The sequence below is a fragment of the Embiotoca jacksoni genome, unplaced genomic scaffold, assembly GCF_022577435.1.
Source record: "Embiotoca jacksoni isolate LCO1_2020_lvr unplaced genomic scaffold, fEmbJac1.0.p SCAF_15, whole genome shotgun sequence".
Classification (NCBI taxonomy): Eukaryota; Metazoa; Chordata; class Actinopteri; family Embiotocidae; genus Embiotoca; species Embiotoca jacksoni.
The window spans coordinates 3811815-4066095 of record NW_027185285.1 but is presented as its reverse complement, the minus strand read 5'-3'; the positions used below and the strand labels follow the sequence as shown (position 1 = coordinate 4066095).

Here is a 254281-nt window from a genome sequence, read left to right as displayed (position 1 = left end):
AAGTACAACCAACTGTCTCCCTCTTATATATTTTACGGTTCCATACCACGCAAGATGTTTAAGGGAAACAATAAATAGTAATAATGAGGATGAGAATCTAATGAATGAACATCCTGTTCTTTCCAGGCTATTCTAGTAATATTGAGGAAATTCTGTCCTCTTGCAATCTCCAACTGACACCATCCGTCAAATACACCTACACAAACACTCCCACCCAGCCCCTTATTGTTTTCTAAGCACTCATTTTCTCATAATCAAATGATTTCCTTTTTATTGCAAGTAAGGTTCATAGCGCTTTAGTCTTTCCTGCTATATTAAAACTCAATAACAGTTCCTTAGAAAATGAGAATTGCAATCGTTAATCATTAACAACAGTGAGTGGCAATGATACCCACTGATATGCCATAACTTTCATGACACTAGATTATGTTAATAGTGCATTTGTGATCCTTGAGTATATTTAACAGCAAGACTCCCTGCAGCTGTTTTGAAGAGTAATTAGCATCTCTGTCAAGCTTTAACACAGTTGAACACTAATTCGGTTCCACTGCATTTACTCTTCTCTGAATATCCCTCATCTGTTTTGCTCACAACATCTCTGCTCCTTGTTCTGCTTGGTCATGTGATTGAAGCTTTTATGTATATGAGCATTTCCATTATTTGCAATATAGCAACTTGATGACAATTTGTAAAGTTAATGTTTCGAGGAGAATTTGTTTGCAGCACTCATCCTCACTGTGTTGACGAAGTCTAATGCTGGTCAATTTACTTGAAAAAAGCCAGACTATAATATAATATATAATAATCTATTTATATTTATCGACCAGGAAGAGACAGAGTTACAAAAGTAAAGGCTTCTAGCCGATCTTTGAGTTCCTCTCTTCCGGTCCAGTTAATATGGTCCTCTAGAACCGAGAATGTTCTGCATTCTTGGATAAGGATAGGAGCATGTCTAATCCTAACTTGTTCAGCTTTGGAACATTACTCTGTCTATAGCTATTCATATCCGGACCTAATCTAGACCTTATCCAGACATTATTTGGACCTAATTTATACATTATCCAGACTTTGTCTGTACAAAGGAAAAGTCTCAAGACTTCAAGAAATTGTTTGTATTTAATACGTTTATTAGCCACAAAAGCTTGTGGATAGAGACAAATGTAGGTCTTATAATTGTTTATTATTATTATTATTAATTTTCTCTGAACAATAACAAGCTGGCAGTCATTCTGGTTGATCCTTGAATGCACCATCATCTCCGATGACAACTCTTGGAACCCCATTTATATATGGTAAAAATGGAAATTCACACTTTTATTGCTCCAACATAACATAATTTTGCTGCTTAAAGCTTACTTGTTCATATTGTCAAAATGGTAAACGTTTACTTTTAGAGTAATGATAGATTATGCTTTTGGGATGAGGACTAAATGATGTTTTACTATATTGTCCCATATCCAGTAAAGAACAAGACAGTACTGCTGATGTTATCCTATAATAATAATAATAATAATAATAATAATAATAATAATAATAATAATAATAAACTTTATTTGTATAGCACTTTTCATACAAAACTCTTTCATACATCCTAAACTCTTATACTATCTCTATAGCAATGCCTCCAGGCTCCTTACGTTGTCTTAAACTTTATAATTGTAATCATACACTAATCTTTGTGTTCATTTACTATTTCGTCTTAAGGATATTAAAGTGCAAGTTGTGAGCTGAGCGTATGGCCAAAGGGTTTGTTCTTAGTTTCTTTTTAAATCACATTTCTAAGGAACTGGATATCTGTAATATAAGATTTCTTCTCTTATGTTTAAATGTAATCTGCAAAGGCAAGTAGCATTAATTCCCCTGAGGCAACCTAGGTAATATTCAAAGTAATGTACAGGCAGTATGCATGCAGAGCTTATGTGTGTGTGTGTGTGTGTGTGTGTGTGTGTGTGTGTGTGTGTGTGTGTGTGTGTGTGTGTGTGTGTGTGTGTGTGTGTGTGTGTGTGTGTGTGTGTGTGTGTGTGTGAGAGAGAGAGAGAAGAAGAGAGGTCGCTTACCGTCTCCTTATTTTAACTAAGATATACTTCTCTAGATGCTCCATCACCTTGGAACAGTGCATATTGGAAACACTTCACCTGGGGGCAGAACATTAATGCAATGCATCCAAACAGAGCTGGAGGTATCCAGACATAACAAAGTGAAGGAAGGCATAAACAGTGGCCCAATTTTGTCTGCAACCAAGTGGTCTAAATGCATCATATCGGAGCACTTCCATTACAGTGGTCCTGATTCCCATGGCCATTTAGACAGCACAGTGATGGAAGTCTCTATCACAGCAGAGACCTCTTTAGAGCCAACAGAAACTCCAGTCAATGAACATTTAATCAAATTCTACTTTTCTAGTAAGCAATTTATGCAGCCTGCTAAGATTTATTTATATATTTTTTTTTGATGGGATTAGACTTGCACATTAGTTGGGTAATTTGTTAGGTAGGTAGGACCATCTTAATGGAGGAAAAACAGAATTAGTGCACTGAATGTAAAAGAGAGGACCACTTTGTCTTGTCAAGCAGTCGGAGCAGCTCTTATCTTTTTAGTCCAATACCTGAACATGATTAAATGTGACTAACTGAGAAAATTAATAAGATAGATAGATAGTTACTTTATTAATCCCCAAGGGGAATTTTTTTAATTATTAAAATGTAGCTTGATATGTTCACACCTGTTTTTTTTTAGAAGTATGGTAGGGCATTGTTGAAAATATTTTTTTTTTTAAATACTGCAACTTAAGAAGATGTACATAAAACCAATATTAAAGCTGCTGTCATTACTATTTCTTTTTCATTAGGAGTGAATCAAATGAAAGAATGATTCATATCCACAAAGGATCAGACAACTCTGCAGTCTCCTCACCCTCACAGAGCTTTTTACTTTTTTATTTTTTACTAGTATCCAATAATTGTTTTGGTTTAATTGCCTGAAACTTACTGTTTTGAATAATTCTCAGAGCTCTCCTCAGTGTGGTTTTTGCAGATCCAGCAGGCAGCTGCTTTCAGTGTGGGAACTCTTGAATATAGGTTTGGGTTTGTGTGTCCATTGTACTGCAACCCAGTGTAAGAGTCCACAGTGGAATGTGTCATTTGAATCTGTGGTTTGCAACCTTAACATGGACCGTGTTGCCCTTTTGTGTGGGTCGTGGATATGTGTGTGGAAAAAAAAGATTGAAGGGAAAAAAAGTAAAGCTTTTATTAAAAAATGTACAGAACATTTGCTGCTGTGTTTTTACTTTGGAGGACATACTGTATGTTTCCCCTGATTCAGCGTGTGTGCAGTGACCATTTTCTGCCCGCTGATGCTAAACCTTTGCAGCTGACATTGCCATGGCAGTAATGATCAAAAGTAACATCATCACTTGCAGTAATTGGGTTTTATACAAGTATTTGCGAACAAGGTTTGGACTAGAGACAAGATTTTCAGATTTCTTATTGTTAAGTTTAGATACTTGAAACTTGATGAGCATCACCAGTTTAAACTGGTTTAAAAAGAATTTGTCTGTGCCTGAAATTCAAGACACTGCAAGTCTGTCTTTTTTTTTCATTGGGTATTTAGCCCAAGTTCAACATTTCCTGAATTTTTGTTTTTTGTTTATTTCATGTTGTTAAATATCTTGAACATTTTTTATCCTGAGGGGAGTTCAGTCCCCTCCGTCTGCATAGTAACTAATACAGTAAGTGCATTCACTTTGTATTTAGTTCACTGGTCAGTCCAGCAAAAAAATATGATACATTGTTGAAATGTGGAGATGTGATGTCTGTTTAGAAATGTTCTTCTTGACAAAAACTGAGGCTTTCTGTTGTGCTTCTTGTTCCAGTAAATACCGTGTCTGCTGATGTATGTTGGTGTAATGGTCTAGTGTAAAGTAACAAATGAGAAACTGCCAGAGGGGATGCAGTGAGCTTTGCTTCTTCATTGCCATGGTGCCTGACCGTTCCCTGTTGACGATGGATGAACTGCTAAAAGCCATCACAACAACTCCTCTTAAAGTCCATTGGCACTGTGAGAGCTGAGCCAAGTAAATAAATGGATGTTTGGTTGGTTAGAATGGATGTTGTAATCAACAAGGTCCTTATGTAAGCAAAGACTTGATGTCCCTTCTACTCAGGGCAAAAACCACTGCATCCCTTCAACAGACAAAGCTCAGCCTTTTTCCCCATCACACACTTTTGCGTTCTATCAGTCTGGCTGTAGGCACACTTGCTTTCCTCCACTCCCGTATCCGGTTTGCTTTGCTTTCTTTCTCCTTGAACACATACACAGACTAAGACAAGTGAGGCAGACATTGCTTCAGCATGCATGCAGATCATAAAAAAAGATATCGTCTTTAGAATATTCAGTAAGAGATATGTTAAAGGAAGTTCACAGCTGTTTTAGCTTCACCCGTTATGACAGCTTTCTCCCTTACAAGTGTGGTTACATCCTCTCAATCACTGCTCCTACTATTAAAAGCTCCCCTGGCAAAACTAAGCAACTCTTAGCTTTCTGTAAGTAACCTTGAAACATTGTTCTCAGGGATCCATTATCCTACTGATAGACATGAATGAATCACTTAGTTTATTAACTATAATAGATGCTTTGAAATTAGTCATATATTATATTGTTGGCCATGGTAGTGGTGTGTCTCTGGTCATTTGGACTGCCCGTCACTTTGGTCCAGCCTGAAATAGCTCAATAACTACTGGATGGATGGCCTTAAAATTTGGTATTGAATTCCTAATGACGGGTGATTTCCAGACATTGTACCTACTGCCACCAGCAGGTCAGATTTTTAATGTATGCATGGCAAATTGATACAGTTTTGAATCCTGAGGTTAACATTGATAGTTGTGAGTATAATGCTACTGGTTGGATTGCCATGAAATTTTATATCTACAAAGACCGTCATGTACACCTCAGAATGAATTGTAATAACGATCCTCTGACTTTTCATCTAGCACCATGGTCAGGTCAAATGCTGTCCAATACTTTGGTTTCAGTCTTGGTTGGGATTATAGTCTGGAAACCCTGGTTCATTAAGGTTTGCTCTGCCACTCTGAAAGGCAGACCAATCAGTGACCTGTCAGGGTGGCTAAATGCAATGACTTTGAAGTATTAGAAAATAGTAAGCTGTATGAATACTGACTCACTTGTTTATTTTTTCCAACTGTGCAGAAAGCAAGCATGTTATTATGACAGTAATGACATGCATCACTGCTGAGGGGAAGCTCTTGGTACATGAGGGCTCATACTGTGGGATAACAACAGGCAGGGCCAGTGGGGTCGATAGAGAATGAAGTGTTCCTGCATCCAGCAGCAACTGTGGGTGGGATCTGGGATAGCACAGGAGATGTCTCAGGTGAGCAGACTAATCTTTCTCGCTCGTCATATTAGAGGCTTGGAGGCGGATAGCAGATGCCAACCACAGAGAGGCTGTAAACTGAGAGAGGAGTCTGTGGTCAGGGGATGGGGATTTGTGGTGAAGGGGCTAAAGCTTGTTTTGTAATCAGGAGTTTTATACTAGATTGGCTACACAGAGAGTGGAATGAATAGCGAGGAGATCAATTGTTTTTCCATTTTTATTGAAGAAAACCTTTTGACTCTCCTCACAGTATAAGACATTTGAACCTGTGTCTGTTTCAAGAAGGATGAAATTTTGAAGTAAAGAAAAACACCATTTAAAGGCTCACTAAACAGACTTACACTCCAAAGTGTGAGATGTCAAAGCTGATTCAGTCACCTTAATAAGGAGTTAAGACAGGTTTGACCTTTGGTGTGCTTTGCTCTTCTTTTGGACTGCAAGCTTGACATTGCTTACTGTTTGTTGTGATTTAAGAGTCTTGAAGCAAGTGAACTTAAAGTAATCAGTTACCACATTTAATTCTGCAGTGTTTCTACATTAGTCCTTCCCATACTCTTTCAACATCATCTCATCTGTGTCTGCCACTCTGAACATAAATGCTGTTTGACGAGACACCAATGAAACATCTGAAATACAACATGTGCAAATGACCTCTCAGTAGAGCATCGCAGCCAGGCTATCACTCTCTGCAACACGCCTCTGCACTAGTTGAGCCACTGGCAGCAGGGATTTTATACACTCATGGTTCCTGGTTTATGTGGTGAGGATTAATGAGCAGAGATCATTTGAAAAGAGGCGAGTTTTGTGTCTTTCACTCAAAACTCCCTTCTTTGTGGATGAGCAAACAGTCTAAGTCCAACAGGAAATCATTAAACTGTCAGTTTGTTTGTTTACATCTCCTACCAGTGCATCAGTGTTCACTCACCGTGCTGTTGTATAAATACATGTGCAGAGAGCTGCGAAGACTGCTTTAATCTCCCGGTAGCTTTTGCTCACTGGACCCGTTTCTTCAATGTGCAGCTGCGGCAGGTAGTAAAGCAGAGTGATGCTAATGTCGAGTCTCAGCAGCCGCACTAAGTACAACGAGGCCAGACAAACATGGCATGTTCTTACTAACTCTTTTGTAAGGCCATCAAGGTGGTCATCATGAAACGTGGAGCAGGAGGTTACATTTGATCCTTCAGGCAAAGGGTGCAATAAAAAGGTCGTAGTCTGGACACAGAGTCCCATTAAGAAGGTCGCACAGATGTCAAGCTGTCTGGTCACAAGGCTTATCGATTTCCGAATTCAGGAAAATCCATTCAAGCCGGGGCGTTGGTGCTCAGTGGTGGGTTTTTTTTTTTTAATCTCGTACTGATATGTACTTCCACATCCAATACAGAGCTTTTAATAATGTAATCCCAATAATGAAGAGTTAATTCATTCTGGTAAATTTTAATACAAATTCACTACCGGCAATGATGATGCCATTTTACTAATGTCTCAAACAGGGAGCAAGCTAACGGTTTAAAGGCTGATTTTAATAGAGTCCAACTTGATAACATGTCAAAGCGTGTAATAAACTCATCAATCCACTATAGTGTATCATGTCAGTGTCACGTTTTGCAAAAGTCCTGTGGTTAGGGCTCGGAAAAGATCATGGTTTTAGTTCAAATAAGGATTCTTGCATAAGTAAAGTTATGTATGAGGAACAATCAAGAAATTCCAAGACTGCTCCTGTTGCGCAAGAACGGCAAATGGCACCGTGACGTGCAAAACAAACACAGTTGTCTTGTGCTCGGCCTATACGTGACATTTGTAACAAGATTTATAGGTTACAATCTCTACTACTGAATTATGTCTCTGGTTTGCACGTGTGAATTTTTAGGTGCAGGTGCGAGTGAAATACTCATTCTGCAGATCGCTGTTATCTGAAGGTGGGAATATTTTCAACACACCTTTTTTTGTGTTGACTGCTAGGTCATGATATAAGTAACCTTAGGGAGTATGACAACTGTCAGAAGCTGACATGAAGAGCTTGACCTGAACACATTCTTTGAAACATTCTTTGAAACAGCCTCTGACATGCAGTCGTTCCACTGGCATCGCCTGAGGTCAGGCAATCCGAGTCTGTTTGGTTGCCCAGTTGATTACGGTTACTCTTATTCCCCAGTGAGACCATGGAAAACAGCAGCATTAGTTTGGCTTCCCAAACTCTTGGGGAGGTTTGCCACACGTCATAACTACAAATTTCCTTGCAGCAAGGTTTTCTAATCTAAACTAAAGCACATAGTACTAACTGGCCAGAAATCTGTCTTATTGAAATGTGATGAATGACTGGGCCGTATTTGTTTTTTTCTTTATTAATGTTTTATTTGGGTTATTCCCAAATCCCAAATACACAAAATAGCCACACCAATCTCTGGATTAAAAAAACATGACAAATTGAATCTTCATTGATTGATGATTAATGGTTGTTTTAGCAGGTAGGAAAATCTCATGTAACGGTAAAATAATGATCCTTAATTGCGCCATTAGATTTGACAAGCGCAATGCCCCTCAGTACAGACGTGTGTGCTTTAAATTGGACTTTGCTAAAACCAAAACATCTTTTGACTGTAAAGTAAAGAACAAATCGAGAACAAAGGAAAACATTCTCCTTTTCAAATCCTAATGGAAAGTAACTTCCTGACCTCACCTTGCGTGTTCCTCTGGGACTCGAACGGACAAATCTCTGTCCTTGTTGCTGTTCGAGTTGCTGCTTTGACTTTGTGATGAACCACAGTTGATGCGAAGTGCTTACGGACAAACAAAGTCATTTGGGGTAGAGCCATGTGGAGTCAAAGTTTACCACAGTCAGTGGTGCCCTTGCAGAATCGGGAAGCTTTGAATTGTCCTTTTGAGTCTCTTTTCAGCAGCAACTTAAATCAACATATTCTGTTCTTGGGCAATTCAGGACTTTCCTAACTGTCTGCACACATCTTCCACACTGTCTCAGTAAGACAAGAATGTATTAAATGACAGTGTTTCCACTTGGCTATACAAATCTCAAATAAACTCTGCTATGTCACAGCTTGTTTCCCCTTACTTAAGCACATACACTTATGGAGCTCTTAGGCATGTTACACATGCTACGATCTACGATGTGCAAACACAGCATTACATGACTAAACTGTGTCACTATTCACATTAACATCTCGGTGTGTAGGTTTTTTCTTCACAGTAAATACATTATCGGCTTACTTCATCAGAGTGACTCAATTAGTGAATGGCTAAAAAAAACAAACACTACTTACTTATGTGTCATCAGCTGTTAAATGCAATTCAGTGTTTGTGATAGCCACAAGCTCTTATGCAAAGTTAATTTATCAGTCATGGACTAGCATATTGGTCAAACTGTACATGGATGTTCAACACATAATAGAAGTGATGTAGTGTCTTTTAAATAATAGCAGGATGAAAGCAATTGAAGGAGGCATTTATAGCCTCTCTGTCAATGTCAGGGCTTTTCGACACAATTACGACAGCAGTTGCATCCCACTTTTAGTAAATTACTCTGAGGATTCTGTTTTTATTCTAATCTCCTCTGGAAATGATAAAAACAAAAAGCCGAGTGCTAGAACAAAGTGTCTCTCCCTATTGAATTGACATGGCATTTCAAATTCAGAATGGACAATTTGAGATCAGAACTATTGTGCAGCTTTGCAGAAATCATTTAATGTTACGGAAAATATGCATATCCACTTTTTGCCAAGGTTGGTTGAGAATAATGGCTGAGCATTAAAACTGGAAACAGGTAGCCTGGCTCTAACCAAAAGTAAGAAAACACCCCTATGAGCACCTCTTAAACTCACTAATGAATATGTTTTTTTGTTTGTTTAATCTGTGACATTATTGGTCTTGTATTATATGAAGTCTAGTATAAAGTAAATAAATGTCGAATCTTGTGCACTTGTTAATGTCATGGTTGTATTGTTTGGGCTCACTGTATAAATTTAACCTTTTGCTTTAATGATTCGCACTGGAGATATGCTATGACTTCCCTTTATTGTTATTACCGTTATGTATCTCTAAGGCTGCAGTAGGCCTAGATTTGATAGAGCAATTCAAAGCCATGATTTGTTGATCCCATCCCTAAAGATCAAATGACTCTCTTTCCCACATTAATCCTGCTGCCGGGTCTGTTTTTGAATTGTTGTTTATTTTGGCTGGGACCAGTTACTTCCTGGAGGTTCAACCGTTTGCCATGAAATAATCCAGCAGATAACCACACTCCATTGAAAAACCTCAACATCTTTTTGACTTTGTGTCCTGTTTTATGGAGGTACAGACATTTATCTTTTGGTAAAAAGTGGATCCAGAGAGCTTGTGTTTTGCGTTGAAGAGGAAGTCACTGTAGTTTCACACCACGGCGCTACATTCACAGCATTGCATTGATAGGGTTCAATCTGCAATGGAAAATGAAATCCAGCAAATTACCAGGAACCAAAGGCGAGTAGAGTCCAGTAGAGTCGGTACTGGCAGTGTAAAAGGGGCTTAACTCTCCTCCACTAAGTGCATAAGTGCATTTAATTAAATGTCAAACAAGACGATTGAAAGTGATTTTGCTACTGTAAGATATTAACCATGTTTTCCTTTTTCCTTTTTATTCACACTGAGCGCATAATGGAAACATGCACTGAAAGCTTTTCTTTTAATCTGAGAGAAGCTTTTGGTTATCAGACTTCCATCTAGGCCAGTGCATTTACCCAGAGCCATGTCAGTCAATCACTCTGCCTCAGTGCTTCCGCAGTAAACCACCACACTGTCTGAGATATTAGATTTATTCAGCTTATTCTGTGTTTGATGTCCATAACCTCATTGCACATTTAGTTGATTTAATTTGGCATGGTTGTGACCAGACTGTGGAGGGGTGTTGACAGACTATTACACCATGGTGAGGGAGATCTCTCAGATGAGGCAGTGTGTGTTGCGTGGGTGTGATTGTGTACGTAAGCAGAGTGGGTCTTCCTATTACATGGGGTTGTATTAGCTTGGTTAAATTGGGTTGCTTCGACCCAGTGTGTTCCCATGGGATAACACAAACTCTCAAATACAGTTAATGAGCGCTAACAACCGGTCTGATGACGCTCGCGCATTACTAAACCAATGAATCTCAATCCTTTCCCCTACCTCCTGTGTATCTGAGCAAATTATGCTAATTTAGCTGAGCAGCACGCCACGCTTGAAACATGGGGGAAGTATTTATGCATTGACTGACAACGCTATTATCATTTGCCTCACTTGCATCGGCCGATAGATCAATAATGTTACAAATACTTGCAGTTCTAAGTTGCTGTTTATCAGGGGAGAATAGTTGTTTGCTGGGTTAAAATCAGTTATGTTCCTTCTGTTTTCATCGAAACTTCATATGAGTCAAAAAGAAAGGAAAACACTTTTCTGGAAACACATTAATTTGGTCAACACAGGTGCATGTATACATGTGTGTGTTTGTTTGTGTGGATGTATGAATAGTATTGTAAGGACAGCAACTTATTTTCTTTTTATTGAACTTCATGAATAATTTGAAGCGTTTTAGGGCTTGATCAGTGTTTTGCAGGTTATTTTACTTTACAGAATTACTGTCCTCTTTAACAATAGCCTAGTTCCACCACCTATAACAAGCCACAGACCAAAGTCAAAGGAAGCACACTCCAAGTTGGAAAGTTGCTGTGCTTTGAACTTGTATTATCACTGAGCAACATATGCACTGGTGCACAGTCCAGCTTTTCTTGTTACTACTTATTTCTGTTTGCAAGAGCTGCTGTGAGAGCATTGGTACCCATGCTCACTCATTCACTGTGATTGCAGTGGCATGATAAATTGGAGCTGCCTGATAAAATGATTTATATGGCAATAAAAGACTCCAATAATTGATGACTCTGTAGAGTTTCTAGTGATCAATAGCCAAACCAAGTTAGAAAAGAGAAGTTCAGATAAGCCTCAAATGTGATTACTAGTTTTCTGTAATTCTCTCCAAACTGCAAAAGTAAAGAAATGCTGTGACTTTTAATTGTCAGTCGTCACTGCTGTCTCTCTTGGACAAACGGACACATGAATGGAGTGTGATAGTTTGGCCCATTAAAGTTATTACATAGTCGCCCCTGATTATTAGTGATTATTTTTAGCTTGTATCAATCAGCATTATCGTTAGTCATTTCCATTCATCTGTATAAAAAAAAAAGCTAGCAAAGCTGTCAGAAATGTCATATTCCATCTCTATGTCCACGTTGTTTTCCACTGTTTGAGGTGTGTCTGGTGTGTTTTTAATTACAGTGGGTACGGAAAGTATTCAGACCCCTTTAAATTTTTCACTCTTTGTTTCATTGCAGCCATTTTCTAAAATCAAAAAAGTTAATTTTATTTCTCATTAATGTACACTCAGCACCCCATCTTGACAGAAAAAAAAACAGAAATGTAGAAATTTGTGCAAATTTATTAAAAAAGAAAAACTGAAATATCACATGGTCATAAGTATTCAGACCCTTTGCTCAGTATTGAGTAGAAGCACCCTTTTGAGCGAGTACAGCCATGAGTCTTCTTGGGAATGATGCAACAAGCTTTTCACACCTGGATTTGGGGATCCTCTGCCATTCTTCCTTGCAGATCCTCTCCAGTTCCGTCAGGTTGGATGGTGAACGTTGGTGGACAGCCATTTTCAGGTCTCTCCAGAGATGCTCAATTGGGTTTAGGTCAGGGCTCTGGCTGGGCCAGTCAAGAATGGTCACAGAGTTGTTCCGAAGCCACTCCTTTGTTATTTTAGCTGTGTGCTTAGGGTCATTGTCTTGTTGGAAGGTGAACCTTCGGCCCAGTCTGAGGTCCAGAGCACTCTGGAAGAGGTTTTCTTCCAGGATATCTCTGTACTTGGCCGCATTCATCTTTCCTTCAATTGCAACCAGTCGTCCTGTCCCTGCAGCTAAAAAACACCCCCATAGCATGATGCTGCCCCCACCATGTTTCACTGTTGGGATTGTATTGGGCAGGTGATGAGCAGTGCCTGGTTTTCTCCACACATACCGCTTAGAATTAACGCCAAAAAGTTCAATCTTGGTCTCATCAGACCAGAGAATCTTATTTCTCGTAGTCTGGGAGTCCTTCATGTGTTTTTTGGCAAACTCTATGCGGGCTTTCATATGTCTTGCACTGAGGAGAGGCTTCTGTCGGGCCACTCTGCCATAAAGCCCCGACTGGTGGAGGGCTGCAGTGATAGTTGACTTTGTGGAACTTTCTCCCATCTCCCTACTGCATCTCTGGAGCTCAGCCACAGTGATCTTTGGGTTCTTCTTTACCTCTCTCACCAAGGCTCTTCTCCCACGATTGCTCAGTTTGGCTGGACGGCCAGGTCTAGGAAGAGTTCTGGTCGTCCCAAACTTCTTCCATTTAAGGATTATGGGGGCCACTGTGCTCTTAGGAACCTTGAGTGCTGCAGAAATTATTTTGTAACCTTGGCCAGATCTGTGCCTTGCCACAATTCTGTCTCTGAGCTCCTTGGACAGTTCCTTCGACCTCATGATTCTCATTTGCTCTGACATGCACTGTGAGCTGTAAGGTCTTATATAGACAGGTGTGTGCCTTTCCTAATCAAGTCCAATCAGTTTAATTAAACACAGCTGGACTCCAATGAAGAAGTAGAACCATCTCAAGGAGGATCAGAAGAAATGGACAGCATGTGAGTTAAATATGAGTGTCACAGCAAAGGGTCTGAATACTTATGACCATGTGATATTTCAGTTTTTCTTTTTGAATAAATTTGCACAAATTTCTACATTTCTGTTTTTTTCTGTCAACATGGGGTGCTGAGTGTACATTAATGAGAAATAAAATGAACTTTTTTGATTTTAGCAAATGGCTGCAATGAAACAAAGAGTGAAAAATTTAAAGGGGTCTGAATACTTTCCGTACCCACTGTATGTCATGCTGTTGCATCCTCTTCCTCTGCTGTGGTTTAATGGCAAACGAGTGGAGAATTGGCTCCACCAACTGTTGGTGAGGCGCTTAACCTCTAATATTTGACCAAACACATTTCGATGAGCATCCATTGATATTAATATCACTAATTAATATCAGTTGCACCGCTGCGGGCACATTTAAATTTTAAGCCAAATTGAAAAGGAGAGCCCAAGAACTTGGAAAAGGCGATTTGTCAAATTTGAAGCCAAAAAGTTGTCAATCAAAGTAAAATGATCAGAAAAAGACTTAAATCTTAAAAGAATTAAATCGTTAATTACAATTATTTGTATAAGGACAATTAATTGTCATCTAAAATTTCACAGGACTGACTTTGTGTGAGCAGTCTGGTTTCCTGGATAATGTGATATCTGACATTTGCTCTTATTCTGCCCTATAGGCTGTTGAACTAAATATTGTTTTGAAAAGATTGCTTGTTGGAATTCAGCCTTTCCAGTTACTGTGTTTTCCTGAATGTGACACAATCTCTTCTTCAGATATGAAGATTAAATATAGAACTATTACTTACTTTTTACACACTTAAACAAGAAGAAATGACAGCCCTGAGAATACCATCCAAGAATTTACTGTAGCTTTATAGATTATACATTATTTATGTGGCCCAAAGCACGTTACAGTTTACTTACATATTTGCATGCCCTACTTTCTTACATAGAGAGTTTAAGTTGCACAGTGACTTGGTGAGATCCGTGGATGCTAAATATTTATTCACAAATGCACACCTGGCGGTGCACACTCTGTCTCTCCAGCTGTGCCCCACAGACAATCCTGGGAAGTGATGATAGCACAAGAGCCAGAAATGCCTGTCAGAAAACTGAGGATGGAAAATAATTCACTGGCTTTATGGCCCAATCACACATAATCTGTTTGTCCACATCAGGACACGAGCCTCAGTTCCAAGGCCTCAGGCGGAAAACGTATACACAACATCCATTGACCTTTACCTCAAATATATTTTCTCCTAATGCATTATGTAGTGCAGAAATGATGCTGGATCCACCATTTCCTATTTTTTTTTTTTTTATACCCAAAGGATGTTAAATTGCTTAAAGGAGGCCTCGTGGTCTCATCTCACAGGGAGGCAATCCTACTTAACATCAAGCTGTACTTAATAGCTGTTGAGGCAAACAAAGATTTTGTACACCAACTCTAGATTTTGATCATCCAATTTCCAGCAGGAGATATCAGTTTTAAAAACCTAAACTGTGATTGGATGTCTTGTTATCCTGCACACTTCACATTTTGCAATGGGAGTGCATAAAAAATTTAAACCACATTTCCCCAGAGTTCTGGCATCTGCTTTTCTCTACACTGACCAAAAACTGTTATCTCCACACACTCAAAGGCAGTGTGAAAAAAAATGCAAAGAACAGCACATTTTCAGACAGGTCTCTCCTGGAAGGCATTCATGGTGCTGCACCTGGTTGTGCACATGAAAAGTGACAGGCATAGTTGTGTAATGAGAGAAAAAAAAAGTAAGGGACAGAGAGAAGTTCAAACCAGGAAACTCTCTCACCTCCATGCTGTTGACCACAGAAGGAGCGTTCTGTTGCTGATTGGCTGATGCTTATAAAAAGTATTGGGAAAGGTGGTTCACTGACCTATTGGACTGTCTGTCAAGAAGTATACTCAAAAGAAGAGATACTGTTATGCTGAAACAGAAAAGTTATGGTCGGGAAGTAAAAGTTGGCCCATCCAGTGCCTTCGCCTCAATAATGAACAATGTTCATCTAATGGCAGCTGACCCTGGTGAAATCAATACTCACCTCGCTTATAAGCCGACCTGGCATTCAGCCAAACAAGCCAGCAATGAAAGTCAATCTGCACATGCTTCCTCTTTTGTATTTCAACACTACTGATAAAAAAAAAGCCACTGCGAGTTAATATCATCTTTCACATACATTTTAATTTAATTTATTCTTTCACCATTTGCACAAAGCAGACACAATATATGATGAACTGTATACACCTGAACACAGTCAGTTCTTACTGATTGGTTCTTTACACCACATTTACTGTACATAACCACCCTTTAAGAGAAAGTAAAAAGGAATTTGGGCTTTTCGAAGAATACATTCAGGCAGAACCACTTTGGTCCAGGACGGGGAGTGACCCAAGCTGCTGGCTGGCTTGAAATACATACATAGTTATGCTCACAGCTTAAAATACAGGTATAAGTTTGAAACAAAATTAGCACTATTGCTCTAACCTACTTAATCCTACTTTACTCGATGTGTACAACATTCTTTTATCACTGTGAGATTCCAGACATTTCTGCTACTACTCTGCAAAACAAGAAAAAAACACTGACTGCAAAGTGACTTCTGAGCAGCAGCAGCACCAGTTCGCCAAACTCTCAGCTCAGTTATCAGAGATCTACCCGCTCTGTTACAATCCTCAGCAGATGTTGATTAAAAAAGATCTGAATGAAAAACATGTTGTGCTCTAATTTGCCTTAAGCCACAAAATGACTGAGGAATCATATCTTCTATAATGAAGCACAAAGTTGTGTCTTTTCTTTTTCTATGTTGGTATGATGTCTGGGAATGTCCTGTGGTGCTATATGCAGGGTGGGGACTGACCCACAATGACCTCTGACCTCTGCGCTCTGTTTGAAGCCAGTTGCTCTGGTTTATATCAACCCACTGCTCTTCTGTTTGCAGCCAATAATTTATCCTGCTGTAACATACCCACAAACCTGGAATACTGAAAATACACATATTCAGACCCTGAAAATACACTAGTACGTACACATACATCCCACTCACAGAAATGCATGAAATATATATTGAATGCAATCAAATAAAATCATCTGTATAAACACACACACACACACACACACATATATATATATATATATATATATGTATATACATACACATATATATATATATGTATATACATACACAGTATTTACCAATTATAAATTAACATTGTGCAAATAGTCATACATACAAAGTCAAGTTCAGTTAGATTTTGCAACTCAAAGATTAATAAACTCTCTGCAGGAGTCTTCCCTTCTTTGAAAATACATGTATTAGAAGTAAATGTACCATCGCCTGTTCAGCTTAGAGAGGTTTTGTTCTACTGTTAGGTGCAGAGTTTTGTTCAAAGTGTCCACAGCCACTGCAGGCTGCATATCAAACACTGTAAGTAACTAGGCGCATGCAGTCTGACCTTTTTTTTTTCTCAAGGTTTCCTCATTAGAGATACTGATGTGATGTCACTGTACGGCATGCATCCTCCACAAATGATTCACACAACTTAAATCTGAAAGAACACTGTGTGTGAACATGCATGACAGTCTGTATGTAACATCGCTAAAAACACCCTTGTATCAGAGGTGACATGGTGACGCTGGATTCGTACTTTATGCATGTGTAGCTTTATAGGTCACGTCTATATGTTGTGTATTTTTTTATCCTCAAGTGCATTAGGATGAGTGCACGGTTTCCACCATCGGGCCACGGTATGGAAGTTCATCTAGTATGCCGAGGCGTGTGAGTCCAACCACATCTTGATGGCAACGTGAAAAGAAATCAGAAATTCAACTATTACCCTCAAAAACCCCTGGAACATTTAATCTGCAGTTTCAACTGAAGCACTCGGCACTAATCAGGATTTGACCTGTATAAAAAAAATAAAAATAAAATCTATGTAAAACAAACTTAAAAAGTCAAGCGATGATCATTTTAGTATATTTATAATTCATCCCTTACCATCATCTCTTGACCTTTTTTAAAGTCTATATGTAGGTCAGGAAGGACCTAAGGTGAGCAGCTGCCAATTTCCCATGGGCCCTGGATGAGGCCACTGTCGTCACCCTTCTGTATGAGGTTCAGTCGACAGAATCTTTCTTCTTTTGCGTTGGTAGAGACGAGAAAACTGTTTACAGATATCAGAGCAAAGCATATTATAAAAAAAGAAAGAAAGAAAAAAAAAAAAGCCTCCCCTCTGTCCCCACCGTCATGTTTTGTGTCATTTATTTGGTCTTGGTTTTTGTGTACGCAGTTCAACGTCCAATTTGTATTTAATCTTTAGTACCACAAAACACATTTGACAGACAGCACAAACTAGGCTCGAGCAAAGACCCTGTGTCTTTTGTTGTTGTTTGTTTCTGTTATTTGAGGTTTTGGCGTGTTTTTAAAAATTATTATTTTACATATCTTATCAGTCTTCGGATGCTGCTTCTAAGTTTTTCTTCATGCAGCAGCTTCTTGTACTGTCTGACTAGCGAAATCCATTCACGAGACCCACAGAGCATTAGACACCTCGGTGTGGATGTGTGCCGAATTGTTTCCCTTTGTCAGGCTGTGGAGAGGGCTGGGTGCTGCTCCGTCTCCCAGTGAGACTGATCTCTGAGGACTGCTCTGACAAGTGACTCTATCAGCCCAGCTCTTCACAGCCAACCGGGACATTCTGTCAGAGCCAGATGAGACCTTGAAACCGTATAGCTTTTCTTCATCAGCTTCTCGTTCGCAGAGCCTCTCAAAGGTGACTCTCCATGTTCTCTCTCTGCTCCTCGTAACGCTGCACCTTGTCCGTAATGCCGATATCCTCCACCAGGGTGCAGCTGCTGATGGTTCCCTCATGCAGCGGGGAGGCGCACTTGCTTGCCCCCTTACTGTGGACCATACCGTTATGGCAGCCGGCCACGAGCATGTGCCTCTCTTCAGGGCTGCACGCAGGGGCAGAGGTTTTGGCGATGTCCGGCAGCCGGGACACGTGGATCACCAGGCTGCCCGTTTTTGTGTTGGGGGTATTGCTGTAGGTGTGGCGGTACTCCTCCTCGATGTTCCTCCCGAGCTTCCAGCGCTTCCACTTCTTCATGATCTCGGACTGGACCTAAGAGATGAAAGTAGATATTATTGATGTGAAATTGAGAGATAACAGTGGTTGACAGAAGTGTCTTGTTGTGCAAATTAGGAGACTTACTTCTTTGTTGACAAAGCAGTACAAGATGGCCACCAAGAGACCCTGTGGAGACAATCGATACTAAGTCAGCTCCTACATAACACCTATAACACTCACTCCTCTTGAAATGGCAGTGTTTAAAGCTTCAAAGACAATGACTGCTTGTATTCGTGTGCACACATCAGTGTATGCACTCCACTACAGTGGGCAGTTGCAAGTTTGTTGCTTTAAAAATAAACCAGATGTGCATCTGTGTAACATCTATCTTAAGATGAAAGTGCCACAGCTGCACTTGTCACTTTTTGACTTTAGTATTCTCTTTGCATCCTCCCCTCTCTTGCGCTCTCTGTTGCTCATCTGTCATCTGTGTCCCCAAAGCGGAAAGGTCACCGTCATTATATCACAGTGTGAGACAGTCATTTAGCAGTGGGGATGGCATATTATCTTAATGTAATCCCTTCCGATACATAAGTAAATATAACACTTCTCAACTGTCTGAGGGAAGGGAAAGTCAAATAGCAGAGAGCGGCACTCAGACAAGATGAAAGAACAACTTTTGCAGTTTGCGGTTGATTTGGTACTGCATGAATTTGAATTTGATTATGAACTTATTGAAATTCAGAGCTACAGTCCTTCTGACATTTAAACATATTTAGCTTACATAAATCTGAGAGAAAAAACCAAACCTTAAACTTCCTGTTTAACACCTCCAGTATGTTTCGAAGTTCTCATATCACACCCTCCAAACCCTTGGCATGATTTTATTTTCACTTTTTGTCTTATACAGAAAACCAAGGAGGAATCATTAAACCATGCAAATCCCAATCTTTGTCTCAACTCTAAAACTTCCCTGATTTTTACGTCTAACGTTGCGCTTTTGTTCTGTCCTCGGCACGGCTTCACACCTCACCAGGAGTGTTTCAGTATCGAAGTGTTTTGTCAGTCCGGTTATCATTTTTCTTAGATTTTTGTGTTTCCAGGGTGGGTAGAAGTTGTTAAATATATATATATATTTTTTTGTTGGTTTCGTGTTCATTGTTATGTCCTACTTTGTTGTGCTGTAACTTAGAAAGTTGATACCGTTTTTTTTTGTTTTTTTTAAGTGGAGCATCGAGCTGCTTCTGGTTGCGTCTGGTGGAATTACATGCAGTATCTAGAATTGCCGATATCAGCTCTTGTGGCTGGAACTGAAATGCATCATTGTTGACCTAAGTGCAATCCAGCCTTTAGTGGAACCACAGCCTTGCGAACCACGACTCGGCACACTCTCCCTAAACTGATTGATGCTAAGTAATTAAAAATAGATATTGAAATAGAAAATTTGGTCAAATAATGAAAGCCCATAGTCCAACCTGAAATGAGGAGAAGAAGAGGTCAATGAAGAGCTTGGTCAGACGCAAACCGATGGTGGCCTTGGTGGACTCATCTGTCACAAAGATAAAGACCACCTGATGGATACCCAGCAGGGGGATCAGGGTTAGAGTTGACTTGGCCAACCTGAGATAGAGGGGAAGACAGACAGAGAGCACAGACTAAGTAGAGATAAACCAAAAATACAGAACAAATTTATAGTAATATGACCTGACCTTACCTGAACTTGTAGTCTGTGTATCTCATTTGATGCGCTCGAAGTTTAGACACAAGAATTTTGATGATATGAATAAAAATTAGGAAATTGATCTGTGAAAGACATGAACATATTTACTTGTAGAGATTGTTAGTCATGCTGAATGTTTTGGATTTATGCACAGGTCTACTTCTGCTGACTCCCCAATACAGTGGAGGAAGATGAAATCGTGTTTGTGCTGCTCAGAGCGTTGAGAAATGACATTTGGAAAACTTCCAGAAACAGAAACAATAGTGTATCTACTGAAAGCTTTGGAACGGAAAAATAGCAGAAACATTGATGAACATTGATATCAACTATCGGCATGCATCAATACCACAACAACAACAACAAAAAAACTTTTAACATTATTAGACGATTATTAGGCAAGCCTTTCTCAGCAGCTGGCATTTCAAGAAACAACATGTTCTCCTGATGAAAATCACTTTCGATGTGACCTTTTAATTTCTTATAACGAAGTTGTTATGGTGTTAGGATCATTTGCAGGTTTTTGGAGGACCAAAAATGAGCTGGACCTAATTTGTACTCAACACAAGCCCAGTATGTACCAGTTTAAAATTTCACAATGAAATAAAACTGTATAACTTTGCCCATTTAAAATACACCTTGTATTCATAAGTGAAAAAAACATGGCCATGATAAATAATGTGTCATTCGGAATACATTGAAATGACAATGTATGCATTGTAGGCTGATTGAAGCCCAGATACTGGGAAACCACTGTGAATTCCATTACCCCATATGCGATATATACATTCACTGCAGTGTGTTTATTATCTATATGTGTTATATAGATTTGAATGAAGTTGCAGTGATTGCATGTTCTTGCAGGGACACACACGCACGTGCATATGCACATAAAAACGTTTGCTACTGATTGTAGTTTTCTACTCTGATGTGCAGCTTTAAAACGGTGGAAGGGACAGAGATGGAAACAGTGTAATGGGGAACAGCCCTGCCGTTCCTACTTCAACTCAAACACAGGAATTCCTGCGGAATACAGGCCACTTAGCGGGACGATCAATGCATGGAAAGTGCCAGGATGTCTGTCTGGTGTTATGTAAGACCTGTGTTAAATCAGACCAAGATAAACGCTCACAAGCGACCTTTGCAGAGCGCACCTTAAATAAAAGGCCTGGTCACAGGGTGGATGGATGGTAGCTAAACTGAAGGAATTGGTCACGGTGCAAGATCATTTTATTTCTTTGATTCCAAAACTTTTGACTTTTAACATGCTTCTCGGATGTTAGGTCTGACGCACAGCCAGCTTTTTGCACACCATGAATAAATGAGGTGTGTTTAATATTGCATAGTGTATGATTTGGGGGAAAATGCTACAGTACAATGGAACTGCACAATTATTAGTCACAGACGAGTGAGTTTAGGGTGAGTACAGATTTTGGTCTCAGAATTGTCAATGCAAAAATAAGAACAAAATGTAATGAAAGAGTATAACGAGATATGAAGAAAGGGGCATAAAGGTCAGAAATAGCAGGAGACTGAAAAACATTATTAGAGAGAGGAAGAGGAAATTACCACAACAGCCAGCAGCATCGGCGAACGGATTATCCACCAGTAATTCATGTTTATATTTCGCTCCCAGCACCTGAAAAAGAAAAGCATGAAATGAGAAACAACCACAAATATTTCTTGAACTTTACACCTCACATGCTTCTGGACACGGCTCGCTCTTTACGCGTATTTTGGTTGCGCCATTTTGCATATTCTGCCAAAGTAGAAAGCTTTCTTCACCTTGTCACCTGATCGGGGTGCATGAAGCGCACCACCACAGAGGGTTTTTAAAGCTTTACATAACAACACAATATCTCAGCATTTTCAGAGTGTGGTCTCGTAATCCCTTTCACTCCATTCACTGCTGAGGAGTGCACATTAGACCGAGATTACAAACCAAAAATATCTAAACGTTAACATGAAATATTGAAAACACACTCCTGCTGACCCTATTTGGCATCATGCAGAAGATAAAACATGTCTGGGTGAAAAGTTAAATTGCAGCAAAACTGTCATGGAGTAATTATGTGTTGAATTAACCACAAGCTAGTGAGTATCAATATTGACATGTTTCGGAGAAACACCATCTGTCAACTTTTTTGAGTGTCGAATCACCACGAATATATTATCTTCTTCTTCTCTTAAACAAGAGACACAAAAAGGGGAAGCAGTGTGTGGAAACTTACTCTTGATTTTCATACAGGTATTTAGCTACCACCCAGGGCACAAGGAATATTAATGGGGTACCTGTGGAAAAGATAAGACTTGTCTAAATGCAAAACAGACTTTTTGCACACCAGTGTAATAACCTCTCACATTTATCTGCTCTTAACTTAAGTCAGTTTTTCATGCAAAAAGGCATCATATACTGTTGCATCTCATTAGTTTGCATCCCCTTACTTATTACTTGTGGACACACAAAAACACACACAGATACACAACAGGCCAGCTCACCCCAACCAATGCACAGGTAGATTTTGAAGTAGTTCCTCTCTGTGAACACGGTGATGACCAGCAGGTTGTGGAGGTAGATGCCCTCTACCAGCAGCCAGTAGCTGTTGGCCATGATGCTGTACTGCATCATCACCGCGGCGACGCGACAGCCGACTGTCATCTGCAAGACAGCGGTGAGGCTTACTTCACAGACTCTCAAGCAGAGTGTGATGTTAAACATTGTGCAGCTGATGGTGAGATCAGGGCTGCAGCAGATGGGAGCTCCTTCTGCTGCCAGGACTCAGCCTTTGAGCCTGCAGCGATCATTGTACAACGGCGACAACCTTAACTGTAGCCTCAGCCAGCTGTGACACTCAACACACTCTACACATTAATGTGTGTGCGGTACACAAACACCATGGCTGCGTCAGCTAATTAGCATTATAACGAGTACTTTGATGCAGACGTTGGTGCAGTTGAAGACCTGAAAAGTTCAGACATGTTTCTGTTAAAAAAAAGACGACACAAATATATAGGATTGTGCAGCCTTGCAGTCCTTTCTGTTTGGTGATTATTTTAATTTGGGCACACAGTGCATTTTTAGATAAATATTGTAATGATAACAGTCCAAAATTATAGAAAATGCATAATGTTTTGTCAAATATTTTCCCACCACAGCACCTAAACCCTCCAGAAACCAAGTGAAAACCCTGGACTCTAGGAAAATTTCAGGAAGGGCAGTTGAATTTGTTGTTTACATTTTTTATAATTGCAAGACCCAAGCAAATTTCAATTTGAAACTAGCCTTGTCTTGTCTTGCAGCATCCTCCCCGTAATATCTCAACATATAAAGTAGCACTGAGTTGGAGCAGTTCCATTCATCATTAAAAACTTTCAACATTTATAACATTAGGAATTTAAGATGGTGCAGTCTAATTAAATTCCTTTTAAGAGAAACAATGCTGTACTCTGCATTTAGTAAACGGCACCTTTACAACCCACTGTAAACACCAGAACCCTCATTTGGGACTGTTAGTTTCCTGAATTTCAACCACACAAACAAATACAGGAACATTACCTCTTATCTACTCTAATTTAAGCTCAGACTTCCTCGAATATAATAATTCCAGATCACTGCCAAACACTGCCCTTTATAGTTTGTTGTTTAACTGCAGATCAGCACTGACCTCATTGTTGACCAGCAGCTCCACTGGAGGCATTGATGCTCGGGGGAATCCCTGCTCCTGGTCTCTGCTGAGGTCGTGTGATGTGTGGTTGGCCACCAACAGAGCGTCTTTGATAAGGATAGACAGTGCTCGCAGGATGAAGGAGGCAAACAGATTCATGTGGATGTTGTTCCTCATGCAGTGTAGTTTCCTAAAGTGATAAATGAGAGGCAACAGTGGTCTGCAAGGTGATCCTTTACCTCAATCTATATAAACTGCAAAAGAGCTTTCCATTTGAATATCATTATTTCTATTTTCTGCACCAGTCAGCTGGATTTGTTTTGCTTCAATTCTTATAATTTGTTTCAGCTGAAAAAGTCATTACCTGAAGAATATGAGGATGCCAAGGGCCAATATCAAAGCCACCAGAGATAAGGAATAGCCGACTGTGTACATGATCCAAATATGACCATAGTACTCCTGCAAATGAAAGCACATATGAACACATACATTTTAGATCATTTTTTCTTTTATTTGAGATGGGTGATAAAATCTGACAGTGGTCCAAATTCTGCTTTGCTACAGAAACACTAGTAGTCTAGTATGTGATGTCTAAATGAGTTCATCCAGACAAAATATTTGTGTGCCCTTGTTTGTTTCTCTTGACTATAGCTATAGCCACATGTAAAAGACATTTCTTACCTGACTTGGATCAGTAGAATCACACTCGCTGGTATTCTTAATAGTGACCCACTGGCCATTTGCGTCACATTCCTGATACACCATGCCGTGCTGAACTACACACACACACACACACACACACACACACACACACACACACACACACACACACACACACACACACACACACACACACACAGCTTCTGTGATTTACTGGAGGATTGCAGATTTTCAGTTACCCTGCATCAACATGATTGCAGTACATTGTGTATCAAACTGATACTTCTAACAGTTAAACGATTATATTGACGGGGTCCAGAAGCTGTCAGGAATTGTAAGAATTTGGGAGTGGGCCCTCTCTCACACAAACTGTTTCATGTCTGCAAATATCCATTACAATTCTGTTTTCAGATTGTGATAGCTATATATATCACCTCCCTGCCTTGTACATGGCACTTCTTAGCTTTCAGAGTCACAGCCTACTTTATGTATCTTTGCTTGTCTTTATTGAAAATGATCCCAAAGTGCATGTTATAAATAGGCTATTATTTATAACCATTACTTGGGTCTATATAATTTGGTTGCTTAATTCTCAAAAGTTACAAAGAAAGAAGACCTGCTGGGAAATGCTGATTTGTTTTTCCAATGACCTTACTCCCTGTAATTTGTGATAGTTTGCGTTGAAATTGTGATGACAATTTTTTCTCAACTTTTTAGCAAATTAATGAGAAGTTGGAAGCTCGGCAAAATGTTTGCGTGTGCACGATCATGCGCTTGTGTTAGGGGCGCTTTCGACAAGGGGAGGGGCTCAAGACAAATATTTGCACTGGGCGCAATCACAATTATGTCACGCTGCAGCACACGTCTTTTACCTTTATGGTGCCATGGTAAATACCATGGGCACGACACACTGACAGTGGTGTTGGGAAGTCCATCAGGCCAACAGGCATAGTTGTCAAAAGTCCTGTTGCACACGAGGCCTGGCATAACAAAAAAAAAACAACAACAACCATGAAATATGGGCATTCTGTACAATAACAGCGCTTCCACGGTCTCTGCTGATCTACGTCACTGAATACACTAACAGGTCTTTGAACATACGGCTGCTGGCAGCCATTATGGAAGTGGTCATCATCGTGGTCTTTCATCTTGACTTCAGAGGTCTTCATCAATGACCTTCCACTCATACCAAACCTTTCATCATGTTTCTCAGCGGAGGGTGTAGACAATGCTGACTGTTAGTGTACGAACTGCTGGATGTTCAGATGTATGCTGTATCCCATGTCCTCTACACCTTCTAATTTGCTCGCACACCAATAGGGTGACAGGAAGGGTATGAGAGCGCTGCGGCGTAGAAGAGAGGAGTGGTGTGATTTTGTGCGCAGTGTGGGAACTTTCAAATCAAAACTGTTAAAAGAGAGTAATTACCTGCCTTAAGGCAATAAATCAGTGACACTGATGTTATCAAGCTCTTTCTAAAAGTTCTCAACTGCAACTCTACCAAATTGAATGCAACATGAATGAAGCACAGCAAATGTTACATCAGTTTTAGTTGTAGTCGTACAAGGTGGCCTCTTCATTTATTGTGGCACTCTTGGTAACCTTTTTAAAATTGGCGCCATTTGTTATCTTTTTGATACAGCCTGGTCCAAGTACAATAAAAAAAAAAAACTGTTCAATTATGCTTAGCTCACTGGTGCTTGGTGGATCTCGGCTGTTGTTGCGGTCGCACTCTTCCATGTACAATTTCCAACTCTCCTTGAGCTTGTCCAGGGTAGCAGCAGTAGACACCTAGGGAGATGGTGAAGCACATTGAAACAAAAACATCCAGTTACATCCGGAAGGTCTGTTGTCTGTGGACTGTTGGTGTAGTCTAAGCAGGTGGACAAGAAAAATGTTGAGAATGTGAACCTCATACAAACCATTTGGCAAATTGGCATTGATTTGTTTCACTTCATATATATACAGTAGCTGTAAACAACCCATCCTCATGATGGGGTTGTAATCCATCAAGCTGACGCTGTGTCCCACTATAATGTGTGTCAGTATGGGAGGGCTCGTGCTACTGTACAGGCAGTGTATTTAGGCTTCCACGCAACAACTCACTGGCTTGTTTCAGAGGGCAACAGAAACAACCTTCTTACTTACTTAAATTCACAGACAACTTACTTGGAATTTTGTTTTCAGCTCTGGGAAAAGTATGTACATAATGTACGTATATGTGCATGCTTGTGTGTGTTCTTGGGACCCACCTGGATGCTGCAGGACACAATGACTATTGCCAAAAAGAAGAGCAGCCGGGACATCCCTTATTCCTGCTGTTGGTGCTGGGAGAGGATACTGCAGGACGGGGAATGATTTTCACCTCATACGGGGGCTTATCTACGCTCGCCACACAGCCTGAATGACACAGAGACACACAATCCATCAAAGCTCATTGCAAACACACTACTTATTAACTTGGCTCAGCTTGGCAGTACTAAACAAGAAGACCAAAACAGGAAAAGGCTGCATCATATCTATCACACTACAATTACCCTGCATTTAGAAACCATGCAGAAGAAGTATAAGGAAAAATAAGGAGGAACTCAAACGTCCGTTCAACTTCTCGCTACTTTATACAGGCAAATAATATGGAGTAGAATCAGCTGTGAGCCTGACAAGTCCCTTTTCTATCCTAAGAACCATAGCCACAGTTAACAAGGTGTACCCCTCCAAGTGTACCCCCGATGACGCATTGGTTTGTTAACTGCTGTTTTGAAACCTTGAGTGTGGCATTTTGGCTGTAGCCATCTTTGTTTTTTGGAGCCAAAAGTAAGCATTTTTGGAAGAGAGGGCAGAGCTGAGGAGTAGCAAGGGGTGGCTAAGAACCCGGGGACACTGCATGTCCACCTATACCGGCACCCAGAATAGACCTCAGGTATGTCAATTTAACCAGACAGGCCCCCAAACATACCTCCTTTTGAAGCCTAATGTCTAATTAATTACGGAATTATTTTCAGAAGGCCCACCAGAACACTGATCAGAAGTAAACTTAAAAGCACTGCCGTTTATTCTGGAGTCTACAGCCATTTTTAGATGCATGATGGATGATCTAAACCAGACTGTCCAAAACTTTAAGCACAAAGCCAAAAACTGTTCCATCAGTTAAAGCCAGCCAGTGTTTGGTTGAGCATGTGTCAGTGTGTGCCAGTGGTCACTCACCTGCGAATCGACTGCCGCAAACTCCTGACAGATTTGTCTGAAGCCGGAGAACGGAACGAAATCTGAAACGTTTCTGCAAAAAACACCTTGACCATGGAAACATTTTTGGCTAAAACGTTTCAAATTCCATTCTGTTCTAGTCTTGTGGTGGGTAGGAGGACTGGTTCATGATGATGTATTTCGAATTTCTTTTGTTTACTGGGGGCAGGTATTTGTTCACCAGATACGGGCACAATGTGTCATGACAGATGGACAGTATGTAATGCATGTCGTAGAGAAAGCTTACATTGAAATCAAAGAGATTTTCGGATGGCTTTTGAAATGGCAGTATGGAGGCTCCAGACACAATCTAAATGCATCCCCTACATATTACAAAGCTCTACTGGAAGTCAGACTTGATAATATCTAAAAAAAAACACAAAAAAAACAGCCATACTTTCTAAAGGGCCTTTTCAGTGTAATGACCAGTGGATGCATTTAGCTGTCGTACAGACTGACTGATTGCCGCAGGCACCCCAGGGATCAGAGCTACTCTTGTCTGGCCTGATGTCGGGTCAGGGCTGGTCCAGATGAGATCACAGCGCTGACTCTTGTGCCCTCAACACCATCATGTCGTAGTCATAATCCTGTTTTCCCACTACTGTCATATTCAATTGTTCTGATTTTACAGCAACATAAGAACCTTAAAACAAACATGTTGGCTTTCATAAAAAAATGCAAGCATCCATTACAGGTCAGTACGAGGTTGAATTTATGCCAATAGCATCTAAAGACATGCACAAAACAACAGCCACATTACGTCAATCACACTGGACTGTGCATTAAGCTCTGCCATACCAAACATTTGTATTTTAAGTGTGTCAGATTAGTTCTTACAAGAGAAACAGATCAGGCATCTTTCTGTGAGTGCGTGATGTTTTGTAGCACGTTTCCCGGTGCAGTAGAGAGGCCGACATAGAAGTGGGGGAGAACATGCTCTTCCTTATGGCATAAATGTTACACCATGTGTGACGGTTTTCTCATGGATTTTTCTCTTTCACCTACTTTCTCACTTTCTCCTCCTACAAACACACACACACACACACACACACACACACTAATTTACCTGCACCACTTTCTGCAACTTAGCACCTCGCAGGAACAATGATTAACCAAACTGAGTTGAGTCCTGCAGGAGTGATGACGAAAGAGGGAGAAACAGAGAATGGGTGTGCCAAAAGTTAGATGGCTAGACAGAGAAAAAAAGGGTTTCCTAACTTGGTCCCTGACCCCATTTCTATGTCCCAATGCCACACACACACACACCAGCCATTAAATAAAGTAGTTGCGAAGTTCCCCCCCTCAACTGAATTTTAAATTTAGGAGTATGGATGGAGATCAAAATACATACAAATGATGACTTCTTCATCACTTAACATCAACAAAAATCAAATAAGTTGCTTTTTAGATGGAAACAAAAACTAAAGACCTATCGATGACCTTTACCCTTAACTGTTTCACTCTCTTATCCTCTATTTTTTAACCATTTTCAGCAGTCTGGCTCCACAGATGTGAAAGTTTTCTGCTTCGATTAACATTGTATCTGCATATTCTTAGATTGAACAACACTAAATGCCCCAAAGCTAAAGACAAAATAAGGGTTTCCCTGGAATAAACATTCGCGAGTAATTTTCAAAAAGATTGAAGAGCCAAAACGTGAGAGAACACGACACAGCCTGAAGACATAAGTTCAGAAATCTGTCGTACTGTATTTATGCAGATTTGCCACGTACAATATGTCTGCTTGGATGCCTTTTATGCAGGACGATGGGAATCACATCGTCCATTTTCTGGCCTGGAACTAATGGGCTTTGAGGTGTGAGGCCAATTAAGCTTGTATATTCTGCAGTTATAATAGCGTGCCAGAGCTCCAGCTCTGGGCTCCCACTTAGCTTGCTCAGTGCATTGTGGCTTCAGACCAACAAAGGTCCATTGGAAAATGTGTTTTTTAGCTCCATTAGCTTGTTGTTCCAGGGAATAGCCTGGAACTTTTATCGCTATGGTTGCACATCTGATTTAAGAGGTGTAATGACAGCTGAGAGTTGCACAGGCAGAGCCAGGGGGAACTCTTGAGTTGTTTCGGTCTGTTTCCTTCAGTTCTTTCATCCAGAAACAAGTTGCCAGGTCAAAATCTTTCACCTCTGCCTGGGGACGTGTTCAGTGTATGAAAATGATGTGAGATTCATTCAATGCTTAGCCTTTGTCTTGGACTGATTTTGTGATCTTGGCTGAATACTAAACTAAATAGATGAAATTTTAACACGTATTGTTGTTTCTCCATTAAAACCACAGGATGGACAACTACTTGTTGATTAATGTTTGGTCGTTTTTCTATATTTGTGTAAAGAATACACTGACAAACAAAGTGAATGACGCAAATTCCCTGAAAGTCCCAAACAACATAAAAAACGCTCTCGGTTCAAGTACAATGGCCCCTAACAATTGCTGTTGTTTGGTGGAGAGTACTTACCTTTCATTGGATTACACTATCTAACAAATACAATTACAAAAGGAGAGTATGCGTGCATGTATGTGGGGCAGAGGGGAGCAGTGGGGATTAAAAACAAACCTCTTTGAAAACACAATGACTGTCCAGCTCAGAAAAAGCCCCGAGCTCTCTTATTCAGCTTTCCAAATGCAGACGCACTAGTGAGAGTAAAGGCAAAGCTCTCCTGCTCTCATCCATCTTACACAACTTTGTTTGCCAACGATGAGGCCTGTGGATATTTACAAAATACCCGAGTAACATCCACTGATATACTGTTGCGAGACATCGATCAAAATGATGATTGTCAAAGCAAAAATGCAGGACTGCCTTTGTCAAACTTTGGTGCCATATACTCTTTGTGCTTCCCATGCTTTGAGTAAATTAGCCAGAGAAAAGCACGGTGTACTCATACCGCAGGGCTGCAGATGTTACAGTGAGCGTGACAGTGACAGAAGAGAAGCCCACTAACTGATAATAGGGTGATGCAGAGTTCAAAGGAGATAGAGAATCATGCTGCTTCATACTCTGCAACTTGGTAGCAGCAATGAAAACGAGACATCATCAAAAATCTAGGCATTGCACTCTGATTCACTGACCTGATGTTTGGTGAGATAGCACAAATCCATCCATCAAATTCAGTTATTTCACAGTTTTTTTTCCCCTCTATGTTTGGCAACCATTAATATACCATAGATCACACCATAATGGATTAGCTCTCTCCTGGAGACTCATTCAATATATTTCTGTTATTATTTTGAGCTCCTACTATCTGTCAACTGTCACCTAAGTAAGGAAAATTCCCAGCAAAGCAAGCATGGAGCCAGCAAAAGTGGCAACAGCTATTTTCAAAAACTATTCATCAGCAGAGCCTCAATCAAGGCAGAGTTACAATCCACATCACTGACTCAACAGGAGATTCATCTTGATAGATGGCTTCTTGTTAAAAAAGACATTTTAACAAATATTAAATAAAAGCTAATATCACACCAAAATGTTACAAAATTATTTTTTTTTAAAAACACCGGGTTCACACGGAGAGGTCTCTGTGCAACTCTAACTTATTTATATTTATAACAATAATTATGACAAAGTAATTGCTGACCACCAGCATACATTTATAAACTTCTGTGAAGTAACCAGGAGTGGGTTGTGGTTTTCAGCTTTTACACCAGAGACCAGAGTTTGCATCCACACTGTTGTCTGAAGTCGGTTTTGGTTAATAAATGTTTCAAGTCACAGTGGCATTTTTCTGGTTTAAACCAGAAAACAAAATTTCCTGAACCCTTAAACAAGACATGCTGTGAATGCCTGAACTGCCTAAAGTGGATATTGTCCTTCCAGATTGAATGATTCTGTGGGGGAAAAAAAACAAGTCAGTAAATATATTACTGCAATGTTCGGTATCAAAGTACTTGCGACTTGTCAAATATGTTAGTTAACAATGTTTCTTCAATTCACATCAAATTTTTTCTTCAAAATATATTTGGTGTGGCCCCATAGTTTTATATAAAAGGAATTTTGAGGGTACAGGGTTGCTGTGCATTTGAAGGTCTTTTAGCCATAAAGATTTTAAAACAAAAGAGGAAGCTTTCTCCCAGATGCTCTTTGGACTGAGACCAACAAGAGAAGCACATTTTTTCTGGAGTCGATGTGACAATGACAAACACAGAGAACAGCCTACGCCTGCATGGTTAAAACACAACATACTGAGTTTACTATTGATGTTATGAATTGATTGAGTCATATTGCTGTACTGCAGTTGTACTTGTAGCGTTAAGAAATGTACGAAAACACAACAAACTGAACCAAGTATTTGTGGTAGATTTTATTGAAAAAAAGACATTGAAGAAAACTGAACAATGGTACCTCACTGTCAATGTTTGCTTTCTTCTCTGCGTTGCGTAAAAGCCATTGCATGAAGAACAGAATCCAGTCATTTATAAATGACTTCACACATTATTAATGAGGAATAGTATCCCATGTTAACCCTATTGGACTCTTTACTTGATAAAAACCATCCTGAGTATTGTCCGAGCCTAATTTGGTCAGCCTGTCAGCCTGTTATCGGGCCTGTGAGGATACGACCTGCAGAACTTGTCTGCTGACTGCTGGTGTTCCTCTGCTGAATGGTGTTTGGAAAATGTGTCAACTTTACACTCACCCTCCATCTCTTACTTTACACACACTCTACATTTTACCTTTTCCGTACCTCAGTGAGTGTGATGATTTTCATGAAAAAGGGTCCGTAAAGCCTCACCTATTATCTCTCTCATAAAATATTCCATAACTGGGCTTACGCTGCTCTTACGTGCATGCATTTTGGAGTTGTGTTCAAAAAGCCAACAGGACGTTGTAGCTCACTGAATATACAAGTCAAAGGTTTCGGCAGCAAAACTGCACACACTTGTAACTTTATTATGCAGATTTTCAGTAGCAAAGAAATCTCAGAGACATCTTTTTCATGAGTTTCACTATCCAGAATATGATAGTTCAATATTTATGTTCTCCTATATCCATAAAAAAAAAAAAAAAAAAAAAAACATTTATTTATACAATATAAATACAGTGAATGACCAAAAGTTAACAGGAGCACAGCAGAGATGGTTGATTATTCATCATGTCTCCTCTCCCAGTTTCCAGAGATGACACAGTAGAAAGGGCTTCCAGTTAAGGTGATGTTTCCAACATCCTTTCATAGTATTTTCATTATTCAACAGTGACTGAAAAAGGAGTCGATTGTGTCTGTTTAACATGACAACATGACAGGAACTGTTAGATATGGAAAACCACATGAAAAGCAGTACCTCAGGTTTCAGCAGCTGTGTAAAGTTGTTAACCTCTGCACTGCTCAAAGTGTTTGTCACTGACCCTGTTACAATGTGCGAGAGTGTGAATAGAAGCACCGCAGCTACGAATGCCCCCAGCCTCTTTTGTGTGTGCCGTTTATTTACGTATCCTGATAAACATTTCCCATTCAAAGGTCACATCTGATGAATGTAGGTGGGCAACAATGACAATCGGTTGTATAACATGGGAGATGCACCTCTATGTTGTGAGTGCATGAAGGCTTTTCTGCGCTCTACGTGAGCATGTGTGTGGGAAGCGTTTGGCACTGGCTGGATGCTGTTTCATCCACTCTTTTATGAGGTGCATTGCACCTGTGAACTGTGCTTGCTGTGAGGCAACAACCTCCCTACATGGAGCCTTTGATAGTCTGCTACAATACCATGATCCCTATCTTCCATTGTTTCTGCTGTATTTGTGGCTCAGCTGACTGTCTGGTTTAACATGTGGCAATCACTGGATGTAAAAGGCAAAGAAACAATAGGTCACACTGAATAATGTGAATATTGTTATTTGTATGAATAGATAATCAAAACACAAACAGTGAAGTCATGTACTGGCAAATTAGCATTATGTTGGCTGTCTCTTTTCCATTGCCTACTATGTATCTTGGCATAGTTCATAATCGTTTAAGAGCTTTTGAAATATAACTTTTACATGCACAAAACAAGCCGCCTGTATACACCAATGTTAACTGCAAAATCAGCAATGACTCTGAATGTGTCAGTACAATCAGCAAGGAGACTGAACATTTAGTTGATTTATTTCAACACAGTATATTGTATTGTAGCCTGATAGCATCTGTGTCTCAGCGTGTCTGTGACAGAGAGAAAAAGAGGACATAAACACCATTCAGAAATCCTATAACGCAAAACTATTGCATGCAGGTGGCGGCTTTGGTTAAGTGCTGCTAACGTTACTTCTTATATGAGAGTCGCTCCGTTCCCACAACAAGAAGCGGCGGGACCTTCGTCACCACTGGGTTACCCACAACGCCACCTTCCTAAAGGGGAAGGCTCGGCTTGTAAAGCAAATGTTTCTGTAAGTTATTTATGATGTCCTTGACAAGGTGTAGTTTGTGGGTTTTTTCCTTCCTACAACTAAACTAATGAATTAATTAAGACTCGTGAGAACCAGAAAACAAAGACTTTTCTCGTCGACTATTTGGAGGAAGCCTTAAATAACACGCCTGATCGAGCTTTCCCGTGTGTTACATCGTAAGGCCAAACTCAGCAGTCCCTGTTCACTGCTGTTAAATAACCTGGATGGTGTCATATGCTAAGAAAAAGTTCTGCAACTCAAAGTTAGAGGAAACACATTCTTTCCTCCTAGTTTAATTATCTGCCCTCAGCTTGGGTGGCTGTGGCATCGATGGTAGCCCGTGTTGACAGACTTAGGCAACACACCAAACCTCAAGATACTCCTGATGACAGGCAACAAACCATTGGTCTGTGAATGTGTGTGTGGGTGGGTGAATGGAAGGTCCACTGTAAAGTGTTTTGAGACCACTATGGTGATGAAGCGCTATATAAGTGGAGAAGATTTACAATTTAATTGCTTATTTCACTTGATACATGGTCACACGAGGACATCATTCAGCTCCTGCACAGCCACAGCAGTTTCCCTCCGGGTGGGACCTATTCTGTGCTGCAACCAGGACAGTACTCGTCATCACAAAAGTTTTCCATTGCACAAAGAACACTGTGTAATGGAAATCTTTTAAAAAGAGGATAATATTGATTATGAGCCAAGACGAGTCAATCACACCTCCTGATATCTTGGAAGTATCCAACTGTGGCAAAGCTTCTTACCACAAAATAAACAAAGATTAGCTTCTGAGATTACAAACCTGGTTTTGAGACAACAGTATAACTGCAACCCAAAAGTGTTGACAGTTTCAGCAAAGCTGGAACTATCTGTGGTCTCAGCCTGGCAGGAATAATACTGTGTATGTTTCAAACACGGATGGAATTTAGCTTATTTATTTCTGCCTGTGTGCTTGCTGATATTCACTGACCTGGCTGGCACAGAGATGCAGGGACAAGGTTTTGAGAAAATAGCGATGATTTGAGCTTGTGCTTCGGCACTGCTCTCGCTGTTTCTGTGTTAACTCACCGGCTCTAATTACAGATTCACCGTTCAATTGAAACACGTTTGTAATCTTCACGTCAAGAATCAGACTCAGACACAATAAACTCTGATTGTCCTGATTGTACTCTTGACTCCATTCCATGCATTTAAATAAAGGTAGACAAAAACTGCACTGATCAGATCGTGAAAGTGTTTCTAACTAACTTGTAACTCAACATGGTGGGAGTCAAGGTCATCATGGCAATTATGAGTGTTTGGCAACTTGCTTTACATCAAACCAGAGGGGACTGAGCTGCATCTGTGTATGTAAGCACAGACCTCCCTGCCAACAGACCTACTCAACTTCTCTATTTATATGTTCATATTCACAAGTTAACTTGTTCATAAATGTCTCTATGATATGCATCTTTATACTGTGCCACAATTAGACATTTAGAAATCTGGAGATTTTATGTCATTGTGTTTGTTTGACAGTTATCGATATTTGTGTCTTTGATAATGAAAGGGTCCGTGTGCCACACAGGTGTTTTCAATTGCTCTGGCTGGATAAACCTCATTTTAGGTAGAGGGTGGATGGGGCTATGTAAGATAAATGATGTCACCAAACTTACAAGAATAATAACTGGGTATTTATGTCGTTTTTGTTTGTATTGCTATTAATACATGCCATATATGACCACAGCGAAATCATGCAGAACCTGTCTGAACATCAAAATAGGGACAATTATAGAACCCGAACCAAGTCAGCTCTTAACTACTTTTAGTTCCAGTAAAAAGCTGCATAAGGGCAGAATAAAAAAACAGTGAGTTGTGACTGCATATTTTTAAGACATAAAAGCAGCATATAAAGCACAAAACCAGTAAAGCATTTCAAAGTTGTTTCCCGAGAATAAAAAATGACTTACCTCAGTCATAAATCTCGCTTTGACATTTGCACCAATTGCCTGAGATTTGGTATGAACAAGCGAGTGAGGAGCGACGCAAGCGCAGCAGTCTCACCTGTCAACGGTTGCAAGTTAGCATGACAAGTCAAACATGCTGCTTCTGCTGCCTGTGCATGGAAAACTATCTTTACTGTGACATTTACTCAAAGCATTATCGGTGCCAAAACTGAGGATGGTCTGCGGTGTCAACAGCCTTTTATGTGAAAGGATGTGTCTCGATAAACTGCAAAGAATAGTGACTCTGTGTTCCAGCAGCTGAGTGATTCAGTGACACCGCTTTTATTCCATTACAGTAAATGTCAGGATCAGGACCAAAACAAGAACATCGCTTTGCGTGCGTGCGTGTGTGTGTGTGTGTGTGTGTGTGTGTGTGTGTGTGTGTGTGTGTGTGTGTGTGTGTGTGTGTGTGTGTGTGTCGGGGGCCTTTCAAATGAGGCTCTGACACTGACTACTTCAGGGTTAATAAAGGCTCGAGTTCAATGACAGGAACCAATGTTTGACAAACAAACACTGTTATCTGAACCAAGACCAAATGATAAACGTGACTAATTAAGTCCAAAGGGGACTAGATATGTTCAGGGAAATGACGCAAATATAAAACTTAAAGCAAGGCAAAGAACACACACACACACACACACACTCCTGAAGCAAAACCCAAAAATTACTGTACAAGCATAATTACACCAGGAAGAGTAAGAAAATTGTCACAAAGCAAATCTGAAAGATCACCATCAGGAGACATGAAACAATTTTGAGACCGCTCACTACTCAGAAGTTGTATGGTCGACTGCAGAGGGTAACCTAGAATGACGTCACATTGTTTTTTTGAAGTGCCGCCATGAAGTCTCAAGTTCGGATATTGGCCGTCACCCTCTTGCTATTTTGGAGACAAAAGTGACCATATTTGGACAAGCTGGGGAGGAGCGAGCTGTGGATCTGACTCGATCTGATTGAAAACCTGAAGACACTACACCCCCCCCCCTTCCACACACACACACACACACACACACACACACACACACACACACACACACACACACACACGCCACCGATAGTCAATAAAAACAGACACACCCCAGAAATGCCACTTTTTGAGGCCTAATTAATGATGGGATTATTTTTTTAGATGGATTTAATAAGAAGGAGCAACTTCCTCGTCAGCCTCATTTTTCAGTCCTGAAAGCTACATCCACTTTTATATATAATCTATGGTCTGTAAGAAATAGCGCAAACAGAAATGAGGACATGAAGATCCAGAACAAACAATAATGAGTCAACAAACAGGTAAAGAGAGGAAAAACACTTAAAAAAGCTTCCTTCCACATTTAGAAATGTCCCTCTATTTACACACATCAAGCTGTGTGAGTGGTGTTCAACAGCATTACATGATGTTTATTACACATTAGCAACTAACACAAGCCCCTTCTACACTGCCATTTCAAATGTTTAATGTTTATGAGGTAACTACAAATACAGAATTATGAAAGCGTCAGGAGATCCCTACACCGTGTCTCTTCTGCATTGTATCCACAAGGCTCAAAGCTCTTACAGATGCTGGCCGGCAGTGTTTATGTACAGTAATCCCCCCCCCCTAAGCTCTGCTACGCTTCTCTTTTCACTCCGCCATTAGCCTGGAAGTCATCAAACACTCCAGGGCTAAGAGGTTTGTCATATACGGTGGTAAAACTGCACAGCCTATTGGACCCCATACACAGATACACAGATACACAGATACACTGAATCTCTTGAACCTTATTTAGCCAGGCAATTCAATTTAAAAGAGGCAAAAAAAACAAAACATTATTCATTCATGGGAGAGAGGCTGCAGGGTAATGAGCCGTTACTCTGCTTGTTTTTGACACAAATGGTTTACTGCTTAGTATTCATCACTGATAAAGAACCATAAAATGACATAAACAAGGTCAAGACGACAGTAGAGACGATCAGTGCACATGATGTCATCACGTGCTTCCTCTGCATTTTCATTTTTGTTTCAAACTATTGCTGTTTTTGCTTTCATAAACATATCACATGTCAAAAAAGAGGGCCATTATACTTCAGTGACATTACAGAATCATCAAAGAAGTTTGCAACAGTACATCTAATGAACTAGATGATGACTGAATCACGACTGTAATGGAGAGTATAAGGCTGTAATTATTATCACAAATGCCCTGAAGAGACTGAAACCAACTCTTAATTTGTTCCACTAAAAAGTGTTGCCTGTTGGCCAGATAAATGCATACAAGATGCGCTCTGAGCTGAACATGCACACCAGGGATTTACGCAGGCCGAGCGAGCTAACTTTAGGTTTAGCCCTATGCCAACATGAATTGAGATAAATAAGATTAAGTAATTAAATTGTCAACTTTTCAAATGTTATTGGAATGAATGGATCAAATTCTGACACAGGCTCGTGTCAGCAGGGTTTTTGTAATTACTCTCACAGGCAGTACAATGCGGCAAAAGTTTCACACGCAAGGTTTAAGCAACTTAAATCAATTTCTGATTCTGGTTTCATTGTGTTATTTGTTGATAATAACAATAATACAAATATGACAGCATTCCTTATCCGTTCAGGAAACAGCTGTGAAGTATTACTTTGCTCACCAAGAATTCCCCAGAAAGTTACTTTCTAACCTTCAGGCTACAGTGATTCAGTTAGAGATATTCATGTACTGCGTTTTAGTGTTTGTGTGTGTGCACAGCAGGTCCTAAAGTAACTGGTGACGTTGAGCTTCGTTAAAGCTGACAGTAATGTTATTCCTGGTTGGAAAAATTCTCTACCACAATATTGAGCAACATTCTGGCTCTCTGACGATGAATCATCTCCTGAAGAAACATAGATAGAACAGAGGTCCACAGATGTGAGCCATAATGCAGTGTGTTTGTGTAACGTGGAGACTTTCCTGCTGTGAAACGGAGTAAATTGAGCCAGTTTGTCTTGATACTTGGCTCCCGCAGCTGCAGCCCCTCCTTCTCTTCAGTGCTCGTTTTCCTCGTTTGCGTTATCTCGCTCCATTTCCCTCTCTTAGCTGGCTGTATCATCTTATATCTAAATTAACTAAATTCCTTACTACCACTTGGCAGGGAAAACAGTTTATCTGCAGCACCATCTTCTCAGTTATACACACATTATGCTCTGCGACTCTCTCGCTCACCTCCCAAGCTCATGCATGTACTATAACACACCCACATAAACACACAGTGACACTGAGTGCTGAGTGACACACTCTGACGCTTAAAGCCATCATTATGTAAACTTTGCTTTAAGCGCTGTGCAATGCTCCAAGAATAATTTCAGTTTGCCAGCGGCGTGTCATTTGTTTTAAATTCATGTATCGTTGTTGATTTGTTGTTAACGCCAGCTGTTTGTTAAATACAAAAGGTGTTGCATTGTGTGTTTCATTTCAAAGGGCCATCTGGCACGTAAACACTACGTGTTAGGCTTGTCAGGAAGCTGTGCCAACGATTTCGTTCTCGTCTGCTGCAGAGATCCCTAAATAGGCCTCAAGTGTCATTTATTCTCCCATGAAGAGTTATGGGTTCACTTGTTGCAACTGACCCCACTTATGAATGAATTAACCGCACAAACAGTCTGGGTCGCACAAACAGACATCATCTACCGCGCTTAGCCTGATAGACAGTAGTAAAAAGCAAACAGGAGCGCTGAACCATGAATCTGGGCTGTATGTCATCAAACGGCGGCCTGGTTTTTCTTCAGTCATTTAATTAGGTAGGCTGGACCTACAGCGTTATCGTTTCCCACGTCTCTACATTACAGACCGTAAAATACCAGACCCTGCCTCTCATCACCGAGGACTGACATGCACTGTGCAGCATCAACATCCTCGGTCATTCATGAGAAAATGTGGTGCAAGGCAAACAAGGTATCAGCACAACAGGGAGCAGCAGTCGGTGAGGGAAGTCACTTGGTAGCCGTTGATGTAATGTTGGTCATGAAAAGTCAGAATACATCCCGAGCCTCTTACTGTCTGTACATTATATATGGTGCTGTCATATACAGCCATGTCACTTTAATATGTGACTATTGAAAGTGTTATCGCAAATAACTACCAATTACTTTCATTAGCAAATGAAATCCCAATTGTTGTCTTGTTAAATCAATGTTTACCGGCTTTAAAGACCCCCTCCAGTGAAAATATCATGTTTATCCTTGTTAATGTGGTCTTTTTTTTTATATGCTACAAGACATATCATGAGCGTAATACGAAGTTAACATTAACGCTGAGCATTTCCAATTTGGAGTTGCAGTGACAGTCTAACAATCAAAAAAACATAAATTGAGACATACTGTCTACTTGCAGGGTGGGGCTTTCCATTTCATCAAGATGCAGTCGAGTGACGGAGTAGTGGGTGGAGATAGTGGCGGGACTATTTTCATATTGATGGATCTGCATGTTTCTAAATGAGGACAAAGGTGTCGAGTTACATCTAAGGCACATTAAGATGTTTGATTCGTTTCTTGATGAAAAACAATTGTAAATATGTAAATAATGTAATGAGTTTTTAGGGGTTTAATCAGTGACAGGAAAGAAACTTTATATGTCTTTAAAGTCTTGTTTTATGCGACCCGACCACAACTTCAAAACCTAAATACACTCGGTTTACTGTCAGAGAAGACTATTAACTAGAAGACTAATATTAACGGTACTGCAACCCAACCCCAGATAAGCAGAAGAAAATGGATGGCTGGATATTAATCAAATTAATCATTTTGGCTCTAATGAGGACTTTTATTCCATTTCTATTTGACAAAATTGACAAAGATTTATCAATATTTGCTTTGTCATATGAAACAAATGAGAGAGAAACTAAGCAAAAACACCTGAGTGACATTTTGCACTGCAAATCAAACATGTACCAAATGTATTGCTTTGATTCCAGTCTGTTCTTTTTAATAACATGCAACAACCAGTTTTCTGTTGACAAAAGAGTATCTGTTATAATTAACCTGTGTTCAGACCCTTGTTTCTATCAAATTTATCAAAGAGGGGACCTTAAATCCGCATAACGGTCTGTTTAAACTGATCTCTTGGGTATTTTTAGATTAAAAAAAACTAAATAATGGCATGATAAGCCTAAAATGCAGTATAACAGCTGTAATAGTGTTGCATCATAGCTGCAGTTATGTCAGCCTTTAAAAACACGCCTGTTGGAGACGTTTAGGTGGCTATGTAACACAGGTAATGTAATCAGCAAACAGAGACTAATTAGGCAGTAACAGATGAGCTCTCACACACACACACACACACACACACACACACACACACACATACCTACGCACAGATTTTTCTATCCTTATGGGGACCATTTACTCACTATACTGCCTCTCAATCCACTGACCGTTAACCATCATTGACTTTGTGTAGTTTTTACATTTATTTAGTTCTTATTTTAAATCTGAAATCAGGTCCTTCCCCAAACATGTCTTTTCAAAAACTGAGGACCAGAAATATCCTCACTTAGCCAAAAATATTCAAACCTGACAGTCTAAAAGTCTGAAATGTGCAATGACAAAGACAGAAGGAATCAAACTGGAAAACCAGCGTCACTGCTGAGGAAGAATTTATCTGCCTCACAGCTTTTCTGGAGAAATCTTACACCCTGTTGCAATGTTAATAGCAGACTGATAAAGGGGACACTGAGAGACGTGGGATTGTAAGTGAGGGGGATTGAATTTAAAGTGTCTCTCCTCCACTTGCTTGTTTGCATGATATTTGTTGTGTTGATAGCCAAAACTCAAGGTAGATGATGCCGTCTGTAGCTTTGAAAGGACTTTCAGCAATTCAACACAGGCCTGTGGAGAGCATAAATAGGACTCCACAGCATCAGCATGTTAGTGTTCAATGAATATTTGATGTGTTCAGTCTATGACAAGGGAGCATAGTTAATAGCAACTTTTTAAGAAGATGAGGCTTGACAGGAGAGCTGCGCAGCCAAGGTATGAATCATCAGGCAGAGAGGAGGAGCCGGCAAGTCAGTCAGCTATAGTCATGGAAGAAAAATAAATGCCCTGTCATTGCTCATCTCTGCAAGCTTCTAGACAACACATAAAATAAATGAGAGGGTCGACGGTTCAACAGAATGCAACTGCAAATGTATTTTGTTTTTTTAAATCGAATATTCACACCCGCTTCGTGCAGTAAGTAGTCAGGTGCGTGGACGTCAGAAAGGAGCAATGAGAACGGAGGTCTCTCTAGCTCTCTTTTTTTCATCTTATTATCTATTTCTGTCACTTTTGGCACAAACAATGGAGTGCAAGACAGTGAATTCCTCCTAGGAAATGTACAGTTATCTCCATATTTAAACATGTGTCTCCGTCCTGTTACCTTCTAATGTGTCTGATAGGAAAAACTACAAACAATTCACCACAACAACTTTACAACACTTTTTACAAACTACTTCTTTACGATCACAACACAATAGTTAGTCATTTTACTACAGAAACCAAAATATTTTGTGTTGGGTCAGGACTGAAAACACTTAAAGATAACTCAATGATATAATGATGAACAAGTAAAACAGTCTATTTGATGAGCTGGAGAGTTCTGTCACATGGTACCTTATTCTTTGCATAAATTTTGTCCAGTTAAAATTATTCTTCAGCATATTATTTTTTGGGGAAAAACTCCAAAGATATTTCACTGTTTGTCAACGGATGGTTTATTAAGTCACTAAAAACAAACCCTACAACCTGATGGTGTGTTCTTGTAAGAGTCCACAGCAAGTTGTGTGTGTGTTACATGTGGATAGAGGTCAATGTCTCCCGCTGTGTACACAGCATGTGGAGGTCCATGTCCAGCCCCCTGGGTCAAAAAAACACTGACATCAGCAGTCTCTCCGGTGACGCAGGAGGGCATGTTGTTTTTCAACTGCCATTAAAAATCCCTGCCGCCGAAAACTGAAGAGAAGGACTTCATTCAGAGAGAAGCAACACAGACAAACCCATGGCTGGAAGACATTAGTCTGACACCATCTGCAATTCAGATCCCTCAATTTAGCCCTCATCCCAAACCATTCACCTGTTAAGGCGCTAACAACGAGCAGCACTGCAGCAGTGCTGACTGAAGCAGACCGATTTGGTTGTGTGATGGTTTTAACAGCACATTCTCCACTGCTGGTCCTGGCTCGACTCACAAATTTTGGGATTTGACTTCGGGCAAAAGTTGTTAATAGTACCTGGTACTATTTCCACCTCCATCAAGGTTTCAAGCGAGCCGAGTCGCCAAACTCGCCATTGTAAACCAGCCAACCTATTTTAGCAGTTGCAATATTTTTAGTCACAGGGCAACTCGATTAACTGCTGTAACAAACAGAGCTGTAGATTGAGAATCTACAACAACATCCCGTCCATATCCTTCACTTATTTTGTGTGTGTGTGTGTGTGTGTGTGTGTGTGTGTGTGTGTGTGTGTGTGTGTGTGTGTGTGTGTGTGTGTGTGTGTGTGCGTGTGTGTGTGTGTGTGTGTGTGTGTGTGTATGTGTGTGTGTGTCGCATTGAAGATGACAAGTATTGTGAACATGAGTCCCAGAAAAGACATTGTACTGTCGGTCTCAGTGGTGGGAATAGTCTTCCCCCCTGTGGGTAGTGAACGCTGCTGTAGCTCTTCACACATAAAACTACTAAACATATCCAAATTCATCTATGTTACTCTGGACTTCTCACAGCTCATGTGTACTTGTGAACTCATTCTTACCCCAAAGTTGAAGGGAAAGTATAAAAGCCAAAACTTCCTCTGTGGTTTCACAATTTTTAAGGGAAGTTGGGTAAATTCTCTCGTAGAGAACAATTGAATTAGCTACGCAAAGATCAACAGCTCTGTTGGATGTAAAAGCTATGACAAATACTCTAAAGTCATGATCCAGTTCATGAGCACTGGTTTTGTGGATGGTTTGTTTAGCTTCACGGATTCTTTTACGTGAATAACTAAATAAGAAAAGACTCTGTGTGTGTATTCATTGTCTTGGTTTCACTCAAAAGTTGATTTTAAAAAGTAATGTTAACATCAGACACAAATACAGCAGTAATATCTTGTAAACACCTTAAAAAAATTTAAAAATTTAGTTTTTGACTGTTTTTATTTTTCACTAACAAAGCCAGTCAATTTTGAATATTATAGTATTGAAATTAATGATTCATTCATATTAATATCAATTTAGAAAACCTGATGAATAAGCCGCAGCCATCTTGAAACTCACTGCAACCCTCTTCAGATTTTAGCTATAGTTTACATGCCTACTTTGGGGTTTCATAATAGGTGCATTCGTGGCAGCTCATTTATCGTCACTTTCTATAACTTGAAGCTTTTCTGAGCTGTACATGTTGCATGAGGACCTCATGCTTTGAGTAAACTACATGGATTTTACATACCACATGACGTAATGTCTTTAAACCAATCGGTTAAATATCATTATAATCTGAAAACAATATGCTTAATCTACTATCTTTTGTTTTTTTATTTTTATAACTATTTATTGTATTTAGGCCTTAAATCAATGCTTTTTATTAACTACTATTTACATACGTGATCAAAAGAATTGCAAAAGCAACTAACATTTCATCAAACTTCCCCAGCTTTTTGTCTTTATTCGTTGATTTAATAGTTTCACTTTAAGCAAAAATGCACATTCAAGTAGGGACTAGTAGTCATCATAAAACAACAAAACCTTTCACTCTAAAAGGATCAGCGGACCATATTTCACAGATCATTTGTTTGTGGATGGAGAAAGTTTGCAGTGGACAGTGCTACCTAAAGCCCATGGTAATGCCATGGTTGCAACAGTTTCCAGTGGAGCAGTGATTGAGATAAAGCGACTGTTGTTTGTGCTCTGTTCTGTGATAATAGGCTGTGTTGGGGAGCAAAAGGAGCTACACTTGACCCTCGACCCACACACATTGCGAGGGAGGCGGGCAGTATTTTTAGCATCTCACCAAAGTGGATCCGAACAAACAGAAAATGCCTCAATACTTTTACCTCCCCTGTGTTTACAAAGCAGTTCAAAGAAAAGTAAAACCTTGTCGGGCTCTTTGATCTGTTCAAATCCTTTGCTGCACCTCTGCTGGTATTGATTCCTCGACGATAAATCTTTTTTTCTCCGCTCTCCACGCTGTATGGGAATGTCTCTGTGTGCATTGAGGAGGAATTTACTGGCATGTTATCTGCTAACTCTCCCTATGAGTAAGATGTAAGCCTAACACAACTGACACCTTGCTTTTAAGTCTGGTCCACAACTTGGCCAGTAGTGACCCCTGAAGAGCCACGCGCAAATGGCCCCTTTTCACTCAACACTGGAGTGTGTAGGCAATCATATAAGCCTCGCTGAGCCTGATTGTGATTCATCTTAGAGCAAGACAGCACAAGTGATGTGTTTCCATCATCACAACCCACTGACTTCTCCCAGGCCAACATGACTTATCTGAGTCCTCAGAGATAATTCCAGTCATGACCTTCGGAGTATCATCCTCCATATCTGTCTACAACACATAAACTCTGATTGAATTTAATGGGCAGGCTGATTTTCTGTGGAGTGGTATTAACCAGAGACACGAAGAAGTTAGGTTAAGTATTAACATCTGGAAGGGAGCACTGAAATATCGCTGGTCCACATCTGTCGAGTTTAAGTAATCCAAGACAGTTGGCGCTCCTCTCACTCTTAAACGTACACTCCCCATCTTTTTATGTAATCAAGGTTGTTGACAGTTTGATAGACGTGACTTCAAGATTCTTATTTAGACAACGTCGATTGCTTAAAGAAATCTACAGAGACAAAAAAAAATCACAAGTTGATGTTTTTTATATGCAGTCCCAAATGAGGTTAAGCACAATAAAGCCAATGTGTGATTTCATCTTGACAACCATTTCATATCATTTCAACGAAATCAGTACAGCATGTTAAAACCTGCAGCGCATAACTTCTCTTCCTTCTGCCAGTGAGAGTGATTACAAAAACACCTTTCACATGTGCTTACGGCACGAGCTCCGCTGTAGCTGTGAAACAACGGATAGATATACCGTAGGGCTAAACTAGGAGTTAGCCTGCTCGGCCAGCGCAGTGTAATGATTTCAATATTCTGAGTTGTTGACATAATGACGATATGATAAAGTAAAATGTTAGTTTTTACTGAATATTTGAATGCAAACTGAATGCAGACTTATACAACTATGACACTTAACTTGTTGCAGTCGTATTCCCTTGAAATTAATATTTCTGCAATTATGTCATATTGTCAAGAATGTCTTTATCGCAGAAATAACCTGCCACATGCCACTTTGATGCAAATATAAAGGAACATGCACATACACACTCACTATCAGGAGGCCCGTGTGGGCGGGTAGACAGAGTGAAGATACACAACAACCCTTTTTCTTTCATTTTACTGTGTTTACAGGTTTACACCTACAATTCCCAGGTGTATTACCCTCGGGTGCAGTGGAGCTGGATACCGTGCAATATGTGTAGTGGATACACTGAATACAAATGTGTTCTTTTACATGTTGCTCACACACTGAGCCTTGGCCAGTGTGTCTCCGGCTGAGAAAATAATTAATTCTATCATTTTTATTTTAGTAAACACTGAAAATGCGCCCCACAAACCCACACACAACATAAGGTTAACCAGCTAGGAGGCAAAATTTTGCATTTTTGCTGTTGGTCCCTTTTGGTATTTGAGCTATGTGTATGTTGCACTATGCCATGATATGAATTACAGCGTGCTGGTATTACAGGACAACCTGTTGCTTTGAGTTTTCCCAGTCTGATTATTTACTGTCACAACAACTAGATCCATAAAAGAGTGACATACAGTAGATAACACTGAACGGGAGCGGCCAAAAGGGCTTGACACCCGAGTTTATTACTTGTATGGTACCAAACAAATTGCTACGGTACTCTCGAGTATAAAAATGCCGTCATTCAGTATCAAGTTTCAAAACCTGGGCTACATCCACACTGGCACATTTTTGTTTTAAAACCCATAACCTTTGCTCCATTTACGCAAGAGTAAATCTCATCAGTGTCAGTGGGTCACATCATTTACCGTAAAGTTCATATGCCTCCTCTCTGGAGGCCATGTAGATCAAATCTGTCAGTTTCAACTGAGGTACATCTGACATTAGAAAACTTTGTTTCACTCTTTCCAAACACATTTTTGGCCACACACCTGAGTCTCAGTGTGCGGCAGTAACTGGAGGCTTCTCTGTGTGTAGCTGACAAGCTCGTGTCTGCTGATAACCTGAGCCGTTATTGCTCGAAACTGTGGTGATGAGCAATAACTTGCATGTGAACCATTTCAGGAACATCTGTTAACTGTAGTTACAGAAATCAACCGGAGTTACACTCTCCCCCTCTAAACTGCATGAAAACTAAATGTTTGTACCATGACGTGATTCTATTTTATTTTTCCTAAAATGAATTTAATAAAATTTATATTAAAAAAAATATATTGTTTAGGAACTGGTGTCAAAGTCAAGATATCAGTACCAGTACAGAATCTTTTTTGAATGGTACCAGGTCCTAGCTGGAACAACAAAAACTTACATCCAGTGGGAATCTGTGCAAACTAGAAAGCTATGTTAACAAGCTCCCACTTTCTAGCTCGTAAGGCCAGACATTTGCTGTCTTTCACTTTCCAGGTGAAATGCAAACTTAACTGCACAATGCATCCTCCAAAATGTTTAGAATGTTGTGAAGAGACAAATCTCTGGTGTGCTCAAGTCAGTAGCACACCACAGACACTGCCATTAAACACCCACACAGAAGCCTGAATGAAACGTGACTAACAGCTTTGTTGTAACTTATTTAATCTAAAATAATTCCTGTGCTAACCAGAAAAGTCAAGCGATTTTAAAGCAGTCCTTCTCAAGGACAATAACAGAGAGCAATTATTGATGAAAAAGAATGGATAAATGAATCTCTAGACTTCCCTTGACAGCATCAGCTACAACTATCAGACAAACCTCACACGCACTTGCACTCCCTAATCCTCAAACTATTCCTTGTAGTACTTTCTTGAACTGACTGAGGGAAGACAGGAAGGATGTGATTTGAGTGTTTCAGTGTTTTTGGTTGATAGCCAAACGAAATGTGGTGAATCTTTGTGCTGTAAAGCTGAATTAGAAAAGCTCTTAGAGAACCAAGAATGAAATAAAGCATGGGGTTTCTCAGCATTGCATCTCTGTTTCTGCTTTATTTAGTATTTTTTAATAGGTTTCTTATGTTTGGTGCATGTGAAAGCTTGTGACTACAGCAAGGTACACACTTACTAAAACCAAAATATATATTAAAAAAATAAACACTTCTTTGTCTTGGCAACAGCTAAAGCAGTGATCACGTTTGGCCGCTGCTGCAGAAACAATTGCCTGTCTGCCATGAGCGGAGTCTTTTTGCATGTCAGATTGATTAATCTTGCTATTTTCCTTTTCTGCACAACGGACAACATCAAAACATTGTCCTGATTTGTTCACAGGGGCAGGAAGGTAAAGAGTTGGCAGGCACCCAGACCACAGTAAGTGATGGAATGTGCAGCACTTCGTATCTGATTCGGAGCAGTAAGAAAAGAAAGCAGATGCTACCCGAGACCCAAGAGCCGCATCGGGAGACGGCTCGGATGGGCAGAGAGGGAAACGACACAATCCCCTCTTTACTTTGGCCTCTATGGAGAAAACTAACGATGCAACAATAGGGAGCCATAGCTGACACAATTCTGTTATGATTTCACAATCAATAAGTGTGAAACTGTGGGAAAGAGTAACCACACCGTGAGCCCTGCACTTTCACGAACATTTCTCTGTTGCTATAGCATCTGTTTTATTGCTGTATAAAAGCAAACAAGTAATTCAATTGAAGGTAAAACGCTTGTTTCAAAGAGAACTGAGAGTAACTCTGCTATGGGCACACTGCTAGGGGTACTTGGGAAGATTTAATAAACTCCTTACTTATCAGTTTATCCCAGCACGTGCATGAAAGTTGAGCAACAAAATGACCCATCAAATTGTGGCTCGCAGCAACATGTAAGTCAATGTGTATTCAATAAGCAGTAGATGTTTCCTGCCGCTAACAGGAAGGGATTGGTTCAAATTTTTCCCCATTCAATTGTGTATATAAACATTGTCGTGTGTGTGTGTGTATATATATATATGAGAGAGAGAGAAAGAAAGAGTGCACGTAATAAATATTCACACACAATTTAAAAAAATGTCTAAGTAATTTAGTGACCAAATGGATCATGACATTTGTTTTTTTGTACGTGTAAAATAAGGATGACTGATTTAAACGGTGTTCCTCAAATGACTGTACTGTATGTATTGTAAAAATGGTAGAGATGTAATCAGCCTTGGTTTTAGTCAATTTCACTTAATTCAAGAAAAGCAAACGACATAAAAGACAAGTGAAAATGTCTCCGTGATTGCACATTTAAAAATCATAGAATGAACTACAGATAAGCAGTGTTGTGTAATATCTTTTTTTTTAAATCACAATGACTATCCTGAGAATAGGCAATAGAATTGCCAGATCTATCACCACCGTGCCGTGCCAATGCTGGAGAATGCTTCTGGCTGCAGCCTACTATCATTCTGGCATAGGGGGGAAAAGCTCTGGCTTGCTTGTACTTCTTTCATTTCAATTCTGTTTTAATTATATAGCACCAAATCCCAACACAATTTATCTCAGGGCACTTTATATATTGAAGTCCTTACAACAAAACCTTAGAAGTATTATAGAGCGAAACCCGACAATTCAACAATTCCCACGTGAGCGATAGCTGGAAGGAAAAACTCCCTTTTTAAAACCTCCAACATAACCAGTCACAGGTGGGCAGTCATCTGCCTTGAACAATCACAAGCCAATCACAATCATGTTGGACGGCGCTGAGCCTAGAATGCAACGAAACTTTGCTGTCATCAGTATGTAGGTTCATCGCTTTAAGGTTGTTGTTTTTGTTTCCCATTGCGATGGGAATTTTGAAAATGGCAACGCATAGATAGCAGAAAAAGAGGAAAATGTTACCTGAAATAATCAGCCAATGGCAGGTTTCTACCAACAGTTTCCATCCCGTGAATCAGACTATGTGAAGAAAAACTAGACATTCTTAACTCCCTGTATGAAGCACGGATCGATAGCGGCGATGCCTCCCAATCCTGCATTTTTTTTTTGTTTTCTAAATTGCGCAGATTGACCGAAGAATGGACACGGTACAATTATTACATACAGTTGGATCATCTGTTCAGTTTTGTATTTGTTCATGTATGTATGAGTGTGTACACGTGTGTGTGTGTGTGTGTGTGTGTGTGTGTGTGTGTGTGTGTGTGTGTGTGTGTGTGTGTGTGTTTCTTGACAAGATGTCATGAGCTGGGGACACACAGGGCTAAGTGGAGCCCAGCAGCAGCATCTACACAAACCCTTATCCCTTCTGTTCCAATCCAGAGTGACAGCTCTTTGTAGTGGAAGCTATTCTCAGCCTCCCTGGGTCCATTGGGGGGGGTCCGATTAAATTGGAGCTTGTTGACACCTACACTCACAGTCTCACCTGTCCATCACACCTCTATAGGAGATCATCCAGCTGAGAATCTCCTGATCAACTCTCTAGATCTTTCTCTTTTGTTTGCACGCTCCGTTTGTCTCTTTGTCCCTCTGTGATATAGATGGTTTCTATCGTTATATCATTTCTCTCTTTCTTTCTCTCTCAGATCTTATCTCTGCACTACAGTCAAAGAAAAAGTAGAAGAAATAAGCAAAGCTGTTGTGTTTCTCTCCTCTCTTCTATTCAGCACTCCCCAAATCGCTTCTCGTCTTGGTAGATAGCTTCTACTCAGGCAACCACAAAAGGCAGAGACAGATGAGACTGTCTTCTCTTTTCCTTTCTCAAGCATGAAGTCTTTCTTCCTTTGCGCTCTTTTTAATCTCAATCCTCCAGCATGTTGATTATCTGCCATAATGAGCTGGCCAAATGCATTTTAAAGCCTTAGATAAATAATTTCTTCCCTCTGTTCAGGGTTTAATACTTAAAAGTCCATTAAAAGCCCAATAAAGCACAATTACAATACTCTTTGTCTAACATTGGTCATCGACTGTGAGGATGTGCTGCACGCTTGGGCTGCCAGAATCAGTTGATCTCTGCTATGTGCAGTCCCCGTCTTTGATTTATCCTTAAATGACGAGTCACCCAACCCATCCAACCGTATAGTTTGTTTGTTCCTTCCCTCAAATAACACCTACAGCAGTGTTTCCTGAAATAGCGCCCTTTGGTTTAGGTACAAAAAACACTTGGTTAGGATTGGGGAAAGATCATTGTTTGGGTTTAAATGATTAATTCAACCATGTAGTCTGTTAAAGTTACTACTTTCTTAAAGGTATGCAACCTTCATTGTCATGGCAAAAGTAAACTGCATTACTGATATAGGTTGCTCCTCTAAAAACATAACGGTGGGTCTTCAGAAGTTATTTGTACAAAAGACCTACGAGGTCGTTTTACTAGTCCAATATAAATAACCTTCTGTTTCAATTAATTTTCACGATTCTTTTACAGTGTGATGTGCCAATTATACTGTTCACAAAGATTGCGACATCGGCCGTTTCCAGAAAAAGTCTTGAAATAAAACTCTCTTTAAGGCTGAGAACTGACTTGCCCTGTCATGAAGTACGACTCATATACTGTATATACTGTAAGCCAGCAGTAACCACTTGTTATTACTCATCCCGAGACTTCTTAGATAACTACACAGACAACAAAGCAATAATTCTCAGAAGTAGTTTACAATTTGATATAACAGGAAAGATGAACATTAAAAAAGCTTTTGATGTATTTTTAGGGACAAAAGACATTCCCAAGAAACTCCATTTTTTTTTCTGCCACGAGGCCAAATCACAGCTGAGATCACACTACATGATACAGAAGCTGTCAGTCAACAAAATTACACTTAACGACAGAGAGAGGAAGACCAGTGGAGTCAGTGCCTCCTATTGCAAATGAACTATGATCAAAAGCAAAGGAATCCTGTTTTCACCAAATCCTTTTTTCACAGACCTCAGGATGCTGGATGTGGATGGTCTCATGTGGGGGTTGGGGACTGAAAACATGAGGAAGCACTGACTGCTTTCAGTTTTTGCACCTTGAGGCCAGATCACAGTCTGAGTCATTTAGCTAGCTGGTAAGTTTTTCGATTGCAGACTGTGCAGTATGCATTTGAGGGTGCGATATACAGTACATGTAACCTATAAATAAATGCAAACCCTAACCCTGCATTATCTTTCAGCATTCGTATCCACATACGTAATGGAACTCACGACCGGGAAAAGCTCACCCTGTTGATTGCAGCAGCACTTACAGGGCAGAAGATTACTTTATGCATCGTGAAACTTCGCTGATGTGTTTTTTTGTATGCATTGAAGCGCCTGCACAACCTGCTGATGTTTGCAAATTACCACAAAAGACAACATACAGCGAGACACATCTCATTCGTGGAGTCCGCCTGCATATAGGCCAGATCCTCCACCAAGGAGCGCGCATCATGTTGCACCGCTGCGGAAGATGTGGTCGTCATGAATATGTTTGTTTGTGTGACCGGTGTTTACCTAACAATAGACACATTTATTAAGCCACGCTCCGAGATGCCCAGGAGACTGAGGGTCCCACATGTTGTCTTCTCACATGCGTGATGCTGCTCAAGAGGGTCTCATTAGGATCCTAATCACTCCTGGACAATTAACTCTCCTAACAATTCAATTATTTTATAGTCAGTGTTAAAGAGAAGAACAAGTGTGTGTGTGTGTCTGTGTGTGTTTTTTCTGCCCGTTATGTGATTAAATACATGCTACACTGTACACAACAGGATGTGGTTAATTTGCTGATCTCTTAAAATTTCAAAATGACTGTGAACAACATAAATGACTGAAAATGAAATAACATAATTATTCATTTTAAGTCTTCACATCTTGATCATCTTCATCATCTCTTTTTTGTGGCTTGAATACATTTCACAATTCTCTGTTGGACATGTGGTTATTTGCACAGAGGCTGGTAAAATAACCTGGAGTTGTTTAAAGTAGTGTTGTTTGTTTTAATTTAATTTAATTTAATTATTCTATTTTATTTTATTCTATTTATTGTATATACTGTGCATTTTTATATTTAATATTTTTACTGTTATTTTATTGCTTTCCTGTATCTATAAATGCTGCGGCAGCAGAAAAAAAAAATCCCCCCATGGGGATTAATAAAGTAACTATCTATCTATCTATCTATCTATCTATCTATCTATCTATCTATCTATCTATCTATCTATCTATCTATCTATCTATCTATCTATCTATCTATCTAAACTGGTTGATCCATTGCTTTGGCCTAAAGTGGTACTAGACTTCTATAGAGAAGTACACTATAGGCAGGGTGGACAAAATAACAGAAACACCCTACTGCAGAATGCAATGCAGCTTTGCCACAATTCACAACATCAAAATTACTCTCAAGGTAAATCTCCTCCTTTCTGACTCAAATGTTGCATTATATTTTTCACAACCTATTGCTGTATTATATTACTGTGCAAGTTGTGTTACTGTGTTCAGTACTTGCTTCATTTTTGCTCCTTATTACTGCATTAATGAGTAGCAGGTCCCACAGGTACTACAATTCCCGGACTAATTTAAAAAAAAATAAAATAAAATAAAAAGTCTCTTATCATATATTGATTTGAAGAAATTGTGCTGTTGTATTTCATAGGAGAATGAGCCTGATACAATCAGCCCAAACTCTGATACGATCAACAGATATTTTATTAAATATAACACTCCATTAGTGTATTTCTGCACATCCTCTGGATATTTAAAACACACTTTGTAGGTTTGACAGACTGGGCAGCAGACCAGGAGTGACGATAAAGGATTGCTTACAGATAACATGGCATTTGAACAGGAGCGATAAATTTGGCTCGTCTGAAGTTGCTGGAATTCAGAAAACGTTTCCAGAAATGTATCCCAACACGCTCCACGCAACAAAACTTCAAGCCCTATAGTAGCCGGCATGTCTCTGAGTAATAAGTTTGTAAATCACGTAAATTGCACTTCGACGAAACGTAATCTCCTGACAGTTTTACTGATATTTACGCAGATATATTTGAAGCTTCGTATAAGTGATGACATTCACCTCACTCGAAGCACGTGTGGAAATACCATAAACTAAACAAAATAAATACAGAGCAGATTACCTTTGACAGCACGGGATTCCGCTGATTTCACCAGTCTGTCTTTCACCGCTGCTCATCCTCTGACTCCCTCTCAGCTCAAGAGGCTCCGCTGTAATCCAACTTTCACAATAAAGAGGCAGCCCGCGTCCGCAAGAAGTTCTCTGTCCTGTCAGCGACCGCAAAGAGGGTCTGTTTGTGGGTTTTAAGAAACTCCTATAAAAGATATCACACAGAAATAGTAGTAGCAGTAAAGTAAACGGCTCAGCTGTGAGTGTGCCATTTGCACCGGTGGCTGAGTGAGCGCGACGCGCACCGCTGTTTATTGCGCTCCTTGTACCCGTGTGACGTGACAGGACGGGAGGAGGAGGAGGACAAGGACAAGGGGGGGGGGGGGGTGTTTCTCGATCCACTAGCGTGTGTTTTATTCCTATGATTGAAAGGTGTCTGACCAACATGGTTTGTTGAAAGAACAAACAGATTTATAATTTGTTGTTTGTGTGTCTGATGCACATTCAAGTCAATTTTGGGAAAAAACACTTCCACCTATTTTCTTAAGAGTTTATACACTCAAACGTTAATATTTCCTTGTTTATTTGAGTTGACCAAACATTTTGACGTTGCTTTTGATTTAAATTCTTCTTTGTTTGATGCATCGCCTCTAATATTTTTTTTTGCAACTCCTAGTTATAGATGTTCAAAGGATTTAGTCAAATCATTTGGTGAAGTCAGGAAGAATTGGACAGCTGTTGCTGCTCACCGAGACAGAGGAAGTGATAAAAGCGCAGTAGGGAGATGTCCAAATGCCCCAAAAAAATAATGAATGTATTTTGGTGGCAGCTGCTGCAGTATCAGTAGCAGGGACAGAGATGGGAGGAGGATCCCCAGAGTAGTGGAGGCCATGTGGTATGAAATTAGCATCGAATGTTCAAGTAAACGAAAACTGACAAAATGCATCATTGAAAAAAATGCGTCAGGTTGTATTTTCAACTGAAAAAAAAATGATGCATTGAAAAGAGGCAGTTGCGTTTGTTTCAAAATACTTCATTTATATATATTTGTGAATTCAGGACGAGAAGGATTAACCTTTAATTGAAGATTATCTCTGACCAACGTTGTTGAAAGAAATTTATCCCATATGAAACACATATTGCATATATAGTATTGGGACTGACTCAATTTGATGATGCCCCGCCCATCGATAGTGACAACCTGACAGCACCAGAGGGCTGTCAATCAAACAGACCCCCTCCACCACCACCCCAACACACACACACACAGACACACACACACACACACACACACACACACAAAACAGGTTTTTGAACCCTACGTCCACTTTTTTATACAGTCTGTGGAGACAACTTTGTTTGTGTTTGTGGATTCTGTTCGTGTGTTTACATGTCAGTTGTGTTGGGTGTTCTTCTGTGTCACTATGCTATTTTGGAACCTTTGTTTTATGTGTGCTGTTTGGAAATAGAAAGTCTTCAAACTTCAACCCAATTCCATAACCAGTTTATTTGCTAAGTGAACTTTGTCCTGCTCCCTCTGCACTCTGGTCTCCATACTTGGCGAGGCCATTTCACTTGCTACACTGAGCCGAACTAATACATCCGCTGAGGGGATCTGGGGCAGGAATGGTTCTTTACACCAGATGAGAGTTACAGTTTGTGTGATCAAAAAGCCCAAGTCCAATTAATCATTGCCTTCTTCTATGATATTCATCCCTGACTGAATGTGTATTCATGTTTTAAGCAGAGAATCAGTCACGCACACAATGTAGACTGTTTTGTAGGTGAATGTGTTCACAAAGGATTAGACTGAGCGGGCTCTTGAAAATGAATTATACTGTTGGCCTTTTTGGAATTTATGGGGAAATTAGTTTTCCCACTATGGAGCCTTACAGACTATTAACAGTTTGAGGCCCCTTAACCAACTACTCAATCACCTCGCCTTGCACTGAATTTGACGGCTTATCACACGGTAAATAAATTTCCTCCTAACAACGCGTATACTGTTGCAATGAATCCCTGAACAAAACATTGTGCTTCTTCTTGCAAAACACACTCATAGTATTGAACATGAACTTTGCCCATTAAAGGGGTTCAAAGACCTTCTGTATGTGTCAGTTATCTCTGTGAAGCTGAAGCAACGATCTATAAAACACAATACAAAGACAAAACAGTGTGTTCTGGGATTTAAGTTTGTTTTTCCCATAGGAGATCCCCGGTGCATTCACACTGTGTCATTTCATCGTGCTTATTGCAAGTGTTTCTTGCGATCCTTTAACCCTTCACCTTTATTTTAGTTTGTTGAATAGTGTTTGTCACTGTAACTGAGACATGTTGAAGCCAGTTATAAGTTCATAAATGTTCCTTGTGTGTGCTGGCATGTTTAATGAGCAGGATTGATTAACATGGAATTGAAATCTGTTGAGTTTATATGGTTGAGCTCAAGGTACTGTAATTCTTTATGTGACGGCGTAAAGTAACGGGCCACACCCAGAGTTGGCGTGGGCACATGACCGTGGCGTTGTGGGTCGTTTTGCTGACACAGAGGCAGAGAGGAGTGAACGAGCCCAAGCTATTCTGCACATGGTCCAAGAGGTGCACACGGTAAATTGTTTTATTTGTTCGTGTATTTATGTCCATTGTTGTTGACTTGCATTTATATTGACACGTATTGCATTTTTTTTGGAGAGATTGTATTTTTGTGACATTGTTAATGTGCTAACGTGTGAGCTTTTTTGTTTTTTTTGGGCAATGGACATTTTGCATGAGAGACTCCAGAAAGAGCTCGCAATGTATGTCACGATGTTTATGTCTGTTTATAGTTTTCACGGTGTCCGAGGTGTCGGGGAAAAGAGAGAGAGAGAGAGAGAGAGAGAGAGACAGAGAACGCGTCAATAAAAGTTCATCAAAGACATCAGTACAAAGTGTTTCTCTGTTATTTGCTGTCTGGATAAGAAAAAGAAAAAAAAAAGCCTCAAATTGCCAGCAGCAGAGGATGGTGTCGGCAGATCAAATTTCTAAACGCACGCATTTTTTTTTTTTTTTTTTTTTTTTTTTTTTTTTTATCTGTTGTGTGCTGCAACAGCTGTTGTTTAAGATGTTCGAGCTCTGAGCGTTGTAAGAAAAGGAGAGCAGCAGCTTCAGCGACTTTTCATACTCCTAATGTGAAACATAAGATATGCAAGCATTGACGTCAAACCTGCCCTGAGCTCTCTGACGCTGGAGCGTCAACACAAAATGCGACGATATTTCACATTAAAACGCTTTTAAATTAGACGTGCCCCATCTTCCCCCCCACCCCGAGACATTAGCATCTGCGTTAGCCTGGCACATTTATAGACTGTAGGTCTGAGGCTAAATAACACAAAGCATCTTGCTTTTTTATCCTGACAACATCTGTACCTTTATTTCTGGAGTCCCTCCATGAGCTACAAAAAAAAAAAAAAAAACAAGTCTGATGGCTTCATACCAAAATAACTAAGACATATTCCTTTTTCTTTAAAAAAAAAAAAAAAAAATGACCTCCAGGCCACAAAATGAAAAACACATTAGGTATATTCACATATGCAAGAGTACTCTGGCTGAAAATAGAAGAAGCCATATAGTATTAACCCAAAAGTGAATGGGTGTGTTGGGGATAGGAGGCAGTCCCCAAAACATCCAACAGAGGGAGCCGGTGGGGCAATGCCAACACAGTAACATACACAGCTTCATTAATAATGAGACACATGCCAATATGAAATATTAAAAGATGGCACACATGATGGTGTTGTTCTGGTTTTTCGGTTGGCCTCCTACGAACAATCTCCCCTTCTCTTTCTCTCAGCTGTCTCTGCAGGCTGCTGTCTATGTATTTTCTATGGTCACCATCCAGTTGTATTACAGGATAAACATTTGTAAGCAACGGTGTACAAAGTAAAGAGTAAAGTAGAGAGAGATTAGCATAGCTGCAAAAGGCGATGCAAATATAGCATGTGCAGTTTAATAAATTAAACCACAGGGAAGACACTCAACTACAAATACATTTTACAGTGTTTGTTTACAGCAAAATTAAAGGCTTATGTAAATTTTTCCTTTGAGGATATACTGCTGCCAAGATCAATTTGAGCTCAGACGAAGCACCTGTTGACCACCATGAAAACAGCGTCCGGGAATGCGCCGATGTGAAAAAGGTCTGAAAAACCAACCTGGCAGAGAATAGACAGGTGAGAGTGCAGCGCATGTTTTGTGTTTGGGTCAGCCGGGGCTTGGCGTCTGGTCCTCCGGGCCCTCGGAGACAAGCTTTTTTTCAGTGTCTGGTCACGCTCTTTGAGTCGGCAGAAAATCAGCGCGCTGCTGCGGCAGCATACAAAAAATAGATATTTCAAGCTTCACGTCCTCACTGTTTTCCACATTCAAGTAGGCCTTTAGTGGAGGGAGCATCAATCAGGGCTTCGTCCAAGTGTGCCAACTTTTACCACATCGGGTCAAAGGTCATGTGGTGACATTTGAACTTCAGAAGAAATATGCAGCACACTCATCAGCTCTCAGTGTCGTAGCAATGGACCGAATGAAATAGAACAATAACACACTGAATTCGATCCAAATACTGTGCCATTTTTAGCATGTTTTTTTTAATAAAAGATCAAATATAACCCACAAACTTATTGTGGGAACGAGAAAGATGCTGAATAAAGTTTGACTGTCAATAACTTTGTTTTTGATCCAATAACATTTCAGCTCAGGTCCTCCATTTATCAGCGTAAAGCATAAAGCATCAGCGTTTCAGCAGCATGTTACTGTTGTAGCTGCTGCAGGTTGAACTAGTTTATACCCTGTATTATACACAGGGACAGCAGATATATGTGAGGGGTTGTCAAATTATTACTGCGAGAGGAAAGACAAAAAAAAGTTCTGAGGTTTTCAGGTTTTGGACTTTTTCTTAATTTTTATTTTTGGTGAAAACTTGGATCATTTGAACATTTATTGAACTGAAACCGTGTGAGACGTGTGACCCTAAATTTTTGGAAGATGTCACAAAAACAAAGGTTGGAAACCACTGGTTTTATCTTGAATGTGTTTTAGTTTAAAAACTTGTTATACTATCTGTTGAGTCAAATCTTTATCTTAAAAGTAATTTAATCCGTCAGATTAACTGCAGGGGAGTAAAAAGTATAATATTTTCCTCTGAAAGGTAGTTTGAGTGGAAGTATAAAGTAGCATTAACGGAAATATTTAAAAGTTCTTTGTTACTTTCTACCGTTGAAATAGAGTCCAGAGAAAACACTTGAGCTGCTGTGATGGTTTGAGGTAACTGCCGGGGGGGCTGAGCGGCAAATGATAACACACAGACATTCTCAAACCTGGCAAATGGAGACAACACGCAAAGAGCCAATCTGTTTCCATTCAAGTATCTCTGTGCTCTCATGTGATGACCCGAGTGTTCTCCTGCCAAAACTCAATCAGCAGTAACGTCAGGGTGTTCGGATAGGACGATGATAGATGTACAATCTTGCTGAAAGGCTATCAGCTATGTTCTCACCCTGCTTACCACTGACAGCCAGCTGGACGGAGGACGATTCTCCCTGCGAGGCCTGTTCGAAGTGAGCAGTGCCTCTTATCAGACGTCAACCCGTCCCTGTGCAGGGTCAAGTATAATACAGAACGGTCTCTGGAAGAGCTATTGAAAATAATAGGGACGCTAAATACAATACAATACCGTACCCGTCAATACCCGTCATGTAATTAAACACAGTTATAATGTTTTATCAGTTAACACTTATCTTTAACCATCATCACCCCTTAAACTCATTTACCTTTTACTGACAGTATTAATATACTATTTATAGCATATTACTATGTAGTATTAAGCACATATTAGAACATTTTAAGTGTTTATTACTTCTCCTGTGAAGATGTATTTTTTATCTAATTACAGCTGTTATATTTTATTTCCATCTATTATATGTTAATATACCAGTTTATGTGGTGTATGGATCCGTCACAGGAGGCAAGGTTGTTGGAAACAATATCAAAAACACTTAAAAAAAGATCTTATATCTACTTGCAACAACATTAAAATCTATAAGCACTCATTAAATGTCTATATACGGCTTATAAAAAGTGAATACTGGTCTTTCTTTCGGTTTCTAATTTAACAATATTGCCTACATTTATCAAATAAATGAAGTTTTCTTTCTTTCCTTGATGGAGAGCTCTGAACTTTGAAAGGGGCGGCTCCAACAGTGTGTATAATTATTCTGAGAACAGTAGCAGGTGTTTATTCATGTGGACTACAGAGGCACAATAGAGCCCAGCAGCTCGTGTCACAGACTTGGACCATGTCCCTGAGTGTAAAAATAGCCGCACGACCAATGATGTTATCTCTGTATTTACACAACTACTGATCAACAAAGACGCTCTCTTTTTCTCCCACTTTTTCCTCCTTTGGGTTACAAACTTAAAGTCAGGACATTTCTCTTGGACATCCAGCGGGACTCACGTTACAGATATCTGTGAATCTAAAAATAAATGCTGAGGCACACACTTTTTTTTAATGATTCAGAAGTAAAAAAAGATTGTATTAATTATTTCTGTGGAGCTTTAAAGATATTTAAATTGAGCATAGCGTTAGTTCAGGCCGGCCACAAAGTCAAGCTCAGCTCTCTTGATAGCTCAACAACTGTTCCTGAGGCCGGCTCACATCAGCTCACACTCAGCGGCTTCCCCGCGATGCATTCATTGGCAAAGTTCGAACAGGGTGCCTTATTTAAAGCTGCTTCAGCCCGCCACTCTTCCTGCTTCCTCTGCCAGATGCTTTGCCACCCACCGCCACCCCAGCTCCTCCTTAATACTGTGTCTGATTTAATCAATGTCATTTCGTTGTCATTGATGCCTGCTCTGTTCTGTTGGGTTCTTGCTGCTGCTCTCACTGCCTGAATCTTCCATGAAGGCACATGGAAGAACGGGGATGTGTTCTCTCCCCATCTCAGGCTTTCCACATAAGCACGTGGAAGGGCAGGGAGCTCCCCGAACAGAGCCATAACGCCAAATGAAAATGACTGCTCATGCAGTAAAAGTCTTCTTTGACAAAAGTGGCCCTGACTGAACTGTCAAAGAAAGAGGACAACATTCATCCGTCCAATCTTCCCAACATGTCAATCGAAGAGAAGATACTGGAAAAAATACGGTACCTATGCTATCAAATTTCTTGCAGGTATAGGCTGCGTACTTGAGGGAAACATGAAACATTACCTGCCTGATACAGTAAAAAAAAAAAAAAAAAAAAGCACATTGTCCTATAAATATTTCCCAAACCATGTAAGGTGTATCTGATATTTATGTAACCATGTTATTTATTGATGCTTCACTATTCAGAAAATCGTTTGGGTCCAAGCTCACACAATCAGTGTGAGTTCAAAAAGCAACAGTATATGTGATGTTCCTGCTTCAAAGGCTTCAAACACATGTTGCAGTGGGTTCATGGCAACCCATTAACACACTATGAGAAAACTTTATACACTGACAAATATAGTCAAATAGATAGAACCCAGTTGTTCTCGATTTCAACTCATTCATTCAGCAGCAATGAAATGATTTTGTCTCACAGCTCCAAATAAATGCAGTTTAAAGATACATCTGGATGCATTTTGGTATCCAGTGATGCCAGTATATTTACAGTATTTCAATATAGAGTGAGGTTGAATAAAGACAAATGGCATTTCATGTCAAATATATCTTACATCAGCATTTTCAAATATTTCTGCCTGTGTACTGAAAGCTGATCAGTGATTCTACTGAATAATTATAGTCTGAGGTGGTCGAGCACTTTTGTTTAGTGAAAGGTAACCACTCCTACCATGTTTTGCTACATAATCAAGGAACAAAAAACCTGCAAACACAGTTCAAAAGCAGCTATTGTATGTTCTGTCTTCACAGCAAAATGAGAAAACAAAGAAACGCTCAGTTAGCTTTGTTCTTCATCCGAGAGATTTGCATGAAATTTCACTTCAAAGTGCAATATCCAAAAGTTAAAACAACAAAGCAACATTCTGAGTCATACTCCTTTATTGACTCATGAATATTTATTTTGTTATTCTATTGATCTTAAATTCCTATACACACCTGAACAGAGATTGGCTTCACTGGGCTTTTTTTTTTTTTTAAATTGACTGGCCTCCGTGTAAATGGAATTACTGAGATTGTAATTATGCGTGAAAAGAGACGATTAAGGCCCAAACAAATTTGAATTTAGGATGCTGATGATTCATTCCATAAAAATCTGATCAGCATTATCCTTCAGAATAGTTAATGCTGACAAAGAAAATGGAAACCAATGTAACTTGAGTGTGGGTCACACAGCTCTAACTTCATAATGCTTTAACCACGTGACGTGTTGAGGTTTCTGATTCATTCTGCCCCACAACTTAGATTCAATTTTAATGCGGAACACTTTTATGGTCTCCGATTTCTCCAAAGTGACTGGCAGCACAAATCTGTAAATCATCTTGAGGTATAGGTGTCTGTGCTGTTTTTCTAAATAAAACTACCTGTCCATGCACATCTCACCCAGCTCATTCAGCCAGTTTTTCAGGATTTAGGCTTCAATAACAATGAAACACTTATTTTTAATTACACTAGAAGTCAAATTTTGAATCTTCCCCTGTCCTGTACCCTTGTATGGATTATGTTGTTTTAGTCCATAATTAACTGCTAAACGAAAGTCTGGGCTGTTTGTTTGTCAGTTAGCTGCCCCAAGACTAAGAGGCCGTAATTATGGTGATTACTGCAGCTTTAGAATGACATAATTGTAATAATTAGTGGAAAGCTGGTGGGATGCCCATTTTTCCTATTTTTGCTGCGAGGCATTCACTTAGTTCCATTTTACAGCCATATCAAAATCTCATTAAAGATCAGTTTAGTGGCTGCTCACCCACCACAAATGCCCATTCATCCTCTGGAGAACATACTGTTAATGATTTTAAAATGAAATGGAACAAATCGCTGCACTGATATTGAGAGGATTTGTTGCAAATATATAAGATGGCATTCCCCTGCAGCTTTACTGTTTCATCGTATATTATCAACAAAACATAAACTAAAACTTTACAGCTGTCCAGTGACTGCTGTACATTAACAGAGGTCATTTAAAAAGTTTTTGTTTTTTTTCCTTGTCCTTTTCTCTTCTTGCCTGTTCACAACTGGCATTAACATTCTTTCTGGGTGATCGGACCACAAGTGGACAGTTGAAAATACAGGTGTGAACACACCCAGACCAAATTGAGGACACATTGAGGTCTGATTTGCTTTGACTATATTCAGAGGTGGTCTGGGACACATTTGGACACATTCTTTTAGCAATGTGAACACTAATGCTTCCTTGGCCACATTGAAGTACCACCTACTCAACTGACAGAGGATGTCAGCAATAGAGATAATAGAGAAAAATACATCTTGTGTGAATCAGCCGAGCACAGCTGAACTGTACAAAAAGTACAGGAGAGATTTACCTACAAATATATGGTGGCTATAAAGGAGTCTAAGGGGTGTAAGGGGCTTGGTCAAGTGCTTATTTGCTTGTTTATTTACATGACGTACCTGTCCATCTGCATATAGAGCGGGGAAGTGAGATCCGATCACAAGTGGAGATGCATGTGGTGACGCATGAAAATGACGGATGTGAACATATAGCATATAATCCCAATAAACAACATAAAAAAGATTCATGGAATAAAAATAGCGATGATCAGTTTAGTCTTTGCAGGTTACATTAACTGTTTCAGAAGAAAAACATAAAGCAATGTTCCCACAAATAAAAGCCATTGCAATTACTTCACTTTTACTCCGATGCCAAGTGTTTGTGCAACAAGCACTGTTACACTGTACCGTCTTACCTGTGTGTTTATCTATGTGTGTGTGCAAGTACACGAGTGGGTGGGTGGGTGTACTGTGATGAAATCACCTGCATCTCTATCGCCCTGACGAGTCTGGAGGCAGATCTCTGATGCACTGAGGATGTCTGAAGTGCTTGTACTGTTGAAAATCCGGCTACCACCACACACTCGTTTTGTCCCGATTCAACATGTACAATTAGTCATTGAAATGCTGATATATTATTGGCCCACGCAGCTTCTGAAGCACAAAGATGTTTACAATTCTTCTTACCTTTAATTTCATTATAATACATGATATTATCATCACATTTTGTTGTTTTCTGTTTGAACTGAAGATTTCGTGGTTTGATTGTCTACTGGTGGCAGGTGGTTTCTGCACAGTGTCAGTAAGAACTTGTATTATAATTTTGGTTTTGGCATCTTGACCGCCCACAGTGAGATGCATGCTAATACTGGATCCTGACCAACACCACATTCTATATTCTGCCTCCTGCAACAGAGCCTCTTTCTTAACATCACTACATCCGAGGCAGGATATAAGAGAAAGAGGGAAATATTTCCTAACAGCATGATTTTACAATGAGTTTATGTAAGCCGTGACTCAACTCTGTTACAATTACATGAACCACTGGAGCAGCCCAAAATATGTTCCAAAGCCTTTTTAAATAAATTGATATTTGTTTTATTTTATCTAGAAGTATGAAATTGAAGTGGATTGGTCCAACATTAGATTTCATAGCTTTTGCGCACTTTGTCAAATTTCTTCTTTTCAGCATAAACACATTCTCCGCTGGATATGTAATTGTTTTACTTGAAGCTGTGGAAATTGCTGTATTTTCCTTCTTGCCCTGGCAGCACTGACACTGCTGGTGATGCCAGAAGACCATTGAGGTGATGGCTTAATTGGACAGAGGCAAAGATGGATACAAACACACGAAGCCGGGGGAATGCAGGAAAGACGTGATTCAAAGATGTACTTAACGAGAAGCAGAACCCAGAGAAGAAGAAAATAAAACAAGTGTAATACACAACAAACTGCAGCTGGTTCATTGAGAGACGTATATTCTGAAGCTCAGTACCTGTTTGGATCAGTATGTGTTTAATCCAAAATGTTTCATATGTGAAACAAAGTGTGATGTTTCACCTTTCTAAGTTTCAGAAAGTGTGGCTGTAACAAGAGAGGGAGGGCAGGCGAGATCTCAGACTGTCCTGGGGAGTTTAATATAATGTGAATATCATGGCATGTTCTTGCTGAGACCCTGCTGTCAGTCAAACAGTCAGTATGAAGTGCAGTCCTCTACTGCCCCCGTCGACAAAAAAGAGGTAATGCAAATAAGTCACACTCCTGTTCTTCGTGTCTGTCTTTCTCTCTCGTAATTCTCTCAGTGCGACAGTGGATCATTGTGGCTTCTGTCTTGTGCGTCTTCACATGGGAACAGAACATTGGGTTACCAGCCGAGACTCAAATGCAATTAAGCACTCTGCGAAATAATCGATCCCAACACACCCTGACACATATCTCACACACAGGCTTCACACACACTCACCGTGTCTTTTTTCACCTTCAGTTGTCAATTGATGAACACTCCATGGGGGAGTCTTTACTAGCTGTACCCTGGCAATGTGTGGTTTACTTGGATGAGACATAGTGATGCACTAGAACCAAACTAAACGAGCTCAGACCCCATTGACATTTGCTCTTGGCTGTTGGTAGTATTGTTTCTTGTGCGCCTGTGCTCAAAGTCGCCAGTTAACAGAAGGAAAGGATAAAGGGCTAAGTGAGGATGACATTTATCGCTCCAGAGGATCATCAGCCTGGTCCCTCGATGCTCCCTGAATCCATATGTCAAACCCAGACTGACAACCCAATAGACAAGGGAATGGCAGAGTTCAACAGTGGTGATAGAGGAACGCGGATCTTTTACTATTGAACAGAAATATCAGTGCAACGATATTTAATATCTATTGCATAACATTTCCAAGCAAACATTCCCCCACCTGTACACTTGGAGGCCTCTTAATAAAGAAGCATCAAATGGAAGAGTCACTATTCCCTCATGATATCAAACCGATCCTCCCCTCCAGCGTCAAATCCACGACACTTAGAGAACTTGTAAATTAATTCTTGAAACGCACACAGCATCACATTGACCACGCAGCGCTGAAGAATATTGCAAACTGGTAAGTAAAAAAAAAATTTACGTTTTAAAATGCTGCACAGGTAAATTTGACTTTTTATGTTGGTTTTGTTTTGCAAAGTTTGTGTCTATTCAAAGCATTTCAATCAACACATCCTTAATTGGAATGCTGAATTGTTTAATTCCAGTCAGTCATCTCCATTTAAATTGTATCAGTTTTATTTACTAAAATAATGTAATATATTCATTTTCTTAAGATTAATGGCAGCCAAGAAACATGGGTAACTTTTGCAAAAGTAAAAAAAAAAGGGAGATGAACTGAGTTTCTTGATTTTCATTCATTTGACACTGAGCACATCTTAGAAATCAGCATGTGATTGGAAATGTTTCAGACTTTTATTTACGTTCTTTATGTGTGGAATGGCCATTCAATAGCCAATAACAATGTATGTGCTGTTTGCTGTAAAAGTATTTTCCATTTAAAAACCTGGGTAAGAACATCTGCATTGTGATTTATACATTATACTACACTATACTACACGAAAGCTGCAAAGACAACAATACTGAATTGATTTATTAAATGCAAATAAAACAGGAACTAATAGAAAATAAAAAGTGTAATATAAAGATAAATACATTTTACAGTAAATTAAATACAATCAAATGTATTTTCTAGAACATTTTGGCAACAAGTAATATAGCTACTTTTTACTGTTGTTTACAATTCTAAACGATAATGTTACAAATTAACAACATATTTCTATATTTTTAGCCAAACAAGCACAAATTTACTTATATGCAGCTGATAAGTCACTTTTCCACAGTTTTAAGAATACAAGTTAATATTGATACTGCAGGGTATTCAGCACCCAATTAAATCCTACAAAAATACTGTTTAAAATGCTGCTTGTTTACTTCATTTTCAGTAGATATGCCTGGAGAAAAATAAATTGATTAAGTCTGCCATCCCCAGTGACGAGCATCTTTGGTAAAGAGCTTCACCTCCTCCGTTAGGTGATTAGTCCCACAGGAGTGTGCGTGTGCTGAGGTGGAGTCGGCAGCAGAGGGAGGTGAGAAACGCCATCCGCTGAGGGACCGAGGGGAAGACAGGTCCACATTCAACCAGAACAGTCCCAGTGATGGCAGGGAACAATCACAGCCTCTGGCTTCAGTAGTCCATTATTGGAGGCAGCTCAGGCATACTACAGCATTTAAAGATGCTCGCAAATTCAGATTGTACAAATCAGCCTGACTCAGAGCTGCTGGAAATAGTCCTGAAGCCCAGAACAAAACCGAAATTACCAAAACCTGCAGACAAAGTTTCCATATGTCTTCTCTTGTAGGGGCCATAGACAGAGACACTCGAGGCTCATGATGACTGCAGTATAACTGTTTGCTTTATGTCTGACTTCAGTTTTTTCTCCATCAGTCCAGCCTTTATTCAAGTTTTTTCCCCCAAGTTATCATCCTTGTTCTCAGAAATAGGCTTTAGAAATAGCTAAATGTGAGAAACTGACTTTTAAAAGCTGAAGGGACGTTAACAAATATCCACTGACATTAAATACAACAGTCTCAAGCCATGTGCAGAATACGACCTTTGCCGTATTCATTTAGGATTGGCCACCCTTTTATTCTGCTATGAAAAGGTGGGGCTTTCAGAATGAGTCCCTTAAGTGAGTTAGAGCTCTCTGCACACAGGGAGTTACGTTTCCCAGAGGAGAGTCCACACAGACACAATAACAGGATAACAGCCCGAGGAGAAGCCCTGGCAGTGTTTGTAACATGTTTTTACTCTGTGAACCGCTTCTGCAGCTACTTAATCTCTACTGAGAATAAACTGCTCAGCAGGTCAGAAACAAAGACTCTAATGAACAGTTGTATGTTTGATGGGACACATGCTGAGGCTTTTGTGCTGAGATACAAAATATCAAGACTAAGAAAACAATTCTTTAAAAAAAAGGGCTAATGTTCTCGAAGAAAATTTACAGTATCTTTTTTGTTAAGTTTCCAGACATTTCCTTCAACCCCAAAATGGGTAAATTCCATAGATTTACAGTAAATATATAGCACATGGGAGGATAAATAGGACGTGTCCAACATTAGTTTGCCCAACAAGCCAGATATTATTGTGACTTCAACAGCTTAGTTAACATTTTCCATCAATTGCCACGGTACCAAACTTTCTTTTTTTCTTTTAACTGGTGTTAGTCGGCTAGTTGGCTACCGAGCCCAACTTTTGCAACGCAAAACAGGCAGTTTATCTTAAAATTGTTACATATCGGTCACTAGGTGGACAGTCGCAGGCTTAAACAGGGACTAGCATAACTCTGCCGGACAACCGCTAAGGTTTCTCCAACTCTGAAAGCCGAATGAAACTTTGACTGACTGAACAATTTGTGTGATGGCTGCCATGCGTCCTGCACTTTTTCGTGCTTGGCAAGGGTTCTTGTTCCCACAATGCAATGTGCATTTATACGATACAAGTAAAAAAAAATGTCTTCATATTAACACAACACATTGAGCTGTAGTTTTACAGACTGCCTTTAAAGTGCAGATAAATCAAGTTCCCTTGATAAACACTTTAATGGAAACTGTATCATTTACAGTTTGTAGTGAGTGACTGTCTGTCCAGAAAATGCTGAATATGTTAAATCCTGATCATCACTGCTGTTGTTCTTCTTCCCTCAGAGTCCTGGTTTTTGCAGTCATAGAAACATGGACAGAAATGTCTCATCACTCAACGCGACCTCAGTCCCAACTCATCTCCCTCTCAACAGCACAGCGTCCATCAATACCACAGTAAAACCTTTCAGTGTGTTTGACGGGTGTGACCATCAGGCAGAGGCCATTCTCTTCGACCTGATCGTGCAGTCCACCAACGTATTGGTGGGGATTCCTGCCAATTTACTTGTCATTGCAATTCTAATCCGCAATCGCAAAGAACCGTCCACCTCAGACATATTCTTGGGCTGCTTGGCCTTTATGGATGCCTACTTTGGGGCCATGACACCCATCACCTTCCTCAACCTTTACGTCTGGCAGAACAAAGAGGTGTGGCTGTCCATTAAGTTCTCCTACGGTGTGAAGGATACCAGCGGCCCGTTGTTTCTCTCCTGTATCTGCCTAGATCGCTTCGTGGCTGTGCTCTTTCCAATCGCTTTCAGCCAGCTGAAACACTTTAAGTACAGGTTAAGCCTCTCAGTGCTGGTACTCTGCCTCACCTTCACCTACTCATCCGCCAAGATGGTGGGAGGCCTACCCAACTTTGAGAAGGTGTTTACTGGTGAGATCCTTGCTGCATTCACTTGGATGGTGCTGTGTAACGCAAGCATCCTGTGGGCCCTGAAGAAGTCCCACGGGGCCGGTAAAGATGAAATGCACCCCATGAAGAGGAAGGCCTTCAAGACGGTGCTCTCGATCCTTTACATCATTGTGATCAACTACCTGCCACCTGTCGCTCTGTTCCCATTTGAAGACTACTATCACCCTGATGTGTTTCGCTGCTACGTGCAGCCTGTGGGCTTTGCCTTCGTGAACATCAGCAGCACCACCCAGCCACTCATCTACTTGACTCGCCTGGAGAAGGTGCCTTTCCTCTCTGATGCCTGCATTAAGAAGTGTACTAGCTGTGTCACTGCAGAGAACACCGAAACCCCTCCTGCACAAAACCCATCCACCTAGATTTACAAGAGAATATAATGTACATATTTATTTTAATAGAACATGTATCTCTAAAGAAGAGAGTAGGAACACGTGTTTTCTGTGACTGATTTCATTTCTCCTTTTCCGAATATATATTGAATTTATTGTCACTATAAACAAAGAGGGGGAAAGAGATTCTGAAAAAAGTTTTTAATCTTTAATTGGAAATTGGAAAACATGACATTGTTATTTATTCTTTATGTTCCGGAAAACGGATTTCTACAAACAGCATCAAACTATTCAAATTATTTCTTTGAGTTTGGCGCCACCATGTGTACAAAATAGATCAATAAACTTGATTCTTTCTGCAAATGAGGTGTGTGTGTGTGTGTGTGTGTGTGTGTGTGTGTGTGTGTGTGTGTGTGTGTGTGTGTGTGTGTGTGTGTGTGTGTGTGTGTGTGTGTGATGTGTATGTTTTAAGGTGCATACAGTGTATAACAGGTTACAAACATCTTCCCATCCCAGTCCAACATAATATGGTTGTAGAGGAATCACTGAATATGTCAAACAGTACATCAGAAAATAAAAAAAAAAGTGTTTGCCACACAAAAATTCAGCACTGGACTAATTTCAACATATCATTTTCAAAAGCAAACGTGCTTTTACCTTTTTCACAACAGAGGACTAATGCCACAATCACTCAGCATCTTGTTTCAAAAGAAAGAGCCGTTCTAATAGTTGATAACTTTCATGACAGTTTTTATGTTTACTTAGTTTTTACTTAAACTGCACATTATTTTATTCAGGGTTTGACTGATTGGAAAATTGTAGCTCAATGAATAGGTCTACATTTTGGGAAATACATGTATTAGCTTTGCTGTGCAGGAATGAGAAGATTGATGTCACGCTCATGTTTGTGTGGTTTGGGCCTGCAGTCAGTTAGCACAGCTTAAAAACTGCGGCAAACAGCTAGCATGGCTCTGCCTGAGTGCAACAAAATCTGCCTACCAGCACCTCTAAAGGTCGTTATATCTTCTTTGTTTAACCCATAAAATAACTTAAGTGTAACCCTGTTTCATCATTTTTAAGGGGTATATGTGCTAGGAGACTTGCCAGGCAGATTCCAGGAGGTTATTATTCCCAACTAACTACCCTTTTAAAATGCTCACTTATTATCATTTCACACCTCTGGTCTTGTGTTGACCAAATAAACCAGATGTAGCATGTTAATCGCTGAACTTTAGAGGTGTCGCATTGTGGAATTTGTTGTGTTTTTTCTAAGACAAAAAGAAGCGATGAAGCGTTCCTAAAATGTCAAACTACTTCTCTAAGAGGAGTTTCTGAGGCATCAAAATGACTTGGATGAAGAATACTTTACCTTTTTTTTTTTTTTTAGGATAGATTAACATTACAGCAGGTTAATCTACCAAACTTAACTTTTAATTTCTTATTTATTTCATCCATCATGGGAGTTCTGCGATGGCATTTATGATCTACTTGGTAATAAATCACTCATCCACTTATTCCCGCAACATTGTGACAAGTACCTTCTGTGGCATTATTCTCAACGGGTGACTGCTCTGTGTATAAAAATATGGAAGTAACGGTTCTGTGAATGTGTGTGTAAATGCATATATGAGTGTGTTGTCAACAGGGTCAAAGAAAGACACCGTCCCCTTGTTGTAGTCCAGTTGCACTTTGACCTGTTTGGGCGTTCTTGACACTGTCAGCAGGGTCGGCGGCGAGGTCATGGCCCTGAACTTTGCATCCCGGAAACACAAAGTCCAGAAGCCGTTTTCAGGGCGGGCGGGGATCTCGGCTGTCCTCGGCACAGACGAAGAGGCCACACCCAGGAGCCAGTCGTGATTACTTCCTGTTTCCACAACCCAGTGGTGACTTCCTGAGCCCAGGGTCGTCATGCCTACCACTTCAGCGCTCTTGTGGAAGCGCTCTGGGTTGTCAGGGCAACAGCTCGGCTGCTTTGAGTAGTGGAGGGAAGTGAGGTCGTCTGACAGGATGAGGCAGGGGTGTGCTGTATTTGGGTCTAAAGTCACAGGAGCTAAAAGACAAAATTAGGAACACCGATATGTTAAACAAGGCCGCACAGTTCCTGTCTTTGAGCCGCTGAATCTGAAGAGTAGAATAACAGGGTTTACTCACTGTAGTCTACATGGTCCAGTATTTTCTCCCAGACTGTGTACTTGAAGTTGCAGAGGTGTTTGGTTACATCGATCAGTAACCCGTACATGTTGTCTGAACCGAGCTCCATGCTTTGACCTCTGTGATAACAACAGATGTCTTACTCTGTAGATATGTCACAGTGATTTGCATGAAATAAGTGTCAGCTCATACTTTCATTGCAACCTACCTGTCCTGAGTGGCTTTAAAATTCTGGGGAAGAAAATACAGTGTCAAAGGGAGTTTTTTCAGAGTGAGAAAACAGTTGAAAACTGGACGGCACATACCTTTAACAGAACTATATCGTCCTCCTTTAGCTGTTCCTGAATGATTGAGATGGTCTCTGTGAGGGACTGCACCTCTGCCGAAAGCTCCTTCATCTTATCCTTCATCCCGGCAATCTTCTCATCTTCTTCCTTTTTCACCGCTGCTAATCTGGTCGACTCTTCGTGGTAGAGGACTTGGTGGAGCTGTTCAAACTGGCTCTTGATCCTTTTCTGTGTTTCCAGTGTCTGACTCTGGATGGAGATGTTCAGAAACGTTTTTCAGAAATGTATTTCATATTTTATTCCTAACAACTAAGATTTGTCCTCTGTTACCTTCATGTACTTGAACATGTCAGCAGAGGTCTTATGGATTCTTTTGAGGCTGTCCACTTTATCCTGCAAGCTCTTGAGCGACAAAGCGAGTTCATCCTAAAAGTCAAGCAGCCCTCAGTCAGCAAAGATCAGATGTAATGTTTTGAGTTTTTTGGATATTTTAAGCCTTGACTCATCTCTCAAAGTGTGGACCACAATCTGGACAGACTTGTGGAACTACATTCTGCTTTTAGGTGTTACCCTTAAACAGTCACTTCAGCTAACAATGTTTTGTTTGTTTCCCTTACCTTGCAGTCCAGCAGGGCCTCCTCTATAGGCGAACTATCGTGGGTCTTGTGAAGTTTGGAAGAATGACACACCACACAGATAGGCTGTTTGTCAACCAGACAGAAGAGTTTTAACTTCTCCCCATGCAGATGACAGTTCATCTTATCCTCCTCCAGCACTGAACTCTGCCTCCTGACCTGCACAAGAGCCTCACAGACATTTTTCAGAGCCAAATTGGATGGAGGATTGGACTTGGAGACCCTTTTCCTGCACACAGGACACTCTCGTAGCCCCGTGTCGCAGCATTTCTTCAGGCAGCTCCTGCAGAAGCTGTGGCTACAGGACAGCAGAACGGGGTCTGTGAAGATGTCACAGCACACTGGGCATGTAAGGTCCTCCTCTGGGAGTGACATTGTCGTAAAATAAAGTTAATCCACAATGCCAAACAGCATAAGTCGTCACGTTCAAGTCCTTAACAACTCCCCTGTCAACAATAACAACATGATTTAGCACGCCTGGTTAAACTCGTCTCCTGAAAGCCTCAGAGTGCACTAACCGCTTCTCTATTGTTCTTGACACGAAGTAGCTAACGCTCTTGGTTTTCCTGTGCATGACTTCTGTGGGAGTAACTTGAAATGAGTAATGTGAAAGAGCAATGTACGTTGCACAGCTGGGAAGCAGGAAATAAAGCCCTATTGGCCAATCGGTGTACGACTGAAAACTGGTCGGTAATTTGTTGAAAGTCTGGAATGTAATCAGTCAGGATGTGAGTGTGAATGTTTCAGTTTAACATCTATGTTGACAACTTACTTTTGAAATCCTGTGCAGCACTTATTCACTTGGACACTGACTAGTTTACTCCCAGGTAAAAAAAAAAAAAAAAAAAAACTGCAACTAAATCCATAAATCTGTGAATTTAGTGACAGTAACATTGTTGTACAACTTCCTTGATTCTTAGTGTGAATATTTAATAACATGCAGTGAAGTATCTGCCTTTTACACATAAGGATAGAGAATATTTTGTAATGAAATACAATACTGGCTTTTCTGGCAAGTTAATAGCTACTCCTGATAATCATAGTCTTGGAGTGCACCATCAGCTTTAAGAAATTACATTCGTGGCTGACCTGTCTCTGCTCACAGGTGTCATTATTTTGTTTTGTTTTGTTTTCTCTTTTGTAACCCATAAGTATGTCGGTGTGTTTATTGTGAAACGAATTATCCCACTCTAATTTAAAGTAATAAAGCCCATCATTTACCAGAGAGAAATGGGCCAACCAGTAAAACCATGTAGAATCAAAACCGGTTCACTCTTCATTGCTGCACATCTTGATCGTTTTCTTTCCTGTTTTGTATCCTGTTGCAACATGCAGACCTTTTGGCACCAAGAAACCCTTGATACTTTGCTGTAACATCAGCCTATACTGTTCAAGTATCAAATAGTCATCAAACTCCAGTTGACACATCTGTTACTTGTCCTTTCAAGCCATGGATGTATGTTTAATGTGACTAATGAACTTGTGATAGTTTTCTGGCTATAATGTTAAAACTCGTCTGACCTTGATGCGTAGGTGTCAAACGTTTATCGTGTGTGTGTGTGTGTGTGTGTGTGTGTGTGTGTGTGTGTGTGTGTGTGTGTGTGTGTGTGCGCGTGTGTGTGTGTGTGTCGGGGGTGTGGGCGGTGTGGGGGTTGTGGGCTCACTCGGTCCGTGAGAATAATGAGTCTGATGCAGCCCCACGCATCCTATCCGCCATTTCCACGGGTTTTTGGTTCCTCCCTCTCTCCTCCGGTCTTTGGTTGCCATGGCGATGACGTCAAGTTGCACCACCGATTCAGCCCAGTAGACGGTTTTGGAGGCGGCGTAACAAATCCCCTACAATCTACTGCAGGAGCCATCATCCTGTGAAACTCCGCGGCTCGGATTCCCATCTCCTACTCGACCATCCTCTCGACTATCTGTCCGAAATGCGCGAAATTGTGCACTTGCAGGCCGGCCAGTGCGGAAACCAAATCGGAGCCAAGGTAGGCCTATTTTTTCTGATTTATTTTCTTCGCTCTGTTTTGCATTCTGCAGAGGCTTGTGCATTCTTTTCATGCAGGCACGCCTCGGCCGCGCCGAGAGGAGCCCTCTCGTCCATCCTTAAGGAATTCTCTATTAGAAACTCAGTGCTTCTTCTTTTCTTCATTAAAGCTGCGTGCTTTGCATTATAATTTTAAATCATAGGCGATGTGCTCGCTGATGTTCTCTGCAGGGTTAACATTCAAATCAATATTTATTCAAGCACCGATTTATGCAATAGACAAATATATGTATGCAACATCCAAAAACCATTTAGCTTTAACAATTGCATGCAAAAAAAGTCCTTTTGCTGGGTTTTTTTTTTTTTTTTTTTTTTTCGAATGTTGCAGGCGATTATGTAGGCGATCGACTGTATTAGTAATATAACCTTATGGTCACCGCAGGAGCAGCTTCCCCTCCCCCTCCTCATTTATGAGCTATTTTTACCCATGACTCTTTTCAAGCCAATTGCTGTTGAAACCCTATCTTATAACTCACTAATTTAAACTATTATTTTGTTATTTTAACATTGGTATGATTTTATCTATAATTTTTATGTTTGTTGACGTTTAATATGCATAGCACGAAAGACAGTTACTTACCAGGTTATTGCCATCTGCCTGATTACCCCCTGAGGCACTATTTCAGAATAATTGGCTGCTCTTTTGACTTCTATTCAAGAGAATTAAAGACCAGCAGCTTTCTACGAATGCAAAGCATTCCATCTACCTATCCTTTTATCTGGCTATTTAAACATATAAATATAAATATTCTTATATATTTATAAATGATATGAACTGCTTTTTAGTCTGTTTTTTTTTTTATTTTATTTTTTTATTAACTTTAGTCTCCCCCCTCCTCTCCTACCACACTGTTTTTTCTCAGTTCTGGGAGGTGATCAGTGATGAGCACGGCATTGATCCCACTGGTAGCTACCATGGCGACAGTGATCTGCAGCTAGACAGGATCAGTGTCTACTACAATGAGGCCACAGGTAGGCGTCACATTCAGCTGTAATACACAACCATTCAATCTGTTTTCTCTTACTGAGCTCTACTGTATAAAATGAATTTCATCTCTGGTTATGAACTGCTTTATGCAATGTGTAACCATTGTGCCTGGTTTTAGGTGGGAAGTACGTGCCCCGAGCCATCCTGGTGGATCTGGAGCCCGGTACGATGGATTCAGTCAGGTCTGGTCCCTTCGGGCAGATCTTCAGACCCGACAATTTTGTCTTTGGTAAGCTGTGTCAATTTTTTTCAAAAAAATTCACTCATCTGTATTCAAATTCGAATCAAGTGAACTGATTTTTGTCTTACCTGTGGATGTTACATCAGTAAACTGTGATGTTCTTGACTACAGGCCAGAGTGGAGCTGGAAACAACTGGGCCAAGGGCCACTACACTGAGGGAGCTGAGCTAGTGGACTCCGTCTTGGATGTCGTGAGGAAAGAGGCTGAGAGCTGCGATTGCCTCCAGGGCTTCCAGCTCACTCACTCCCTGGGTGGTGGTACGGGCTCTGGTATGGGCACCCTGCTCATCAGCAAGATTCGCGAGGAGTACCCCGATCGCATCATGAACACCTTCAGCGTGGTGCCTTCTCCAAAAGTGTCTGACACAGTGGTGGAGCCCTACAACGCCACCCTCTCTGTCCACCAGCTGGTAGAGAACACAGATGAGACCTACTGCATTGACAATGAAGCTCTCTACGATATCTGCTTCCGCACACTCAAACTCACCACCCCCACCTACGGAGACCTCAACCATTTGGTGTCCGCCACCATGAGCGGGGTGACCACCTGTCTGCGTTTCCCCGGCCAGCTCAACGCTGATCTACGTAAACTAGCTGTGAACATGGTGCCCTTCCCCCGTCTGCACTTCTTCATGCCAGGGTTCGCCCCCCTCACCAGCAGAGGCAGCCAGCAGTACCGTGCCCTGTCCGTGCCTGAGCTCACTCAGCAGATGTTCGACGCCAAGAACATGATGGCTGCCTGCGACCCGCGTCACGGCCGCTACCTCACCGTGGCCGCAGTCTTCAGGGGTCGCATGTCCATGAAGGAGGTGGACGAGCAGATGTTGAATGTGCAGAACAAAAACAGCAGCTACTTCGTTGAATGGATCCCGAACAATGTGAAGACCGCCGTCTGTGACATCCCACCACGTGGCCTCAAGATGGCTGCCACTTTCATCGGCAACAGCACAGCCATCCAGGAGCTGTTCAAGCGCATCTCCGAGCAGTTCACTGCCATGTTCCGCCGCAAGGCCTTCCTCCACTGGTACACGGGCGAGGGTATGGATGAGATGGAGTTCACCGAGGCTGAGAGCAACATGAATGACCTGGTGTCCGAGTACCAGCAGTACCAGGACGCCACCGCTGAAGAGGGCGAGTTTGAGGAAGAGGGAGAGGAGGATGTCGCATAAAATCCTCAGCTCACCTCGCTGCCAAACTTAATTTCACCTCACCCACCCCCTGACTCCATCCTCTCATCCCTCTCCATCTTAAATCGAATAGTCCGCCACGCTCTGAACAACTTGTCACCATCTAGATCACTGTTGCTCTAGTGTTAGACATCGATGTGTAATGGTACTAGTGACGTTTTTTGTTAAGATGTTTTTGTATGTTGTGGATGCACTGAATTATTGACATCCTTACATCTGTCCCATCATTGCCTTGCTGGATTCAAAAGCAAGTGATTTTAACCGTGAAGCCTTGAAGCTGGAGAATGATTAAAGTCTCATTCCAAGGCCACATTTACGCCTCTGAGTTTTTATTGCTATATTTTATATGTGAACTGACATTTCTGCTGACCTTACAACACCGAAATTACAGAAAGTAACAATGTGTCCTGCAACATGCTGACAGGGATGTTTCTTCGCCACAAATTCTTCTTCTATTTAAATACTGAGTGGTGACTAGCTTTACACTTCCTTATGACAATTAAGTGTTTGAATATCTGGGCTTTGATTGCTAAATAAATAAAGATGAGTTTAAGGCAAATGTTTGTAGTCAGTGACAAACCAAGGGTGCTCATCTTGTACTGAATATAGAAGTGGTCTCTGAAGTCCACATTCATACAGTTTGGCTTTTTATTCATGCAATAAGAATGTAGATTAGAAACAATTCAGCAAAATACCAACAAAGACTGCATGATTTAAATTTTTGGCAGCTGGAAGACACACAGTCAGAAAACAGGATGTGCTGTAATGTAAATAACCTGATAAAGAGCAATTTCTTTTTAAGAATTTGTACAAAATTTCAATGCAAACGCTGTCATAAAATCTCTACTTGTTTGGTGCTCCTAATCAACTAAATTGTAGACAGGCTCTTCTCATCAGTTGGCAATCAGTGACAGTCCGTTCCATATAATGTGGTCTGTGAACAAGGATTTTAAAATAAACAAAATCTTGCTTTGCCCCCTTGTTTTATAATGTAACACATCATTTCACCTCAGAGATTCAAATACTCTGATGAGACAGTGGGAACCTTCCTATATTTTACCTTGATGTATGTCATATTTAGAAAGCTCATTGCAATCCAAACCCTGTCACATTCATCACCCTGCTAATGCTGACATCACACGACTGTATGAATGACAAATGTCTTATCTCCATTCAGAATCCACGGAGAACCAGAACGTGCACAGTATGTCTGTACAGAATAACTTAATGATACATGGTGTCTTTGCTCTAGTTTCCAAATAGGTTTCTTGTTAACAGACATAAAGGCCTGTAAATAAAAGATTAGACTCTATGATTTTTCACAACATTATAACCTTCTTCAGTACACTGAGGGGCTGAATTTTTCACTCTCTGACTAGCAGGAGTGTTTATCTGCAGAGCTGTTTTATCATATTATGACTCAGTGCACAAACATGGCTTATTTACATTTTTTGCAGTGCTGTGTAAACTTTTTAGGCTCTCCTATGTTCCCCTATTTCATACCCATATCTTATTTTGACTGGGATTGCATACAGTAAATAATCAGTAAAATCATGTATTTTAAATAAAACTCACAGGTGGCCCAGACATCCCTCACGACAGCAACTTCTTCCTGCTCCTCCCGGGCTCTCCTCAGATTTTGAAATTCTTTATAAAGTTCAAAAAAATATTATACAAATATTCTGTTATTTATTTGACAAAAGCATAAATAAACATGCCGTGACAATGTAAAACATCTCCGCTTGATTACAATCAGTTATGTGCTGCAGGTCGATCTGATGAAATGTTTAGGTAATGTGGCTTTAACTTAGAACGATTTCTCAACGAATACTTCAAAGTGTAAACAACAGTTTGCTTTTGCTTGATTTCCAAGTGTAACTTCATTTTTACCACAAATTAGGTTCCTGAAAATCCAAAGTATTTTCATTATGTTAACATGTTTGATTACATCCATTATTATGATTTAAAAAAAGACATTTGTGCATCTGTGTCCTTTTCAAATAAAATGCACTGAAAAGTAAAAGAAAATAGAGTTTGAGGTAAAAGATCATTGTAGAGTTCTCAGTGAAATTATGAATTCCTAATCAGAAACAAAACAAATACAGGTACATGAATTGTATATTAAGGCCACAAACATCTCTAAACTAAAATCATTAGTGGTGCTGAAATACTGCAGCTCCTGTTTCGCTTGAGCAGAATTATTCAGACCTCTTTGAACTGTTCAATTGTTCCTAAAATCCACTAGAAGATGTATTCAGGCACGTCTCCTCAGAGCACCATGCAGGAACAATTCAGTGCTTGTTGAAATGCAGCAGTAAGATCAGTCTCTGTCCTCTTCTTAAGTTTTTCATTCAGGGCACAGTTCACAGGAACGCTGCCATGCGAGTGTTTGCACTCCATTCCTTACATCCTTTCAGGATTTTGCACAAAAGCTCAGATGAGTCTTTCCTCCTTTGGTAGCTTTAATGCGTCTGGTGCGGCCACGCCGCGTGAGCCAGAGTGCTCTTCGGCACTGGGTCCGTACGTCCCCTCAGTCTGCCTCTTCTTTTTCACCACACAGAAGAAGGCAAGAACAGCCAGGACTATGAGCAGAACACCCAGCGTGACTGTTGGGACCACAATAGCTGCAACGTTGGATCCCTGCAAATGGAAAAACATAAGACAGTTAACAACGTTTGATGACATTGGATACTTTCTAATGTTATTTATAGTGATCATGATTCAAGTTTTTTACTCACTGTAGCATTATTAGAACGGGTACCTCTTGGAAGAGTGTAATTCCCTGTGAAAACATCAGGAAATCTGTCAATCAAAAACTCCTCTCAGGCTAATTCACTGCTCTGTGCATACTTCACACAATTAAGTATGGCCTTCTTGTCTGCCGGTCAACTATTGAGTTATTTATTTACTTAATTTCCTAGTTAACTAATAATCTGCTATTTGTTTAACTAGTAGTTTAACTTGGCTCGTGCTGGTAATTTTTTTTGTTGAACCAGTTCACCACTGAAGAAACCAGGTTTTTTTGCCTGTAATCTGGTTGATTTTAAATGAGAAGTTTGAAATTTTCCCCAAATGTAATGGGTTTGTTGGACCAGTTTCCAGGCATCAAAGGTTCTGGCAAGGAAATAGTCCAGCACATAACCTCCTGTAACACGGTGAATTGTTGTTTTTACATTTCTGTTTCAGTTCAGATTAAAACATAGATTATATATAAAAGTGGACATAGCTTCTGGGTCTGAAAAATGAGGCCAATACGGAAGTGCCTTCACCTGCAATACGACCGAATGCAGCTAGGGGGCGGTTCCAAAAAGCCTCCGGCTCCATAGACTCCCATTCAACTTTCATAATGAAATACAAAGTTAATTTAGATTCATTAGAAAGTAATTTAAATTGTTTCCAGTTTCACTGTCAAGCTATAAGCTTCTCGTCAAACTGTCAGTGAGAAAGCAAACAACAATATTTCCCTATGTCCAACTATTGCTTGCATGTACACTTTTAACAAAATGCAGGCTTACAGAGGGATCTTTAAAATATGGTATAAAATGTGTTTGTGAGTCCAATAACGACTAATGGCAAAAAAATGTATGCCCATAAGGCAAAAATGCACACAAAAAAAAAAACAACTGACTGAAATATTCAGTAGGTTTCTGTATACAACATGGTCCACATTTAAATGTGTGTATTTTTTTTTAACATGAAACCTCACATTTTATTTTCAATACACAGGCCAAATAGGCAGAAAAGAGAAGTCACTGCCCACTTTCTAGGCTACAGATAAGTCTTCCAGATGACCCAGCAGTCCACTGTTGTTACCAGCCATGACCAGCCGTGTGATTACTAAGTTACATCATGAAACTACATTGTAACTACTTGGCCAGGAGAGCAAATAAGGAGGGGGCTCGGGAGAGCAGAGTGTACTGCGGCTAAAACAAACTGCTGAGTCAAACAACACACTGCTTGAAAATATAGAACAGGAAAAAAAAAAATCTAGTCTATTGTTGTTTTGTTATTGTTCAGCTTTAAAAGAGTCACGTTTAGTTTTGAAAACCCCTCCCCTACCATTTTTCTGAGTCAATCATTAACTCGGGTAAATAGTAAACTGTGCAAGGACAAAAGTACAACTTGATAAGAAATTGCAATGGGTGACAGAAGAGGGCAGCCATGGCTACAAAAGAAAGCAGAATACATTGTGAAATTGAATTCTTTTGTACAGTGCGCACGATTACTGATGATAAGATAAGACGAACAGTAAATATCTCTTACTCACCGTGCAGTGTCTTTATTCTCAGTCTAATGTTTGTACAAAATGCCAACAAGCCCACACACGTCTGAGATTTTCCTAAGAATGTATCCTAAGTTTTCTTATTTGTCATTATAGGATTTAATGCTGTGTGTATATGTGTGCGCGTGAGTGTTGGTGTGGTCAGAAGGATGCCTCATTTGTATGGGAGTGCTGGCTACCAACTCACCCCACGCAGGATTACTGCTCAGCACCAGCAGTAAAACACTCCAAAGCACAACTCCAGGTATGGCGGGCAGCACATCCGCACAGGCTGCCATCTCTCCCCGTCACTTGCAGGCCCAAGTGAGGAGGGCACACACTGGGAGCTCGGGGCATCAGCTTGGGTCCATTTCATTGGGACAAAGTCAGGATTTATGTCCCTCCTTGAACAGCTGAAGATACATTATTATCAGTCATTTGAAGGCAAACATCCTTTTGAGCTGACACTCCTGTATACTAATCTTGAAGTTGTGTCAGGCAGATATAACAGCAACAACTGAGTCACATTCAGCCTGACGTTGAATCACTATTAAACCTGCTCACACCACAGGAAAATAACAGGCTATTAAAAGCACTTGTGTAATGCAGCTTTAAAGTTTAACCCCCTATCAGTTGCAGCACTATTATTATTATTGTTATCATAACAATAGTATAATTGCAGGCTGACGTTATTTTTCCACAAATTGAATTAACACATACCTTTGATCCGACTGTTTTCAGATGGTCGAAGCAAAACGGGAAAACATCAAACAGGTTGATTCCTCACGAATGAATTACTTCCGCTTCACCTTGTCATAAATGAAAGTGCAACAAATATCACTCCGCTGAAAAACTACGGGTAACATCTTAAATCCAGAGTAGCCTCGTCTGCTGCCACTAAAACACCTGAATGGGTCCTTCAGTATCGGACTACATCCTCAGTTGGTCTTTTATGTAAAGCAGTTTTTTTTTCGCCCCCCCCCCCCCCCGTCTACTCTTCAGATCGCCATTGGTCACATGGTTTAGTTTCGTGTTACACTACCTGAGCGCAGTTATCTACCTGCAGCAGGGCGGACAGATCCTCCTTTGTACAAAAGTCGAAGAAAAGCGCAGGTTACTGAAGCAGAGCTGGGCCGATCTCTCCTGTTGCCATATCTTTTTTTTCTTTCTTTTTTTTTAAATCCTTCAAATAGACAAGAACTTTTCATCTCATTTATGTCTAATCATCTTCTGACACTTGATATATAAAGTGTTGTGAGGAGGCTCTAATGCTAGGTTTCTCTCACTTGCTCCAACCTGTAGAAGCACAATGTGTGGGACTGTACTCCCTGCCCACCTAAGCAACCTGGCTGCTGCTGCTGCTGCTGATGGTGGTGGTGGTGGTGGCACGAAATAGCGCCTCCATCAGGTTTCACGTTTTCCATCATATGAGAAAGGATATCAGCATTCCTGAGATATTTGAAGGATGAATTTGGAGACCAGCTGGTTCAGTGGACTCTAATCCTCACCCTAATCTCCCCTTCTCAGACTCAGAGGGGCAAAGAAAATGTAGGCTGCTCTACGCGGGCCTTAATCTGTGCTGGTCAGACTTTCATGTGGACTGTGTGAGAAAACTGAGGCGTTCTTAAAAAGCACTGTGGAAAATCACTCTTTACGACAGCGTTGAGACACAATGACGAGATGCCCAGTGCCAGTTTGTGCTGTCTGTTAGTATTTCAGCAATACAATATTCAGGAATCATAATTTGATGTTTGATTCACAGTAATTTATGCATTAGTCTGACACTTTATAGAGTCACAAAGTCTAAATTAACCGAAAAGTGATGGTATCAGTTCGTTATGTACAACTGTGGAAAGGAAAAGAGGCAGTAATATCACTGCATATTTGGGATGTTGAGTCATTGCATGTTAATTACTTAAAAACATTTTAAAAATAGAAATAGAAACACAATTTTACTGCAAGATGATGGCACTGAAGAAAATCCATCAACAAGTGGCGGTCCGTCTTGTTGTATTTTCCATTTGTTCTTGCATTTAAGTCAGTCACTGCAGCATCATATACATAGTGAAATATTCTTGTTGAAAGGACAACAAGTTTGATATCAAGTCTGTCCAGGTTTGATCCGCTGGCCAGCGGAGCACCTGTACATTAAGTTTGACAACAATACATTTTACTGCTCGCAAAATATTTGACATCCTGTATTAATCAGCTGCCAGGAGAGACTACAAACACAAATTAGGGTGTCACATGTACAATGACAGCACATTAATAGTCTTAAAATAAATATTTGTGAAGCTAAAGCGTATAATATTAATTTCTGTTCTGCAGAGTACCGTTTCAAGGTTCATTTTCAAGGTTACGTTATATTGCACTGGATTGAACTGGGCCAAATATCTCTGGGGTGGGACACCATGAAGTTTACCTGTAGGCTATTTATGTAAACTGTAGTATATAAAAACAGCTGTAAAATACCTGCAGCATGCAATATAAATTGAACTCAAGGTTACGGTATATTGCACTGGATTGAACTGGGCCAAATATCTCTGGGGTGGGACACCATGAAGTTTACTTGTAGGCTATTTATGGAAACTGTAGCACATAAAAACAGCTGTAAAATACCTGCAGCATGCAATATAAATTGAACTCGGTTGGCGTCTTGGTTTACTTTGGCCAGTCAGGAGAGGAATTATTTGTTTATAGTTACCGTTACTAACGTAAGCATGCAGCAGGGTTTTCTAGGCCCCTGGCTTCTGTTATCGTGCAGGTAGAGGGCGGTATAGAGGCACTTTGCCTTTTGTTTTAATGGAGGCGGCCCCTCTGTCACGCACGTACAGCTTGCCGTAGACGCGGGGAAACCTGGGTAGGACAGTCAAAGCGGCGGGAGAGCGGCAACCTATTCTCAAATTTAATGATACCTCGTCATATCGAGCATTGATTAAGTGAGTAGCGTGGGTTTAGTCGTATAAGGAAGACCGATACAACCATAAGCTGTGTTGGCTTATTATTCTGCTGGCGTTTGTTGACGGTGTGTTGCATTTAAAGCATTCCCCGGGAAACCGGTTTGAACGATTGTTTTTGATTTGACCCCTTTTTTTTTTTTTTTCTTTTTTTTTTTTTTTCTTTTTGTAGAGCAACAATGGCGAAGGTACAGGTGTTGAATGTGGCTGTCCTGGATAACCCGAGTCCTTTCGGAAACCCCTTTCAGTTTGAGATAACGTTTGAGTGCATGGAGGACCTCCCTGAAGGTGGGTACCGCTGCTCGTCGCAGGCTAAAAGCGACAGTCCGGTGCGGTTTCGGTCTGTAAAATAGCTAACGGCTAACACAACACGAGCTTTGTGAGAGGTTTGGATTTTAAATGATGAGAGGCAAAGTTACTTAAAAGGCAACGTGATGCAGCTTGTGGGGTTTCGGGGGGGTCATATCTCCAAAGTTATCCAAATAAAGTCATCTTGGAGAATCGCACAAACGGGCATTTAATGCCGACGACTGTTTTTGTTTTCGTGATAATGCACCTTTAAGTGCACCCAACTTGCACCTACCACGGTCCTCCTACAGGCCTCTGCCATCTAGTCACGCCTGGAACAAAGATCATGTGTGGATTGTAAACATGAACGTGTGTGCATCACAGTTTAGCTCTTTGCATTGACTCAAACGTGTCTTGTATGTCTCTACATTTCTGTGTGCGACTATATCTGGATGCATTTCTTGATTAGTAGATAAGAAACCGAAAGAAACTTCTTGTATGTGAGAAGCCTTACCTCTGGCCATTTTTTTTTTTTTTTTTTTTTTTTTTTTTTTAGTTATTATTCAATCAATCAATACGTTTTTATTTAGAGTGCAGTCGCCCCATACACTTTGCAGTAAAAACATAAAGCAAGCAGTTAAAAAAAAAAAAAAAAGTGAATATTTAAAGCTTTCGTAATCAGCACTTATTCAAATGCATCATCTAATAGGTTTCGGGGGTGGTGGGGTGTTCAGCTTTTTTTTGTTTGTTGTGAAACATCACTTCACTAGCCTCCTTTTTTGTTTCCAGACCTGGAATGGAAGATCATTTACGTTGGCTCAGCAGAGAGTGAAGAGTATGACCAAGTCCTCGACTCCGTCTTGGTTGGCCCGGTACCTGCTGGCAGACATATGTTTGTTTTTCAGGTGCGTTTGGTTGACACATGACACTAAAGGCGTTATCTCAAGTTTGTATCTTGAAAAGATGCTGTTTAGCTGAGCTTCAGCATCATAAACATGTCTTATACTTGAACTGTCTGTCACTTTTTTTTCATTCAACTGGAAATTGCAGCCTGCTATTATACCTTGCAAATCAGCAAAGGCATGTTGCCTGTAAAGGTTTGGTCAGTTTTCTTTCTCACCTGTATAGCGTTTTAAGTAACAGATCAAATATTACAATCTGCCACTTTTACACATTTGAAGATCATCCTGCAGTTTCTGTTCTCACTACCGATTCATCTGGCTACATGACAATAATGCAGCTCCGCAGTTATTGCCAAACTGGAGGTAATATGCTTATCAAATTTTACATGTCCTGTGTTGTTTTTTGTTTAATAGGCCGACGCTCCAAACACCGGATTGATCCCTGAAAGCGATGCTGTCGGTGTAACTGTAGTGCTGATTACCTGCACATATCGTGGCCAGGAGTTCATTCGCATCGGTTACTATGTGAACAACGAGTACACGGACCCAGAGCTTCGTGAAAATCCTCCAATCAAGCCAGACTACACACAGGTCAGACAAATCATTCATTTAACTTTATATCATTGGGGTAAAATAATACTGTGGATGGTAACACAGTTGTGTGCAAGACTTGGGGAGACTTGTTGATTCTTTTTGAAGTAAATATACCGTTTGCAGTACGCACAAATCAAAAATGAATCATTCTTCAAATATCACTATTCATTTCATGAACTTTGAAAAATAATAACAAAATGTATACAGTAATTGCAAAAACATTTAAAAAAAAAAAAAAAAAAAAAAAGTTGAAACACCCTGCTAAGTTAGTTCTCAATAAACACCCCCATATCTTGAAGAAGTGTCAAGGTGGAGTTTAAGGTATGCTTTAGATAATTTTCCTCTTGTAGAGACCAGCCTGTTTTCAGTTTTACTTTTTAACTTACGCTGCATTTTCACCTGGAATTAGCTGATATTTAGTATAAATATTTAGTGGCACTGCTTCCTGTGCTACTGGGAGCAGCATAACCCGAAAGCAGAATACTTTTACCCCTGTGCCAAACAGCAGAAAGGTCTTCGTACATCAGATACTCCTCCATTTTTGGCTTGACTGCAACAGCCGGGCCAGCCCGATAAACGCAAATACCAGTCACTGAACGAGTGACCAAGTGATAAAGATTACTGTGTGAATTTCAAATGAAAAGTTAATCTCACCTTAACCACTTAGTCTCATTAAGGTGGTGGCGGCGGCAGCGGCAAAACAGAAAAATAGTGCCGTCCTTTTTCCCCTAATCTTACTCCAGCTCGTTTGGGGGATCCCAAGTCACTCTGCAATCTCATTCTTTATGTCCCATGTACTGAAAGTTCATGACCATTGGTGATGGATAGGCCACATTACGTCTCAGCCCGCTCTTCACCACTTCAGTTTGGTGCAGTGACCGAATGACTGCTGCCGCTCCTCCGAGCCTAACGGCCTGAAAGGCTCTTGTTTCAAAACAAAGCCAATTAGCGTTTCATATAAGGTTCAGCCAAAAATTTAAGTTTTGACCTTGTCTTGTTTCTCCAAACACAGCAACCTTTGGTCATTGTACGAATTTCTCCACAACACTTGTTTCCAAAACAATCCAAGTGTTGTTTTGATTATGTCAGACATTGAATTTTGTGACAAAGTTGTAGATTAGGCTTCCTCCTGATGACTCGTCCATGTGCACCCTGTTTGTGCGTCACAGTGCATAATAGAATGGTAAATCTCCAGCTCCTATGCAGTCATTTGAAGGTTTTGCTTTTCCTTTCCTCCCAGATGTGCAGTTTTAACTGAATGTTTTCTTGGTTTTTGATATCTTGTCACGACTTCTGCTGCTCCTTTTTTTTTTACCATATTTTAATAACAACTAACAGTGAATTAACATTTGAAGGAACACTCATTCTTATGTGTTCGCTGCAGGGGCTGTTTTTATTTTTTTTTTTTTTTACTGCTGTTCCCTTCAAAATTAACAATGTTTCATTTGTAGCAATTGCAATGAAATGTTTTTTTCATGAGCTTCAATATACAGTTTAGTGTTCTCTAGTGGTCTCTTCAAAGAACAAAAGTCAAACTAAAACGTTTCTTCAAAAATACATAATCTAGACATACAAAAATTAAAAAAAAGATAATTGAAAGACAGAGTACACTAGATAACTCTTATCACTCTGTGATGTTGAGTTATAATAACTATTGAAATAGAAAGGCAGACATTGAGCAGCATGGTGCACTAATGCATCCTGGATTCGAGGCCGAGCTTGCCCTTTGGAATGGAAAATGCCCTGATTGTTTGATTATCACATTCCCTTGGTTATGTAACTTGTTAAGTAGATATTTTACTATTCTGTGAGCAGTCTTGTTCATTCAGATGGAAACTTCAGTCATAAGCCGCTGTGAGTTTTGCTGTAATAACAAAGGATTTTGATTGTAGGTGTCACATATTTAAGGTGGCTGACATTTGGAACGAAAACTTTCACTCACAGGTGCAAAAGAAAATAGTGTTATGAGGGATTACACTGGTTACAGCTTGTTGTATTTGTAGTTTCATGTAGGTTAATATACAGCTATTTGTGATTACTTGTTGAATAAACAGATTTTGGTAGCATTGGGTTCATCCTTTGTTACCCTGTTTTATGGAGAATAAGTGAAGTGGGATGTAATTGTGCCGGATAGTAGTGTGTGTATTTTTGCATGTAGAAATTGCAAATATAAGCTACAGCTAAAGGGAAAATAATCAGTCAATTTGTGAAATGTTAAAGGTTTTCAAGTGATCCCAGTGTTTCCATTTAGGTTGTTAAATGTTTAGGAAGACATTGTGTTTCTCTTAATCCCAGTTATTACACACAGATCCCTGTGACAGGCAAGTGTACCGTGCATTTTAATATAATATTACGACAATGGTTAGATCGCTTGTATCAGTTGCACTCAGATACCACATTAACATTCAGAAATATTGGCAATATTATCTGTTTTTGATAAAACTGTACAAGTAAATGCAATCATATAAGAACACCTCGCACCATGATATCAAGAGGTGAATGTGACTGGGTATTTCTTTTTGTGTGTTTCCTTTTCAGCTCCAGAGAAATATTCTGGCATCAAACCCACGTGTTACCAGATTCCACATAAACTGGGAGGGCTGTGCAGAGCGAATGGAAGACTCTGAAAATGTGGATCCTTCTTCAAACTCCATGCTCCCTCCATCCTGCCTCCCAGGAAAGGCCCCACCTTTGGGGATACTGCCAGATAACTCTATGGACTGCTTATAGAGATGCCCCCCTCCCTCCCCCCCCCCGCCCAAAAGGTGACAACTGACAGCACGAGACCTTTTCTTTGAAGAATGCCTATGGACATTCTAGTGTGGATAAATTGATGTACAGACATCCCTGCCTTACAGCTGCTCTTACTTCACTGAAACTTCTCAAAAATGGACTCTCAACTTGGGTTTCAAATCCATGGAAGATAATAAACATCTTACTGGATGATTCTTATTAATAGATGGGTAGCTCCTTGAAAAGGAAACGGCGACTGTGAAAAGATGCAGCTGAACTGAACTGTAACAGAAAGCTGTTGTTTGATTCACCTTCCTTCCTTTTGTTGGTGCAGAATGGATTTACACCCAGTTAAGAGGATTTCGGCCCTGAAGCAATAGGCAAATAAATTTCAATATGTTGCTGTGCAAGAATTTCATAATCTGATATTATGTTTTGTGTTCAAATTGCATTTCAACTTTTCCCCAATTAGATTGTGGAGTTTTTGATGGGCTATATAACTTCCTCATTGTTCCCCCCCCCACCCTTTGTTTTTCTCCTGTTTGCAATATTTGTGTTTCAAATAAAACAGCAATGTATTTGTTTTGTATCTGTGTATGAATAACTACAGCGTGTCCCTCCTAGTTACTTGGATTATTTTGTTTGCACATGTTATCCAAGCGTGATTACAAAATGAGTCTAACCGGAAAACACATGCCATTGTTAAGTATGTATTTGTACATGTATTATCGTTTTATCACTATACAGTAAAACACAATTGAGTGCCAGCTGTGTAACACAAATATCAGTGAGTATCCCCTCATACTTTCACATTTTACTAAAAATAGCCTGTGTTCACGTCACACCCAATCACAGACTGGTCGGCTAAAGGGGGTGGCTAAGCTAGTCATTTTGGAAAATATTTGACTGCAAGTAGGATGACGACTGGAAAATATGTGCGATTGGTTTATCTTCTCCGATAAATTCAGTCCTATAAATTCAAACAGCTGATCATTTAAAGCTCGAAGATAAACACGGTTGCAGCAATGGGGCGTATTGGGTGCTAGCGAGTCCTGGAGGCGGGACAAAGCTTTTTTTTTTTTTTTTTTTTGACAGGCGAATCGCATCAATGCAACGATTGGACGCGATAGCGCTCATCCAATCGGCGCTCGACTTGTGACTTCTGTCACCGCCCAGCGTCCGTGCGCGGAGCCAATCGGGGACGAGCAAAGGCGGGACCTGGTCGATGGACGACTGGAGTTTCCCCTTGCGGTCTGAAGATTAATGGAAGGGTTCTTGTTGATCTGAGGAATCGGCTATCAGGTGGTCGGTTCCAGGAAGCCATTGCTCTTGACGGCTCGGTCAGATACGAATGGAGAGACATCCGTTTTAACAAGCAGCGGCTGGACAAAAAAAAACAACAACAAAAAAGAGCAACCTGGACACCAGATTCGCCTCCCTGGTCTCGACTGTAAAGGCCTCGAGATTAGCACCTCGGTTAACATCAGGCCGGGATACGGGACGCTGGAAGCTAACGCTTAGCCCTGCTCGTTTAGACAAGACGGGAGGAGGAGGGGAGAAGAAGAAGAAGAAAAAACAACAACAACAACCCCAGCTTTCGACGATCTGAGTCCGGGCTGGATGAACCAGACCGTCTCCGGAAATAAAAGGACAACCGACTGACATCTTCCTTTCCTCCCCCCGTTTGCTCCCTTGGAAGTTCACGAGCTATCGCTAAAACCGAGCTAACATCCGCTGGCCTAGCTAACCCAGCGCGTTAGGTGCAGACTTTGGATATATATATATATATAAATATAAATATATATATATATATCTACTCGCTTGGCTGGAGTTTTTCCGAAACTCGGCAGTGGACTAGGTATTTTTTTTTGGGGGGGGTGGGGGGGGGGGGAGGGAGGGAGGGAGGAACACACACACACCATTTACATTTTGTAAGTTCAATAATGATAGCCGTTAGCTCGTGGCTAGCTGTCAGCTTCATTTGAGTCCAGCGAGACCTGCAGCATCACTTCAGCGACTTGTACAGGAACAAATAACAACAACAAAACAACAACAACAAAAAACAACAACTCATTCCGAGTCCAGGGGGACCGTCGAGCCTGCCATCATGGGCAACACGCCCACCGCAAAGAAGGGCAATGAGATGGAGAGCGGTGAGTACCCTTTACCCCCACCACCACCTCCACCACCTCTCTCTCGGTTGTGCCCGCCTGCCTGTTAGATCATTTCACCGTAGTCATTTCCTGTATTTCCTGCAGCGGCATGGAAAAAAAACCAAAAAAAAACCAAGTACAACTTCACACCTGAGCTGTGCAACCGAGGCCCTCTGCAAATGGCACCATGTTACATTGTTTTTTGTTTTTTTTAATATGATAAAGTGATTTGAGTATTAATTTCAACACCACATGACGAGATACCTTGTTTCTTCTCCCCCCCCCCCCCCCGTGCACGCTTTAAACTTGAGGCCCCATTTGTTTTCCTGGGAGTCCACAGGTCCAGTACTGGAGACCGAACAGCTGAGCGTGTTTGTTCATTCTCTCTCTCTGCTCGTCCTCTGGAAAAGCTCGTGATTTAGTGCCCCGGGTTGTGTTCAGAGGTACCAGCGAAGATGACAACAAGTAGCCTTATACAACAGTCATAGGTTTCCTTGTGGTTTATGTGTTCCAGATGGGGTTTTTTTGTTTTTTTTCTCTCTCTCTCTCTCTCTTCTCATAAGGTTATGAAAGACTGCAACAACATTGGAAAGCTAAACCTGTGTGTGGAGTTGTTGTGTTTTTTTTTTTTTGTGTGTGTCTTTAAAATAATCACCTCTGGATATACCTTTTGTGTTCAGAAAAGGGTGTGTGTGTGTGTTTTTTTGTTGTTGTTGTTTAAAAAAAAAAAAAGAACTACAAGGATTGAAAGCAAAAAGGGGGAGACGCACACATCTTTTCAGGGTTGTTTTTCATTAGGTGACGAGTTGACTCTTCGTGCAATCTGAACCTTGAGCATGGAGTCCCGCAGACTGTGTTTGACAGTAAGTGAGCCGAGACGACTTTGGTTGTTATCAGTGGAAGGAGAAAGCCACCAGGACGGGGGTCATATGATGCGGGTGATCCTCTCCAGGCAGAAACTTGGGAGTTGAGGAGTCTCTTGAACAACATGTGATGAGGAGCATTTAGAACAAGGGGACTTGTATGTGTCACTGAGTGTACGTGCATGCCCGATGTGGAAAAAGATGCTCTGCTCTCTTGGACAATTGTTTTTTTTATGCCCTCCCCTCCCCCCTAGAACGTTCTTATTTTTTATAGTTTTTATTAGAGTCAAATTTTTAAGAAAGAAATAAGGGAACATTAGCATAAGCTACCGACATACACGGTAATTATAAACAGTGTAAACCTCGGGTTTAACTTGGAATTGGTGGGATAAATTGTCTCTCTCTTTATGCAAGTGCTTGTTGACTCAGTCCAAACATTTAGGTTTCCTTTTCCCACTTCGGATCACTGGTCCTGGAGAAGACTTGGAAGGACGCTGTTTAATGTTTTTTATCCATAACACCATAAGTAACGCTCAAGTGTGCAAAGTCTGAACGGGTATCTGCGAAATGAGCGTCAGCTCCTTGTTGCTGGTAGCGAGTAGGTGCGAAGAAAGGCCTCCAGTCTCTCTGTAGCGTTAACCCGTCACTGGTAACCCATGTAACACGGCCATGGCTTTCAGGTGTCACGGGACAAAGGTTTTGTTTTTAATGTTTTAAGAAGTAGTGTAAGTGGGAGGATTAGTAGGTTGAAAACGGGGTCAGAGGAGGCCCTGCTGCTGGGAGGGTTGTTCGTGCGTTATGCTTCACATCCTTATCAGCCTGATCGCCGTGGGTCCACCCTGATCCCCAGAGACGGGCGCAGTCCAGGGGTCCAGAGCCCACACCCAGGAGCGTAATTTTCCACAGAGCAGTGCGATATTAAGGACAACATGGCAACCCATTTTGGTTTCTCCGGAAAACAGAATCGGAGCATTGAGAGGTGGTTCGGGTGTGCGGCACCTCTCGCCCGTGATCTGTGCGGGCTGGAAGAAGACGAGCGGAGAGCCACTGCACCGGTATACAGAGCTGAATTCTGGCCCACAGGAAGAAGCGGGGCGGACAGACACTGAACTGCAGCAGGAAGTGAAGGAGCAAGGAAGGTCCAGCCCAGGCTCTGCACAGTTGGTCATCGCCTCTTCTGCTCTGTAAACCAAACACACTCAGCCGTCCAGGATAGCTTCAAGTTTGGGCCCGTTGTTGTTACATTTTGTGGATTGCCCGCTTGGCCAAACGTCCGCGAGTACCGCAGTGTGGACACTCTACACAGGCCATCAGCTGGCTCCCTCCAGCCTTGCATGATGTCTGTTATTTACAAGCTGGCAGGAAGGCTGTTTCATCGAGCCGGGCCCTGTCTGGGAGACGTAGGCACCGGAGAAGGCAGACATGTCCAACCACAGGAGGAGCTAGAGGCTTGCCGCTGGAGTGAGTTGTCATTCTGGTGCTGGTTGAGGGGGGTGGAGCTGTGGTTCATGCTATGTCCCGCTGCTTCAGCCAGTCGCAGGCTGAGCAGAGGCTCCGGCGTTTAACAGATAACCAAGCTGTGTTTTCGTGATAATGCTTGTTATGAAATTCATCTCGTGACCTGGCGAGCTGCGTGCCCGACGGGTTCGGAAGAGCGATCTTTCATACTGCTAGACATTGCTTGTGCTGGTTTATTATTTATGGCCACGCAGCCGAGACGTGCGTGCATATGTCCATGTATACAAATACACACAGTCAGAGCAGCATGTTGTTCGTCTCTACTCTGTCTCCTATTGTTTTCCAGTTACAGAGCTAAGGAAGGCATTTCCCTGTTCCCTATTTTGCACAGTTATAATATAATAATGAACCCGTTTGAAAACACATTCTTTACTTTTGTTCCACACACTTTTGTGTCCCTCTCCTTCTGGCTGGCGTGGCTCTGTCCGTCTGCAAGTCTGTCTTTGTTCGTGTCACCGTTTGACGGCTTTAAATATGTTTAGACATCTGAGGAAGACCACACCGACAGCCATGTGTGACAAAAGGATGGTTGTATTTAATCGTGCGTGTTTTGAGTGTGACCATATATAACGAGGTGGCGCTCTGTCCAAGTGCAGCTCCTTCCGTCTATAAATATCCGCGTGGTTCCCGTCCTGCCGCTGCGCTGCAACGCAGCTGGTTTTGTGTAACAGGGGCAGGCTTGTGTTTTGGATCGCTCATCACTTCCCGTCTCCAGTTAAAGGGGCTTTGTTATAAGCCTGCGCCGGTCACCGGTGGACTTTTAATTGTCGAGATGCCGATCAACCGCCTGTGACGGGGCTTGCGGCGCTGAACCGGTGACTCGGCAAAACTGGCACACTCGTCGGGAAGGATCCTGAGACCCAGCAGCTCGCCGAGCAAAACGGAGGATGGCGTCTTGGTGATTCGAACGAGGAACCGTAGCTTCGGTGGTCGTGTGTTGGGAGGAGCCGTAGTGTGAATCCTTGTGTCCGTCGGTCTTCTGAAGCTGCAGCTTGTGCCACTGGAATTATTTACTCATTATAACGTCTGAAGTCCTGTCATATTTTAGTACTGTGCTACGGAAACGAGGGCACCCAGAGTAACAGCAGAAACACTATAAAATATATATATATGCGTGTTCATTGGTCATATACAAGGGTACATCAAAAAAGTTCCAGAGGCTGTTCCTGTTGAGCATGAACAGAGCGTGGCACAGTAATGTGCGTGGAGCAGAGGGGACGCGATCTTTTTTTTTTATGATTTAAGTATTCAACTAGATTGATCGGCATCTGTGTCGCGCACGTTTTTGGGGTCCATTTTACGCACATTTGCAATTTCATCACGGATCACCCAGTGGGACAAAGTCACAGTGCACAACCTTGCAAACGTCAAAGAAAACCCGACCGGTTACGCTCCCGGTGTGAAGCGCCTCGTTCGGTTTCGGGACAGCGACCTTCGGTCCCGCCTGGAACGCCACCCGGAACACCTCGCTCCGCTCCGGCAAGGGTCTCCGTTGCCAGTTTCACTCGACCTTGGCCGATTGCACTTGACCTTCCTTCAAAATGCAACTGAATGGAAGTGAACAGTGCATGAAAGTGCAAGACCGTCAGCTCCTCTGTTCCCGAGCTGCTCAGTAATGTAACGAGCCAAGTCTGTTCAGGACACTAGAATATAAAGGAACTTTACAGGTCCCCCCCCCCTGGCCTGTCATCAGCTGACGACTCAAATTGGTTTCTCACATTTACAGGCGTGTCAACATGTGTCCAGTTTACACGAAGCAGTGTTTGCCCTCCTGACTGTGTTCTGATGCACCACGTGGGCCTTTATGCTATCCGAACAAGGCCTGGTGTAGACCGAGACCTAATTTGGCGCGCTTCGCAGTTTAATGTCGGTCAGCTCGCCCTAATATAACCCCTCTGTTCCTGCGTCAGAGTGGGCCAGCGAGGCCCAGGGGAGAGATGGAGGATTGATTTTTTTTTTTTTTTTTGGAGGATCAATTCAGCACTGGCACGACACAGACTCTCCGGTGCATTCGGGCCGGGAGAAAAAAAAGTTTCACCGTGGTTTGCGTGCCGCTGCTCTGCTGGCGTCTCCCGAGAGTGCCACTTTTATGTTTGCGAAAACACCCAGATCGCCTCTGAAAGCGTTTCATCGCGGATGTGACATCTGATTGGTTCTGCTAATTAGGGAAAGTTTGAGTTGCATCTCGATGCGTCCAGTTCATCTCCAGGGTCTTTTACTTAGGCCTAGTTTTCCATAGGACTCCAACTCTGGGTTGGATAAATATACCAGCCAGTGTTTCGCGCCCCTCCCCCTGCTGATTATGCCCCTGTTTAGATCAATATATAGCCTGTGTGCATGTGCGTGTGTGTGTGTGTGTGTGCGTTTGACATGCGAGGGAACAGCAGAGAGAGTACTTTGTGTACAGAATAAATATTGATACAAACCAAGCAAGGGTCCAATTGATTTGCGCGAGTGTAACGGGCTCAGCGCTGCTCTCCGTGCTACGTTTGACCGCACGCTGGAGGTGGATGCTACTTTTTTGAATTTGGTCTCCAGCAAAGGGACGGTCGCAGGAAAGACTGAAGACACATTTGCCGGGCAAGGGCGCTCGACTGTTTTTTTTTGTTTTTTTTTTGCGGATGTGCGGGTCGGCCGACCTGACCGGAGCGCGCTCAGCGGGGGAGGACAGGTCATGAGTCAGTGGCTGTGAGGAAGAGGCCGAGGAAAGGAGTACGGGGGATACTTTGCAGGGCTAATGTGTGACAGGAAGAGCTCCAGAAAGCATGCAGGGAAGAGGGAGCCGTCCTCGCGCTCGAGCGAATCAGGGTCGCGCTCGGCAGACGCCGCAGCGGCACCAGAGGTACCCGTAGGCCTCCCAGATGGTAAGGAGTATGGGGTTGCAGGGAAGTCTTTCAGAGAGTTTTAGTCGTGGAATCCCTGCATCTAACGGAAAGAGGGACTGAATGAAGACTTCCGTTGATTCGCCACCCTCCCTCCCCTCCCTCCCCCCCCGCCTCCCTCCGTCCCCACCTCCCGTCTCCCCAGCACCTACAGTATGTCGAGCTACGCTTTTGTGTCTTTCTGCTCGGAAGTGGAAGTTGAGCAACTTTCCCGGGAAATGTTTTCTCCCCGGCGACCGTTCTGCTTCCATCTCTCTCTGTGGGAGCAGCAGTGCTCTCGACGTGTTTACGTGAACTTTGGTCTTTGCTGTTCTCGCTGGCTTTCTCCCGTCCTATTGTTGGGGCTGCTGGTCTTTAGAGAATTTGCAGGAAATCACATTAGCGAGACGAGGATTATGCTTTTGTGTAGTTTAGAGTGGTGTGCGTGTGTGCGCGTGTGCGTGTGTGAGATGCACATATATTTGCGCGAGACATTTATGTGAAGATAATTTCTATATTATCGTATTATTCATTTCAGTTTTTGATTCGACTATCAATCCAAAAGCCCATTAGCTTAAATACTCATATCACAAAGCTGATGAATAAATTACTAAGCACTTTAGCTATTGACAGCTGACTGGCTTTATTTAAACTGTACCCTAGGCTGTTGTTTTGCATCGATTATCTAGGCAGACGGAAATTCCACATTATCCTGAAAGGCTTAACACCGTTCTGTACCACTGTTTTTCAGCAGATCAAGGTATTAAGGTAACCAACGAATCTTATCCACAATTTTCACCTTAAATCGAGACCTGCGTTCGGGAGATCTCGTGTCCACGTTGTTGATGACATCATTTGGACCTCTGCAATTTAAAGAGAAGCCGTTTTTCACCATCGCTCTCGCTCGATAGTCACTATAGCAACCCAGTAAATTACGATTATCGTCCTCCTTCTGTCAGCAGCAGTTCATTTACAACCTCCACCCGTCCCGTGCGCAGCGCCGGCAGTGGAAATGGCAGCGCTACCTCCGCTGCCGCGGCGAGTGCACAGACAGTAAGGGAGGAATGAGGAAGGGCTGGTTATCTGCATGTTCCCACAGAGCACTGTGATTAGCCTCATAAAGTTAAGGGAGGAGAAATTAACTTCTCCATATGACAATATGTGTGCCAAGTTGTCATAATCAGTCCACAGAAGGGTCTCTTGGTCCATAATCGCATGTATGTGTTTGTGTTGCCAAGTGTTTTCTTTTTGCACGTCATAAACTGTGAATTAGAATTGGAAAAGGAGTCTTTTTTTCTTTTTTTTTTTTTCTTACTGCATCGTAGCCTCATGTTAAACTGCATTCTTAGCCCAAAATCTATTTATTATTCCATATCTACTTCCTATCCTACAGTGATGCGTTCGAGGGCGGTCTAATTTAAGTTTAGGGCTTCTGAAGATGAGATTGTCTCCCGTAACCCTGAAGGCCTCAGTGACACATCAGAAAATTCTCATCATGTGCTTAGACGGCTTAAAATGTTTTTTTTTGCGGCGTGATGGGATGGAAAACTGCTCAGGTTGTTATCTGGACTGTAAATGAACAGCAGTGGAAACTGCAAGTAACAAATTGTAGATAGGATTGAGGCTTTACACTCTTTGAGTTATCCACTCCAGGGCCTTTTAGTGCCTCCTGTGTGGGGGTGTGCCATATCGTTGACAACGATATCCGTATGATTTTTGATATGATAAAAAAAAAAAAAAAAAAGAAATCATTCTGTGAGGATAGCAATATTTTGACTGGTTGACATGCTGACATCATGGCATTACGCAGCACAACAGTATAACCTACGTTATGTGCTTAACTTGCGCGAAGTACCGACAAGCATGGCTGAAAGCAGCTGCATTTTATTTATACAAAATCTGAATCTCACTCTAAAAAGTTACGAACCGAGAGATCATTTTGGTTTTGATTTCACTGAATTAAAAAAAAAAACGGTTAAGTTTTTGCCGACATAAAATCAATAATATTACTATTGCAGAAATCCCTGAAATATCTTTATATTATTTAGGGCTATGTCACCCACTCTTACTCCCATGTGGGTGGTGTGGTTTTGTGTTTTGTTTTTGGTGTTTTACTGGAAAATCATAATTTCTTTTTTTTCTTTTTTTTTTTTTTTAAAGTCAGCTCTGCACAGGATTTTTTTTATTTTATTTTTAGCATTCGGTTAATTCACAAATTTAGCCGGATGTTTATCTTGTTCTCTCTCATGGTTGAGTTGTCAGAGAAGTGAGCCCGAGATGAGAAGACAGAGGAATGCAGACTGTCACCAGTTCATTGACAGTATTTATGTTGATGTACATTGCGTGCATATAACGGGTCCCATGCTCACTTTCTGGAATGTCTTTCTGGACACCAAGTTGTGATCTTCTCTCTGTCTTGGTGATTAGATTTTGGTTGAACTATTACATAAAATCATTTACATCTCTCTCTTTCGGTTTTCAGTGAAGGAGTTTCTTGCCAAAGCCAAAGAAGATTTCCTGAAGAAATGGGAGAATCCAGCACAGGTGAGACTTGCCTCCATTTCCCTTTAATCATTTCTGTGTGTTTAGTCGGTCTTTTATTTTTATAGTTCTTTTTGAATGTTGAGACTCCTTCGTGTGATCATTTCTTTCACAGTGAATCTCGACTTGACTTCTCTTTATGCTCCTTCCTGCCACTGAACTAATGAATTCCTATTTATTTTAGGAGAGCAGTGCGCCCTCTGCTGGGCTCATGTGGAATACATTAATACAGTTCATATTTACATTTTAACCATGTATACACGTCTAATATTTTCTCAGATGAAAGGCAGCGTGTGTGATTCACATTAAAACAACATGACTCCGTTTTCAAATACATTTTTATTGCAATTTAGTTCATGTTTATAGCAGTGTCTGCCGTGCCGCATTGCTCGACAAATATCTGACATCTTCTTCTGCTCCTCAGCAAACTGCGGCATTGGACCACTTTGAGCGTTTGAAGACCTTAGGAACCGGTTCATTTGGCCGAGTCATGTTGGTTAAACACAAAGAGACGGGCCAGCATTTTGCCATGAAAATACTTGACAAACAGAAGGTACAGTATTCTCGATGCATCACATTCGAGAGATTAAAGCATGGTAAATGAATGATTTTTTTGCTTGACTTGTGTGTCCCAGTTTATATTTCTTCTGGTGATAATGCCTCTTTGTATAATTTTCATAACAAGACAGTATTAATTAGAGCTCGAATGCGACTGATTTTTTTGGGGGGGGCCCGACACCGATATTGGGGAGTAAAAAAAAAGATATGAACGTATCATACGGCTGAACTGTGGCTTTCAAGCACTCGTGCCACAGTTGTGTAAAATAGACACGATATTTTACATTTTAAGGAATAGATTTTTTTATTGTCCAAAATTACGCCAGTGCAGTCAAAAAGGAGAACTTAACAGGAAATGTAATAATAATGAACTATAGATTAAAAAAAAAAAAATAGAACGATTTCTAATTTAACCCATGCCATTTTTTCTTCTTTATGCTCTGTAAAAAGTATCATATCGCCACATATTGGACAACATGCATGGTTATATCAATATATCGGTGTTCGGCCAATATCGTCTAAAATTGGCCAACCGATAAATGGGTTTAGTATTACCATGTTTTATTTAAACATTATTAGGGGAACCAAGAATAAATAACAATTATCAATATTAGAATCTCAAAAAGATCACTTTATTGATGCGATTTACACGTGCTGAAGTGTCTTGAGAATCTTTACAACATGCTGATGTTACAGATTATTACTGACTTGAATGGTAATGAATGTGTCTTTTAAATGCTGTTTTGGTTGTGCAATGACAGAAAAGCAGAGTAAATGCAGTAATCAAGTATTCATCAACTCGCTTAACCATGTTGACGGCATTTTTCCTGAATACACCTCCTCTCTGATGTCTCGCAGGTAGTGAAGCTGAAGCAGATAGAACACACACTGAACGAGAAACGTATCCTGCAAGCCGTCAGCTTTCCCTTTCTGGTGCGACTGGAACACTCTTTTAAGGTACGCGCTCAGGTCTTCACCCATTAAGCTCTAAAAGTACGTTCACCTTGTTTTTGGATGCCACAGTAAAAGTCTCCTTCTCTCTACAGGATAACAGTAATCTGTATATGATAATGGAGTATGTGCCTGGGGGCGAAATGTTCTCGCACTTAAGGAGGATCGGTAGATTCAGGTAAGTCCACTTTTTGAGTTAACGCGACTTAAATATTTTTCATGTGCTGTTGGTTTACTGTAAATATTGAGGCCTATTTGTTTCGCAGTGAACCACACGCCCGCTTCTACGCAGCCCAGATTGTACTGACTTTTGAATACCTTCACTCACTGGATCTCATCTACCGAGATCTGAAGCCGGAGAACCTGCTCATCGACCAACAAGGTTACATACAGGCAAGGATTGCAAGTTAAAAAAAAAAAAAAAAAAAAAAAAATGTATTGCCATAAACAACCATTTTTATTCAGTTAGTTTAGTTCAGTGTGGCCAGCACTCTGAGCTGTACACTGTTTCTTAGGTAACAGATTTTGGATTCGCGAAAAGAGTGAAAGGCCGAACCTGGACGCTGTGCGGGACTCCAGAGTACCTGGCGCCAGAGATCATCCTCAGTAAGGTGAGTGCTGAGCTCAGCTCACGGTGAGCAGTGCTGTCCTTTTATGTGGCAGTGGCTTTGTGGGAGTTATCGGATCAACGTGAAACATAATTTGGGAAACCATTTCATTGTCACATCCACTTGAGAACTGTGGTACAATATGCAGCTCTGTAGTTTGTTTGAAGACATTTCTGACGCCCCTTTTCTGATGTGTTTTTTTTCAGGGTTACAATAAAGCAGTGGACTGGTGGGCTCTGGGAGTGCTGATATACGAGATGGCCGCTGGGTACCCCCCCTTCTTCGCAGACCAGCCTATTCAGATTTACGAAAAGATTGTATCAGGGAAGGTGAGTTTCAAGATGGCTACCCTTAATAACTCTTTTCATTTTTAGAGGTCAAAATAATTTTACACTTATCCTCAACCAAGGACTGTTGTTTGCCAGATATAGTCGGCAATCTAAAAATTAAAGGTCCCATGTTGTATAAATTAGGATTTCTGTTTCTTTTTTTCTTTTAAAGCAAGTCTCCGCGCTATATAAATACTGTAAAAGTGTTAAAACACTCAGCCTTTAAAGAAATGCACACAGCCCGTATTCAGACACTCTGACGTTTGTGCGAGTCGTGAGTTTGTGAGATCACAAACTCGCATTCATGTCATATGTCCGCTCTTAGCACACTCTGCCGTCCAACCTTTTATTCAGAAGAACGCACTACGGTGTGGTGGTGAGACAATCTTATATTGTCTTATATCAAGACTGAAAATACAATGTGACCTTTTAAATTCGTGAATGATCGTGGTGGCTATGCATGGATTAAAACTTAAGGAGAATTGATCTATAAGACTGTAGTTGAGTCTCTCTCTAAGAAATCAGAGACATTTTTATTTTTAAGTAAATAACATTCTTAAATGCCTTTAACTTTGACATCATGTATAGACAAATTAGGTGTCTAATTAACTGACCTTAATTTTCTTCGGCAGCATTGCATCAGCAAAATGTAGGAAAATTCAAATTCTGTCACCAGTTTCTCTCCTTGGCATTGAAATACGTTCTTGGTGTTTAATTTTACTTTAATTGATATGATGTGACGTGAAAATACCTCTTGAACTGAACATATCCTAATTTCTGGTTTTGTTGATAAAAACACTTTATTATTGTTGCCTATTTTGTTAATATATTTGAAAGATAAAATTTTCACGAAGCGTATACAGCTCGGCACTTTAAGTTTCTATTTCGTTAATGTCGCGGTTAGTTTAATGTTGGTCTTTGAGCACATTTGCAAAAGAATAACTGATGACTACCATGTGTGCTGGTTTTTTTCACCGTACATGTTCGAGAAGGTTTGCCGACTTGACAATCTATCCGGTACGTCCAGTACATTACTGTCATGTACAAATAAATCTTACATTCTAACAAGTCATGTAACTGCAGTAAAAACTGCCAAACAACTGTCGTCCTAAAACCTGTGAACAAATATGGCTCCGGCATCAGAGGGATTGAAGGAAAATGGAAAATTGCAAACAAGTGGATGTTTCTCAACCAGGCAAATCACATCCAACTTCAACATGAAATCATGTCCCTGGTGCTGCACAGGAGTCGTTCAGGAACAAGTTTGGAAGCACGCAAAGCCCAAACACACAGTCACTATAGTTACATGTGTAAATCACAGCGAAAAACACCCTGTGCACTTGGGGCCATACGGGCATTTGCTTCTTAAAACCGCCGTCGTAGCTTGATTGAGTCCTGCAGTCTAATGTACAGCCGTCGCATGATGTGCAAAAAAAAAACGCTGCGGCTTGACAACACGCACTTAACGTTGCCCTTTACCGTCCGCAGGTTCGCTTCCCTTCTCACTTCAGCTCAGACCTAAAGGACCTGCTGAGAAATTTGCTGCAGGTGGACCTGACCAAGCGCTTTGGCAACCTCAGGAATGGAGTCAATGATATCAAGGGCCACAAGTGGTTTGCCACCACTGATTGGATTGCCATCTACCAGAGAAAGGTGAGTTCAGCCTTCATTTAGTTGTAATGCAGCTGGTCGAGTCTTTTTCCCTTTTTCAAATAGAGGACAGAAGAAAGAGATGCTGGCAATGCAAGATGGGTTTTGATGAGACTTTGGTCAGTGGAAAAAGTCGACGGTAATTTCACACCATCTGTGCGTCCTCTGCGCAGCCATATTATTGCATTGGAGGCTGATGAAAAGTACGTGAAACACGATAGCTGGTACATTCAGAAAGATTACAGCAGAACATCATTTCAGAAGTTCCGAAATGGACCAGTAGTAGAACAAAGTCCCCCATTTGACAGTATAACATCAACACAAAGAGGCTCGGGTTTAGGTGTGTAAAGCCAGTCACAGGTGTCAAAGGAGTTCACATAAGAAGGGACTCGTAAAAAAAAAAAGCACATTGTAATGACCCCTTTCAAACCTAAACATTTTCCAAATATGTGAAAATTGCTCCACAGAGACGGTCAGGAATGTAAGGAGTGCTGACGGTGTTTAAAGGCTGATCAAGACACAGACTATTAAAAACTGTACAAAGAAGAAACACAAGAACAAGATCGCTCTTGATGTCATGATTTATGTGAACAGAAAGAACTCCTACTCTTAGTATCAATATTACCGCGTCTGTCTACACATGATGCAAATGAAAGCAGCGGGTTCATATTTGTTTCTGGCAGTGGATGACATTCATGCCGAGACATTTAGGAAATTACCAGATGAATTTAAAATAGATGAGCTGCCTTCAGGGAAAGCAAATAACCGCACATGATCACACACTTCGTCCTGCAGTGTGATTAGGAAATCCAAGTATTCATGTGCGATTTCTTGATTAATATTATGCGTTTGACTCCCTCTTTAATGAGTTTCATTCACTCTGTACAACTATAAATTAATACAAATCTGTTTTCAATTTTCCTCTATCTCCTGGGACTCCTTCTGATGTCATTGAGCAGTGTGTGGTGCACGCTCTGGCGCCGATTCCCGAACTGCGGTTCATGTACTGTTGACGGTACAAGAGGCTCCACCTGGTGGTACTTTAAAGCTTTGCTGAAAGGCTCGACATTTACACTCCAACTGGCCCGAGCTCAAACAATTGCCATTTTATTTTATTCTGACACAGACAAGAGTTATTACATTCACACATCGCATTGCAGCGATTGTAAAAATGAGTGGACGATCAAATAAAAACATTTTGGAAATAACATGTGCCCCGTGCTTTAGCCCGCAACGGTGACGTGGCCGATATTAACGGCGACGTTAGCTCGATGCGGTCCAAAAATGGTTGGCATCTGCAGTGGGAAGTGGAACTTGGGGAGACTGTACCTGCTGTACGTGGCGCGAACGGCTCGGGAACCTCTGCACTACGGCTTCGCTGCTCTCCATCTGACCACGCTGCGGCACTCTCATGATTTTTTACTGTCCTGTGTGTTCCAGGTGGAAGCTCCCTTTATTCCTAAGTGCAAAGGCCCCGGTGACACAAGCAACTTTGATGACTACGAGGAAGAGGAAATCAGAGTCTCCTTCACTGAGAAGTGTGCAAAGGAGTTTGCTGAGTTCTAGATTCCCAACCATGAGTAATGGCGAGAGAGAGAGAGAGAGAGAGAGAGAGAGAAAAAGAGAGAGGGAGAAAGAAAGAGAGAGGGAGACGGATTTAGAGAGTAACAGGGGGTCTGAAGACAGGAAGCACTATGGTGGATTGCTAACTTGCTTATTTGTGATGAGGCAAACAATGTAAAATCCCCCCCGACTGAAAGATAGGCAAAGTGAAGACAGGTCCAACAGAACCAGCAGTGTTGCCTTTTCTGATTGTTTTCAACTGTTGCCGATTCATTTTTATTTATCCCTCTTGTGTTTTTGGCAGGGGCTCGACAAGAACAGGCTAGACTTGTATCTTTCTGATGGTGTAATTTCAGTCTTTGCAGGTTAAGGCATCGATTTTCTGTTAAGGTACTGAATCTGCTAGGCTTCCCTATTTTTTTTTTTTTTTTTTTTTTTTTTTTTTTTTTTTAAACAGGCCCTCTCTACAAGCTTCTCCAAGAGTGATCGTTTGTATCTTGTCACCCCGGCTCCCCTCGCCCCTCGCCCCTACATCTCTCCATCCTGAATCTGTCCAAGCAATACCAAGTCCAACAGATGTGCCTATCATAATGCCAACTGGTTGGAAAACTGTGTCGGACGCATTGGTGCAGAGCTTTGGCTGTGGCGGCGTCGGCCCTCGTGCCCGTTTAGTTGAAAAGCTTGAAAACCTCTCTGCACCTGCCTTTGTCTGCTCCATGTGGCATGATTACTGGGTGGATGATGCACTCTACTGCTCGCGGTCGAAGCAGCGGTGACCTCTTTGATCAGTGAAAACGATTTATCACCGTAAACTTCATCCAGGTCTTTAATCCTTTTTTTTCGGGGGGGGGGGGGGGGGAGGGAGGGGGCAGACCAGACCGACCTGTGAGGAGTAACATGAGGTCTGCAATTAAGTCTGTCTTTCACTTAGCTGAATTTATTAGAGCATTTAAAAAAAAAAAAAAATCCTATTGGTGATCATTTTGTCCTTTTTATGTCAATCTCTGTGCTTGTGTGTTATTTAGTGCTCAAGGGTGGGTTAAAAAGCTGTGATTTAGCAGCAGCTAACATTGTGGTCACACTCCTGACTATTGTTTATTTAATTCTTAGTACATTTATACATGTATATTGATATATATATATTATAGAGAACATGAAATATCCATCTTTTTCAACATTGTCTCATAGCTGTGAAACTGAATCAAGATTTCAGAAATAAACGGATATATAAATTCTGCCAAATTTGCAAACTGAGAACATTGACGTTTTCTGTATGTAACTATGATGGTGGTGGATTTTAATACGCAAAACAGTAGCAAAGCGTTTCAACGACATGTGCATGTTATTTTTGTACAATATCACGTTTAAAGATGGCAGAGCATTGCGCTGAGGTACCCGAGATCATGGAGAACATGTTTAATATTAAAAATGGACACCCAGTGCTCTGTTGAAGACGGAACAAGACCCAGTTAAATGTGTCAAAGTTCATCATTCAATTATGGAACGACAGTTTGCAGATAATTGTCACTGCACTTGTGCTTCTCACCTTGTTTTTTTTGTTTTGTTTTTGTTTTTGTCCCCCCCTTTCTCATGTACGTTCCCTACATGTAACACCGTCGCATAGATTCACAGTCCGACCAAATTTTTAGGACTGCTGGGAGTGTTTTGTTTCCATTTTCCAGCTTTCTATGTAACACATTAAACGACGGAAGCTCTCCTAAAGCTGTCCCCTTTTTTTTTTTTTTTTTTTTTTTTTTGCCAAGTTTATTTCTGTGGATGCAAGACAATCGCAGACCAAATGTTATTGCTGGTTTGTTGACTGAACACATTGTTTTGGTTCGATGAAGGATGTACACTTTCGCCCGCTCGCCCTCCATAGGCCCTATAGGTGCTAGACTTTGTCCATCTCACTGAAAAGCTTCTGTGACTTGTTTGATGTGTATCAATCTATTTGTCATAAAGTCTTGTAACATGACATTTTAGAATGTTTTCTGACTCTTAAATGATTTCAGTAGGCTTGAGTAATTATTTTATTTTTTTGGCAGTGTCTTAATGTAATCGAGATCAAACACAGGATTACCTTTATGAATGTCTTGAACTGTCCGATGGAGATGTTTCAATGCTGTTTGGAAACATGATGTGTATTTTTTTATAATACATGTTTCTTTTGGTGAGCTTGGTTTTTCTTGCATGTGGTAAAGCAGCCCAAATGGCAAGACGTCCCCCGTCTCCCCTCCCTGGACCCGAGACACGTTTGAGGAGTCATTGTTTTGCGCAACTAACCGTCTCGTTGCTGTTTAACCTTTTGATTTGTTAAGAGAGCGTCACACGAAACCAGTGTGGTGGATCACCAACCAACTTGTCCAGTCTTTAAAAAAAAAAAAAAAAAAAAAAAAAAAAATTAGTGAAGCACATGCCACACCTTTTCAAATCTCCTGTTTAATTTATTTGTGCTGATTCTTTTGAAATTTCTAATACACAATGTAACGCTTTGACGAGAGCACATGTAATATCTTTATGTCCTGACAAATGACTAAATCAGAGTTGGTGGGTAGAAGGCAGCGCCGCTTGATCCACTTCAGACACTGAAGCCATCACAGTGCTTTTTGTTTCTTTGTTTCCCGGACAAAACTTCCTGTCAGACGTCTTGAATTCTTTTCTATCAGCTAAACACTATCAACTGCTCTGTGCTACTTTTAAAGATTTTTTTTTTTCTCCTGTTTGCCTTCTATTTTCATCAAGTTTCCACACACTCTTTATTCAGACATAACACTTTTTACATCTGAGATGTTTTGCGTTCATATTTTCTAATTGTATTTTCAAAAAAAGCAAAAAAAAAAAAAAAAAAGAAGCAAAATCAGAACATTAATCTTTTTCCTCATGACCTGGGTACAGTGATTGTGTAGTCTATTGTACCTTTTGGGAAACAATACTGTATATCCTTGCCTTTGACAGTCTTAACTATCTTACCCTCTGGAGAACTTGACAGATACCCTTAGAACACAATGAGTATGTTAAAAAAAAATATATACATAAAGTAATATTTTGCAAAATGTATCATTCCAATAAAGTTTTACTTGTTAAGACTAATATGTCTGGTTTATATTTAAGCTTTTCTCTTTTTTTTTTTTCCTTCTTTTTTTTTATGTAACAAATCTGAAAGCGCATATTTGCGGCTTCAGGCTGCTGGATAAGAGGAACATGCATGTTGGTAGGTGATACTGTGTTTTCAGTGTCTTGTGTGTTACTGTGAATGTCTTAGGAGGCTGTAGGCTCAATTGAATAATGCAGTGTTGTGTTCATCCTTTCACAGTATGGGATCAGTTAAGGGCCAGCTTTCAGCACCCACTTTCCAAATGTATTTCAGACCATTCTAGTCGTCATTTACATGCAAAAACATTTTTTAAATACAACCCCTGCAGCAAACACTCGTCTGAAAAGAATTCTTCAAATGTAAATGCACTGTTACTATTTATTTGATTAATTCATTGAAATGCAAAGTAAATGTGGCAGGTGCTGTTCCAAAACCTTCAACTTTCTTAACTCTTCTCAATTGCACTTTTTTTGATTTGACTGCCCGACATCCGCATCCAGAATTTTATATTTAGGGTCATAAAGTGTTTAATGTACCACACGGCTGCAACAAAACCCCAAAGCACAATATTTCCAAACCCAGTGTTGTTTTGATAAAAATCCAAATCCTTTTTTTTTTTTTTTTTTTTTCCCCCGTCTGAATCAATTATTGTGACCAAACGATGATTTCAAAACACACCCTTGTTGTTTTATTGCATTTGTCAGGTGTTCACTCTCATGAGGTTGCAGGTAAGGTTTCTGTCCGGTGACTCTTACATCCTGTTTGAACATAAAACTCCACCACGAACTAACTCCCGAGTTGAAGCTTTTGGGAACGGCCCTCACCTTATCCTGACATCGCTGAAAATGTGCGAGAAGACGTGGAAAAAAACATAACGCCACCTTTATACAACCGATGCGCATCTGCAATTAGGAGAAGGTGATCGATCCTCAATCAATATAAGGAAGAGTCTTTATTGTAAAGTAATAATGCAATTAAATTTGAAGACGGGCTCATTTGCTTGCCTGTTTGCTGCAGGGGTGACTGATTGTTGAAAAATCAACCCGGTGTGATTTGCCCAAAGGTTCCCAAATGTCTGCATATGTGAAAGGTCTCCGGATAAAGTAAAAGACCTCATAATAAATGCATGTATTAAAAGAATAGAAGGTCATTATTTTGATATTGGAATTATAGAGCACTCTACTATGGTTTTGTGTTCAAGCTAATGCTTGGCATTGCACTGGATATGAAGCAGGGGTGAAAGCATTTATCCATCTTCATGATTAATTGCTGGGCATCGACGGTAGAAATGCATTAATGGAAGTTAAGACACAGAATTATAGCACAAAATAAAATGCAATAGGGATTTCTGCCTGCAGTTTCAGATGCAGTCATCCCTTTGACAGACATCTAAAAGGCTACAAATGAGTAGATCAAGAAGAAAATGTCTGCATAGATCTGCACAGTAATTATATAACAACAAATTATTTATATTCACAAATCATAAATGTATGGGTGTATAATATTGCAACTAAGAATAGGCTACTTGTGGTCAGAATCGTAAGTGTTAATACTGTAAACGTCAGAAAACTATCAGAAAAGCTGGATCAATTTCTCAGGGAGGCACAGCGAGTTATTCGAGTTGTATTTAGGTGGTAGTACCTTTTTGTAAACTTAGAGGAGATGAAGTTTGTAAAAAGTTATATTTGCGTTTCTTTAATTGAATATGATGACGTAGTGCACTCTTTAATCATCATTATTTGAACTGGTTTAGGAATGATTCTTTGGTCTCCTTAACTATTTCGAAACGTGACATCGTAGTGACTGCAGTACGTTCAATGAGGTAGCACATGGAGAACAAAATCCTCAGCTTTGTCTCCCGAGTTGTTCTTGTGAAGCTGAGTGAAAGAACGCTCCACATGTGAACTAAAACTTCAGTTATTTATCAACAGTTGTTAGTGTCACATTGAAAAACCTCAAGATCCCACCTTTTGCGCCCATTATGGCCAGGAGTGACTTCAAGGGGGGAGGGGAGAGGGAACAGATAGCCACCTTAATAAAAAAAAAAAAAAGTACTGGCCACCCCACCGACAAGTTCTTTTTGCAATCTGTATTCGCATCACTCTGTCGGGGAAATAAGGTTAAGATGACAAACTATTCTTTGTCCGTTAACGTAGGCTTTTTGACCTTGATATATATATTTTTTAAATGCATTGTAATTATGACTCTACAGACCTGTATGTGTCCCCTCCCCCCCCCCCCCCCTAATCAGCGATGCACATACCGATAGAACAGGAGTTGCATCCGGTCACGAGTAATGAGTTTATGACAAGACTATGAAGTGCCACGTTGTTTTTTTTATCAAATTATACAAATTGTTGAAAAGATAAAAGTATGAAGAAATTGGGTTTGAAAGCTGAAGTTTTAACTGCATTAAAACTTTATTTTTGAATCCATAATTCATTATTTCATTCTAAAAAAAAAAACATCGAATTTTTGGCCTACTTCAATCTTGACATTGAAAATAAAATTTCTGTTCAAGGTTATAATTTCAAGAATGAAAGATATTTATTAAAAAAAAACAAAAAAAAACCTAATAGGCTGCAATGTGCTGTACATATTTTTTTTTTTTTTTTTTTTTTTATCAAATAATTGTTCATGCGTTGAAGCAGACCAAGCTTTTTAGTTTATTGGTAGCCTATTCAAAATAATAATAAAAAAAAAATGTAATAAACTAATTAACGATTCCTTATCTCACGTGAATATGATGAAGTCTTGTTAAATATTTTTTTCTGCAGAGGCCACATTATGGCGCACGAGACCCCGAGCGCGCGCGCTCGGTCCCGTCCAGGACTGTGAATTCCACCTTAAATCCCCCTCGCGAGTGAAACTTTTCGCCGGAACTCCGTCGCTCCACCTTAAGCGCACACGCAAAACGCAGGAGGCGTACAACGAGGTTTCCGCTTCTCAGCAGGGCTCGGACCGCGGCTCACGAAAATCACCGTGTGTGTGTGTGTGTGTAACGTGGAGAGGTTGACGCACTAAGGTACAAAAAAAAAAAAAAAAAAAAAAAAAAAACACAAGCAAGCGAACGAACCGAGCAGAAAAAGATGTCTGAACCCAAGTACCGCGAGTGGATCCTGGACACTATCGACTCGTTGCGGTCTCGAAAAGCTCGGCCGGACTTGGAGAGGATTTGCCGAATGGTCCGGAGACGACACGGGTCCGAGCCCGACCGAACCTGCGTGGAACTGGAGAAACTGATCCAGGAACAAACCGTGCTGAAAGTTAACTACAAGGGCTCCATTTCGTACCGTAACGCCGCCAAGGTTCAGCGGAGGAGCAGAAAAAAAGACGATGTGTCGTTGGCGGCGGCTGCGAGAAGGAGCGCGGTGGAAGAAGCGGCCAGTCATTCTGACTTAAGCAACGGGGGCAGCGCTTTCGGTCCCGTTGACCAGGACGAGGAGGATTTGGAGGTATGTTGCGGTTGACGCGGGGAAGGCACGGGGGCAACAACGCGTCTTTTGTCGCGTCCTATCACACCGAATTAACAGGTGGAGGTAAAACGGGCGGCGTGGTGCGGGGTTTGTCCAAATAAACGTCTTTTTTTTTTTTTTTTTTTTAAATTGTGTGTGTGTGTGTGTGTGTGTGTGTGTGTGTGTGTGTGTGTGTGTGTACACGGGGAGTGGTTGAGGGGAGTGATTTGCAAGTGCACCCGAAACTGCCGCAGACGGGGGAGCGGCGGTTGGACCTCGCTCGAGCGCTACCGAGGTGGAGAAGGGGGGGGGGGGGGGGGGGGAGGAGAAGAAGAAAAAAACAAAAAAACAACAACAACAACAACAAAAAAACAACAGAAGGTGCGCGTGGAGTCAGAGTGCAGTAATATTTTTTTTGCGTTAAAAGCACTTTAGAGGGACGGTACGAAACGCACAAACAAAAAAGACGGGAAAAGTTGCATCGTCCTGCCCGTCTGCAACAACCCCCCCCCCCCCCCCCCCCCCCCCCCCGAGCCTCCATTATCAAGAGCAGAAAAAGCGCTTTTTCGAGCCCTAAACTCGGCGTTGAGCGAAGGGGGAGGAGGGGGTGGTGGGGGGGGGGGGGGGAAGGGAGGGAGGCCGTTAAGTTTCCGAGAAAGGAGTACAGTTGGCCCGGAAGTGGAGCAAATCTGTTTTCAAAAATAATAGCGCCGATAAAGTCACTCAACGATAGAGGCTTTTATTTTGAAAAGCGAGGCTGGTCGTACTCGTTGTCACTCGCGTCGGCTTGTCATTCTGGGAGTGGGTGAAAAGAAGAAGAAGAAGAAAAAAAAAGAAGTCTCAAACACCGCGGATGTTGGAGCCTGATGGGGGGGGGGGGGGGGGGGGGACGATGGGACGCTGTTGGGTTCTCGGTTGTTTGTACCTCCTGGGAAAAACGGGGTGAACCCCGCCGGGCAGCGCCACTTGGAGCCGTGTACGCGCACACATTTTGGCTGCCCATTGCGATGTTTCTTTCACCCGTCACGTCTGGACTTCAAAATATGCCCATCACCGCGCGCGTCCCTTAAAACAGCCACCAAATCGACGATTAACGTCGCCAAAGTACTCGCACTGCAGGTACAATCAGTTTGTTTTCGCGAACTGCGTCTATTTTTTTCGAGCGACGGGCGATTGCCGACGCAGTGCATAAAGTCGAACCCCCCTAGACCCATTGTCGGACACGCCGCCGAGCCCGGTCACGTCCCCAACGCTTTTTTTTTTCTTTTTTTTTTTTTTTTTTTTGGCGTTACGGCACCTCTCGTCCCGTGCAGCGGCGGCACCTCTTCTCCGTGTCATTGCGAGCTGTTTGTTGGCGGCATTTTAGGGGGGGGGGGGGGGGGGGGGGGAAACCGCAGCACTGCAAAGTAATGCAATATGCAAGAGCCGGTAACTGTAACTAACGCAAAGCGACCGCAAACTGTTCGTCCGGCGCTTAGATGGCGGATGCGCCCCGTCCGATTTGGGTTAAGCTGAGATCAAATTGACTTTGTTCTCCGAAAGGCGTGTTTGTCGCTACAAAACGAAGAATTACTTCGATGAGACGCCTCTCGGGGTTTGTTTACCAGGTTGTTGTTGTTGTTGTTTTTTTTTTTTAACCAGAATACGTGGGACAAATGTAGACAGTGACGTGTCCGATAACGGACTCATTACTCTTTCTGTTCAGTCGCTTTTTTTTTTTTTACTGTTAATCGTTGACCCGATGCAAAGTCAAAGTGGACTGCCAGTCGTGGGGACCTGCGATCGGAGTGCTGCGTCCATCTGGCCGTCGAGTTAAAGCTCGGGTTTTTTATTTATTTATTTATTTATTATTATTTATTTTTTATCTCTGCTCCGCTGTGCCGCGGCTCGGCCCTGGAAAGCGCTCCGTTAAAGACCACAGACACAATGGCGAGGTCTTGCCGCGGCTTCCAACTCCATGCGCACTTTGGAGGAAATTTGAGAAAAAGAAAAAAAAAAAAAAAAAAACCCGCCTCCCATCGGCCCCTTTTGTGCTCTCGTGTGTTTTTAAAAAAAAAAAAAAAAAAAAAAAAAAAATTGCCAACCAAAAAAAAAGGCCTCTTTAAAACAGGAACGCACCGAGCACATCAGTGTTCGCGAGCCGATGTTAAAACCATGTTGGGTCGAGATCACCGGGAGCGGTGGGGAGGGTGGGGAGGGGGGGGGGGAAGGCATGATGTGTTTGTGATCGTGTCTCGGCGAAAGTTATGTTGAAATGCGGTGCGATGGGTGAATGCCGTACAAGCGGCTCTTTTCACAGGAGCGGGGCGGGCTTTAGTGCGCTCTTGTGCTCGACTGCTGGGTCTTGGACACGCAGTCGCACACAAGGTAATGTTTTTTTTTTTTTTCACTCGGGGACGCCGTCGACAAAAAAAAAAAAAAAAAAAAAACCCTCCCCGGCGAGAAAGAAATGAGTGCGCACGTTAAAACTAGTTGTGTTTGCGATCGGACGACGCTTGTAGTCAAAACGGTTTAATTGCGTGGAAACGCGTTTTGTCACAAACGCCGGGGGGGGGGGGGGGCCGGGCTCGCAGTCTTGTCTGCGGAGTTGAACGCTGCACCGCGGAGAGGGACGGACGGAGGCATTCAAAGGCAATAATTTACCACCACAGCGGTCAAATTGCGACATCTGTATGAGCGTGTTTTCATGTGACCCCCCCCCCCCCCCCCCCCCCCCGAGCCTACAATTTACTCAGTCATGACAGCAATCACCACGCAACCCTGCAGGGTTTTCCAGCTACGTAAGTTGTTGTGGGAAGAAGAAAAAAAAAAAAAAAAACTTAATTGACTCTGGATCTTTGACTGAATTAAAATTAGTCTGCTTATCAAGTCATGCTTATTGTCACCTTCAATCCAAGTAAAGATGAGGAAATATTTGATCTGTGTTTGTTTAATTCTGCACCCGCCTATTGCCTATTAACCCACCTTTTGATTTACAAAACATGTCGGGTAAAGATTGTGTGAGAGAGAGCGTCAAAAAAAACAAAACAAAAATCTGACGTGAATATTAAATGTGGCACCTGTGCTCCTGTTTCCGCAGGCGGACGCCTCTATGGCTATGGACACAGACAGTAACGCCGACGAGGAGGGGGCCGACGAGAGCCGGGACGGGCAGGACAGACCCTCGTCCAGCCGCAAGCCCGAAGGCCCCGCCGTGCGCTGTGCCCCCCTGCGAGCCGTCTCTGCCCCCTGCTCTCCCTCCGCCGCCACTCGGCCGGGCCCCGGCCCGGGACCCGGCCCTGGCCCCGGCCCGGGCCCCGGCCCCGGCTCGGGTCTGGACGGCGGCGCCTCGTTCCAGAAGGCCGGTGAGAGGCCCAGCTCCTTGCCCCCCTCCAGCCCCAGGGCCCTCGCACACAATGAATGGGCTTATGAATCTGCCGTCTGCCCAGCAGAGCGCCAGCACCCAGGAATGCAGAGAGACAAAGGTATTCGCCCTGCCGGACACGGGGTGGTGTGCGCACCCGCCCGGCGTTATACAGCGCTCTGATGTGTGGTTTTATGCTCAAGCTTGCGCTTAGCTTCGCACTGGATACGAAGCGTTCGTCCACCTTCGTGATTAATTGCTGGGCATTGACAGGAGAACTGCGTTAATGCAAGTTAGACACAGAATTGCAGCGCAAAAATAATATGTAATAATGATTTCTGCCTGCAGTTTCAGGCGCAGTCATCCCATTGGCTTGTTTGTACCATTTATTCAGGGTAAATGAACAATCTTAAAAAAAAAAAAAAAAAAAAAAAAGATCTCAGTGGCAATAGTTTCAGATGATTAAACTCAACATTCAAGAAAAGTCCACTCATCAGTAGTTTGTCAGGGATAAAGTCCGGTGTGGACTGACGACACCGGGGTGTAATCGGCTCGCTCTGTGTTCGCAGTAGCCGTGAAGCCAGCGATCCACTCGGCAACCGCCATCCCGTGTGCCGTAAACAATGTGAAGAAAGAAGATGGAGGCAAAGTGGAGGACAGCAGCTTTTCATCTGACCAGTTGGTTCCGGACTACGCAGCTCGACTGGTAATTGTCCCGTGTCCCTTTTTTTTTTTTTTTTTGTTATAAACAGCGTCTTGCACGTCTCCCGTGTCTTTGATCTCTCCGCTCCCTACCTGATATTTTCACGCTGAATGAGTTTTGCCCTCTCGCCGGGCCAACAGGATGAGACCAAGAATGGATCCGATGGAAGATCGCAGACACTGTCTCCGCCGTCGGACAACTGTGAGTGCAGTTTCTCTCCTTTTTTTTTTTTTTTTTTGTGTTTGTACAGTCGCCGTGCAGCCCGCGTCTGTTTAGCAGAGAACGGACGGGTCGCAGGACCGCTCTTTCATTTTGGAGAACGGTTGCTAATAACGACAGCTCGTGTTTAAAAGCCCGTCCCGGTTGTTATTTTTGACCTTTTCTACTCGCGCTTGGTGGAGTTTTTTGTTGTTGTTGTTGTTGCTCGTCCTGCTACCTTCCACCTAGGTGGTGCCGACTCTTGACTATCGGGGGGGGGGGGGGGGGGGGGATTGCTAGGTGTTCATTTGAATCTTATTGGAGTTCATTTTCGCACTGATGGAGGACACTGTGAAACCCGATCCCTGCGGCGAGCCGCGCCAGCTGAACCGCCCTTAAAAGTTCCCGTCTCATGTTCGGTTTCAAGCCAAAGTCGGAATCATTCAGCTTTTATGGATGATTTGAGGCCAAAAGGTCCCGGGTTGATTTGAGAAGGAAGTCGGCGCACGTTGTGATTTTGATTTTTTTAAGAAAATATTCACGCTTCCTGACACGTTTTGTGTTCTCGTCGTGGAGTGGAAGACGAGAATGCTGAAGTGTTTCTCGGTGCTCGTTGCCGAACGGCGAACGGAAACGGTGAAGCAGTGCGCATTTATTATCGTGTCGTTTTCCATTTGTCCACAGGTGCATTTAAGAAGATGGACACGTCATCCTTCACAGAAACCGAAGACAGCCTTCTGAATGGGGGCAAAGCGGATGAAGTGTGAGTATCGTCGTTTTTCTCCAGTACAAATGCGTTTCAATGAATTCCTTAGTTTAGTTTAGTTTAGTTTAGTTTCCTCTCCACCGTAGATTGATGCGCCTCTTTCAATCTTTATCCTTCAATTCCTCTCTTTTAATTAGCCAATCTAAATATTTCCGAGGGAGGGGATGAACCTGGACTTAAATGCGGAGTTTGGCCCAGCGCTGATGTCAGTTAGATGCCGTGTTTAATATGGAATATGCAGTATATCACAGGATGCATTGGAAGTAACACCCAATTACACGGGAAATTAGAAAGCCAAATAATCATCACCCCTAAATAAGGTAAATATCGTAATAGTTTGAACTCCATTTTCTCATATGTTGCTCTTTTTTAATTCAGACTTGGTAACATTTAATGACAAATTTTTTTTTTTTTTTTTTTTTTTTTTTTTGAGAAATGCAATAGTTGGCAGGATGTGAGCATTCAGGCATTTTAAACTGCAGCTGTAAACCGGGCGATCTGCCGGCCTCGGTCCAGTGGTTCAGATGGCCCTTCACTGATTTTTGCTCCGCCTGACTTTGGCGGATTGTCCAGATTATCAGTTCACCAATATCTAGGCACAGTACTTTACATTATTGCAGGTAGTAGCTACATCACAAGTCACCTAAACGCTTGAAAAGACAACAAAGTGAGACTTTACCCGGTGAAGACGAGTCCGCTCGGGGTCGTTGTTTCTGACTCTTTTTTTTTTTTTTTTACCTTTGTATCGGATCTTCCTCCAGCTCAGTGAAAAAGGAGAAAATGAGCCAGAACTTGTTGCAGTGGACTGTGGCAGATGTGGCCAGTTACTTCTCAGCTGCAGGTTTTCCAGAACAGGCTGTAGCATTTCGAACACAGGTTAGTGCACCACCACGAAGCCGCCACAAGGAGCAGTATACACACATATATACACACACACACACACACACACACACCAAAAACCAAAGTAACGTCACCTCATGTATTTATGGTCTGTCTCACTGTTAAAATGTTGTGAATAGTTGTGTCCTGGTGTCCACGGAAAAGTATTGCCACATTTAAAAAAAAAAAAAAAAAAGGAGTAGCTTTGTAAACTGAAGAGTAACAATAATTGGACAAAATACCTTTTCTCTCCTCAACAGGAAATTGACGGGAAGTCCCTTCTCCTGATGCAGCGCAGTGACGTGTTGACCGGTTTGTCCATCCGACTCGGCCCCGCCCTCAAAATCTACGAGCGCCATGTGAAGGTGCTGCAGAGGACCCACTTCCTGGAATACGAAGACCTCTGAGATGGCGTTTCACACGACAAGACAATGCTGCATTGACTCAAACGTGCATGCGGTGCCCTCTCCCACCTGGATCCCACCATCCACCTTCATACATAGAGGGTGTGTGGAGAAGGGGGAGGGGGAGGGGAGGTGGGGGGGGGGGGAAGCTGCAGTGGAATTCACTTTACTGTGAGAATGACCAGAAACCGAAAGACAAGTCATCCTACCTCTCATTTTGGTCTTTTGGTTTTCAAATGGCTTTCATTTCACCCGTGTGGCCCCGATGTGGAGGCGACAGACCGCTACATTCCGAGTGGGTTGTTTTTTTAAATTTTTTTTTTTTTTAAAGCGCCGCGATAGCGAAACATTGGATGATGCGGCCAGTGAAAGAGGATTTGCGCCAAGTGGACCTCATGTTGCTGCGGCCACGGCGTCGTCGCAGTTTTTGGGTGTCCTCGCTGCGTCCGAGTCGCGGACAAAACACGAAGCGCAACGACTGTGCGTTTTCCTCGACGCGATGAGTCGATTGAAAAGCCATCAAAGTGCTGGGGGAGTCAGACAATTTACATATCTGCATCGAAAGTAAACGGAGTCTTGATTCCTGACTCGTCATGCCACCGATAGCTGCTGAGTTGGATTATGTCTTCAGGGTCTTCATAAGACTGAGATATAACCAATCTGATATTCTACTACCTGATGTTTTCTTCTCGTTCTGTCTTAATTGAAAATGTGGTCCAACAATATTCAATGTTTTTTTTTTGGGGGGGGGGGGGGGGACAATTGCAGAAAGATATGACCAGGAAACGTGCAGCCTAATAAAAAATGTGCTGTTATGCACAAGCAGAATAAAGTAATAAACTCGATAGCAATGTTACTGTAATAATGAATATATTGCTCTAAATTCCACACAGCTGCCCAGCGTCTGTTTACAGAGCAGACATCTTGATGATATGCAATATTTTACTGTTGTCATCCATTTCTGATTTGTCTGTTCTCGCTTTGTGTTTCGAACAAAGCCAGCCACTTGAATTGTAACATTCCATGTAATATGTAGTCTACATGCCCTTTTTACCCGTAACAAACAAACTTCTTCCAGAGACGCAAATAAAGCTCATGTTTCTGTCTTCATTTATTTGTTTTATGATAAGTTTTATTACCCCCCTCCCCCCCCCCGGAGTTCACAAAAAGAGCAACTGTTTCACTGGTTCAGTGACTGAAATATTGTAAACAAACTTTTTTCCACCGCACATAAAATTCCTGCGCAACACTGGAGGATCCCCTCACTCAACAGTTGCTGGAGTATTATTTTAAATAACATCAAAGTTCCACATTTAATATTTAGGTTCGGTCAATGCAGCGTTGAGTGAAAGGCACATTTAACGGAAACGGAATAGCAGCGAATAAACTTTCTAATAGCGCTACTGTAGAGCAAAGGTCAGATCAGTAGAATATACTGCATGAGCTTCATGACGCCACAAAGCTGTCAGCTCCAGGCTGCATGCTAGTTTGACAATGCAGATGAGAACCTCTTGGTCTCCCAGCTCTGTGGAAAACTGCCCTGATTAGGCTGCCAAAAGCTGAGAATATTGCACTTTTTTTGTTGTTTTGTTTATCAAACTAAACAGCACTCTCCATTGAATGTTTAACAACTCATAAAAGTAGCAAAATAAAAAGGACATTTTTGTTTCATACTCTCTTCAAGATCACATACAACATTAAAGTAAGACTTTGCTGCATTTCAGTAGCTTCTTTTGCCTGCGACAGCGCTACATTCACCAGTCAGAGGAAGTGTCATTTCTTGTTACGGGCGAAAGCCATACCTGGAGTCCATTTGACCAAAACGCATCTATGCTGTTAACCTCAGATCACACACTCCTTAACATCCAAATGGACGGAGAGGCCCTTTAAAAGGACCCGAACGGTGAGGAGCTGGATGTGTGGAAGCAACTGTTGTTTTCCCTGCCAGGCTCTACAGGATGAAGGGTAGTATGGAGGAGCGCAGGGTGGGATAATCTCTGAACTCCTTTAAGTAGCCGCGGTGTTTGCCTTTAGCCCACACAGTCATCTGGATGAAGGCCACGAGAGTGAAGAAAGCCACCGGCACACACTGGGTCATCACTGTGAAGCCGATCCAGGAGCCCAGCTGTGAGCAAGAAGTTGGCATGAGCGCGCGCGCACACACACACACACACACACACACACACACACACACGCACGCACACGCACACAGTGCATTGAGAATGACGGTACGTGTAAAGAACGCAGCCAGTAGATGGCAGCAACAGTGCAGCTTTCTTTGCAGGGACAAATGACTAAAAAGCCTACCAGTCAAAATGATGAGGATGAATAGAAATATAAAACATGACTCACAATTTTTTTTTTTAGGAATAACCGATAACTAATGGCGGACAAAATGTCCCTCAAATTGAATTTACCATATGTTATACATTCTTCTACGAGCTACAGATTCTTGTAAGTAAATAAAAAGGAAGGAAAATTGGAAAAATCCAAACTCACCATTCACATGAAAACACTACCAAATAGAGAAACCTTTTTTCTTCATTATCCTCGACTTTAATTTTCATAGAAACACAGTTAAAAAAAAATATGTGTACGTGTGGATTTGTGTAACAGCTTACTTCATATGTGTAGTTAGGACAAGAGACGAGCCAAAAAATCCACGTGAAGGGATTTTTCGTCGGGTAAGGAATCTTCTTGGTTTTTGACCCTGAAATGATTGATGAACTCAAAATTAAACATTTGCTCAGTCTGTAAAAATGAAGATCAAAACAAAACAGACTATATGTGTTGCTACAACATGCTCACCTGGTGGTTTGAGGTTACGAAGGGCCACGTGGATGGAAAAATTCCCTAATTGACAGAACTGCAGGAATAAACCCACCAAAAGATGAGCATCTACATAACAACAGGACATTTCTTTTTTTTCTTTTTTTTTTTTCTTCTTCTTTTTTTTTTTTATATCCGGAACATGACTTTAACTGATCTAAAAACTTACCAAGAAGATGTAAAGACCTGTATTCACCTGCTGTTGCCCGTAATCTGTTGAGTTGTCATAGGAAAGTGGATTAAGATGGAAGTCAACTCTGACTGATGAGCTAAAGTGAGAATTGCAGTAGTCAGCACTTACAGGGTGGCGTGTAGAGAGGGTGGTTAATGTAGTATGCCATCCAGGCTGCCGTGCACCAGTAATAGCCACAGTTCTGGAACAGAAAGTGGGACCATAATAACTCGACTAAGGCTCAGATTTCTGAGATAATAAATATAATGTGCAAAGCTTTAAGCGTGCAGCATGGTTACCTTAAATATGTTTCTGAGAGGCATGGTCCCATGGGAGATACGGTGGACAAACATTGTCTCCAGAATCCTCTTGATGTAGTGGAAGGAGTGACACACGCAGGCCAAACTGCAACAGGAAACACATACTTACATATTCAGCTGTGATTAAGACATAGCCCCGCTGCAGTCCACTACACTTGGCCCTGACTCTGTGTCAACATAGCAATATGCTTCTCAACTGTTTGTCATGTCCAGGGGGCATCTGTGCAAAGCCTGGGATTGTGTGATACGCCGACATCACAGCAGATGCCTGAAAGCATAAGGAAGCTGACACTCACTGTACGACCCAGTTCTTGCTGCTGGTGAAGTCATACTTTGGAGAGTAGATGAAGGGAAGGCGGAAGTAGAACATTAAGTAGATGATCAGTGGGCCGGCACACTCTGACAGGAACACCTGAAGTCAGTGAGGACACGGAAAGGCCTTCAACTTTCTTTCTTCTTATTCGTAAACCAGATACAATGGGAAGAAATGCAAGAAATATGCACAAAAAAGAAAAGAAATAAAAAGCACAAAAGAGTATAATTATTTACAATTAGCATGTCTAACCATTATGGGTTGAATAGAAAATTCACAGACGAGTGAAATGAACATATTTTATCCCTTTTTTTAGTGCCATTTATGGTATTTTTTGCATCTATTAATCTAGAGATTGGTAGAGCTTTTTTTTTTAATCCTTTTTGGGGTTTTGTTAGCCCTGTTGTTGACCCACAGTGGACTTTTTATATTTGTGGTTTATTCAATGTTTCTGCCTTTTCATCCAGATTTCTGTGTGGCCTGCTGGACATTTAAATTTCCCTATTGGGAAGATTAAAGTAATTATCTATCTTTCTGTCTATTTTCTCAATGTAACCCCTCAGCCAACGGGAGAACTTGCAACTGACACCAGTATGGCTACAACTTCTCACTTGTCAACTCCATCTTAAAGCAAAAACAGCCAGTCTGCCATTCAGTGTAACGTTAATAGTGTTCAGCATGTGCCCATCGAGTAAATTTGACACTAAGACAGCTTGTTGTACCTACTTTTCACAAAGGATATGATCAAGTGAAGCAGCGCAGCTGACACTGAAACAGATCCCTGAATCAGCACTCTGAGCAGAGCTCTGGCTCAGCGCGCCCGACCTGCCGCTACTGGTGCTCTCTGCACAGGGCACTTCATGCTTCTCTACCCCCTCCACACACACACACACACACACACACACACACACACACACACACACACACACACACACACACACACACACACACACACACTGGCATCAATCTGAAGCCTGGCAGGGTGCTGGGGGTTGGTAAGGACAGCGAATGAAGAGACTGGGTGGCCATGGGTGAGTAAAAAGGCGCAGAGAAAGGCAAGTGAGAGGTCAGGGGGATAAACACCTTTGGGAGAAATGGGGCCATGAGATTATATGTCCTAGGACAGAGGACAGGCCGTGCAGGAGGTGGGAGGGAAGGGGAGGTGAGGGGAGGGGCTAGTGGAGGGGATCGGCTAGTGGAGGGGACCACAGCAAATCACCTCTATTTGTCACCGTGGGATGATATTTATATTCAAGAGTTATTGAGTGGGGGAAAGGCTGTCCGTTTATATTTAAAGTACAAGAATGTTAAAAGACCGTGTTGGTGGTTTTTGCACGTTTTAGCATATTAACTGCAGTTTGTATATATTTGAATGGGCTGTTGTTGCAAACCAGGCCTCTTCACCTGATAGTCAGCTAATTAAAACCAATGAATTCACGAGATACAGTTGTTGGAGCTGAATCAAATCCAAAAGATAATCATTTAAACTTTCCGTATCTGTTCAGGGGATCAAATCTTAAATGTTGGAGCATTCTTAAAATCAGAAACAAGCAGCTTTTTTTTTTCCAAAACATACTGAAAGCTGAATATGCAGAGTCAAATCTCAGCAAGTTCATTTGTTTTACAGGAAATCAAAAGAAGGAGCAAGGTGGCAAGTTAAAAACACCTCATTAGATACTTTCCAAAAATAGCTCACAGTAATGTAAAGCATGCGTGACTTAATGTCAGGTGGCTAAAACATGCAACATGTGTGTGTGTGTGTGTGTGTGTGTGTGTGTGTGTGTGTGTGTGTGTGTGTGTGTTTGCATGCACAGGCGGACTCACGGTTCCCCACGTGAGCTGAGGTCCGAGGTCACTGAAGTAAAAGCTGGCTGTGGTTCCCACAGGAAGTGTCTGAAGAACTTCCTCATCCCTGAGACACTTGGCCTCTGAGAAACATCCACAACTATCAGCCGGGTCACGACCGCACGATATGGCATTACATCATTACAACACCTATCAATCAGTCTGGATAAATGCAGAATTTCTTGGACAAAATCAAATATGCTGACAGACGTACTTGCATCCAAACGCAGTGACTGTCTGGCCGGATACCACTTTGGGTCTGTTGAAATAGGGAGGAACTTCACTTTTGGCAGATTATTGATTAACGAGAGAGAGAGAGAGAGATACTACAGCCACGTTACAGCTCCTCCAAGAGGTTGAATGTCATTACATTCACAGATATTTGGCTACAAGCAATATTTCACTTAAAAGGAAATAAAAATGTCAACATGTTGATGGCGATAAAGAGTACTTCTGGGATCAACAAAGTCAGGAGGATTCATCTTCTGGGGACCTTGAATGTCTGCATGATTAACTTACATGATTTGTGAAACAAAGCCTTAATATCCAAAACAGTGGCAGTTGGCTCCACCTACAATCAAAATATAAAAATAAGACATTTTTTAAAATAGTGTCATTATCAGCAGCATTGGTTTACAGACTGCCACAATGACATTTACACCGAGCGCTAAAAACACAACAGAAGTAATCTGTATTACTATCGTGACTGGTGTTTTCATTTCTTCTGGAATTTGTCATACTTGCATTTCTACATTTTCACCAGCAATACGATCCCTCACAGTCTGGACACAACTCTGCACATTTACACAAGCTGCTAATCATGTCGCTCCGCCTGCCTGCTTTGCCCGTTGGCTAAGTGCCGCACAGGCATGTGCTGTAGCTGGAACAGAAAATTCCTGTCAGATGAAGAGGGAATTCTCACCTCCTAACTGCAACACTCGCTCAATAGAAGCATAACTGATAATGGCTGCACTTGACCGGGCAACCTGTGAAGTAGAATAATGATCTACAAAATGGCCCATCTGCTGGAAGAGCTGACACGGCAGAGCTCAAACAAATTGTGCTTCCACTGCAGAGCAATCACAGGCTTTAGGTTTAAATCAAGAAACAGCCCTGCGAGGTGTTAAACTATAAAATCTACGGCATGCAAAAGGTTCTAAAAACAAATCTTTTTACGTCTTTTGTAAAGGTCTTCATATTGTAGCTGCGATCAGAAACATGCGCCTTTACTATCAGTCTTCTAAAATCATTACGGCCAATATAAAATGTGACTGTAATAAAAAACCCTTTCGCCATGCTGACACTCACCTTGTCCAGCAGCAGTAGTTTCTCTTTAGTCTTTAAATCCACGATCTCCACCTCAAAGTAAACAATCCTTTTGGCCTTTTTGGGGGCCTTTGGTTTTGGCCTGGGTGCAGACTTCTTGTCGGAATCTGCTCCATTTACATTCTTTGCCTCTAATGCCAGTACATCCATGATACAGTTTGATCCCAAACCTCAACAGCCTGGTGAAAGAATCTGTGATATGTCCAGTGACACCGGTCGTCCTCTGCTGGTATGTGTACCAGCTCGTCCCCAGAGAACTGTCAGTCCAGCTCAAGAGTTTCTTTAGGTCTTACTGAATGTCCCTCCAGTTTGACAGGAAAAGTGACCCCAAACCCTGTTGTCCACAGCGTATATGTGAGAGAGCGAAGTTTAGCCAGAAGGAAAGTGAGGAGAAGTCAAAAGAGAGCTGATCTAAAACCATGAAATAGACTTGCTCCTCACCTGAATAGCAGCCACTTCATGATTCACAACCCCCCCCCTTCATGCAGCAAAACGCACTGAAGACGAAACTGGAGAACCCCAAGACATAATCCATTGAGCGCCATTTGCAAAGCTAAATATAAGTCGCCTGATTCGCTCTGTACTGGCTTGGTAACCTTGGGAAGCTACATGCAGCCTTACCCAGTGACAGATGCCAATATGCTCTCATTAGGCCTGTAAGACACATCTCTGCTCCGCTGCTCGCTTGGTTGCACAGTCACGGGCCGCATTGAAAGCCTGATCCATAGGATGAAAGATCTACTACACATGCCAACACATCTCTCCCCTCCTCCAGACCACCTGTGAGGTATTTATTCTCAACAAAGGCACACGTGTTTATTTCAGGACCTGTGTGGTTCAAGATTTGTGTGCTATATCATTTCCAAAATACTTCAAGGTGGTTTGTGGTGGGAGGAGGGTGAAGAAAATGCCTATCGGGCGAAGATCGGAGATGGCTGTCATCGCACAGTGTCAACTCATCATTGCACATAGCCGACTGCACATCTATATTCTACGGTCTATTTATAAACAAGTAGGAGCAGCACAAGACAGCAGCAAGCAGCAGTAGCATACATGGATTCCAAGACCACGTTTGAGACCTGTATTACAAACATTCCTCAGTTAAATCAAAACCTTTCTTTTACTGATCATCTGAAAGACAACAGTATATGGGGAAAAAAACAATCTCAAATATCTGCTGAACTGGACCCGCTTTCTTTTCAAAGGTGGTAAACACTGAGATCCGACCCACTGACGTATGATCTACTGTGACGTGGAAGCCCTTGGGATCATTTTGCTTAGAGGAACAGTCTCTGGACTGTTACTCTGGTAGTTACGTTGCCACAGTCACAATCTATTTCGGGTTCACAACCCCCTTAGATCAATGTAAAATATGTAATCTAATACATTTTCAGGTGGAAATGAGTATTTTCTATTGATAATACATCATTTTAATTTCTTCCAAAAATGATTCTAATCTCTATTTTCTTTTTCATGTGGCATGCACTGAGGATAAAACCTTGTTTTGTTATAATAATTAATATACAGATTCATATCAATTTAACTGAGCCTTTGTTTTTCTTTCTGTAAATTGCATCCAGTGGATCCGATAACAATGGCACTTGTACACTGTAAACACAACAATATTACAAAAGATATTATCTTATAATCTTATAACCACATCATCTTTTTCGTTTTGAGAAAGGTTGATTGATTTTACTACACAAATTTTAGAGTCTGCAGTCCTGATTAATGTAACAATATAGAAACCCTACACATACAGTTACGTTTTTGACTTTTATATGCAGGCAGTGCTCTTTCTGCCCTCTCTATAATCAGGTATCTGGACGATTCAAAATGGCCCTAAAAAAAAAAAGCTGCATTTATTCAGGGGAAAAACAAAGTTCAGGTGAGTCAAGACCACACGAAATGGCATTACAGGATTACATATTTTAAAGAATTATACTTTCTTAATTCATTCTGTCACGAATATAAATGTAGGACTATGTATAAACATATACACTAGAGTAGCCAATACATTTATTCCTAACTTTATCCTTCTGTATGTTTAGTTACAGTCGGTCTAGTCCGTGGTTGAACCCCTACGCGTACGGGAAAGCAGAAAAGTTTGGAAAGCAATGCGCATGCGCACTCAATTGAAACTTCTTTTTTTTAAATTTATTTTTTTTTCTTTAAAAGGGCTGAAAACTCACCCAAAAAGCGAATCATTTACTCCATAAAACTAAGCAAGACCAGTTCCATCCCGATAGGTTTCTGCTCTGTACACTCGATTACGTAAAAAAACCCCAAAAAACCAAATCTAAAGACAGATCTGTACACTTTCGGACGTCTACTTCGGTTGAAGCGAAACCGGAAGTTATTGGGAGGGAATCCTCTCGGCTCGGCAGCGATGACCCGCATCAGCAGCACCAGCTTCTTCCAGAAGTTTCCTCGCACCGGTTTACGGCGCGGCGGGTGCATACGGACGCTTCTTCCAGGACACCGCGCGTTTTGTTTTACGGTCTGTCATTTTCAGCGTAAGCGACGTTTTTTTTTTTTTTTTTTTTTTTTCTCCTCGTCTCGGACGGAGCGAGAAAGTTGTGACTGGGACATCTGCGGGCAGGACAACCTTGACAGCTTAGCTAACCTGCTGTTGTCCGCTGCGGTGACAGCGGCTGCGGCGGCGAAGGAGCCCGTCGACCCGAACGAACCCACCGGCGAGACACGCTGGACGTGTCCCTGGCACTGAACCAAAAACAAAACAAAAAAAACTGAAGCTTCTGACGATGGTTTTGTTTTTTTTATGAAGTGTAAAAAAAATAATAATAATAATAAAAAAAAGGAGTGACCGGTCATTGTAATGGGTAAAGATTACTACAAAGTGTTAGGGATAGCCAGAGGTGCCTCCGAGGATGAGATCAAAAAGGCGTACAGAAAACAGGCCCTGCGCTACCATCCCGACAAGAACAAGAATCCCGGTGCCGAGGACAAATTCAAGGAGATCGCTGAAGCCTACGATGTCCTCAGCGATGCCAAGAAAAAGGACATCTACGATCGCTTTGGAGAAGAAGGTAAACAGAACTGCTCTCTCTCTCCGTCCTTTCTGATTCTGGATCGGTGGTGCCATCTGTCTGCACCATTAATCACAATGAATGAATGTGTGCGTGTGCGTGTGCGTGCGTGTGCACAATAGGTGAAGCTGGAGAACCTGCTGGAAACTGCCCGTCCTGTCAGTCTGTGACTGGGATGATAATTATGGCTTAACCTGCTCAGAAATGCAAAAGTTTTGTGCCTTTTGGCTTCGATGTTTACTGTCCACAACATGAGCAGTGTGATCATTACAAGTTTGCACGTGATGGACATTTTCTTTTTCGTGCACTTATTACGTCTTTTTTATGGGGATTTATATGTTACTGAGGTAAATTACAGAGAGGTGAACATGGGGGGGTGGGGGGGGGGTACAGACAGACTGACCAAACCTGTCCTAAATGTTGCATGTGCCTGACAAATGTATTTATTTATATAATAAAATATAGATTTTTTTTTTTTTTTTTTTGGCTTCTGCGTATTAAGACAATATTACCATGCAAAATAATCGAGATTCTGTGTTGTAGTTTCATTTTTGTCCACTCCAATTTCAGAGCGATGCCTCACTGCTGTTAATTAGCATCTTTGACATGTCTGTACTGCATTTTCGTGTCGGTACCGATGTTTAAAACTTAAAAAAAAAAAAGAGCCAATAATGATGTTTTTCCACGTCATCTTCCTCATTAGGACTGAAGGGTTCGGCCGATGGCAGAGGTGGAGGACACAGCGGTCAGAGCTACAACTACACCTTCCAAGGAGACCCTCACGCAATCTTCGCGGAGTTCTTCGGCGGCCGCAGCCCGTTCGATCACTTCTTCTCCCACAACGGGGAGGATGAAATGGACGTCAACGACCCCTTCACAGCGTTCGGCATGGGAGGAATGGGCGGCATGGGCGGGTTTCACAGGTCCTTCAAATCCCACCCGGGAGGCCCTCACAGGGCCCACGAGAAAAAGAAGGACCCGCCTGTGGTGCACGAGCTGAAGGTGAGCCTCGAGGAGGTCTTCTCGGGCTGCACAAAAAAGATGAAGATTTCCCGCAAGAGACTGAATCCCGACGGCTGCACCATGCGGAGCGAAGACAAGATTTTAACAGTCGACATCAAACGCGGCTGGAAGGAGGGGACGAAAATCACGTTTCCCAGGGAGGGAGATGAAACTCGCACCAACATTCCTGCAGACGTGGTGTTCGTGGTCAAAGACAAACCTCACCCGGTGTTCAGAAGAGAGGGCTCGGATATAGTCTATCCCGCCAAAATATCCCTCAGAGAGGCAAGTGTCAGGATAGAAAAAGAAGAGAAAAAAAAATAAAATATCGTTGTTCGTTAATTTTAAAGTTGCCGATGATCAAAACCAGTCATCAGTGACAGCACAGACTTATGCGTCTAATTACCTTGTTTTCTCCATCTGTTTCCAGGCGTTGTGTGGATGCACAGTCAACGCTCCCACGCTGGACGGCCGGACCATCACCGTGACCTCCAGAGACGTTGTCAAACCCGGAATGAAAAAGCGTATCGCCGGAGAAGGGCTGCCGCTGTCCAAGTGCCCCGAGAAGAGAGGTGACATGATCTTGGACTTCACAGTTAAATTTCCTGACAAACTGGGACAAAACACACGTGATGCACTCAAGCAGATTCTTCCCCCCTGACTCGAACTGACTTCAGTCTAAACCCCCCTCTAAAAACAAGTTCACATTTCCAGTGTCTCCTGCGAAGCCTCACATTTTGGCCTGGACGGTTGAGGCTCAGGGCAGATTTGATCTCAGCTGAGTTTTAACACCAAGTCCGCATTTCTTACCCAGGATGGAGTCAGTTTAATGAGCGTCCAGGAACTTTTCACTGTGTGTGAAGGAGACAGTCAAACCACAGACGCGAAAGCGTTTAAAAAAAAAAAAAAAAGCAGCACGAGGAAAATGTATTTAGGAAGTTAAGCTTTGGTTTCACAGCAAGACATTTAGGGCTTTAAGGTAACAGGCAGCCAGCTACTTAACAATACCTCAGGACAGATGGACTGATGCATGTGTGAATACATAGATATTTGCACCAATACTGACCTTATTAATAGTAGCAGCGTTATATAGAGTTTTCTTTTTTAAGTGTTGTCACGACATTCTGTGTTTATACACTCATTTTCTGTGCTATAGTCTAATAACCTGCCGGGAAAAAAAAAAAAAATACCAAGTAGTCTCAAAGGCTGAACGTAGTACCGGTGTACGGGCATGCCCAAGAAGAGATGGTGTTTCAGTGATGTAACCTTACATATATATGATCCACACGGTGATGCAACATTAACCACCCATACATCAGGTTGTCCTTTTTAGAGGGGAGCAGACAGCTGAGACTGGGCGAGAGGTCCGGTCCGGGTCTCCTGTCAGGAACACAGCGATGCTGCATCATGCAAAATTTCAATCTGAGGAAAGAGAAAGCACTTCTATCACATCGTTCCTCTGTGCTGGCAGAAGACAGATCGGTGAATTCATAAAAAAACAAACAAAAAAAAAAAACACGTTTACTTTTACGACATCATATTTATCCGGGAGTACACAGTTTATTATGTGAAATATTTGTTGGAAGATTTTTGTGCCAAACAAGCTGTCCCTGTGTAATTATAATATGGATGTGTGTCTGTCTAAAAGTATGCCGAGGGCATGTGTGTATCCTGACGTGTGATTGACAACTACCAAAATCATTTGTAGCCTGTAGCAGAAAATGTTTATGATATTTTATACAAATATCGTGCATTAATGATATTCGAGTTCCTCCTCATCTGTTATTATAACTCTGTTTAACAGATTATAGAGTCAAAAGTCGAGTGTGTTTATTTTTTTACCGGCCTACATGATACAAATCTGGTGCATCAGGTGAAATATTACCGACTAACATGTGAAAACAAAGTGTGAGCCCCCGTTTTAAAGGCATTTGCAATTTATTTTTGATTTTTCATGGCTTCTCTTAAATCTGACGGCGTCCAGTATGTCGTTTCACAGTTCAGCAGGGATCCTAAAATACTGAGCTCTGCCATGTTTGACTTGAGTTGCTGATGGAAGCTCAGTTGCTTGATTTTGCACATTTTAAAGTCATTTTAGTGTTGATGTGACTGTCGGAGGGAAAAACAAACTTCATGATGACAGTCCTGACCTGCTGCTTCATACTGCAGTTTTTAGTTTCTAACGGACACAAACATGTGGTTTAACATGAATGTAGAGATGTGTAATCTCTAATTTTTGGAAACTTTTTTGTTTGTTGGCTGAAAGCTTTTTTTTTTTCTTTTCTTTTTTTCCTTTTTTAAAGGGAAAAAGGCAAAAGCATTATTTTTGTTTTACCTCTTGTTTATGTTTTAAAATTCCAGTTGGGAATCAAAATGCTTTGATTTTTAACAAAGATTTTATGAAATGATAATAGGTTGGATTTTTTTTTTAATCCTATGCTGTGATGATTTGCAGTTCCACATTAAAGAAACTGGTAAATAATGCATCAGCTCTGGCACAGTGTTTTAATTATTATGGTCATTTTAACAACACGTTTTTTTCCCAAACCTTTCCCTCTTATTCCATTTCAAGTAGTGGACTTCAGGCAACACAGTTTAGTCTTTATAGATCAGTAAAGAAAGTTTATAAGCCTGAAGGCCTCACAGCAGCTACTGTACTGCACAATCTAAAAAAAAAAGTTAGACAAAACTAACAACATACTGTTCATTTTAAGTCTGAGAGCACTAAAATAAAGGTCAAAGTGTCATTCAAATCTTAAAGGATTATTACCTTTAGATTGCAAGGGTCAGTCTGCACATCAGATGTTGATAGTTCGTGGCACTCTGGGGATTTTAATCCCGGGAGGTAGAAATACAGCAACCACAACGTAAGCGTTTGTCCTCAGGAGCCGTGATTATTTATACTCAATTTCATTGATGTCTGGCCTGTAGTTTTCCAGATATCTTTGCTATTTCCAAGTTACTCTCTAAGGATTCAACTCTTGTATTCTCACACAAGCAGGTCACATTAATGGTGTCATTATTATGATTATCACATAATCATTTGGATACACACGGTGCTCAACGTAGGTCCTTTTCACGGGTTTTATTTTGAAGGATTTAATGCACTACGGTGTTATTTTACCGGCCTTGACATCATTGCTGTTGCAATCCAGAGTTGCAAATACTATTGATTATGAATACACCTCACATGGACTACAGCTTGACAAATACAAATTGTCACAAGGATTTTTTTTTTTTTTTTTTTTTTTTTTTTGTAATTTTTTTACTCTGTGTGGCGTCGAATAACTTATAACGCTGTTAAGTCACCAAACGCTTCCGGTCAAAACCTTCAAAATAAAACTTTCACACGCTATATACCTGTAGTTATGGTCTGTGGCCACCAGGGGGGAGTGTGTACCCACGATCGTTAACATTTCTGTCAGATCAACGGTATCAAGCGTTACGGGAGACACAATAATAGCATGTGTACACTTTGTAAACACCAAACACAGGCTTTTTTTTTTTTTTAATTATTTTTTAAAACAGACACAACACATCCTGACCTACTTACGCATAACAACGCATCTGAAATAATGGTAATTACCCTAATAAAACATGTAGGTTAAACAGCACACTTATGATTTCTAATAATTCTCTCGCTCCTCGACAAAATGACATTTAACAACGTTACGAATTACAGCGAACACTCTGCCTAAATTTCACATCCGGAGCTGTTTCTTATTTCTTTTAACTTTGACAATAGCTTCATTTTTTTTTTTTTTTTTTTAGGTTTTGTTTTTTACGAGGGATCCTGAAGGCATCACCGTTCCACCCCTGCTGGGCCGCCTGCCACAAAGCTAATTCCACACACACACACACACGCACGTACACGCACACGCACACACACACACACACACACACGTACATTACCTCCCGTCCTGACCGGGCCGAGTCAAGCTGCCAGGGGCGGAGGACGTAAAGATAACGGGACTTTCTCTGCAGCTGTAACGTTAATTCTTGACAGCGCCGTTAGCAGGCTGAGCTAACAGGACGAGCTAAAAAAAACAACAACAACAACAAAAAAAAACAACAGCAACTCCTGCTCCGGTAAGACTTGTTTTCTTTTCACGGTGAAGCTAACTGGCTAACTAAACCTTTAGAGATAGCGACGTTATAAGGAGGGATTAACAGTCACCGATTAAGCTTCCGGTTGTTTTTTTTTTTTTTTTAAATGTTGTGTTTTTTTTTTTTTTTTTATTAGGTAGCCAAATGCTAAGTAGCCACTGGAGAAGTTGGTAGGAATTGAAAGATATTTGGAAAATATGTCGGAGCCAGCCGCTAACTTTAGCTCTCTACAATGCGTTGCTTGTCAAATATACAATTGTAAAGGGTGAGCAGTGCTGCTGGGAATATTTCTTTAATGTCATTTCTTTGTACAAAAAAAAAAAAGGTGTAGAGGCAGAGGATATTCAATCTCCCAATGTTGCACCTGAGATGCCAAATGTTTGTGGTGGATGCACGATGAAGTTTCTGTCTGTGTGTGTTTTACAGCTGAACATCTCCCACTTGCAGACCGCTGGACTCCAGAGATCCAGCTATGTGAGCTGCTCTGATGTGTGGGTTTCTAAATCCGTACAGCGCCTGGTTCAGACGGCTTTTAAGCCGGTCTTACACTTCCTGTGGCATAAACATCCAACAAGACGACCTGCAGCTGATTCGGCCGAACAGGCTGGAACAGTTGGTCTGGATTGCAGCTCCGTAACTCTCCAGAGCGGCCTCCTCCTCCTCCACCTCCACCTCCACCTCCTCCTCCTCCCCTGAGGGACTTACTATGCCTCTGGGACTGGGAAGAAGGAAGAAGGCGTCTCCGTTGGTCGAGAACGAGGAAGCGGAGCCCATCCGCGCAGGTCTCAATGTGGCGGGTATGGACGGCCTGGACGGAGGTGTTGTCGGACTGGGAGAGGGCGCCGCCTCCGAGGGTCTCCCTCCACCTCCCAACAGCATGCGACCTCGCCTCATCTTCCACACCCAGCTGGCTCACGGCAGCCCCACGGGCCGCATCGAGGGCTTCAGCAATGTCCGGGAGCTCTACGCCAAGATCGGCGAGGCCTTTGGTATTCCACCGTCTGAGGTGAGTCGTTCTGCAGGTGGTGACGGGGTGTGACGATACAGGAGTTTAAAACGAGATAACATTTGACTTGATGTTTGCGTGTGTCTCCACAGGTCATGTTTTGCACGTTGAACACTCACAAGGTGGACATGGATAAACTGCTGGGAGGTCAGATCGGGCTTGAGGACTTTATATTTGCCCACATTAAAGGCCAGCGGAAGGAAATAGACGTTTTCAAAGGGGAAGATGCCCTCGGGCTGACGATAACCGATAATGGAGCCGGCTACGCTTTCATCAAGGTGAGGCGTGCTAAAATGGTCGCGACATGGTTTTTCTATCGACTCGAGTCTCTTCAGGGAAAAGCACGACTATATTAGGGAAGAAAGCGACGAGCCGGATCAATTATTTGTTTTGCTGCTTTTCAGAGGATCCGTGAGGGAAGCATTATCCACCAGATCCAGGTCATCAACGTGGGTGACATGATCGAGTCGATCAACGGTCATCGCCTTATTGGCTGTCGACACTATGAGGTGGCAAAGATGCTGAAGGAGCTTCCCAAAGGAAAAGAGTTCACCATCAAGCTTACGGAGCCTCTCAAAGCCTTCGGTAAGTGTGAGAGGAAGATGCATGAAGTAACCTGAATCACAAGTTCACTGTTAGATAGTTCAGCTACACTGTTCCTGAATAGATTCTTTTGTTTTTAGGACTTCTCAAAGTGTTGATGGATTTCGAAACATTGTTTTTTTGTTTTTTTTTTGTAGATATGATCAGCCAGAGGTCCGGAGGCTCGAGGTCGTCATCAGGGGTTCAGCTGGGTACCGGCAGAGGAACACTTCGACTGCGCTCTAAAGGTCCTGCCACGGTGGAGGACCTGGTGAGCGCACGCGCACACGCACACGCACACACACACACACACACACACACACACACACACACACACACACACACACACACACACACGTGGATTAACTGCTCTTTGTACTGTTTAAAAAAAATTGAATTGTGTTGCATTGCCTGAGTATGTCTGTTGGATTTTGTCCTTCCAGCCTTCTGCATTCGAGGAAAAGGCCATTGAGAAGGTGGATGACCTACTTGAGAGTTATATGGGCATCAGAGACAGCGAGCTGGGTAAGTGTGTGTGTGTGTGTGTGTGTGTGTGTGTGTGCGCGCGCGCGTGTGTATATTTTGGCTCGACTGGTGTCATATTAGTGTGTAACTTTAAGTTCTCTGCTCTCTGAACGTCCTCTCTCGTCTCCTCAGCGGCTACCATGGTGGAGCTGGGAAAAGACAAAAAGAACCCAGATGAGTTTGCGGAGGCTTTAGATGAAACCTTGGGGGACTTTGCCTTCCCCGACGAGTTTGTTTTCGACGTCTGGGGTGCGATCGGCGATGCAAAGGTTGGACGGGTGTAACCACAGAAACTAATGGAGCCGAATGACCTCTGTGTGTGTGTGTGCGCGCATAACGCCCACGGCATTCAGCGCTACTAGAAAACACAACACTACCGTCATGAGTTTGTTTTCATTCCGGTGTATGCTCCTTCTATTTTTGTGAGTTTGTACCCTTTTGGGAGACTCTTCTGCGACAAAGAATAATCCAGTTAATTGGGAGTGAAAGGGGACTGTGATGACTTCCCAAGTGCTTTTATTTGTCTTCCAGCTTTTCCTTTTTTTTTTTCTTTTTTTCAGAAACGACAAGCACCCTGACGAGCATCTCCTTTGACCGCATCACATGACCCTGCATGTCATTGTTGTAGTTGCTGGCAGTGGAACAAGTACAGCCAAGTACGGCACAGGTTTCTAAAATGGGAGAAATGAAAAACAATGGCTAACACGAAGTAGACATTGATATATATATATATGTATAGCAAAAAGCAGTGTTTTTTTTTTCCACGTTACACTGTTGCACTGCGCTGTAAAGCAACAACAGACGCGAACATACAGTAGATTGCACTGTACCTCACCTGCTGAGCAGTTCTTGCACAGTACAGGGCATCGGGCTCCCTGAAGTACAGTGTCATCCTGAGCCACTTGATGTTACTGTTATGGATCGGTTTTTACAAGCATGAGCTGTTACATTTTTATCTTCCTGATGGATTCTGCTGGTTTCATATTCCTTTTTTTTTTGTAATTTTTTTTTTTTTAGGTCAAAGTATAAAAAAAAATAAAAATAAAAGGTGGTTGGAAAGGGGTCATTGTAAACTGTAGCTCGGTGGTGTTTGTTCACCGTTAACACACTCCACACGCCGTGATGAATTTAACCGTGCAGAAAGCATTACATTCCTGTCTTTCATATGTTTGACAGTGTTGAAGAAAATCAGTGTTAATTTACATTAATTGAAGGCATGAGGATGAGAAGTGGTTTCCAGGTCTGTGGATTTATTTTTTAAGGCTAGTGTTGTTTTATTGTTTTTTTTTGTTTTGTTTTTATTTGTTTTTATAAAGTGATGTGTTGTCTATTCTAAAACAAGGTTGGTGTAACTGTTGCAACTACTTTAATACAGAGAGCAGTATTAAAGAAGAAAATGTAGTAGATGGAGTAGTTGTGTAGAAAAGAAAAAGGATCTGTTAAGAACAAAATGCCTTCTTTTCTTCTTATTTCATTCATTTTATATATTTTGTTTGCAGTCTGGTGCATGGTGTTGAACAATAAGGATCATTGGAGCAGAATGAGACCAAATGACTTCCATCATGCTGCAGTCGCTCGTGTTGCTCATAGAAAGGAAAAAAAAAAAAAAAAAAACGGGCAAAGTTGCACCTGTTTAGGTAAACACACGTCTTAAAAAGAAACTTTTGGTGTTAACCTTTTTAGTATATCCAAACGTATGAAGCTATTTTGTAGTTTTGTTTCATTCCTCAGAGTTAATGGATATCTACATGGGTTATGTAATGAAACTGATGCTAGAACACTGTAACACTAAGAAGAATATGTTATTTTGATGGCTTTGTATTACACTGATGTCAATGTCCAAAATATAATGCAATAATAACATGCACAGAACACTTTTCTTTCTCTTTGGTCTTTCTTAAACACAACACCAGAACTGTGCAGTTTTACTTTGACAAATCCCACCGGTTTTAGTCTATTAAACATGTTTATTTAGATCAGGTTGTCTGAAACTTTGAGCTCCTTTCTTTTGAAGAGGAAGTAGAAACACAGACTGTGATAAGCTGGAGTGTTTTCCAGCAGTCACAGAAACCGTCCCTGAGGACGCTTGTGTGTTTTGTGTTCCTTCTCACTCCCGTGTCCTCCTGAAATATATATGACATTTAACTAGACAGCGAAATCACTTCGAGTGTCAGCGGGCCATCAGAGGTAATGTAATCCGATCTACCTCGGTAAACTTGATAGTGCCGGTCGAGCTCAGCGGGGTCACTTACAGGCCTCAATCAAAGAAGAGAACCGTCCTGCTTCAACACAAGTTACAACTGCCCGGATTGTAAATGTTAAACGATGTTTCATGCAGCAGAGCTACATTTTTTTTTTTTTTTTTAGAAAGAGAAACATGCAGGAGTTTCGGAGTCCGTCCTGTTTCCTAAAGTCCTGCTGTGGCTGGCAGATGAGGGGTGATCACATGTCCTTTATTTACTAGAAGTGAACCAGTTCTTCAAGTCCCTGTTGATCTATAACCCTGGTTGCTTAGAAAGTGTTCCCAGATTACTCTGTGGACTCCCTGGAGAGCACTTCTACTTCCTAACAGACTGCTCAGCTCTCCCCACAACAGGAACCCGCCATGGCACTGCGCCCTCGAGCTTCCTCCCAGCCTGGGAAACTCTCCTTCTTCCAGAGCCCGAAGGCGACTTCACCCGTTCGTCCGCGGGCCGTTTCCTCAAGCTCAGGCTCCATGCTGGAAGAGGAGCTCTCCTGTCCCGTCTGCTGCGAGATCTTCAGGGACCCCGTGGTGCTCAAGTGCAGCCACAGCTTCTGCCGGGCCTGTCTTCAGCAGTTCTGGAACAAGAAGAGGGCGAGGCGCGAGTGTCCCATCTGCAGGAGGAAGTGCTCCCTGTCGGAGCCCACGGTCAGCCTGGCCCTGAAGAACGTGTCCGACACCTTCCTGAGGGAGCAGGGGCGCAGGGCAGCCGCGACTGGCACAGCTGCTGGGGGTGATGAGACGAGGGAGGAAGCGGGGAAAGTGGAGGTGAAGTGCACCACACACGAGGAAGTGCTGAAGCTCTTCTGTCTGGATGACTTTGAAGTCCTGTGCTGTGTGTGTCACACCTCCAAGAAGCACCAGGGACACCGAGTGTGTCCCCTGGACGAAGCGGTTCCGGATCTCAAGGTACTGTGCTCCCGTTTATCAACATGTTCACAGTCGCCCGTGGGAATGCACGGAAAGCTTCTCGCGTTACAATCCACTTTTTTTAAAATTTATTTATTTTAATTTATTTATTTTTTAAATGTCAGGTTACTGCTTTAAGACTTCAGCAGCAGCAAGTTACACTCAATATGACTGCATGCTGGATGTCCTGTGACATTCATGGCAGTTTCTCCACCCTCACCTCTACAGGCAGAGCTGAAGAAAGAGCTGAGTCCTCTGAAGACAAACCTGCGTCGCCTGTATGAAGCCAAGCAGGAGTGTGATGACACAACTGTGCACATCAAGGTATCAACAAACACACAGATCCACGAAACACCAGAGTACCTGCATGACCGCTGACGTGACTGTGACCGAAGCGGAGCCGTGCGCTGTTGGTGTGTAAACACGTCAGCCGAGGTGTCAGGAAAGCTGCCTTGTTTTCAGGATGAAGTTCTCGGACTGGACGAGAGCATTTAGAGCTACCGTGTCAGTAATTCAGTGTTTCAACTGTAGTAAAGGATATTTTAGACGCAAAACTAGAAAAGGGAGATTAAATCCAACAGGTGAGTGTTTTAAAGATGCCAAAGAAGGCAGTGAGGAAATTACAGTCATAACAGGCTAATGATGTTTTTACTTTTTTTTGTTTTATGGTTATTTAATGTACAAAATATTTGGTGGATTTACTTTTTTAAGATGTACAGGTGAGTTTAAATCTAACTAAAATAAATTATTCTTTTAATTTATTTTTGGCTAAGGAGGCGTATATAAAACAAGGCACTGAAGATAAGGCAGTATAAGTAGACTACAACAACAGACTACAGCTCGTTATCAGTATGTTCAATGTGTTTCCGTGTTGATCCATATTTCCATGCGTGTCCAGAACCAGACTCGGGCCACAGAGAAGCAGATCAGGGAGCAGTTTGAGCAGCTCCGGGAGTTTCTCCAGAGGGAGGAGGACGCTCGACTGGCCGTCCTGCAGCAGGAGGACGAGGACAAGAGAGAGCTGGTGAAGAAGAAGTCCGAGAGCATCACCAGGGATATCCTCACCTTCTCTCATGCCGTCATCGCCATTGAAAACGAGCTCGCATCCAGCGACGCTCTTTTCCTTCAGGTGAGTAAAATGTTTTTCCTCTCTGAAACCACCTGATCAGACAGCACACAGTTTATAATCGTTTGTCGTCTTCTTTCAGAATTATGCCAACACAAAGAAAAGGTAGGAAAATCTTCTGCTCTATAATCTTCACCTTAGTAAATGTTCAGTACTGGTTGACTCCTTCTTGTCATTTTCCTCCTACAGAGCTCAGCTCCCACAGAAGGATCCAGTAAAAGTGTCGGGTGCTCTTGTAAATGTGGCCAAGCATGTCAGTTCCCTCAAGTACCATGTGTGGGAGAAGATGGCGGAGCTGGTTCAGTACAGTGAGCACTCACTTGACTCTCGTGTGAAACACGTGTAGTGTAATTTTATAAAACAGTTCGGTGTAGTTATTTCACTCAATCAATAGTTTGACCCTGAGGATGACTGCTGTGCGGTCGATCCTCACTGGAGTGTTGTTTTTAATCGGGTCAGTGAAGGATTTAAAAAAAAAAATAAAAAAAAAATCTTCTGCGTAAATAAAGCAATATGCCGTGAGTTTTGAGTGGAATTCATTCCCTCTTTTGCCTACATCACTAAATCACCATCTCTTATCCTCTTTGCCTTCCAGCATCCATCACCCTGGACCCCAACACTGCCTACTCCTGGTTGTCTCTCTCCTCAGACCTGACCAGCGTGGCCAATGGTGGATCCCTGCAGCAGCTCCCGGACAATCCCGAACGTTTTGGCCACTTTGTGTTTGTGCTGGGCTCGGAAGGCTTCACTTCAGGCCGCCACGCCTGGGAGGTGGAGGTGGGTGACAAGGTGGACTGGATGCTGGGGGTGGTCAAGGAGTCCATTGACAGGAAAGGCCACATCTCGGGCTGCCCCGAGGGCGGCTTTTGGATGATCTCGCACTACGAGGGCGAGTACGCGGCCATGACGAGGCCCAGCACCCCGCTGCACCTGGAGGGCGAGCTGACTCGAGTCCGTGTGCAGCTGGACTACGACTCCGGGGAGGTGACCTTCTCCAGTCCTGGCAGCATGAAGCCCATCTACACTTTTACTGACTTCTTCACCGAGAAGATGTACCCCTTCTTCTGCCCCGGAGCAAACATCAACGGAAACAATCCCAACCCTCTTCAAATCTGCCCCGTCAAGGTGGCTGTGTGGAACAGTGCCACGTGGTGATTTCAAATGCTTACATAGGACATCAGCGTATTTCAAATTTAAGCAATCGCCCAGGTGTGAATCAACCATTTAACCCCGATGATATCGGTGCATGTTTGTGAGTAAAATGAGCAGGATACAAGCAGAGTAATTACAACAATAAGGACTTTATTTCACTTGGATTCCGTTAGTGATTGACTGCAGTCTACGAAGCACAAAGTGGCTGTTTTAAAGCAACCAGGTGACGAACCTGCCCTCATAATCCGGGAAGGCTCCTCTCTTCTCCTCAGTCAGGGATGCCACCACAGTAAGCATCCTCTGCACCACTCTCCTGGACATCAACCTCCCCCTGGTGGTCACAAGCGCGCAGTTAATACGACATCTTACACAAGAGCACAATTATTGTCACTTTTACCTGAAGGCCAGCTCACTGGTTCTTCGTGATATGAATAGTCCTGATCTACGTTTTTGTTTCCTCCTCAGGTATGACTCGGATCTGTTTTTAAATTGTAGTCTGAACAGTAAAAAAAACACAAAAAAACCCACTCCTGACCAGGGACAGTTTCACATTTGACCCATATTTTAATTGAGAAATAAATGTGATTGTGTATTTTCTTGGGATCTCTCTAACGTGATCATCGCGCTCTGTGTAACCTAATTGTTTTGAATATCTAAGGCGGGGTAACTATCTGATACCAGCATAAGGTGTGAAACTCAAAATCGGTTCTGAGCTGCAAATAAAATCCTTCTTCGTGAATGAAGCCTGTTTTGTAACACGATTTATCCCCACGAGAACACTTTCTTAGTTTTTCTCTCTGGTTTGTGTTGATTGAACAATAACTCGTCCAACTGTGTCTTTGCTATTTTTTAGAAACCGCACTGTGATGCACAAACACTCAACCGTTGTGTATAAAAGATTACAACGTTAACGTGCTTCTCGATTAAGAAAGTAAACTCTCATTCAGGGCTGACTCGGGTTCCTCTACATTGTTTCCTCGTATCCTTTATGGAGGAATCCTGGAGGTCAGTGGAAACTTGCTGCCTCACCTCCTCTCCACCCATGTCCGTGCGCTGCCAGCCAGGGTGCAGCCCTGAAAACAGGATCTCATCCTTCTTCAGCTCCTCTGAAGCCCAGGAGGAGAGGAGTGGTGGGAAAAGGAGGGGACCGTTGAGGTTATAGCTGGATATTTCCCTCGATTAAGTGTCAGCAGATTGTTACTTACCTTGTTGATGTAGGAGATGAGAGGGAAGAAGACATCCGACTCTTTTATGACTTCTGTTCAAGGTGACGAAGAACCGGATATCGATGACCACAAAGAGGAATAGAAAAAGTCAGCAGGAGGAAACGGAAAACTTTCATTGTACTTTCTCTTATTTGAAGCAGTTTTGAAGTTCACAGTTTCAAATGTGACAATCCTTCTCTGCTCTTACTTTGATCTTCGCAGGACCCCGTGACGGCGCTGTTGAAGGTATCCTGCGTGTCCTCGGGACTGGTGTCCTGCAGGGTGTCGCTGGCTCAGGGAACCCTGCGTTGTTAATCAGCAGGTTCATCGCCCCCTGTCCGCACCAGAGGGCCCACCTGCTGGGCGCACTGATTTATGCTACAAAGGTCGGTGGCGTCTGACAGAGAGAGAAAGAAAGTGGCGCATCAGTGGTGGTCAATACCACACAGTCAGATAAATATCAGAACAACTGGAGAGGAGAGGCCTGTGTGGCCAGGAATGGACATATGAGCAGGACGAAGGGTTTATTACACTATAACAGAAAAACACAGAGCTCTTACCAAGATGAATGACGGGGAACGATGTTAGATTCTTCTTTGCCAATATTTGCGACGCCTGTAAATACAGGGGAAACAGTTTCATTATTCAGAAGCTGCAAAGGATTTTTGCTTCCGTTCTGTCGTATCAGTCTCTGCAACTTTGTACTTCGCAAGATCATTGTTTAACATTTGAACAGTCCACAATTTAGGTAAAGGAAGTGTAGGCTCTCACCTCAGCCCTGGGTCCATGCAACAGTTGATCAGTTTTCTCATTGGGTGGTGGGGGGCCTCCTCCACGCTCAGGCCTCTGTTGGCTCTTGTGATAAGCCTGCGGCTGACTGGCTGAGCCGCCATTTCCTCTGACTCAGTCTGCACAGTTTGAGGCTGAGCTGTTGGATTCAGCCTCAGTTGAGTGTTTAGTCTGCAGCCTGGCCACACCCATGCTCTCATATCGGTGTGTGTGTGTGTGTGTGTGTGTGTACACGTACACGTGTACTTCAGGTCACTGTGACGGGTGTAAACTGGGCTTTCCATAAAATAACCTCCAGCAGGCAAAGACACAACTCATGATAGCAAATGAAAGAAGCAAATGTGGTAATAATTATGACATGTAGATTTTGTAGGTTTTTCTAAACCCTGAGAATGACAGTGCAAAGCAACGAAGGCAAATAGTATGAATGTAAAGAAATTGCCCTGGAAGCTGACCTCCACTTAAAAACACACTCTCTATTTTGTCCATGGAAACATAACTAACAGCACACACATGAAAGGTCATGCTAGACTTTGCCTGATTAAGACTTGTAACACGTTAGCAGTACTGAGTGGTCCTTGATGAACCTGGGGACATTACAGTGGATCAATTAGAGCCACTTAGTGTTTCACAGTGTTGATGTATCAAAGCAAAAAAAAAAAAAAAAAAAAAAAAAAAGCTCTGGTATGCGAGCTCAATAGACCACACCAAAGAACAGAAGCAGAGAAAGACTGTGCTTGCGATTCTAATTTTTTACGCCATTATCTGAAGACGTGTTAGTTATATCATTATCTCGAGAAAACAAGCTCTGTTATCTCCATATTTCGAGATAAACAACCTGTAACACTGAGCAAACAAAAAGTATTTTCGACAGAAGCCGAGAACGGCTGTGCTTTTTTTAAAAATACGAGACAGTATTTCAATAGAAACTGAGAAAGGGCCCCTCGAGTTAAATATCAAATTTTCTCGTGATAACGAGTGAATTTATGTTGTTATCATGAAAAAATAAAAGCCCAATTTCTGCTGAATTTCCAATAATTCAGAGGAAAAGTTTATGCTTTGTACTGTTACTTCACAAATTCTACAGTATGTAGCTCCACTCTGACCAACTTAAAAATTCTACTTACACGTGCGTCAGCTATAGGCTACTAATCTGAAAAGTTATAATAGTGTCACTAACAGGGGGATTTTTCTGCATTCTGCACTTTTTAAAATGTTTAGTACATTTTGCTGATAATACGTAGCATTATCAATGCAGGACTACTCTGTTTTAGTGGAGTATTATTACAGGTATTTTTACATGAACTTAAGCAGAGGACCTGCTCCTCCACTACTACTGATATGTAATAAATTGGCTTGTTTTTGATAGGTTAATTTACCTCGTACTCTCGAGCTTTGTTTTCTGCAGATAACAAAATCATTAACTCGCGATCTCGAGCTAACAGTATAATTTTTTTTTTATTTTTTTTTATTGCAAGCACGGCTGTTCTTGGCTACAAACACAAGTAGTTTTATGTACAGTTGTACGACTAAACATATTAATCCATTGGGTCAAATTCTCTGAAGAGATATCACTTACAGCTGCACAAACTGACACCAAAACAGATGACAAGCTATATGGACTAACTTTAATATATACATATTTTCATCTGGTATAATGGCACTAAAGCTACAGCAGTGGTGTTGGCAGGGATGCCAATTTGCATCCCCACCACATGGCTGCACACCATTTCTATGCGAAACGGCACATTCTGAATTATCGCGCAAAAGATTTACAGAGGCTTGCAAATCCTTGATAAATAAACAGCATAAATGTCCACAGTAACAAATAATTTTATTTGAATATAATAGAACAAAACCTCACATTTGTTTAAACAACTCAAGCTAGGCTGTGCAGACTGATAAGAATGGTGCATTTTTCAGAGAAATCTGACTATTTTCTTACTGAAAACCAAATTATATTACAGATTTAAATCTACATTAGCAAACTAATTACTTGTTAAAGTGGATATTTATAGCAGTGTGCAATAAATACAGCTAATACTTAATTGTGAAGCTTATAATTCAACTTCAAAACTGAGAACTTAAACGACACGGCTTTTAAAAATGTTGCATTATGAGCTTCACAAAGGTTGTTTTTATTGCAGGGCTATTGTACTGAATGCTATTATGTTACAGTATATATTCCTGTTCTTGTGTCCATCTCCTGCATCTCTAACATGCGTGTCAATACAAGCATGCGGAGAGGGCGGGCCTTTAAGAAAAGAAATCAGGCGAACGATGAACTTCAGGTCAGGTTTGTTGAAAGGGACCCGAAGAAAAAGACATACTTCTGACAGCAGTGTGACTGAATGCCCTGCCGTGACGATGTAAGCTCGCTGTCTAATTATGTCTGTTCATGACACGGGTGCTCTTTGGATTCCTCCGCTGCTGGTGAACGTGCGATGAGTGTGTGTGTGTGTGTGTGTGTGTGTGTGTGTGTGTGTGTGTGTGTGTGTGTGTGTGTGTGTGTGTCTGACAGTGTGAGCGACAGGTAGAAAGTTTCAGAAAGGAAGTGTGATGACCAAAAAAAAACTAAAGAAAAAGAAAAACCAAACTGGGGTGTGTAGACTGTAGCGTCTCTTTCAAATACGCCAAACAACATTAAAGTGGTGATGGAACACACCTACGACACAGAGACGGACACAACAACACATCCCTTCACTTTCATTTGGCAGCAGGTTCCTTTGGCTGCATAAAATGATTAAAAAAAAAAAAGTGTCTTGCTCTGAATCCATAAGCGCACAAACATATTCATCCAGCCACCCTCCCACGCACGCGTACACACACACACACACACACACACACACACACACACACACACACACACACACACACAGTACATGATGCAGTACATAACATGCACAAACACTGATATAAATACATACATCTTTTAATTAAATGCACTTCTGTGTCCGCAGCTCTCCGCTTTGAAAATAGGAAGGTGCATAAATAAAACATTCCCGTTGTTATAGAAAAGGTCCATGCATGTGTCGCACCTCCGAGTTCACTGAGACTGAACGAGGAGAAATTTCGAGGGCTATGTGCCATCTGTCCGTTTTCCTTTCTCTCTCACTGTTTTGTGAATTTTAGCTTCTCTAGCTTGATAGTGTTGTTGTTGTTGTTGTTGTTGTTGTTGTTTCTTCTCCTCTCTCTGTTTTGACAGTATATTAGTCTTTTTTTGCGTGTCTCTCACAGATGGGTGCTGTCCTGCGTATCGGACCTGTGGCTCTCTGAGAGCCCAGCACTGCACTTCCTGTTGCTCCCCTGATTGGGTACCAGGGAGAGGGGGTCTGGCCTGATCAGGTACCTGCAGACGGCGGCAGAAAATAGATCCCTCTAATATTGGCAGTTTTCACGTGTGTGTATTTCACAGTGCCGCCAATTATATGTGGTGCTGTGTACTCACACAACATCATGGAGCTCCAGTCTGGTGTCTGGAGAAGGGTTGATGAGGATGTATGACAGTCTGTTCCCCTGGTCTGTCATCCCATCTGACACAGGAAGAGACGAGGTTAGTGAGACAGGAAATAAAATAGGAACAGGATATACAGCAGCAGGCTGTGCTACATCTGTATACACAGAATGGAGGAAACGTTACAGTGAGTCACACAACAGGAAGATGAATTTAGATAAAAATGGACACAAGAAGAAAAAAAACACAGAAATCTCCCATGTTTCCCACATAGGACACACGCGATCACATGTATGACAAATGTTTACCACATGTTGCAACATATAATAACGTGGTGAAAATATGTGGAAAGGTTTTCACATGGATTCACACATTACACCGTGAAAATGTTCCAAAACCACATTCTCACGGGCAAAATACATGTGTCACACGTCATGTGGTCACGTGATCTAATGAGTTTTCACATGTTAAATTGATGTGTTTTTGTTTTTTTGTAAGGGTGATTAGATGTCCCTTTTTTAAATTTTGACTACTGCAGAGTGCATGAATGTGCATAATAGTATTTTGTTATAGTTGGTCCTGGTGGTGCAAAATCTGACGTATTTAAACTCGGTTAGGTTTTAAAGCTTGGTTCTGTGGGCCACAACTTAAATCCGAGGGCTTGTAAGAGGCTTAATGGGACAGAAAAGCTAAATTATGTTGCTCAAATTTGTAATATTGTTTGTAATTTCCCCCAAATATTTGCTTTTGAATAATTCATAATTATCCATAGATCTGAAATGTGCCAAGGGGATCCAAGTAGACTCAGCTAATTTCTTAAAGAAACTTTGAAAACAATATTTATGTTTGAAGAATATATTTAATTTGTAAAGTGATTCCAGCTGTCAGATACATGCAGTGGAGTAAGAAGTACAATATTTACGTCTGAAATGTAGTAGAAAAGTATAAAGCGTGGCATCAATGGAGCTACTTCGGGAAAGGAAAAATGCTTAAATCTTCTTGGACATGCACGCGGATATGTGTATTTTGTTGCATTGCACCATTGAAAAGTATAAATCTGTAGTCAGAATCAGGACGACTTGTGTTCCGACACAACTTGCTGTAAGACTTACTGAATCCAGTCGGAGAAAGGCCCAGGTGCTTCATCCTCGTTTGCACCAGGGCGTTGAGTTCCTGCCTCTCCGAGCGCCTGAACAGGTTCAGTCTCTGCTGGCTGATCCTCTCTGCCGCGCTGCCCGGGCCCCCTTTGGCCCCACTGGAACTGCGACCCCCCCTTCCTGCTCAGGCGCCGTGCCCACTGCATGCTCTTCCTCCTGAGCAGCGGGTGGTCCGACGAGTGGGACGAGGTGGAGATGGGCTCCGAGGAGGTGGAGTTACGGTGGGCGGCGGTCCGGGACAGCAGAGGCTCTCTGGGCTCTCTGGTGTCCTCGTAGTCCTCGACCGTGATAGATACCTGGGACTGAGACACAGATAAGCGCACACGCTCACACTTTCATTTCCTTATCTGGTATAATCAACCAAATCAGTTCTGCAGCAGGGCTGGTTCTGCTCCTCAAAATTCAGAGGAGTTCATACTTTCTTATCAGCTTGGAAATTAATGATGAATGAGATGCACTCTGTGTATAATAATCAGTTTGAAGTGTTGTTTGTGTAACCATCAAAACCATCCTGCCTCTTGTTTTCTGTAAAAAAAAAAAAAAATTATGCCACTTCCACACTGTCACAGCTGTCAGTTTTCACTTCATCATGTTAAATATGTAAATTTGATTCAAGTTATTTCTCTTATATTTATATGTCTGTCTTCTGTCATAAATTCAAATAAGATCTGCCCGTCATCACGTCTACCCGCATTTTCATAACTTTGCATTTATTTGTTGCCAAACATGCACTAATTGGATTAGGATTTAGGGAAGTGCTTCTCTTTTTGGATCTCATTGTAATTTTATGATTGGACTGGAAGCAAGACAGTAAGAGATTTTACACTTGAGAAAATCCAATACGTAGAATCTCTCATAATCCCAAAAATGTATTCTTGAGAATTTAATGAACCTGGTAGTCTTTCTTCTCTTTCTATTTTGAGCCCTGCCAGCCTGCTGGAAGGGGTTTCGACTTCAACCAGTGAATCTTTAGATATAAAACAGAGAGAGAAGCAGCTGACCTCAGAGACAGGAAACTTTTGTGCCTCTGTACGGTAGATGCCTATGGGGATGTCTCCAGTGGAGGAGCATAGTTTCTGGTAGAGCCTCCCGTAGGTGCGGATCCACAGGTCGTCTTCTGTGATTTTCATCTAGAAAACAAACAAAACATTGCTCAGCCTCGGAGGCGCTTCATAGTCCAAACAGACTGACTTCAAGCTGCTTGTGTTCGGCCACTCACAGCACAGAGGAAGCCTGAGCCAGGCATGGAGTCTAAACCAAGCAGCAGCCTGGCGATGGAGATCATGTAGTCCTTCACAAATGACTGGCAGCACAACATAACAGACAAGTCAGCAGAAATACAACACATTTGGCATTTTACGCCACTAAGGAGGAGGATTGTGATTGTTGTTAGTCAGTGAGAGTGTTTTTTTCAGAAACCTGGTAGAGGAGAGTGTCCAGCATGCTAACACTGAACACCTTCCCAGCTGCGAAGGGCAAGCGGAACATGAAGACCAGGTTCGACCCCTTCTCCCTCTCCTTCTGCCGATCAAAGCACACAGACACGCATAGCCCTTTTCAGATTACGCCGATCCATGAGGTGATCAGATGAAGAGATAACTCTGTAAGCACTGTCATCTTTTTAAAAAACAGATTTCTATTGTGGACTGAAGCCTTTTCCCAGCATGCACTGGGACGAAGGCAACAGGACTGACATTCACTCTCAGGGCCAAATGAGACTTCCTACTGCATCTGTTTTGCATGTAATGTGGGATTAAACCAGAAAAGCCCCGACATGCAGAGCCGAATCAGAAAAAAAAAGGCTGGAAACCCACAAAAAGTCCTTCCTACCGTGAGGCAATCCTGCTCTCATAATATTGTTATTCCCGCATTTACACATTCATTTTAAGATGGGATGGCAAGCAGTAACTAATTTGCTGCTTTGTTGATACATGTTATTGATGCCCATGAGGAGAATCATTACCCGCAACACGGAGAGCAACAACAACAGCTATTAAAAAAGGCAACCAGAGTGAAAGGAACAAAAACCAGAGGCTACTATCAGTTAATTTATTAAAAAAAAAGGGCGCAAAAGATCTCTGCAGTTTTTCATGATAACACCAGTGGTCCTTAAAATTCACTGAGAATATCAAATGAAGACTGTCTGTTGTGTTTCTGACATTGTTTTGTTTTGAAGTCTGGCTGAAGGGAAATGACAGTAAAAAAAAAAGGAGAGGTTTTAAAGTCGAGATGATTTTACCTTCTCTAGTTTGGACAGAGCCAGGGAGTAGTGGTCTTTGACTTTAAACTGCATGAAGCGCATGTTGGCTGGATGTGTGAGCTCTGTGATGATGCTAAGACCTGGAAACAGTCTGAGAGGAAGAAGCACAGAGACAGAAGGAACATTCACTTCAGGTGAGTCTGTGAGATTGTTGCAGAACAAGTTTGGGCAAAGCAGACCTGAACAGGGTCTGGACGTTGACGATGGTCTTCGCATCGGCCATGTAGTCCTCCTCTGCAATCATGGAGCTCTCCTTGTCAACCACCACCATGGTGTCGGCAAAAGTGACTCCGCATCGCAGCAAGCTGTCCAGACTGTGGAGCGAGAGAGAGAGAGAAGAGGCAAAGGGAAGAAGAGTAAGAATAAATCAAAGAGAGTGAAAGAAGTTCATCAATACATAAAGATAGCAAAAGATGAACATAAATAATAAAACCAGTTTGGCGATTTGGTCTTACTTGTCGATGGAGCCCACTGTGTAGAACACCATGGGAAACCAACAGATTGCCTCCAGGAAGTCTGCTTCAGGTCTGAACCAATCAAAACACAAATAGACTTGAGAGGGAGGCTGACCCCCCCTCACTACTATACAACACAGCCAAACTGCCTGTTGAGAACGCTGAAAATAACAGCACTACACAGGAGTGACTCAGCATTTTATTGCCTTTTTATTGGATTCCACTCTCATTTGGCTGACAGCGATTGGGTACCAGCCACACACAGGACTGTGGAGCACATTGTCCTGAAAGCGTTCAACGTTTCACAAATCATGTTTAGTGTGACCTTAAATAGCTCTGTTTTTCTCCTCCACTTGCTATTTAAGGACGGAGCCGTTTAACCATCTCGTGCAAGCTAGATTTGTAGCGCAGCTGTCCTGCTCACCGCAACAATTACGGGCAATATCAACAGGTAACCTACTTCAGTTTGGAGCAAGCTTACAATAACAGCCTTTGCATCAAAACAGATAATACAGATGTTGTCCTCACACACTCTCCAGCAGCAGGACAATGGGGTTGAGCTCCTTCCTGGGTCGGTAGTAGGCCCGTAGAGGCACAATGAAGTTGTACAGACCATTTCCTGCACTCTCCGCAGACACAATGATCAGTTTGTTTTTGAAGCCGTAGGAGCGGGCATCCTCAAAAGGGCTGTGGTGACACGCCTAGCAGAGAAGAAGCACAACGGTCGTAGTGAACGGTGGCAATTTGTAAAGTAAAGATGGAGTTGTTTAGGTTCCTTACCTTGTCCATGCGCAGGCAGCAGAAAGGTATCTTTTCTTGCAGAAGGTGGCACAAAGCAGGTGAGCTGCCGATGTACGGAGAGTTTAGCGGGTATCCCTTCGCCCACCTGCAGCACAGGCCCACATTTACCTCCGATCTCATTTATTTCAACAAACCCATGTTCACACGTTCAAACACCGTACTCACTCGCAGTGTCGACCCCACCAGTGGGCGCTTTCATCTTTGTCACTGTCCTCCTTGCCCTCTTCTCCCGTCTCGTCCTCTGACTGGTCCCCCAAGAGGTCAAAGGTGGGGTTGTTCACACCATCTACTAGCTCCAGGACGGGGGCGATACTGTGTCGCCTCTCCTCCGCTGACTCGCCCATGGCAGGCAGAGCCAAGGTGTTAGCGCCCCCCATCTCCATCCTGGAGCTGTTTCTGCTTCCCTTTCCACTGCAGAGCCCTGTGCTTCCCGGGTCCTGGCCTTCTGGGCTGCTGTCGCTGGAGTCCTGCAGGTCGATGGCCACCGTACCTGAAAAACACACACACACACACACACACACACACACACACACACACACACACACACACACACACACAATTCATATTACAACAGAAGATGGTTTAATCACAGGCAAGAAAGCTTCTGAACCAGGTGTGTTAAGACAGAGTGGCTTTACGTTGCATTTAGTTTGAGCCACAGTGACAATCAAACTCTGAATTCAAACATACAAAGAGGCTGTTGCACAGATACCTGGCAGCACTGAGCTCATTGAGAAAACCAGAGCTGGACAGTTTCATTTTGTCCACTAGGTGGAGTGTTTGTAAAACCACAGTCTCTGACATTTCAGCTCATTTGGCAGTTGCTCTTATCAAATGTGACTTATAATCAGATACATGTTAATTCCTCTGCAAAGCTGTGAACATTCTTTGGTATCCCAAGATAGGTTTTAAATGTGAAAACTGCATAATTGTGACAGCTGTGACTGTGCTGCTGTCTAAGATAGTTCCATAACAGGTTTGCATATTTGACAAACACAGAAACTGCAAAGTAGAAGGTCAGTGTATAAATGTTACACAGTCTTTGTGCTGTGCCCATTTGACTGACCCATGCTGGCGATGATACTGTGGACTGGCAGGCGGGTGAGTCCGTGGTAGATGGTTTGTGGCACTCCCCTGGCATTTCCTCCTGTTCTGCCCCACGATGGCTCCCTCTGGCCCCTGACAAATGCCGAATTCTCCTCTTTGGAGATATTGATGTAAAAGCATATGTCAGAGGCCCCCATGATGTGGCATGGACCAGGATTTAAGAGGATGTTGGTGGTGTCCAGTCTGCGCACGCCGATTAGACACACTCCATACCTGCAAGGGCACCGACTAAGTCAACTCTGGACTGTGCAGTTTGGTGGGTTTTTATTTTTGGATGTTTTTTTTTTACTTACTTTTTATGAGCATGAAAGGAGGCAAAAGTGAAACTCTTGCCCTGGTATTCTCCAAAGAATTTACTTTCTTCCAGGCGGATGTGATGCACCTCATTGGCTGAGCAGCGCCGATAGGTCCGGTGCCACTGGTCCGCCGAGCACGCACCGCCCTCCCTAAGACAAAAAAAACCAGGATTGACTGGTCATGTTGGGAGAGAGTGACCTTTAAAACATGTCAAACACAGCATCCAGCTCAGCACCTGGGCCACATGGGAAGATTTTCCATCAAGGTTGCAGAGGTAACATCTTACATCTCTGTCAGAGCTGCTGATCAATACTTCAATCAGCACACGGGAATAGGCAAGAACACTCAGCCTGTCTAAACAACAGGTCGCAGATATACACATTCACACAGTTAAGAGGACAACAGTTCTCTCAGGGGGATGTGGCATTAGACGCGGAGGCTAAAGAGGTGACAGCAGGGAGGGTGTGGGGGCAGTGTGAATGTGGGTGGCCTGATACAAAGACTGCATTATACAAACAAGTGTTAAAGCAACTTTGTACTTTACAGGAACGAAGTGCAAGGCAAGAGAGGAGGAGGACAAGTCCTCGTCATGTGGCATTGTCACAACCAATAAACCAAATGGCAAACATACTTAATGCTTGAATGCTGAACTCATCAGTCATCAGTACTGAAGTGGCTCATTTAGTATTTTTTTTTTTTTTACAAATAAATACATATATTTTCATAAAATCTAAAAATGTGTTATAATCGACAAATTATGTTTATTTTAGTCCCTTGTGTACACAGTGAAACAAACCTTTAATCTTCAGAGGTGGAGCGACTGTATATACACATTTTATCAAATTCAAGGAATATCTACTGATATCATTTCATCTGTTGCCTATTTTTATAGATTTGAATAAAAAAAATTTCCATGATCATGAAGATGACACGCAAATTTACACAATCATCAACTATAATCCCCTACAAGCTCCGAGTAAGTGCATTGAACAAAGCTCCGACTGGATGCGCCAGAATTCAGATAAAACTGAAGTGATTGTTTTTGGAAACGAGGCAGAACAATTACAAGTCAGCTACAAACCAGTCTGGGAATCATGGTTTATTACAGAGTCATCAGCTTAAGAACATATCAAAGATTAAAGGACTTATTTCTTAGCAGGATTTGGAAAAACGGGACTACTGTAATGGCATGTGTACAGATCTATCTTAAAATCGATCAGCTGATTCAGTACGATGCTGCTCGTGTCTTCACCAGTACTGAAAAAGTAGATCACATTGCTCCAGTTCTTAGATCTTTACACTGGTTTCCTGTCAGTCAAATAATTTATTTCAGAATGCTGTTAGTGTTTTAAAGCACTGAATGGTTTAGAGGCCAACGTTCTACGATATGAACCATTCAGACCCCTCGTGTCATCTGCAAACGGTCTGCTTTCTGTCCCCAAACAAACAACTAAACATGGAGAAGCAGCGTTCAGCTTTTATGCTCCACACATCAGGAACAAACTCGCTGACACCTGCAGGTCTTCTGCAACTCTCAGTTGTTTTAAATCAAGACTGAGGACCATTTTGTTTGCCTTGGGCTTTTAACAAATCAAAAAAATTGTCATTGCTTCCTCTGCACTGTAACTTTTACGATTGTATTTCCTATTTTTAAACTTTGAAATTTCCATCGGTCGCTTTGACATTTTGTCTTGATGTCTTTTATGTTTTATATAAAGTGCTATGGATTGCTTTGTTATCAGAAATGTGCTATATAAATAAACTTGACAAAAGCTTCACATACATGATCATGCTGTGTGCAGTTTACTGATGTCACATCCAAGGATTTCTGGGTATTTGAACTTAGATATTTCAAACAATACAACATGTCTTTTGAACATCAAAAATTCACTATTATGATCATCATAAATGACACGCACCCTAATTGTGTTTTACAAAATCTCCGCACAGCACAGCTCGATGATGTGGGTGAATATTGAGCACAATTGCATCACAGAATGAGAGTGGTAATATAGATAATATGCATCCTACCTGTTGAGGGCTTGAAAGGCTCCGACACGTTGTTTGAAGGCCTCCTGGGGCGCAGTTCTTCGTAAAATATAAAAAGATGAAAGACAGTGAGGGGAAAAGAAGCAAGAGTTTTCTGTTGGTTATATCTACTGTGGATTTGATTGTAAAAGTCAAATATACAGTAGTGTTGCCAGTTGAACAGAAAGATTGATAGAGAGGAAGAAAATGAACTCACTGTCCTCTAGAGGAGTGGATCAATAGAGTGATGAGAGTTGAGGTACCGGGGCACACACAGTTTAAAGCCAGCATGGCATACTTAAACTCCTCTTCACACACCACGTGATCTGCAGACACAGGGACATTCATTCCTCTGCAGAGCACAAACATTGTTCTTTATAAAAGCTGATGTGTCACATCATCAACCCAGGAGTTAACTTCATCGAAGGGTCAGAGTCACGGCCGTAGATCGATGAAGACCCTCAAAGGGTCAATCAACCAAAATCCCACACAAAAAATAATATTGAAAACAAATAAAAAATATAGAGGTAAACTGCGGTGCTCCAAATAGGACTTTTATCAATCCTTCATGCAAACATGTTCAATAAACGACATTATAAAATAGTGGAAAACTTTCATATTTAGGAAGCTGTAAGCAGTGACTAACTGGCAATAATTAAGTTAATTTAGTTATGTTGATTTTGTTAAATAATTAATGTCTCATCAAGCTCACAGCACTGAAAAACAACATCTGAAAAAACATGATCAAGCAACATACTTTTCTGCAATAATTACACAAGTTACTCAAGATATTAAACTAAAAAGTTCCATTGGGACTCATTGCAAATGAAAGACACAGCTGTTGTTTACTGCGAACACACAAAATGTTTCATGTATTTCACTCACAAGACAGTGTTTCTGTAGCTCGATTCTTAACACCAAAACACAAGCACGCACCCAATTAAATGTCACTACCTCATGTTGGAAAATGTCTAAATGTTACTTGATGTTTGTCTAACACATATGTATCAAACAGGCAGTCATGTCAAACATTCACTGTTTAGATGCATTCCCTGTTTACAAAAATGGGATCAATTTTATGTCAAAGCTCAGGTTTTGGAGGAGATAGTGGGATGGTCTGCTTGTTCTAGTTCTGTGCTATTGGAGGTGGACGGATCAGACCATCAGGATAATGGGAGGCACCTGAGCCTCCCATTATCCTATAGATAGTATATAAAAATGGAGGTAGTCTCCAGTTCTAAAAAGTGAAGCCAATCCAGAAATGCCTTAAAGTACAATACCACTGAAGGCCACTAGGGGCTGGCTCCAAAAGACCTGAGGCTCCAATAGACTCGCATTCAAAAAGGTTCAACTTCTCTCATGAAATATAAAGTCAGTACATTTTTTTCTACAAGTCATTACGGTGTCATTAGCTCAGTTCCGTCCTTCTTATCAGTATTCTGGTGGTGCTTCTGGAAAGTAATTCCATGATTAATAAGATATAAGGCCTAAAAAAAAGAAAGGTATGTTTGGGGAGCGTGTCTGGTTTAATTGACATGTCTGGGGTGCAGTCAGCTTTCCGGTACAAGTGGGCATAGTACAGTGTACTTGGGTTCTCATGCTGTGTTCCAAATGGCGTACTTAAGCAGTAACACTTATTATCCAGAAGGGTGCGATAAAGCCGTAGTTTCGTATTTTTTTTTTATGGCTGAGGAAGCTGCAGCTGTTGCAGAACAGGGAACAAAAGTGTTTATTCTTCATTAAATACCATCATACTGCTGTTGGACAGGAGCCATCAATGTGTTTGTTATGTGCGTTAAACAGAGTACACAAAAACACGTTAATTTTGATGCATTCAAATGCTACGGTTATTTCCGGTAAGTGCAGAACAGCAGTGTGACACTTGAGAACTACACAAATCAGCGTACTAAGATGTGAGAGTACTGTATGTGCGGGTACAAAGGGAAATACACCATTCGGAACACAGATTAAGTGAGATCAAGTCAGATTCACCCTTCATCCCTCCCCAGCTTGTCCAAATATGGTCACGTCTAAACCAAGATGACGATGGCCAAAAGGCCAGACTGGAGGATTCAAAACAGCAGTTCACAATAAAACGTGTGACGTCACCATGGGTTGCCACTTGTTTTCCACACTATAAATCCCCCGTTCTTCCTCAGTCCAAGCTCTTCTCTCCTGCATATCTGTGTTTGCTTTCTGCCACTCAACACATCTGAACAACACACTGTTCACACATCCACACACACTTTCATCACTAATTATACTGATTGCCAAACCTCGGGGTTTTTCCCCTTTGCTTTTGTGTAATTTTAATGTTTTTGCTAAAATAAACGATTCATTTGTTGGTCTTCATCCTGCATCTCTCTCTTTGTCCTGGCTGCTGAGCCGGGTTGTGACACGCAGGAAGACCCATAGCAACAGGCCCGTAATTCAGGGCGAGCTTTATTGAACCACCTTTCACTCACATCATCGAACACTAACATAGCCGTGCACATGAGCCAGCCAAACCAAACTGAACAAACACAGATGCCGTTTACCTGTTGCAGCACAGCCTCCTCTTTGAAAGGAAAAAGCAATAGACGATAAATGTTTGTGGAGACCAATTAGTACATCGTGCCCCGGCAGCATCCATTTCTACCCGCTGTGTAATTCTTGATTGCATTATCTTCAGTGATGACCACACAGGGATATTAGGGCGGCCTTATTTAGCAATAGTGCTGAACTTGGTCCAAAAAAGCACAATTTGTGCTGTGTATTAGGAAATAATTGGTGGCAAACGTCAGAGCTAAGGTGCAAATGTACTGAATCAGCGAGGTGTGCGTGTGTACCTGAGGCTGAGCAAATGAGAGGCGCGACAATTAAAAACCGACGATTGTGAATCTTCTGTTCAAGTGCCAATGTTCTTTAGGCCCAGAGCAGCACATCATAATGCAGCTCACACACAAACACACAGTAGCCTCTTGCTATTCAGCCCGTGAATTAATTTCAAAGGGGAAGCTTTTATAGAGCAATGGCCATCTGAAGCTCGACAAAAACATTGATGTTGTTTCTATGGATGAACAGCTTTCTTTACTGTTACGCACACTTTCCTCTCTCTCTGTCTGTAACACACATCCCTAACTCCCAAAGAACAGACATGGCTACACATCAGATTGATTCTTTTTTTGTTATTCCACTATTCAATTTCCAATGTCCTTCTTGTACCTCTCTTCACCACTGTGATCCCTTTCACTTCCCATCTTCTCTGCTTACCCTACACCACAGCCCTCGTTCCTGTCCTCCATCCCTCCGGGGTCTGAACCCAGAACAGCAGAGAAACCAATTACTGCCCTCGACACTCTGAACACACACACACACACACACACACACACACACACACACTCTCTCTCTCTCTCTCTCTCTCTCTCTCTCTCTCTCTCTCTCTTTCTCTTCTTCTTACTTTTTTTCACAGACAGGCATTGAAGCTGTGTGTCCATATATGTATGTATGTGTGTGTGTGTGTGTATATGTGGTTATTTGCACCCCCTGCAAAAGTACAATTACGACCTGATCACAGGCCCACCGGTTGAGCTAATTAAAGCAGTAGGTCGTTATTATTTCGTACAAGGCAGCTGGGAGCGAGCAGCTAAAATAAGCCGAGCTCAGGAGGGCGACTGGTTATTGTTGTTCAAAACATAAAAACTGGAAAAATAATCAAGGGAATCTCTGCATCGCATTGTGCTTGGTTCCTCAAACACGTCGGGGTCTCCTGCCCAGCTGCATCCTCATACTGACATATCTTATCTAATGAACCCCGAAGTGCTATTAAGCTATTTTTGCAGATCAAATTAAATCTTGTATCTCTTGCTCATTAATGCCTCCCACACCATCACTTAGCAAGTATATTCCGAGCGGTGTCAAAACACGGCATCTGTACTTACAGTAATACCCATGTGGCTGCACGCTGGTGCTCCCTGAATCTTGTGTGACTTCAGGATTAGTGAGGCATTAAACTCAATTTGTTAGGAGCTTTGCTTTATTCGCAGTGTTTAAGGGTGGTAACTTAAAATACCACTACAGTCCTAGCAGGCGTTATGTATTCAGCACGTCAGTGAATGCACAACTATTTAAAAAAAAAAAACCAATATCCACATCACAGATTAATATTTCAAAATGAACGAAGAGGACATTTCAACATGTCAAACATTGATGTGGTGTAACACATCAAAGTCATTCACATACATGACACAGCTGTCAGACATCCAGAGCAGGAGGAGAACTACCCCACAGCTCATCACATACTGTAGAAAGGGTGATAATGGATGGAGGCTACATGAATTTATCTTATGGCCCTGACAATTCCTGCCTTTTTAAAAACAAAGCCCGCAGTCTGACTGTGAATCCGAGTGGTGTTTAAACAGCACTGCACGAAGATTGAAGATTGCCTGCGGGGAGAGCTCATCTGCCGGGTTAGCACGACAGCAGAACTCATCAAAAGAATGGGATTTTCTTTGCCAAGGTAGCAAAGTAAAACGTTAATCATTGATAGAGACAGCTGGGATGAGGGCGGCGAGCTAGAATTGAGTTTGATGTTCTTCAGGGCTCTCTGCAGAGATATGTGTGAGAGAGAAAGAGAGAGAGAGAGAGAGAGAGAGAGAGAGAGAGAGAGAGAGGGTGAGAGAGAGTTTGTCCTCTTCTTTCACTCACAGTTGATTGACTGGCATCTTCTGCTGAGCAGGAGAAGAAGAGGAAGCTCTCCAAAAGGCAATGTAAAAACTCACAGAAACCCTCAGAAGGCTTACAGCCAAGCTGAACCAATCTGCCCAGCACTTCTTCAGAGCTGAGAGGACAGAGAGCTGCGATGCTGCACAAGCCCGCTGATTGGAAAGACATGTTTCAAGCTCACAAATCCGGCAGACAAACCCAGGTAGAAAATAGGACACGACAGCGGATTACGCACACTCGACTTGCAGTGTAGACATGACAGCTATGTTTTCTAATGTGAATATAATGTAACCTTACAGGAGCAAAATTTAAATGATTACATAAACATCCATCTTTTACATTGCTACGTATCATGGACGGGGACAACAATTTCAGCCACAAAAATTGCCTGTCAAATAATACTAAACATTTTTTTTTTTTAATTTTAGGAGGTGTATTCCTATTTTTTTTCCTGCACCCACCCAGATATGATTAAATAACAGTAGTTTTATCCACACACACACACACACACACACACACACACACACACACACACACACACACACACACACACACACACACACACACACACACACACACACACACAGAGCTTTAGCTGACTGCCAGTGTATTTGATTTCACTCTCACTGCCCACCTGCAAATTTGACGTGGAACTTGTTCTCTGGCTTGAGGATTTGGACGTACAGGGGGCAGTTTGGAGCGAAGTCTTTCACCGCCCAGGCTCGGAGGATGGTCTGATGATCCTGAGAAAATTGGAGACAGAGTGGAGTGAGATAGATGGAGCGATAGCGAGAGGGAGCGAAAGCGAGGCAGAGGGAGAAAGAGAGGTAGACACCTATCATTAGCTGCATCCGATTGTAGCTCCTCTATAATAATCCCCTAAACCACTAATTGCAAAAAGCAACTGAATGGTCCTTGAAACGCTTCAGAGTAATACACCTCTGACATTTCATGACTGGCTGTGGCTAGAGAGCGCAAATGGAAAATTCAGTCTGAGGAAAAACAAGACTAGGAGTTTACAGCCATGCTTGCACTGACACAGCAGTGTTTTGAGCTAAAAGGTGAGCATGCTGTCATTTGCTAATTACCAACAAAAGCAAAGTACAGATGAGGCTGATGGGAATGTCAGATTGAGCCAATCAAACCAAATCATCATCCATACATCCTAACAAAAACATGACCGCATGTATGTGACATTTTTTGGCAGTCCAGTTAACAATTGTTGAAGTATTTCACAGACATTTAAGTCTCAGAACTAAAGTAATGAACTGCATGATACTGGGATTGTCATCAACAGCACAGTGTCAGGAGTATGGCAGCCATAGCAAAAAAACTAAAACAAAACAAAACACATCTGCAATACAGGTGAATTGTTGGAGTGAAGGCTACTTGTCAGTTCCATATTTTATCACATAAACTTGGCTTTGTGTTTCCTGCTTGGAAAATGACATGGTATTACTGCTGAAGTTTAATTAGTTCTCATTAGTTTTGATTTCCTTGAGTTCATGTCATCTCTGGTGTGTTGACATGACAAGTCAAAGAAACAATGCTGTCAGACATTAACATTCAGTGTTAGGTAAACACATTATTATTGCTGACTGTCATGGTATGTACTGCTGTACAGTTCACTTTTTAATTTTATGCCTGAACATACTTTCTCAGGAATGTGTTTTTCTGACTCTTCATTTTAATTGTTTTGACTCGGCAAATATTTGTTTTTGTCAAAACTTGAAAATAAAGCAAGAAGTGCACAGATTCTGCCAGTGCAGTGAGCGACTCCAAATCCACAAAAGCTGCTTTGCGGTGATTATGTTTTATGAAGTACGGTCATGAAAAGAAAAATGTAATAAGAAAACAAATTGCTGAGACTCAGCATGGATGTTTTGCAGTAAAAGGAGTCCTGGCGATACAGGGAGGCAGTGAGGAACGTACAGCAGCAATGCGGTCCACTTCAAACCGGTTACTGAGGATAAAGCAGGCCTCAGCATCGTCCATCCTGCAGGCAGTTAGTGCAGCATGTAGCCATGGGAGCGAGAGAGAAAGAGAGAAACAGAGAGAGAGAGAATTGGGGAAGCCATGAGACACAGTGAGGAGGGTGTTGTCATGTTATTGAGGGAGAGGATAAAAGAGGAAAAAAGTAGGACAATAGAACAACAAATGTACCAATGTGTCTTTCAAGCCCACGCCATATAAAGATGAGATAGTGGGAGGCGAGGAGACGGGGAGATTAAACAAACAAGCTTTTGCTCCTTTTCTTTCTCTGTGAAGCTAGCCTAAGGTGCTGCTATGTCTGTTTTATCACAAGTCAGAGGACAAACAATAAGCAATATGACTCAAACCGTAATTACAGCTGTTACTTCAAGGCTGTAGGTACAGCAGGAATTAATTATGCGCTGCGGCATGTGAGGCCTTCTGTTTCAAAATGGCTCTTCTGGGCTTTTGTTTCTCAGGGCTCCATTGTTGCAGAATTATTTTGTGGTAATATAATTTGTAACGGATTTATAGATGACTGTAGTGACTCACTTGGCCCTCATCAGGTCTTGGTCTTTGAGGGCAGACCCTTGTAGGTAGATGACTCTCTGGGCCCAAAGAGGGACATGAAGGACCCTCCTTACCTGGACATCCATCTCCGCAGGGCAAAGGATCACCACATAGTAGTCCTACACACACACACACACACACACACACACACACACACACACACACACACACACACACAATTCGTATTACAACAGAAGATGGTTTAATCACAGGCAAGAAAGCTCCTGAACCAGGTGTGTTAAGACAGAGTGGCTTTACGTTGCATTTAGTTTGCACTACAATAGTTGTAGAAATGTTGTCATGCTTGCAGGAGCAAAGCAGTGTCATAAAAATGTATTTATTTATTAATACAGAGACAGACTTGAAATCCCAGAGAATAGAATCCAACCTCAGCCACACTGGAAACCTATAGGTTCCTGGGTGGTGAGGACCAATTAAAATGACCCCCCCCCAACAAACAAGTAAATATTCATGGATCAAGCAAACAAACACAACTGCTCCAACATGAATAAGACAGCAGTTTGATCCTTGCTATTGCCAAATTAATCCTCTTCTCTAACCCCCTGAAGGGGGTTGCAAACAACAACCACACACGGCATCCCCAACACCCTCTTGTCCTACTTAGAAACCATTTGGAGAGACCTGGAGCCGCGGGTGAGCGAAGAACTCATTGAGGAAGTCCATGAGGAGGTCGATCTTGAGACAGCTGACGCACAGTACCACGTGTTTCTCCGTCTGTGCCCTGTAGCGGCTGTAATTCCCCCCAGACTTCTGCCGCTCCATCCACAGAAAGGCCAGCTGCTCAAACTGCATTGAGGATGACATCCGTCACATTCAACAGATGGAAACTGGATTAAGTTAGCTGCAATACAGGGAGGAACCAGGTGGTATATGAAAAGAAGACAATGCCTTGTGCTGTATAGTGTTTCCATTTGATTAGGGAGAGTGTTTGGGGGAGAATTAAGATAAGTGGGGATTTGGTTCAGGATGGTGGCTGAATGGAAGATGATCGCGGAGATTAACAGTGGAACGGAGGTAATAGAAATAACAATAGGCTGCACATTTTTTGTAATATGCTTGGGAGGGTCGGCGGGATAGATAATTTAACAGATGAAGGGATGCAAGAGTAATAGAGTTTATGATAGATTTTCACTGTAAAATACACAGATATTTGACACCGGTCACATCATTTAAAGGGAAAAATCTTCATCATGTATTTTCTTCCTGACTTTCAAGTCAAATATGAGTTGTTGTTTTTTTTTTTACCAAATACTTAGATAGTAATATTGTAACCGTATTGTAGGGATGACTGTTGGTGCTTTTATTTGCACAATGACATTGTGGTGCCGATGAATAGAACAGTCAGGTTGGTTCTGAAAATAACATCACTTTACTGTAATGCAGCCTTTACAGGCAGGAAAATGCCAGATCATAATAATACAAGATCCAAAACCTAAGCTCATATCCAGGCTCATATCACTGTATCAATAGTATTGATATATTTTCCAGTCCCAGTCATAACACAGAATTTTTTTCTCTTTTCCAATGTATTTCCCCCGAGAATCTTCTTGAACTCTCTGCTCTTGAGCAGCAACAGTTGAAATGAACGGCTAATAATCTTAAACCTTGTTCACGTCAATCAGACTTCAACCGACACATTTCATTTTCCTCTGGGAACTAATAATTTTTTCACAGATAAAATTAATATCAGCACTGTGAGTGAGATAATGTGAATTCAGTCATCATGTCTGCAGCCACTTCATGATGACATAAGTGTGGTACATTTGTGAAATTAACAATCAAACCTCTATTTTAAAGTGTCAAGATTTGTTTCAAGTGAAGTCACCAAATTAATGAAACTGAATTGTAAAAATCCCTCTCTAGAGCCAGCGTAGAAAAATGGCAGTACAGCATGAATTCTGGGATGAAAACCTACTCACTGACTAGATATGAAGGGCTCAGTCTAAGGTTACAAAAACACATATTCTTAGCATCAGGTGATTATGCACTAAATAAAACATAATTGTGATTATTATATTACATTTCTGCCAATAGAAGCTCCTAAATCTTACACACTGAAGCTTAAAGGCTTAAATTGCAAATTGCACAAAAGGATTTGTCAGGAGGTCAATCTCCTCCTGTCGTGTGTTATGGACAGGTACAGGGAAAAAAAAATGGAGGCAGCAATAAGAAAAACACAGTAGCTGAATCCTGATGTGTTCTGTGGCTCCCCTGTGCAGCCTGGAGACTGGTCGTGGCAGGACACACACACACACACACACACACACACACACACACACACACACACACACACACACACACACACACACACACACACACACACACACACACACACACACACACGCACGCACACGCACAAGGTGGGGGTTGGGGTCAGGGCTAAGGGGGGCCAGTTTCTAAATGTCAAGGGGTATTTATGGATGAAAGACAGGGAGAGCGAGCGCAGAGGATGACATGGTAACCATGTTGGTGATGAACGGAACGCCTTTTTTTTTAGTCTACTTGTAAAAGTTGAGCAAAAGTGTCTTTACGCTTATTTTTTTTGGTTTTGTGAATACATTTAAAACCACGCAGCCACAACTGATGGAAAAAAAAAACTATACAGTGAGAGCTTGTACAATAACTGGTTGATCGTGCAGGTGTGTAGGATGCAGTCCAACACCTATATTATGTGTCCGTGTTTGTGACGCCACCAAAAAAGACTTGTGACTTGTTTATTTTGTAGTATGTGTGTGTGTTTGTGTGTGTGATTTCCAGCCCAGCGAGGCTAACTGCAAGTACAGCACATACACAGAGGAATTTCATCCTATTAACACCTTTACATCTTTTGGGAGATAAATGGGTACAGCAGCTACCTCAGAGATAAATGGATTACACAAATATGAAAAACAACCATTAGGATACAGTAGAATTGATGCATTTGTCAAGGTGTTTTCATCAGTCACTGTACAAACAGTGTGTGTGTGTGTGTGTGTGTGTGTGTGTGTGTGTATGTGTGTGTAAGCGTGAGGGGGTGTGTGTGAGGTTGCGTGTACGTGTGCATGTGTAAATGGTTCCTCTGTCATGAGGTTCCCTCTGTGGAGCAGCTCGATGACAGGAGAGGGATTTAGGGATTTGAGTGAGTTCAGGAGACACTCTTGCTGCTTTCTGAATAAAAATAGTGTTGTAAATCTTTGTAGGATGTGATAGGATGTGTCACATTATTGTGTGATGGGGGAAATGCAAGAATTATTAGTGTTAAGGGAGACAACTTTACTGTGTTCATAAGCGTTCATCAGCAAAGTAAACAAATCTGTTATTTTTTAAGTAGGATCTAAAGAACCGTCTGATATCTTTAAAGGGATACTGGTGCTTATTTTATCTGAGATTTCTGCCTCCATAAAAACTGGAGAACAACTTGGTAGAGCCCTGTCGGCTGCTTGAAAAGTGCAATTGAAAATAAAATATGAGACGGGTGAAATTGGTTTTTGCCTGCAGGGCTTCTCAACTTATCAAATCTGTGTAGGTTTTCAGACTACTTTTTAAAACTCACATCTAAAGGTGTCTGATTTTAAAGTGATACCTTATTGCACTGCATTAAATTCAGGCTTTCCTACTAATTGTGTCCCTTTCTTTTACGTCTCTAAAATTGTATTAAAGGTTGTCACCCGTGTTTCTCACCTGGATGGGAAGCACAATGAGCGCCACAAAGATCATGATGACCACCAGGAGCTGCGAGGGCCAGATCTGAGGGGTGACATCTCCGAAGCCCACTGTGGAGAAGGTGACCACGCAGAAGTAGAGCGAGTCGAACAGGGTCAGGTTGTTGCCCGCTCGTTCGAGGTGTTGAATACCGCAAATACTGATCGATGTCAGCAGGACGGGAAAGAAAACAAGAGAAGGTGGCAAAAGTGAGGCTCATTGAGACTTCGCATGCCGAGTGAAGTATAGGTGCCCATGGGGAACATTATCCACGGAGAACTGTTTTTCACGGCTGTGCGGATACGTGTGACTTTGTATGTGCGGAAGATGGGGGTGGATGCTCGCTTGGACACCTGTGTTGGACATTGTATATTTTTGCCTATAGATGACTTAGATGTAGATATAGTGCAAGCTCCACATATTATCACACTCTTTAAGGGATAGATAAGTAAACAGGCAAATGTCAATGCCAAAATGGTCAGAGAGCTTAATTCAAGCTGTGTGTAGGATCTACTGGATTAATTTAGGCTTTCACACTAGATATGCAGCAAGCTGACACATCCTCCACTGCAATGAAGCAATTGCCAGTTGTCATTTCAGAGCACTATCTCACTCTCACAGTTACCAATTACTTCGCTGCTTTCAGCCTTTCTCCCTCTTAGCTCCAGGAGCTGCATTTTTTCATTCTCCAACCAAATTTTTTTTTCTCTCTGTGTATCACACTCTTACATGTCCATCTCATCCTCATTCTCTTCCCCTCTCTGTTCATCGCTGTGACACGTTCCACTTGCTATTCAACCTCCATTTAATTGTCACTGTTGACTACACTTGTTCCTCCCTTATCTGTTTAGTGGGTTACTCACCATGTAAACATGAGACAGACCAGTGTGCTGATGAGTATCACCACCTGGTTAAACATGGCTGAGTGTGTACGCTGGATCGCTCGGTGGAGATCATTCTGCAGAGACGCAGATAAATGTTAATAAATGGAAATGTCAACAGCCCAAGTACTTATTTTGGTGTAAAAAGAGGATGAAATGTGGCACATGGATAGCAGGAAAAATTTAAAACAAATCAGTAGCTGAAATATTAAGGTGCACTGAAGAGTGAGATGAAAACGTCAACGTTTGGAATATTCAAAGCTGCTAGGGAGACAGTATATTACAAATATGTGAAGCAAACCTTGCTGGATTGGACATATGGAGTCAGAGAGTGTTAAAAGCCTCATGAGCAAGCCCAAGCCATCGGTTTAAATGTTCCTGACTGATTTATCTTCATGGCAGAGTGTTTAAGATAAAGCTGGTGAGCTGAAATGGGAGACAGAGAGGGGCCATTGCGTGCCAACAGCGTAATGTAACAGAGATATCGAGATGTAAGCAATGGGAAAACTGGATAGGCACACAGGACTTCACTTACTATCATGTTCTCCAAAGCGTGTTTGGCCAGCCAGCAGTTGAGAAATACTGGGATGAAGAGGTTTCTGAAGGAAGGCAAAATCACCTGTCGAGAAGATAAAGCTTTAGCCTGCTTGGCTCTCTGTTTTAACACCTTTTTTCACGTTATACAGTCATGTGATCCCTGGCAGGGAAAGATAATTGTGTGAGCGTGTTCCTGTTGTGATATCATCATGGTATTATTGTAGCAGGTATTCATTAAAGTTTGATGTGCATGCAGTAGTGGAGTGGGACTATGGTGCTCCAGGACCAAAACAAACAGCTGGCAGAGCGACTCCCCGTGCTGTCAGTGCTCGGTAACGCGTAACCTTACACTCACAGTGATCATGAAGGGAACTGCGCTGATCATCTCCAGAATGAAGGGGACACGTAATACTTGCTCCCAAACGTTGCCCTGGAAACACAAACCACACACAGGGGTTCAGGGAACTCCATCGTCCTGGAGACCTTAGGGGATTACCACATAACAGGCCCGGCCACTGAGAGTGAACGGGGACAAATTGATGAGCTTTTACAACGTGAGAATAGATCGGGATATATAACGGTTATACAACTCCCTTGTTTTCTTCAGAAGAAGGACCAGCATTACTCAGTTTCCTACTAAGCCTTACCGTTCAATTAAGATGTCAGCCATGACTGTTTTTATGTGTCTGCTGCCTGCATATGGCTGACCTGAATCTGACTAGTGTAGGTGGACAGGCGCAGACTATGTCCACGGGAATCAGTCGGCTCTAAATGCTAAGGCCTCTAGCCTCCAGAGTAATCTGCGGAGTGAGCCCTTCAGAGGCTTACAGTGTCAAGTACATCAAAGGCAGGGCAACCCGTTGATGGATCGTCCCCCCCCCCCTGCCTCAACACGGGGGCCTCCCCTAAAGTCTTTCTGATGTGTTCATGACAGGACAATGCTGAAGAAGCCTCAAGGCTCCTCTTGGGGTGCTTTCCAAATGCAAGAGTAAAGGAGCAGCATCCGTGGAGAGAGAAACCGCCAGTTTAGTGGAGTGAGCACAAAGTGGACAAACACCACCCTCACACGTCACAGCTACGCACACCCCCGCACACATGTAGCCATCACAAAAGGCTTCAGACTGACCGCTGGGGGCCATGAGTAGCTCACCTTGTAGCTGAGATACACGAGCAACATAGTCTCTGAAAAGCTGATGAAAGCCACAAGCACCTGTGAAAAGACAGAGGGCGAGAGAGACGGAGAGCGTAAGAGAGAAATGTAGACGTAAAGACACAGAGAGGAGTCGACATAGTCAGAGTGAGACCAGAGCACAGAGAAATTAGGAGTCGCAGAGATGGAGAGCGTGGGTGGAATCAGTGGGTGTGTTGATGTTGGAGCTTCAGAGGGAACAGGTCTACGTGAAGCAAGAGACAGCCTGGTGTCTGATTTTATACATTTACATGTATGTGCTGTTAATCGTATTGTAAGTTTAAAGACATGCCAAGTACAATAAACTCAGTTTAGTGTTAAAGCCCCGAGATGAAGTAATTGCCAGTATAGGGCATGCAGACATTTTGACATGCACCTGTGCGTTCATGTATGCATATATGAGCATAAACAGGCCTAGGCCTCCTTTAAGCAGGAGTGTATTGATCTGACCTGCAGTGCCCACAGTGGGAGAGGTCTGTCAACCCAGATGATCAGTTTCCTACAGAGTGGTAAAAAAAGAAAAGACAAACATTAGACACTAAAATCAACAAGCTATATCATTTTTGTCTTCCCTAAACAACGCATGTCAATTGTTAATGTAACTATGCTTTTTTCAGCTAACCCACAGTGGAGCGCTCAGCTGCCAGTGTGCCAGTATTGTAATATTCGTAAAGTAATATTCAAACAGTCAAATGGAAATTTACAGTCTTATTGTGAGAGAAATGCTGGGTTTTTTTTTGTCCTCCGAAAGACACCCTGGGGCTTTTCATGGCCGCTTGCCATGAGTGCTATCTCCACTGATGCTACGTATCTGCTGCCTGGAGCATGAGGCTGCCCATCCCTTTCCTGAGCTCACTCTGTCAGGCTCCTTATTCATTTGGAGCCAGAGCTTAGCCAGTGTCATCAGCCACCAATTAGATCAATAGGTCCCTGGGAGAAAAGGAGACATGGCATCGCCTCAGGTCTGCGTACACTTTCTGTTTTCTCTCTCTGCTGTTGTATATTACATACTTTATCGCCACTAGATCACTGTTGATTAGGCTGCACAGGCACTACATGCCTTATGTTGACAGACAATCCATACAGCTGGATTGTGACAAATTAATGTAGCTCTCTATAGCTTAATATCAACATTGTGGGTTGCATCAGTTAAGTGAAGTTGCATTGGTTGGGTTATACAATGTTTCTGATCGGTAAGCCAGTGTTGGGGATGCAGGTCCTCCAGGGTGTTTGGTTTCATGGTCCATGTCTGCAGGCGGAAGCCATCAGTTCTAATTAGAGCGTTGCATGCTTACCAGTCAAACTCACTCCAGGGACGAGATGATGTGTTTTGTTTGGTGCAGTTAACTCCGCTCACACTACTGGGGGCAATAAAAAAAAAAAAAGAGGGAACAATGAATACAACTTCCTTGCACATATCATTTCACCATAATCTTGATTGTCACACTCCTCAATGGAAATATCAGTTTACGTTCCTGATTGCATCTCAACCTCCTCTCCTCTCCCATCATAATCTACCATCCCAATCCTTTCACTGGATACTCTATACACACCGTTATCTCATCTATTGACCCGGTACTCTTGTTCCTGCTATCAGGCCTTCACACTCAGAGACTTTGTTTCACCTCATTAAGCCCATGTTATCATCATTTCTCTCACCAGTCCTGTCTTTCCGCTTGCGGGTTGTCCAGCAAGACTCTGACGATGTAAAGGAGGCAGCTCAGCACTTTTAGAGCAAAGTTAAACATTCGCACTCGCAGACCTGCAAGTCAAAAAGAAGATAAGCAGTCATTAAAACAAATATCAACGCCCGAATTCATAAATGTTCATTATAAATATTTTTAATGCATAAAAAAATAGATACATTTTTTAAGCAGTGTAATGCTCTGTTAACCTGTCGTGACAGACCAGTAGTAATACACCCATCAGTCCACTAGAGGATACCATGTCAGTGTCTTGTTTGACTAAACACGGCGTGAACAGTACAAGCAGGTATGCAGTGGTGGATGGAGTACTCGGATCTTTTACTTCAGTAAAAGAAACAATACCACATTGAAAAAAATACTCAATTACAAGTGCATTCAAAGTAAAATGAATGCATATATAGCAACTAATCATATATTTTAATCATAAAATACCAATCTTAAAACTAATAAAGCTGTCAGACAAATGTACTGTAGTGTAAAGTAGCATGAAATGGAAATACTCATGTAAAGTACAATTACCTCTAAATTGTACTTAAGTACTTGAGTAAATGTTTTTATTGTTACTTTCCACCACTGCATGTATGACTGGTGTCGCGCGATGGAGGTCATTTGATGAAGTATAGAAGTGCTAAAGTAAGAAGGTTGTAGTTAAATTGTGTGTGGATGGATCAAATCCTTGTCTTTCAATCAGGAAACAAAATGGACTTCTTTAAAAAAAAAAAGAAAAAAGAAAGTGTTTTTCAAAATCCAAACCAAGCAGCTCTGGTGCGTCATCCTAACCACGCTGGATTTCACGCCGAGGCAAAACGGGACAATTACGTTGTATTCTGTACCGGAACAACAGGTGTACGCTTTGGTTTGAGAAGGTTTGGTCATGAATTGTTCAAATGAAGACATGACAAAAATCAGAAAACAGAAAAGCTCTGGGGAACCAGTAGCAGCTCAGATGTTCTCTAAAACACAATTTATCTCATCTTTTCAATAAGCCTTTGCGACCTGGTTGTCTAACAATGCTTGGCTTGATGTAGCTGAAAATGTAAATGTGTTTATACAGTATTTTATCTTGACATCTGAAAGTAAACCTTCCATTCCTACAGTATGTTATTTAAGCAGTGATTAGCCTCGTAATATTTCACATCAAACCAATTATTAGGTACAAAGTAAACCTGACTTTGAAACAAGTGTTTTAATGGCTTCATGCATACAAGGGAAAATGGATACAACATTTCTATGAATGAGTCCACTTATCATCTAAATCACTACACAGACATATAAAACAGTTATAAAAAGAGGACAAGTTGAATAACTAATGATGAAATGCAGAGCAAGAATGACAGCACTTCACACACATCTCTTCAACCAAATAAAAAAAAAAGAGCAACTTGTGTTGAAATAAAGAGCTGACAGGAAATTCACTCAACTAATTACACAGAAAAAACATGATTCTAAACACAGGCAACTCACTGGATCTTTGGTTTTTGATGAAGAACAGCTTGAGGCGTTCCTTGAAAGTGTTCTCATTCACATAGAACTCTACCTGCACCCTAAGAGAGGGATGGAGAGAAGGCAGAGTCAGTAAAAGAGGGGTAATGAGGGTGCACGAGGAGAAAAAAAAAAAGAGGAAAAGTACACAGGCGATGCTTCGGCTGACTGAAGAAATAAAATACTGGTTTGATGGAGTCTCCAGTCGAGAGACAGAATAAAGGACACAAGTGGAGGGTTGAGAGATAAAAGAAAATAAAGGGTGAAACAAAAATGAGTACAATTGAGCAAATTGGAGATAGAAAGGGTGATAATGGTTATTTGAACTCAGAAAAGTATGGAAATAAGACACTGTGGCTGGCTGCATTAAAGACGAAAGAGTTTCAGGGGAAATGGTGTTCCTGCTTGTCCGCCTGCCCATAAGCCCAGACAGCTGCAGTCAGTCTCATTATCTCCACTGATTAAATATAAAGCAACAAATTACTTCCCTCTGATGTTTCTGCTGAACATGGGAGGCCATAATTACGGCTCTTTTTCCCTTTCCATTCTGGCACGCTCCTGTTGGACGGACACGTACACACACCTACTGTACAGACACACACGGGCCTAAAATGCACACCTACATCCAGGTCATTGGTACGGTTAGACCATTCACATGCCCATCTGACACGGATTTTCGTGGAGAGACATGACAAAAATAACAAAGAGACGCTCTTCAGACAGCTCTTACATGTGTACCAGCACATAATCTGGCAGACTGTCGGTGACTGTATTTCCTGTCTGACAACCTCAGGGGAGAATTCTCAGTAGCTCTCCTTTCATCCTATGGAGGGACGAGTGGATGACTCAGGTCGAGGATGAAAAACGCCAGGCCTCGGCACACTGGTGGTCTCCTCACAACACACAGACAGATGAAAGAGAGGCAGAACAACTGCCGTTTATTCTCCTGTCTGCAGGAAGAGGAAGAGGTGGGTGTGGGAGAGTGTTTGTGTGTGTGTGTGTGTGTGTGTGTGTTTGTGTTTGTGTGTGTGTGTGTGTGTGTGTGTGTGTGTGTGTGTGTGTGTGTGGTGTCTTCCTGGGGTTCCAGAGTGACGCCATACCAGCACCCCACTTTTAGACAAACCCACACACACACACACACACACACACACACACACACACACACACACACACACACACACACACACACACACACACACACAGAGAGAACAAAATGTAACCACCAGCAACATTTGGGGGAGGGAGGGATAACTTTCCTCATCGTTACTATGGCAACACAGAATTTGTTGTCTTTTCCCTCCCTCTCACATGAGCAGATGTGAGCAAACACATGCTTGTGAAGTGCGTTCAGCCATTGGAGCCGATAGCCCCGCTGCAACTTGTTGACGGCTCCCTTCGCTCTGAACAGATTGCCGACAATAATGCTTTTGCACACATGATGAGAAACTGAAAAAAAAAACATCCTGCTGCGCACAGCTCCCGGGACTCACAAAGGCCCACAGGGTGTGTAATTGCACCTTTTTATTGGAAAGTGGATCCTGCTTCCTCACTAGATTAATAAAAAAAAAAAAAAGTGTTTCAAAATTAAACAAGAATCTTTATTTGTGGTAAAATTTTGACATCCAGTGCAAGTCCAGAATTTTTCTTCCTTCCTTTAAAAGTCTATCGGTATATATTGGTAATATAGTCAACTTTTTGTTTTTGTTTTTGGGTGCATATACAATGTTCTCTTTAAGTACTTAAAAAAAAAATCCCTAATAGAACTCTGTAATTACTTGAATGTATTTTAAATCCATAAAGCCATTGTGTAATTAAGTACACATCCAAAAGAATGATATCATGAGTGAAAATGTGTATTTAATTTGGTTTCTCACAGCTGTAACTGCTGCAGTTCTAAAATCATTGCTTCGCATCCTCTGAAAAGCTCCATTATGGCAGGTTTCTGGTTATCATCCTCATAAAAAAACAAAATAAAAAAAAAAATCTTAAATGCTTTAATGTTTGATTTTCCTCTGGCTGTGCTAACTTCTCAGGAGGAGAGGATCATTTTGGTCCTTGATGTGTTTCTCTAAGCAGGAGCTGTTCCACTTGAGTGTACAACAGAGGATCAATAGTAAAGTGGAAATATAGCCCAATATAGAGTTGAGCTGTAGGATAGATATAGAGTCGGGATCTGTAATCTAAGGGGACGATGGGGGAGAAAAACACATTAAAAACTCATAAAGAGCATTATTTCAAAACAAAAGACACACAAGCACATCACGGTGGCACCTCTGGGTAATAACCACATACCAGCCCCCCAAGGCCCTCCAAAGAGCACGAGGAAAATAAATATACGTGGGGAGAAAATCTGCTTTGGGTCACAGTTCTGCAGAAAAGAATTATGTCAATGAATTTAGGAACAATTGTTTTGGTGCATTATGTAATAGGCTGCTAGGACCTGTCATCAACATGAACTCTGGGTGATCCCATAAGCGAAGAGCTTTAAATATGCGAACGAAGCAGCAACCAACAGCATGCCACCCATTAGTTTGTGAACATCCGATATGAAGCCTTGAGATCGATTTTTTTTTTTTTTTTGGCTGTTGCCATCTTGCTTGTTAGGAGCAGTTTGGAGCCAGAAGTGACAATTTGTGGACAATCCGGGGAGGGGCGAGCAGTGGCTCTAACTCGATCTGACTGGAAACACAATGATCCTGCGTCCGGCCCACTGATAGCCGTAACCAGACTGCACAGTTCTGTCAATCAAACAGACACACCCCCCAAAAACTATTTTGAGCTAGCAATACTTTCGCTGGCAACACTAAAATAACTTCAGGAAGAAATTTATTGACTTTGTATTTCATTCACAAGTTGAAGAGGAGTCTGTGAAGACGAAAGCTTTTTGGAGCCAACCTCTGTGGTATTACAACTTAAGGCATTTCCGCATCATCCTCATTTTTCAGACCGGGATGCTCCATCTGCTTTTACATACAGTCAAAGGTGTGAACGCACCAGGGACGCATTGAGATCCGATCTGCTCAGAACACATCCGGAGGTGGTCCGGGACACATAGGGCCACGTCCTTTTAGCAGTGTGAACGCCAACAAAGTCGCTCCCTCTCACTATCTTCTCTGCTACTCGTTCAAAATGTACGCTTATCAAACGTATTATTTAGAGCCAGTCGAGATTATGTCACCGGGCCAGCAGCTTAAACAGCTGGAAACGTGATGACATGAAGACAGAGGCACGGCATGGCATTTCAAATCGGAGCCTGGGGAGAATTAAGTGCACAAGTGTGAAAGGGAGAGTGTGGAAAAAAATATACAGACCGATAAATGCAGAGAAATAGACACAGGGAGATGGAAAGACAGACAGAAGGGGACATGCGGAGGAGGATCTTTGAGAGAGAGAGAGCTGAACCTCGTTCTCCTGCTGCTTCCACCCATGCCTGCGCTCCATAATGACACAGCACTGGCCATCTAATGACACAGTGGAAGAGACTAAAGGAACCCAAATGTATGCGTGCACAGCAGCACAGCATCGGTTCATCACAACCTCCACACTGTACTCAGAAATGGCAGTCATACCAGTGAAGTAGAAAAGGCAAGATCAAAATTCTATCAATGCTATCAAGGTTCACTCTCTAAGCAATGAAAAGCCAGCAAAAATGGACATTCATGTGTGGAGCGTGTCTTTTTGAGTCAACGAATCTATGATAAACATTAAAACAGACTTTAAGAAAAGAGATGGGAAATACATGAAGGTCCATAGGGATACAATTATTGAATTTAATTGACTGCTTGCATCAGTTTGATTTTCAATACTAAAAAAAAAAAAAATCAATAATATGACTAAAGAATTTAATTACATGCTCTAAGATAGAATTTTATGTATATACAGTATATATATTCAATACTTTAGATACACGTTCGACCCTCTGGTTTGCATCTTTGGATTCATACTGCAACTGGATGATGAGCCTGAAATCCTCAAAGCTTTGGGAGAACCACTTGAAGACCAAACAAGACCGAATAGTGCTGAATGTCACGGACATTACTCCACAGTCACCTAACTCAACCCCACTCAACATTTAAGGACACTTGAAGATGGAGAGAGCCCGGTATTCATCACAAGAACCTCTGTGTAACAGTATCACATCACGCTAACATGGGGTGTCAGGTATTGTACAAACTGGAGTTAATACCAGCTTGAGTGAATGCTGTCATCAAAGCAAGAGAAGGGAACACAGCATACCAAGATATTCTAAAACCCGTTTACAGTTTTACATTTCTTCTCACAGATTAAATTTCTATCCATAACTGTTAACCTGATATTCAGGTCTGTAATGAAAACTTTCACCACACCTGCTTTCAGCGATTACAACCAGTCTCCTGACTCTCATGACCACAGATAGGGAACTAAGGAAAGCAAACAGTGTTTACCAACAGTATTATGGTAAAAACTTTTTGCATTGAGAACCTTACTTAAGTAGTAGTATGTAGTATTATCAGCAAAATATTATCAAAAATGTCTTCCGACTATACTATTATTTTATATGGATTATTACTGGTGCATTGATGTTCGATATATATATTGATATTAAGCATTACAGTTTGCTGTTGCTGTTTAGGGCTGTGTTAATATAAACTACTTCATAGCTAAGGATCTTAAACTATACTGATGCATGATATTTTATAAGATCATCATGTATTGTTGTGTTGCTGTACTGACAGAATTATGAAACTTTCACAGCAATCAAAGGAGCACATAAAATAAAGGAACACCTAATTCTGTAGATTTAATTTTGTTGACGTTTATCAAATGGAATCAGCAACGTTTACTGGATGATAAATTTTAATCTGAAAAGTATGAAGCAGCCGATAAATGCAGTGAAAAGGACAATGTGTTTCTCTGAGAGGAAGTAGAAGTAAAATTAAAAAGCCAATACTCAATTAAAGTAGAAGCACCTCAGTTTAGTACATGGGAACAGAACCTTCAACATGATGAACTTAAACCATTCACTTACGCTCGAAGCTAACACTTGACAATGTGGCTATCTATGCTACAGATATCGAGCTATATGTTATGGGTCCGTATATTTACATGAGCTCACAGTCTTTCTTGCGTAAATCCTTGACAGCAACTTGACATTCAAACCCCTCTCCCTCGAACAACACGGGAGATGAATCAAAAAAATATAAACATAAAAGACCTCAGATTTGGTGATTTTCCATTTTTCTATCCTACATTGAATAGATTTAAATGATCCCCAAATATTAACGACCTACCGACTTTACTAATCAAAAATCGTACTCTTAGGATATTAAACAAAAGTTTCCAATTTTCTTTTAGTGATTTTTTTAAATGGAAAATCAAACTGATAAATTGGAAAAGGGCACTGCTGTGACTGTCCTGCCATTTCTTTCATAATTATTTAAAATGCCCAGATAAAGAAAGGTAAGCGCTAAAATGAATACAAATGCTTTTAATCTCTAAAAGGAGACAGATATTAGGGCACAAAGATGAACATTATTATGAAGGAAGGTGTCCCTACTGATAGAAAGAAACTTGTTTTTTCTGGAGAAACATTCAAGAGAGAAATGCTGATGACTGTACAACAGTTTGAAGTTTAATTCTCACCATTATTGCTTACTATGGATGGGTAGATATAGAGATACTTTTGTGACAAAAAAAGAAAAGACATGCAATAACAATATACATAGACTATAAACGGGGGCAGGAGAAATTCAGTGGGGTGACAAGAGGCAAATAAATTGTACATCACCACAGAGCCGCTTCAATATCTGAAGAGAGGCAAGGTGTACTTTATCTAGCCAATGGTCGACAGGACAGCTTGTCCCTGACCCAGATAGACAACCATCACATGCATTAGGCAGTGTTGACGGCAGGTGGAAGAAAATGAAAAAGATAAAGAGAAGGGTACATATCCCTGCTAAAGAAAAATCAATTTTGAGCAATACAAGTTTGTAGTTTCACAATGGATGAGTTCATGCTGACCGAGGAGTCAGATGGAAGATGAATGTCAATCTTTTTAATACCCACTGATTGCTGCCACAGAAAAGATTTTAACACTACAATGAAACAAGCAAGTACTTTCATAAAAACTTAATTATGACAGAGGTTTTTAAAGAGTGTCTTTTTTCACTTCATTTCTTTATCTGTGTGGAACAAAGGGTAAAAACAAACCACTTTATCAACTAATTCCACAGACTCATCACTCTCCCTACCCTAATAAAGCACAGCAAGAAAACAGCAGCCATAAAAGAAAAGTATACTGACAATAAGAGAGCATGTACTGTTGCCATTATTCTGATCCATTTCCTGGACAACCTCTGGGTTCTCATGGATTAAAACTTTCCATACATCATCAGTGGAAGGGCTCCAGCCATCACCCATCCCTGCTCTGTGATGTAACCGGCCTCGCCTCACCCTTTCCTTTCCGGAGAAGATCATTTATTGCTTATTGCTTATAGGCGATCTGCTAACACACAGCCTTGTTTGTTTACCTGAAGGTGGAACAGAACACAGTGGTTGTTCCTTTACACAGAAAAGTACCACGCGGGCTTATCACATAGCCTCCTAGCGATTTGCTCACATGAAACAAAATATGGCGCAAATTGGGGCACAACTTTATTAAAAATGACATCCTAGCTCGATGTCCCTTAAAAATTGCATTAGCTTCCGATATGCACAGACATCTGATGAAATCATATTAATCTTTTTCTTATTCAAATAAATGCTTTTGAGGGTGAAACACGGTGCAAAAAGGAGTGAAACGTGAGAGGAATCTTCTCTGTTGCGCGTCCCTGGTGTCTTTGGGCTAACTCCTATGGTGTATTTGGCTAACATAGTTTGGGAATAGGGGAGATGCAATCAGTGGACAACCGTGTTTATGATCCGCCACAACAGCCAGGTACAGCAGCTCCCCGCCCCCCATTCTGATGACACGGGGGTCTTGCAGTAAACGTCGAGCACTACAAGAGTCCAAAAGTGACCGGACGCATGCCAGTCAGCCCCATGGCTGTGTCAGTATCCACAGCGGGAAGGCTCTTAAGTGTTTACAGTGCTCTCAAACTGAAAGGCTGGTTAGGGAATTCAATATCCAGCTTATTAAGATCCAGTAGCAGCAAAAAGCCCTAAAAATAAAAGAAGTCTGAATGACCCTTAGCGATACGCCCTGCACAGGCCACGTTCTCGCTGGAGGGCCATTGCTTGTCATGCAATTAAATGAAAAAGGGTACAGCAAACATACTGTATATCAAATATATATATTTATTCTATATAATTCTACAGCCACAGGATGCTAGGCTACAAAAAAAAAATACATTTAATAAACTCTGAGTGTGTGAGCAAACTGAAGTAACTCTCACTCTGCCTTCCGGTAATGTCCTCCCTGTACTGTACACAGCCTTTTCACAAAGGAAGCAGTGGCTCATGTTCACAGTTTTCTTTGCAGCAGACTGCATGAGCCCTTCGCTCCGATGTCCTCTCATTTGTTCCCAAGCAGACCCACAGTGAGTTTAATGTTCAGCCCTGTGTACTAGCAACCTTTCCTTTTGCCAGTATTAATTAAGATGTCATTTTAGAGGATTTTGCTAAATAAAAGGAAGTGATATTTATTAACCGTGCAGACCCCCCCCCCCCCCCCCCCAATTAATTTTCATTAGCAACTGGGTGTCTTTAAGTTGACTTCCCTCTAAATATTTACCAGCACAGAGACAGTGCAGTGAGTTGGAGGACTTGTTGCATGCACAGGATTCAGTGGATGAAGTTATGATACGTGCCGGCTCCCTCTCTGCCCCTTCTCTCTCATCCATACTGAAATCTGATAACTATCATCTTTTCACAGAGTGACTCTGTTCATCACAAGTCATCTTTTATTGCCATCACCCCCCTTTACGGCCGCTCCAGCTCTGCAGAGGAGCCATGACGCCTAATCTATCCACGATTCCACAGTTCTGGACAGAGATATCAGCTCTCTAAACTGTCTCATGAATGATATGAATAAAAACTTACATGAGCTCCGACAGATTCACTAATAGACTCTGGAATGCACCTCATTGCCAAGTAAAAGCATAGTAAAACTAACTGGCATTAATATTGACAATATTTAGGGCCATGCTTTACATTGGCCTCACTAGATTAAGACTTGATAGGAAGAATTAAGAGGTGGGAAAATAGAATAGGAGCATGGGGAGAAAGGACGGCGGCGAGTAGACTAAGACAGAGATGGAGCGAGAGAAGATGTGGAGGCGACAGCCAAAAAAAGATTGTTTTAAGGACAAAAGGCTGTCATTTGTATGGTAATCCCGGACTCAGACGGAAGCTCCCACTAAAGCTGTCTATTGTGGAGAACTGGAGACACTGTTCAATTCACTTTTAACAAATTAGTCATACAAGCGGAGCTGTAATGGGAGTCTTGTGTGTGTATCAACTCTGAGAAGAATGGTGTGTTGCTCTGCAATGCTAGAACACAATATTTGCTGTGTATTGTACCAGAAAATGCTCTTTGGACAATTCTCAAAGCATATTTCAGAAAAGTAGAATGACTGACAAAATGCATTGACCACAGAAAATTGGAGATATCAACAACCAGCCAGAAAGAATACATCAACAGACGGCAAAGACCGGACAGCTCCTACGACTGGTAAAATCCAATATATTAGCCTACAAAAGATCTGTATTTAATTGCTTGTTCATCTGGCATTTCCTCAAAACAGAAGCCTCTTGACATTAAAATGTTCCTACTTCTCTGTGTCGGACACATTTCTGTAACAGTAGGACACACATTTACCTGCTGATCATTTACAAGGTATGACCTTGATTAGTCATGAGTCACGGGAATGACACAAATAACAATAATTGGCTGTTGGCACCAAACTTTAAGCAGCAGACCTCTAATCAAAGTCTGTCTGAGACTGACTTTTTTTCCCCCAGTCTGTGCAGAGATACCCAAGACAATTTTATTTTCTGTTTGTTAAAGTTTCAAAAAAAATTTGATCCAGCCACTGATGAATTGTCAGTTTCAAAAAAGTCTTGGCAGGGGTAGAAAAGGGAGCCATTTGCTGTACAGTAGTACCAGTAATTGTACAATCAGAGGGATAGGAGATGCGTATGTGTGAAATCAATTATTAAATCTATTCCTATCCTCCCAAGTCTGTGCTGGAAATTTCTTCACTTAAGGGCCTTTCAGTGGATACAGCAAAAGTGTGGTACTAGAGGCACTTCAATCAGAACTAAAATGTAGAGAATAAGGGGCAGAGGAGGGGTGAATATTAAATGAGGGCGATGTATGGACACACATAAAAGCACACACACAAACTCAGGGAGAGGGAAGCAAGCAAAGAAGAGAAGAGGATAGAAATAATTTTAGCAGAGCAGAGTGTAACCATATGTGTCAAGGATATAAGTTATGCATTCAGATGTTGACATTCTGATATGTAAAATTACATTTGAGCGATGTCATCGTACTCAGGGGAGCAATCTGTGCACCTGCACCCAATGGGGGTTGTCTGATTCTTTGGGGATGTTAGCAATAAGGCTACTCTTAGATTTATGGACCATGGCAGAAAAACTCTGTGTGATTTAGCTGTGATTAAGCTCTTTGTCACGATGAATCACAGCTCTCGCTTTGCTTCTAATCAGTCCATTTTCATAGACACTGAGGTCAACATATTGACCCTCTGCTTGACTGCTTTGTCTTCTGTGAACATTTATATTTATGGATGCTCAGACATGCAGATTTAGCTATAAACAGTGGCAAAGACACACGCCAGAGGTACAAAGGACTAAATATCTAGTTTATGAGTGCTCATTATTCAAATTTACCTACTTTACAAAACAGTAAGTAGCATGTGTGCGCTGGACATTACAGCTCAAAGAAAATGATCAAATAAAAGTAAAATACAGAGTACACATAACATTAATGGAAACCTCTGAGCCTTCTAGAGTTCCTAAAGTGATCGACGCCAGGATAACCCTAAAGCACTAATCCACATCTTGTGTTTACGAGGTATTACAGCATATCTGTGGTACCAACATACACACAGTCCTCTCCAAATGTCTCTGCAGCTTCCAAAACCCCAAATAAATCACAACCACACTGCCACTGTGCACAATTTTATTTCTGTAACATTAATTTGGTGTCACCAGCTGTTTTGTTCTATTTGGCCTCTTACAGAATACAGAGTAGTAGTGGACGTCAAATGGTAATTTTGTGTCTCATGGACTTCCAAGAAACAAGCAGCAAAACCTACCTCTGTCATCAGCTGACTGAGGTCACACTGCAATGAAACATTAGTCCTTGGGCAATAGCTGACAAATTACAGAAGGTCAGAAGAGCACGACCAGAGAGGGCAGGCCGGTTTAGGCTTCAGCTGTGCAGAAAAAGTCTCTTTCAGAGGTCAGGAACACAGACAGAGGGTATAATAGTCTGATTTATCACAGAAAAGGACAACTCTGGGTGCTTTAGTTTAGATTTTTTTTTCAGTGATATCATAAGAATTATTGACAGACAAGGCGCTTTGGACATGTCATGAACAATGTAATAGCACTGTTTCTGTTAAAAACACTAATGTTTGGACCTGAACAGGTCATCTCATCCATTCAATAGCAAGTTTCACCAACTATCCGATTTGAAACACCCACTCAAGTCTATAAGCAAATGTTTTGGGCCTAATTTCCACCTAGCAACAAGAGACACCAGGCATGAAATGGAGGTTAAGGATTTCCATTAGACAGCTTAATGAAATTGCTAAATTAAGCAATATATATTATACTGCACGTCAAATCTACAGTCATGCAAATGGAATGTTAGCAAAGTTGAATTGCCTGTTACTGAGAGCACCTACTTGAGATTGCATGTGCAGGTGGCAAATGTTTCAGCGTAAATCTCAGGAATTATGACATTACGAGTCACATAAATAGCTAATAGCCTACTGTGGTGTCCCCCTACTTTACTATTCAATTTCTTCCTTGTGAATTCCACCGAAGGAATTTTTGATGTTTTAAATGTGCACATTTGCACAGAATCACTCTTGCATGACATGAAAATAAATGTAATTAATATTATTACATTTTTAGTCTCACCGTGTCTTTTGTGTATTTTTCTCATGGTTTAATGAGCATGTTGCTTTTGGTGAGATAATCTTTTACTAGCGGAAGCATCAGTCGTCTCTGCAGAAACGGGAAACGAGTAAACCTGTTGCAACATCCAATACAGCACTGCACTGCACTGCACAGCTAACAGTAAAATACTCACAATACAGTCACACACCCGAGTCGTTTAGATCAAAGACAGCAAATGTAAAGGCAAAACAAAAAGTGGGACTTTTTAGAAAGAGTGGTATGATGCTCTCACGACGCACTGATGCGCAACGGATTCAGTGCGCCGTGCGTAAACGCTACAAGTAGGTGCATTCTTACCTGTCATCGGCCTGCCAGTCCCCGAGCAACAGGTCTCGGAACCGGTACCGAGGGGGCAGCGGGAGCACCTCCTTCTCCAGTTCGACCATGGTCCTCCTCCTCAAAACCCAGAGACAGAGACAAATACCACCGCAAACTGCACCTCCACACCGAGGACGTAGTCCGCTCCAAAACCAACTCCGTTCCTCTTCCCTCTGCTATTCAAAACGTAAACTAACAACGAATACATTGATACACCTCATCGCACCGTCGTCGACCTCCCTCCTAAATAGGAAAATGAACTTCTTTCTTTTTTTGTATTTTGACACCCGTCAAAAATGCAGCTCTACTTTTCGATACGCCGAGGCAACAGGTTGATGATGTTCATCCGTCGGTGCTTAGGGGAGGCTCCACTTCTACTGTGGCAGCTAGAGACCAACTGGTTGTCTCTCTTAATACCAGCATCCTCCCTGCCTGAGCTCCATATGGACTCACCGAATGCAAATGTGTAACGAACCTTTGGAGAACAGTCTGCCGGTGCGAAGACTTTAAGGAGTGTAATACACTTTAAGGAAAAACAAAAAACAACAATAACAAAAACAATACTTAAAATAATAAATGAGCAAAAAGCGTTCTCGATCCAAATCTGCGCTTCATTATGAGCCTAACTGACTGTTCTATGCAATCCTGAATGACAAAACTGTCACACACACACGTGATCCTCCACTGTGGAGACCTGCGTGGTTCTCAGTCGTGAGTCTGTAACGACGCTTAATATTTCTGCATGGTGAGCTAATTTTCCATATTTACGCTGTGCTTTTCTTAAATATTGTAGTTCTTTAAGAGTCAGTTTAAGGAGACACATTTTTTCTTCGTAAACTACCTTGCTGAAATGTAAGCATCATGAAGACGCATCCAATTTATGTAGTGCTGCAACGCTTTGAATGTGCATTTTCATTTTCTGACACTTAACACGATTCGGCACGGCTCTGATTGCTGTTGCTCTCTCACCAAGCGCCCATATGCTAAATAGCATTAGTCAACCCAGCTGAAGTAAAAGATATGCAAAATAAAACAACCCTTTTAACGAAAAAAGAACCATAATCCTCCCATATATTTAAAAGAAATACTATAAATTACAAATTACAAAACGTTACTGTATGCATTCTGTATTATGTCAGCAACCACCTCCCTGTCATTGAATATTTTCCTTGGCAGTTATTGTAACTAATTTACACTTGTCATGAAGGGTATAAGCACTTGTAAACTCCTGTCATAATGCAACAAGCCCACTTCTTTGCTATACATTAGTTTGACTCAGTACATGTCACAGGTTTAATATTTCAGAGCCTCTGGTCAAAAGAGAAAGGGTAATGAAATGTTAATGTGCTGCTCAAGAGGACTGTTGACTCAAAGCCACAGACAACAGGTGTTATTCAAATTAACTTCCAATTGATTAATATTAATCACCCAGAATCCCAGACCTGATAAACCAGCACCTCTAAGTCCAAAACAATACCCAAGGGATCAAAAAAGATGAATGACTGTTGAACTGATGAAAAAAAAAAAAAAAAAAAAAAAAAAAATAGATCTATGATGGATTTAATACTATTTAGAAAGATGCAGTTTGGATTGTGAATAATTTTGATTTCCATCTCTGCTCAAAAGCCTCATTGAAATGATTTGTTATTTTTACTGTGAGACAGCTTAACTGGTTGTAATGAATAAGGAAATTTACACAACATTGAGTTTTACTGTCAGTTTTTGCTGTGGTTTTATCTATTTTGCCCTCTGGTGGTCATAATGATGCAACTACCACCAGCTTTGGCAACAAGAATATATCTGTAATACACGTAGTCACAAAATTAAAAGAGGTTGACAGGAGGGCAAAACATTTCATTTCAAGTGGGTGGGCCTAGCTGCGTAGCCATGGTAACAACAATAAGTGTCTGAGCATATCAGAGGAAATAGTTCATGTGTTTCAAACCTCCTTTAAACCCCGTTCAGTCTCACATTATGATGATGTGGAGTCTGAGGACAATTTGCAGAGGTTGTGGCTGAGGACGATCAGGCGTTATTACTTCACATCAAAAGCCATTCTCCTCACCACCAACAAAACTAGCAATGCACATAAATCATAAGCAAAGAGTAGAAAAAAGGCATCCATAATAAAAGAAATTTAAAAAGACATAAAATCTTTCGGCCCCTGTTTGGAGTAAAACCGTTGCCCTCCAGCTCCTAGTCCAACGTAACGTTGACGGAAGCTAAAGCGTCCACTGCCCAGCTGGGATACTGGTCACGAGACGGAAACAATCGCTTCATGAACGTCCGTATAAACTCCGGGAATTTGCCTTCCATAATGCTCTGTCTCACAGAGCGCATCAGGGTGAGCTGCAAAGAGAAATGTTGGATGAATTGAGGAACAAAAATTATGTGATTGCTATTGATCTCCAGTGGCAGATCATCTTCTCCTGTGCAGCCTCAGAGTGTCAGCTGCAGGTCAACTTCCTCCGAGCACCCTTTTTTTTTTTTTTTTTATGCAACCCTTTTACCAGGGTGGCATAAGGTAAGATGTTATGTTCTAAAGCAATCTATTAAAGACTTGATGAGACAATAAACACCAGATCAAAGTGGGGGAGTGATGTAAACAACACACTGACCATCATGGACATACTTGAGCCGTCTTGCTTGTGGCTTAAATGTAAATATGGACCAAAACTAACAGCGTCTGTCATGGTCTCCTAACATGATTAGGATATTTTGGGATTCATCTGTCACAAGACAAGGCCTTTCATTCATTTGATAATGTCACAAAGCAATTTTGTCACTGGGTCACTGCGATTACTGAAAAATTTAATAACCATAACTGAGGCAAAATGTCACATCCTTTTTTAAATTAGAGCATTTTTCTGTCAGGGCCATTACACTTTGAAACACATTATGGAACACACTGTGTTACTATCGCTCAGTCGAGATGGGAGATGCATGAAACTAATGAACTGATGAATACAGAAAGTGTTCTTTGAGGCACATGAGGAAATTGCTTTAAAAAAAACAAAAAACAAAACTGTAACATACTTAAGTCATTTTTCAACCAAGTTAAGTCAAATCATTTACATATACGATTTTTCTAATACTGACCTGGTAGGCAATGTTGTGAATGGTGATGTGATGCATGGCTGCAGTGTCACTCTTAAACAGAGCGTGCAGGTAGGCCCGGCTATGTCTGAAATAGAAAACAGGCATATTATTTACACCAAAGTGCAGCGCTGAAAAAATATGCCTATTCACACATTGTGAGTGTCCTCCTTTTACAACACACTCTGATTTTGTTTTGTTTAAAGCCAAGTGAGATCAAAGCAAATATCTAAAGTAGATGCAAGTTTATGTGGGTATTTTATTGTTGAGCTTTCATCCCCTGAAAATAAATCACAAATTAAAAACAAAAGTTGTCAAAAATCATTGATTGAAGTAGTCTGTTCCAAATAGTCTAAGCACTCCATAAGCTTCCATTTCTGTCCTGATGAAGAGAATCCGGTGCCACAATGGACTGCTATTTGCTCTTGATTCACCTCTTGCAGGTGGGACACTTGCAGTCTGGGTCGATGGGCTGAACATCCTTTGCGTACTGTTTATGTTTCACCTGAAGAGATCCCCAAGGCACCAAAGCGGAGCCAAACCTCTGAGACAAAAGAGCGATGACTGTCAGAAACGTAGCTGAACTCTGCTCCTGATACAGATTAAAAATTCTCAATGATAATTCAAAAGAGATTTCTCAGCATGCAAGAGCTTACTGCAGTGCGGGTTGGGAAGACGCAGTCAAACATATCACATCCGAGAGCGACACACACCACCAAATCCACAGCATACCTGCAGCATGTGAGGACCACACAAATTTAAGTGTCAGTGAACAGCAAAAACACCACCGTTGTCATGGATCATTTTTAGTGCATACAGGCATACGTACCCCACACCCATGAGGTAGCGAGGCTTTTCTCGAGGCAGGTGGTCAGTGCTCAGCGAGACCATCCGCCAGAAGTCATTCTTCTCCTCTCCTCCACTCAAGCCGCCGATGGCAAAACCAGGAACATCTCGTTGAGTCATTTCTACAGGAAGTAGAAGTGAAAGTCTGACCTCTTACAATATGTTACTGTTTAGATCTGGATCACTATTTACAACTAGACCAAATGTCACAGTGTGGGTAAGAATTTTCTGTTGAATTTGCCAAACCCGCAGTTTGCACACAGTATCTTTGCTCAACATTAATGCCTTTTAAACCTAACAGAAAATATATTGTACACTTTGACCAACATCCCTGCCACCTGTTTGATTCACATATACTTAATCATTGGACTGGGATTAAAAAAAAAAAAAAAAAAAAAAAAAACTTAATTAGGCACACACATAAGTGTTCAAGTTAATGTGGCCATTTTCAAAATTATTGGATTTTCAAAGTCTTTATTCTTAGGGTCCAAATATGAACCACTTGTTCAGTATGTTTGTCAAAAGCAGTCTATGCAGATAGAAGCAAGGTGATCGCAACTGGAAAAAAAGTATTACCACAGAGCAGGATGTTTTTTTTGTTTTTTTTTACCATCTAGACAGGCCTTGCGCAGCTCTGCATTCAGTCCTCCCTGGATGATGGCAAAGAGGTTCTGCTTGTCTGGATTTTTATTGGCTGCTATGCAACGGTCCAGCCAGCGAATGGATCTGTGCATGGCCTCCTCCACCCGGGGTCCCGTCACAGTACTGCTGACCACGTCATCCAGCTGCATCATAATGTCTGACCCTGGAGGAAGAAACATGGACATGCTCTTAGTCAGCCTCTGGGAAATTAAGGGAAAGACCAACGTTTTTTATTTTTTTAATTGACGTTAATTCAAATTATTTTACTCCTTGCTGACCCAGACTGTTCTGTATGCTGATGGACTTCTCAGGACTTAATAGGATCTCTTTGCCATCGTAGGGGGACTTGAACTTGACCCCTTCCTCTGTGACCTCTGAGAGCTCAACAAGAGACACCATCTGAAACCCTCCACTGTCCTGTAAATAGGAAAAGAAAGATTTCAACATAAAGCTTATTTACTGCCTCTTGTACTTCTGTGCATCTCTCTCTGCACATAACTCCTTTATTTATTTGTCTATAGCTTTGTTTATTTGACAGGAACAGTGATCATTCATGGAACATTGCTATAAATGTGCCAGAGTTAGCCTCGAGGCTATTTTTTATCGGTAGTCCCTAGACAGGTGTTACCAAGTCAACCTAAAAAAAAAAAGAATACAAAATTCAAATTACAAAGTTATTGAGGTAATTTATAAGCGTGAAAAACAATAAGAAATAGAAGATTTAGGATTTCATTGTACACTACTATTAAAAACATGGAAGACAGAGTTTCATTATGCAAGACATGCAGAACATTAAAATGAGAGATGTTAACATAAATGTGGACCAAAGAGAATAACATTGTGCTACTTAGTTAGATACCAACTAAAATATGCAAAGCAGAAGCAGAGGTATAATATTTTTTTTTTACAGTCTATAAACTACATATATCCATCTGACATAATAAAAGTGAAACCACAAAATATAGATGTATACAGGTACATGAGTGCAGGCTGATAATATAGATGACAGCAGACAGCGAGAGAAGTTCTGCACAGAGACACAAAAAATGCAACTGAGGTTTTAATGCTGGCAGAGGTAAGAACTAATTAACTCAGCTCCAATTTGTCATGAACGTTTAATTCAGGAAAGCAAAGCCACACTCACAGTTAAAAGATTCCTCTTCCAGTTCATGAATCCATGTAAACCATTGGCTTTCTCGATCAAATCAGGCCCCTGCATGCATCAGACATGAATTGTAAAAACACATCCAACAAAAGAAAAAAAACAAACAAACACTGAAAGTTGTTGTGAATTTGTGCAGGCACGGTTTAAAGCCCAATGACTTAAAAGAAAACCGGAACTGATGTTGCCTACCGGTCTCATCCCAAGGTGGTATGTGTTCCCCAGGCAAATCTGACAACCAAGACCCTCCAGCTGATCCACAGTGATCCCCTTCAGAGTGCCCTGGGTACCGACGGGCATGAACACCGGGGTGCTGACGGTACTGTGCGGGAGCACCAGATCACAAGCTCTGGCTTTGGTTACTGGGCATTCAGCAATAACTCGCAGAGTGAGAGGAGAAGCAACGGACAGAGCTTTCTTCAGGGGCATGTTTACTAAAATATTTGTACCCGCGCCACAGTCTACGGCGGAAGCCATCTTTCACCGACAACGTGACATGTACGGCCTACGAATGACAACCGTGTCGCCCAATTGGAAATCAGGTTTTCTGATTCACTTGCGTTACACGCCTTTTTTTTTTTTTGCATATCCAATGAACTCACGTCTTGGCGGAGAAACGTTAGAATTAGCCAATAGACGATCTGCTTCGGGGAGAGGAGGCGGGTCTAAACTCACCGGTTTCGATCGGATGTCGCTTCCACTGACCGGAAGGCGTTCGCGTAGAGGAAGTTTTGTTTTTGCGAGTTTTCCGTCCGTTTCGACTCACTGAGCATTTTTTTTTTTAAAGTTAATGCGCTTAAAAGAACACGAAATGATATTCGTGTGAATTGCATTACGCGTAACCCGCTCGCGCATTTTGAAAAAAGGGGAAATAAAAAGCCTTTAAGCGGCGCGAAGCGGCGGAACTCAACACTTTCAAGAGTAACCCGAGAGCACCTCGCTGCTAAGCTACCTAGCTCGTTAGCGCGGCCAGCGTTAGCCTCTGGTCTGTGTTGTATTGAAGGGAGAGGTGGGGGGGTAGAGGCTCTCCGAGCTAACGAAGCCATGGGGAACCGGGGCATGGAAGACCTGATTCCCCTGATCAACAAGCTTCAAGACGCGTTCAGCTCCATCGGCCAGAGCTGTAATTTAGACCTTCCTCAGATCGCTGTGGTCGGCGGGCAGAGCGCCGGGAAAAGCTCGGTCCTGGAAAATTTTGTCGGCAGGTACGTGAAACCGCTTAATTGAGTTTCAATTATCTCGGTAGTTTACACCGGGGTTTTTATTTTATTTTATTTTAACACGTTCTTACATTAGGAAACTTGTGTTTTTGATCGCCCAACTGGTGTGTTTACGTTTTGAAATACCATTTTTTTTTGCCACAATAGCATCAAAGCTAAACGTTGGTCACTTTTGGCAGTTAGTGACCGACGTTAAGTATAAAGTTACACACTTGTCGTAGTATCTGGAGATTAAACTACTTAAGATGTGCTCTTTACGTGGCAAATCTGTAGGTCAACATAAGAACTCATTATAAATGGGGGAGAAAAAAAAATACTTCTGTAGAGGCTTCCTCAGTTTTTTTTTTTTACACTTTAGTGGGCCCCGAGTTGTTTCTCTAAACATTTGCACACTGTTGATGCCTTTTTTTTTTTTTTTTTTTTAATATAAAACATCAAAAACAACATCAAAGCTATTACCACAAATTCAGTAACAAAACAATGACTAAAAAAGACAACTTTAAAGCCAGAACAATACACGTGAAAAATGCCTGAGCGCTACAAAATGTAAAAAGAAAAAAAAGAAATCGAATCAAAATTAAGTTGGGCCTAATCTGGAAATGCCGGAGAACATAAATATGGATATAATAGAGATTTGAATACTGTTAGTGAGGAGCTGCCACTGAGAAAGCCTGAGTACCGATCTGGATTGAGGAACCAGTAAAAGCTGCTGTTTCAATGATCTGAGAGAGCCGGGTGTCAAAGGTCAGATAGATTTAAGTACATATACGCAACCAGTAAAACGTTAAAAGTAAACCACAACTGCCAGGAAATATCTTTTGTCAATCAATCTCTCTTTACAAACCAACACTTTGAACATGATGAATGCAGACTGATTTGTTTTATTATTGTGTCATACCTAAACAATATGCACAGCCCAATAAGGCTTACAAGACACCATTATTCAAAACGATTTCAAACAAAAAGCCAAAATTAGAGCCAGACTGACAACAAAAACTTGTGATTTTAAACAAATAGACCCTGCTGATGTTTTGCAAGCATCAGTGGAAGCTAAACAACGGTTCCCTTCTGTCATCATCACACCACCAGAACATTTCTGGATTTAGAATATACATTTCTTTCAACATAACTTTTCATAATGAGGACCAAACAAATGAAAATGTGATTCATTCTTAACTTTTCCTGAATCACATATTTTACACAGCCAATTATCCTTCTGGATCTTTTCTAATCTTCCAACTTCAGGAGCCAGAGGAAGGTTTCCTGTTGTCAACTGTGCAACTAAAGATCTTTCTTGATAGGTTTGCTTTAACTTAGGATTCAGAAGATGAAGGTCTTTGGTCTGTGACATCAATGTGCAAATTGTGTCAGTTCAGTTTTTGTTTCAAATTTATTCTCGGTAAAACACCGTGTAGATAATATTTTGTAGTCCTATTTGGCCTTAATTTTGAATGAGAATTAGTTTCCTTTTGTTTTATTTATAAGTTCAGGCCACATCCGGAAGGGCCTGCAGGATTTACATTTACAAGTAATTGTTACAGCTGTTGAATGGAGTTTTATCAGATCACATAAGAGGTTCTTGTTTGCTTGGCGTGTGTGTTTATTTCAGATGTGAAAGTACAAATATGTAAGTGGGAAAGCCTGTTGGGTAAAGAGAGCCACCACCTTTCCTTGAGGATGTGTATCTGTGCAGCTGAATTTGTCCTGAGTGCGTTTTTATGTAACGCGTTGCTTTGGCCCTCAAAGCAGAGTGTCTCTCATCAAATTGCTGATATTTTTTTAAGTTCTCATCTGCAGCAAACACAACTTCCCTTACTATCTTCCTCTTTTGTTTCCGTTTTTGACTGAAGTTTAGAAATAAAAGGAAATAGGCCTGACGACTCTTCAATCTTTGAAGTGTGAAGGTTTAAACTACAGTGCTCCTGGGCTGGGTCTGTCATCCTCAACAGGGCGATCCTGTTGCCCGCTCCCTCATCAGCCGTGAGTGAGATCACCCTGCAGATAAAGAAACAAAACAAGCTCGCTCTAAAGCAGCTTGTTTAGCAGGTTTCCACCCCATTGAGAGGCTCTCCGTGATTAACCCAAACCACACAACAATCTTTCAACACACAGACACGCACGCACGCCGGCCGGCCGAGTAAAGGAAGCAGATTGGCTATTAAGATGACATGCACACAATCTTTTGGTTATAAACACACTGGCGAGATCATGTCGTAACTGCCTTTAAGAGAAAACGCGCGCGCGCGCGCGCACACACACAGATTACACTACCATTCAGTGCACATTAATTCAGATGAGCGGGACTTTGCACTGAGAGCGCACTTGACACACATCGGCTGCAATTAACATAAGACATTTCATCGTGACTCGCCTGCGCTGGCCTTTCTGTTTCTGCCCGCCGTTAGGACTAACGTACATCCATTTGCGGAAAAGTTAATCTAGCATTGCTTTGGCATTGACCGTTGAGGATGGTCATCCTGTTATGAAGTGTGTGTGAGCAGCACACTTAAGAGCTGCTCTGTTGCTTCTGTGCAGGTGATTTGAAGGCCCGACGAGGTGGAACAGTAGAGGGTCGAGGGTCGAGTTTCGCTTTAATCTAGAAGCGCTCGGGAGGTGCCGCACATCGCCATAGCAACAGGCGTGCTCATGACTCATTGTTGATCTGAGGGCTTGTTTGAGTTCAGAAGTGGCCAATATGGAAACCCTTCACCTTTACCATGCTCTCCAGTCATCTGTCATGCAAAACTAGGAGTGTTGTAGGGCAGTTCATTTGCAGACGGTCTGTGGTGACAACAGACTTTGACTATGGGCTGCTGCTTCTTTCATTAATGGTTGCTCTCTAATTTCCCCGGTGGCTGAGATCTTTTTCTTTTGTTGAGGTGCATGTTGTGTGTGAAAGGTTGGCTCCATCCCTCCGTCCCCGGGGTTGAAAATATTCCCTCTTTTACTTTCCGCGGCCTAAAAAAAACCCACTAGAAACCAAGTCACGCAATAAAGGGAAGAGAAACATCGAGACGACAGACAGTAAGGTTCAGACACAGAGCGCAAGTGCCCCGCCTTTTCTCTCTCCTGCCTGAACTTCATGCTGATGTCATGATCTGATATGGCTGCCAAGTGACCTCACTTCGCTACTTCTCTCTCTTTACGTGGCAAATGTTCTGACGTCTTAACATGCGCTTTCGATATCGCTCAGTTTCTTATTTACATTCCCTGGCTTTGATGAAGAAATGCTAAGCAGGGCTGCCTGGTCCGCATACTTTGCCGGGCAGGAATTCAATCCCACTGGCTCAGCATCATGATACACAAATATTTGTCGACGTTTTAGTCTGTTGGCAGAGTTATCTCCTTGTTTGGGTTTGAACCAAGACAATAAAATAAATGACCGGACGCAGTGAACATACACTAAGCTCTCCTGTACAAGCATTTAGCCCGAGCATTTGATACCTGACAGACTTTTCTTATGGTGGATGCAGGTCCAACTAATAACAATAATAATGGTTATGTTCTATCCAGGTGTATCTCTGCCACGGCATGGTCGTTGTGCACACTGCTTCACTGTGACGTGGCTTACTGACGAGACTCAAACAAGAACCATCATGAATTTTATTAGTTATGTAAAACATGATATTTAAATGACAAGTCAACAGCTGCTGAGAAATAACTGAAAAAGATTAAGATAAAAATGATAATTTAGCTTAACTTTTCCATTGTAATTTTACAGGCTTATCTATTGATAAATGCGCGCATTATTAGATCATAATTCACAAACCGTTAAAAGACTATAATCACATCCGTGTCAGAATTTTTTTGGGCTGTGTGCCTGTGTTGTAATTTTAATGTCCCAGCTGGGAGTTAAGACGTTATATCTTGCACTGCAAGCCGGCCTGGGCGGAGGCTGTTATCAGATGTGTGACAAATAGCCAACAGAGGAACTAGCAGTTTTGAAAGTGTTGAAACGCTTTTCATTTGTTTGAGGCGGTCTTTGATAAAGAATTAGATGCGGCTGCTTTGCTCTAATTTCATGCACATTTACCAAAATGCCAGTGTTTGCATAAAACCTATTTGATGAGTGTGCGTGCTACCATCTCTGTTTGCAGCAGCAGACTTCCTCTGTGTACGTGTGTAAGGATTGTGAACAGAAATGCGCACCAGCCTGGATGCTTGTGTGTAGCACGGTGGACATCACTGTGATGAAGAAGACGGACGAGCGGCGAAGATTGAAGGGATTTTCCCCGCCGCGGTCGGATTTTGGTCGCGCTGGAAGAGGGCTTTGCTGCCTAGCGATGCCTCGTCGTACCCACAGTGACAGACTGGTGCGGGAATGCGGATAGCCATAATTGCATGTTCTCTGCCACTCCAGAGACCTGCGGAATAAGTCCCACCAAATCACCAACACGTTTGTTGTGTACTGCGCCGTCCCTTGAGAGTCTACCATGACCTCAGAATTTCACACACTGGTTTCCATATTTGAAAGCGAGCCCTGTCAGAACTCAATACACTGGAGGAAAAGGAGGATCAGCTGTGGGCTATGGCTCCTCACAGTTGCTCTGCCTGTTTGTAAGAGGCAGAGGCTGTAGGGGCGGGGAAGGGGGGAGGGGAGGAGAAGGGAGTGGAGGGGAAGGGAGGGGAGTTGGCTCTCTCGTTCTCTCCCTGCCCTACTCTCCCTTGATTTTGCTTTCTCTTGTGTTCGATGGAGACTGATGCTCTTTGCTCGGCCATCCATAATGCATGAAATGATACACAATCTGCTCAGCCTCGTCTATCATTTACAGCGCATCAATAATGAAATCCTGGCCTATTGCCTCTTTTCAATATGCCACTGCTGTTTATCCAACTCTGTCTATGAAGACCGACTGTTTCCATTCTCTACTTGCTTTATGTCTTCTCCAAAAAAGCATTTTGATCAAACAATTTCTGTGTGTATTTCCCACTAAACATTATTGGTGCTTTATTTTATTGCTGTGGATCTTTCACCAGTTGCCACTTGTTGAGTCAGTGAGAGTGACCTGTCACTGGAGAGTGGCCTTTAATATTAATACTTTCGCAGTTTTTTTGAGGACATCGTTCTTGCTGTGATCTCAGAGCCACCATTCACAGTGTCAGATCCTTTCCCACAGCTTAAAGTGGGTTTGTTTGTTTTCTCTCTAATTCCCTCCCTCCTAAACCTCATCCAGAGCTTTCTATACTGTCTGCCATGTTGACAAATGCCTGTATGCTCTACATTATGTGAATGACACAGCACGTGTGCTGAACCACAGACCTGTGGTTTTTTTTTGCTGATGTGGGGAACATCCAGAACATTCCCCCTGTTTGACCACAGGACTACAATCTGGGAATAGCAAGCAGTACGTAGTATGGCAGCTCCCCTCTTTTCTCGTGTCCTGTGGCTCATACATTGCTTCCAGTCTTAAGTCAGCGGGCAGTCAGAGCACCGTCTCAGTGCCTTCAGGCCTGTAGGTCTGACAATAAGGAGACAAAGGAAAATGTGGGCTAGTGACATGTTCATCTCTGCTAGTATTATTCTGGGACTGGGCCTGGTGATTACCACCAGATGTAGTATGTTTGCAGAGCAGCTGAGGGACTTTCAGAGTTGGGAGGGGAGTGCAGAAGACTGGGTGGAGGAGCCTCATCTGGAGGCTGACTAAGCAACGTTGGACTTGTGGTTAAAAAAAATTCCTCAGGTACCGTGTCACTTTAAGAGGCCAAGTGTGAGAAAGTTCTCATTGTTTTCTATAGGACGGTGTCTCAACCATTCACTGTTGCACAAATAGCATTTGCGGTTGTCATCTAACGCTTGCAATTATCATTTTGCAAGCTTGTAGCTGAACATGCATAGAGCAAGCAATGTCAAGTTTTAGGCCCGAGGACTTGTGTGGCCAAGGTGTTATCATGGATCATATGTCTTGTATTGACACAAGCCTGCCTGAAACAGAAACTTTAGCGGAAACCATCAGCCTCACCTCTGACTGTGATCATGTTTTGTAGCGGGTTTATTCTTCCTTAGACTATGTGTACATTGAGCTTAAATTTTTTTTTTAAACCACGCAATTCTGTCAACAGTGTGACAGGTGAGACCCCGACCAACCAAAATATTTCATATATTGTCATTGCTATTATCAGCTGTTTCGACAAAATGTTCGAGTACAGAGAGCTGCCTCCTTAACATCGCTGACACACGGCTTCCCCCTGTGACTGTAGCTGCAGACACAGGGAGTAACTGTGTTGAGTGACAGTTTGCACCTCTGTTCAGTATAACAACCCTGAACTGGCTTCATCTCCGATACTGGTAGAAATACTGCCGATGCAGGTGTTCAAGCCGAGTTGCAAACATGGCAAATAAAAAGCAAAACAATTAAAAGCACAAGTGTTTTTTTTGTCACACCAAAAAGTGGGTTAAAAAAAGAAAGAAAGAAAGAAAGACAAGCTCCATGAGACACAGTCGGCAGCATCAGACATACGTTTAAATGGTACAGCAGCAAACTCAACAAAACCTCTTCAATTAGACATTTGAAAAAACAGTCGCTGAGATCAAAGAAATAAGATTGTATTACTGCCACAGACTTGCAGGGGACTATAATGAAGGCAGGAACAAAAGTATCTGTCCAGACCATGAGAAGAATAAGCAAGGACTTTATGTCTAGAAGCACTTCATTTTTGACCAAAAAACATCGGAGGGGTGGGGGCGTTCTTGTCAAAGTGGGTCCGTCTTGTCCTGGGTGTGTTTTGCAGCGGCAGGAGTTGGTAAACTTGATGATGTAACTGCCATCTTGGGCCCTCTGAGGAAGACTTTGGTGCCCACAGTGTGTAAATTGAACCACAGTAATAATCATTGGACTTTCCAGCAAAATACTACTCCCACTGAAAATCTTCGGAGGCACAGAGAAAGAAGTTTGAGCTTTGAAATGAAAGATTATTAGAAAGTTGGTTTCCTTTGCACACAAGGAGGAGGGTTAAATACTGACTCCAGCGGGACTTGTTTCGCTCAGACTCTTTAGGAGAAAATTAAATTGATCTTCACTACTCGGTTCTCAGCTCAACAGCATGTTGTCAAAATCACGAAAGTAGGTATTTCTGTAACTGTTTCCAAGGTTTTAGTTTGATTTCATAAAATTGTACTCGCATCACCAGGATGCTTTGCAGATTAGATGGTGGAGTAATTGTGATTGCAAGTAATTACTCTCATTTACATATTTCTGTTGGACAACTGAATGAGCATGAAATAGTAATTTAATTGTGGCAAATAAACTCTACATGCTGATTATAATTCTCTCAAAAGCTGGGGAAGTAGCAAAATCCTCAATTTTAGAATTACAACGTTGTTGCTCTTCTGTGTATTGGACTCTACTGGCATTTAAAATGAATGATCACATAGAAAGTTAAAGGCTAAAGGTTGTCTTCTTCACCTAACTGTGGCACTTGTTTGGCACACAGCCTCTGACCCACACTGGGCCGGCTTGCGTCATCGTTTTGAAAAAAACAACAACCTCACTTTACCCCAGACATGCTGAAACCGTGTTTTTAGATTTATACACTCCAGAGGCCATTTTAGAAAAGCTCTTTTTTGAGGGAGGGGGGAAAAGGGGGGGGGGGAGGGAGGGAGGGAGGTTGGAAACACCAATGCAGTCAGGACAGGGAGCGTACACTGAGAGAACATTTTATTTGAAATGCCAATTAAAGGTGGCTGTACTGTGAGTGTGTTTTCCTGAATATAGACCGTTCAGCTGTGCATCAAAAACGTTATCCCTGTCAGATCACCACGGGTGCTATCATAATGTGCTCGGAGATGCACCAGCTCCAGGATATGTTCTGAGATGACAATATAATTACAGACTGTTCAGTTCAGCTTGAAGGGAGACTTGTTCAGAGTCATAAATTGAAAGTTAACTGAATTGTAGGATTTTGCAGGTATAACATGAATCAATTCTGTTTTCGGGTGGATTTTCAACTTAATAGCCAGAGTGGGTGTGCATGAATTGATCTGTATCGCACCGACGATGAGAGAAACGGATTTTGTTCCATTTGATTTGTTGTGAGACAAGTTGGAGGCGTGAAATTCTCCTGTGCCCATCAATTTACCAGAGGCCACGCTGTGAGGAAATGGACATCGACTGTAATGAATAATTGAACATTCTCCCTGTATGCCTCCGTCTTTCTTTCTTGATTTATTAAAATGTCTGACATTTTGTCCGTCTCTGTCCTGAGCGTACCCCTTTTCGTGATTTGAATTTTTCTCTTTTTCATCGCTTTTACTTCCTACATTTCTGGCGTTTATTTTTCTTCCTCTGTCTCTCTCACTCAGGGACTTTCTTCCACGAGGATCAGGCATTGTTACCCGCAGACCTCTCATTTTGCAGCTGGTCAACAATAAAGCAGGTGAGTATGGCAGCCCTGTGCACTGCCACATCCCCGCCTCCTTTCATCGCTGACCTGCATATGGCCTCCCAGGGACGGCGCCTCAAGCTAGGCACGCCGTCTGCTATATGCTACTTTCATCTCTTTAATGTAATATTCTTTTGTCCCTCTCTTCCCCGTTCTCTCTTTGTCTTTGTTCCTTTCTCGCCTCTTTGTCCTTTTTCTCTCGCTCCAACCCTGCGTGCAGAATATGCTGAATTCCTGCACTGCAAAGGGAAGAAGTTTGTGGATTTCGATGAAGTGCGAGCGGAAATTGAGGCGGAGACCGACAGGATAACGGGCTCCAACAAAGGCATCTCTCCCATCCCCATTAACCTCAGGGTCTACTCCCCAAATGGTAATGGACACGAGTATTCATGAGAACATGGTCATGAACACCTTCTCCTCTGTGGTTATACTGGGGGTTTATATCCCTTTCATGCATATATTTGTGTTGGATCTATTTCATATCATAATATCTGTTTGATCATATTTCGTTATTTTAACCATACATATCTCGTTATGGAACGTAAAGAAAAAGTAACTGTCTATTAATATTGTCAGTTAATATTACCTATTATATTACACATTTATATCTCTTTGTTATTATCGTGCGATAATACAAAATAATATCTGCATTACCCAAACGGACATATTGTCCTGTTTTGAAATGTGCACAACGACTATCCACCCTCTGCTGTTTTCAAAAGGAGTTTTTCAGACAGCTTTGTGGGATAGATTTTTGTTGTTCAGATGTTTTCATGTGTTTTTTACTCCGTCACTGAATGTCTGTCACAAACAAACAGCTCAGTATGGGAGCCGTTGCAGGGAACTCACTGTCAGTAATTTAACTTTCAAACTGCTTTTGTTTTTAGAAAGTAAAATGCTCATTAGGCTTAGTTTCACAACAACAGAAGATGAAAGCTTCCCCTTGAAGCGAACACCCATTAATATGTGAACTTGAGGACGATTGTGTAATTGTCTGTTGATGTTTTTTTTTATTATTAAAAGAGAGGAAGATGACGCGGAGTCATAAAACACAGTATTTATCTTTTTCATCCCATGTAAGAGAACATTTCAGTAATACTACGAATAACAAAGGAGTTTTCTTGACTTTGTGATTGGCGTTGTAAATGCTGATAATTAATCAAATATATCAGTTCAACATCAGTGTTAAAAAAGTAGCATATTTGTCTCGCATCCATCACTACGTGGGTTTCCATTTGAATACTAACTTAAGTTAATAACATATTCAAAAGTCCAAATGAAAATACATTGCTTTACTAAAAATAGGTCACCGAACCACCTTCATGAACAAATATGAAAGGGTATGTGCAGGTTTAGCTCGTAACTACAACATGTTTCTCTCCGGAATCCTAATTATTTACTTTCATGCAACTGATGGAAAAATCTATTTGTTTACATTTCTCATGCCTTATGACTTCTGTCCTTGTAACTCAGTGCTGAACCTGACCCTCATCGACCTTCCGGGGATGACTAAGGTTGCTGTAGGAGATCAACCGGTGGACATCGAGCACCAAATTAGAGATATGCTGATGCAGTTCATCACCAAGGAGAGCTGTTTGATCCTGGCGGTCACCCCTGCCAATACTGATCTGGCCAACTCAGACGCTCTAAAGATCGCCAAGGAAGTGGACCCACAGGGTAAGCAATTAGCTTTTCTACTCGATCAACAGTCAGGAAGCACGTCTATAAACACATTGTTGTCAGTACGAGTACATTAAGCATGGCATATTCAGATTTTCTCTCATTTAATATGCTACTGCTGTTATTCAGCATTTCCGTCTCTGCCAATTCTTCATAGATGCTTCCTAAACGGGCCTCTGCAATGAAAAGGTCAAATGCACTGATATAATTATTCTGGGCATCAGTCCTCTGCCTCTGTATTATTCTGTTAGACATGTAGCATGGTGAGAGGTCACAAATCTGTTTAAACCGATGCAGCTCTACTTTCTAATTATGTGCAGGTCTGCGTACCATTGGTGTTATAACAAAATTGGACCTGATGGATGAAGGGACGGATGCAAAGGACATCCTTGAAAATAAACTGCTGCCACTGCGTCGAGGTGAGTATCATCCACACACCCACTAAGAGACACAGGCACAGGCTTTGTTGTCGACCCCTGGAATGACCGTGTGTGTGTGTGTGTGTGTGTGTGTGTGTGTGTGTGTCTGTGTGTGTGTGTGTGTCCAGGTTACATCGGTGTGGTGAACCGCAGTCAGAAAGACATTGATGGAAAGAAGGACATTCGCGCTGCTCTGGCTGCAGAGAGAAAGTTCTTCCTGTCTCACCCGGCCTACAGACACATAGCAGAGCGTATGGGCACACCACATCTACAAAAGACACTCAACCAGGTCTGGCAACAACTGTCTCTTTGTTTTTAAGGGTCAAACCATGCCATTGATTCTCTAAAATAATAATATTGTCTTTTTCTGTCTATAGCAATTGACCAATCACATCAGAGATACCCTGCCAGGTCTACGCAGTAAGCTGCAGAGTCAGCTCCTCTCTCTGGAGAAGGAGGTGGAGGAGTACAAGAACTTCCGTCCGGATGACCCGACACGCAAGACCAAGGCCTTGTTACAGTGAGTGCAAATAATTATTTGAAATTACATTTACAATTTTGTGCCGACAAGTTGTGATATTAGACATTAATTATCTTGCACAACAGAGTTGTGTTGAGGTTTACTGAGCTGAAACATGTCAGATATTCCTATTTAAAAGTGTAGTGAAGGGCTGACAAAGTAGGACTATCGAATCTTAAATATGCATCGATTTACCCCTGACTTTAAGCTGTAGCATCACTAAACAGAAGAATCTGTATGAATTAACAGCACTTAGCCACTTGTCTCTTGTGCTTGATCAGGATGGTGCAGCAGTTCGGTGTGGACTTTGAGAAATGCATTGAGGGCTCTGGGGACCAGGTGGACACCAATGAGCTTTCAGGTGGTGCCAAAATCAACCGCCTCTTCCATGAACGCTTCCCCTTCGAACTTGTCAAGGTCAGCACTGCATCACAATGTGCCATAAAGAGTTGTCTGGTGAACTCAGACTTTAGGTTGCAGGAGACTTTACACATTACACAGATTTGTGAATTGTATTATTTGCTTTTTATCTGTACCTGCAGATTGTGTTTGATGAGAAGGACCTAAGGAGGGAAATCAGCCATGCAATCAAGAATGTCCATGGTGTCAGGCAAGTGGAGTAGAGCCAAGAAAAAAACCTACCTGTTTTCCATAATAGTCACTCACAGAGCTGAATAGACACCTCTGTTCTGTTTTGACAGTAATTACTGCTGCCACATCTTTGCTTTTTTTCCCTTCATTAAAGCTGTTATTCTACTATAATTCAAATTTTTATAATCAAGCCTCAGCATCACAGACTAAAAGTACCCACTCAAATTGATGAATTCGGAAAGTGCTGTCTGCTGTATGTGGAATATATATTTTCTATTTTACTTCCCCTCACTGTTCTTTCAGTCCATTTATCTCCCTCACTGCAATACCACCCACTCCTTTTCTGTTTCTGTCTGCCAAAGCCTTCAGTTATTGAGGTTTTGTGTTACGTGTGTCTTTGTGTATTCCTCAATGTAACTCAATGTCTCTCGTATTTCACTTGTGGTTATATGTGTAATTATATTTACACTTCCTGTCTTCAGAGCTTCATCTTTTCCTTTTCCTGTCTTGGTTTTCAGTGGTTTCATTTTCAGTTTTTTGTCAGTAACCTTACAATCGCCTGTTTTGTTTGTTTGTCTCATCATCTGTCCATCCATGTTTTCTTTGGTTGTTGTTTTTGGACTTCATGTCTGTTAACTGTCCCATCTGTCTGCCGCTGTGCCTCTGTCTCTCTGTGCATCCTCAGAACGGGGCTGTTCACTCCAGACCTGGCGTTTGAGGTCATCGTGAAAAAGCAGATCGTTAAGCTGAAAACGCCCTGTCTCAAATGTATCGATCTGGTCATTCAGGAGCTCATCAACACAGTCAGGCAGTGCACCAACAAGGTACTGCAGGTGTCCAGCATCTCCCGACCCAGCCCAGACACAGAGTGGGGGCAGCCGTGGGTGTTGGCAGAGGGTACGCTGACATAGATCATTAGCCAAACATCTTCCTGTAACATCTGGAAACATCTCTACTGATGAGTTTCAAAAAGGAAAAGTTCTGTGCAGTTTGCCCTCGGCCTGGCCCAGCCCCGTGAGCTCTGTGTGCAGGCAGCGCTGTCGTGTTGTGGAGTGTTGTGACGGGTGACGTGTTGTGGATATGAGATGTTTTCAGGACTGAGCATCTCTGGTTTCTTCTGGACAAGCTGCAGGTCTCACTACTCGGTGCTTCTAGCCAGCAAAAGACAGGGTGCTCTGTAAGCTGTTAATTGGCCTCTGCCGTATTGACCTTGTTTACGACGAACAGGCTTATCAAGAAAGAGGATGTGAAGAACCTGTGGCTTGTCCTTCTCCACTGCTTGATATGTCTTTCAGCAACTAGAAAAGACTAACTGAACAAAGACTTCTTCTCTTTTTCCTTCCTGTCTGTCTGATATTTCTCTTTCTTTAATTTCTGCCTATCCCTGTCTTTCTACCACCCCAACAAAATGCAATGTGACCCCATGACCTTTCAGAACAGGGCTCTTCACCCCTGACCTGGCCTTCGAGGCAATTGTCAAAAAGCAGATCCTCAAACTCAAAGAGCCCAGCCTCAAATGTGTGGACCTTGTGGTGTCTGAGCTCACCGCGCTCGTCATGAAGTGTGCCGTTAAGGTAACCAGGGACACACCCGCTGGGATGATGGCATGAAAAGAGAAGGGATTTCTTTTCTTTATAAATGTGTATCATCCAAGTGCAGTTTTCAGCCCCAAACCACTCCCATGCCACCCCACCATCTGTGCCCACTTCTTCAAATGTGTGTATTGTCCCATCTCTACTCCCTTTGTACTCTAGAAAGTCGCCACACCATTCAGAGTGATCATCGACAGGTCACATCCACCAGCCAGCTCCCACATGCTGTTTGACCTCAGCATCAGCTCATTAAAGCTTTTATTTATTCCTTTCCACCTCCACACTGCTTCCTGTCTCTCTCCCTCCCTGCCCAAGAGCCAGCCTGGTCTTTCTGAGCAGAGCCGAGCCCGGCGCTGCTCCCTTGCTGACCCACATGGCAGACTGACATTCTGCTATCTGCTGAACCGGATGGAAAGGCAGTGATGTGAGGGTGGGGGTGTGACATTACTAGATGATACATAGCCAAGGGCTATATGGGCACAGTGACAGCCTGACTGAAGCGTTTCCATAGCTACGGTGCTCCGCTACCACCTTGTGGATGGAGGAAGGCACTGCACATTAAAAAAAACAAACCATGACATCCTTTCCTCTCTGTCATTTGGGTTTCCCCTGCCTCACCCCAGTTTGTCCTTTCTCATCCCGTCTTCACTAATATTAAAACTCTACCATCAGCCAGAGATGACGGGTTTAAAATCAACCAGATTCTTTTCAAATGTCCACATTTCTTAAATATATTACTATATCACTTGATAGCCAATAAAACTGCAGTAAATGTCCAGCATTACAGCACTGATTGTATCTTTGAGTTATCCCTGGCTGATGGTAAATGTATCACCACCTTGTAGAACAGACAATCAGTATTTAAAGTCTGTTTTCAGTGTGCGTGTTGGATTGTGATTTCCTGGATACGTGTGACACTGAAATGTCACTTGACTATCTCTTTCCCTTTTTCTTTGTTTCCTACTTAATTCTCACTTCTCACTCCTGTTTCTCTCTGATACTTATTGGTAAGTCTTATCAAGCTCCAGCTCGCATGTCGGTGTGCATGTGTCTCCGTTCAGTGCTGCAGTTCTTGTGTTGCCTTTCAGCTCAATTCCTACCCCAGACTGAGAGAGGAGACCGAGAGGATTGTCACCACCCATGTCAGAGAAAGAGAAGGGAAGACCAAGGACCAGGTGAGTTGCTATGTTGATTGAATAGTCTCCAGCATGTGGTGTAAGCTCCTGTTAGCCTTTGATTTTTACTTTTTAATACACGGAAACACTACAGGAAGACCTATAACCATCTACAATCCATGTTAAACCCCACTCCAGTATTATATTGAGATGCTGGTGGGACGAAGCCCCCCAAGTTGTCACATAAATGAGGGAAGGGGAATAAGACAAAATGTAACATGCAGTGAAGTTTGTAACCGATATCTAAAGGCCCACTGTTAGCTGTTGTATCATCTGCTATTGTCAGTTTCTGCATCTGCTGATCCTCCAGCTGCAGCATGACGACGAAAAACATGTGCCTCGTGTCATTCTTCCAAACATCACATCAGGTTTTGCTTCAGTGTTTGTTCAATGGTAAAAACTCATGAAGCTTTTCCATTGAGGGACAGAGCTGCTGTCCACCTGCAATTCTTTATCAGTAATTTGGAGCCATCACTGTGCTGGTTTGTCTGTTGGTGTCAGCTTGCTAGTTTACCAGCAGAGCAAAACCAAAATCTAAAATGTTTTCCTTCTAGCGTGCGTACGTTTGCAGGCTCTTCAGCACAGCAAGTGCACATTATATGCTAAATAGATACATCCATAGACTATTGTATGTATCATTCAATGTTTTCTTTAGACCTCCTCATAAAGGTTAGCAAACTTGGTAAAATATGGCCTTAAAAGTATTCAAAAAGACTGGATGGTCTTGAAATAATTTCCCTAAGTAATTATTAAGGCTCAGTTCTACACATGTTTTTGTAAGCGATAGTTTGATCAAATGAGTGAACAAAAAAAACAAAATCAAGTTTGTATGGTGAGATTTTTATAAGAAAAGAAAAACATACTGTTCAACTTCCTGTTATATTTTAGTCATTGTTATCATTTTTGTCACAGCTAAACAACACTCTGTATCGTGTTAGAAAATCATGTGATAGATATGCAACTGCACTGCAGTTTGCAGTTTTGGAATTAGAGATCACTCAATTACTTCAAGACGTGGCAAGAAAAGGAACTCAGAGACTTGTGTATAAAACACATCTGTAGCCCTCCAAAAAGTGCTGACTTTTGCTCCTAGAAATTTAACAGCGTTAACTTAACTAAAAGAAATAATTTTCTCAACTTCACCAGAGTGCTGCAATTAACAGAATTGATATTATCAGTCTGGCAAGACATGAAAGCATAGCTTTCTGTGGATTTAGCTGGGGCTGTGGGGGAACTTTTGTTCGGCTCATGAATGTGTTATTTCAAAAGTGAGACTTTGTACTTAGTGCCTCCTGTAAGTGGTGTTTAATTGAGACCTCTCCGTCCTAATCGTAATTTTCTGCTTCTTAAGGTTCTGCTGCTGATTGACATTGAGCTGTCCTACATCAACACCAACCACGAGGACTTCATAGGCTTTGCTAAGTATGTACCCCTCCTCCCCCACCTTCCCTAGCGCTGTTGACAGCTCGTTGCCGATGACCCCAGTCACAGCACAGGCACCGTGATCTTGCCGTGCCTTTTGTCTGCCTCCGTGGTGCCGTAGATTTACAAAAAGGAACGATCTGTAATTCTGAAACCGACATTACACATGCTTCACGTCGTTTCAGAAACGTCAGCGTCGCCTCACTGAATCTAAATGTTGCTGATAATTACCCACATGTTGTAACCTGCAGTGCATCATTGTGATGTAGCACGTCAGTTACTGATTCAGCCTCATTAGAGCATGTGTCTCCCTGTGGGGGAGGTGGATATCACTATGATCAAGGTCACATGAGTTGCACACAGCTTCCCCCCTGCATGCAACAATACCACTCTGCCTTCAAACAACGCCAGTCAAGCATGCCTGGTTGCTTGACAGATACATTTCTTCAGACTGTGTTGCTATAAAGAATGCTTTTTGTACCAATGGACAGAACGGTGTTTATGTTTACCACTTTCACTTGTAGCTGCTTCTGTGCACAGGAAACTAGTTTGCACACTGCAAAGCAGGCTTTGTTTTGTGGTATATCTCCTGAGCAGCCTCGAGTTTGCGGTTGAATCGATGTACTTTCTGGTGCAGCAGTTACGGTAGCATGTAGTCGAGTGGAGCTCCCTTCCTCTGTGTGGACTGTGTTAATGACCAAGTAACAATGCAAGCGCCTGTGAGAGCGTGTGCGAGGGTTTATGGCTGGCCTCTGCATGGCAAGTGGATTGATGTGACGTATCGAAAGGTCACCAGAGGCTGTTTAACGGTTCTCATGACGTCACTTTCAGCCTTGACTACAGAAGGCTGGATGATGGTAGCCCCCCGGGGTACGGCAACAACAGGTGGGCAAACAGAAAGGATGGAGGTCTTCCGTGTACAGTATGTGTGAGACCGCTTGAACCTCCATGTTGTCCGAACTCCTCTACAACCCACTTTCACCTTCCTGTTATGTGTGTAGTGGTTGTCATAACAACAATAATAACATCAAAACCTTGGAATCACACTGACCAAAAACCAGACAGGTGATTTTCATAGAGGACTAAACGCTAATAAAGGGTATGAATAAAATATCAAAATAGAAGTTACACTTGGATATTTGGGGTAATGTGTTTTAAGCAGGTTGTGTTTGAAGTGGTATCATCATTATTTGTAATCTGCCCATCTTTGTGTAACGACAGTGCCCAGCAGAGGAACACGGCTGCGAACAAGAAGAGGGCCATACCCAACCAGGTATGTTTTATCACTCAGCTCTGGCTTCTCCTATTCCAGGTTTAATCTTCCTAAACTGATGCTTCCCATGAATAGCCTCTTACTCCACCATGTGAACAAACCTGAGCAATGATTTAGACCGGAGCCATTAATCTATCTCGACCTACCTAACTGGTAACGATGCTCCCCAGTACATCATTTGACCTGCCGACTGTAGCCAGTCCCAGAGGTTTCTAATCCTCATATGAAACAGAGTGGTCTTTGTCTACAATGTTGGAAAGCTGGTACCTCTCCTTTTCTATTTCATTCAGACTGATATTTCGCTAAGCTCGTTGAATTTTACTTTGTGTACTTCAGAATCGTAAACCATGATTATAGTGCCGCTAATCAGCTCCAGTAAGGGGAGAGTTACCATAGTGACCTCGAAGAAGACCCTGCTTCCTTTGCTTTGGTCTTTTGGGGGGGGGGGGGCGAGCATTTGTTTCCGTGGCTCTCATTAATTGCTGTTTGCATGCGACCGCAGGCATGTTGTTCGAAGACAAACCAACAAGCAATCACAGAATTATGTTGATTGTTTTGCCTTCCCCATTAACCCACAAGCATCTTTTGTATTGAAATTCAGAATGTGCATGGACCTTGCACCTGTCAAAATAAGCAACAAATATGACATAACCAAATTGTGGTATACTTGAAGTAATTCTAATTGCATGTAACTTTCTTGCTCCCCCCTCTCTCTCTCTCGCTCTGTCTCTCTCTCTCTTCTGTCTTTCTCTGGTTGCCTCATGGACTTCCTGTTTCCTCCTGTGTTTGGCCCTTTCAAACCTCTCATTCCGATCATTTTACCCTCTTCTTTCCAACCTGTTTTTAAACTTTAATTTTCTACTCTCCCTTACTTCTTTATCCTCTCTTCTCTCCTTCCAACCTTCAACCTGTTACCCTTCTCTCTCTCTCACCTTCCTCCTGCATCTCATCTGTCCCTCATCTTTGCTTCCTTGCTTTCTCATTTATTTTGGCTTTGATTTTATACCCCCTCCTCCCCTTGCTTTAATTCCCCTCCCCTTCCTATTACTGCAGGGTGAGATTCTGGTAAGTACCCCACAGATTTAAACCACACCCTGCAAGGGGCAGCAGGGGTAGGCCATGCAGAGGAACTGAGGCCATCACGCAAAGGTCAGCCACTATGGTTAGGGTGCGACAGACAGACTGGTGTGAGACAGCAGGTTAAACAGTGGACTCCTGTAAATACAGGAGTTGATATGTTCACCGTAATAAGTTGTTCTACCCCTCTGCAGCTTGGCGGACTAGGAGAGGTCAACGAGGAAAAGGTAGAGTCTCCAGGCTGACTAAAGTGACGTCAAGTACAATTCTAGTATCCTCATGCAGTTACCAGTAATTGGGACTGTCTTTGTAGTAACACCTGGCATAATTGCCGTCGTAATTCTTCACTTTAAAAAGACAGTATGTCTTTAATTTTACATTCTGGTGTCTACTAACATTTTCTCCATTGAGTATTTTAAAGAACTTATGACTTGTTTTGCCTCCAACAAAAGATTGTGGCGCTTTGCTATGCTGTGTTCTCTCTATTAAGGACCAGAGAGAGAGCGAGAGGGAGAGAGAATGAGTAAATATTCCACCAATGGCCGTGGAGGCGTCAGTTCTCCTGTCTTCGGGTTTACACCTCTGCTGCTGCCTCATGCATGGTGACTCAGAAGTTTGCCTTGTGAGACGCGTCCTAACCTCAGGGGGGACAAAACGGGGAGGGAGAAGGGTGCGATCAATTCAGCAACACACAGTACAGACACACTTTGAAATTTTAGATTCAGTTTATCTTAAAATACTGTCCTACTGAAAATATCAAGTCTCTGATTGTTATTGCTGCATTCAGAGCTTATCAAATTGTCTATATCCTTAATACAGTGAATGATTATGGCTTTGGGATGTATTCAAATGATTTATTCAAAATTAACATCCCCTTTTTTTTTTTTTTTTTTCTTACCTCACAGTCTTATCAAGACAAATTTGATTTGAGCACGTTTTACTCTAGTCACATGGATTTCTTTACTTTGACTCCTTTGTGTTAATCTCTGACTTAATCTAACACCTTTAATTAACCATTGTCAAACAAATGTCAGAAAATGTTCAAATTATTTCTTGAAATGTTTGTTATTCAAATAGTGTACAAACCAAAGCATCCCACCTGTGACACCCTCACATCTTATAACCAAGCAGACATTAAGAAAATGGAAACAATATCATTTCCAACTGACTTTAAAACAAAGGATTCAGAACATGTTCTTGTTATTCAAAAGTTTATTTCCTCGCCAAGGTGAACTACCAGTTTAGCTCCCGCGTTCTTGCCTTCTCTCCCATGTTGATGTTGGCACTTTTGAGTTAATGAACCTTTTTTTTTTTTTTTTCACATGACTCACGCCAGTCCTCTGAGAGTGCAGGAGAGAGGTCTAAAGCAGGCTTTGAAATGGATATTTCCACTGAGCTTTGCTTAGCACAAGAGGACACATTTCATAGATAGTTTCTCACATTGTACTTGAAAAGCATTGGAGTCTTGGCGAGAAAATGGAAAGAGCGTATTTACGAGGGCTCTTCCAAAATGCATGGCGTATTTTCGTGAAAGTGATTCACTCAACTCGGGTCTGATATATTTTCTCCCGCTCCATATCTCCACTTCAGATTTGTTTTTACTTTGCTGTTCAGGGTTTTGTCCCTCCGTGAATTTGACTAACTCTGTCAATCTGCTCGCCTCTGCATTTAATTTCTTTCACTGCAACTTCTTTTCTCTTCCTTTTGTAATAAGGTTTTTACCCACTGTACATCCGAGTCCAGTTAACCCAAATAACCCAAATGTTCTTTTTTAACTGCAGTATATAGGCTAGCTTCTACTGACCCACTGACATTAACATATGTTCGTCGACCCTTGTTCTGTGTTGGGGCAAGAATAATCTGAACCCCATCTGGTCCTGTTTGTTGGTTCAATGGTTTCTGTTGTGTTCAGTGAAAGAGAACAAGGCCTCATCCCTCTTTGATACTTTCAACTAAACCCTGTAATGCTTTTATATACATTTAGGTGTATTACTGTCCTTTGGTCACTTCATGGTATTTTAGTCTCACATTTAATCCATTCCTCTGTCCTGTAGTGCATAGTTCAATAATATTAGATTCACAGACACAAAATGTTAAATATTTACATAGAACCCAAACTCACTATGACCTAGCAGGTAAGTCGGTCAGATTTGATTTGTCTCTGTCACATCTCAGAATTAATAATGCAACATCTCATGGGACCCGCATTTCACCAGTGCATCAGCCCTAATGATGAAGCTGTTTTCCTCCACCTTCCTGGTACCCCTCTCGCCCTACCACCCCCCCCCCCCCCCCCCCCCCCCCCCCCTCTTTCTCTCACATCTTCTCACCGTGTAGGTGATCAGGAAAGGCTGGCTAACCATCAACATCAGCATCATGAAAGGAGGATCCAAGGAATACTGGTTTGTCCTGACCGCCGAGTCCCTGTCCTGGTACAAAGATGAGGAGGTGAGAGGAATGTCTGTTTCCTTGTTGTATTTCACTGGATGGATGTCGTTGGCTAAGATAACAGAGCACCAGAGGAAAGACGAAGATACAGGTTTTTTTGGGTTTTTTTTGGCATTGTCGATATAGACTATCCCCAGTGGAGATCTGGTGTCATTACCCACGGTGGCAGGAGGTGTGTGTGTGTGTGTCCCAGCCTAGCCTAACCAATGTGCAGACTACTGTTCAGCTGCAGCCTGATGAACAGGTAGTCTGAACACTGGGCAGGCGGGGGTGAGAAGGACTCTGATGGGAGGAAGGACCCAGAGGTCATGGCGGCTGCAGGTCGCTACCCGAGGACTGTAGGACAGAGGACACATCAGAGTAAACATTACCTCAGTGTAACAATCATGCATATGATAAAACCCACATACATGGAAATAGTTCATATGTCAGAACAATATTGCTGAAATACCACACCAGCTATATTTTGTCCAACATTGTTTTAAACAGAGCATAATATATAAATTATAACCTTAATAACAATCCTGTAAACTGATGTTGGCAAATGACCTTTGACAATTGTTCTTGGCTAAACAAATGTGTGTGTATATATGCATGTCTATTTGTACTCTCTTCTGTGTTGTTTATGTATGTTATAGATCTGTGCTGAGACTTGTATTCAATGACTTGGAGCATAACTAATGATCTTAGGTGCATAAAAAGCATAAATATAATTGCTATAGCCGTACTCACCGCTTCATCTTCTTCAGGCCTCAGTTGTATCCGATCTTCCGTCAAAACAAACAAAAACAAAAAAGACCTCTAAAAGATACCACTACAAACCACCACAAAAAAATTACCTCCAGACGAGTGGCCTCAATTATCCCCAACACCAACCGAGATGCTGCATTTCTATGTCGGTCGCCTTTTGCGAAAAAGCAAAGCGAATGAGAGAGGTGGGATGGTGGAGGCAAACTGACGTGGCAGGCGGGCTGAAATGTTCCAGCCGGGATCTGACTTTGGAATTTGCAGGAAATCGTACTGGGTTACGGGGGCCGGAGGGGAGGGGGGGGGGGGGGGGGCGATTGTGTGTACAAGTGTGCGTGAGTGTCGGCGCTTGTCTTCGTGAATCCTCCGGAGTGTTTTGGGAAGGTGGTCATATCTGTGTGCAAATGTGTCCTTTTTGCAGACACCCAAAGGTCATTTTATATGTTTGTTCAGTCCATTCAGGCTCATGTATGTTTTGTCGGGTGTTTTGCACGTGCAGTTAAAGGATTTCGCTCCGTGTGTGTGTGTGTGTGTGTGTGTTTCGGTGAGGGCGGGGGATTTTGTGTGTGTGTGTGTGTGTGTGTGTGTGTGTGTGTGTGTGTGTGTGTGTGTGTGTGTGTGTGTGTGTGTGTGTGGAACTGCGAGTGATGTAACCGTTGGGCCTGCGCCGCTCTCCGTGTTAGTGCAGACGGAAACGCTTCCAGATGTCTCTGCTCAGCGGTGAAAGCTGGCACCCATCCCCCCCCCCCCACCCCCACCCCGCCCACCACCACTAGAACTCCCTCTCGCTCCTCCTTTTCTCCCTCTCTTCCTCCTTGTCCTCATCACGCGTTGCACTTCTCCATCTCACCAGCCTGGCGGTCGTCCACACGGGGGGGGGGGGGGGAACGCATTCCATCATAGTGTGCTCACCGGTGGCGAAGAGTTATCCCTGCTGTCCTTCTTTTTGCTTCTGCATTACCGCCGTAGAATTGAAATCGAGACCGGTCGACCCTACCGAGTATGTAAAGGGGATCGCGCATTATAGGCTTTCTGATCATCTGCATTTGTACGTTGCAATAATCAGACTGGTAATAATCAGTAATGTAGTCTTTCTCTGTGTAAAAGTGAATTGTGGGATTGAAAGAGAGCAGTTGCAGAAGGGGATAGCGAAGACCGTTGTGAAATGAAAGCTTCTCCACATGGGAAAAAAAAAAAGGAAAAAAAAAAGCGGAAGTGTCAGAAGCTTGGGGGAAGCCACCGGAAACATTTATTGAGGGTTGTAAAAGGAAAAGGATCCGCTCCACAAAATACTGAATTCACGGGACTCCCAAAGGTTGTTTATGGGTCTCTTAAGGAGAAAATTTGATTTATCTTTAGTACAATTATCTAAAAAAAAAAAAAAACACTCAAATATGCATTTTTCTATTACTTCAGCTGTTTACCGAGGCTTCAGTTGATATGTTGCCATTCATGTCTTTCACATCACTGACATGTCTTGCGGGTAAGGAGGGTTAAACAAGTTTATCGCAAGTGCATACAATTCCTCACTTTGTGCACATATAACTTCGATCTGTCGTATATTCTAATTTTTTTTTTTTTTTTTTTTTTTTTTTTTTGTATCTTTCATGCGTTACTGCTGTAAAAACTCATGTCTTCTGTCTCATGCCAGGAAAAAGAAAAGAAGTATATGCTGCCCTTGGATAACCTGAAGATCAGAGACATTGAAAAAGGCTTCATGTCAACAAAGCATATCTTTGCAATCTTCAACACAGAGCAGAGGTCAGGGTTATGTCGTTAAGGGAAAAAAAAACATGTTTACTGACCTCTCTAAATGCGCACCCAGTTTGTCTTTTGCCATTTTCTGTGCATGCATGTCCTCGTGTATCGGAGTCAGCCCACACTCACAAGCACTTGTGTTTGTCTATTGTTTATCTGTGCAGGAACGTGTACAAGGACCTCCGCCAAGTAGAACTGGCCTGTGATTCTCAAGAGGATGTGGACAGCTGGAAAGCATCCTTCCTCAGGGCAGGAGTTTACCCGGAGAAGGACCAGGTATGCGAGACACGGATAACCTTACATTGGTCATTAACACATTATTATGTTATTATTATGAAAGAAAAAAAAAAATTATCTTTTAAGATTACGATCCGTTTTCTAAGCGAGAGCTGAGACATTATTAATCGGACAATAGACACCGACACAGCCACGGCGCAGAATTAACAAAAGTCTGCAAGAAGAATGATTTAAAAAAAAAAAACCCATCAGAAAATGAGATTTTGAAGTCGCCTTCAGTTTGCGCTCAATTCTATTTAGAAGGTGCAGAGCCAGCTACACCCCAGGTTAACAGGGACGTAAAGAGCATGTAACATCGAGTACTCATTGTACGCAACACGCGCGCCGCCGTATTTCTCTGTTCGCTCTTTTGGGACATAATCACGACTTCTGTGGAGATGCACGCGTGACATGCGTACGCGTCATGTTTTTCTCGTGTGTTCAGGTGGACAATGAAGACGCAGCTCCCGCAGACACATTCTCCATGGACCCTCAGCTGGAGCGGCAGGTGGAAACCATCCGCAACCTGGTGGACTCGTACATCGGCATCATCAACAAATCCATCAGAGACCTCGTGCCCAAGACCATCATGCATCTCATGATCAACAGTGTGAGTCCAGCAGGTCCTCAGCAGCAGACGGTAGTGGTTAAGGATCGGGTTATGGCCGCTCCAAAGTGGCTTTCAGGCAAATGGTAGTGAAAGATGCGCTGGTCACACGCACGCACGCACGCACACACACACACACACACACACACACACACACCGGAAGCCGACCGTAGAGTCGGGGAGACTTCTGAGTATATTACCGCAAAGCTATATTTCAACAGAAAGCGATAGATCCGACAGCCATATCATATATTCATGAACAGTTTCTGGGTTAAAGTGCGTCCTCTCGCACTTGATGCTTTATGTTGTGTTAAATGCTGACAGTAGCTGCATCGTTACCAAAACACTGTAAATGAGAACGTCTTAATTTTGCTGAACTCTGCACGTCCTTACGAGAGCAGATTCTCCACGGTGACCAAATAAAAGTACATTTTTGTGCAAACTATATATAAACCTGGACATGCGGATGGATGTAACATCTCATCTGCTGTGCGTGTTAATCACTACGTTGCCCTCATTCAGCAGATCTCAGAACAAAGAAGCTATTTAATAGTAGTTACGTTCTAAAAGCAACGTAAAGCTTTAGGGACCCGTGTTTAGTTTCCGTGTTCATCGGTAACAGCGATGATCCTGTATTCCATGTCGATACGAGGCCATAAACTTGGAGACACTAATTAACAGGATTTACGACGCGTGCTCACAGTGACTCGTCCAATGTCCGTTGATGAAGCTTTATTATTCCAGTGAGCTCACCGGATGCCTTCAAGCCACCGAACAACTACACACTCGCAGTCGCGCACACACACACACACACACACACACACACACACACACACACACACACACACAACTAACATTTGCACCACTGGCGTCTGACCCAACATCTTTGCAAAGATTTCCCAGTAGTTTGGTTGAAGCTCGGGTATCACCAATCTGCAGATTGTTTTGTGTGTAATTATGAATCCCTTCCTTTCTCATCAAAACCCTGTTTCACTTTCGGTGTTTACGAGTTCTGTTAATGGATGCGAGTTGCCGCCACCTGTGTTGTAACGGTGTGAACTTTCATCTAGGCGAAGGATTTCATCCACTCAGAGCTGCTGGCCTACCTCTATTCGTCAGGGGACCAGAACAGCCTCATGGAGGAGTCGGCCGACCAGGCCCAGCGTAGGGACGAAATGTTGCGCATGTATCACGCGCTCAAGGAGGCACTGCACATTATCGGCGACATCAGCACCAGCACAATATCGACCCCGGTACCCCCACCTGTAAATGACACTTGGATGCAGGAAGCCAGGTGAGGGTTTAACAGGCTGCGAACACAATAGTTGGAACTCGCAGTCTCCAATAACACATCCAACAGTTAACTTCTTTTTTTTTTCTTTTTTAAACATCAAATTATAAACAGCCAGAAAAAGACTTTTTTTCCGAGAGTACGACGCCTCCACTGGAGATTTAACAACAACAACAACAAAAAAATGCAATTACACAGAATAGCTTTTTGAATTTTATCAATACATTTTCAAAGTCTTGTCCTAGAAAGAGCTCATGTGGGAGGATTCTTTGTATCTTTTTTTTTTTTTTAATTTTTTTTTTTATTATTATGTCTGTATAATTTTGTAATATCCTTCTCTCAGCCCGACTCCTCAGCGTCGGCCGCCTCCTGCATCAGCGCCGCCCCCCAGCCGTCCGCCCGCTGTTCGGGGCCCAACACCGGGACCACCCATGAACCCTTCCCCCGCCTTCGGAGTGCCGCTTAACCCCTCTCCCGCTTTCGGTGCACCCCCAATCCCCTCCCGCCCGGGCCCACCCATCAATGCCTTCAGCAACAGTCTGGATCCCTTCAGCGCACCCCCGCAGATCCCCTCGCGGCCGGCGCGCGTCCCACCCGGTGTGCCCAGGTACGACTTTCTTTTTACGACGTGATCACGAATGCCCGTGAGTGTGTGTTCTGTCATCTTGTAGCACTGCACTTGTAATGTTTTGTCACCGTCCTCTTTCTTTTATAACAGGTAACGTTTGTCACCTCTCACCAGTTAGTTCTGCCGTCTGTATAGCTGTCCATTATTTCTTTATTGATACTCTCTTCTCAGTCTTGGTTTTCTCTCCCTCACTGTCCCCCTGTCCTCAGCTCCCCTCATCTCTCTCTCTCTCTCTCTCTCTCTCTCTCTCTCTCTCTCTCTCTCTCTCTCTCCCTCTCTCTGTCTCTGTCTCTGTCGGGTTGTTTGGTTTCTTCACTGTCTCTCCGTGAGCACGTCTCACTCCTTGTCCTGTATCTTCTCTCCTCGTTGCAGCCGAAGACCCCCTGGTGCTCCCTCTCACCGGCCCACCATTATCCGCCCCGCCGAGCCCTCCCTGCTAGACTAGACCTGTGGCCGAGCCCACCTAAAGCGCGTGTGTTTGTGCGTGGATGTGTGCGCCCGCACACTCCTAGGCGGAGGGCTGATGCTCGAGGGGAGGGGCCGACCGGTAGCGGTGCATTTAAAGCGCATCGTTCAGCCGTATTGATATGTCTATCCAAGCAATGTTAATAAGCTGCTAATACTGTCTTTGTAAGTGCACATGAGAGAAAGAAAGCCCTTAACCACTTGAATATTACAATTGACTGCTATAGAAGACAAAATAAAACCCAGCTGCAGCTGATCATGGATTCATTAAGCTTCAAGCAGTAAGTTCAGAGGTTGTTTTTTTTTTAAATCGCAATAGCTGGCTTGTTTCTTATTTCCTGACGAGGTTTCCGGCAGACGTGCATTAAATAACTTATTAACTGGCACTGGCTGGCTTTCCTCTCCCCTCCCTCCTCCTTTTTAGACTGGCCCAGACGCACAAGCCAAGACCTCTGTGTAATATACACACTTAACCTGTTGTTATTGTTTTACTGGGTTTTCATATCCTAACTGATTTCATACTGGAAAAAAAAAACAATAGCTTATCACTGTTGTTACTTTTGGTGGTGTCGATGATATATATATATATTTTTTTTCTTTTCCTCCTCGTGTTATTTTATTTGAGGGACTTTGTCCTTTTTTAATGACCGTTATAAATGTAGCTTTAAAATGAAATCCTAATTGCAGCAGAGTCGAAGCATAAAAAAAAAAAAAAAAAAAAAAAAAAAGACAAAGGGCGGGGTTGCATGAGACTGAGAGGGCAGCTTCAGCTCCGCCTCTCTTAACTATCCCTCCACGATGAGAAGACGTCAAGCAGATTGACCATTATAATCCAAGCACTTCTAACCATGTAGCCTTACGACAAGCCACTCATAACAGGGATGTTGTAGTCCATTACCAGAACACTATGCACACAAAAAACAAAAAAAACCCAGGAGAGGGAAGGAAAGACGGACCGAAGGCTGTCTGCACTTTGTGGGAAGCTTTTTCTCCACCAATTCAGAGTTGTTAGAGCCCTGAATTTTAATCGCTTCAGTCTCAGTGGAACCCCAATAAGGCCTACAGCCTTCGAGTAGACTGTTAATTCCTGGATTAGCTTCAAATAGACCCGAGCACGCAGTAGAGTTTTATCTCAAGAGAGAATAAAAGTTGGTGAATCTGCGGGGTGTGTAGAGGAGGGCGGATCTGCGTTTGAGAGTATAAAGATAGTATAAAGCATAGAGGAGATGTCACATCTCTTTCTGGGCTCAGTTTTCAAGAACATTTTATTTTTGCTATCGGCTTTGCTTCCTCGCGGTACAAATATTGTATATAGCTGGCCAAAAAAAAAAAGGGGAGTTGACTTGTATCTCCTTTTATTCCAGGTTGGTGACAAAACAAAAACAATGCTATGATTATAATCAGAGCCCAAGATGTTAAAATGCTACTGTAGTTGTCAAATTAAAGGAGGCACTAACACTGTCATTTTATAGATACAGTAAAGGGGGGAAAAAAAGAGATTGGTCATCTCCTCATGCATTATTTATAACTGGGGCATTTTGTCATTTCTTTTGATGTTTTTGGTTGCAATTGTATCAGCTCTGTATATTCTACTCAAATCCCTAGGTTCTCCTGGACTAATATTTGGGGTTCTGATACAGGGATTAGCTGTCTAAATGTGTTGGGTCCTGACAGCTGTGATTACTTGCTGATGGTTATCTTTTGATTGCTCTTTGAAGATATTTCACCATTTTAAACAATTTTTCTTGGAACATTTTTAGGTGCTTTCTTTTTCTTTTTTTGGAGGGGGGGGGTCCAAAGGTGAGGGTGAGGGCGGGCTACGTCGATTTTTTTTTTTGTTGTGGTTTTTGGTTTGATCAATAGTGGTGGTGAGCGGGTGGTGGAAGTTGTGGTGTATGAAGGCACATTCTGTCTGGAGAATCTGTCAAGGCTTTCCACTGTACAGAGAATGAATTAGTCAACCTGATGAGACGAGGAAAAACTGTAAACCATTGAAAAATATCCCACACACCACAGACTCTTGAGACAGAATGTGCCCCCCCCCCTCTGTTCTCCAGGCGTGGCTCTGTGACAGCGCCAGAAAGAGTCAAATGTTCTTTAAAAAAAAAAAAAAAAACGGCCTTCAATCTTTAGATTAACGACCTCTCACATTTATATCTTTCACAAACCCGTGGTACACAAGTTCATTTAATAAAACCTCTTATTGACCAGAGTTTGTTGAAATTCCCCTCGTGCCTGTCACTTCAGCCTGCCCTCGAGAAGCCCAGACTGTAAATGTCCCATCATGCATTTGGCTGTGGGAAACCTGCCTTTCTCCTTTTTAATGGATGTACCCCCTGCCTCTTTCCTCTTTCCCTCCCCTCCCTGGATCGGCAGGAAGGGGTTGGAAACCAACCTGCAAAAATCTTTCTTGTTTTTGTTTTGCAAACCCTTGTCAAGTGCCTCTGTAGCAATTAATTGATTTGAATAAACATGAACTGATTTAGAAAGGAGAATAAATAAAGAGGTGTCGTGTACAATAAAGGGACTGGCTCTGGTGGTTGGTGTCTCTTTGTGTCTTGTGTGACCCTTTCTCGTCTCTGATAATGTAGAGCACCCTCCTTGGTTTCCTCTCCTCCCCTTGCCTCTCTCTTTACATCTAAACCAACACACGCGGACTTAAACCCGCACGTTCCTATGGCAACCGTTTCACTGCCTGCTTCACAGAGGGCAAACGGTGGTCACCGCTCGTTACTTCCATTTTCTCCCACATGTATAGTGACGAACAAAAATTGCCATGCCGTGGCACTTCATCGCCGTCGTGCTTCTGAAAACAATTCGGCCCTGTTGGGAAAGCTGTGGGTTTTCACGTGTCTTGCAGCATGGAATCAAAGTAGGTTTAATGTGACTTTAAACAACAGGAGAGGACTCATCAATGGTTAAATGGTTATGGACATAATCTGAGGCAGTGTTGTTATATAAGAACATATAAAACGTGAGAACCTCCCAAGGTGGTTTCAATATTTTAGTAGGAACTATATAAATTTTACCCAAAAGGCTTGAAATGCGCCTATCAAAATTTTTCAAAACATTATTTTTTTTTTTTTTTTAACACTTGTGTATTATAAATAAGTTAAAATGTCCCCCAGTAAAAAAAAAAAAAATTATGTCCATTTTTTGAAATGTATTCCTCTTACAGCTGCAGCATTAGTTAACAAATCCAGGTTTGTGTCTATTCTGCAGCTGCCTCACTATAATTACCGTCACTGTTCCAATTACTGGATCCAATACTATTTCCTGTCAAAAGGCAAGTTTTTACTTTACTGCATGTCACAAGGTTGCGAGATTAATGTTGGTTGATTGTTCCTGAACAGGCGCCCGGCTCCCCGTCGAAACCAGTGGTGACCTTGACCAGCCCGCAGTGGACGTGAAATTACTCCAATCCGTGACAACAATGGAAACGGAAGAGCTACACATTTTATTTTTTAGTTCGCCCAAAAAGAAAACTTCCCACAGTGTTGTTACAGGACCCACTTTCGTAATCCGATACTGTCAGTAAAACTGAAGAATTCCCACCGAGAGGCATCGAACTTTAAACAGAATTGAGTTTTTCTTTCCCTGTAGTGAATGTTGTCTAAAATAGTTCTGAGCACAAGAGCCAAGTTGAAGGAGTATGAAACCTGCTGTAGATGTTTTCTGTTCTCCAGTCCAGTCCCCAAAGACTCAGTTATTTGAAGAAAAACTGTTAATTCAGTGCGATAGAAACTTTTTGGAATAAATTACCAGATTCAGCGCCGAGTCTCAAAAACAAACTCGGCCGGAGAATCTTCTTTATTATTGCTATTATTATTTTAGCATGTTTTTCTGTTCACTGATGACAAAGTAAAAAAAAAAAAGCCTTCCAAGTGGTTACCACTGACAAGGATTTAAAACGGAAAATGTTAGTGTGATGGTGATTCAAATACATTTGAATAATAATTGGAAAAAATAAGTTTTGTCTACTTTATGTAAACAAGTGACTGCTAAAAGCATTCAAAGAAGCCATCTGCATGACATCGTTATTTTATGCGTATTTAAGCGCCAGATGGAGAAATTGTGTGAATACATGTGTTTTTAATCACTGAATAATTTAGATGTTTTCTTTTACAGCCTGAGGCTTGTGAAAATATTTTTTTTTTTTTTGTCGTAGGTGAGGTGAAGTTTCCGATATAATCGGATTGTTAATTGGTTTGTTTTAGCTGCTGGTTTGATAAAAGATAGCTGAGAGTTTTAAAATGTCAATGTCAAATGTAGTATCTGAAGTTCAATAAAACAACTTCTGAGAAGAACAGCAGCGGCTCTCTAGCTTCCCTAATGACATTATTTAAAAAAAAAAAAAAAAAAAAATCAGTGCTGCAAGTCTTTTATGTGTATAGAGTATGTATCTGTGTGCTGTAAATGTGATTGCCTGTCTTTTAATGTGTTAATAATCAAAGTCGTTTTTGATCGAAACAAAATCCCAGTGCAGGAACCGCATTTTTCTTTTTTTTGAAATCAGAAAAAAGGGGAAATATCCCTTTAAATTCTACTCGCAATGCTCACATGTCAGTATTTTCTGTGTGAGAGCCTCCGGCTCTTCTCAATGTTGGATGGAGGTAATAAAACAGTTCAGTTGTCACTATGTGCAGACCCGCTTCGTGTCATCAAAGAGACGTTGCAGGGTATAAATTTGAGTGACGGCAACAATAAGCATGACAAACAGGTTTATGCAGGACCAGAAGGACACTCGCCACAGGTTGTCCTCCAGCAGGTAGCGGGCCCTCGCCTCAAAGGCCCGCAGCACGGTCTGAATCTGACGGCTCTTCTCCAGGCGCAGATACACAGAGTCCATTCTCGCCTGGAAGAGGAGGACGAAACGGCAGGTTAGGAAGAGGTGACAACATAAGAAAGAACGACAACAGATAATGGAAGGAAATCATCGATGAAGTAGATGAAATCTTCCTCTTTAGTTTATTTTTTTTTTTTTTGGTCCTCACCCTGATGTCTTCCAGTTTGTACTCCACCATGATCTCTGCCGTAGCAACGTCTCCCCACTCGTCTCGGCCTGCGCTGCTCCGGCTATTAATGACCACCTCAAAGAACACCATCTTCTCTGACAGTTTACTGAAGCTGTTGTCAAAACACAAGTGGTAGTCTCCATCCTCGGTGGGATCCACCCTGCAGGAAGAAAAAAAAACAAAAACATTCACATTTTGAAGACAGGTGACTGCTGCTTTTGACAATACGACTTATGAATATGACTCGCTACAAAATAGTGGAGTACTGTAAGTCACTGGTTTTATGAATCTCCTGTCCGTATTAATGTTTGTTAAAATGTACTTATTTGAAAAGGAAAACGGAATTAGCAATCTGAAATGAAGTGAAAAAGAAGTCAAACGTTTGCTTCTTTTAAGCCCAATAACCTTTTGGTGGTGGTTTAAAATCTTCACCGCAAACAATATGTGGGCCTCTTGCAGGTACTGAGCATCACATCGAAAGGAGGCGGTCGAAATAAAGTATTTCAGTGACCCACATGTGGCTGCCATCAGACCTCCGGAAGTCGGAGACCAGCCGTTGTCCGCTTGGTGAAATGAGGGTGAAGCCAACGTCCAAACCTGACCCCGCTATCACCTGGAAAAGAATCGTGGTCAGATTTGAAGCTCATACATTCCTCAAGTCATAGTTACCCAGAATTCACTTGCGTATCCGTTATATTCACATTTTTACTCCAGACGTGCAGCTCACAGCTCAAGCTTTACTCGGACTATCTCTGAAACAGCTGCATGAATGTCAAATTGAAGCCCTGAATAGTGCACTGAGCAACAACCAAGCTCACATAATACCTCCACAGTGGTAATAATTGGACGGTTTGGATATGCGTGTGTGTGGCAAAAGTTTTTATTTAACCACCCACTTTGCCCACTCATAGAAGCACAGGGTCAGACAGCTCAGCACCCTCAGTAGGAAATTGGGGACATTCTCAAGGTTTTGACTTTAGGCTGCATTCTGAGAGGTTTGATCCAAGACTCTCTAAATCTCTGTAAAAAAAAAAAAAACTCACAAATGAATGAGTCTGTTCATTAATGCATGCGCTTTGGGCTTCTTCTTGGCTGCGCTTGAGCAGGTGCATGTTAAGTACTTCTGCAGCGTTTTTAAATTGAGGCAGATCTATATTGTTGTTTTTTTTTCTGTTTCTTTGCAGTCTTAGTATCACACAGGTGTCCTCAACAGCCCCAGTGAGTTTCTTATCTCTGCACACAAGACCAAAGTCCAACTCCTGTTCATTTATTTTTCGGTCAGATATCATTCTGAAACTTGTATGAAGCTACTCCAAAGAGACAGAACAAACACTGTCCATGTGCACACAAACACGAGAGAAGTTTGTATTTACCTGATATTCAACTTCCATGCTGTCGTTCCTTGCTGTGGTTTGGTGAAAGCACTCCGTGGTGCCAGCAGACAACAAAAAGGTAAATTCCATGTTTTGGTTTGGCCCCATATCCAAAGTTAAGCCTCCAGCCAGAGTGAAACAGGCCAGCAAACAGAGATGTGCAGACGCACTCATCATGCTTGGGTCGCAGTGCGGTCTGTTCAAGCCACTTCCACCACCTCAGGGTAGCTTTCTCTTACGAACATGCGCAACAAAGGAAGTTCTCCGTATTTCTGTAATTGCTTACTGTGGTAGTGGCAGTAGTTGCAGAATAGCCTGACAGTTTTGTTTGACTCCTCAGTCAAAGCTGAATGTGCGGAGCTACTATCTCCGTGACCGATAGCGTACTGCGGTCTGGACTGAGGAGCACAGAGGGACAACAAGCTCATCATGTGTTTATAATTAGTGTGAAGATAAGACTTTTTTTTTTTTTTTTTACTTTTTCATAACTTTTTTTTTTAACTATCATGGTTTGTACTTTCTTATAATGTTCTTTCATTTAAAGTATTAAATTCCTAAAAAAAATAATATATATACTGTGCTAATCGTGTCCTTTTATGTCCTATAGGTGGGGCTGTGGATGAAAACAAAACAGGCCGTTGGTTTAATGGATGTTATTGGGTATGTGAAGACCATAAAATAAGTTTAATTTATATCGCAATGATTTATGATGACTTAAAGCATGACTTAATGTTGTCTGATGAATTGTTGTTGCTTGCTACCAAGACGTGAAGTTGTCACGCGATCATTATTGTTAACTCAGTTACTTCATACATACCCAAAATAACCAAATGTTTTCGCATGACTCAATCTTATTTGTAGATATTTAAAAACTAGAAGGTGGGATGAGATTTGTATTTCGTATTATATTTTTGTTGATATTGTTGCTGAAAAGTGGCAAGAGGCAAAGAATTGAGGGGAAACACTAAAACCACAATCCAAGCGGGGCCAATTGACAAATCAATGGAGACAGCAACGGTTTACACTGTAATAAACCAAGAAGGAAAACTGGATAATAATGTTGTAAATGTGATGATCAGTTTGATTATAAACAAAAGAGAAAAGGTTGGAATAAGAAGGGCATTGCTTTCTGAGAGGACAATAAAATGTGGGTCTATCCTATGTAACTGGATTACAACTAACATTGTGAGATATAAATTTCTATTTGAAGAAATTGTGATCAGCAATCATTGATGATACGTTAGGTTTATCTAATATATGATGAGTAACAGGAATTCATGATACATTTTTATACAGTGGATCCACAATAGGCCTATCAGCCCATCGCAACAACATTAAAGTGAATCACTAAAAGTCAAACTCAATCTCTGGGGATCAAGTTGGCAAAACATTTGTTTGTGCTTCTGTGCAACAACCGCAGCTGCAGGCATTATGATTGCAGGTCATCCAACCGTCTACCTACTTTTCTCATGTTCCCTTCAATTCAAAGTTCAGCAAACTTGACACAAACCTTCACGAGGACCCAAGAATGTACTGATACGATTTTGGTAGTCAAAGGTCAAAGGTCACATTTATTGCATTTACACTGTAAAATATGCTCTCAGTGAATCAACCAAGGTGAAGCAGAAAAGAACATGTAAAACTTTAGGCAGGTTTACAATATTTACTCCAACCTGAATTTATAGGAGTGAATTGTCAGTCACCGACAGCAAAGCATGTTCCACATAAGGAAATGACAGGTGGTTTTGATCTGAGTCTCAGACTCGATTATGGTCTGCAGTTGCTGCTGTGAGACCATGCAAGCCATAAAGAAAGTGAACGAGAGAGGAAGGAGTGAACGAGAGATATTTCAACATTGCTACTTCGGTGTGGTGGGAGGGTGGGAGGGGGAAGATCAAATACATTGTACAGGGTCTCCAGCTCATTGATTGTTACCTTCTGCCGCAAGACCTTATAAATGCTAAATTGACTGCACCAGATTTTTTTTTACATCAACTACAGTGTCTGTTTGATGTTTGCATTTACAGCGCATCTCTGAAACCCTCATTAGTGATACATCTCAAGACCTCTGTATCTGAGTCTGTTCTTTATCTGACTATTCTTGAGGCATTTCTATTTAAACCAACCAGAAGTGAGCCCACCCATTTTGCAACTTTTTCACACTTCTCTGTCTCTCTCCGTGTTGCGGTGTCTCTGCAGTCACTTTGAAGCAACAACTGACTTCTGTGCGATAGAACTCATTTTTCAGTCACAGAAAGAGCTCGATAAGTATGGCTGAGGGTGGGTATCCTTCAGTGTACATGGTGGACTGCCATGCCACTCAGCTTCCTTTGCCTCCTTTGCCTCCTTTGCCCCCGAGGCTGAGCCAGGGGAGACGGCATGCCGGGATGGCGCAGACCCTGCTGTTCCTGCTGGTGAGCCTGGCGTTGTGCGGCATGGTCATAGAGGCTTGCTTTATCTATCGTCTCTACCAACCAGATTCTGTAAGTATCACCTGCCTACAATACCTTTAGCAGTCTGTCATTCAATTTCCCTTTGAATTTCCCTTTTGTTATAAGATCTTATTCTGTTTCAGCACCTTATTCTCACTACTAGTTTTCTTTTCGTATTTTCGTTTTTCTGTCACTGTCATTTTTTTTTTTTCACAATAACTTACATTTTCCCTTAAACACGTAGTCATACATAGTCATTATCCAAATTATTTTGTTTTTTGCAGCAATTTCTTTTTCGGTCACTGCATATTCTATCATGACCCTCTATAATCATCGATTAACTTTGAAAATCTGGAATTGCAGATTGATTTCTGGACATTTCTACAAACATTTGAGTGTTTTTTTTTTTTATACTTAAACATGTATATGCACAAACGTAATTACTTGCGAGACCTTGGAACATAAAACGTTGACAGAAGTTATACACAGCATGTGTCATGTCTTGAGAAAGTTACTTCATAACTGTAACTTTTCAGCCCTGAGATTTTTTAATTTTTTTTTAATATACAATATAATGTAGAAATGCAAGGACACCCCTGTTATCACTTTTCCCATAGCCTTCTATTGTGTGAACTTCCCACAGTCACATGCTCTGTGTGGGGAAATTTTTCTGCTCTGCCGTTACACTAAAGTGGAAACTTCTACAGTCCAGAAGACAATGTGTGATGACAGATTTTCCCAGTGTGGTGACAAAATGATAGTGTGATTTAAAAAAAAAAACAACCACTATGGTTTGCATAAAATTAAACCCACAACACTTCTCTTTACTCAACTTTTATGTGCGTGTAGAATCATATTCCGTTTTTTTTTTTTAAGCAAAGGCATCAAAACCTAAAATGCTCGTGACAGAAACAAAATGGACATCATCATATGAATGATTGTTTTTCTACTAAAAGTGCTGATGGTGAATTTATTTCACTATTATGGGGAAGAGAGTAGAGTAGAGATGGAGAAGTACAATAAAGTCCGACCCATTTACGGAGAATGTGTCTGAATTTGTCAGAAATGGGGGGGGGTGGTAGTGGTGGTGGTGGAGGTGGAGGGGGCATATAAACTTGATGTTTATGATGGTGGATGGTTTCACTTGGACAACATACTTTATTGCTTTTATTCCTCTTTGTGAGGGCAGAAGTCACAGGTTTGGGCTTTCTCACAGCAGATGTGCGTATATACAGTGTACAAACAAGGGACAGTGAATAGACAGGAAGTGGTCTATTTCCTGTTGTGTTACTGTGGTCTACCTTTTGCTCATTACCGAGGAGGCCAACCGGTCCTACTTTGCTCTGCAGAAAAATGACACAGTGGAAACAAAACACAAAAAGTGCCACTTACAATTCAGATGATGTGAACCTTTTTTTTTTATTTATTTATTTATTTTTTTAGATTCACTTAAATTTATTGCGATTTTTGTCTTTTGCGTCTTATTTTTACAACTTGTTTGCACATCCACCAGTTTTGATTGCATCTGCATGTGCACGCTCATCAATGCAAACAAAGATACACACTAAACTAAGAGGTAAACCCTTTCTGTTTCCATTGCAGGCCACCTCAGGATCATTCTCTAAGCTCACCGCAGGTATGTCTCAGCACTTTTTATTCAAATGAGAAATATCTTGAGTTTCTCATTTCACATTAGAAACATTCTGTCTCATCACGCACAGATCACGCTGCAATCACTCCCACTAGACGGCCGAGTTATGATATTCTTCCCTCCAAACCAGTTGCACATCTGACAGGTGAAACCAGAATTTCTGTCCCTTCCATTACCAAAATGTTCATATATTTTACCCCAGCAGAAAATAAACAATAAATACAGCTCATGAGGTTTGAGTAAAAAGGTTTTTTTACACTCCCATTTAAAAAGATATCTCTTTGCTTTTGTCTTCTTTTACTTGTTTTGCAGATGGACAAGATGTAGTTCATGAGAAACACGTCATGGCATGGAGTATGGATGCAGACCCTCTCCTCTATGAAATGACCTACAAAGACAGAAAATTAATCATTCAGAAAGAGGGTTATTACTTTGTCTATTCCAAGGTTTTCTTCATCGACAGCGGCACATTTTACCATTATGTTCAAATGCACACTGACAAGTACGCTGAGGGCAACATAACCCTTCTGCATTCCAGGAAATACTCTCCGGCGTCGACCAAAACGCGATCCAGCAGTTACATAGGGGGAGTGTTCCACCTTTACGAAAATGATGCACTCTATGTGTCAGTCAGTAGCACCTCCAAAATTCAGCGACACAAACCCTTTGATAATGTCTTTGGTGCATATATGATATAAATATCCCACTGGTATTTAACCCTCCCATTGTCCTAGGGTCAAAATGACCTGCAGCTGTGTTCAACCAAGTTCTATTTTATTTTTATTTTGTTTTTAGGTTTTAAATTTTTATTTTTATAGGCTATGTTTTTTAGATTTTAGATTTTTATATGTGGGTCTTTTTGACCCGAGGACAACGTGAGGGTTAAAAGCTTAAAAAAAATAGTAATTGGATGAGTCTTCTTGGGGATTTTTGAAAGGCAAGTATGAAATCCTCTTTGTGCCTTTGCATGTTTTGAAGTGCAGGGCTGTGCTGGTGGCTTCGTTTTTGCAGGTCAAAATCTTTCACTTTGTAAAAATATCTTATTAAATCTCTGCTTTTGATGAGTTGTAATCGATGGATTTAGATAAACATTGACAGATGTATCATGTTTATACTTAAATTGAAAAGGAACAAATATAAACTGTAAGGTGACATTTCATTTGATTCTTACCTTAATAAATGCTGCATACTATTTATGTATTTCTTCATATTATAACTGCCCTAAGTTCTTCTGTATTTCAGTACTTTAATATATTCAAAGCAATGAAATAAAGAGGTAATAATTTAAAAGTGGTGTTTGGTTTTCTCAAGCCTTTTCATACAAGGGCATAACCATAATATTGATATGGTGGGGGGGGGGGGGGGGGGGGGGGGTCCAAATAACATTTGCCCCCACTGTAACCCTGCTGTGATTTATATACATACAGCTCTGGAAAAAAATTAAGAGACCACTTCAAAATGATCAGTTTCTGTGGTTTTACTATTTATTGGTATGCGTTTGAGTAAAATTAATTTTTTTGTTTCATTCTATAAACTACTGACAACATTTCTTCCAAATTTCAAATAAAAATATTGTCATTTAGAGCATTTATTTGCAGAAAAATTACAACTTATCCAAATAACAAAAAAGATGCAGTGTTTTCAGATCTCGAATAATGCAACAAGTTCATGTTCATTTTTAAACAACACAATACCAGTGTTTTAACTTAGGAAGAGTTCAGAAATCAATATTTGGTGGAATAACCTTGATTTACAATCACAGCTTTCATGCGTCTTGGCATGCTCTCCATCAGTCTTTTACATTGCTGTTGGGTGACTTTATGCCACTCCTGGCGCAAAAATTCAAGCAGCCGGCTTTGTTTGATGGCTTGTAAACATCCATCTTCCTCTTGATCACATTCCAGAGATTTTCAATGGGATTGAGGTTTGGAGATTGGGCTGGCCATGACAGGGTCCTGATCTGGTGGTCCTTCATCCACACCTTCACTGACCTGGCTGTGTGGCATGGAGCATTGTCCTGCTGGAAAAAAACACTCCTCAGAGTTGGGGAACATTGTCAGAGCAGAAGGAAGCAAGTTTTCTTCCAGGACAACTTTGTACTTGGCTTGATTCATGCGTCCTTCACAAAGACAAATCTGCCCGATTCCAGCATTGCTGAAGCACTCCCAGATCATCACCGATTATCCACCAAATTTATATCATAAATATTTATAAATAAATATAATATATAGTAGGTGCGAGACACTGTGGCTTGTAGGCCTCACCAGGTCTCCGTCTAACCATTAGACGACCAGGTGTTGGGCAAAGCTGAAAATTGGACTCAGAGAAGATGACCTTACTCCAGTCCTCTATGGTCCAATCCTTATGGTCTTTTGCAAACCTCAGCCTGGCTCTTCTTTGCTTCTCGTTGATGAAGGGCTCTTTTCCAGCTTTGCACGACCTCAGCCCCGCCCCTAGGAGCCTGTTTCTAACCGTCCTCGCCGTGCACTTCACCCCAGCTGCTGTTTGCCATTCTTTTTGGAGGTCACTTGATGTCATCCTACGGTTGTTGAGTGACATTCGAACGAGTTGGCGGTCATCCCGGTGAGCGGAGAGTCGTTTTCATCCTCTGCTGGCCTGTAGCTTCGTTGTCCCTAATGTCTGCTGCTTGACCTTGTTCTTATGAACCGGCGTCTTCGAAATTTTAAGGATGGAAGCAACCTGACGCTCACTGTATCCCTCTGCCAGTAAAACCAGAATTCTTCTTTTCCTCACTCAAAACTTTTCTTTTTAACTCTTTTGGCATCTTTCTGCCATCCAGCTGATCCTATTGCAAGAGGATGGTGATGACCACAGCACTGTTTTTTTTTAATACTTTTCTTCATTAAATAAGATTTGGTTCAGGTGATCACCAAATTGACACCTCATTAAGTAGAATCAGGTGTGCCTGTATTGGAATTGAACAGACACTGGAATGGAATGGCAGCCATACACGTAGAGATGCTGATTTAAGAAAAATTTGGAGTGGTCTCTTAATTTTTTCCAGAGCTGTATATGTATGTATGTATATATAGTATAGTGTGTCGTCCAAAAAGTAATGTGATCGTATGTTGTAAAAAATGTCGTTATAATATCATACTATATTAGGTTGTTGGACGACATGCTACAGTATTACTTTTTTTTTTTTTTTTTTTTTTTTTTTTTTTATACTTTGGACGACATGCTATAACAAGACTTTTTTGACATATTTCGGACGACAAGCGATTGTTTGACTTTTTTATCTTATTTCGGACAACATGCTACAGTATGACTTTTTTTTCATATTTTGGACGACATGCTATAGTATGACCTTTTTTCAAATATCAGACGATGTGCTATAGTATGATTTTCAAATATGGGATGACGTGCTATGGTATTAGTTTTTTTTTTAAATATTTTGGACATGCTATATTTTGACTTTTTTTTCACAATTTGGACGACATGCTATAGTATTACTTTTTTTGCATAATTTAGACGAAATGCTACAGTATGGCTTATTTTGCATAATTCGGACGACATGTTATAGTGTGACTTTTTGCATAATTCGGACGACATGTTATAGTGTAACTTTTTAGTCACCTGTCGGATGACATGCAATAGTATTACTTTTTTTGGAATTGACAAGCATGTCTACAGCAGGAATTGAACCAATTTCCTTCTCAATGAAAGGCACCAGCTGTAAACATCTACACCATTGTGCCTGTGACACTGTGACTTTCTTTGGTGCTTTTGAGGACATGGCCTTTTTGTCATATTTCGGACGACACACCAGAGTATGACTTTTTTAGGTATTTTGGACGACATGCAATAGTATGACAGTATCACCTTTTTTGTGTTTCAATGCTGCTGTGACGACAAAATTTCCCCACTGTGGGATTAAGTCTGAGTCTAAGTCGAAGACAGTGAAGTCCTTACAACAGAAACTTACAAGGTCATTTATCATCTTACTTGGCTGTCATGTTCAGTTTTGTATCTTGAAACATTTCATCATCGATAAGCAACATGCCAACACATACAAATTCATCCATTTGTGTCTCAGCAGCAGCATGTTCATATAACTCCGTGTGGGAAACCAGCAGCTGCTCTGTGGCTTGCATTTTAAGCGTATACGTGTAAAACTCAATATTTCAGACTGATGAGCTGACACTATTAATTGACCCAAATGTGTTGCTTTCTAAAATTTACAGACAAGACACAATTTACATAAGTGTTGGACACAAATCACATCTAAGTATGTTTAATAGAAAGATAGGAAAGATAATTACATCTGAATAAATATCTTGGAATAAAAACAAACTTTATGTCATGCATGCCAATTAAACTTAAAACCTAACAGGACAGAGTAGTGTCGTCACAGAGGAGGTTCTGACCCGGTGATGCCGGAGAAGAGCAGCTGCAGCGCCTGACTCAGAAAACTGCAGCCGCTTCGCTCTAGCAAGGTTTTAATATCGTGACATTGTAAAAATGTCTAACCACCATGCAATGTTGTAAGTCGGACATGCATCACTTTAAGTCAGCACATGTTCAGGTCAGAATTCAGTATTTACTGTAAAATTGTCATCTTCAATTCATTACCTTGATGCCCAGTACAAACAAAAAGCCCATTACTCTTTTAAGATTTTTTTTTTTCTCTCTCTCTTGTATCTCTCAGGCAATGTTACGCTTCCCCTTCATCTGGGTCTGTGCGAAGAAGCTGCTCTTGAAAACGCCTACAGAGTTGTATATTTGTAAACTGAGGAGGAAATGGTATGGTGGGGGCTGCCGGGGTGGGGGGGTGGGGAGCCGGGTGTAAGCGGCACATTGCCTGACTCACTTTCCAACCCCAGACCTGGGGAACGATGTCTAGTGAAATGGTAGCAGGACTGTGTGTATGTGTATGAGTATGTGTATACAGGTGGGTGTGTTAAGTGAACGACATGTGAATTTTACATCTGGCATTTATTGCACATTTTTAATCACATTGGGAAAACACTCATAAGTTGACACTGTAATTACAGTCCAAAGTTTAGGTTTCTCTATTCTTGACTCATTATAGTATCTATGAAATCATGGTAGATAGTAAAGTAGGCTTAGAGATTCTTTTCCAGTCTTTAGTTTTCATGAATGCATGTGTGAGTCATTATCTTCCAGCGCTGGCTGACCTGAGGTGTGAGAAACTATACTAGCAGAGGAGTGGGAGCTGCATTAGCTGTGTGGTTGGGATTCATGTTGCTGTTTTTTTTTTTTACCCCACATCATTAAAGTCTTGTCTAGACATGATTTTACAGAGAATTTGTGTGGGACTGGGATTACCCTATAGGCTTTGATATAAAACGAACTGTTCAGATTTCCATTTATGAAACAATGTTTTCCATTGATAAAGCAGGGCTCAGGTCATCAGATGTGAACCTGTTGAAACATTGTCATCGTTTTTACACACTGCTTTTAAAACAAAGCACCATCTTTCTGTCTCGTAAACACCTTTTTTTTCTGCTTTGAAGCAACATGAGGTGACTCGAACAAAGTTTTCAGGAAAAGCAAAAGTGAAAGAGTTGGTCGTGGTACACAACAAATGGCCCACAGCTAAATGCTGTCCCCTTGTGTTGGTTTGTTGATCACGTAGAGAGCAGTGGCGAGCTGACATTTGACATTTGTAAACAACGCATCGAAAAAAATCCAATTATGTGCCAAAAGTCTTTGGCACATAAAAAAAAATAAAAAAAAATCACAGCTTTTGCTCTCACATTTAATCAAGGTAAAAAATGCAGTGACAAAAATCATCCCAGATCGTCTTGAATTCTGGCAAATCTTGTGTCATTTTTACCTGCAGTAGCAGCAGAAGTCAAATGAGCATGTAATTCAAAGACTGCATATTAAAAACATATCTGACAACACACACAAGCTCTCTCCACGATGTCTGGGGGGAAATAATGTAAAGAGGCGACAACGCAAGCTGCCTCACATCTGTATGTGGATAGACATCTCATGGCCTTGTCATGGGGCAGTGGAAAGCAAATGTAGGAACAAACCAACACATGCCGATGCCTCTAATAAACGAGAGAGTGGGAGTTAATTTGTACTTGCGTTTCAATTCAACAACTTGGACATTTCCTCAGCGTAATCGGAAGCTGTGGTGGCAACAGCTAACACATTGAGCAGCAAGAGATATGGGACTCTGCGGCTGAGGGTAGGAAAGCAAGTGTTTAGATGAAATCTCATTGACTTGGAAAACGTGTTTCCTGGCTGTGATGACTAATATCATGTTCCAATGACCTTTTTTTGTGATAAATGTTTTTCACTACGATGTTGATGGTGCCTCTTTGTCTGAGAGGCACCGGTTTATTTTGCGTCGTCAAACTCTGGAGGGCATATTCTTCGACAGCAAGTAACAGGGAGGGTCCCAGCTGTATCTCTCTATAAGTGACTCCACGCCAACCCACTGCTGACTTAAGACCTCTCACTTTCACTGCATATACAGGGTCTCAAAGATGACTCAGTCAAAATTACTAAGTCTTTGTTGTGATTTCGTTTGCTATTTTTAGCTCCACATTGGAGCTTTTAAACAACTCAAATATAATAGATAACAGACAGAAAATAAGGGTTTCAACTGTAACAATATTATATTTTTCAAATCAGCAGTTATGTTGACATGGTCAAATGTAAAAACATACTTTTAAAGGTTCCCAGAACAAATTCAATTTTCAATTTTTTTTTTTTTTTTTTTTTTTTTTTTCAATGTTTCTAAACACATGAAACTTTTGACAATAACCATCATTACTTGTGATTTCATGTGTTGTAATGTAATACAAGTAGTGAGGGACATTTGGAGATTAGTTTTGTAGTCACATTTCACTTATACAAATATGTATTTGATCATGATTAACAAATAAATTCCATAATCATTGCAAGCAGTGAATAAAAATCTGAATTCCACATAACCAGTTGTAAATAAATAAATCACATCCACAGTTTTGTACTAAAAACCAACTACGTTGTCCAGTTAAACATTCATGCAGAAATGAAAGAAAACACATACAATACATTCCAGTGTCTCTCTAACAATAAGTATGATGCACATTGTCAATCACATACATTCATTGATTCTTAGCTTGATCAGCCAAAGGTATTTTGCTATATACAATATGTATGTGTATGCTGTATATATTTTTGTTTTAAAACAATAAATAAATTCAACATAAATATATAATTCACACATACAACATCACATCAAGAAATAAATCAGCAATTAACAAATAGGAGCTGTGCAAATCACTGTTTGCTGAAAAATTAGGTTTTCTGCCAATAAATGTGGCACATAAAAGGAAGAAAGTCCAACAAAGAAATACAATTTGAACAATTAAGTAAATTCCCTTCACTCCTAAATATCTGTTTGGCTGTGTTCCTCCTGTGATCACAGCTATTCAAGAAGGGATGAGAACAGTCCAGCTTTGCTTTTTGATTCTATGCAATATAAAAGGAAAATTCCCCCAAACCTACAGCATACTTTATATTATGTTTTTGAATTACTGAGTTTGAATTTTCAGAAGACTTCTCCGAACAGCAGAGAAACAGATTTGTAGTGATGACTAACTCTGGAGCTGGTACACGATGTATCTACTTTTTGGCTAAAATTATTTGACAGGATATTTAATCATTATGAATCCTATTTTAAGAGTGTTTTTATTCTTCTTAGTAGACCAGAATTTAAAAGAATACGTTTTTACTCAGCCAGCAAGCAAAAGGCACTCTTCAATGTTGAATCGATCTGTTTCATTCACTCTCTGTGACACCGCTCCTCTCTGACTGCAGAAAGACGGCTACGTGATTTGATGACCTGCTGATCCAAAGACAGAAGTCTTTTCAGCCCCAAGAGAACAATAAACAGACCCAACCATCTTTACATCAGAGCAGGTTTGCTGCAGAGGGTGTTTTATAGCTGGACAGGTGCCCTGGAAGGTGCCAAGGATTAAGTATATACAATCAGAACTAAGAATTTTCCATCCAGATGATATCCAGGTGGGTCACAAAACCATCGGTTTCAATACACGATGGTGGCGGGTGGACGTGGACCACCAGCTTCTTTCCAGCAATCAGGCCGTGTACCCCGCCCAGCAGGCCCGTGCTGTTTGTTTTTGTGTTAATCCAACCCTTCAGGAGAACTTCTTCATCCGACTTTAGGCTCACATTGCGCTCACATTTCTCCAACTCCTGTGTTTGTTTGCACAGTGTCACCTGAAGATTCAGGAAGCAGTATCCATCTCTCATTATTAACAGAAAATCCTTTTCTTTTTCTTCTTTTATAAGCAGTTCTGACTTTTGATATCTTGAGGACCATTTAATGACACCTGTAGGTGACAGAAAAGCAACCATTAGCTGTGAATTTTTTCTTCTTGTTTTCTGAATACAATTTCACACTAAGCATGATACTTGTATCCAATGAAATCACATTTGAATAAATTCCTGGAGTTACATGTTTCCGCTGACGATAATATCATCTGTACTTCCAACAACATGGGAATAGTTACCTGAACGGTATTCTTTAGCTTTATAGGAGAGCATTTGGCTTTTTTTAAATGTAAGTGAATCTTCAGTGGGGTGCTGTTGAAAGAAAGAGAGACCTATTAATCTCAAATTATTAACATTTAATGTGGTACCAACATGGCTTCCAGAGTGACACATAGACCAGCTACAAAGAAGTAACATTTTCTTAAGTGTGGTGATGAGAGTATCGCTTCTACATCTTCAAAGTAAGAACACAATAGAGCATGCACTACGTAAAAAAAAAAGAAGAGACAACAGCTTAGTTTAGTGGCATTTCCCCGAATGTGTCAATGACGTCATTGTGCTTCCTCCAAGAGGTGGGGAGAGTGGTTAGAGTATCTAACATGAGAAACTCAAAAGAAATGGAAGTTATTTGAGATAGATCTGTGCGGTTTGCAAGATTTGTTTATCTGTAATATTTGAAATTGCAAACACATAAAAAACTAATAACAACAATATGTCATCTTAATTACCATGAGAATGTGTGATCAGATTGCAAGAATCAACAGTATGACACAACACAGTGAGGTCAATAAGAGAAGCACAAACTCTGAAACTGTGGTTGTCTTACCAAAAGTGCATCGGGTTTCTGGGATTTAAGTTTGTGCCCAGGGCCTACGGCGCTACTGTTCTGAGACTGGAAAAGGAAAAAAGAGGCACAAAATATGCTCTTAATAAATAAGACACAACGGTTTCAGTGCAATAAAGCCATTCAGGTTCTCTAAATGGCACTGCTAAATCTGTCAACGAAAAATCAGTTGTCTGTTTTCCTATAGACAGTCAGTCACTGTCTGGTAGAAGCATTATACAGTAATATACTCTAAACACTTAAACATGTTTGCTTATCAGCCAACTACAATGCTAGAGTTATATTTTGCTCTATTATTGTTGTATTGTTTTGTGTCATCTCCAGGAAATGAATTAAGCTAAAACACACATTTCTATCTGACCACTATGAAAAAGCTTTGAGAGTCATCACGAGGGTCTGTAACCAGTTGCAGACCACAAGCAGAGGAGTGCTTCTTAACAGCTGAGTTACCAAAACCACAAGAGGGAACAGATGCAGTTCACAGGTGTTTTAACACACTGGTGGCATTTCTCTGGCATACTCTGTTCATGTCAATATTGTTGTTAAAGTTTAAAATATAAAGTTTGTGTCTGATCATTAATAGAAATAACATCCTCCAAATTCAACCTGAGGCTGTTTGAAGAGGTCTCACCAGGTCACGATGTTGCGCCGTGAAGAAGAGGATGATGAACACGACCTGGCATATGGAAAGGATGGTGGTCCACAACAGGAGGACCAAGGGCAGGGTAGACTGTGACATTGTCAGTCCAACGGCAGTGTTCAGAGCGGTCTGAGCCTGGGGAGTGCAGGAAGACAGATGTTAAGAGATGATAAATGTACAGGTCCCGAGTTTCCTCTGCTGTGCACCGGAGCAGTGTGTGTGTGTGTGTGTGTGTGTGCATGCGCGTGTATGATCGTTTCCTGAGCTCAGTGTGTGCATGTGATGGGGATGTTTTAATCTCTGACTGTGTTCTGCCCTGCCCTAAGTATCTATAGTGCGAAGAGGAATCCAGATGGTACTTCCCCCTGTACGTTACTGAAGGCAGACACAGGAGGACCAGATTATATCTGCATCTGGGGGCTGGCCCTTTTCTCCTACTCACCACAACTCACACAGGAGGAACAAAACTCACTGCAGGGAGAAAAGGAAGAAGTGAAGAACATTGACATGAATTTATGCCAATATGAATCATTCACTTCCTTCTTTATGTTGAGATGTGAAGTATCATTGTATGTATCATCCAACACAGAAAATCATTCATTTGCTTTTTTTGTTACAGATTTTTTTCCCCTCAATTTTTGTTTATATTAAAACATGGTAGAATAAAAGTGAATAACATACTCAAACATACTCTGGAAGAGGATTATGTGCTAAATGTGAGTGAGGGTTGATTAGAAGAGTTAAACAATATATCTGGTCTATTAATTCAGAATCAAATCATCTTTGCATCTTTTTCACTGTAAAGCTAGACTTGGCAGCATTTTTTTCTCTGTATTTTGTTTCAATTAAAATATTTGGCTGATGAGACCAGAAACTAAAGAAAAAATAAATACAAACTGCAGCCTAATTAAATCACATATCGCTGTTTAAACAGTTCAATCATAAATATTTGCTTAATAAGGAACTCAACCTCATTACCATGATCTCATCTCTCCAACACAGCAATTTACTGAAGAAAACGCATCAAACAAAATGTCAGTCAAATTATCTGTGGGATGCACTAAAAGTCATGTTGTTTACACTTCTTGAAAATTCCCACCTGCCACTAAATTCGCTTGAGGTCAATACATGTGGTTTCACTTTCTCTGTATGTACTTTGCATGGGGAAACTTTCATGGCAGCAAAACAGGATGGCTCTTAGTTCAGCTATGCGTCATCAGACAGAAATGAGGACGACAAAATGACACTTGCATGCACTCAAGTACCTTTATGACTGGCAATGGTCAAGTAACACAAAAACAAACAACAAGCCTGGACTTGTTACTGACTTTAATTCCACAGTGGCTGAACACCTTTATGTGCACTGCAGAATATGGGCTTTGTATTTTAGTTAAATGATGGTAAACAGAATATTCTTGATTTGGATAGGAAAAGCTGAGGAGGAAGTGCATTTCTGAGAGTCAGCAGTGTCCAGTCATGTGCATGTTTACAGCTAGGGAGAAATCCCTTGTGTTCCTCAGCCTATGTTCCTCCGATGACAAACACGATTGAAATAAAGACCGAAACAGAGTTGCTTCACCGGGGTGTGTAGCTTAGTTCTGCATTTTCGGGTGATGAAATACTTTCCAAACAAAAGCCAAATCTAATGGCATAATAATGAATTATAGTTTAATCTGAGAAGCAGAACAATACAAATGTTTCAAAATGACCTTTAAACTAATATTGGAGTGGGTGAGGATGGGTACCTTTGATAATAGGCTCCATCAATGGTGGAAACAAAGCCACGTAATATCAAAATAAAGATGCAAGGTTGGTGTTGGGGGTGGTGGCGGTGGTGGTGGTGGTGAGGTGGGTGATGACACCAACGCATAATTGTCATGGACAGAAGAAAACTACGTCAAAGGCCTTCACTTGATCTCCTTTAATACATAATATGAAATCAAATAAAATCAGTGAACAAGGAAGCATTATGAATTCAGCCATTTTACAGTATATACTCTCCTTAACATACTGCTGTTATACAGTTAGTTTCTCACTAATATTATGATGATTTACAGCCATCTAGTGGATGTAAATCAATAATGCACATTAAACACACACTTGATATAATAGAAAATGCAAGGCAAAACAAGAATTGTAACTTATATGCTTTATGATGTGTTATCATTCTTGACCTACAGTAAATGCAAAACGGTCACACAGTGTGTTCCTGTAACACATGATGCTGGCATGCCACCGTATATTCTTCTTGCCTAAAAAAAAGACCAAAAAAAAGAGACAAACCACAGCTAAAAATACAGCTGTGGTGAATACACATGGTTACAACGTACATGAAATGTAATAGAGAAGAGACATGTGTCCAATTCATCTGTCACTGAGGGTGGAAACAGAAAATGACACAACATATAAAAATTACCTTCTATTATTTTTCACTTCTCCTCTTTTCTTCTTCTGTCACTTTCTTCTTTCTTTTTTTTTTTGGGGGGGGGGGGGGGGGTTGTGTACATTTTGATGAATATTTCCTTGGTTTTGCATCCAAATCAAAACTGACAAAAATGACAAAAATCTGAAGACAGACATGAAAAGCAGCACTGCTGGAGGGCTTTTACTTTGAAGCTGATATGTGATCCATGCAAAGCCTTTAGTGAAGGCTACAACCCCTGAGCTAAAAGTTGGTTTAAATCTATATTTCTGAAATTTCTGTGCTGTTGGCTTTCACAGCAATTGCAGTAAAAGCTTTGCAACAAAAGAACTGAGTCCTGAAAAGAAACCAAGAGAGGCAGGGAGGTTGAGATTTTGTTTGATTAACAGTAAATCCAAGAATAAGAAGGACTGTCTCTGAACATCAGCGTATCCAACACAAGCCTACACTTTCTAGTTAACATGGAGCTCATAAAATCAAAATGAAAGAAACAGATGCAAATTAGAAAACAGAACTTTGCTATTTTCTGGGTAATTTTTAGCTTTCAGTTCATTCAGTGTTTATATTTTCCCATTTTCCATTGCAGGCAATAAACTGAACTTTGCTATTTCTAATTAAATGTTTAATTCACTTTGCAATACTCTAATTTCCATTTAACAATATATATATATTTTTTTTATCAAATGTCTGCATTTAACAAGATCCCAATTATTCAGGCATAACAATCTGTTTTTCATTTATTTTCCTTCCTCATTTTATGTTGAAATTGAAGACCATATAAATTACACAAAAGCAGCTATAAATGTAGGCTTAGTCAGTAAACATATGAGATTGCCTCTTATGATACAATATCTGGAGTTTTGGGCTTTTGACACAACAAGACAGCAATTCAAATGTGTAAAAATGGGCTCTGAGAAATTTAAATTGGTGTTGTTGTTTTTTTTTAAAATCATGTTTTGACATTTTAAGACTTAAGAAGAAGATGGTCAGAAGATAAAATAATAATGAAAATAAAAATGAGTTGGAGCTCCAAGTGCCTCCTTGTGTAACAAACTACAGCAGCCAAAGTATTAACAATAAGATCCTGAGAAATACTGGAGTAGAAATGCCCCTTGTCTTTACAGCAGGTGGCAGCATATCTCCAACCCAAAGTTTATGGGGCGCAATGAGCAATTATTAACAACTAGGAGTTCATCACTGAGGAAATCAGTAAGCCTCTGCAGCTTTGTCATAAGAAATTATCATAATACTTCATAAAGCCTCAATATGTTTAGTCAAGGAAGGACAATGCCAACATCCAATGGCTTAAAGTAGCAAAGAACATTTACTCACTGATCTTCAGTACAGTTTTGAGGTACTTCCACTTTCCATTTGATGCTATACTTTATACTTAAACTTAACTGATTTCAGGTGAAAATATTGGACTTTGTAGTCCACAATATTTATTTGACAGCTTTAGTTACTTTTTAAGATAAAGATTGGACACAATGGGTGTAATAAAACAAGCTATTGAAATACAGATATGGCTGCTAGAACCATGTTTTTCTGTTAATTAAAAATTACAGAACAGAGTCAAACATTAAACCGGTTTCCACCCTTTTCTGGCTTGTGACGTCTTGCAGAATGTAGCTGGGATCACATTTCAGATATTTGTGAATTATTAACTGCTTCACCAAACAATGAAAACTTCTCATGTGGTTTTTATTTCAATGAATGTTTAAATGATTCAAAATCTCACAAAAATCAAAGATTAGAGGAAAAACTCCAAAACTGAAAACAGATTTGTGAATCAAAACTTGGTTTTTCTCCTTTCCTCCCCCAGTCATTTGACGACCACTTCAAATTATATTTGCTGTCCCTGGATATAAAACTAGATATTAAGTTGTTCAAACTATAGCTCCACCTGCAGCAGCTACAATAGCAACATGCTGCATACACACTGAGGCTTAATGATCTGTTTGTTTGTTTAATTCATTGCACTGTTGTTTAGTTTAGTTTAATATTATTATATTTGTATTTGTATATAATGTGCATTTTAATTTAAATTTTTTTTTAATACTTTTAACTACCTCTATTTTTTTCTTGCTTTGCCCTGTACATGTTGCTGTAGCATAAAAAATACAAAATAAAAAAAAAAAAAAAAAAAAAAAAAAAAAAAAATCCCTTTGAGGGATTAATAAAATCTAAAGATGTCCTGTAGAGTCAGAAAGACCAAACCGGTGTTTTTATTTTAATACTTTGCGTCCATTTTGCTGTTAATATTTGGTCTATGTACTTTTACTTATATAGGATTTTGAATGCGGGACTTTTACTTGCAATGGAGTATTTGTCTTTACCTTGCTGTTTTGGTACTTTTGCAAAAGGATCTGAATACTCCCTCCACTCCTGGTGTCCTGACATGGGTGGGACAGTTTAATGAGTCAGGACACATCTCAGTGGACAGTACCAGTCAAACAGCTGTCAGGTCAGGTGGATCGAACATATTGCGAGCTCCAGTCCGATCGATACACATCGACTTTGTGGGTTTTACCACTGAGGTTTGCAAGCCAGCAGCAGTATGGAGTCAAACTACATAACACCGGAAATGTTTCGCAATTTTTACCAAAATAAATGTTCCACGATCGTTCGTGAAGGAAATTACTTTATTTTGAAAGTTTGCACTCCAAAGTTCATTCTTTCGTGAATGTTTGGTGACTTAAACGCAAATGTTGGCGTGTTCAGGACATTTGAGAGCACGGAGGCTCCCTGCACTCAGAAGTTTGTTGTGAGGTTAAACTGAGCTGGAGAGTTCCCTCCTATTTCCACTTTACTCCCGCCTCGCTTTTTCCCCCTGCTCTTTTCCTTTGGATGATAAGCGTCTCAACTAGAGGTTTGTTTGTTTTGCTCTGCTGCTGTCAAACTTTTGGTTGACATGGATTTGCTGCCCCAAGGACGGACGGACTAGAACGTTTGGGACTTCCCAGAGAAAGAGAGGAGTAAGTGCAACTACTTTTGAACAAGTTGTCACAAACTTATTCGAGCTAAAGACATGCAAAAGTTCAACTCCACCGTTACTCAAGGCAACACGCTGCCCCGGGACGCGGAGCTCCAGCTGCGGTTGGCGGACGGTGAAGGAGCTGGGGAAGGAAAGGAGAACGGAGCTGGGAAACATTTCCTCACGCAGCCCGAGGAGGAGAGCTCGTTTTGCACCAAGAGGAAGATGCTCGTCGGTCTGGATGTCATTTGCCTTTGTGTTGGTAAGAATGAGTGCATTTACTACATCTTTGAAACGAACTGCCCCAGCAAACATTGCATTGTTTTTGCTCTGCATTTGAAATATGGTTCTCTATTTAATGCAATGAAAATTGATTCCACTTTTTCAAAGCTTTGATTACGACAATTAACTTTTTAAAGGTTCCTCTGTTTGCTTCTGTTTTCAGATAGTTTTTTTTTTTTTTTTTTTTTTTGTAGATGTTATTAAGAAACAAATCTGGAGGAAATCAACACAAAACAATGGTGATGGTTTGTTAAAGTTAACAAAGCTGCAAAGCGTTTTTTTTTTTTTTTTTCTCAGAAGTCAAATGGAAACTGTTCAGAAAACTTGAGCTCGGTCCCGTCGGTGCACGTGGGGTCAGGACGGAGGGAGGGAGGGATGGAGACGGGGGGCTCAGTTGGCAGCAGTGGAGTTGTCCCGGGAATTCATCTGTTCCCATGGTAACACCCCCCCCCCCAAAAGTTCCCGGGAGAAGAACGTGGGAATAGGGATAAAAAAAAAAAAAATAAAAAAACACATGCACCGTGCATGTGTTTTCGTGCCGAAAATTACCTCTGTTCGCTGAGCCTCTCTCACTGCTGGATTACTCAATGTTGGCCACAAATAATTTACCATGCTCTGCTGGAAGGCTATGCAGGCTTATAATTCAATAAAAGTAACCAGCGGGTTCCACAAGGAGAAACAGAATATCAGTAACAACATGTGGACAATAACTGAGGGGCCACTGTCATAACCATTACAAAGGAATGGCCAAAATGAGGTTTTCTATTACACACAGATGACAAATGGATACCGACTGATAGTGAATTTTAATAAGCTAGTTGTGGCAAGTTAGGATCGTTTTGAATACATCGATCAGTCTTTTTTTTTGTTTTTACATCTTATTGACTAGTTTTAAGATGCTGAAACTTGCTAAATTGTTGAGTGTTTTATGTGCAAACAGTAGTAGCCAAACCCAAAAGTTTTTAACAAGCGTGCACTTGAGTTACAATTTAACTTGGTAAATTGGTATCCATATGGATACATATGAGGATAATGCGATTGAGATTCGTTCACATTGTCTTTTGATTCAGTGTGGATCAGCATTATAATTATCATTCTGTTTAGTATATGGCACAAAAGCTGAGACCCAATTTAACTAGAATTACACAAGAGCTGCAATGATGAGTTGATTAATCGATTAGTCTATTGACACAAAATTAACCGCTAAGTATTTTGACAATTGATTAATAGTTTTGAATTCTATTGAGTTCAATTTTCTGATTTCAGCTTTTAAAAGCTGGATATTTTCTGGTCGTGGACTGTTGGTTGGATAAAAAAAAAAAGACATTTTTGGTTGCACTTTGGGCTTTGAGAAACACTGGTGGACATTTTCTTTTTATAATTGTCTGACATTTTTAAGACCAAACAGCTCACTTGATCAAGAGAATAATCACCAGATTAGTTGATAGTGAAAAATGTCATGAAGGACTAAAGAAACCCACAATTAAGAAGCTGAATCAGAAAATGTTTGCATTTTTTCAATAGAAATAACCCAAAACGATTATCAAAATGGTTTGCGATTGACTTTCTGTCACTACATAAATTGATTAATAGACTAATCGCTTAAGCTCTAAAGCCGATTAATGCGTTGTGTCAAAAATGCTGTAATGCATCATATTTTAGACCTATCTATCTATCTATCTATCTATCTATCTATCTATCTATCTATCTATCTATCTATAATATAGTGACTACAGAAATGTATAGGAAGGAAAGAGAAAGATATTTTTCTCAGAAATTTGTTGCTTGAAAGTTAAATAAAATGAGACTACTTCAATGAAGTGCCAGAACCCTAGAAATGCATTTGGAATTGTACAGTACTTGAGTAAATGTTCTTAATTAGTTTCCGCCTCTAAGGCGGGTTATCATCAGAAACGCTTGGAAACCTTGACGGCCGAGTTTGGCACCAACTGATTTTGTGAAAAGTGAGACCAAATATGATTCCATAAATTGCATGTTGTCATATCACATGATTGTGATGGGGAAGGGAGCACCAGTGTTGTGTGAATGAGTGGTTATCCGGACCGGCAGCAAATACAAGAGAGGCAGAACCCGTCGAGGCAGAACGACAGGTCTCAGGCTCATTGACAGTTAAAGTGTAGGAAGTTGCCCGAACAAACAAAACAACAGTGTGAAGCAGTTACTTTCGTTGCCGTGTTATTCTTAACCCCTGCAGGTATGCTATTAGCCGTTCGCTCTGCACACTATGTTCTCCAGCTTTGTTCTGGGTTTAGGAAGTGGCTTGCAACCCAGCATCAGTCAGCACAACGGAGGAAATAGTCTCTCTCAGTTCTCCTCCGGAGATACAAACTACACGCCACTTGCTTTCTCACAAAACTGCTTACCCTGATCCCTCTTATTCCCCCTCTGACTAGATAATGCTGCCACTGAGTCACTAAGCATCAAGCTTAGTGGTTTATTATCGGCAAAAAATAACACAAAACAAAAACAGTGCTATACTGTTTCATGAAGCCCAACGAGATGTGCTGACACTCACTGTATCGTCTCAGATCCACAACACGAACGCCAACTTGAACTCACAAGTGGTGAATTGTTCAACATACAATGTGTACTAAAATGAAAGCACAATATACGGTACACTGCAATGCACTATTATACCCATTGTGACTAATGGTAGCACTTCTTAGCTATTCGATTATTCATAGATTCCCATCTGTCTGACTGCATCCTGCCTGTTTCTGTCACGATAACCCTCATGCTAGTCATCAGCAGAGGTCTGGCATTGACTCATCTGTGGGCATTTTCCAGTGAATGCCATCCAATAAATAAGGCTCTTCATTTCTCTTAACCCTCTTATCTCTGACTAACCAAATTTTCCCTTTTACACTGCCATCTTCACATCCCCTCAGACAGTTGACCCGCCAGCATTATTCATCCTGTAAAGGGGCTCATTCATGACAGTAACTGGAATTTCACCCTGAAGCAATCGTCCTCATTATGTGATCAGCTGAAGAGGAATTCCACAATGCTCTGAGGTTATCACTGTCTCCTTATGTCTCTTTGGTGCTTTCTTCACGTTTAAAGTGGCGACATTAAGTTCATATGTTGTGGTAATATGAATTAAAAACTCTATTCTGTGTGTGGAATGCTGGGATATTGAGGACATTAGCCGAGTCTTTGACTCCGTTTACCTGATCTTATTCTTACCCAACACCAAGCTTGTTAAACATTGTTGTGCTTCACTAATTCGCCTGTGTTGTTTGTGGGGCTGTTAAGACATGTACATGATAGATGCTTCACAAAGACAGACTGTTCTTGGTCTTCAGCTCAGTGCCAGTGAGTTCCATGTAAATGCTGCAAATGCCTGAATCAGTTCATGGGCTTGCTCGTGTGTTAACGTGTGCGCGTGCATTCCTGTCAGGGCTGTGAGGGGAGTTGGTTGAAATCTGCGACCTGTGGCTTCATCTGAGGCCCGGCGTCCAGCAACCCAGAGGTCAGGACATTTTGGGTGCTTGTCATTTCTGAGGAGCGTGCAGGAACAGGCCTCCCAGCCTGCACTGCTGGTTCACTCCTGCACAGGTGGTCTTTACTCTGTCATCACCCCCAATAAAGTCAGTTATTGACTCTCTTTAGGGTAATTGGGAAAAGAATGGAAGTGGCTCTTGAAAATCCATTATTAGCTTATATAGCCGAAACGGAACATTACGGTTGCCGCTGGGCTTGACCTTCTGCAGGAGGTTAATTATGAAACGGTGTCATTTCCACACACTCTTTTATATGCAGAGGGTTTTAGCCTATGTTGAAACTACACACAAGAGTGAAAAGATTTTCTCTGTTCATGAATGCCATCGGTTGGTCTGGTAAACACGAGAAAGTGAATTCACATAATAGCAAAACAAGTTTTTGCATACGATAGAAAGAGAAAGCTGGAATCAGTTAATCACCGTTGTGTGTGTGTGTTTTTGTTCGAGACATGAAGTAGCATGCCAGGACGAGATGACTGGTATCTATCCAAATGATCTGAATTCTAAAAGGGTTGTTCTCTTTCTCGCTTATCTCCACTCAAACCCTCTCTTCTTTTTCTCTCCTTTTTTCTTCAGACAAACTCTATTTTGGGACTGAAGGTGTCCCGGCAACGTAGCGAGGTGTGTGCGTTTGTGTGTGCGTGTGCGTGTGCGCGTGCGCGTGTGTGTTTTTATGTCTGCATGTGTTATGGGCGGGTGGCGGGTTTATGTTAGAGGATTTCTGGTCCTGTTCTTCTGGCAGAGAAAGCTGCCAAGTGAGTGAGACAGCAAGAGGCCAGCACGTCACAACATGCCGGTGTGTACAGGCCCAGGAATATTAGATCGTCTCCTATGTGTGTGTGTTCATGTGTGCGTGTGCGAGTAAAAGTGTGGGTGCGGGTGTTTGTGTGCGTATGAGTCATCGCGGCTGTTAATGCGGACACCCTACTACAGCTGCCATGTGCGTGCTGTTTGTTGACAAATTTGCCAGTCCTGTTTTGCTGCACGTCTTGGGCCCTGACACTCTGAAGTTATGGAACACATTGGCGTCACTCTGTGGCTGACAGATGGAGAGTCATTAAAAATGTCTCAGTCAAATCATCAGCTAGTGGAAGAAGTGATTTCGCTTCCTCTCCCTTGTTAGTATATTAATGCATCTTCTTCCCATTTGACAGCACTGTGGAGGTTCGGGAATCCATTAGGTGCACACTTACTTTGACAAACCACACCGGTCCATTGACTGTACGTCTTCCTTCATCCATTAGCACACTAGAGTCAACGCAGGCCTCCGAAATTTCTCAGACAGCCAAAGACTGGGGGGGGGGGGGGGGGGGGCAAGTGAGAGCCTGAATGAGTGAACGGCCCCAGGGAGGGAGAGTGGAGAGTCGCATGAGAGAAGGAGTTGAGGATCTACAGTAGGGGTCAGGGGTCAGAGCCATGGGCGCCTGAGGGAACCGTATACACAGCTGCCTGTTTATGTCCTAGTGAGGAAGTAGTACTCAGAAAAGGAAAGGAAATGTTCAGACAGCAAATAGCTTCAAATGTACTTTTAATGAGACAGCTGCAATCTTCTCGATGACGGTTCTATAAGTGCCCAGGGTGGTCCATAGGTATTAGCCGTAATGAGTGAATAAAGATGCGTGTAGCACTCTAATCCTCAGCGCACATTAGCTAGAATGGGCCTGGAGAGGCTTACCATCAGACTATCTACCTGACTCCAAATTCAGCCTATAGCCCTGCCTTCGCAGAGCTAATGACTCATCCTCGTCTGCCTGTCCCCCTATAAGAAGACAACCCCTCTTGGCGCCCGGCACGGTTCCCCATCACCCAGACTAGTTTATCATCGTGTCACATTTCACCTGCTGGAGCCTTCTCTTACTTTATCCTTTCGAGCTCCTCTCTGAAGTTGCTCCAAGTTGGTTCCTCTTCAAAACCAAAACACACCAACAAGACAGCCTTGCAGCCCTCAACTCTTCCTCCACGAACAGCGGTGCCACAACCGGGCCACTCAATGCTAAATACTTCCCCTGCAGTCTAAACCACAACCCTGCGTCATTCTGATGTTGCAGACTGACAGCCCTCATCCCACGGCGCACACCCTTACCGTCACGCCTGCAAAAACCACCAGAGAACTCCTTTAAAGTTTCCAAGGTACATACCACAGTGGCGGGTCCTTTATGTTCCTGCTGAATCAGACAGGCAGACAGACAGCCCACTTCAAACCTCACCACTCATGCCCTGAACTCCAGAGCCCGGCTCCAGGAAGCAGGGCAGTGAAGTGTGGAGAGAACCGTAGCAGCTGTGGGAAGCATGTCTCCACTGGCCAGTGGCAACAGTAACAGTGGAAAGGGCAAGTAAAGAGCTCCCCTGGTTCTCTGGTGGAAGGTGAACCAACTTAAAGGCAACACAATTGTTTGCGAAAAGCATTGTATTTTAGTTTACCACATGGTTTTCCTTTACTTTGTGTGAGTTTATTGATTTACTGCAATAAAACCGAAATATATATCATCATTTTTTTTTACCTGCAAGCTACTTTAAGCGGTCTCACTGTTTCTATCTGGGCCTTTGCCTCCTTATATGAGGTGGACATGTGTTGATAAATGAGGCAGTGGGTATTCTCAAAGAGGTTTTGTGGAGTCCATCTGCAACAGATGTTGATGATAGCAGATTGGTGAGCAAAGATCCAAGACTGTTGTGGCTCCTCAGTCCCTCTTTGTTCTTCTCTGATAAATCTCTTGGTGATGCCATCAGGGCAGACAAAACAGTCTCTCATAATAATCCAGGCAATTATGGAAAAAGAAACGGGTGTGCTTCAGTGCAGGAGGCCGACGCTCTCTCTTCTCCCACCTAACCGCTACCTGGATTGGACCACCAGGGAAGAACAAGAAGAACCGACTTCTACACACTGATGCACTCACATACACACACAGTACTTTAATAGTTTTTTTTCTTGCAGTCTATGGTTGCCAATCATAATCACAACCTTGGTGCGAATGACACCACCTCTTGTTTAAGTGTTACCTGCTCTGCAGTTGTGTGTGTGTGTGTGTGTGTGTGTGTGTGTGTGTGTGTGTGTGTGTATGTGTGTGTGTGTGTGTGTGTGTCTGAGTTCTTTTGTGTGCTGGAAACTGTGTCATCGGGCATACGGTCTCTTCCCGGATCATCTCTTTGAGCAAAGACTGTTTTTTTTAATATCAAGTGAAACAAAAAATGATTGACTTTACAATTAAAGTACCTGATTTAGACTGAGTAGGGATTAGATCATATACTGTAGAAAATTATGGGGACAGCTTTGTGCAGCTCAAGTCATTATTACACAAATAATTGTCGAAGCCAACTGAAGACTGCTGCTTATGAGCATGTCAGAGAGGCGGTCACGCTGCTCTCTGTGATGTCGTTACCAGGGATTATCACGCTTGCGAAGATTCAAATTCCGACACTGCACGATTAAGTTTGCTAGCTTCTTATTATTTTGAAAGGTTCACTTGAAAGTAAACAAGCAGCTACAATTTTTAGATGAGAAGCGTTGGCACATGCCCGCCGGTGAGGGGCCGAGTGAGGATGGACCACACGTGAAAGGTGCTGCACCGCCCAGGCTCAACCAGGCCAGATGGACCTGTGTTGACAGGTCACTAATTGTCTGTCCTCCAGTTCTATCAAAGGGCAAATGTAGACCGAGGCCTCTACAGTCAAATATTATTTGGTGTGATGAAACAGATGGCCATTAGATATAGCTTTAGGCTGTGTTCTGCTAATCTATGAGGATGTGCAGGCTGTTTGTCCAACAGCAGCATCCGCAACTGGCGCTTTGCCTCAGTACGTGTCTTTCAGATTGTTTTATTGTATTTGGTTTACTAGTTCTGGTGTGGTTTATTTGGTGGTCACATTTGTTTTCCAGGTGCTGGTGGTTTTTTTTGCGGTTTGTTTGGTTGTCTGTTAGTCTATGCGGCTGTGGCTTTGGTTTGTTTGCATCCAAGTGTGGTTTTTATGTGAATGTGTTGAGTCTGTATGTGTGTTTGGGGTATTCTGCTGGTTGAGGCAGGGTCGTGTTTACAGAGCGGGTCCCAGCAGAGCCCAGATCTCTGACCTTCACATTCCAGAACCACCACTAATCGCCTCCGTCTGCTGTTCTTCATAGAGAAACCCTGCTGCATCTCTCTTGGCTCCATCTCTTCAGCTTTCTCTCACCCCAGTTTCACTGCACTCACTCCTATTTGTCAATTTTCTAGCCTCCTGGCCATGAATTTTAGCCTAGTTTTTAGTTTGACACTGTATTGATCAGCTGATGTTGAGCAATATGACCTGAAAGCATGTCGATGAATATCTATCATCTGCCCTCTTTTCTTTGCACTCTTCCTTTTATCACTTTCTCCGTAGGCTTTTCCTTTTTTTTTTTTCTTTTTTTTTTTTTTTACATCTTCTTGCTTTTGGTTGTTGTTGTTCTCTTCTCACAGTGAGCTCATTCTGGGCTGTGGTCATAGATGTGTAAATTAGAACCAGAAGAGTTTCTCAGAGTGAGGCACATATCCCCTCTTCTCCTTCCTCCCTCCCTCTCCCTCCTCTTTCTTTCTGTCCCTTTTGACTATTTGAAAGCATTCCTGCTTTGAATGTTAGGTCCAGCAAGCAGCACAGTTTGGCCTGGCTGTGTGAGCCCGACCCATTCCTCTGCCTCTTTTCGGGTCCCCACGCAGGCCTTCTTGGTCTCTTTTTTTTTTTTTTTTTTTCTAAGCCTGTCTTGGCCAGGTGCAGAGGTTTGCTCACAGCTGCCTGACAGATGATGTGAGAGGCTCTGCAGTGTTTTTGTGTCTTGCTGTGAGAACAGTTTTAATGTAGTTGCAAAGCATAGAGGTTGACTGTGACAATTTGTATTAGATTGTGTTGATTCTGAATAACTCGGCATGTGTTTTTTTTTTTAGTACGTTCGCTTTGTTTTCATTTTTTGTACAGCAATGAGAATTTTTGTGAGAATTAAAGTTGAGGTAAACTTGGTGGATTGACTTCATTTGGGAGCCTTGCAAACAGCTTTTTCCTGGTATAGTGACTTTTGTTTCATGCCCTTTAGATGCAAGTCTGCAAGTGTTCATGCAATAATGAGAAAATAACACAAGCCATCAGTATTGGCATTGAAGTCATAAAATATCTGGCTCAGCACTTCATGGGTCCCATTAGACCATATGTATTGAAATTGATTCTTAAGAGGTCCATGTTTCTATACTGTAACTGCAGAGTATTTTGGCCTTAATGGAGACGATCCATTATCTCTATATCAATGCAGCATTACACTGATTATTGAGAGAGGACTGGCCATATTGTGGAATCTGATGAGAAGGCATAGAAGGCCTTTTAATGGATGATATGGAAGGCAAAAAAGCTCTAAAATAGTTGTTATTTGCCACCCAATTGTCCCTATTATATTTGATTCATCATCAACGCTGAACTTTATCAGCAGCACTTTAGAACATAAACTGTCCCCCCCAAAACAAATCCAAAACACAAATTTTAAAAGTAAATGCATCACGTCTGAGTCTGTGTAAAAAGTTACAAAGTGCTGTCAGCTCTTCATTATAAGTTGTGTTATCCACTTTTGGTGTTTTTGTGTTGGATGGGTTTTCAATCAAAACATTTAAAATGGAGTTTATTGAGTTAAAACTAAATGGAGAAAAAAAAAAATTCCCATGCGCTGAATTTTAACCAGTGGTGAGTCAGGCCATATCTCTGCAGGTCTCCACTTGGATATGAAACACGCAGATGTGGATGAAAGAGATTCAGAAATGTGAATTTTATGCTGGTGGCAGAAATGAATGGGGATACCCTTATGCAGGGTGTTGATTAATAACTCCCACACAAAGTATTTATCTAACACGCCAGTGATCTTAGCTGATATAAACTCAAATAATGATAACTTCAAGCAAGCAGTTTCCTGCAATGTTCCTAAATATATGTAATGTACAATACATTACATATCTTTATAATGATATTCTGTATGGTGTAGTCCATTAGAGAACTCATTATAAGAGTCAAACAATATTGGATGATTTAAGATGATGTACCTTGAAACTTTAATATATTTTGATGGTTTGACTAGCTTCACTTAAGAGACCACACCAGAACATTAGCATCAGTGCTGAAGGAGTGCAGGTGTGTGACATGAGTGATGTCAACGTGACTTGTGTGACGAGCCGCCCGCAGACGTGGCGAGTGAATGAGATGCGAGAGAGATCGGGGTCAGATGAGAGGTGTTTCCTATCTGTCTCTCCCTCTTTGCTGGCGTCACAGCCGCTGCTATCTGTCTGCAGAGTGTTTCCCTCACCCTCACCCTCCTCCCCTCCTCTCCTTCCTTAACATCTCTTGAAATATATGGAAGTGGGCTTGTTTTTTTTTTTTTTTTTTTTTTTAATCTGTGTTTTGTCTTTCTGTTAGGGCAGCTTGACTTTGACTACAGAGTTCATTAACACTTTTGACTGCAGTATATCTCTTATAATCCAGTTTGTCTCTCTGACTGTATCTCAGCTTTCGTCTTATGAATGTTAAATGTGTGACTAGAGCTCTTCATGTATTCGTTGTTTTCTGCAGTAATAATCTTTAGTTTGTTGATTATTACTATGGTCACTGTGAACATCAGAATTTGAAGGGATGGCCCACAGAATAATGACTCAACCTGAAACCAAGCTGAGGTGAGGACATATCTTCAGTATCATATGTCAGGTTCTCATTTCCCGCACGTTAACGGTGCTGATCTGTCACGATTTCAGAAATATTTCCAGGCAAGTTTTTGTGTGTTGCGTGCGTATGTTGTTCCCTTTTTGGCCTGTTTTGAAATGTGCATCCTGTGCACTACTCAGTCACGTAGTCTGAAAGATTCCCTGGCAGGAGCAGTGTTTTCGCCTGACTGCGATCCAGCCAACCAGCAGGCCTCAGATGACAGGGAGAGGCACAAAGGTTAATGATTAGTCCCATGTCCGTGTTGCATTCCCTGGGGTGTCAAGGGGACATGGGATTAGGGACAGAGAAATAGAGCATGCTGGGCAAGCCTTTAAAGGGTTATTGGCTATTAGTTTGAAGTACAATGCAGGATAAAAGCAGTGTGGCTCAGTTCGCCTCGTTTGTGGGCTACAAATGTCGTCTCCCTTCTTGTCATTAAAATGTTGCGACATTTTTATCATGTGAACTTTCACCATGAGGTTTGTTTGCTTATGCGAGCCAGACCATGACCCTTTTCACCTGATACAGAGTTTGTATAATTAGTGACCAGCCTGGAAGTATAATGTGGGACACTTGTTAATAAACTGTGAGTTACAGTCTCTGCTTTTCACTGGAACAAAGCGTCTTTGTTGAAAAATACTTTGCTCTTCGTACACTGACTTTATTGTTCTTTTTTAGCGCACTGAATTTTTGTGTGCAGCGAGCTCTCGAATATCTTCCTCCTTTCTCATCTTAACTCTCCGCTGTCATGCTCATCACCCCGTTTGTCTGTCTGTCAACCCCTCTCCTCTGGGGGAAGCAGCTATGTGTGGAATGCTTGATCCCCAGGAATCTGGAGATCATGTCACAAAATGATGTTGCATCTCATGCTCTTCTCCTGCGAGACAAGAGAAGGCTACCTTTATGTGAGCCGACTGTATGACTATCTCTGCTCTCTTCGGCCTCTCTGATCGTTGTTGCACGGACCACATCACAGAAATTCATCAAGTCATCTTTTTTTTTTTTTTTTATCTACCTCCCCTCCCCCCTCCCTCCCTCCTTCCATCTCTCTCTCTCTCTCTCTCTCTCTCTCTCTCTCTCTCTCCTACATTTCATCAGCCTCCATCCCATTTTTTGCATGCGAGTTTAAGGCAGTGACTCCGTACAGACGAGGCTTTTTCTGTGGAGACCCCAGCATCACCTATCCCTACAAGGAGCGAGAGGCCATCCCTGACAGCTTGCTCATCGCTGGTGGCATTGCCATCACTGGCATCACAGTAAGGCAACCATATCTGTTAAGCGTTCAGACAGTGAGTTTAAAGTTGTAATTGCTTTGATATGGCATAATGGAGCATGTGATTGGTTTACATTTATTAAAAAATAAAGCAAACATACATTCACTGTACCAATATTTGTGTAGCTGTGCAGTATGACTTACGTTAACCACGTTCTCTTGTCCTATTTCCTTCTCAGATCGCGCTGGGTGAGTGCTACCGGGTGCGTTTTCGAGGTGTACACTCGCGGGCTTTTATTCGAAACCGCTATGTGTCGTGCCTGTACAAGGAATTGGGAAGCTTCCTGTTTGGTGGTTGTGTGGGTCAAAGTCTCACCAACATGGCCAAGCTAAGCGTGGGCCGCCTGCGACCCAACTTCCTGTCTGTCTGCAACATCACCTACGCATCCATTAACTGCACTCCCGGGAGCTACGTGCCGCAGGCCCCCTGCACGCAACCCATCCAGAAGCTGGTTGAGGAAGCGAGGTGTGTGTGTGTGTGGGTTGTGTGCATGTGTGTTTTTGCTCAGAAATGATTTGGCTTGTTTACAAAAGGCGTGGTACAGTAACTTAACTTAACCTTCGTCATCTTTTATTGATCTTCTCTTTCAGGAAGTCATTTTTTTCCGGCCACGCTTCCTTCGCAATGTACACCATGCTCTATTTGGCAGTAAGTCACCTCTGCTCGACAAACACACACACACTCGCACTGAAACACATCTGGAATGTGACCTTCACATTCACCTGAGCGCATGGTGTGTAATTACAGTATGTGGTACTGTGTGTTCACAATGTTGAGAGGAAATATCACAGCTCTCGATTTCTTTTCAGTTATTAAAAGACAACACCAATCCCTAGAGGCCAAGAGCACTGTGTGCAACTATTAACTAAGCTAATTAAACATGCACAAACACACACCAAGACATGTGCTGTTAAATAAATTCACGCTTCCCGATCGTGAGGGAGGAGATTTTCGAGAGCAGCAATTCTCTAGAGGCATCCTGCTTCAAACTGAAAGAGCTGGTGTGGCAGAGAGATGGGGAAGAGGAGGAGGAGAAGGACGAGGAGGAGGAGGAGGAGGGAGGCTAAAGAATGAGGGAGAATGTTTTCCACAGGGAACATGAATAGATGAAGAGACTCCACAGACAGAGGAGGCCTTGTTGTGGGTCTCATTTAGACGAGGGGGGTGGAGGGCTGAATATGCCTGCTGAGAGATCGACAGGCTTCTTTCAGCAACAGACACCCTCTCAAGCCCCCCCCCCCCCCCCTTCATCTTTCTCTCACACTGCACTGCCCAGCAATCATGGGTACATTGTGGGAGAGAAGAGACAGTTAGAGGAGACAAAAGCACATTATAATCCATAAAATGTTATGGCGGAATACATGTCCTCGTCATTAACCCTTAATTGATCAGCTGACCTAAATATTTCATACAGCTTAAATGAATGAAATGAAGTCGCTGCTGTCGAAAATTCAAAGAGAATTTTAACTTGAGCACTATTGAAGTCCCAAAGCTCCTTTTGGACCCAGAAAGAAAGACAAGGATGAGTACGGTACGACTGAATAAGAGGAATAAAAGGATTGAGAACTGAAGGGAGGAAGTGGTCTGGGAAAAAGAAGGGCCTCAGTGTTCGTTAACCCTGGTTCCCCTTCTCTCTCATACCATCGCTTCTCCACACACACACAATGCAGGCACTCGCTAATGTTTCAACAGACTGTAGAAAACCTGGAGAGAATGTGTCAAACCTGTATCTACATGCCACCTGGACCCTGGCCAGCTGCTACAGTGTGTGTGAGGCGGGAAGAGCGACACCTGCTCTCGGCTGGGATAGGAGAATGAGTTGAAGACGCGGCGAGGGTCGGCCTCACCGCAGGAATGTAGGCCACGTGCTCCCCAATGGCTGACGGGCCCAGACAGACCTCCAGCCACCTCATAAAGCTAGCC

General features: G+C 41.7%; 18 protein-coding genes and 2 long non-coding RNA genes across 41 annotated transcripts in view; 11 read left to right on the top strand and 9 right to left on the bottom strand.

The window, feature by feature from the left end:
* Window positions 1-15273: 15273 nt before the first annotated feature.
* gcgra (glucagon receptor a) lies at window positions 15274-54320 on the bottom strand. Of its 3 annotated transcripts, XR_011178239.1 has the most exons (15): window positions 54048-54320; window positions 26467-26614; window positions 25909-26005; window positions 25087-25194; window positions 24236-24330; window positions 23919-24013; window positions 23555-23744; window positions 22389-22548; window positions 22121-22181; window positions 21459-21528; window positions 19887-19975; window positions 19648-19792; window positions 18317-18358; window positions 17101-18226; window positions 15274-17008 (listed from the first exon to the last, which is right to left on the bottom strand). XR_011178239.1 is itself a non-coding variant. In XM_069148959.1 (14 exons), exons 2-14 carry the CDS (start codon window positions 26518-26520, stop codon window positions 17870-17872), a joined length of 1563 nt encoding a protein of 520 aa, XP_069005060.1. In that variant the 5' UTR covers window positions 26521-26614; window positions 54048-54320; the 3' UTR covers window positions 15274-17869. The 3 variants fall into 3 exon arrangements, 2 of the variants coding, with proteins under 2 accessions (XP_069005060.1, XP_069005061.1); XM_069148959.1 differs by having other exon boundaries at window positions 15274-18226; XM_069148960.1 differs by lacking the exon at window positions 26467-26614 and having other exon boundaries at window positions 15274-18226.
* Window positions 54321-68759: 14439 nt separating this feature from the next.
* LOC138197710 (G-protein coupled receptor 183-like) lies at window positions 68760-69725 on the top strand. The gene has a single exon (XM_069148569.1). The coding sequence runs from the start codon at window positions 68760-68762 to the stop codon at window positions 69723-69725; it is 966 nt and encodes a 321-aa protein (XP_069004670.1).
* A 340-nt stretch (window positions 69726-70065) lies between these two features.
* LOC138197651 (nuclear factor 7, brain) lies at window positions 70066-73354 on the bottom strand. The gene is made up of 6 exons (XM_069148508.1): window positions 72751-73354; window positions 72464-72559; window positions 72152-72382; window positions 72055-72077; window positions 71847-71965; window positions 70066-71745 (listed from the first exon to the last, which is right to left on the bottom strand). The coding sequence occupies exons 1-6, from the start codon at window positions 73141-73143 to the stop codon at window positions 71207-71209; spliced, it is 1401 nt and encodes a 466-aa protein (XP_069004609.1). The 5' UTR covers window positions 73144-73354; the 3' UTR covers window positions 70066-71206.
* Window positions 73355-74591: 1237 nt separating this feature from the next.
* Window positions 74592-77538, top strand: tubb4bl (tubulin, beta 4B class IVb-like). Its single transcript, XM_069148954.1, has 4 exons — window positions 74592-74753; window positions 75676-75784; window positions 75919-76029; window positions 76153-77538. The coding sequence occupies exons 1-4, from the start codon at window positions 74697-74699 to the stop codon at window positions 77208-77210; spliced, it is 1335 nt and encodes a 444-aa protein (XP_069005055.1). The 5' UTR covers window positions 74592-74696; the 3' UTR covers window positions 77211-77538.
* A 1029-nt stretch (window positions 77539-78567) lies between these two features.
* On the bottom strand, window positions 78568-82812 carry crb3a (crumbs homolog 3a). 4 transcript variants are annotated; one of them, XM_069148956.1, is made up of 5 exons: window positions 82550-82812; window positions 82210-82298; window positions 81698-81902; window positions 79967-80010; window positions 78568-79868 (listed from the first exon to the last, which is right to left on the bottom strand). In XM_069148956.1, the coding sequence occupies exons 3-5, from the start codon at window positions 81786-81788 to the stop codon at window positions 79662-79664; spliced, it is 342 nt and encodes a 113-aa protein (XP_069005057.1). In that variant the 5' UTR covers window positions 81789-81902; window positions 82210-82298; window positions 82550-82812; the 3' UTR covers window positions 78568-79661. The 4 variants fall into 4 exon arrangements, with proteins under 4 accessions (XP_069005057.1, XP_069005059.1, XP_069005058.1 ...); XM_069148958.1 differs by having other exon boundaries at window positions 82210-82292; XM_069148957.1 differs by having other exon boundaries at window positions 82532-82567.
* A 1533-nt stretch (window positions 82813-84345) lies between these two features.
* On the top strand, window positions 84346-89552 carry asf1ba (anti-silencing function 1Ba histone chaperone). 2 transcript variants are annotated; one of them, XM_069148952.1, is made up of 5 exons: window positions 84346-84428; window positions 84619-84734; window positions 85524-85639; window positions 86051-86227; window positions 88769-89552. In XM_069148952.1, exons 2-5 carry the CDS (start codon window positions 84626-84628, stop codon window positions 88958-88960), a joined length of 594 nt encoding a protein of 197 aa, XP_069005053.1. In that variant the 5' UTR covers window positions 84346-84428; window positions 84619-84625; the 3' UTR covers window positions 88961-89552. The 2 variants fall into 2 exon arrangements, with proteins under 2 accessions (XP_069005053.1, XP_069005054.1); XM_069148953.1 differs by lacking the exon at window positions 84346-84428 and adding an exon at window positions 84444-84514.
* A 1304-nt stretch (window positions 89553-90856) lies between these two features.
* prkacaa (protein kinase, cAMP-dependent, catalytic, alpha, genome duplicate a) lies at window positions 90857-105007 on the top strand. Of its 3 annotated transcripts, none has more exons than XM_069148949.1 (10): window positions 90857-91116; window positions 98841-98902; window positions 99324-99452; window positions 100316-100414; window positions 100504-100586; window positions 100675-100801; window positions 100924-101019; window positions 101223-101345; window positions 102834-102998; window positions 104436-105007. In XM_069148949.1, the coding sequence occupies exons 1-10, from the start codon at window positions 91071-91073 to the stop codon at window positions 104559-104561; spliced, it is 1056 nt and encodes a 351-aa protein (XP_069005050.1). In that variant the 5' UTR covers window positions 90857-91070; the 3' UTR covers window positions 104562-105007. The 3 variants fall into 3 exon arrangements, with proteins under 3 accessions (XP_069005050.1, XP_069005051.1, XP_069005052.1); XM_069148950.1 differs by lacking the exon at window positions 90857-91116 and adding an exon at window positions 93299-93440; XM_069148951.1 differs by lacking the exon at window positions 90857-91116 and adding an exon at window positions 96106-96361.
* A 5584-nt stretch (window positions 105008-110591) lies between these two features.
* On the top strand, window positions 110592-118510 carry samd1a (sterile alpha motif domain containing 1a). 3 transcript variants are annotated; one of them, XM_069148935.1, is made up of 7 exons: window positions 110592-111107; window positions 114187-114571; window positions 115023-115156; window positions 115294-115354; window positions 116036-116114; window positions 116879-116993; window positions 117257-118510. In XM_069148935.1, exons 1-7 carry the CDS (start codon window positions 110742-110744, stop codon window positions 117401-117403), a joined length of 1287 nt encoding a protein of 428 aa, XP_069005036.1. In that variant the 5' UTR covers window positions 110592-110741; the 3' UTR covers window positions 117404-118510. The 3 variants fall into 3 exon arrangements, with proteins under 3 accessions (XP_069005036.1, XP_069005037.1, XP_069005035.1); XM_069148936.1 differs by having other exon boundaries at window positions 115020-115156; window positions 116884-116993; window positions 117257-117345; XM_069148934.1 differs by having other exon boundaries at window positions 110593-111107; window positions 115020-115156.
* On the bottom strand, window positions 118504-126620 carry tecra (trans-2,3-enoyl-CoA reductase a). 2 transcript variants are annotated; one of them, XM_069148939.1, is made up of 12 exons: window positions 124647-126620; window positions 124188-124539; window positions 123399-123450; window positions 123094-123138; window positions 122859-122962; window positions 121018-121133; window positions 120701-120806; window positions 120531-120603; window positions 120399-120442; window positions 120209-120266; window positions 120022-120110; window positions 118504-119525 (listed from the first exon to the last, which is right to left on the bottom strand). In XM_069148939.1, exons 2-12 carry the CDS (start codon window positions 124353-124355, stop codon window positions 119352-119354), a joined length of 1029 nt encoding a protein of 342 aa, XP_069005040.1. In that variant the 5' UTR covers window positions 124356-124539; window positions 124647-126620; the 3' UTR covers window positions 118504-119351. The 2 variants fall into 2 exon arrangements, with proteins under 2 accessions (XP_069005040.1, XP_069005039.1); XM_069148938.1 differs by having other exon boundaries at window positions 124188-126620.
* Window positions 126621-126917: 297 nt separating this feature from the next.
* dnajb1a (DnaJ heat shock protein family (Hsp40) member B1a) lies at window positions 126918-130741 on the top strand. Its single transcript, XM_069148941.1, has 3 exons — window positions 126918-127255; window positions 127959-128542; window positions 128688-130741. Exons 1-3 carry the CDS (start codon window positions 127045-127047, stop codon window positions 128916-128918), a joined length of 1026 nt encoding a protein of 341 aa, XP_069005042.1. The 5' UTR covers window positions 126918-127044; the 3' UTR covers window positions 128919-130741.
* Window positions 130742-132104: 1363 nt separating this feature from the next.
* On the top strand, window positions 132105-136351 carry gipc1 (GIPC PDZ domain containing family, member 1). Its single transcript, XM_069148942.1, has 8 exons — window positions 132105-132346; window positions 132791-133370; window positions 133463-133648; window positions 133775-133955; window positions 134111-134223; window positions 134396-134477; window positions 134610-134746; window positions 135038-136351. The coding sequence occupies exons 2-8, from the start codon at window positions 133071-133073 to the stop codon at window positions 135053-135055; spliced, it is 1017 nt and encodes a 338-aa protein (XP_069005043.1). The 5' UTR covers window positions 132105-132346; window positions 132791-133070; the 3' UTR covers window positions 135056-136351.
* Window positions 136352-137033: 682 nt separating this feature from the next.
* LOC138197906 (E3 ubiquitin-protein ligase TRIM39-like) lies at window positions 137034-140078 on the top strand. Its single transcript, XM_069148933.1, has 6 exons — window positions 137034-137628; window positions 137857-137952; window positions 138527-138757; window positions 138837-138859; window positions 138944-139062; window positions 139350-140078. Exons 1-6 carry the CDS (start codon window positions 137083-137085, stop codon window positions 139907-139909), a joined length of 1575 nt encoding a protein of 524 aa, XP_069005034.1. The 5' UTR covers window positions 137034-137082; the 3' UTR covers window positions 139910-140078.
* On the bottom strand, window positions 140040-142592 carry LOC138197914 (uncharacterized). The gene is made up of 3 exons (XR_011178238.1): window positions 141672-142592; window positions 141320-141508; window positions 140040-141164 (listed from the first exon to the last, which is right to left on the bottom strand). It is a non-coding gene; the product is annotated as an uncharacterized lncRNA (long non-coding RNA).
* Window positions 142593-143508: 916 nt separating this feature from the next.
* On the bottom strand, window positions 143509-182338 carry kcnt2b (potassium sodium-activated channel subfamily T member 2b). The gene is given in 31 exon segments (XM_069148923.1): window positions 143509-145249; window positions 145349-145433; window positions 146467-146626; window positions 146628-146813; window positions 147513-147641; window positions 147731-147814; window positions 147931-148032; window positions 148751-148862; window positions 148951-149085; window positions 149227-149298; window positions 149755-149927; window positions 150007-150112; window positions 150193-150517; window positions 151094-151347; window positions 151428-151580; window positions 153463-153519; window positions 153677-153785; window positions 158798-158906; window positions 160096-160159; window positions 160687-160823; window positions 161347-161511; window positions 164386-164566; window positions 165270-165364; window positions 165823-165906; window positions 166180-166254; window positions 166975-167034; window positions 167464-167512; window positions 168309-168374; window positions 168673-168775; window positions 170184-170263; window positions 181629-182338. Coding segments are annotated over 31 exon segments (3717 nt in total). The 5' UTR covers window positions 181718-182338; the 3' UTR covers window positions 143509-145131.
* A 360-nt stretch (window positions 182339-182698) lies between these two features.
* Window positions 182699-187888, bottom strand: qtrt1 (queuine tRNA-ribosyltransferase 1). The gene is made up of 9 exons (XM_069148937.1): window positions 187588-187888; window positions 187378-187446; window positions 186512-186650; window positions 186202-186396; window positions 185575-185713; window positions 185402-185477; window positions 185180-185289; window positions 184749-184833; window positions 182699-183998 (listed from the first exon to the last, which is right to left on the bottom strand). Exons 1-9 carry the CDS (start codon window positions 187870-187872, stop codon window positions 183846-183848), a joined length of 1251 nt encoding a protein of 416 aa, XP_069005038.1. The 5' UTR covers window positions 187873-187888; the 3' UTR covers window positions 182699-183845.
* Window positions 187889-188120: 232 nt separating this feature from the next.
* On the top strand, window positions 188121-217490 carry dnm2a (dynamin 2a). Of its 8 annotated transcripts, none has more exons than XM_069148924.1 (22): window positions 188121-188600; window positions 196915-196988; window positions 197215-197364; window positions 198468-198671; window positions 198995-199093; window positions 199222-199382; window positions 199471-199613; window positions 199895-200030; window positions 200156-200223; window positions 200890-201028; window positions 202885-202971; window positions 204323-204393; window positions 205225-205278; window positions 205615-205666; window positions 206938-206970; window positions 209081-209191; window positions 211590-211699; window positions 211861-211972; window positions 212418-212582; window positions 213650-213873; window positions 214214-214477; window positions 214871-217490. In XM_069148924.1, the coding sequence occupies exons 1-22, from the start codon at window positions 188440-188442 to the stop codon at window positions 214941-214943; spliced, it is 2691 nt and encodes an 896-aa protein (XP_069005025.1). In that variant the 5' UTR covers window positions 188121-188439; the 3' UTR covers window positions 214944-217490. The 8 variants fall into 8 exon arrangements, with proteins under 8 accessions (XP_069005025.1, XP_069005026.1, XP_069005030.1 ...); XM_069148925.1 differs by lacking the exon at window positions 206938-206970 and adding an exon at window positions 206720-206731; XM_069148929.1 differs by lacking the exons at window positions 200890-201028; window positions 205225-205278; window positions 206938-206970 and adding exons at window positions 201640-201778; window positions 206720-206731.
* A 1430-nt stretch (window positions 217491-218920) lies between these two features.
* On the bottom strand, window positions 218921-221721 carry tmed1a (transmembrane p24 trafficking protein 1a). Its single transcript, XM_069148946.1, has 4 exons — window positions 221352-221721; window positions 220494-220591; window positions 219958-220138; window positions 218921-219818 (listed from the first exon to the last, which is right to left on the bottom strand). Exons 1-4 carry the CDS (start codon window positions 221526-221528, stop codon window positions 219600-219602), a joined length of 675 nt encoding a protein of 224 aa, XP_069005047.1. The 5' UTR covers window positions 221529-221721; the 3' UTR covers window positions 218921-219599.
* Window positions 221315-226686, top strand: tnfsf14 (TNF superfamily member 14). Of its 3 annotated transcripts, none has more exons than XM_069148944.1 (6): window positions 221315-221430; window positions 221959-222011; window positions 223586-223834; window positions 225386-225419; window positions 225505-225579; window positions 225747-226686. In XM_069148944.1, exons 3-6 carry the CDS (start codon window positions 223622-223624, stop codon window positions 226130-226132), a joined length of 708 nt encoding a protein of 235 aa, XP_069005045.1. In that variant the 5' UTR covers window positions 221315-221430; window positions 221959-222011; window positions 223586-223621; the 3' UTR covers window positions 226133-226686. The 3 variants fall into 3 exon arrangements, with proteins under 3 accessions (XP_069005045.1, XP_069005046.1, XP_069005044.1); XM_069148945.1 differs by having other exon boundaries at window positions 221316-221430; window positions 223711-223834; XM_069148943.1 differs by lacking the exons at window positions 221315-221430; window positions 221959-222011 and having other exon boundaries at window positions 223317-223834.
* A 5497-nt stretch (window positions 226687-232183) lies between these two features.
* On the bottom strand, window positions 232184-235507 carry LOC138197902 (uncharacterized). The gene is made up of 4 exons (XR_011178237.1): window positions 235193-235507; window positions 234544-234609; window positions 233957-234029; window positions 232184-233776 (listed from the first exon to the last, which is right to left on the bottom strand). It is a non-coding gene; the product is annotated as an uncharacterized lncRNA (long non-coding RNA).
* Window positions 235508-240322: 4815 nt separating this feature from the next.
* Window positions 240323-254281, top strand: part of ppap2d (phosphatidic acid phosphatase type 2D) — a 16245-nt gene continuing 2286 nt past the window's right edge. Inside the window, exons 1-5 of one of the 2 annotated variants that reach the window (XM_069148920.1) lie at window positions 240324-240598; window positions 240683-240859; window positions 252183-252340; window positions 252537-252823; window positions 252949-253006. In XM_069148920.1, the coding sequence (XP_069005021.1) occupies window positions 240823-240859; window positions 252183-252340; window positions 252537-252823; window positions 252949-253006 (540 nt within the window). In that variant the 5' untranslated portion in view covers window positions 240324-240598; window positions 240683-240822. Of the gene's footprint in view, window positions 240860-252182; window positions 252341-252536; window positions 252824-252948; window positions 253007-254281 lie in introns of both variants that reach the window. The other variant, XM_069148919.1, reaches the window with a different exon arrangement.

Coding starts and splice junctions, on each gene's coding strand:
- gcgra (XM_069148959.1), bottom strand. CDS start 26,520: ATGTCCCGGCTGCTCTTCTTTTTGGCAATAGTCATTGTGTCCTGCAGC. Junction 26,006..26,466: donor TTGTGTCCTGCAGCATCCAG/GTGGGTCCCAAG, acceptor CCATCTCCCTAG/GTGTCTACTGCTGCTACCCT. Junction 19,976..21,458: donor CGATGCTGCTGGCTGTTGTG/GTAATTTCCTCT, acceptor TGTCTTTCACAG/ATCAATTTCCTAATTTTTAT.
- LOC138197710 (XM_069148569.1), top strand. CDS start 68,760: ATGGACAGAAATGTCTCATCACTCAACGCGACCTCAGTCCCAACTCAT.
- LOC138197651 (XM_069148508.1), bottom strand. CDS start 73,143: ATGTCACTCCCAGAGGAGGACCTTACATGCCCAGTGTGCTGTGACATC. Junction 72,560..72,750: donor AGGCCCTGCTGGACTGCAAG/GTAAGGGAAACA, acceptor CTTGACTTTTAG/GATGAACTCGCTTTGTCGCT. Junction 71,746..71,846: donor ACTGGACCATGTAGACTACA/GTGAGTAAACCC, acceptor TTTGTCTTTTAG/CTCCTGTGACTTTAGACCCA.
- tubb4bl (XM_069148954.1), top strand. CDS start 74,697: ATGCGCGAAATTGTGCACTTGCAGGCCGGCCAGTGCGGAAACCAAATC. Junction 75,785..75,918: donor CTACTACAATGAGGCCACAG/GTAGGCGTCACA, acceptor GCCTGGTTTTAG/GTGGGAAGTACGTGCCCCGA. Junction 76,030..76,152: donor ACCCGACAATTTTGTCTTTG/GTAAGCTGTGTC, acceptor TCTTGACTACAG/GCCAGAGTGGAGCTGGAAAC.
- crb3a (XM_069148956.1), bottom strand. CDS start 81,788: ATGGCAGCCTGTGCGGATGTGCTGCCCGCCATACCTGGAGTTGTGCTT. Junction 80,011..81,697: donor GAGCAGTAATCCTGCGTGGG/GTGAGTTGGTAG, acceptor ATGTTTTCACAG/GGAATTACACTCTTCCAAGA. Junction 79,869..79,966: donor CCCGTTCTAATAATGCTACA/GTGAGTAAAAAA, acceptor TTCCATTTGCAG/GGATCCAACGTTGCAGCTAT.
- asf1ba (XM_069148952.1), top strand. CDS start 84,626: ATGGCGAAGGTACAGGTGTTGAATGTGGCTGTCCTGGATAACCCGAGT. Junction 84,735..85,523: donor CATGGAGGACCTCCCTGAAG/GTGGGTACCGCT, acceptor TTTTGTTTCCAG/ACCTGGAATGGAAGATCATT. Junction 85,640..86,050: donor GACATATGTTTGTTTTTCAG/GTGCGTTTGGTT, acceptor TTTGTTTAATAG/GCCGACGCTCCAAACACCGG.
- prkacaa (XM_069148950.1), top strand. CDS start 93,314: ATGATGTCTGTTATTTACAAGCTGGCAGGAAGGCTGTTTCATCGAGCC. Junction 93,441..98,840: donor GCTAGAGGCTTGCCGCTGGA/GTGAGTTGTCAT, acceptor TTCGGTTTTCAG/TGAAGGAGTTTCTTGCCAAA. Junction 99,453..100,315: donor AAATACTTGACAAACAGAAG/GTACAGTATTCT, acceptor GATGTCTCGCAG/GTAGTGAAGCTGAAGCAGAT.
- samd1a (XM_069148934.1), top strand. CDS start 110,742: ATGTCTGAACCCAAGTACCGCGAGTGGATCCTGGACACTATCGACTCG. Junction 111,108..114,186: donor AGGACGAGGAGGATTTGGAG/GTATGTTGCGGT, acceptor CTGTTTCCGCAG/GCGGACGCCTCTATGGCTAT. Junction 115,157..115,293: donor CGGACTACGCAGCTCGACTG/GTAATTGTCCCG, acceptor CCGGGCCAACAG/GATGAGACCAAGAATGGATC.
- tecra (XM_069148938.1), bottom strand. CDS start 124,355: ATGGATGTACTGGCATTAGAGGCAAAGAATGTAAATGGAGCAGATTCC. Junction 123,451..124,187: donor AACTACTGCTGCTGGACAAG/GTGAGTGTCAGC, acceptor TTTTGATTGTAG/GTGGAGCCAACTGCCACTGT. Junction 120,807..121,017: donor AGCAAGAACTGGGTCGTACA/GTGAGTGTCAGC, acceptor TTCCTGTTGCAG/TTTGGCCTGCGTGTGTCACT.
- dnajb1a (XM_069148941.1), top strand. CDS start 127,045: ATGGGTAAAGATTACTACAAAGTGTTAGGGATAGCCAGAGGTGCCTCC. Junction 127,256..127,958: donor CGATCGCTTTGGAGAAGAAG/GTAAACAGAACT, acceptor CTTCCTCATTAG/GACTGAAGGGTTCGGCCGAT. Junction 128,543..128,687: donor CCAAAATATCCCTCAGAGAG/GCAAGTGTCAGG, acceptor ATCTGTTTCCAG/GCGTTGTGTGGATGCACAGT.
- gipc1 (XM_069148942.1), top strand. CDS start 133,071: ATGCCTCTGGGACTGGGAAGAAGGAAGAAGGCGTCTCCGTTGGTCGAG. Junction 133,649..133,774: donor CCGGCTACGCTTTCATCAAG/GTGAGGCGTGCT, acceptor GCTGCTTTTCAG/AGGATCCGTGAGGGAAGCAT. Junction 134,478..134,609: donor CATCAGAGACAGCGAGCTGG/GTAAGTGTGTGT, acceptor TCGTCTCCTCAG/CGGCTACCATGGTGGAGCTG.
- LOC138197906 (XM_069148933.1), top strand. CDS start 137,083: ATGGCACTGCGCCCTCGAGCTTCCTCCCAGCCTGGGAAACTCTCCTTC. Junction 137,953..138,526: donor ACACAACTGTGCACATCAAG/GTATCAACAAAC, acceptor ATGCGTGTCCAG/AACCAGACTCGGGCCACAGA. Junction 138,758..138,836: donor GCGACGCTCTTTTCCTTCAG/GTGAGTAAAATG, acceptor GTCTTCTTTCAG/AATTATGCCAACACAAAGAA.
- qtrt1 (XM_069148937.1), bottom strand. CDS start 187,872: ATGGCTTCCGCCGTAGACTGTGGCGCGGGTACAAATATTTTAGTAAAC. Junction 185,714..186,201: donor GCGCAAGGCCTGTCTAGATG/GTAAAAAAAAAC, acceptor TACTTCCTGTAG/AAATGACTCAACGAGATGTT. Junction 184,834..185,179: donor AAGTGTCCCACCTGCAAGAG/GTGAATCAAGAG, acceptor TTTCTATTTCAG/ACATAGCCGGGCCTACCTGC.
- dnm2a (XM_069148924.1), top strand. CDS start 188,440: ATGGGGAACCGGGGCATGGAAGACCTGATTCCCCTGATCAACAAGCTT. Junction 200,224..200,889: donor AAGAATGTCCATGGTGTCAG/GCAAGTGGAGTA, acceptor GTGCATCCTCAG/AACGGGGCTGTTCACTCCAG. Junction 214,478..214,870: donor GTCCCACCCGGTGTGCCCAG/GTACGACTTTCT, acceptor TCCTCGTTGCAG/CCGAAGACCCCCTGGTGCTC.
- tmed1a (XM_069148946.1), bottom strand. CDS start 221,528: ATGATGAGTGCGTCTGCACATCTCTGTTTGCTGGCCTGTTTCACTCTG. Junction 220,139..220,493: donor AGGTCTGATGGCAGCCACAT/GTGGGTCACTGA, acceptor TTCTTCCTGCAG/GGTGGATCCCACCGAGGATG. Junction 219,819..219,957: donor ACAAACTGGAAGACATCAGG/GTGAGGACCAAA, acceptor CTCCTCTTCCAG/GCGAGAATGGACTCTGTGTA.
- tnfsf14 (XM_069148944.1), top strand. CDS start 223,622: ATGGCTGAGGGTGGGTATCCTTCAGTGTACATGGTGGACTGCCATGCC. Junction 225,420..225,504: donor ATTCTCTAAGCTCACCGCAG/GTATGTCTCAGC, acceptor CATCACGCACAG/ATCACGCTGCAATCACTCCC. Junction 225,580..225,746: donor ACCAGTTGCACATCTGACAG/GTGAAACCAGAA, acceptor CTTGTTTTGCAG/ATGGACAAGATGTAGTTCAT.